The sequence below is a fragment of the Diplotaxodon limnothrissa genome, linkage group LG16 (genome assembly GCF_057381915.1).
Source record: "Diplotaxodon limnothrissa isolate DT_005_m linkage group LG16, D_limnothrissa_male_GT1.1, whole genome shotgun sequence".
Taxonomy (NCBI): domain Eukaryota; kingdom Metazoa; phylum Chordata; class Actinopteri; order Cichliformes; family Cichlidae; genus Diplotaxodon; species Diplotaxodon limnothrissa.
The window spans coordinates 27,240,718-27,529,075 of NC_140611.1; the positions used below are offsets into that span (position 1 = coordinate 27,240,718).

Consider the following 288,358-nt stretch of genomic DNA (forward strand, 5'->3'; position numbering starts at 1 on the left):
GGGGTGTGATGGATTGCCTGATTAGCGACCCTGGCAATAGTATCCCTCACAGATGGCAAATTAAACAGTAGACAGATGCCCCCCCAGCCTTCCTACCATCCTCTTACCCACTGTACTAGCTCAATTCACTCTCCCTAACCTCTCTGTGTCCTAGGCTGTACTCCATTCTTCCTTGCTTTCTTTCTAGCCTGTCTACTTTGGCTGTGATTTAGCACTCGTTCATTGGAGTGATGTCTCGATTTTTACTGGGTTTTTTTTCCCTTTTTTTGTATAATGCAGATATTCATTACAAATAAACTTACTTTTTAGACTGCAACTATAATTATTGCCAATTGCAATTATTATTATTAATTATTTCCATTATTTATTGATTTGTTATATATGTCATACACTAATTATGGTTACAGCTAAAGGGCTGCAATGAAATATTCTGCTGAAGGTAATTCTGTAGTTGTTTTTTAAAATGAATTATTTGATCGACCAAAAAGTTGAGTGAAAAGAATAAAAATTAAAAAGCCCAGAACCATCAAATGCGGTGTCATATTTTTTGCTTGATATTTTTTTGTTCTTTTTGTTGATCTATGCAAACTTTTTCTCCCGTCTAGAAAAGGGCGCGCTATCAGTTATATTAAAAAAAACTTGGAGCAGGGGTACAGTTACTTTTACTAAGAATACTGTGTGTCACATAGTGTTTGTGTGTGGATGTGTGTGAGTTTTTACTCTGTGGAAGGAGCTTGTAACTGTGGCCAGTGCATCATTAATACTCTCTCCTGCAGATGTACCATCATCTTTGTCAAATCACTTGGGCTTGCCATCAGGAACATTACAATCCCCGCTACACATCAGATGTACACATGTACCATGAAAGAGAACACAAGTTTTCTCTCTTTCCATCGGTACAAGCTGAAGGGGTGAAAGACTCTGGGGCCCCAGTGAGGGTTAAGTACTTGCAGAAAGAACGTAGGCCTGCTTTCTTATGTGTAGCTAATCAAGCTTTGATGCGCTCCCTCGCCTTGCAGCTGCATGCGTTTTCATATTTTTCCCCAGCCTTGCAGTGCCCTGCCTTCTCGTTCAATTACCCTCAAGCATGTCTTTGTTTTATCTCGCCTGGATGACTGTATATTTGTTAATTTTTTTTCCAGTAAAGGCCAGTGCTCTAGCCAGCATGTGGCCTCCTGCCTTAGTGGGAGAGGAAGTGGGCGACAGAGAAACAGTATTAACATTATTGCACTAATGGTTTTTACCTGAGTGTAACTTTCACGGCCTGCCGCTTAAGTGTCCCGGCGCTCCGGTGATTTGGAAAGCATCTATTATATTCAGCCCACAGAGCAATCATGGGATGCAGATGGAGCTAGAGCTTGTCATGTCTAAGGCTTCCTGCAAGTGCCCTTTGCAAATGTCACAGACAATGATGGGTAGAAGAGAACCGCCACTCCATCTCTATCTGCATGCCTGACCAACCCAGGCAGTAGTGTGTCAAGCGTTGAACTTACGGTGAAATGAGCTTCGTAATCCAATGATATCTTGCCAGCTCAAATCTGCCACATTGGATGTGAGGGAAAGTTTTTTTGTTTCTTTTTCCTTTTTCCAATGTGAAGCACTGAGCTAAAGGAACTATTGAGGTAGCCGCTGCAGTTCACTAGATACTACACGGAGGTAAAGGATGTAGTGTCCTTTACGTCAGTGTGCACATAAATACATTTAAAAGCAAGCATGTAAGGACTTTCACTCAAACTAACACACACAGACACAGGGTTGGTTTAATGCGCACACTAATAGGTATTGTCTTTTTCTGTTTAGGACTCAAAAAGAAATAGACAATACCTCAAAAAAAAGGTATACTTTTGCTCACACCATCAGTTTCATGTATTACTACCTTTAGAGTGTTTTTTAATACACACTTTAGTCCTTACTGTCAATGAACAGTCTAAAATGGTCTCAGAAAAGTATATGCACACACACACATACTCAAACACACACACTTTGCATTGTCTGGAAAGTGCTATGGTCCATCTGCCATCATAGGTTTATGAGTGGGTAGTGAGTGTGTGTGTCTCATCTCCCTCCCTCTGTCCTTCCCTCCACTCTCTTATCCTCCCACTAATGCACACCTACACACACTCACTCTCATCTCTTTCCAGACTCTAGTTCTGGTACTCATCTTCCTCTTCTTTCTCTCAGCTTTCCTTCTTACTGTGGTTCTACATTCCCATTTTTTAAGGATGCTCTCTCACTTTATTTCTTCCTCTCTCCTTGTCCTTTCCCCATATATATTTGTTGTGCCAGGATCGATCAGTAGGTTAATCCTAATGCTGGTTGAGAGTTGTTGGCACTCTGTGGTCTGAGTGCAAACACACATGCATCCAAGACCAGTGATGCAGATTGTAGATAGCGCCAAAAGTCTGCTTGTAAGTGGGCCGTTTGGGATCCTAGTCAGATTGAAGCTCCTTATGCTCTGTATGTGTGTTTTGTGTGTATTTCTTTACACTCCCGTAGTCTTATTTTTTTTCGTTCCTTGTTGGTTTTTGGATTCAGACTTCATTGTTTCATCACTTTATACTCGTTTATCGCTTTTAATCAGTGTCTCGTTCGTGCACACACACACACACACACACACACACACACACACACACACACACACAGGCAGTCTATATATGCGTATTCATTCTTTGAATGTCGGGGCACCCAAGGTCCATGTAAAATGAATTCTCTGCCCTGTCATGCTGCCCTTGTCTTTCATGAACTTCTAAATTAATGAGAAGACATAGATTAAAATTGGGACTGTTTTGACTGTGCGAAATATTTAGAAGTTAAATGGAAATGACTACCTCATTTTATTAGTTACTGCTTATTCTAGAAGTCAATATCTTGTCTGAAAGATCTTTCTCAAAGGATCAAGGTTAGTTTTCTTAATCTGTTCATTTTTCTTAGATAGAAATTTTACCATTGTACAGGGGGATATTGAAATTTCTAGAATGGATGAGCCCCTGTTTAGTTAGGTCAGGAAGATCATGGTTTTCTTTGGTAAAAATCATTTGTTTAACTTCCAGAGTAGTTTCGTAAAGCTGTTCTAAAAGTCGTTTCACCTTCATTGTCAGCGTAGAACAAAAAGTATGGGCTCAAAATGTGGTCATAAATATTTTGTACTTGTAAAAAAGATTTGTATGTGTAAAAAAGATTTGTGTGTGCGTAAAAAAGATTTGTATGTGTAAAAAGAATTTGCGTGTGCGTAAAAAAGATTTGTATGTGTAAAAAAGATTTGTATGTGTAAAAAAGATTTGTGTGTGTAAAAAGAATTTGCGTGTGCGTAAAAAAGATTTGTGTGTGTAAAAAAGATTTGTGTGTGTAAAAAGAATTTGCGTGTGCGTAAAAAAGATTTGTATGTGTAAAAAAGATTTGTGTGTGCGTAAAAAAGATTTGTATGTGTAAAAAAGATTTGTGTGTGCGTAAAAAAGATTTGTGTGTGGACTTAGAAAAAAAAACCCTGCAAGTTACAAGTATGGATTTTTGACCCTATTTTTCTTCCCTTCATCTGATTGGTCAATGTCATGTCAATCACAAATGTAACAATCCAATCAGAGAACAGATGGGTTTGGCTGTCGAGGGGCGCTTTTTTTGAACTGCAGGTCTTTGAAGGGAATAAATGCCCTTTTACATGCCAACCCAGCGTTTTCCTTCATCACCACGAAGGAAAACAGTCTGTGGTTGTCCGAGTTTGGTGATTTTTATGTCACAGGTCTACGTGTTTAATACAGGGACTTCCACAGCCTTTTCAACAGCGCTGCGGACCGCGGGGTGGGGGCGGGCAGTGTTTTGGAAATGACAGTCTTCATTACAAAGCTTTCTTCGTTATGAATTAGCATACATGTTTTTATTGAACATTTGAAGAACTAGCAAAAAAAACAAACTCTTGTAGAGGACATAAAGTCAGAGATAGAAAAGACAAGGAGCAGGTGCATCTAGTACAGGTAGAGCAGCTGCAAAAACCCACAGAGCCCAGCAGCCAGCGTAACAAATTCTGGATCCTTTGCTTTTAGTTAGCAGTTAGCATTAGCAGCGTATCCTGCATCCGATGTGAAAGGACTTTTATGCTGCGCACTGTGACTCACAGCAATGGTCCTGGGTCAGCCCTGACTTTGTGTTAAACTAATCCTAAAGTAATAATGTTATTTCTAACCACTGATATACCACAACTTTATCCTTTCAACAGCTACTGAAAGTTAGGGGACCTAGCTGCTATCGGATATTTATATAGCGATCCTCCAGCTTCAAACGGTATCACCCTTCAAGGACCTGCAGTTCAAAAAAGCGCCCCTCTGACAGCCTAACCCATCTGTTCTCTGATTGGATTGTTACATGTGTGATTGACATGACATTGACCAATCAGATGAAGGGTAGAAAAATAGGGTCAAAAATCCGTACTTGTAACTTGCAGGGGTTTTTTTTCTAAGTCCACACACAAATCTTTTTTACACATACAAATCTTTTTTACGCACACACAAATCTTTTTTACGCACACACAAATCTTTTTTACACATACAAATCTTTTTTACGCACACACAAATCTTTTTTACACATACAAATCTTTTTTACACATACAAATCTTTTTTACACATACAAATCTTTTTTACGCACACACAAATCTTTTTTACGCACACACAAATTCTTTTTTACACATACAAATCTTTTTTACGCACACACAAATCTTTTTTACACATACAAATCTTTTTTACAAGTACAAAATATTTATGACCACATTTTGAGCCCATAAAAAAGGCCTTAAAATAACAATTAAAACTGTTAAATTCCTCGAGGTATAAGCCACAGCATTCTCATTGTTTAATTTTATTTTCATTTTTAAAAATAAAATTAAAAATCAATCAATCAATCACCCAATTAATTAAAAAAAAGTCATGAAACTTAGCAAGCAAGACTCTAAATATAGCACAGTTAAAGCACTTTTTTTTCTTTCTTGCTGGTTTGTTAAGCAATGTGTAAAAGAGTTGTATGTCAATTGGTAGTGCCATGATAATGGTGATGGAGCTGGTCTCCAGCATGGTGCAATGTCAGGACCTGGTGCTCAGCTTTGATAGCCCCCAGCCCAATTTAACCGCTGATGTCAAAGTTTGATCTTAAACCAATAATAACTCAACAAACATGGTTCACACAGGCTGCAGGCAAAACTGGTCATGACATGGTGTCGGAAACTGCAGCGTAGGCAAGCAGATGTCAGTGCTGTTTCCACGTACAATAATGGTCCAGTAGATCATAACTGGTCATATTTCTCTTCTTTCATTTGAGGATGTTTTATTCATTCGCTCGTTCATTTGATAAAAAAAAAAACCCCAAAAATGATAGAAAACAAGTCTTGAACAAAAATCTTTCTCCTGCCAAAAGTCTAATAAGAATGTTCAGATGTTGAAGAGGTACTCACAAAGGAAAACTAAATTTCTAACATTGTCACTTCATTTGGAAACCATCTTTCAAACAAGATGAGATGTTGAGAAAAGGCAATCAGCAAATGGTTATTCAGCGCTGAAATGTTTGCTGAGAAGTGTCATGTGAACATTTCCAAGTTGCGAAACTAAAAGCAAACAAATAGCAACTCACAACTAATTTGGTTAATTGGCAACAAGCCCCTGCTGGATGTAAAAACAGCATCCCTGAGGACTAAGTGTTTCACAAGTAAAGACGATAGGGGTTAGCCACTCTCTTAAAGACTGTCTGGGCAAGTAGTTTAACAGAATAGCATTCTACCAAAAACTGCAAAAAACTGGAGATTATATTTTTAGCTGTATATAATATAATTAAAATATCCAGAGAATCCTGAGAGAGATGCCTTTATGCACAGAACAGAAACATTTTTGAAACCAGTTATCAATCAGCATAGTTTATTTTAGTTAGAACTTTATCGTACAGGCGACGAAAAGGAAACTTTCTTAGTCGAGGCTCAATTACAATGCAATTATGCAAAGTGGACCCCTATCTGTGGGTCTGATGAATCCAAATTTTAAATTCTGTTTCGAAACTATGTATCTTACAGACAAAGTGATCGACCATCAGACTTGTTTTGAGTGCAGAGTTAAAAAAATTAGCATCCGTGATGGTTTGTCAGTAAACTGGAGTGACGATAACATGTACATGAAGTGTTAATTTAAAAAAAGGGTATTTCATTTAAATATATGACTTAACATATATTTAACATTTACATACATTTAACAAATACCTTTTATTTTAAAATGAGGCCTCACTCTTGCCAAAACAGACATTTAATTGAACTTAATAATAAAACTAATGCTTATTATTGTGAAAAGACTAAGATTGAAACTAAATTTGTTGCAGTTTTGTGTTTGCTTTTTTGTTGGTAGATTACAGTAAGAGTTCATGTATCCTACTGCCGACTATGCCAGAGTTTTATACTGTATTATGTGTAGACAGGTGGAAGTCCAGCTCTAAAGCACTGGTTATTTTTACTCTTTGCCTAGTGAAATCTTCATACAGCTTCTGTCTTTCGCTGCTCTTTTTCTTCCCGACTTTCATCCTGTGGCTCCATGGAATTGATTTCTACCAGCCTGTCTGCTGCCTTTGTGAGCAACACACAAGCTGAGGAGAGGGAAAAAGAGAGATGGAAGGCCCTATTTTTCCTTCAAGGAGGGTTTCACACTCCTCCCTCGAAGGAGGCTTTTCGTGCTCACCCCTTACAGTTTTTGGACAAGAATAGAGAGAATATGTGGGCACAAATGCATCAGGTTCGGTCTGGCTGGGTTAGCTGGAGGATGCTAAGGAGACGGGTAGCCTTCAACCCACAGAATCAATTCACCAGCAGAAAACTTCTTCGCCGCACTAAATGATAACACACCTTGAGAGGCCTGGCCCCTGACATGGGAGAAAAATAACTGCGTGAAAGAACTGTCGTGGGAGATATAAACATATTTCTGTCAGCCAGTCCAAAGTTGTTTCTATAATCTTGTGTAGGCATGCTTTACCTTTGGGTGCACCGCTGTTTCTGTTATGTGCTTTTTGTCTTCTTAAAACAAAATTGCTTTGCTGTTTCTGATGATTTTTTTTCTAGCTGGAGCTATCGTCTTTATTCGGTGTGTTTGTGATGTTCTATCAGTTTTGAGTTCTAAAGCTTCTACTGATGTGTTTCTTACATGTACCATGTACATGTCTGTTATTTAACTACATTTAAATTTAATATGGCACTATCAGATCAAAGTAGCTAGTTGAGCTGAAATTTCTCTCCTAACTGGATTAAGCATTTCAGATAACTATGCTTCTCATTTTTCTCCTCTCTTCATCTTGATTGGTCATCTTTAAGCTTAGAAACTGTAGACTCATCAGTGGAAAACTGCTGGGTCATTGCCTGAGGCCCACAGAATTTGGGACAGTTTGGAACAGAAGTTGATGATTGTTTTCTATGTAAGCTCGAGGTCTGTGGCGAAATCATTGAGCACATAGTGTTAGTAGTCATAATGGGACTACTAGTCTAAGTATAATCAAAAAATGCCAACTACACTAAAATAATTCTGAAATTGTAGGGAAAAAAAATACATTTAACACAACAACCACAAGGATTCCAACACCGTAGAAGTGCCAGGAGGGGTCATTTTGCCACCATTAAAATCCCAGACCAGCAGTAATCTTTTATCTAACTACAGCTACCTATATATATCGTTATCAATATAGTTAGCTTTGGCTCATGTTATAGTGGTCTTCATGTCAAACTGTGTGCAAGCAATCATGGAAAATACATTTTTTATCTCACACGCTGCGAAATTCTGTATTTGATGATTAAAAGGTCAAAACTATGAGATGATGTTGTTTTAATTTAACAGTTATGCGATTTTTAAAATGCCAATGATGCCAATGATCTAGTGTTTTGGGAGATTAGCCATGATTTTTGATTGTTAGGATTCTAGAACTTTGTGATGGGAGCAACAGGTATGCATGCAGTTCTATCCAATCCATGGTATCTTCGCTTTTTGCTATGTACATGCTACCCTTCCTTGTTTATCATGCAAAGTGCTATTTTCAATTGGTTCTGATAGAAAAAACTCAAAGTTGACTTTATGTTGTCAACTTGGGACACTGCATTTCTTCTTTGCCTGAGGGGCTTCTCTCTCTCTTCTTCTTCTCTGTCTCTCTTGCAAAGTCTGGAACAGATAAATTGGTTGTTGTTTTTTTTCGTTTATTTTGTGCTTGTGCTTGTTACTGAACTATCAGTGTTATTTTAGTGGCAAGATGGTAAATCCATACTTATGCATGCTTAAACCTTGTGCTTTTATTTTGTTTAAGTAACACAAATTACATGGTTATTAATTTATTTTTATTTATTTTATTTTTTTACGACATGCCCACAGCTTAAATTCAGAATTAGTTTGACTAATGGAGGTGTTTTATGAGAGAATTTAGTCGCGGCTGTTTGTGTGTGAGGCTGTTTGTGTGTACTCTGGTTTTTACTTCATGTGCAACATTAATTCTTGTGGGAGGGAAATTTCTATTAAATGTCAACCAGAAAGAGCTGACAGTGCAGTCACATCTTTACAGGACTCACCTAGTGAGACATTTTAAATTATAAGGCTTTTAACTGAACCTTACTGAAACATCTGTACTTTATCTTCGCTTATCTTTATTTAAATTTTTTTTTGCGGACACACACACATGGCCAACTGTTTGATTTCATCCTAGCTCATATACAGTATACCTTATTTTTGTGTACTGCAGTTTCTTTTAATGTCATTTGTGCTCTATTGCATATTTTAACTTTGTGAGTGACAGAAGAGGAAAGGAGAGGGAGGACATGAGTTGTATGGGAAGATGAATAATTACCATGTAGCTTGAGCCATTGCAAGCCCTTTTTTGCCCTCTACTTTATGACATTTACTAAAATCATGTTTTAGTGTTGCTAATGCATTTTCTGCTCAAGGAAATAAAATGCTCTCTATCATGCATTTTTTAGTCTGTATACAGAGCAGAAAGATGGTAAAATATGTATATATTAAGCAATCAAATGGAGATGACTTTTTTTTTAAATTAAGATAGTCGTCATTGTATTAAAGAGGTACTGATGCAACTGTAACCAGTCTCTGACAGCCACTACAGGTCTCTTAGAATATGTTAGGGGTACAAAATAAAAGCAAAACCTGCACACTGCTTCTGAATGTACTGCTTCGCACGCCATCAGAGTTAAAATTCCTAATTAGTTTCACTCACCATTTGTTTGACTCTGATCTTGCCTTCCAGCTACCCATAGTGCTGGTGGCAAGAGGCTGTGATTCTTTTTCAAAGTCATTGTGATTGCCTAGATCTGTGGCCTTCTGCTTTGGTTTACCGCCAGGTTTGTGGTTTGACTTCCACTCGACTTCAGCTCCAGATGTTCCCAGCAATATGCCTGGTGTGTTTGTGTGTGTATGAGTGTAACTAGTTTTTGTGTGGATGTGACCATATGCAAATGTGTATGAGGATGTTGTATGTGTGATTCTGTTTTCATAGAGCTGTTATCTCATTTTCACCTGTCAGTGGTCATTCGGGTTCTGTCAAATAGCTCAAAGGCGTTTGATTTTTTTTTCATTATTTATTAATACAAACAAATCTTGCTTATAATTTAAAAAAATGAAAGAAAAAGAACCTGACCTAATAATATCTGTGTAAGGATCACGCAAGGACAAATTCATCATGGAATTGATGCCTCTCATAATATAATTGTAGTTTGAAAGTATCTTTGCTGTCCCTAAAACTGCGTTCTTCTGGACAGATATCTCGGGTGTCACTTCTGGGATGTTTGGTGCCGCTCGTCCAGTTTGGGGGTAACTGCCCAAAGTGCTCCGATTACTATGGGAACCACTGTTGCCTTCACCCACTGCATCTTGTCTAGATTTTTTCTTAGTGCTTGGTATTTCTTGAGCTTTTTGTATTCCTTCTTCTTGATGTTGCTATCACTTGGTATAGCTATGTCTATCACTATGGCCTTCTTCCTCTGCTCTTCCAATACTGTGTCTGTTTGATTGAATGGTAAATGGACTGGTTCTTATATAGCACTTTTCTACTCTGAGTACTCAAAGCGCTTTATACAACTTGTCTCATATTTGGATATTTGGTATGCATACTGGAGCAGCCAAGGATCAAATCACCAACCTTCCACTTAGTAGATGTCCTGCGCTACCTCCTGAGCTACACCCACCCATGGTTAACCATCACCAGTTTGTCTGCCTGTATCTGAAAGTCCCACAGGATCTTAGCTTGGCCATTATTAATCACCCTTGGGGGTGTATCCCATTTTGACCTAAGGGGTGCCAGGCCATACTTGACATAGATGTTCTTGTATACTATCCTACTAGTTATTTTGCCATTAGTCTAGATGTTGGGTATTGAAGCTGCAATAGGTCCTACATTGTGTAGTTAAATTCCAACAGCGCCCTACTCTCATTGCTTGTCAACTTATGCCTTCTTCTTCCAGTAGCCCACTTCTCATCAGTGTGTCCTGGTTCCTTAATACCTGATGCGGACCTTGTTAATCCAGGCGATGTCCGAGCTAGTATAGCTTCTGTTATACATCTATAATCTTCTGAGGTAGGCTTGGGTAGCATGGGGGCCTAGCCTGGGGACACTTACTGGATACACACGGCCTGTTTGGGAGTCGAACCCCTGACCTGAAGTCCCAAAGCTGAGTGGTTCTGAGAGACTGATAAAGTCATGTGGAAAGTCCTGTGAAAAAACTTCTTTAACACATAACTATATAACAAACAGTGAGACAAACCCCTGGGGAAGAACTGAAAGGTTTAAATGGGCAGACGTATTTGTCTTAAACAATCTTCCCTTTACAGGTTTACTCAAGCCATTCTTGCAGTAATACATTTTTGACTCCCATTGACTCTGAATTGCATTTCATTCAGCGCTCAGCAATCCCCTTCCCTCTCTCTCTCTCTCTCTCTGTCTCTCTGTCTCTCTGTCTCTCTCTCTCACTCTTTCTCTCTCTCTCTCTCTCTCTTTATTGCATCTCATCAGCCGCAGGGAAACAGCCCAGCTGCCACTGTGATGCCACTCACGGCCAATGCACCCTGACAGATTCCAATTAAGTTGGAAAATGTAACGTATGAATATTAGAAAGTACTCTGGCACAAACATCATCCTCTTCTTTTGTTGCATTATGCAGCTTGTAGTCGGGGGTCTCCGTTGGTCCACCATTTCCATAAAGTTTATTTCTCCACTACCTCCCACTCCTTTGACTCTATCTGGTGCTTCCTCTCTCCCCTAAGGCTGTTTGTTAACAGTTGTAAATATGCCCGCCATGCACACATAAACTCTCATTTAAGGACCGCGATGTGGTTTTGTCAATCAGTGCATCTCTGTCCGGCCTGCTGCTCATTCTAATAAAGATTTATGGGTAGTGAAGAGTGAATAAATATTCGACAGAGGAGTATGTATCAACAATTGCAAACCTGTGTGATATCTCATTTGTCTATGAATTAAATTCTTTTAGCTAAATAGCTATTTTTTTAGCAAATCTTTTAAACTGGTTACAGTTTGTGTTTGTACGTATCTGTTTGCTGGAGACCGAACTGGAAACCCCAATGATGCCAACTTCTGGTAGTTACATTAACACATGGCTCTGTGGGATAGTTTCATTCTGACAGACTTCCGTTGCCCCTGTGTTGAATGAGAGCATTCCTCTAAGCTGCCAGTTCCTGCAAGTATGTGTGTGTTTGTATGTCCCACAGTCAGAGGCATGAGGCAGAGCCAGGGTCCTGTCGCTGGGCTGTAGACCATGTGTGACCTCATCTCAACCTGGCAACCCACTTTGCCTCAGATGGTGATAAGAGAGGGATTGCCAGTCTTACTGTCTGCCCGTCTCGATTGGAAATGTATTAGGTCTTTTAATTTAGTATGCTACATCTTAGACTCTTGTTTTGAAAAGCAATTGATGTCTAATTGATTAAGCATATAAGCAAATCTAATCATAAACTGTAAAATTAAGCAAACACTCAGAGTTTGAACAATATTGGCAATCCTAGCACCAGCAACATTCTTTGCCTTGCAGGTTAACTTCTCTATCACTTTACTGAATGTGATTACACATTGCTCTAGGGTGGTTATATGGCAGTGGCAAGGTCACTTTGTAGAATAAAATACTGCCATGCCGCAGTGGTTTTACTAGATGTCATCTGTCCCAATTTGATTTTCATTCTATCCATTTGCATGGATATAGAATCTAGTTTTCTCCTGGGGTTGCAACCCTGATGTTTGGAGGAGGGACCTATAACCCAACAGTTAACTGTTACATTAACAAAGTGAGTTATAACATATATACACACACAAACACACATATATACACTGTGCAAAAGACATCGCTAGGAATCATATGTTGCTAAATGCAGTGATTTATCGAAAGATATATTGAAATACAGGCAAAAAGGCGAGGCAAAAAAAGAGTCTGTACAATTCTAACAGGGTTGAACGTCAATTTTTCGTATGACTACTTTTATTTTTCAATATAGCCTGAACTCTCTCAAGCAAATGCTCTTGTAATTTCTTTAAGTAGTCTCTGAGCTTCTTGAAAGACATTCAAAGCTGGTTTAGCACAGTTACCTTTGGCATTTTTTTTACATTCAATCGCTAGTAGAAAAGAGCCTAAAGATACCATTTAATTATTTGTGAATTTATGGATTTATATATTTGTTTGTTTGTTTTTTTGTACTAGGCTGTCTTTTATATGTAGATACAAGAGTGGTGTATCCCTTGTGGTAGGTGCCTTTTTTTTCTTGAGTTAGTTTTAAGCGGCTTAACAAAGAAACATATTTTTTTCTGAAAATGGTCAATTGCAAGAACTGAATGTATGTGTATGTGTGTGTCAGAGAAAATGGTTCATGTTACTTTAGACCTTGGCCCAATATAGTTCTGATAGATAATTTTGAAAAAGAAAAAAAAATCAAGTCTTTAAAACATCTTAGATGTGGGGCCTCTTCTGCATGCCTGTATCCCTGTAAAAAATGGTCTCACTAAGTGTACATATGTTTATACATGTAAACCAAAGAATGATGTAACCGGACTTACGACTTATCATTAAGAATGACCGAACTCCACTAGCCAGTAGCAGAAGATCTAGGATCGGCAGGAGCCCAAGGTATAAACACCAATAAGGAGAGACCACACCACAATAGACTGTTCACAAATTTGTTATATTTGACACACAGCAGCTGCAACAATGTAATGAAAAAAACAATAAAATAAAATACAAAATATTTCCCCCAAAATAACAAACTAAATAAAAGTGCGCGCATACAGCTTTCTCTGAGTCAATTGTATGAATGGACAATGTCTGGTAACTGATGGATCGTTGGGGCCCGTTCAGTTTGTTTAATGTTTGTCCTACCACACTCCGATGAAGGAAGAAAGTTCGTAGTCCTGCAGGTATCTGAAGCTTCAATGGGAACGAAACTTTGGCTTCAATAAAACCTTGGCAAATCCTTTTCAATTTCGGGTTGGCTCGCCATCCAGTTAACTGGAACTGTGGAATCACTGCTCCTCGATGGGGCTTGCTTCAGACTGGGTCCGTCTGTCGAGTCATCCGTTGACAGGGTGAAACTCTGAACAACCAAAAACAACTGCAGCAGACTTGCTTTTAACTCCTAGCGATTCGAACATTAGTTTCTCTGGCACATGGCATTATATGAACAGGAACGAAATGGCAACACAGGAAATCATGTGATCAAGGTCAACAGCAAGGGTCACTGGGAGCTCATTGCTGATTGGCCAAGTTAAATGACAACAGATAATCTTATTGGTCCACATCTTCCTTTAAACATAAAAGAAAAAAGAAATGACTAAATTGTTTACATTATACATGAAAAAAAAACTACTTTCCACTGCTCTTTTTTTCTAGCTGGGCTACAATGAGCCATTTCTTTTTAGCTGATTTGTTTTCTTTGGCTAAGAATTTATATCATCAGTAATGGAGTGGTGTATGTTAAATGAATGTAAATACTAAGAAACAAGCAAGGACAAAAACTGTAAAAACCCAAATCCATAAGAACTACAGCCCCAGTATTAAGTCAACTAAATCAAAGCTTATCTTACCCAATGTTAACAAACAGTCAACCTACTAAACTGCATTCATGTACTATATACATACTGTTGACCAGGAGAATGCAGTCACTATTCCCTGCTATATTTTTATGCTTGTGTTGCCTAAAATATAGTGTGAGAAGGAAAAGAGCTTTCTGGGCATGATGACATGTTTGCTGTTGCTTTGTATTTTCTTAAGTCTCAGCTGAATGAGAAAGCGCACTTTTCTTCCAAGTTTGTATTTGATTTTGTGGCAACATTGCAAGACTTGCATTTGGAGGAAAAACTGACAAAGACGAGTCCAATTCTAAAAGAAAAAAGCACAACGAAATAGTGCATCCAAATATTTGACTAAATTTCCTCCACTGGCTTTGAATTTTTCCCTGAACGCCATCCTTGGCCTTTTTTTTTTCTTGTGAAGTGATAGTGGATGATAGTGGGACAGGGGTTCTGGCAAGGTCAAGCCTGACAGCCTGGTCGCTAGCTGGAGAGCCAACCACAGCGCCTGAAGCAATAGCCTTGGCTTGGTACCTTGTACATCCCTACATGTGTGTGTTTGTGATTTCTGGTCTGGTCGGACCATTGAAAGCTGTAAGACAGAAAAAGTCTTGCAGAGGGCAAATCAAAAAATAGCAGTTTATCATCTTCAAAAGCATTCCACATAGATATGCAGGAGAGGAGAGCACAGGGAGGAGAATTGTATGCTGGCAACATATCCTCCCCTCCTGGCTAAAAGAACTACAGACTGAAGTGCGAATATAATTGTGTGTCTGTGAGGTGTGTGTGTGTGTACATGCACATGTAGACTGTGACTACTCTGCCCAACCAAGAGAAAGAAGACATGATTTTTCAAGTAACTTAATGTGCTATTCTGAAATTGCCAAAATCGCCATCATTCCACAATACTTGTTCAAGTACATCTTTTTACTTCCAGCTCTATTTATATCTATTTCTGTTTTTTTTTTTCAAGACCATAATAGTGTGTACACTATTAACACTTTCCAAAGTGAGTATTGAGTAAGGACCAGTGAATGCCAGGACAACAGGGACAGTTTTGTCACCTGGAGGGCCATAAAATGATGAGGGAAGTGCTTTTGTTTCAGTGCCAGAACGAGACACGGGTAGAGTGTGTGTGTGTGTGTGTGTGTGTGTGTGTGTGTGTGTGTGTGTGTGTGTGTGTGTGTGTGTGTGTATGAGAGGGGTGGGTGGGGGTCGGGGTGGTGGGGTTGAATGTGACTATTAAAGAACATTGTTTGTGCTTCTATCTCCATTACCATAGGCAGTTCATTATGTGTTGGTGGCATCCTGCTGCTAGCCCTGCCTTGCTGTGATAGATTTATAATTCCTAAGCAACATTCAGCAGACAAATTACGGGTTTGGGGTGGACTCTGTCAACATTTCTCTGTGTTATTCTGTTTTTCTATTGCTCTTTTATTCACAGTCAGTCTGAGACTCTAGCTTTTTATTGTTCTTTGTCTTCCTGCCCGCTGGTCAATATTTCTGTCTTTGTATCTCAGTGTTTCCATTGGCGTGTTTCTTTCTACCTCACATTCTCTCTAAACTCTACCAAAAGATGGCCAGCAGAGTCTATCCCTTGAATGGGAAAATTGTATCTCAACACACAGAGTTGTTACTTTGGCCAGTAGAGGCTCAAGAGTAATATGTGGTCAGCTCTTTAATGTTAGCCAAGACCAAAGGTGGACCTCAATAACCCATTAATCTTTGAAACACACAACCTTGCACTCTAAACACACTTACATCAGCTTGTGTGTATCCACAAATGCGCACATGAATTCACAAAAAAACGTATACACTCACCCTTTCCCTTTTCCTGCATCACTTGCTACAGCCAGTTGACCTTAGCACTGGGAAAGCAGGTTTAGTAATGGGATCAGTGGCCACTGGCAGGCCCTTTCACCTGCAATCTCATCACCCTTGCTTACACTGAGTGGACATCTGGTGAAGTGCATTTTACTTTAGACAATCTATAAAGCAGGCAAAAAGCAGCTCTTAAATATCAACTTTTGATGTCTGATCTCACTAGTATGAATTCTCATTTGTTTATTTTAATTTAAAGATATATATATTTTCTACTTTACAGTATAATGCAGTGCAAAATTCATGACCCACATGTCATCTCTTTATATTTTGCAAGAAAAATGGGAAATAACTGCAGCAATTTATTGAAACACATGAACATACTTGGAAATACAGTATGCAGGGAAAAACAGTTTGTACAATTCTAACAAGTTGAAAGGGAATATTTGGTAGGACCACTTTTACTTTTCAACACAGTTTGAACTGTCTTAGGCAAGTGTTCTTGTAAGTTCATTAAGTAGTCTTTGGAAATAGTCCTCCAGGCTTCTTGAAGGGCATATCCTGCAGTATGTTGCCATTTAGATGATTTCCACTCTGACGATACTTTCTGAATTCATGGTTGCCTCAATTTTAACAAGATTCCCAACACCACTGGCTGAAATGCAGCACAAAACCATAACAGAGCTTCCACCAGAAGGTTATGGACACTCTGTTGTGACTGAAAATGTGTGAAAAAAGCAGATAATGTCCAAAGACAACCTCCAGAAAACACTGGAATACGTTGGAAATGTCTTGATGGCATTTCAAATACAGAAAGAAAAAACAACACGAGGAATAGATAACACAGAGGGAACTAAGACTATAAAACCCAAATGCAAATATCCCCACAACCCCTCAAGAGAGTATGGACAAAAGAATGTGTCAACTTAAAATATTAAACTTATTTTCATCTTCTGTGTAAGTGTCAGATCATCTTTCCAGTACAAAATCATTTGTGTTTTGTACTGGAATTTCTTTTTTGTTGTATTGTTTGTCCTAAAGTTTAATATTCTGTGTTTGTTTTGCTTTCTATTCCAACTTCAGTAATATTTACAATTAGGAAAAGATCTTGGTTTCAGTTCAAATACACCCCTTCACACTAGCTACCACCCATGTTGAAAAAATGATGAGTTGGAAGTTATAGAGCCATCTCACTGATGTAACAGCCCAACATGTGACACACCACTGCCAAAGGATGCCTTGTGTATAATTCACACTCACAAGCATCTTTGTCAAAACAGCATTGTTTTACACGACAGGAATGAAAAGGCCTGAAAGATTTAACTTTTCAAGTCTTTCAGTTTCAGTCATAGTTTTTAATTCATGTCTGTCAGAACAGAACACACAATGAACAAGCAGGTTAAAAACAGAATACAGCACACTTGATGGAGGCTAAAGCTGCAGCACTTATCCATAATTTCCAGCTAGAACACAAAGTCTTGCTTGTTACTTTACCAAGACACATGCAAACAACCTTTCAAGAGGGATTTATCTTGCTTAATTACACTTCTTTTTAGAATAAAAAGTAAGACATTATGAATGTGTAATCATTGTAATACATTAAAGAAGCAAATAGGTGTAAGGCCCAAGATATTTAAGTGAAGCGATGAGGATATGGCTGGTTTGTAGGACCTCAGAGGCTTTAGACTTTGTAAGAAACATAGTAGCCTGTAGTATTAATTAATTAATAATTTTGAGAGCAAGAACCAGGGCTACGACCTCTCACTGTCAGTTGCCATCTTCAAAGCAACATTGTTGCATCACAACTGTGATAAAATGGCAATGAGAAGAATCAGTCTGCTGGCAATTTACAATTTAATGATAAGAAGTTGAGAACTCAATAAACTAAACTGCATATCTGTGGCCTTCAAATTCAGCTTGTGAACCCAAATGGTTGCCCAGAGGTTAAATGTTCAACGTTCAACCTCTGGCAATTGTTTTGGTTGCTCAACTACTACTGGGCAACCACAGATTTTTTCCTAGACACAGAGAGGTTGCTATCTCATTTTTATTCCAGTGTGACTAAGCCATTAGCTTGGTCAACTCAGTCATAATAGAAACACAAGTGGTTTTTTTTGTTTTTTTTGACGCATAGGCTATACCTACATACACTCAGAGAGACCACTTCCCACAACACATTTGTTTCTGTTGTTTTAAAGTAGGTTTGTGTTCGAAAGAAGTTAAAAAAAAATCCCTGTGGTGGGTTGAAATCCCATTTGCAAACTGAGCTGTGGTGGATGGGATCAAGCATTGCTGCTAGACAAAGAAAGCTGAAAGCAGGGCAGGAACACTGAGGTTACAGACAAATTTAATTAGATGGAGAGTGGGGCAGTAATAGAATAGAGAGAGAGAGAGAGTCGGAGAGAAAGTAACAGGCACAACACCAGAGGGGTAGCTGATTCATTTATCACCACATTCTCTATCTTCTCTTTTAACTCTTTGGGAATTTTGTTTGATATCTGTAAACTTACTTACTAGTCTGCTGAGTGACTGCAGTCAAATGCTAAATTTAAGAAATAGAAAATTTAGACCGACAGAAGGTGGCTTAACAGGCGGTGTTCCCACCCTCCAAGATACCTTCTACATGCACTGTAGCTTCTTCTGGCTCCAGAAGGATATATGTGGTAGTTTAAAGAACCTAAGCAAGCTTTCAAGTGATTATGAGATTAGGCATTCTCAAAGATGACAGTGAAGCTTTGATTTGAGACCAAAGTACAAGGACAAAACTCCTTTCATGTACCTTTTTGTTTGATAAAACTGAACTGAAGTAAGGCCATCTGGCACTCTGAAGTCTGTAAGGCCATCTGGCAGACTGACCCACGGCTCTCTGACCACAGAGAAGCATTTAAACAACTAATAAATGGTCAATATTACTGCAAAAGTCTAAATATTTTATCTGAAAACTGACAATTCATGTGATTTTCTATAGCTTTGGCTCTAAAGCCTGTGTGGATTCACTAACTAAAGCTGCCATTTTCAGAGCCACCATTCTAGCTCGTGGGGATGTTTGATACCCAACAAATACTTTCATATAGTATATTTTTCAAAAGTATAAAAAGTAACTTTCAGTCACTGCACAGTAGGCAGGGGCAACAGGGGCACTCAAGATGCCAACCCACAAAGTAGCGATAATTAATTCAATGAGGCAGTCACTCTCCAGTCTTTGGAAGTCTGTTCAGTTCAGTTTGCCTCAGTTGAGCCTGCGAGTGCCCTTTGCCTGCTATGTCACGAGTCAGATCAGCTGTGGTGCAAAGTTAGACCAAGATAGTCATGTCACGTTCTCAAATTTGATACAGACAGGGAAATGTCACAGTAAAGTACATTTGCACTGACAAAATGTGGAAGAAAAAGTTTGCAGTATATTTTGTACTGGACTGTACAGACTCAAAAGAAAAGTGGGTGGGAGCTGAGTCCCTGATTGCTCACACTCTCTACCCATTTGTCAATGTATGACTACTTCTATTGAGAACACAGCTCTAAAGATCTGCTTGCTGCAGGCATTTTGTCTGATGTGCTGTCATCATCATGAGATTTAACTTGCAAAAATAAAAATAAAAATAAAGTTTTCTGTGTGTGTTCGTGTGTCCGCTGAGGCCTTAAGCAGAACATAAGCGCATGCCAGACAGGAGCACATTAACTATGTATTACCTAAAACGTGACAATCAAAACCATATAATTTTTTTTTTTTCAAGGAAAGCTGAAGTTGCGCTTCTGTGAAGCAAAACGTGCAAAACGTTTTATTCCCTCTTCTCTCCTCTGCGTGCTTCTGAGGGCTCTTTGGAATATTTCCACTGGCTGTAAAATAGAGCTGTAATAATAGGAAAATGGCAGGATTTTATAGTAATGGGAATTATTGTGCTTTGCAGGTAGCTAAAGGTTCACTGTAAATAGGCACTGATAGTAAGACGTAGCGCTCACATAACTCAGCATGCCGCAGAGCTGCTCTATGAGGGTTCCTGTGGTTTTTCACTGAGTGTCATTGACAATTAGCTTATGTTTGTCAGAAGCAGCTGCCATCTTACAGGCTTTAATGCAGGCTCAAAAATAGCCCGCGAAGGTAGGGAAGCCTTTTTGTTTGTGTTGGAAGCGGAAGGAAATGCCAGATATCACCTAGTAAACAAGGTTTGATATGAATGTTAGCTTGCAAAATATTGCTCCTGAGCCAGCTCAGCGGAGTCTGTGGCAATCTGTAAATAAGGATACCAAAGGGGCGAAATGTCTAATCGTCCTTGAAAAAGATGTGCCACAGTTTTTTAATATCTTCTGCCCCGATGCCCAGAGGTATTGCAGCAGGGTGGGAGGAGTAGGGTAGTGTGTGTGGCAGGGGTGCTGTCGGTGCCGGGTGATGGGGCATTACTCTCGCACCATTGACTTCATTACAGTCCCTCTCACATATCCATCCCTCACCCTCTCTAAATGCCCTTGCCAGCCTCTAATTCACTTAATTCCTTGATTATCTATTCTGACGGCATTCGGGCAGAAAGGTCAATACTTTTTGTGGCGTGTACCTGAATGTTACAACATTGACTCCAAAAAAAGAAAAATAAAAGAAAGAAAACGTAAATGGAGAAGCCGCCTTCATCAAAGGAGTACTGCGAGGATGGAAACATGATGTATTGCAATCATATGCTACCAGTTGGTTTCATTAAATTTTCATTGTTCACACACTCACAGGCATATTTTAAGTGTACGCACAAAAAAAGGTATGCATCAGCACACACCAGGACAGGGGGGAATGGAGCCAGAACACAACAGACACAATCCTACATTTCATACAAACACACGTTTTCCCCTCTCTTTCCTCTTTCCTCATCTCCTTGATGAAATCGAGGTTGCCATGCCGTGACTGTATGCGCCAGACGCACGAACAAGTGTTTCCCCCCGAGGAGAGGCAATCTAAATGGGAAAACGACATGACAGCTTTGCCACATAATCAAACACCACACCCACAGTTACACACCACAACTTTTGTTTGGGAAGCTTTTCACTGTCCGCATTATACATATAAACTATAAATCTTCACAAAAACCCAGCGTCTGGTTCAGAATGTTCTTTTGCCTTCCGTGGCAATTATTTGGATTTTTTCAAAGTAGTGATATCTATACTCTGATTATCAGATTCAGTAAACTGTAATTTTATAGATATATTTCAGTAAAGATTTAAGGCAGAAAAAAACTATACTCAAAAGCATTCTGGGGTTTTAAGGTTCACGTAAGACATGCCTCTGTATCTTTAAAGTCCAAAGTATTTCGCAAAAGTTTTTTCTGTCTGGTTGATTCTCTGAGCATATCAACTTTTTCTTTAAAGCACAGCATCCCAGTGTGCTTAGCTCTTATCCACTCTATGTCTGAGCACATCTTCATGCAGGCAGTTTATAGGACATTTTTTTGGAATACAAACACAGGTATGGGGCAACTGGGGATGTCATTTTTAACCCCTCTTTACTTCTTTTATCACTCTTGCCATAAAAGGCTGAGGAGAGTTGCTGGGCAGACTGGTGGGTGGGTGGCATGGACACCCAAATATGTGAATGTGATATCTCGAGAATGAGGCAATGTAGAATTCTGAAATTAATACCATCGATGCATCTACTAAAAACCTTAAACGGATTAGGATCTCAGTGATCTTGACCTCAAAGGTCACGTTTTCTGAAAATCTTGTGAATGCAATAACTCAAGAAGAAAGTCACCTAGGATTTTCAAATTGATACCATATGTGCATCTACTAAAAATCTCAGATGATGTCAAATCCCAGTGACCTTGACCTCAAGGCTAAGGTCAGAGGTCAACTTTTCTGAAAATCATCTAGGAATTGTCAAATTTCTGCCACAGGTGCATCTACTAGAATATAAGAGATAGCAGAGGTTTCCAGCAATGTTTTATTTTATTCATTTATTTATTTATATAGTAGATGCAATATAGTAGATGCATATGTGCATCTACTAAAAATCTCAGATGATGTCAAATCCCAGTGACCTTGACCTCAAGGCTAAGGTCAGAGGTCAACTTTTCTGAAAATCATCTAGGAATTGTCAAATTTCTGCCACAGGTGCATCGACTAGAATATAAGAGATAGCAGAGGTTTCCAGCAATGTTTTATTTTATTCATTTATTTATTTATATAGTAGATGCAATATAGTAGATGCTATTTTGTGCCAGTATTTTGTTGGTGCTGCAATTATTAGTTCTTATATTGCAATTATTTGCAATAGTTATATACCTTGTATAACATTTAAATTTGATAAAAATTACTAACTTTGATCATTTTTATATAATGTAGAGGGAAATCTTGCAACTTTTATGCCACCCACACCTACAGTGGCACTCCCATAATAGTAGATGCTGTTGCTGTAGTGATTCCTCTTGGTGTAGGACAGCGTTCACACAAGCTGCTGCCAATATTCCAGTGCCAGACCCTGCTGTAAACCTCCAGAAGCCATATATATCCATATCACCACAATAGGGGGTGCTGTAAGGACAGCATGACCTACACGAAATCAGAACATCAGGCAGAGAGTTGTAGCTGATTGATTTAGCTTTATGACTCTATTTCACTGATGGGACCCATTTCTTTAAAGAAAACGAGAATATGCAGTTAAAGCTAATTATAAAATGGGATAAGTAGTCATAGAGGCATAATCACTGCCAGTTTGTCTTGCCAGAGTACTTAGACGAAACTGATTTTGCAGCTGGTAAAATGTGTCTTGCAGCATCATCTATGTGAGAGATGTGATCTGTCATAAATCTGAAGGCTGCTGTCTGGAACGCAAGGATTTGACTCATTTTATCTTCAGAAAAGCTGTCACTTTGGGTGAGAGCGTACAGTACTGTTTAGTTTTGCGTACATAATGTGCTTGGGTGGAGGGGTGTTTGAGCTGGGCGTATGAGTGGGAGCCAGAGACCAAACAGACAAATGTGCATATGTGTGTATGAGAGAGTGCTAGATAGATATAGAGTCTGTGTGACAGGTGGATACTGTTGTGTGCTCTTGACACAAGTTTGTGTGTGTGTGTGTGTGTGTGTGTGTGTGTGTGTGTGTGTGTGTGTGCGTGTGTGTGTGTGTGTGTCTCTACTTGCAAGTGTGAATATGTGAGCTCTGACTCAGATATGTGAAGACTCAGTCAGAGCTGATAATCCTATGTTGCCACAAGAAGCATAGTCATGCTTCCGTCACTTCAGGGGACATTTCCACTCCTTTTCTGAAGACTGGGGCTTACAGTAACACTAATCATAACCACTACTCACCCTAAACATAATCAACCATATGCTCACACCAGAAATTACTGACTTAGGTTATTATCTTTACAATATTTTTGGTTTTCCTCAAAATGCAAAGGAGGCACGGTTTGTGACTGAATGCGAAACGTATCATACAAGCGTGTAAACACAACATGCCATACACAGTGGGATCTGTTACACTATATGCAAAATTCTACCCAGCTTCTGACTGCTTGGCTGAGCTCACTTGGCTTCATTTTAGTTGTTTTGCTTCATTTTTTTTCTCCCTCATATTTATTTCCCCTCTTTTCTTCATCAATCTCATTTAATCAGTCATTTGAACCTAAAAAGGATTCTGCCCACCTGGTCCCCTTTTCCTTGGAAATAGCAAAGTCCTAACAGCAGTTGAGATATAATGCAGTTTATTTAGTTGTAGATTATTTCTTATAACAGCATTTCAATAATGAAAATATCAGTCTATTGTTGCTTAACACTACGAGTGAGGATAATATGTCGGCTTTTTGTTGGATGAGTAAAATGGGCAAATTCATCCTTTTTTTCTGCCAGAGTAAATGAAGTGGAATAGTGGTAATGGAAGACTAAGAGCCAGCTGCCACACATCCCAATGGTTAGCAACGTTGACCAGTAATGTTTGTGTGCTATATTTGTTAATGAGCAGTAAGCGGCAGGAGGTTGATGGAAATGTTGTTACTGCATGTTTGGAGCTTTAGTGAACACCCAGGTGACCATCAAGGTGGTTTGGATTCAATCTTACAGTACTTATTCTGAGACATACTGGGGACTAAAGATTTTGGGTTTGAATAGTTCAAACGAAAACGAGATTTTGTGCTGCTTGCTGTCCTTTATGTATGTCAGAGGGTGAGCTAAGTGCCCCTTCTCTTCTGTGCCGAGAGCTACCAAACAATATTTTGTTGTGTGAACACATAATGACAATAAAAGGATTCTTCTTACAGATACCTTAATGTAGTTGCTCTGATGCTAATGTTGGAATTCACTGTATGCAGTAATGCGATGCGGAGAAAAGGCTTTGTGCTTGAGTTACAGTCTGCTCCTCTCCCTGCCCAGGTGCTCTGTGCCAGGCACTTCATTAGCCCAGCCCTGCAGATGGACACCGATGGAAACAGGCTTTTTGAGCTTCATTCTTTGTGACTCGTTGTTCATTAAAATCAAATTATGTGTCAGGAAGCATAACTTGTACGTGCTGTAGTGCAGTTATTGCTCAACAAGCTCTTTGTCTTGCATCAGTGCTTGTCTGTGTTTGTCTTACACAGTCTGCCAGACTAATTCTGCTGATTTTGCTCACACTGTGCACCTGGGTGCATTTGTGACAAAGTTTTCAATAAAGACACATTTTTTTCAAGTGTTTCTCCTATTTAGGTTTGCAAAATAGTTACATCCATAATTTTGGGTTATTTTTTTTTGTATTTTTACATCACGGCAGAACATTTTAAATCAAACTGTCAAGCTGTGCTGGAACTGGATTCTTTCAGATTTGAAGGGTTTGATATAGTATTGCATTAATTGTTTGGAACTTACAGCCATGTGTATGTAGCCCCCATTTTCAGAGGATCAAAATTAATGGACAGTTGATTAACAGGCATTTTCAGTTGATAAAATATATGTACCGTATTTCCCGGACTACAGAGCGCACCCAAATATTAGCCGCACAAGCTAAAATCAGGGGAAAATCCTGTTTTGTACATACATTAGCCGCACCTGACTAAAAGCCGCAGGTGTTTCAATGTTGACTTATCATATGTAAGAGAATATGCACAAAGGGAATTGTCAGGAAAGAGATGGCTGTTTGGAGACATCACTTTTATTAATATTTTGAAAAACAATTTATGGGTACATATTTGCATAACTTTTTAGGTATATGTACAAGTACCGGTAATTACAAGTACAAAACATGTACTGTGATTCATAAATGAGTAACAAATGTAGTACATAACAATAACCTACAGCACACCAGAAAAATAGATTCGGCCTACCTTTTAGACTCAGGTGCAGTGACACAGCTTTAACAAGAAGAAAAGTCAGTCATTCACCACCATCTTTCTCTTCTTCCTGCGCAATAAAACCACCAAAGTCCTCTTCTCCAGTGTCGGAAACGAACAGGCTCAGGATGGCTTCGTCATCCACTCTCCGCTTCTCTCCTTCGTTGTCACTTTCAAAACCAACCAAACAAATCCTCGTTGTCAGTGTCAGAGTCGAACACCCTCTGAAGGGCCGTGGCGGTGTCCTCCTCTCCATCATGCAGTAGTCCAGCCCTTCGAAATCCGTTGGTGATCGTGGATGTTTTCACACTTTTCCACGCTGTCAGAATCCAATGGTGGAGTTGGGCATAACTTGCTTTTTGCAAGTTTATCGACGCTCGTCATCCACGCCTCCGGCTGAACGCGTAGTGCTACTTTGAAGTTTGTTTTTCGCGCTACTTCGTACGGCACTACATTGCCTGACGGATGGACATGTGACCAACATACCACTCTTGAACCCCGATCCTTCCGCCAGGCAACGTAGTGCCGTACAACAGCGGAACAAACAAAACAAATCCGCTCATGGACAATCCATTGAAAAGCCGCACCTGACTAAAAGCCGCAGGGTTCAAAGCTTGTGCAAAAAGTAGCGGCTTATAGCCCGACAATTACGGTAGTTGATTCCAAGTGTTGGACTTGTATTTGCCATTTTTGCACTGGAATTCCCAATATGAGGTCCAAGGAAGTGAAGGAGGACATTGTTAGTTCGAAGAAACAAAAAAATAATCAAACAGAGCAAAAATTTTAGGCGTAGCCAAATCCACAGTCTGTTACATCCTTAAAAAGAAGACGTGCAGTGGGCAGATCAGGAACCCCAAAAAGCCTGAAAGACCACATAAAAGTACCATCGCAAAAAATGCCTCTCAAAGTTTTCTTCTTCTTTCATTTGCTCCCTTTAGAGGTTCTATCCTTATACCTACAATAGAGCTGGGCGATAGAACGATAACGATATGTATCGCGATATAACTTTTACTCGATAGAGAAATTAAACTATCGCGATAGACCTCGCCGCTCTTGTCCTCTTAAAAAAAAAAAAAAAAAAAAAGGTCAGCCAATCCAAATTAAGTAGCGCAGAGCCGAACCAATCACAGCCGCAGCGTCACGTCGCGTGACTTGTTACGTACAGCACAAGTGCCAAGCCGCACATGTGTATTTGTTTGGGAAGCAGCCAGCCACCGTACCGCCCGGGTAATGGAGGAAATGAGTGTGCCGACTAGAAAAATCAACCGAGCGTGACCGAAGAGAAAACAGATGATGGTTCCAATGCCGGAGAGATTGTCGAACGGAAGAGCCATAGAAGTTTCATAGTGTGAAGGTATTTCGGCTATTTCAAGTCTGACAAAAAACAGAGTAGCGTGCACTGTAAATTGTGCCGAAAGCAAGTCTGGAAATACAATAAACTGGTGCATGCGTCACACTGTGCGCCACGTTATTGTTTCGGTGAAATGAATTTCTACAATACTGTTACTGTTAATTCTACTCTCTGCAGTGTTTAAATGCTTACATATACACACAGTTACTGTCCGTCCACACATACGACTCGGTTCTGCTTCTATGCCCCAGCTTTGTTTACTTTTTCCCACCGAGGCTTCTAGACTTCTGATTGGCCAACATTTCTGCACGGTTAGGAATCTAGCTCCACCTGCTGCTTTGGCATGTTCATAGCAGCGTTTTCCTTCATTTCTGCCTTTATGTGTGGACGGGATTATTTTTTAAAACGAAAACGGAAAATCTCCGTTTTCAAAAATACCCGTGTACGTGTGGATGTAGCCTCAGTCTCTGACTGGAAGCGCTAATTCGTCATTCGGCTTTTGTCAGACTAAAGTAACTGTTAAAACTGTTTGAAAAGCTCAGCTATACAACAAGGAGAGATTGAGAATTTCCTTTTAGTTCTCAGTTTATTTGATATTGACAAAAGTTAGTCAGTTTTGTCTGTTCTTCTGTAAAACAAACTAAGATTTATTTTTAGAATTAATATTTTGTTTCTAAGTGGAATTGACAATTTAATCTGTTTCGTTTGTTCTATTTTGAAACTTAAACGCTTTAGCGGCTGCCTTTTGTGTAGTTTGCAATATTTGCCTTTATTTATCTGAAAAAGTCTCATGTTCCTTAAGTACATCTACCCTGTTGAACTTCATCCATCCATTCACGTCCGCTTAATGGATGAACTTATTATGGGAAATAAATATTTAAATAAAAACAAGCTGCTGATTATTTCACATTTTACTTGTGAGCAACGGCACATTTAAATCTTACAAATATAGTTATTTGGCTTATATCGTGATAGATATCGTTATCGCCTGAAATGAAAAAAACATATCATGATATGAAAAATCTTATATCGCCCAGCTCTAACCTACAATCATCTTCTTTCACACCAACCCTATGTATAGACTTCTTCACTACATCCATGAACCTTCTCTGTGGTCTTCATCATATCCTTCTGCCTGGCAGCTTCATCTTCAACATCCTGTGCCCAGTATATCCAATATCCCTTCTCTTTAAATGTCCAAACCACCATGTCAATAACACTCTTAAGGAGGTAGGTCTATCATTGTCAAGTCTACAATCAAGAGACATCTTCAGAGAGTTTCCAACATGGTGCAAACCATTGGTCACACTCAGGATGGTCAGATTTGACTTGCGGAAAAATATCTGATAAAGTCTGTTCTGTCTAGAAAACACTGTGGTAAAACACGGTGGAGACAATACTCTGGCATGACCATGGATAGCTGCCAATAGAACAGGTTGACTAGTGTTTATTAAAGATGCGACCGTTGATATGAGTCGCAGGATTACGAGTACTTAGATTCAGACAAGTGGGGCAGAACTGATGAGAAAATGCTTCACAGTGTAAGTGGATAATGACCCAAAACATACTGCAAAAGCAATCCAGGAGACTCTCAAAGCAAAAAAAGGGAATATTTCACAGTGGCCAAGTCATGCACCTGATTTCATTTCAATAGAGCATGCCTTTCAGTTATTAAACACAAAACTGAATGCAGAAAGACAACTTACAAGCAGCAACTGAAGATGGCTATAGACCTAGCAGAGCATCTCAAAGAAGGAAATATAGCATTTGGTTGGCTCCATGGATTCTAGACCTGTATACACGTACTCCTAAACAGCTGAAAATTAGGGACTGTGTATAAAAATGGCTGTATTTCCTAAATGTTTAATGTAATGCTTTTGTTAAAGCCCTTGCATTAAAACTGAAAATCTGCATTTCAGCTACATATTGATTGTTTGATTTCGAGTCTGCTAGTGTGGTAAAATAAAATAACAAAAAATGATATATTTTTTTTAATAGTTTACCCAAAACTGATTGACCTAACTGTACTTAGTTGACTTTTATGTATTTAGCAATTCCGCAGTTTCTCTAAAGTCAGAGTAATGTGGAGACTGAGACTTACTTTTTCTCTGGAGGATGTGGTGAGAAACTACTGCTGCAGGAGTCAGTAGTTTCTGATTTAGGAGTCCCATTAATTCTCTCCTTGAAGTCTGTGTTATACCTCTCACCTTAGTAAAAATCCTGTGCTTCCTGTTTACACTGGCTCCCCATTTGTCTTTATGTGACTGCATCATTCTGCCCGTGTGCCTTGTCTTCATTCTACAGTCACACATTTGGCATTTAGGTGATAGCTTTATTGACTTGTGAACAAAGTATAATATTTTAAATAACCAAAATTGACAAGTAATCAAGAGTATGTTGGTATCATGGCTTCCAAATAGTAGAAAGAACAACTGTAAATGTGCTAGAAATTGAATTTTTATGATAAATAAATAATAAAGCCAAGGAAAATGACAGAAGGTATAGCAACTTCACACAGCATAGAGAAAAAGAAAATTAAAAAAAAGAATGGAAACATGTCCAGTAATATGTGTGTACACACACATATGACTATTTCAAAAGCCCCCGGGGTTATTAAGGGACTTTTCTTTCCTTTTCTTTCCTTTTCTTCACCTTCTGTGCTGACAGTGAGCCTGTAGTTAATAATCCACTACAGTAAGGAGGTCACTGGTCATAAACCTTTTCTGGGAGTCTATATGCGGTTGTGTGTGTCTGTATGTTTATGTTTGAGGATAGAATGCAATGGGCTAAAATGCAGTCAATAGACCAGCCATTGATTTGACAAAAACACCTGCTACTACAGTTATATAGACTAACCCAAACACGCACAGTTTTTCTAATCCCTCACTTAGTTTAAACTACCCTAATGTCAGCTGCTTCCAGCACCTCTGCACCCACAATAAAAACCGTGCATAAATGTAATTGCCTTTGATTCACCTACATCTCCGCCATTATTGAATTACCCAGCACTGGCTAGTTCGAATCAATAGCAATGTTATCACAGGGCCCCAGGTGAGCAAGATATAAAGAGAAAATCAGGTGTGACAAGATCTCCTCTGTCATCAATAGAGTTGCCTGCTCTCCTTTTTCTTGCCATTGACCAGATATTGACTGTTGATGGGGGAGAGAATTGATCTCCTCTCTCGCTCACTGCAAGACAACTTAACATGGGCAGTGGGCAAAAGGCAATCAGAGGAAATTGGTGATAGACACAGGATGGGAAACAAAGAAAGGAGAAAGGGAATTAAAGTATTCAAAGGGTAGTAGAGCTGTCTCTAATTGGAGGCATCTGGGGACATTGAAGTAGTAATCAAGAAGAAGAAAAACTAGCACTAGCTCTTCAGAAACCAGTATAAGGTCAGCACAGCATTATTCTATATGCAACATGCACACTGTGAAACAAAAGTATTGTACTGTGCATTCTGAAAGTCATTTGCATATTAATATTATGACACCCATCAGTTAAAAAAGGAGCAACAAAGGAGCATGAGGTCATACTTTTTTGTCACATTGGAATTTTAAAATAACTGATGATAACTATCTGATCAAATTTTACAGTTTGGCTCAGAGAAAGGATAAAAATAAATAAATAAATAAATAACCCAGGTCAGTGAAATTATTTTTTCATTATGAAAGGAGGCTTCAACTGAGCACCATGCAATTTTAAACCTTAAACCTGGCTTTATATTTGCTTTTACTATTGTAAAAAGTGAAGTTAAGTTATTTTTCCATTCTTCTCCCTTACCTCTGTGTAAGCTCTGAAAAAGTCCATAGCCAATTTATTTATTTATGTTCATTTGTTAATAAGACCACTGGCAGTATTCCACCTATGCACAAAGGGCATATAAATATGGGAGAATTGGAAAATAAATAAATAAACTGAAACTCTTGACCCCAGTGGCACTGCAAATCAATACAGAGCTGTTCTAAGTGATCATCTTTATGATGATACAATAAACATCCTAATAAGAGTGGTTGCTTCCAGCATGACATGAAAGTGCCCCCAACATAGTTGCTGAACTGCTCGTGGGTATGATCTTAATCACATGCTGTAGCTTTTTGCAATCATCAGATTTCAATCGAACACCAAAGGCATTTCAACTAGTAGCATTTTTTAGACTTGTAGAATCAATGCCAAGAGGCAGTGAAGCTGTTGTGGTGGAATGTGGTACACCTTATAGGATGATGGGGTTTTTTGTAGTTGTTGTTGTTGTTTTCCTTTAATTTGTCAACAATCTCAACTTTTAGCATATTGACAACCAAGAAGCAAAACAGACCACCAAATCAATAGCTGTGTATGATGGATGACACAAGGCATTTGAAAATCAGTCAGAATTTTAAACGTGCTCTAGTCTGCCTCCAACTTTATTAAGAGTCCATTTTAACTAGATGACATTTTTATTTTCTCTGCATTTCCTGCACCTTTATATTCATGTCATGTCCTCAGAAAATCCCTAACAGGGAATCATTGGGTCTTGTCAGCCAGCAGGAAAGTTAGACCATCAAAGATAATTGCATGCTAATGTTCAATAAGCCTTGTAAGTCGCTGCAGATAAGTGTGGCTGCCAAACATCCTTGCCAGGGGAAAGCACATCTAATCCCTTGGCTGTGGCCGGGGAAAATTAATATTAAACTCCTTTGGCCACTTCCAGTGTGGCGATAGAAACAATTACACAACAGCCCACCAGAGCGCAATTAATGAAAAACTGAGCAGTTGCTTAGTTGACACATTCTAGCAAAGATACATCTATCCACTAGCTGGACAAACAATTAAAAATCGTATAAAGCAGTTGAATTGGGCAATTTTTTTGAGTTCACTGGGCGTTGGAGTTTCCGCAGAATAACCCGGTTGTTCAAGAAATTCATCATTGTCACAACTCCATGGCCGCTGTTTACACAGTGACCTGCATTTGTGCAATATTTAATTAAAATGTGCTCAGAGTAGATCAAGCAGAAAAAAAGGCTTTATTAACATGTTCATTTTTGATGACAGACGTAATTTATTGAAAGAATATGAGGTATTTACCGTTTAAAGCAATTAAGACCAAAATGATGTTTGAATTTCTTACCCTGCACTTAATACTTTGGCTATTTGGAATCTTTCCTTTTTTTTCTTTCTGTCTTTCTTATAATGCAAAATATTAATAGAACACTAGGTGCAAGTAGGCATATGCTGTGGTCTTTCAAAGAATAAAGTAAAAAAAACAACAACTCCAAAACAACATCCATCCATCCTCAAAAAAATCATTCCCAAAATGACTTTTTAAAAAGAGGCAGCAATATATCTTGAAATACAGTGATATAAACTTTAAAGTCTCCTAGACCTATATCAGACTAGCTCACTGCTTTTAATCAGTGTGTAAGAAAATCTCTGCTGGTCTAACCTTTTAAATTACTTTAATGAAAAACTCATTTATGTAACATCTGAAACAACGATAAGAGAAAATAATAGCAATAATAAACAAGTTACTAGAGAGCGTAAATAAGAAAATCCAAGATTCTATCTCAAAAAATAAAACAGACTTTTCTATTTAGTTTTAAACAAATATTCTAACAGATAATAAACAAAGCTGGAGAAGTCAGTGTTTGGGATCTTAAGGATGCAGGGAGAAATATTACAGCACTTAGAGTGTGGAGGAGAGTTGTGTTTCATGATGTCTCCAAAGCTGTTTTTCAGTTGAATTTTATTTTACAGCTAGTACTTCAGTATCCTTTCGTATTATGAGGCATGATTTTCTAATCATGTCATAATTCATAAACAGTCACACACCCTAGGACTATACTTTTTTTAAATTCTCAGTATGAATCAACAGCATGTATGCATGTAAGCACCATTGTATCACTATCAGAGGAGATAACAGTATGTTGCTGAAGTAGCAAAGAAATGATATATGTCATATAGATATATTATAAATGTTAACTTATTACATTCTTAATTTATTAGATTTGTTTTTACACACTTATAGGCATGGATTATTTGGAAGATAGCTGGCTAGTGTCAGATGGTATTAGCAACCTCCCTCAGTCCTTTCATTAAAATTAGTCCTGACCTTTGTTAGAATTAATATTGTTTGATAAAGTTGATGTAGGAGAGCTATGTGAATCTCTTAATAGAATTATATATACACACACATGTGTGTGTGTATATATATATACACACGTGTGTGTGTGTGTGTGTGTGTGTGTGTGTGTGTGTGTGTGTGTGTGTGATTTTTATTTTATTTTATTTTTTAGCATATTTACATTCATAAAAGTCTAACCTTAGGGGGGGAAATAATCAAGTAGACTGACTCGTGTAATCAATCACATTTCATGTTGTTTTAACATTTAAAAATTGGACAAAGCTTGTTGTATTAACAGAATCACTACCCAACAAATAATAAAAAAACAAAACAATGTAAGAGAAACATTACCTTACACGTAATCTGTCTCACAGAGAATAATAATGGATTGGATTTATATAGCGCTTTTCTAGGCACCCAAAGCGCTTTACAATACCACTATTCATTCACTCTCACACACTGGTGGCGGCAAGCTACGGTTGTAGCCACAGCTGCCCTGAGGCAGACTGACAGAAGCGAGGCTGCCATATCGCGCCATCGGCCCTTCTGGCCAACACCAGTAGGCAAGTAGGGTAAAGTGTCTTGCCCAAGGACACAACGACCAGGACAGAGGGCCCAGGGATTGAACCGGCGACCTTCCGGTTACAGATGCGATTCCCAACCCCCTGAGCCACGGTCGCCCACATAGGAAATCTAAGTATGGAAAAATGATGTGGCTCTCGGCTTAGATCTCTTCTTTAGTAAACCATGATCTCCTGTTTTTTTCCCCTTGTTGTAATATAGTATCTACAGACAGATTGATTAAAAAAAAACATACACTGTATAGCCTATTTTTCTTAAAAAAAAAACATGCTTGAACACACACAAAGATAGGACACTCCCCTTTGTCTGACCATTGCAGCTTTCCACTTGGTAATTCATTGCTGAGTCTGATATTGTATTACAAGATGTATTTGCTCCCTCCTCTAATAAGAACATAGATTACAAGCAACACTGAATTCACTATGTGCATCCCAGCTGATTGCTTTGCCTGCCTGTGTGTTAGCTTATATCTTTTTAAGCGTCAGTGCCTAGCTATTTACATTCATCCACTAAGCCTTAAAACAAATTATAATCGATCTTGGGCGTGATGAAAAGGGTGAGGGTGGACTGCTGCAAATTAAAAAGAATGCAAGGTGACAAGGACAAAAGAATCACAATCAGCTCCTCTCAGAGTGTGTGGTGCAAAAAAAAAAGACCATCAACTCATACGTCTAAGATGTGCAAGCAATCCAAGACACATAGTACAAAGTTTTCTGTTAAGACCTAAGTGTTTTCTGTCACTCATTACTGAGAGCTGTCAACAGTAGGAAAACTTATTTTCTTTAGAAAGTGCAACAAACTGTCTAATCAGTTTAACCCTCTAAGGCTCAAATTAAACTTTTTGTTGCTAATGCACAACCAAGTCCTGCAGTGGTACTTCTGAGTAAAAAAAAACTCATAAAATATGTATGTGAGGTAATCAGGTTGTAAGTTTTTAACTGTTGCAAATCGGCAACGCCTGCCTCGAGAGGGTTAATTAGTCAGGATTCATCTCAGTCTCACTAGACAATCATGTACATGAATCCTTTCAATTGATCATCAAGATATAAAAGCAAAAGAACAATTACTGCATTTCGTTGCCCTGTACCTGTGCATGTGCAATGACAATAAAGTTGAATTCTATTCTATTCTATTCTATACATTATATCATATGATTCACCTATTCTAAGGACAATGACTACAAATAATAATAATAATACTAATAATAATACATACTGTGTATAAAAATAAATATAAACAAGAGCAAGCACATTGTAATTCAACCACAATTCCAACCAAATGGCATTGCTTTTCTAAAGTCTGTGCTTAGGGTTATTGCAGCTTTAACAAGTTAGATTTCTGTGTTCTCACAGGCTTTGCCTGCAAGCAATGCCTCTGGGTAGCTGAAATATTTCAAAACAATAGTACAGAATGAGAAATGTGATGTCGTTTTTGTATGGTACATTTGTCAAGGTACTACACGTTATTGGTCCAAATGTCTAAGATGGATGGATGGATAAATTAATAGAGTTTGTATAGTAATATTTGCTCGTCATCTTGATGACTAACACATTCAACCTGTCTTCCTGTCAGTGTGTTCCAGCAGTTTAATGAAATAAATGATTTTATTATGGTGACAACTCTAGACATGTTTCTCATATGTGACGTGCCATCGTATGTCCCCTGAATGACAAATCTCTCACTATCTGGAAGGCTGAGAAAAGATTCTTGTTTGTGAAACAAGACATGTATTCTAGATTTGAGTGCTGAGGGAAGAGATGCGTTAATGAAGTAATGTTTAAGTCATTACAAGTACCAGTGTTGCTACAGTACCCCTTATTCATTGTCACTATGATCAGTGCTGCAGGCAAAAATACAGACATAAAATTAAATTCTTCCTTAAAATCTTGGATGCATTCTTTGGACTTTTGACTAAAAATGTGTTATTTCACTTATGTTTGCCTCAAGCAATATTTTTAATGTAAATATTTGCATGTTCAAAAGAATAAAGAATTCAAGCTATTGTTTTTGAGAAGGGTAAATATCACTTGGAATGATTTTAAAGTTGTATGCCCTGTTGTTTCAAGCTGATTGTCGGATTTCTTGTAATATTTATCTGCATTGTATGAATATATTTTTTGCCCTGTCTTAATTACATCCGGACTGCTGAGCTGATCAGCTGTTGCAAGAACATTTACTGGGAGGAGCTGTTTTTAATACCCAGTGCATGACCAACAGACATGTATGTCCTTGAACGCCCATGCACAATAAACACATAAATACACACATGCGTCCATTCATATGTCCTACCTGTGGAAAGCGCAGGGTCCATGAACCTGCTGAGAAATCATTTCCCAGGCAAGCAAGCGAGGCAATTCCGTCACAGCAAGGAGGAAAAAAGGCTTTTTTTAATGGGGAAAAATTGGAGGCAGGGGATGAGTTAGCAGTAGCGGCCAGGATAATTGATGGCAACTGTTTGGGTACGAGATTAAGATTCATTGGAAGGACCACACATGGGGGCTGGAAACCAGTATGTGCTAGAGGCATGAAGGATATGAGGCAACATTTTGACTCGCCTGCTAGCTTAATTGATAGAGTGTCGTCCCATATGCAGGGTGAAAAAAAGAAGAAGAGAAAAAACTATCAAACAGGATTTGGAATAGAGGCTAGAATGGATTCCAAAATCTGGACCTAAACTAAGACTGACAGAGAGAGAATGGATTAGGAAGTAGGGCAAAAAGCAGTGGAAACCCAGCGGCAAAAAAAAAGAAGCTTTGAATGTTGAAGGTCAGTGGTTCCTATCCCCAGAATTTCTGGAAACAGGCTGGAGAAAAAGTAAAGCGCGCGAGATACATACTGCCACTCATCATCGACTATCCTTGAGGAGCCTTTTGGCACTGTGCTTAACACACAACTGCCCCAGTAGAGGCCCTCGGTGGGGAGCAATAGGAGATACAGTATAGTATTGCTCCTGCTGTGAATGTGACTATTTGTATGAGTAGAGAAAGTGAGTGGAGCCAATCTGATTTCCTGGACACAGCAACTTATGTTTAAAACATAACACCACCTAACACAATGAATACCTGTCAGTCCTTTTTTTTCCTGTAACTTTTTGATGTGTTATGAAAGCACAGAACTCACATGGGGGCAGCTATACTGTAGAATATCTAAAGCATTCTGCAGTTCCTGAGTGGGTATACACATATACTAGAAAATAAAGTAGTGTATCTGGCACATATGCACTGTCATGGGTTGACGGCTAAAAGGAGTGTATGCAGAAATGACAGGACAGAACAAGACAAAATAAGAGGCAAATGTATACAGATGCGTGTCTAATTTCCTCCTGATACAATGACACTGGCAGAGTACCAAAAATGCGAACACCACACAAAAGTTAAAATATTCTATTTACACTTTATTAAGTCAGAGGAATTTAAAAGAGAGGCTGATTTAAAACCATGTGTGTAACCTGGCATCACACACATTCACAAAGAGACGCACTGATACGCTGCACAAGTTTAAGATTTATTGCGGGAGTGATGAAAAAATACTGGTTAAACTTGTTGACCATAGACATGAGTAATTTGCCATGATTTAAGGAGAGATTTTGTTCATTGTTAAATTAAATAACAAATAACACTCTGTATCACCTCTTTAGTCAGAGATTTTGTTGGTGTACTAAAACACACACACATATATATATATATACATATATATATATATATACATATATATACATATATATATATATACATATATATATATATACACACATATATATACATATATATATATATATATATATATATATATATATATACACATATACATACATATATATATATATATATATATATATATATATATATACACATATACATACATATATATATATATATATATATATATATATATATATATATATATATATACATATATATATATAGGAAAATCACAATAATGATAAGAAATGTTACTGCTGTAGCTTTAAGTTGCTTTTTTTGTACGAGTCGGTCTGCATGTTTAATTCATTGTTAGCCTCTTCTAGATGTAAGGAACAGTTCTTTTTGTTTTGTTCTTCCATGATTTATGTGTTCACTTGTGTGAGTACAAACAAATTAAACCAAAATGATCTCTAAATAGTAGCACTACGTGTTTGTGTGTAGGTACATGTGTGCGTTTCCATTTTTAGAAGTGAGCCTCTGAGGATCACTTAAGTGTGTCGGCATGTTGCTAAAAACATAATAGCTTAAGGCCACGACATAGATGCAGACGTACAAAGTGCTCAGTCCCTCTCACAAACACACGCCGACACTGTCAGCCCGCGTCTGCGCACACTTACACACCAAGGTAGTTTGCAACTGATTCATTTGACCCCATTGCTCAGCCTATCTGCTCTCTCTTTAGCAGACTGTTGGGATATGAACCACCTCAGGGGTTTACTGTTTCTACTATTAGCATATAAAGAGCATAAATTTCACTCCACCTTGTATTAGGAGGAAACCTCTGAGACTTCAAGAGCAAAGGCAAAGCCACCGAGGAAAACTTCAAAAAAAAAAATCAGTGGCTGGAAAAGTTGTGCTTTAAGCTAAAAAGGAAAGTCAGGTGGATTTGTTATTAAGTAGAGTATACAGATCCATTCATACACAGACACATGAAGTCAGTCTAAATACATATTTTCTTTCAAAAACGCACATTTTAGGTAACCTGCTGAAAGGAAATAGTAGCATGAAGGAGTCCAAATGAAAAACACCTTTCACCTGTCTTTTAGTTTACTGTAAATTAACATCTCTGTCTCCACCACAACTGAGTGCATTCTGACAAAGAGCTGATCTAACTGCCTCACACAATAATAAGTGTCTAGTTGGCTGAGCTGTAAGAGGTCTCACAGTCTAGGTGAGAACAAGCTCCCATCTCAAACTTAATGAGTGAACTGTGTTGGAATGATACTTAATCAAAATACTGTTGTAGTGAAATAGCAGAGAACAAAGGCTGCCTGACAAGAGGGTCAGCAATTTCTCTTTGTTCAACAGCAAAATATGCCTGCTTTTTGAGTAGTCTGGCCTGGCCTATCATAGAGGAGGTTAATCATCCACCTCACTCGCATTAAAAACCAAGCCCTGGAACCACATAGTGGTTTGTGTGCATGCCAAAAGCCCCCAAAGCAGCCCTGGAGGGTCCTTCACTGGCTGCTTTAATCTTTGCTGGAGCAGCATCTGATTTCTCCAGTAAAGAAAATCTTCAACCGCTTCCTTGGTAAGGCTTAAGATAAAATGAAGAAGGTGCTGCTAGTGCTATTTAGTTTTGAAATGCATCATAAATTATGCATATATTGTTTTCAGCATTTCACAAAACCTAGTTAATTTTGCCCTCCAATGGCTGAAGCATAATTGGTATAGCGTGTGGTGCAGTATAAGCAGCTGGTGGTCATGCACTTGTGCTCTGAGACAATTGTTCTGAGTTAATTATTGAATTCAAAATGTCTGCCACATGCAGTCCAAACATATATTTGAAGTACTCACTCCTTCTTTTTTCCATAAGGCCAATTTGCCATCGTGGGAAGAGTGTGAACCTCTGATTAGTGACACTATAGTGACCAGTGAAAACAGTGCTCAGGCTGTATCTTCCAATACATTTCCTTGTCTGTCTGTGTGATGTCTTAATGCAGTGGAAAGAGGTGGTGGTGCATAGGTGAGAGGATCAGTACAGGCAGTTAGAAGGTTCCCTCAGCAACAGAGCAAAGTGGTATTTTGGTGTTTGGGTTGAAAATTGGTACTAGACTTTGCAATAAGTTTCTTAAAACTACATCATTTAGATTTAACAAACAAGAGTAGATGCATGGAACACATAAACACTATTTACAGATTAACCAAAACTTAAACAGAAACCCTGAGGATATGCAAAACCTTGGGCCTGGCAAGTTTTCTAGAAATCGAAATAAAAAGGCTCTATTTTTGCTTTAAAGGTAGACAGGAAAGTGGAGAGGTGGGGGGGACTTGAACACAGGTCACTGCACACTGGCCATATGGTATGTGGTGCCCTGTTCACCCACTTAGCTAAAGCAGCAGCCCAGAAAAGGATGTTAATGCAACACATGGTGACAGGTGTCATGACTTTAAATCAATATAACAAGTAGTGTCTATGGGGTGGCATGAAGGTCTGTGGTGGTGATGAGGCCATCTGCAGTTCTTTGGGGCCTGAGGTTGAGGACTTGATAGACCACAGCTTCCACCCTGGAGGGAGAATGATTCAAAGAGTTTGTTTTTGTGGTGGAAGAAGTCAGCTGCAATTTTTCTTACCCGCCTCAGAATCCTAGAGGTGTACAGGTCCCGGAGACATGACAGATTGTAGCCAATCACATTCTCAGCAGAACAAATGACGTGCTGTAGTCCTTGGCAGTGGCAGCAGAATACCAGATGGTGATAGAGGAGGTGAGGATGGACAGGGGAGGTGTAGAAGTGCGCCATCTTAGTCTTTGGCAGGTTGACCTTCTTCAGCTGCTACAGGAAGTACATGCTCTGTACATGCTCTGATGTTCTTTTTTTGTTTGTTTGTTATGGAATGGGACCGCACGTGGCAACCAGATAGTGAATCTCCCACCTGTAAGTGGACTCGACCCAGCCAAAGAAAACATTTGAGTTTGACAGATTGCACACTGCAGCTGTTGGTGTGCAGGGACAAGAGTACAGCAGGAAGAACACAGTCTTGTCAGGAAGCCTCACTGATTGTGGATATCATCATGCTTTCACAGTTTCACGTGGTGTCGAACAAGAAGTTTCTCATCCACCTGCAATTTCTTTTATACAGCAAAACTGAAATGACGTTACTGAAGGCAGAGCTGAGGTCTGTGTTCCTAGGGAGTCCAGGTGCTGTGGCAGTCCATGTCTATGGATGATGGCTCTGCAGGCAAAATGCGAGGGCTCTGAGAGTCATTCAGTGGTTCTTAATGTGTCCTTTATTATTATTGCACACCATAACGTGTGCATTACAGGCGTAAGCCAAAGTGGAAGATCAGACAAACTCCAAAGCATTTCTACAGGTCAGTGCAGGTCTAGAAGTCTTTTCACTATACCTACTGTCAGTCGTGGCCTCAGTCAGGAAGAAGAAGCTAGAGGATTTGGGGTAATGAGGTGTGTTTCAGTGTCAGCCAATCACTCCGCTGTGACTTCGGTGGGTTTTTTTTTTGTCTGGAGACAACTTTAAATCCCACTGAAATACTGAGAGCAGAGTGCTAAGAGAGAAAAAATAGGTTAGAGTGAAGCACACTGTTCTGCACAGTTTCACCATAGTAATTACTGGATTACAAAATACATTTCATTTACATTTAAATACATACATTTAAAATAAAGTTAAATCTGCAATTTGTCATCAGCAATTTTTAATAACGTTTTATGACACTAACTCAGTAGGTGTGATATCTATACTATGCTGTGCTGTGTTACATAATTGTATATTTACTCTTTTAATAGCATAAGTAATAGTAATCATAAGTAATGGCAACAACCAAATCAGACACTGGGATTGCTGGCTTTTTCTTTTTTGTTTATGGAGTTGTAGCTTGACAGCAGATTTAAAGAACAGCAGGAGGCAGAGAACATACAGATAAACTGCAATTACAAAAAGTAACATAAAGTATACATTCTCTGTTGTTGTTTTGGTTTTGAAATCTCAAAGTGTTTGAGCTTGTTCACTGAAAGCAAATAGAGTTAAAATAGGTGAAAAAGAAGGTGAGCCTAAATAGTACCAGTAATAGTATTTGTTTTAATATTTAAAATGCATGCAATGCTGTCTGCTTTTGTAGGGGAGCGAGAGTGCATAATCAGAATCAGAATCAGAATCAGAATACTTTATTGATCCCTGGGGGAAATTATTTAGAATTTAAATAGAAGCAACAGCAAGTTATCCTTTGTGGAAAACTCTCACAAGGTGTTGGAAATATGCACCACTGATGACACGATTGCTAATTTATGGTAGACCATATGGCGACAGCGACAGCATTGTTGGTAGATGACCAGAGCTCAGAGGGCAACGAGAGGTTAGTGTTACTGGACCGTGCCGTTATCACGAACACTCATCTAGTTATTGTTTCTGATGCTTATTAAACTGCTCAGCAGATGGACGATAATCTAGGCCATGATTACCATCCGAGGCAGTGGCTTGTAACTCACACTTAGCCACTGAGGCTCATCTGGGAGACATTAGGGGACAAAGGACAACTCTGACCTCAAATATGGTACTTTATTCAACGTGCCTGACAGAAAATGTAGTATTTTCCACTGTGTAAAGCTTATTTCTACAAGGTACTCCTATTTATTCAGTTCACGCTGACGAAGTTCAGCTATTGACAGTTTTTACTCAAGGAAGTGACATTTGCAACTTTATTTAATTCGGTCAGTTACTTGCTATTGGGATGACCTTTTGCTGGCTTCACTGGCAGGAGCCTATAAACCTCGGAGGCTCACCAGCTTTATAGGAATTCAATAGTCGCACAAGGCACTATTGATGAAGTTGTTGTGTGCACAACCAAATGAAATGAGAAGGGATCAGAAATCACAACACTAAAGTTCCCGTGTAATCCTGATGAGGATATTTATGAAATTAAAATGGATGAAAATACAGCTGAGGGGCATTTCAGCCTGTTTGCAAAGACTTAAACATTGTTTTGTTTTGTGTAAAGAATTTACTCTTTGCTGAAGGTTTTGATCGTGTCAAACGGTGATAGATGCATTGTCGTCTTTTTTGGCGGCTGTCTGTCAAAGATACACGGGAGCTCTCTGTCTGTTTATCTATTTACTTGATAAATATGTGGTTTCGCATTATCTGGCTAAATGCAAGCTTTGCTGCAAAAGCCTTTATATGCTGTTCGAAACCATAGAAATTGAGCCGTGTGCATTTTTTCCCCATTGGCACACAGTCTCATTAATTACATGTATTGGGAAATGTTGTGTTATTATGATTTATCGCTACGATGTATCACTTCTGAGGTGAAATTCTCCGCAAACACATCACATCAATTTACTCTCACAGGCAATTATCCTTCATACATGGAAGAAAGACACTTAAACTCATTGGCATTCTCAGCATTGAGAGTGCCAGAGAGTGAAATATATCAAACAGATGACATAGATTTCCTTTTGTGGAATAGCTATAAGCATTAAACAGTATGAAGATTCATTAGTTCTTGCAGTGTATTCCTGTATTCCTGGCAGTATGTTAACAATTGACAATTCAGCATCTTATAGCTTGTGCTCATGGGTGGGCAGGTTGTCCAATTGTTTTATGCAACCTTTAGTGTGACATACGGACTCAGATGTAACGTATTGAGCATGGAGACAAATGGATTCGATCATGCGATGAGAGGGGGAAAATACATCCTGAGGTCTATTGTTTACAGCCTGCCCACGTTCACGCACACACATGCAGACATAAGAGTCTACACCAGTTGGAGCACCGGGCTCTGCAGTAAACCTTTAACAGTTCACACATCCTCTACAGTATAAATGCACAGATGGTTTAGTTGTGGTTCACTTGGCAGCCAGCACCATCTCAAGCTCATGCAGAGCTTTCGTGGTAGGTCATTAGAAGTCACATTTAAAAAGAAAAGAAAAAATGTAAACATTCTATACATTGCATTAGACAGGTTTCAAAAGTCAGCAGACTTACTGAAGGTCTGCAAATGGGTACGAAAAAGTAAATTTCACCAGACATCACATCATCACATGCCACAATGCCCCTTTCCTCTGATCTCGGCGCTCTGCCTCAAGGGTGCAATAACAGTTTATTACACCTATCTTCACTTTATGACCCACCCCACCACCTGCCCCCACCACTTCCACCCCGCTCCCCTCAAGCCCACGCTAACTGTTATTGAAAACACCCAGGTCTGCTATATATCATTCCTGAGCAGCACGGAATGCTATGCGCAACATAGCTAATCAGCCCCAGATAGAATGGGTATTGTCCAGGTCATAGAAGAATAGCTCCACTTATCTAATATCTGCTTACATGTGGAAGTATTTAAACACAGTTTCATTTGTCTTTTGAGCCTTTGTTGCCCTGAGGTTGAATCTTCTTCTCCTCACATATATCTATTGTGTAATCAATGGAGTGAATAAGAACTATTTTTTCTGCATTGTGCCTGTGTGAAGATAACGGTGTAAATGGGTTGTGGCATATGTTTTGCTAGCAGAGTGGACAGAGTGCAAGTTGGACTGAGAGTGATCTAAGGTATGTGATGGAGACTGCAGTATAGCACATAGTAGGGTGGGATTGAAATGCAAAGCATCAGTAAAGATCTTTTGAGGTGGGTGTGCTCACAGAGAGAGGCTACAGTTCAAGGGAGACAGTGTGACAAGACTCTTGGAAGGACCCACCACCCCTCGGTCACAGTGATGGCTTCACTGCTATCAAGCGTGAACAGGGTGCAGGTGGGAGAAACCACACTGCCATGACAAATGATGTTTAATTTCATAGGGATTCAAGATTTAGCCACAAACCTTGGGATTTATCTGTTTGTGTCCATGCAGTCATACATGTGTGTTTTAATGTTAGACTAGGGAACACCAGCTGATAGGGCAGATGGCTTGTGTCATCTTGAGTGTGCAAGGTATGTGATGGGTGGAAATGGTCCTGTTTAATTACCTTTAAAGTGAGCAGCGCAGCTAGGTACTAAAGAGCTCTCATCTGCCCTGTAGGCACCAAGGGAAGCTCTAGGAAGGCCTTGTGGTGTAGTGGTTCAGTGGCTGCATCGTGTTACATGGCCAGCTTAGTCACATGACAACACTCTAGATTCTTTGCAGCACAGGTGTGGTGCTGAAAAACAAGCTGTTTATATGTCTTTTCCTAAATTGTTGTCCTTATTTAAATTTCTACATTAAAACCCTTTTATACATACAAAACATTTTATACTTTGTTAGAAATCCAAAATACAGGTTTTAACAATAGCATTGAGGTGTTTTGGGGCAATGTCCAAACCCATCCTCAGTCAAAAAAATGAATGTAGCTGGATTACAACTGACTTATCTCTCTTCTCCTGTTTCTCTTTTCGTAGTATGTGCTGGAACGGAGAACAAGCTGAGCACGCTGTCGGACCTGGAGCAGCAGTATCGCACTCTGAGGAAATACTATGAGAGCTGTGAAGTTGTAATGGGCAACCTCGAGATCACAAGCATTGACCGCAGTCGTGACCTCACCTTCCTCAGAGTAAGGGAAAAAAAACAACATGATACCGTCAACTAATAGACCGCATTTTTTTTGGCACATTTTAAGTGCAAAGTTATAGGCTTCTAGCTTGGAACCACCAAATTTCTTAAAATAGTGCACAAAAATCAACATGAACATTTGAGAAAATATATTTTTATTTGAATAAAATGATATGTGCCTATATATTCTGTTTAAAAGATTCACATATTCCTTTTTGACTAGTAATGCCTATCATCTGTCTTTTTACCTACACAATAGAAATACAAATACTCATTTTTTTCACAAGTTACTGAGTCTAAACTTCTTAATGTGAACTTTGTCTTTTTTTTCTTCTCATATGACCTTGTTACCCAGAGAATGCTTTGTGCTAAGATCTTTTTCTACCAATCAGCACTCGGATTAGTGTCTATCTCACCAATGATAACTAGAGAGGAAAGTTGTTCTAATCAGCGGGTAATCAAACTTCCTCTCTACTCAGCGTGTCTAACTGATTGTATGCTCGCACCATTGTGATCTGAAGCACAGAATAATCAAAATCCAAATAACTTGATCCTTTAAATCTCCTTTTTGATTGAACGTGAATCACAGACTACAGTGAAAAAGTTCCACGGAGCTGGTCATCATTTCATTTTATTTCACTTTTGAGCCTTCAGCTTTAATCTCGAAGATATTTATTATTTTTATTGCTTCATTTTTCATATAATTATACCCAAGACTTGAGCAGGTGAGTCAACTGAATTGGACCATCTAAGAAAAGTATAGTTTTGCAACAATCTAATAGTATTGTTATCAAAAAGAAACACTAGGATACAAAATGTGGTTAAAGACTGTGCTCTAACACTGTGGAAGCACACTCTTGGAATTGCTTACATGAATGCGTTTTTTCACTTTGGTTGAGAGGACACATACAAACTGAGTGTCAGGTGATGGAAGGTCCCAGCTCCACTGAGGGCCAAACTGTAATAGTGCAGTAATTAAGGGTTAGAAGGTGGTAACTGCAGGAGAATTTACAGGAGAAAAAAAAAAAGAGAAAACACATGCATTCTGTTTTTTGGTGAAATCAGCTGCTCTTAGTGACCTCTATCAGCCCTTCACTTCTCATGAACACCAACTCAAGACTATGCTGGCTGCGCTCTGCACTACTAACGCATCCAACTCCAATTGATTCCGGTCTATCTGGGGGTCTTGGGAGCTCCCCTGGTGTTACACTAAAGTGCTGACTGCATTAATGGTCCAATAGTGCTGTGTGAATGAACTGGGCTAAGGAGGCTTTGCCAGTGATGTAGTCCTCCAACAAGGCATTCTGTATTTTTTAGATGTTGCTCCTTACTGTGATGATTTAGAAGTTAATACTGCAATATGACATTTTTTTGTAAAAAAAAGTCCTCTGTTTTTTGTATTTAATTTGAATAGACACAAAAACGCCAAGATTGATCAAAGCACCAAAACAAAGTCATTAAGTGTTTTACATCGTGAAGCACAATTCTGATAATGCCCCCTGTGATGCAAAACAAAACGAAGATGATATTAAGAAAGAGGGAGCAATAGATGCAAAAGTGCTACCATTAGACTCCTGCAGAGGTAATGGGCCCCACTGACTTAGATGAAAAACGGTAGTAGGGGGGAAAGATGTGGCTCAAAAACCAAGTGTGATTGTTGTTTAACTACATGGGACCACCATGCACTATAAAACAACATCAGTTCTCTAGTTTAGCCGTGCTTTTTACAATGTCATGTGTATAGGATTACATTGAAGAGTTATTTGTAGATTGAGGTTAAAAGAGCACTAGTACAGAACCCCTTTTTACACGCCTGTATTACACCACCAATCATTTACAAAGCAGTTCCCTGTGGCACTAACTTGCCAGGTTCCTCCACCTTTCCATGGCTTGCAATTAATGTGGGTTAATTGAAGATGCTAATTAGCAATGTGGGGTGCCAAACACCGAGGGAGCAAAAGGGCAAGGTGGAGTATTTATTTTTAGAGAATATTATTATTATTATGATAAAATGCATTATTAACATGCTTCCCGAGGGAGGAAAAAAAATCACCTTGAGGTAAAGAAGTAGAGAAGTAAAGACAAAACTATTGTGCAGCAGCTTACCATACCACCTGTCTCTGGGAGGTGATTGAAACTGATGCCTGTGCATTGGCTCCTTCTTTTTGAAGATAGCCAAGAGATTGATGGCTGCCTCCCCAAAGCCCCTCAAACAACTTTAGCAGTAAATAGACTCTATCTTCCAAACTGCCTCAACAACTGATGAATCAACGCTTGCACTGTGATTAATAACTGCTTTTCAGCACTGAGGCTTTCTCCCTTCTATCACATATGGACATTTGCACCAACAACCTAGACCGTGAGCTTTAACCACATGCAATTTTTACATTGTCAGTGCTTAAATCCCCATCCCTCACACACACACAGTAATTCAGTTTCATGTATATAGCGCCAAATCACAACAACAGTCAGACTTTGTACAAGACTTGAATACAAGTCTTTGTATTGTAAGGTAAAGACCCTACAATACAACTGGAAAAAACAACGACAATCTTTGAGTGAGCACTTGATGACACTGGGAAGGAAAAACTCCTTTTTAACAGGAAGAATCGTCAGACTCAGGGAGGGGCAGCCTGTTATGACAAAGTGTGGAAGAGAGCCGGAGATTACAGTTTTTTCTGATTGCTTAAGCACATTTTTTGTAACTATTGGCAAATTTTGCAAAACTCTTCACACAAATAAGAAAACCTGTCACCCAATAATCAAAACATTGTAGTTCTCTTGCAAAAGCAAACACAGCTAGATTAACTCTTCACACCTTCGTAAAAATGGTGTTTCCGTATCAAACAGTACACACAAGCCATCATCTACTAAGCACACAATGCGCCAACTGCACACTGATGGTATGAATATAAAACACATCTGGCTTTTGCTTTCTCTGTGCACAAGGTAGGCTATGTCAGTTTGAGCTCATACTTCTGTCATAGATCCATAAGCATAGAGGGATCCAAACTTCAAGTACTGGTGTTTATTCAAACACATCAAAACAAACACAAGTGTTTATTTCCAAGTATAGGATTATTTGCAATCGCCATAATGACTATATGGGTTACTTGGTCTGCAGTGAACATGCTTCCTCTGCCCCCAGCATCTGGTCATCTAGCAATTCTGTAAAGTAACAATTTCAGTATTTTTACATCAATGGTATTGGTGTGTTTCTCATTGGCATATGGCAGTGCTACAAATCTTTGTGCAAAGTGACTGTACTAACCGATTCTCATTTCAAGATGTCCTTATGGTACTTGCTACAGTGTAGCGGCTCAGTTTAGGCTGGACCCGTTGGCCAGCTACCCTCAGTGTCATTCCACGGTTGATGACATGGTCCACTATTGTAGCTCTGATGTCATCAGCAATTCTATTTCTTACTCTTCCTACCCTTCCTCTCCCCCCTCCTCATCTTCCTCTCCCCCCTCCTCGTCTTCCTCTTGCTCCTCCTTGTCCTTGTCGTCCTCTTCATCCTATTTCTTCACCTCCACGTCCTCTTCCTCGGCCTCCTCTACTTCTCACTCTTTCTGCTCCCTCCATTGTACTCCGCACACACAGCTTACCTGTATTATAGTGCTTAGGCTGATTGCAAAGTGAACTAATTATCTAAGAAAGTTTTGACATGTGAAAGTGTGCCAGACAGTTGGCAAATTAGTGTTAATGATAGCCATACATGTGTATACTTTTGCTAGGAGTGTGTTGGAAATTTGGTAATTGAGTGTTGTGCAGTGAATTGTGCCTACAGTTTTGCAAAGTGTGTGTTACAAAATTGCAAACTGAGTGCAAAGCAGTTTTTGTGCTTTTAGTTTTGCAAACTCAGTGAGTGGTTTTGCTATAAGTCTGAATAGTTTTAGAGATTGTGCTACAGGAATCACAGTTAGGGTTTAAGCATTCAGAAAAAACTGTAATAATAACTAATGATTAAATGTACAGTGGTGTTTAAACACATAGTGACTGACAGTCACATAGTGAAGAAGAAATACTCAGTTCATCAAGCCCCCAGCATGCTAGTGCAGAGTCTGTGTTAGATTTTGGTTTATAGTGTTAAACAGTATTCTCTACCACCAGCATCTTTTGGAGTGTTTTATCCCTACAGTAAAGTTTCAGCACATCCACACTGTTGTGGCAGCCAAACAAGTCACTGAAACACCTTCCCGGTTAAATTCCAATAATTTGTCACCCTTAAAACAAATAACATCCTGTTCCCAGCTGAACATATACTGTGATTGTTTATTGGGTGGATGCAGAAGAAAGCACACACTTTGCATCCTTCTTTTCTCTCATGTCACTTTCTTGTGTGCGCTCACAAACAGAACTGATTATGAAATATTAATTTTTCCTTCTCCTCCTCTCTTCCCAGGCTCAGTAGGAACCCACAACCACACAGTTAGATTGGATTGTTTGTCTTGCCATTGCAATCATTAGTAAACATGTAATTTTCTCCCCAATATTAATGCGGTGATCAGCTGCCTTATCAGACTGACAACAGTTCACTGACTTCCCACCTCTTTGCCTGTAGTTGTAAATAAATTATGGAATCATAATTTACAAACGGAACATTTTATATTTCCAACGAGTCTTTGGTTTTCAATAATAACATGTGGTGTTAGGATGACAACTGAGAATCTAGAAGAAGAAAGAAACATGGAGGAAAAAAATTTCAAATAAAGATTTTTCCCTTTAAACTCCATATTTCCATTTCATTTTTATGTAAAGAATGGAAAAAAGAACATATATTAAATGCTGGTATGGCTCATTTTTATACAACAGAAAGTTTAAATACTCCAAGGGACTCCAACTAAATGATGGGGTTGCGCTGATTTATTTTTCCCACTTTTTTACTCCTCTTCATGATTACAGAAGAAAGCCACATAATGTTTTGAAATCTGAAAAATCCATTAATGCTCTTTTACAAATAGCAACCAAATAAATACAAATGTTAAATGTGCTAAATTGATTCTTCAAAAGTTAGAGATGGGGGTTTATTTATGGTCCTATGTCTGTTAACTGATTGATCTGATTAAAGACACCTTGTTAAAGCGTTAGAGTTATTTAAACCTATTAAAACAGTGGACTCTAATTGCTAGTGGATAACTCATCTTGACCAAGGTGGTTAGCAAGAGACAAATTGTTTCTTGGGGATTAAAAATCAATGTCATTTGCGCATAACTGATCTTGGAGCAGTCAAAGGTGATCCACAAGCAGCTTAACTAGTAAACTGTTTCTCTCCATCAAAGAGGACAAGGTTTCTACAGGGTGGGCCATTTATATGGATACACTGTAATAAAATGGGAATGGTTGGTGATATTAAAGTACTGTTTGTGGCACATTAGTATATGTGAGGGAGAAAACTCCTCAAGGTGGGTGGTGACCATGGGGGCCATTTAGAAGTCGGCCATCTTGGATACAATTTTTGTTTTTTCAATAGGAAGAGGGCCATGTGACACATCGAACTTATTGGTAATGTCACAAGAAAAACAATGGTGTGCTTGGTTTCAACGTAACTTTATTCTTTCATGAGTTTCTGACCACTTATAAAATGTGTTCAATGTGCTGCCCATTGTGTTGGATTGTCAATGCAACCCTCTTCTCCCACTCTTCACACACTGATAGCAACACCGCAGGAGAAATGCCAGCACAGGCATCCAGTATCCGTAGTTTCAGGTGCTGCACATCTCGTATCTTCACACCATAGACAATTGCCTTCAGATGACCCCAAAGATAAAAGTCTAAGGGGGTCAGATCGGGAGACCTTGGGGGCCATTCAACTGGCCCACAACGACCAATCCACTTTCCAGGAAACTGTTCATCTAGGAATGCTCGGACCTGCCACCAATAATGTGGTGGTGCACCATCTTGCTGGAAAAACTCAGGGAACGTGCCAGCTTCAGTGTACAAAGAGGGAAACACATCATCATGTAGCAATTTCAAATATCCAGTGGCCTTGAGGTTTCCATTGATATAGAATGGACCCACTATCGTTATACCCCATATACCACACCAAACCATCACTTTTGTTGTTCCAACAGTCTTGGAGGGATCCATCCAATGTGGGTTAGTGTCAGACCAATAGCGGTGGTTTTGTTTGTTAACTTCACCATTCACATAAAAGTTTGCCTCATCACTGAACAAAATCTTCTGCGTGAACTGAGGGTCCTGTTCCAATTTTTGTTTTGCCCATTCTGCAAATTCTGTGCGCCGATCTGGGTCGTCCTCGTTGAGATGCTGCAGTAGCTGGAGTTTGTAAGGGTGCCATTTGTGAGTAGCTAATATCCGCCGAAGGGATGTTTGACTAATGCCACTCTCCAGTGACATGCGGCGAGTGCTACGCTGTGGGTTCTTGCTGAAAGAAGCTAGGACAGCTACTGATGTTTCTTCATTAGTGACAGTTTTCTTGCGCCCACATTTTGGCAAATCCAACACTGAACCAGTTTCATGAAACTTAGCAAGCAGTTTGCTAACTGTAGCATGGGAGATGGGTGGTCTCGTAGGGTGTCTTTCATTGAAATCTGCTGCAATGACCCGGTTACTGCGTTCACCAGATATCAACACAATTTCGATCTGCTCCACACGTGTTAACCTCTTCGACATGTCAATGGCTGTGAACAAAGAGAAACATGTAAATAACTCATGAAAGAATAAAGTTACCTTGAAACCAAGCACACCATTGTTTTTCTTGTGACATTACCAATAAGTTTGATGTGTCACATGGCCCTCTTTCTATTGAAAAAACAAAAGTTGTATCCAAGATGGCCGACTTCTAATGGTCACCACCCATCTTGAGGAGCTTGCCCCCTCACCAATGTGCCACAAACAAGACTTTAATATCACCAACCATTCCCATGTTATTACGGTGTATCCATATAAATGGCCCACCCTGTACAATGTGCTTCACACACAATACTTTAACCATTGTCAGTTGGATGTGGGCATATTCATATATCTGTCAGAAATGACAGATGCAACAGATCTGATGGTGGATAGTCAAGCTAGCTTTTACAGACAACAACAAACTGCTGCCACAAGATGGCAGTATTTTACATGACGCATTGCAAACAGGCAATACAGAATATTACGTGACCGAATATTGTTCTGAGCATTTAGAATATAGATTACTTTCACTTTGGTAACATTTTGATTGATTTGTATTTTAGATTTCACTGGTCAAGCACAGCTTGGCTTGCTATCCCTCTTGATTGTATATATGTATCTTGTTTCTAAATAATTCCTGCTGTCTACTATTTACATTTTATTCTGACACAGTTGGTGTGGAGCACCCACAGTTTCGCTGTACATGTACAATAACAATAAAGGGCTATTCTAATCTATGCTATTCTATTCTTATGCTGGGTGGCCATGCCCATTGAGTTGGCAAACTCAGAAATCTCTTATAGGTCATGCTATTTAACCTGTCTGTGGTTGCCATGCACCTGCAAGCAGCTTTACATCCCAGCTCTATCCTATGACTCTTAATTTCACACAGTTTCTGTTTTTTATTTTGTTTTTGTTTTGTTTTTTCTCATGTTTGTTTTGTCATTGATGCTTTTTCTGTTCTGGGGTTTTGGTGCTTTCTCTGCCTCCAGCTTTAATTTTAAAATGTGGGGAGGGTTTGCTTTTCCTGTATTTTGGCTTTTACTTCTTCATGTTGAAGAGCAGGAAAGTCTAAAAACAATACAACAAATTACTATAAATGGACATCGTAACCTTTCAACAACAGGGTTTTAACCTTTTAATAGTTTATATGAACAAAGTTACAAAACAGAACTGCTCAAAAAAAGAAGTGTAGACAAAACATTGATTTTTATGTAAAAAAATTATAAGAATCAATGAAGGAAAGTAAACAAAATACTGGCACATTACTTGTTCTACTTTATGAGTACATGGATTTTATTCAGAGATGTCATGATTTCAATCATAGGCCTCTCTGGTAAAAGTGAAGAAGTGATCTGAGCATGTTGAATGGTTAGATTGCAATAAAATATTACATTCTCATTCGCATATTTAACATGTAACATATCAACCAAAATATCTATCTATTCTCTTAACTACTTATCCAATTAAGGATTGTGGTGGGGCTTGAGCCCATCTCAGCTGTCATAGTCTTGGAGGTGGGATTGAACAGATGGGCTCCACCATGACAATATACTATCAACATGTTGCAGTGCCCTGATTTTGTAGAATCAATAATCCAGGCCCCAGTTCCTATCTGATCAGATGTAAACAAATCCATCCGTCCGTTTCACTAAGTATGAAAAAGATTATGTGGCCAGATTACTCTCGGGTCTTAACTGTCTAAATGTTTTATCATCGGATGAGTCATTTAAACTAATTAGGAAATAATGGTGTGATGGTTTATCATGAAGTGCTTATTAAATACAGGTGTGCTCATTTCTTCGCTGTTAACCGAGGAATAGTATTTGTGGTTGAAAAATTACTTATTACATCTTTTGTCTCATGCATTATTTATTCTACTTCTCTGTTTCTCTTCGTGGAGCTACATGATAGACCGTAGCTAGTTTAACAGGTATTAAAAGTGTATATTTCAGAGCGGCCAATTTCATCTGAAATAGTAGGCAAACACAGGTGTTACTAATCACATTAATTAAGCCTTTGTACCTAAACAGAACAGAGCATTCATTAATGTCATTAGTAACACCTGTGTTTACTACTGTGCAATAGGTCTGCTGGCATTACAAGAGAGAGAACAACTCGTGCTATTTATTATACCCTGTGACTATAAAAATTAACCCATGCGCCTTGAATTTCACTCATCTCAAACCAGTCTTCACAACCAGAGCTCAATGAAGTCTGTTGCATACAATTCATGACTGATTACTGTTGATGCTTCCATCCATTATATTTTTACCTGGTGGCTCATTCTTACTAACTTACTGCAATTTAAAGCAGCATGTATAAAGTTTTGATTTTTAATTGCTAATCCCCTTGCATTTGTAAGCAGAATCCCTTTCCTGCACACAATCCCTGTCTTCTGACATCTTCCTTCATACTTCTTTTTGACTGGCATATTTGTCCCTCAGGCTCTGTCCCTGCCCTCCCCAGCTTCCTAATTTTTGATGCACTGTTAGATGAGTGCAGATTACGATGGCCCCCTGCTCCTCACCAAACTCCTTCAATATTAATGAAGACTGATGAAGTGCTAGGGAGCCCCTGTCTTTCAGCCCCAACCTAGATTGGATTGACAATTGCAATTAGCGTCTCCTGAAGTTCATTTCCATCACTTTAATTTGACACGAGGAAGGACAGTGTGGGGTTGGAATTGAGACCATTCAGGGAAAGAAGTCCCGAGGAGAAAGGTTGCCAAGGAAAAATAATGTACAGGAGTTTGACCAGGAACTAGTTTGAAAGCTACACAGGGAGAAAGGAAACACAAGTCCCTAGAACTTTTTTCACATATGTCTCAAATGATTTTCTATAGCTTACTTTTACATTTTTTTCCCTTGCTTTTTGTCATGTACAGCAGCAACCAGAGGGAACTCTGTACTAGTCATATCCACCTTCATACCTGGAAGCTAGGTCTAGGTTGTGATCTCCACTATGCAGTTCCTGCTATCACCAATAAAGTTCAGTATGCTTTTTACTCTTTAGTAAATCACACTATTTCACTTTCCACATTTCCTCTCTCACCTGCAGCAGTCACCAAATGGATCGCTTGTCAGTGCATATGGGAGAAAGATGAATGTGTGCGATATGGGGACAGCGGGACTTGAAAATGAATGACTCCCCATCCTTGTGCGGAAGCAAAAGAAGCAGGAGTTGATAGGCAGAAGTTGATGATGTGTCATGTTTATGTCTTTCCGTGCACGTTGTTGTTGTGTGTATGTCCATATGCATTAAACGGCATATGTCGCTTCGACTGATACGAATTGGGAAATCAGAAAAGTTTATCTTTAACATACTGACATTCATTTTAAACCCTCATTCCCACAAATTGACTAAAGCAAATGATAGTATGTGTGTCTGCAAGTTTGTGTTTATGCATGCTTGTACACCTGCACAGGGTTAAAATAAGCCTCACTGTTCGACTGACACATACATTTTTTCGTTCATCTTCCCACTCTTGGTTTGCCGATATCGTTTTCTTCCCATGTCTTTATGAAATGATCCAAACTGATATAACTGCGAAGTAACAGAAATGTAGAGGTTGAAATGTCAGATGTTTGAAAAAACAAAGAAAGAAAATAAAAACCTCTCTCTACGAGTTGTGTTTGCCATTCCTTAAATTAGCCACTACACACTTTTCCATTAGTATTGACCTGTAGATTCCTGCAGGGCAATAAGAACTGTGCTGACCTATTTTATAATGCGAGTTACTTAAAAAAAAAAAAAAAAAAAAAAAAAGGAAACCTGCACTGAATCATCAGGATACTGTTGCCCTCAGTGTGGGAAAGCTTTAAGCATGTTAAACATTTTGCCTCTGCAGACTTGCATTGCATCTAATAAAGAAACAAACCTTATCCATGTTCTTGTGTTCACTATTTTCTTATAGCAGTATTTTTATTACACTACAACTGATATGGAAGTAGTGATTATTTTCCCTTTTGCTTAATCTAAGTGTTTTCAAATGAGCATTACCACTGAAAATCTTATTCAGCATTAGGCCTTAGTGGCCAGATGTTGCATAGCATTTAAATTAATGTAAAACTCATAACGTATATTTTTATGTCCTGTCAACACCCTGCCTTCCTTCTTTCCCTTCAACATTTAATTTGTGAACGTGTATGGGTAGTTTTGCATCCCCATCCTTTATTGTTGCAAGCTATATGTAAAATGGGACTTTTATTGGGGCATGGAGTAGGACAAAATGTTTCTATTGATAGATGGAAACACGCTAACACCAACAGTCTGAGAATCAGTATGACAGCAGCGAGATCACTAATTTAATGTAATATCACCCATAAGCATTCGCTCCTGAAACATTGTGTCTTAATTTGTTTACATCTTGCCAAATTGATAGCACTGAAAAAGTCCCTGGTTAGCTATTGGCAGCTAGTGTTGATAATGTACCCATGAATATATAAACAATTATCACTTGATTATCTTGTAAACCTGATGATACTCCAGCAAGTTTTGAAATGTCACTGGAGATAATGATATCCTCGGGAAATTCATGGCACGCAGAGTCATACTAATCATACTAATACTTATTTCCTGTTTGTCTGTTGTGATTTGTCTTCACTGGAATTAAAACGAGCATCATCTGTGACTCAAAACGACCTCACACAGCATCCTCATGTTTCTTCTCTGTTCTGCCCTTTGTGCCTTTATATGCAACTCTACACGGGGCTCTTTTTTTTTTTTTTAAATCTGTTTGTTCGTCAACTTCCATGTTTGCATTTATTTTATCATGCCAGATACCTGTATCTATTGCAAACCAAATGACCTCATTTCCAGATGCTTAAATTGTGGAATGATGTGTTAAATTACATAGTAGCGCTCGGAATATTTCATTTCCCCATCTCCCCCAATAAAATACAAATTAGACTTTCCTTCATCCTTACTCTATTGTGATTGAATGGTAATCTTCAGAGTGTATAGGGTTAAATATATCTAATTGTAATGTCTCCTTTGCCATGCATCACCAGACTAAAGCAGTAGCTTCCAGTCATTTAGAAGCTACTGCTTGAACTGCAAGCTGTCTTGGATTAGATGGTGTGGAAGATGCATGAGACTTTCTCACTGCACACACACACACACACACACTGTCACACCAGAGGTGATAGTTCTTATCGTAACATAGCAGTGCCACACTGAATAGAGAGGCAGTCGAGAGGAGAAGCAAACTGGGCTGTGACAATAGCCCACCCTGCTTCTCTGATGCCTTTCAAACTTCATATCTGCCTCCCTCTGCAACTTGCCTAAAAAAAGAAGTGAATGATATGGACCAGCTTCTCAGGAGGATCGAAATCAATTTCTACCCACTGCGACTTAGATTGGGGAGTCCATTTGAATGGCTAGTGTTAAGATGGGCAAAGTAAAATTGCTCCTCTGGAACCGGTCTCCGTCCTTGTTTAAATAAGAAAAAGAAAACTTAATTGATAACAGTATTTATTGAAAACAACCAGCAGCACATGTAATCCTGCCTGGTTTTATTTACACCCCCAACCTCAAACACACTTACATTATACCTGCCATCATAAGTTTATGCATGCTAATAAGGGACCGTGTGGTTTTGCCTTGTTGTTGTAAGACAATACCTTCTCTCTGCCTGTTTGTCACGCTCTTATTATTTTGGTTGCTCAAACTTTTTAAACCACAATCTCCTGCTGGTTACACTGGACACATTAACAGCATGAGTTACTATTGAAGTGGGCTTACTTATTCTTAATCTCCACATTTCCTGAGATTGCTGCCATCTAATATACACTAAGACCTTTTTGTGTATTTTGTGTTGCTTTCAAAGAAAGACAATACATTTCAGATAAATTAAAAAGCAGTATCAACAAATACAGCAAATATGATATGCAACAACCATTATTTTAGATTATTTTACATGGAATACATATAAACATCACATTGTACTACATAAATGGGCAGGTTGGAGTAAGATGAAGCCTTGGTTTAGTAAAGGCTGTTGGTACACCCAGGAGGTTTATAATACTTCCCTGCATTTAAAAGTGTGTCCCATTAACTCTGTCACTATGTTAATGTGAAACGCTATCATCAGGTGTTATTCCAAAAGACTAAATTTCCTGCTCTTCCACCTTTAATTCTCAAACCATACATGCATTTTTTTTCATACACAAGTTTGGTAAAAACAAAACTAAAACAAACAAACACAAAAAAAGAAACCCCAAAATGTATTGAAATCAGTATTATACTTTTAAGTTTTTTAATGTCTCAAGTGAAGTTACTTTAACGCATTGTTAAGTTTACATTAGAGAGTTTTACTAACTCTCATTTTACTCCATTAGATGTCATTTGTAATCTTTTATTTTTAAAATCCCAAATCATTTATCTGTTTATTTGTTTAGTAAGCATTTAATAAAAGATGATAGTCATAATTGGATAAATAAATGCACCACTACTGATAACCAACAATAATACGCCCTTGACTTAATTATAAGAGCACATAATGTGGGTTTAACTGATTTTGTTTGTTTTTGTTTGGTTATTAATTTCTTTATCTATTTGTCTATCTTTATTGTTAGTAGTAAGTACAAAAGTAAACAGTAAGAAATTGCAGCAAATATAAGAAATTAAAACCTATTTAAAGAAGATATGATCTATGAAATATTAAGTCTCACATGCAATGAGATGAGAGCTGTTTGTTTTTGTGCACCAAATTAATTGACAAACCATAGCAGTGACATTCTCTCTCTGTGTCTCCCTCTCTGTCTTTGACTGAAACATTAGTTAAGAACAGACACTGGGCTTTTGTAGGAACATATACCTACAGACCAGCCCCAGTAAATTCCCCTCTTTTGCTTCCATATCATTACTTTTCTGTACCATTACTCATGCAAAATGCCAGCCTTCTGTACTGAGCACAGGTGTTACCGTAGATGTAAATCTGAGGAATTGCAGAATCTTTCGGTGTGGACATGATAAATGTGGAATGTTTAATCAGATTATAGCTGCGATTTTGAGTACACAAGTTAAGTTAGTTAATTTTCGCTCCAACACTCCACTCCAGCTTCCTGCATTTAAATTTAAACTGAGACTAATAAGTACTCAGTATCTTAACCACCAAAGCCGTATTCCTGCCGAGTCCAGTCAACAAGAGCTACACACATTAATCACGTTACCTGAATATCTTATTTACCCACTACACTCCTGTATTAATTTCTCCTCTTTTCACTTGTGTTCTATATGTGCAAGTGTTGCTTCCCTTTCCATTTACATCACTGCACTCTTCTGCCCCCTCCCCAGAACTCCTTGCACTAACTACTAAATGTTTGAATAAAAACTCATTAGAATTACATAGCCATTTAGCTAAGTGACACGGGGTGTAATTGCACCATCCATCAATTGCAATGTAATAACACACTCGGAGGAGCTAAATGTTTATTAGCCGTCAGACAATTTCACCAGTGGGTTTTGGGAACAAGTAGCCAGAGGCGATCATGTGGGGTGGCCTTTGGTGTTGTGGGAGGGGAGGCTGAGAAAGGGGAAAGCCAAATTGACTGGGAAGTGATGGCAACAAACTATCAAAGACAGACAAAGTATCACTCTGTTGCTGGTTACACTTAAACAGTTAAACATACAAAAATATTAAGACAGTATGTTTTGGATGCACATCAGTGATATCTGATGTGTTCACTCTCTACAAATATGCTAACAAACTATGTGACTTGTTTTTATCTTTATATATTTTTTACATTTTCAATATAAATTTTGCGAGATGATGATCAATGTGAAAAACCTTCTGGAGTATATTGTCACTTTTAAAAAATATTTAAAATTTAATTGAGTTACAGAAGGACTGTTGGTGCATGTTTCACCCTTGAACCTCAAATCACATTCTTCTTAATTTTTGTGTAATTGGTGGTTTTACTTCCCTTCAGGCATTCAGTCATTGGCTTTTCAAAGCTACTTTACGCCTTTATCGACACTCATTTTTGGAGCTTTACTTGTTCACTGGCCCTGATCTGATTGAGATGACCTGGATCTTTTATAAATAATTCTCACTTGATTATATCCTCCTTGTGTACTCTCTGCCAGTCAGTCAGTCAGTCTGCCAGTGATGGCACCTCTGGTGTGTTTCACTGTTCTGTAGGCATCTTCAGCATGTCTCCTCCACATCATTGTCTTCTGTGTGTCAGTGGAGTCATGCTCAGCTTGTTTTACAACATATGTCCTGTTTCAGCCACTCTCACTTGGTGGGCCCTTGCTTGGTCAGTCAATGTGGGACTTGTTTGTGCTGGGAGGGCGGCAAATAAGGAGTTTCATTATTTGGGCCGAAATAGAGACAAAGCCTGCTATAGCCAAGTCTAGCTCTTGCCCATGCAACATTTCCATTATGTCTTCCAAAAGTACAGCTGTGTTATCTGAGGAGGAATCACAAAGGAAGCCAAGAGCTTAGACACAAAAGTGACAGAGGTGGTGGGTGATAAAAGGTTTGTGTTTGGGGGGGGGCTCCGAATGATTCAGATACTTCCTCTAAGTAGATGAGAGAATAACTTAATTGCTCATTGAGTTGATGACAGTGTTTTATGCAGATAATATCCCTTTGCATGACAGTGCCATAGTGCAGATAAAGGAGCGGCAAAAGAGAAGGGGAAGAAAGGAGACTGAGTGTATAGAAAAGAGAAACATAAAGAAAAAGAGCAAGAGATAGAAAATTAGAAAGAGAGTCTCTTTTAGTATAATTGCAGCTTTTACCATGAAATGAATGCATTGTGTAGAGCTAACGGTGCCAGCTCCACCCATGTGAGCCATCGTGTCTTTATCACTAATGGACCAGTGACTACTACTGTAATTACGTAGGCTTTTGTCTAGCCCTTTGCACAACTATCTTGGAAGCGAAAATTGGTCTGACTTTTATGGCTCTTTTACTGACATCTAGGGTATATCGGCAAGCTCTAAAAAGAGGACAAAGCAAAAGAGCCATGCTAATAAAGAGAGAGGGGTAGAAAAGAGGTAATAAAGCTAAGATGGAGAGAAAGGTCATACAACAAGTTGGATTAACATTTATGATGATTTCTCAGGTTAATGACATTTCATATTTAGTCAGGGGCACCATAATTGAAGATAATGCAGACAGACCAATTTAATTCAGCACTGGCGAGTTTCTCTATTGTAACACCACACCTGTTACTAAACACCAGGCCCAAATTGTAGAATGGATTAAAAGTGCTTACACTAATGTACAGCATGCTACCCTTAGCTTGCTCATTTAACTGCTTAAGCAGTATGACAGCATAACTTCTGAGCTGAATCGTTAGTTAATTCAATTGTTTTATGGGAGAAAAGAGAAAAGGGGACTGTGTATAAAAATGAGTGCAATTCCAAAATATATCTGCGCAAGTCCTCAGTCATCCAGGACATTGTAGCCTTGAAGCCAGCTAGACTTCTTTAGGTTTGTGAAGATGTTTTGCCTGTCATCCAAAAATTCACTAGGTACTTCAGTTCTAAAATAGCTATTGAGGTCAGCTGAGGCAAAATGTGAGTAAGGGTTGAAACACCTAGGAAGGAATCTCAAGACTGCATTGTAGGTGGCTGATAGGTAGTGTCGTAGGCCACCACCTCTCAGAGATGAAGAGCCTCTGGAATGATAGATAAAACTTCTTTTTAAGCATTAAGGATTCCTAAAGAGCAAACTGAGACTTCACTTATGATTTCTTGATTGTTTGAAAATCCACTGTCGTTGTGCACCAATACAAAAAGGAACTGTAACTGGACAAATGTTTATGGATCTATCTGTTTCTGACAAGAACTGACATATACTCAGTACCAGACCTAGTGTTAGAGCAAAGTTAGCTGTTAGACGGGTTAGTCAGCCAATCTTTCAGCCATGAAATCTGATAAAGCCCTAAGTTGGCCATTCATATCATTGAATTCCAGCCAGGTTCAAGTCTGTCAGGCTTGCACTTTCCTAGAAGGGGAGAAACTCAGTGAGGTAGATGAAAACAATCACATTGCATTGGAACTCTTAAAACCACAGAGAATATCTCTACATCTTTTTTTCTCTTTGTGATCTAGTTAACTTTTCACCACGTCGTACTTAAGGTACTCATACAGGATATGTCCATTAAAACAGTTTAAATATTCATCACTCTGTAGCCCGGTAACGGTTCCCAACTTGTTCTCCCATGCCCATTCTGCACAAGAATAAACTTTTCAGAACTCCAGTTCTCTCACAAAGGTACACAAATACATTTATGCATAGCTATGTAGTAAGTTGGCACTGCTTCTGTCTCCACGGAGAAAACATTATCTCTATAGATCATCTCCAAAATTATGAAAAAATTAAGTTGCAAGTCTTGAAAGGAAAAGAAATACCAGTTACTTTAAATTCGATTGTTTAATTCTAAAAAGTCTAAAGCACTGTGAGAATCCTTGTAGAGCACAGATATAACAGTACAGACTTAATCACCAATGGAAATGAAGGTACATTATATTCTTTGCAATTCCCAAATGAGGATGTTACTGGCGCTGCTGTCACATTTTAACTGACCAAAGCATCAGCTGATCCAGTGTTTCATTAAATAGTTTTGCTACGGTCTATTGAGTCTTTACACAGCCGTTACAAGAGCCTGGTCCACAGAGCCGGCAATAAGCCGGAGTAGTTTCTGTTGCGTGTTGGGCTCTGCCAGGGCTGCCCTTTGTCACTGATTCTATTCATAATTTTTATGAACAGAATTTCTAGGCATAGCCAAGGGGTGGAAGGCTTCCACTCCGGTGGTCTCAGACTCTCATCTCTCCTTTTTGCAGATGATGTAGTTCTGTTCGCTGCTGTTCGGTGACCTCCAGCTCGCACTAGAGCAGCTTGCAGCCAAGTGTGAAGCAGTGGGAATAAGAATCGCCTCCAAATCTGAGGCCATGATCCTCATCCGGAAAAGTTTAGGAGTTCGGCCGGCCAGGAGGGGTTCAGAGTAGAGCAGGGGTGTCAAACTCAAATACACAGTGGGCCAAATTTCAAAACTGGAACAAAGTTGTGGGCTAACATTAATATTTATTGAAAAAAAAATCTTCCTCCAGATATAAGAATGAATCTTTTCTTATAGACTCAAACAAGTTTAGCTGAAAAACTGAATATGGAACAAGCAAAGCTTAATACTAAACAATATATATATTAGCTGTATAATACCAGTAGGCCAGCTCTAATAGTAATTTGGTATGGCTTCGCGGGCCAAATGTAATTAGGCTGCGGGCCAAATCTGGCCCGCGGGCCAGAGTTTGACACCTATGGAGTAGAGCCACTCCTCCTCTACATCGAAAGGAGACAGTTGAGGTGGTTTGGGCATTTGACAAGGATGCCTCCTGGGCACCTCCTGGTCGAGGTGTCCTGGGCACCTCACCCAGGAGACCCCACAGTACACCCTGGACACGCTGGAGAGATTATAGCTCTCGATTGTCCTGGGAATGCCTTGGTGTTCCCCCGAACAAGCTTGAGGAGGTTGCCGGGATGAGGGAGGTCTGGGCTTCTCTACTCAGGCTGCTGTTCCACGACCCGGCCTTGGATAAGCAGAATAGAATGGATGGATGGATAAAGCCTCAGCAAGAATATTCTAATTTTATCTGCGCTTCAGTTGCTATAATTAACTAAAACCGAAAGCTCTCTACTATAAAGACATTTTGATTTCTTAACTAAAGTCCTGTACGTTTTTTTTTTTTGTAAAGGTATGTGATAATCCAAGTTACTTACTAGAATGAAAACAAATAATTGCCACTAGCAGCTTTCTTGACTAGCAGTATTACATGTCCCTCAGTACCGTGAGAATTAAGTTTTACTTACTGCAAACACAATATGTAACATTTGTTTTATTGCTGAATGTGATCCGTAAGCAGCACGCAGGGAGTCACATCTATTCACTACCCTGCTCTAATTCTACCATAATACTTTAGCATCTTAATTAAACATGATTGTTATCTGGGTTTGTTTAATTCTTAGAAACACTGATGGGTATTGCTGCCAAATATAACTCCCAGGAGTGGATGGAGTCACTCAGTTATGTGTGTGTGTGTGTGTGTGTGTGTGTGTGTGTGTGTGTGTGTGTGTGTGTGTGTGTGTATGTGTGTGTGACAAAGCGATAGAGTAAGAGAGGGGGAGAGAGAGAGGGAACAGCCAAGTGGGTCAGAAAACTGATTTCTGGGTTCCCTGTGGAGACAGCAAGACCTTTATCTTCAATTTCACAGATTTCCTCTGTGGTCAGAATAAGAGGCCACATCACCTATTTCTCTTCCACTCTTATACTTGTTTTATTGGGCCATCCCTTAACTCAGACAAGTCAAAAGAACAGATATAATGGGGGTTTATTTATGTAGTTTTTGTTAGACATGTCTCGCTGGCCTTTCGTTCTCTGTCTTTATTGATACTTATTTGGGCTTTCATATTTTTGATATCACCTGCTGTCTGGTATTTCTGTTTTAACTTAAACATACATATATTGCCCTTTCACAGTGAAATTTCAGTATTACAGAACATTAAAGTGCAGTATATTTTTGCAGTATATTTGTCCCTGATACACATAATAACATTGCATGCTACTGCTACTTACTTTGTATAACACTGTAATATCATCAAACTGATCAATTATGTTTTTGAGTTACACACTATGAATTGCTTATCATCTTAAATATTCTTCACAATTACCATCCAGTGCAGCACACAGTGCAGTAAATAATGAGACACACCTGGTCATTAAATGTTTACCTCTTTTAAGCTATTAAATGATAAACTAACACATGTGGAGTTGTATAGTATGGATGGATGGATGGATGGATGGATGGATGGATGGAGTTGAAGAGTGGGCAGTATGTGCATGGATGAAAGCTTTGTGCTTTACTGGTAGCCAGGTTGATCAAATAGTAACACACAAAGATTTTCATTTAAGATGCGTTCCTTGCTTAAAAACAAAAAACATACTCCCATGTTCACTACCCAAGTGAAGGCTTAGTAGTTAGCCTCAGCTGACTCTAGCAGCTTTAACAATTGCCAAATGACATCACCTTAAACCAGGCACAGACACTACAGTGTATTTTCTTTTTCTTCCCTTTTTTTAATCTGTTATTATGGCCTCTGTGTCAAATTAGAGTTATACAATCATATGACTCAGAATACTGTAGGGTCTTTACCTTACAGAATGAAGTGCCTTGAAGTGACTGTTAATGTGATTTGGTGCTATATAAATAAACCCAAATTTGACTGAATTGAATTGAATCTTGCCTTTTGGTGACTCACAAATATGACAGATGAATCATCGTGCTTGCTGCCTTGTATGACAATTTCCAGGGAAAAAATGGAAACTGACAAAAGCAACTGAAGTGGCATTCAGCTGCTATTCACTTTTACAGTTCCATCTTGCTAAGAGGTGTTTAACATAAGGCCCAAGGGTCAAAATTGGGCCAACAAAGACTCCAAGGTGGCCAGCTGGACAGTTTTGGAAAATGTGGAGAACATAAATTTATGGATTTTTAATAATATTTGTATAGGATTTACAGCTTTTCCTTCCAATAAAGCCCTCTTCCACAGCCGTTCATTCTACACAAAAGAAAACTTCATTTTGTTCACCTTCTGACATTTTTAATAATCAGCAAAAACTTTTTTTCTATAAACACGGGGCAGTCTGGGCAGCGAGCTACCAGAACATCTTCTAGAATTTTCCACGTATATCATGTAGAAAAACTGAAAAGTCCTGTTTAAATTGTACTTCTTATACTAATATATCTCATTGATTGAATGTGTAGTGAAATAAATTCTTTTGATGTTACGCTTACATTTGTCCACAGTGCAGAAAAAAAAGTTTGGACTCTGTGCTTTTATGGGCCAGCCTTACAGGGAACCATCATGGTAGACATGTTGGTCTTTCAGTAGCAAAAAAGAAATAAGTATGGATCCAAAATAATAAGGACATGAAGGATCAGTGAGAAATAGTTCAAATTACAGATTTTTGTTCCTAAACATATAGAGAAGTAAAATGGATGACATCAGCATGGTTAGAGCCTATCGTGAAGCATGAAATCTTTTTTTTTTACTAAGCGTGATAGCTGTTTGATGGATAAAGTGCTGCATTAGGTGACCTCCACAATCACCCATCCTAAACCCAAATGCACTGCACTCTCATTGCACTGTTGCACTCTAGTTGTGCCTTCAGTTGAAATCATGGCAAATTCAGCAAATAAATGGAACCTCCAAAGATTGATTCTGTTCATCTGGACGTAGCGTTTTGTGGGACAGACGTTTTGTCACTCAGTGACTTCTTCAGTCCCAGCTGACTGCAGGTTTCCCCAATCTTATAACCAGTACATTTGCATAATGACTGAAACCAGCCCACTGACTGAACAATGGGCTGGGAGGTCAGTTCCTTAATCGATTATGCAAATGTACTGTCTATAAGATTGGGAAAACCTGCAGTCAGCTGAGACTGAAGAAGTCACTTGGATGAGTGACGAAATGTTTCTCCCACAAAACACTACGTCCAGATGAACAGAATCAATCTTTGGAGATTTACTTACCTGGATGATTGAGCATGCATCAAGACAAATAACTGGAAGCAATGATATAACAATGGCATTGTCTGTATGGGAAATTAACATACTGAATGCCCCAGTAAAGGCCCTGCTAAAACAGACAAAAAGCGCAGTTGCAGTTGCCATGGTTGATAGTTGAACTACTGTGATAATGTCTTTGATTTACTCAAAGAAAGCAGCTTTGCAGGTGGATGATAAGCGACTGTAAACAAGTTGAGATTGATTGTAATTGCTGCCAGTGTTTTCATGACACATTATGTAAACAACACATTATGTAACCAACACCATCAACTTTTAATACTAACAGATCTTAGCACAATTCCTATCCTGGATAAGGGGATCTACAAATTCCCATACTGAGATCTCACCTTTAACGTGGCCACTGCCTCTTCTACTCCTGTCCTCCTGAATTTATTGAGCCGCGAGGCCCATCAACTTTTATTAGCTAATAATGCTGTTAGGGCCATTAAGTGTGGCCAAGACTCACCCAGAGCAACACTTAACAGTCCCTGTGGGGTGCTACTTGAGGACTGAAGTAACAGGACCACACTGTGACAACCCCACTGCACCGACGTGTCTGAGCAGATTTCTAATTTGATGTTGCTAAGACCAGCGCAGCTCCCCCAGAGGGTGATTGGTATGTCACTTAAATGCAGCAAAAACGCAAATATTCACTGTTTTAGATAAAACAGTGATTGCCCTTTCCATTTTGAAATTTCTTAGAAGGAAGGCTATAGTCCACCCAAGGATTCTACAATGTGAGAGCTGTTTCTCATATGTACACAAATGCAAGTGAAAACAACAAACACCCTGTAATTCTTACTTTTAGATAATTTCTAGGCACCTATAGGATTGCCCTGAAGCTTCTTCAAAGATGCCTAGAACTCACTTAGGGACTGACTATTTTCTATGCTTCTGTGGACTGCAGATGATTTAAAGATCCTGCCGGCACTCTTTAGATTGCTACACTAAAATAAGGGCATAATGGAGCCTGGTTACTCCCATAGCCGTGGGTGTTGTTTTTGTTGTGTTGTGCTAGGTCCAAACTCTTAGAGAATGGTTAAAGGATGGCCCCTGTAGATCAAAGCAAAAATATAATCAACTGTGAGAGAGAGAAAGACCTCTACTTTATCATGTCTCTTTGCTCAGGGCTGAAAACGGACTGCTGCTGAACTAAGAGTTGATAAAGAGAAAGAAAAACGGAGGGTACAGTATGTGTTCTGTGCTTGGTTTTAGAAATAGGTCATGTGGTCTGTTTTGATGAGTCACATGGCCAACACTCATTTAAAAATTAGGTTCATTTTAATAGTGCAGGTTGTTGTGCAAAAGGATAATGAGATTTTTCAGTCACTCAAAGAATATCCATTTCGTATATATATTTATTCACACAAGCCTGATTATTAGAATCGTAGACAAATGCAAAAGTTAAAGTAATAATAATTTTAAAAAAGATGGTTAATGGGTTAAGTTGCTGTCAATATTTCCAAAGTAGGAATTTATTTTGAGTGTCACTGCAATTAAATAATTAGCACCTCAGCAATAATGACATTTAGAGCCTTCTACTTTCATAACCTAAAATTTTCGATTAACGAGCTAACCATGGGCTACAGGAGTACCTACCACCCCAGCACCCTCCTCCCACACATCCTTGTAGGGAAGTGTGGGCAAGTGATTACTCTCGGATTAAGACTTGCCTTACCGGCAGATATGTGTGGCATAATTAAATAATGGCTGCCTCACCCGAACAGTCCCAATGCATATGGGCTTCCCAACGTCGTCAGATCAGCACAATATTAACCATGACACAGGCGTAACCAGCCCGGTAATTAATGCAGTGAATCAATTACAAATTAGTCAATTTGGAGAATTCCCCACTGGAGTCCACTCATTACCAGTGCTCTGATGGAGTCGCAAGTTTTTCTCTTGGGAAGTGGTGTCACTTCATTGCTCTCATTTTCTATCTGTCTTTATCTCTTTTCTGAAGGTAGGCTTCGGAAGACAAATGGAGGATGAAATTGATGCTGCCTGCTGCTTAGCTTTGCATTGCAATTTAAAATGTCAGCTACACAACATTCGATTATAGGTACAACTGGAGAAGAGCATTAAGCTAATCAAAGTTAATGAGGACACCTTTACAGGGGTATCCTAAGTACAAATAGGCTGTCTACCACCAAGCTTTGAAGACTTGGTACTATACAAGCACATTTTTATATAAACCTTTAAAAGGCAGTTGTAATATTGATTTTGCCCATTGTTTGTGTTTTTTATTCTGCACATTTCCTTATAACATTCAATAATACTGTCAAAAGTTATACAGCAAAAGTGATGGTCGTCTACTGTATTAACATACTTCCGCTATCCACTGCCCCTAAATGATAGTGCAGTGGCCAAATTACAGGAATTATATAAAGTATACCTAACTAAACGGGTATTGAAGGAAAGTGGTAGCATGAATTATATGCCTTTCTCTACACACTCTGTATTGATGGTTCTCATAGCATAGGATAAGGTGAACACCACACTATTCATTTCCCTGCCAAAAGGTGGGAATCGGTCTTAATGACAGAGGGCTTTCTAGCTCAATTCAGGAACTGTCAGGGAGGTGAAATGGGAAAGACTGCCATGATGAGAGACAGCAAAAGAGGGTATGGATGTGTGTGTATGTGTGGCTGTGTATACTTTTTCCTGCCTACAAGTCCATGAAAGGCAAGGAGCGTTCAGTAAACACAGCAGATTAAAAAATAAAGATAGACATTATATATTACCCAATATAAAATTCAGTAATGTATTTTTTAATAAATAATTTAACATTGCTCTTTGTTTTTTAAATGCATTGTTCACTAACATAAATGAAGGAAGAAAAATAGAGGAAAATATTTTAAATCCACTCCAGTACATCACCACCCCCAATTATGATCTCAGTGATAAACATAAAGTGAAATCAAAGCTATTAGACAATGAAAACTGAAAATGCATCAGCTTCTTAAAAGTAAGCTGCTGAGTGGCAGAACAGATGTACTGAGTTGCTATATACTGAACAGGTGGGTGTAAAATGTTTTACAGGGATTGCAAAGTCTTTGTGGACTTTCATTACACACCGTAAATGAGTTTGGCTCAAAAGTCTAATGCTTAAAAATAATAATAATAATAATGGAAAGCAATGACAGCAAACATTAATCAGAGCTGTTGCTGTAGCTCCTTAACTTGGCCAAAATTCAGGAAAGCAGGACTCCTTCAGCACGTGTCATGGTCCTGGGCCATGTGGGCCCAGTATTCTTAGTTCCTTGTATTTTTGTATTTCGTTCCTTATTTAGGCCATGTCTTCTGAGTTGCCCTGTTGTGTTGTTCCCTAAGTGTTTTCCCTTCATGGCTTTTACCCCCTGTGTGCCCCTCTGTGTATCTGTGAGCCCTCGTCTCTCCTTATGTTTTATTCCATGTTTCCCCTGCCCATTATGTCTAAGTTCTCCCCGTGCTCTCTCTCCTCCTGTCGGAACCTCTGTGCCTGTACATGTCATGTTCAGTTCACCCCGCCCTGTCTCGTTATGATTATCAGTGTCACCTGCGTTCCCCGTGTGTGCCCACTTTCCTCGTTTACCCTCTGTGTATTTCTGTCTGAGTCTCCCTCTGTTCGGCGTCGCGTTCTCCCTCATGCCGTGTGTGGTTCTCCCCGTGTCTTCCGGTATATGTTACTTTAGCTTTTCCCAGTTTAGTGTAGTTTTGCATTGCTTTTGTATCATCGTTATTGTTTATCACCTGTCAGCAATAAAGCTGCATTTTGAGTTTATCCCCCGTGTCTGTGAGTTTGCAATTTGGGTCCTCATCCTGCCTGCCACACGGCCGAATCATGACAGCACGAGCAGTGATGGCAAACTAGCACTGACTTTCCATGACACTTGCAAACAGTAATAGTATTTTAGTTGGCCACTGTGGCACAAGTTTGGTTATATTTTATTCTTTTAGATTTTCAGGATAATCAGTGAGTCTCAGAAATACAAATTTTGTGTTTAATTATGTTAAAAGCCAGTCAGTATCATATCTGATCAAAGTACCAACTGGCAGAAACACTGATCTCACAGTTTTGATGACTGATAACTGCAATATGCCCGACATCTGCATCAGAACATACCCAGAATAAGGTCATTTTTATTTTTAACATGTTCATTACATAATTATTTAGTGTAACAAACAGTCAATATACTGGATGAAAACAAGACAAAGTGAAAAATAAAAGGAAATAAAATATTGATTTTCTCTCGGTTTACTTTCCTAAGTAAAGCAAGAGGAACTGTGTCATGATTGTTGTGTGAGCTTTGACTAAGGGAGGTGAGTTAGATAAGCTGAGAGACATGACCAAATGTGCCACCTCCATCTATTACTACATCAGCAAAGTTGAACCTTTTGCTTTGTCCATAAGAACAAAAATAAAAGGCAGACGTTGTAACAGTCTAACATATGTCCCTTTTTCTGTTCAGACACCGCAAACATCTGAATCAGTGTCTGACCAAAAATCTGCGTAATAATTTTTAAGAAAATCACCACATGTCTCATACAGATGGAAAAAAAAAAAACATTCCAGATAAAAAAGAAGCATCAGAGTCCTCAGATGCTGCATTTAAATAAATGCTTTATATTTATTGATCTTATATTTAGGATGAGTAAATACATACTTGTTTTTGTATATTTCTGTGGTAGCCCAGTTTGTGCTTTTTACACATTCACATTGTTCTCAGATCTTAGCACAATAGCCTGGAAATCATAAGGCTACAGATACAATTTAGTCTGACACCCTCTTAAAACACTAGAACCAGAGATGGTATTGCGGTGATGAGGGTATTGCAGTGGACCTGTTAGTTTTGCTACATCAGTTTCCTATCCGGGGTCTACTAAATTATTTTAATTGTGTACACTGTAAACCCGAATAAGTTACCAGAACTCAAAAAAATTGAGGCAATCGATTGCCTCAATTTTTTTGAGTTGATCAACTCAAAAGCCAAATTTTTCCAGAACGTAAAAGTTTGGATTACATGGTACTTGTATCTTTTGAGAACGGTCAACTCAAATATTTGCAGTTAATATGACTTAAAGTTTCAAGTTTACAAATTCAAAGAAATAAGTTCACAGAACTTATAAAAAATAAGTACACAACTACAACATTTTTATGTTAACAAAACTCAAATGTTTATTAGTTTGTGTTGTCATTATTTTAAGTACACGTTAGTCAAATATGTTGACTACTTGATACTTAAAAACATGTGACCCAAAACTTAAAATTTTTGAGGCAATTGATTGCCTCAATTACACTGAGTATCGGTAACTTAATATGCAAAAGTCATAAACATCTGCCATTGAACAGTATCTTGCCTGCTCCCTTTTAGCACTATGTTGAAATTAAATACATTTAAAAAAAAAAAAATTACATAAATTAAAAATAATTAACAAAAACATTTATAAATTAAAATAAGTAGACCAAAAATTGTTTAGTCAGGAAAACTGTCAGAGTAATGAAAAATAATAATTAATAATATCAAAATGTGCTTTTGGCTCTCTGGCTAATATCTGAATAAGACAACAAGGCAGCAATTTGAGTGAATTACAATGCTATTTGTTTTACATTAACCAGTATCAAACAGTGAAATTTAGGTCATCTTGCGCAGCCCACAATGTTTTGGAAATAGTATTACGAAAAACATTAAAACATACAAAACATTAGTGTTGCTTTGCATTATGTTAATGAGAACAAAGGCACGTTGTATAGTTTGGACCTATTGGCTGAACACCTGTAGAGTAATCTAATAATGTTTTGAGGCATTATTTAGATGAAAGGAGAGAACTTTGAACTAGCCTTTTATAATGCTTCACCCTGCATCCTTCTTTCAGATGAGTTCCTACATAACCAAGTCATTCTTGAGGGTCTGTAACCTGGGTGACAGTTTACCACTTTCTAGACCAAATAAAATCTTTTGAGTAAATTCTAAAGTGTTGGTCAGGGCTTTGGGGTAGCTGAGGTGAAGTGCATAGATCAGTCCAAACATTACTAGGAAGGCTTCACCAAATCTGGGGAGACTGAACACGGCATCACTTTCAATGACGACAGAGATTTTCACAGGTTGGTAGTGAACTGGACTTGTTGTGTGATGGTCACTGATGACAGTGAAGAGGGCCACTTCAACACCATCAAGCTCCAACTCATCAGATTCGTCCTGAATTAATGAAAAAGAGATACTAATCACAATCTAACCCAAGAAATACAACAGACGACATATAATTTCTCATTTTACCAACTCCCACTGAGATCCAATACCTCTTTTACAAGGGAGACCTGAGTCTCACTGTAAGAGGTGAAAAACAGAAGATCCATGTTCTGCACACATAAATCAGCTAATTCACCAGAGAATCAAGTGGTGTGAGATAGACTGAAACTAAGCTAAAGGAAATACACAGGAGTAGACTAAACAAAGGTAAGTCCAAACAGTGCATCAAAATACATGTTTGTACTTTGATGCACTGTTTATATACACAGTAGTATCTGTTAGATACTTAAGGACACTCACAGTGCAGGTTCTGAAAAATCCAGAGACATCCTCATGCAGATAGACAGGAAGGGCAGGGAGAACGGTAGTGCACTTGGTGTGGATATCATGGATTTCCTATTTCCAGATAAAAACAGAATTTTATATACTGGTGAGTTTACTGAACAACAACAAAAACAACAGTCAAATCAGAACATATGTCCACAAATAACCTGTTCACATCTTTAATACAGTCAGACAAATAGCAAACACAAAGTGGAGTAATAGCAAAATTCAAAAAGCTCATTTAAATCATTGAACCTGTCCAATGTTCCACTGGTTCAACCTATGAAATGTGTAACAATCTATTATTACCTGTTCATTGTGAATTCTTAGAATTTCAACCAGGGCATCTGCTGTCTTCCCAGTTTTTGATGCCCTGGCTGAATAAGGTCATCAGTCGAGGAAGATGGCGGTCAAGTTCAGCGTAGAATGTATTGGGCAGGTTCTGATTTGTAATCCGCTGAAACTCTGCATACAACTACAGCAGAAGGACAATACAGTTCAATTTGAAGAATCTCGCACATCTTTATAAAGCAGCAAAAAGCTGCCACATGAGTAAGAATTACAATTTTCATTTTAAACAGAGCTGATCCATATTACCTCAGACTCCATTTTTAGAGCAGGCCAGAGGTCCAAGAGCTCCTTCACAACCCTAACCCTGCACATATAGTTTAAAATATAGCGTTTCTAACAAGAAAACTGCTTGAAAGCACTCTCACTGCAGACAGGCATCTCCGTTGTGTAACTGCAGGGACAACGGGCTTGTTTGGACCCAACTATTCTGAGTCATGAGAGGGGGTTTAAAAATTTAGAGAGATTAAAATACTTTGTTTCATACTAGGCGACCGGGCGCCACCTCTAGAGCAAGTAGTATCTAACTTTTTAAACAGCCTGCGACCCTCATTACAACAACTTAATGCTAGCTCTGCAAGCGCAAAGTTTCCTTCGGGGAGAGCAGCAAAGCACATAAAAAACACGGACCGACTTTTCTGCTATTCTTTTCGACACGCACCCAAAATACAACTAAATATTCGTATTTTAACAATAAACTAATATCAACATTGAAAACTTACTGTAAGTCCAGTGATGCTAGTTGCTGCCGTTAGGTCCAACTTTCTCCAGTCGTCCGTGTTGCCTCTTTGGTGCTGTTCCCGCCCATATACCTTTACTTCTTCTGTGTTTCGTATTAATGCTCATTAGCGCCGCCTTCCGCTTCGGAGGGTGAATCAGAGATTAACTCGGAATAAAAATTGATTCCTGCAGCTGCTCAACACTTACGGAAAAAATTAAAAATATATATGTAGGACACAGTGATAAAACAATGAATATTAAAATAAATACATTTTGTCTTCCACTAATGCATTTAAGACAATTTGATTTTACTTATTTGGTGAAACACTTTGAGATTTTATTGTATTTTAGCATGTGCTACATAAATTAAGTTTATTATTAAATCCTACCTACTTGAAACAACAAAAATAACAGGACTTTACCATTCTTATATGTCCTAACTTAACTGTGTTACGTTGTGCTTAAGTTATTATTTTAAGTGATGCTTACTTAATATAGAAATAGTTAAATTCAATCAAATATTATTAGTTTCATTTACTCAAAAAGAAGAACATGTTATACGAACTTGACATATTTAAGTTAACAGAACTTTTTAAAGACTTTGAGTATACACTACTTAATCTGTTTAATTACTTTGAACATTCGGGTTTACAGTGTATATAAAAGTTCTGTCTGACCTATGTAGTACACATGGGAGATGCACTGTATATCTGAAGAACTGAAAGAGGCTCAAGACACTTGCCCTAATGGCATAGTATGTAAAATATAGGATTGGACACAGACCTATGATAGCCACATTTAAGGGAAATTGAAATAAGCTGGCCTCATCTTATAAGTTCCCTCTGTGAAAGCTTAAACCGCAGGTGTCGAACTCCAGGCCCCGAGGGCCCGTGTCCTGCAGGTTTTATATATCGCCCCGGGTCAACACACCTGAATCAAATGATTAGTTCATTACCAGGTTTCTGGAGAACTTCAAGACATGTTGACGAGATAATTTAGCCATTTAAATCAGCTGTTATGGATCAAGGACACATCTAAAACCTGCAGGACACTGGTCCTCGAGGCCTGGAGTTTGACACCTCAATGCCAATATTGTCAAGAAAGTTGTGAGAGATTTCTTTTCTACTTATATAACCACCTTTCCTGAAAATACACCATAGACCAAATAGAATTATGAAAATGCTTTCTAAGAAATTCTGGCTCTCCTGGATTAAAATGAGATTGTACGTGTACTCGATTTTCATACATTATGCGTTACCGTTTTTCAATCCATTTCTCTTTCTTCATATGATTGTTTCACTGTTTAGCCTTTCTTTCCTTCAGAATTTGAGGATGGTGTATTCTGTCAATGATGCATTCACCTTACAGGGCTTTTTTGTCATCATGCTTGACAAGTCGACTGTCATCCTGTCGCAACCAATGACACTCCAACTGAGTACTACACATTGCCTCTCCGTACATCACTCTGAACAGGGACTTCTCAAAGTCACCCATTCTTGCCAATCTCATTAGCCAGCAACAGCCAACCCAAATATCAACCACATGCCAAACCCACACTTGTTAGTAACAAATATCAGTTTATGATGTTTTATCTTGCATTCAGTCGTCATAAAATTATTTGTAACTTTGTGATTTTTTTTTATTTCAGTACACTTAAACTAGTTTTTTTGCTTTGTTATAAAGATAATATAATATTTTCCCTCTGAAATCCTCACTTGTGCTTGAGTAAAGTAGTATTCCTAGAAAACAGCTGGCATTCTCCCACTGTAGAGGCAAAGGAAGGACGTGGAACGCCAACAGAGAGGTTTCAAATCTTTCATGTCACTTGTTCTTTTGGCTTTTGTTACCACTGTTAACAACAAAAAAAATCTGTCTAATCTCACACAAGAATGCCTTTGTACAGCCACACAGGCATCATCATGCACACACACACTAACAGATACACACGTTTGCACACGCAGACACACACATAAGCACAAGACAAGTGGTGTAAGAAACACAAGTGAGAGTTTCTCTTCATCGTCAAAGATGAGTCATCATAATCAACTTGCCAAGGCAATAAAAGATACTTCTGTGATTCCGATACATACACTGGTGTGCATACTTCCACACAAATACACACATACATCAAAGGCAGTATCACCTGCAGGTGTTTGAAGTGGCTCATATTGGGTTTGAGCCACTCCAGAAGGATTGAGGTATTACTGAGGAGCTGGTGGGTTGTAGGTGGGCACTTGGCACGGCAACACTTCTGAGGCTGAGAATGAAAAAAGGATACCAGTTTCACCAGGGCCACTTAATGGGATGGCGTCGCAACATCATATTATAACCGATTTAGGAAGTCATTTGCCTTTATTCACAATAGAGTTAATTTCAGAAATTATTGTCAAAACAGTAGTAAAGCACTATGGGACAACTGCCAGCCAGTAATATTTCCATTATATGCCAGTTCCACTGAAGGTGATCTCCTGGAAAAAGTCAGGAGGTTTTCTTACTTACATCTGTGTCTGTGTACAAATGTGGATGTGAGCTCAGGCAGAGGATTTAAGCAACCGATATGGAAATAGAGGATGGAGGCTTAGCGATGCAAACCTTAAGCCCACCCCCAGTGCACTTCTGTGTATCTGACTTCAGTGACCGCAGCCCTGCAGAGCACATATCTTTGCCTCAATATGTATGGAAATGAGAGGCAATCGTGCTAACGTGTGTTCAGTGTCTTCAAACATGCTAATGGTGCCGATGTCCTCCACCCGCAGCCTAACATTTCACCTTTTCCTCACACCTTTTGGTTTACTCTCTGTCTCTTCTGACCTGGAACAGGTATGTTTTTAATTATGCGTAAGAATACACGTAAGACTAGCCTAGTCCACTCGTCTGAGCTTCTCCTGCAGTGTGCAGAAGAAAATCTTCTGCTCTTTCTCCTTCCTTCACTGACTCTACCCCCAAAACCTCCCTCTCTTCCTTTAGAAGTCAGGGATTGAAGGACTCGATTTCAAAACTGTGCACGTCTCAGTGACTCAAGTGAGGTTTTTGTTCCGCTGCCACACTTCCGTTCACAAATGCTCCAGCGTAGGGAGGAGGGAGAAATCCCTGTTAATCTAGTGAATCTGGCTCTCTAGGTCTTTTTTGTTCACTGTTGCTGAGATCCTGACGCATTGATCTCTTAGGAGGCATGTAGGGTGTGTGGTTGGATGAACTGAAAAGTTGCTAGAGGGAGTCTGACGTCCAACTGTAGACATAATCTCTTTTTTTTTAAAAAGCTGTCTTTATTCACTTAAGAGATTGCAGATGATCAACAGTTTGCACTGACCTCTTTGAATTTATAATGATGCATTGGTATAAATAATTACTTGTGTTACTTGTGTTAAGATTAAAAAGAAATCCTGAAAATGCATGCAAAGACCATTGCAACTTAGATTTCTGGAAGATGTGGCCCACGCGCCTATCGACACACTGAAGAGCTATTTTTATTGGTAGAAATCCAGGACAACATTGTGTCATGGTGTTATATTTAGCAGGTAATTTAATGCTCTAATTTCACTGTAGCTAAATTGAGGGCATAATGCAAATCATTGTATTTAGTGCTAATATAGACATAGAAAAACTGTTGCACTGGCACCTGTGCAGTCTGCATTGATAATCACATCAGCTTCTTTGCATTAATATCTGTTTGAATGTTATATATAGATATACCCCTTTGGGAACTTATGCATCAAAACGTGTTGAAATCCAGGTTCTTGTCTCCCTGAAGTACTTTTACTATGCGCTTGGCCTGCACCAGTGGTATTGCCAAGGGGTGCTTGTTTTGTTGATCTGTGTTTAATGAAAGTGACCACGCACAGAGCAGATTCGGCCATTAGCTCAGCAAGAGCCTGTAATCACTACAAGTTGTTTCCTTTTTTTCTCACAGTTCATTATTGAACAAACATTCTGTGGGGGGGAGACATGTGCTTCTGCCACTTCCTTCTCCCTCTTTTTATTCCCTTTGCAGTGTTGCACTTTCGAAGCTATCGATTTGGTGGCTTGAAAATAACAAACGACAGCTATGTGAGTGGGACAACAAACAACCTCAGAAAATACAATATAAAAGGCATCTGTGAAGTATGTGCCTTGAAGTAATTATTAGCTACTGTATATGCTTAAATTTAATCAGCCAGAGCTGATTGCTTTTGCTGTTGTGTGCTGCCCTCAGTCTTCTGTGAGGAAGAAAGAGTACCTGGATATGGCAGTGTCCAAGGCTATGTCACAGAGTGCCGCATATTTGGTTTTGTAGCAGGGTTGAAAAGACCTTCAAACTCAGTGGGGTGAATGTGACTCATCTAAAGACCTTGCCAAACTCTGTGTTGACATGGAGGCAAAGAGTACTACATGCACTCACTTGAAAAAAAGCTCAATATATTCTCTATGTACACACACTCTTGATTCAAATCAATAAATGTACATTTATGGTGTGGTCAAGTTTAGTTGCACCATCATAATGCTCCTCAACGTTTGAAGCCTCAAACCCACCACTGCTCTTATTAATTCACTGGATATTTTCATCAGCACAAAGAAGTTTGTGCTATGTCCTTTTTTCTCCAGGTAGTTTTTAAATTGATAAACACATTCAGAGACATACTGAATGTAACGTCCCCATCAATCACTCACATAGGTACACAGACACTCAAGGCCTGTCTGTTTCTATTAATGGTAATCAGCTGGGTAATGATGACAGAGCTGCGACTGTGGCTTACTTACTGGTGGCTGATGGCCATGCTCTCTGACAGCTGTCAGCCGCCATGACTACACTGCCAGGGCCCTCCTTAGGACTTATTTCAGCTCAGTACATCAGCTGCAGCAGCACTTCACACACAGACTTGTTGATTATCAGCATCAGTGGGCCAGCGTGGAAAGACTTCTCTGACCGCCTGTCTGCTAATGACAGCCACCATGATGGTGGATGGGAGAAAGAGGACACAGCCTGTCACTTTGATTCATGCAATAGCAGATCCAACTGGATGGCTTCTTGCCAAAGTCTCGACAGTCGTTATATCCCCTCCTAAATGACATTTAAAGTGTGAAGCAGTGCCTGTCCTTGTGGCTCAGTCACCCCAGGCCAGGCCCCAGACACGAATCCCGAACCCTGTGCCAAGTTTTGAAGTAAGGTCACAAACCCCACAGTCAATTCTTCTCCTAGATGCCTGAACTCAGCTCATTGGCATTATTGAACGACCTTGAAGACAGATGCTTAGAGTACATTACTTAGTTTGTTTGATTTTTTGTCTTGTAGTCCTCTTTTTTTTTTAAATTCTTTTGCTTTCCTATTTTAATCTATTTTATTATTGTACCTATGTCCACCTAAAAATTTGAACAAATACATCAAAAGCAAATGTAAGGTGAAGTATGCATGTCTGCTATTGCTTTGCAAATAAACAGGATAACACGCAATCGCTGAATTATTTCAAATGCTCTGTCCTGAGTTTGGCTAAAACCTAAACAGAAAATAGATGTTAGAATTGGTCATTCTGGCTAATTCTGTCACTGATATTTAAGAAATGGGAAACTTCTGTCTGTATATATTTGTTTCTGCATATTACCACTATGAATTTTAAATGTAAGTGCAGACTTTCAGCTGTAATTCAGTGGGTTTAACAAAAAGATTGTATAAAAATCAGAGGAACTAGTGAATTTTTTAATACAATCCCTTCATTTCAGTGGCTCAAAAGTAATTGGACAAATTATGTAACGGAAAATACTCATTTAGGGTATCTTTTGACTCAGCTTTTTGAGTTGGTTTTTTTTTGTGACTTTTGTATTATAAGGGTGGTTAGGTTCCAGTCCTACAGTTAGACTCAAGTTTAGTTGTTTCTATGTTTCTGAGTTTCTTGCTCCCCAGTTTGTAGTTTCCTCTCTGTTAGGTTTTTCTGTCTCCATGTTTGTATCTCTCTCCGTGTCTCTCGCTCGCTCTCTCGCTCACTAACCTTTTTCCCCTGTTCCTCTCCTTGTGTCTCATCTTTTGCCTCCTTGCTTGTTCGTCCCCTTTGCTGTGTGTTAGGTCTGTGTCTCAGTGTTTCTTGTTTTATCTCACGTCCTGTGTTCAGTGTGTTACGTTTTGCTTCCCCGTCTCGTCGCATCCAATTCACTGCAGTTTCACTGTTTCCACTCTTGTCATGCCTCAGTGTATTTATTGTTTGTCTTTCTCAGTCCTTTGTCGGTGCGTCTGCAAATCTCCTGCTAAATCCTCCTTGTGTTTCCACATTTCCTCGTTAAAATCCGGTCGGTCGGTCGGTCGGTCGGTCTTTCTTTCTTTCTTTCTTTCTTTCTTTCTTTCTTTCTTTCTTTCTTTCTTTCTTTCTATGTACCAGACTGTAGATTTTTTCCACTCCTACTATTGTAGCAATTTCTTGGATGTTTTTTTTTTCTGTTTTCTCAGCTGAAGTGTAGCTTGTTTCACCTGCATGGAGAGCTCCTTTGACCGCATGTTGTCTTTCACAGCAAAATCTTCCAAATCCAAGCACCACACCTCAAATAAATTCCAGGCTTTTTATCTGCTTAACTGATAATGACATACATGTAACAAATTAATTGCCCAAACCTGCCTATAAAATAGCCTTTGACTTAATTGTCCAATTACTTTTGGTCCCTTTAAAAAGAGGGTGGCACATGTTAAGGAGCTGAAACTCCTCAACCCTTTGTCCAGTTTGAATGTGGAAACCCCCAAATAAAAGTTGAGAGTCTACACATTATGTCCATGTCTATTATATATATATATATATATATATATATATATATATATATATATATATATATATATATATATATATAAAATAGACAATTGTAGTTATAACTACAATTGGAACATGTTTCAGTAAACATGTAAAAAAAACTAAACTTGTGTCATTGTCCAAATATATATAATAATAACGAATATACTGAACTGCAAAATAGGCAATGTTAACATCAATTATATTTCTGTCAAATTATAATTTGTTACAGACACTAAACATGAGGTTTTTGAACTAATAACAGTTTCTGGAAGACGCTAAAATGGATGTTCTTGCAGAAATTCAGTGTTATCTTTTTTCTTGATCAATTAGATATTATGTGATGAATTTTAGCCTGAGAACATGCAGCCACTATAAACACAGAACTGTGATAACCTTGTGCCTTTTGCCTTTACACTAACTTGTTTACTGAATTAATTTTACATTCGCCATGAGAAGCACAAGTTGTTTTTCTTCTTCTTTTTCCCTAGAAATGTGTTGTTAGTGTTTTCATCTATGCAACATGTACACACTTAAATTGCACACTAACACTTATTTCCATACCTCTATCCACAGTCTATCAGGGAAGTGACAGGCTATGTGTTGGTGGCTCTGAACCAGTTTGACTACCTGCCATTAGAGAACTTGAGAATCATCCGAGGAACCAAGCTATACGAGGACCGCTACTCCCTTGCAATCTTCCTCAATTACAGACGTGATGGAAACTTTGGCCTGCGCCAGTTGGGTCTAAAAAATCTCACAGGCAAGTTGAATTATTTTTTGGTTACTTACATTTTTTTATGTTAATGGACACGTAATGAGTAAAAAAAAAAAACAATCCAGCTTCAAAACACCTGTAATATCAATTTTTACAATTCAGAGTTGAGTTAGAAGGATCACATTAAAATCAGCTGTGTGTATTAAGAAAAATTATAACAAAAGGTGATGAAAATAGAGGAATATTTTCATTTTATGTTGTTTTTAGGCCTCCGTGCAAGCAATAGTTAGGGCAAGAGGCCCATTCCATGAAAAAAAAAAACAGTGAGTGTCTCCAAAATGATCCCCTCAGAATCACAATGCCTTTAGTACAAGAACATGCAAAGCACATGAAAGTTTATAATTATTGCAAGTCTCACAGTCTAAAGCCAAATTCCCATTTATGCTCAGCATGACTTTGCTATTGCTACCAAATTTGAGCATTTATATCATGGATACACTTGAGCTTCAAAAACAAAACTCCATCATTAATATCTTAGTCATGGAGTATCAAACACTAGAAGTCTAGATGTTTTCTGATAATTCACAAACTTCAAAAGTACTTTTTGGGTAAACTTTAAAGGGTTGTATCACCATGTGGTATATTTAGCTGATCAAAACAAGTTATAGAATATGAAAGGTTTCTTTTTTTACCTATATTTTGATATCAGGCTCATCTTCTAGTTGTCATTCCTTAAAATATTCCTTAAAATATATTTTTTTTTCTGCTTCTGGAACTTAAGAAATTAAAAAATCACAATTTTAAAAATGTCAAATTTTAAACTATCACCATGTAATTTAAAGGTCTGTGACTCTGAAAATATTCAGTATTTAACTATGACTCATGGAAGTCGTGACTGGAGTTTTGTCAAACAAGATTAAAAAACTCAAACATACAGCCATGGATGTAAACTGCAGCTTGACTCTTTTGGCAAAGACACAGAGCATACTGTATGTATACTTGCACTTATAATTCACATTGCACAGTCAAACAATTTAAGTGTGCTGGAAGTGGGTTACTCTTTACTTTTTTTCTTTATAGTGACGGGTGCTGTTATCACAGTTCACCTTTTTATATGAAGGGATGTTATACCATCTGACAAAGTTGAGAAAATACATCTAATTTATTATTTCCAGCTATTGCTCAGACAAAACGTATTCTTGTATGAGTTACCACCTGAAATCTATTTGAGAATATTGTGTCCCAGTGATTGCTGATAAACTGTGTAGTAAGAAAGAAAGGATTGTGTGGGCGGCTCTGCCTTTTTATGAAAAATGATCCAGTGCTAGAAGGTTATCTTCTGCAGACTGACCCTGAGGTCAGCACAAAATGAACCTCTAGACTCGCAAAAAAGATGCACAGCTTTTCCACTACAGAGCAGCACACCTTTCTTGCAGTGTGTTCGAAATAAGATCAAAGCTGCCATTCACTCATCTTGAAGCTAAATCCAACATCACAAATGATCAAAGCGGGCGAAGATATGGACAGAATCGATACATTGTGGTGGCTGAATAAGAGTAAATAAGGGTTTGCATGACCCTTGGCAGCTCTGATAATGTTCAAGATGGAGAAATAGATACATTAAGTGATCAATGCATCAGCACATCTCTATGCTTGTGTGTTGATCGCAATAAAAATGTCATCTGCCACACATGTTAGCTCTTGTTCTGCAGCAGCTTTGACATTAATAATGAATATCTGTATTGTTGCCTACATTTAAAAATTACAATAACAAAACATAAATAAATAAAAACAATAATAACTTTTCTTAATTGCTTACTCAAAGTGGGTCATGTTGGGGCGGTGTCTGTTGCAGGTGACATACTAGTACACGTCTTTGGAAAAACTAATTGAATATCAAGTGCAAAAACTGTCACTTTTCTAAAATGTTTGGTCTGCTGTCATGAAAAACAGTCTGACATCCACAGGACAGCGTTAAGAATGATATATGAATGATTAGTACCACAAAAAATGCACGCATGTTACGACTGATAAGGAATGTTGTTTTAAAATTATTTCTTAATTAGAACGCTCTTAAATCAGATTTACAGCACACAGAATTTACTAGAATTGAACAACTAGCTATCTAAACAATACAGACACAATATAAATAATTCCAAGGGAAACACTGAGTCATAAGAAGAAGACAGTGACATTGGCTTGTTCAAAAAATGTAAAAAGAAAAGAACAAAATGACCTAGTGAAATTTTTGAATTTATGAAGATGTGTGAGGATGGTACTGAGACTGTGCCTTCCTTACTTCTTCCAAATTCACTTTCTAAATAATTCATTGTTGTCTTCAGCTGTTCTTTCCTGGTTGTTCCCCAGAGTTGCGAGAAACAACGCAGCCATCAGTCTGCATGTGCAGCTTCAGTATGTGCTGGGGTGTTAACGTTCTGCCTTCTATTCTTTCTCACACGTGGTGCCATACTTGGGGAATTACATTTGTCCAGCATAGCGTTTTGCTGTGCCCTTCCTTTTCCATTGTGGTGCCAAGTTGAAGTGAGTGCGGAGGGAGGCCAGGGCGGTTCTCTGTGAGAAGCTGCTGTTTGATGTGCCTTCCGTGGCCTCAAGCCATGAAGTAGAGGGGGAAGTTATGCACAACAACCAGGGTCAGAATCTGCTCTACTTCATAACTACGAGTGCTTGTGTTTCACCCTTGTGCTCGCTTTCGTGGTGACAAAAACATGTTGGTTGTTGTTTGTTCTTATTAAGATGCAATCATTTAACGATTAAAGGTTTGGTTTGTGTTGAAGTATATTATGTAGAGATCGGAAATGGCTCTCACGTGTGCTTCTAGAAGAACAATTAATATACCCCACATGGCCCTAATCATCACTTGGTCAGTGTGGGATTACATCAAGGGAGATAAGACACTGAGGTGACCTAAATCACAAATAGCTTGATAGTATTACTTTTAAAAGGACCTATCCTCTTGTGTCTTGAACTTTTCACACATACATGCATGTCAGCTTTGGGTAGATAGGGCCGTTCACGATCATATCTATAACTGTGGACCCTAGAAAACCTTTATACAAACTTGTCACTTCAGAACAAGAAACTTGTCTTGAAGGGTCTATCATATCACTGTTTTTTGTGCAGATGGACCTGACAGTTAAACAAGCTCTTGCTGTGGGGAGAGACAAGTCACTTGTGTCCCAGTTTGTTCTGTTGCAGTTGTCATCATTCTGCTGTGCGCAAGCGGAGAAAGGAAATAAGCTAAAACTATCAGGATAAACCCGCTCCTGTACTTCAAGCAGCAGAGATCAAACTCTTCCTTTCCTTCAGCTGCTGTAGTCCAAAGCAGTCTCATTCATTACGAGGCCTTTGATGTTGCTGTCATATTAGCCCATCGTTCTTCTTGCAGTAGCTCCCAGGGGAAGTGTAAAATGATCAATAAAATTCATAAGCAACATATATAAGAGGATAAAACATATTAAATACATAAGGGGCTAATCGAAAGAAGGCACAGTGAAAGACCCCTTCGGTGCTGAAACCCACACACAGTTCTACTTGGTTTGAAATTGCCTTGGGATGAAATCAATTTGTCGCTAGTATATTGTAGCATTGCACTTATTGATTTTTCTGGTGCACTCTCCGCGAGCTGTGAATGGACTCTCTGGATTTGAGGGGACTGGAGGATGGGGTGGAGGACGTCTCTGGCTGAGCAGGGATAGGACTCCCTCTGATGCACCTTTCAATCAAGCTTAGCTAAGTTATCCTCATGAATATGAAATATAAGGCACAGTCAAGCCGGGGAAAGTTAAGGATAGTGTGTGTGCACGGGGGTGTATAGAATAAGAAATATAGGCACTAAGTGCAGAAAGTTTAGTTTTGTTGTTTGACATTTCTTCCTCTGGAACAAATAACTGTCCCGGCCGTTATAAGACTATTCATTTTTAGGCATTTTGGGTGTTCAAGTGAGCTCTCTGATAGCTACAAGGAAAAGCTTTAAATAAGTCATTCTTTTTACTTCTCCCTATGTCCAAGCAAGAAAAAAGGTTAAATACAGCTGGCTTCTGACATTTTCAAAGTTCCCTATCCATATTTTGATGCATAATGACCCGCACTGTCCTCCTTCTTGCTACGGCAAACATTTTCACCACTTCTGTCTGGATTCACATGAACCCTGGGTAGCCTCTGTGCTTTCACATGGTAATTACAGCCTGCTTCCCTGGCAAAATAATAACAGCCTCAATAAGGAGCACAACACAGATGAGCTTTCTGATTTTGCCACCCCCTCCCCCCCTCCATTTTCCTCATTTCATTTCTTTCAGATTTGTTTTGTGTTGTTGATTCATTTTTCTAACCACCCTACGCCTGCACTGCGTCTGTCCAAAATGAAGCATCCAATCTGAGGCCCCATCTGCTGAATGATCCTCTCTCATCGCATGCATGTACACAAGCCTGTGTTTTACGCCAAGGCGTTAACCACTCCTTCATGGCCCATCTGCTCTCTCTTTGTCTATCCCATTTTTTGTCTTTCTTCCATCTCTTTATCCCTGTCTTTGGCTCTCTGTTGGTCATCATATTTTAGTTGGCTGTCTTGATTTGTCACACTGATGCCTTTCACACAAACACATGCATGCTTGTACCAATCTGTACTGTATGCAAAAGTCTCTTGCGCACTTGAGTCTGACTCTGTTCTCCAAAGGCTACTGCAGTTGTTGAGTGTGGAAATCGACCACGAACATACAATATCATCTGCTCCGTGTGTCCTTCTTAGTGTTATGTGACAGTGATACACAGGGGAAGAAGGAAAAGGATGGAATGGGGCACGTTGACGGGAATGATTTGAGTTAATGTGTTTCCCCCAGACAAGGAACTGGTAAATGGGGGGCATAAAATTGGTGCCTTTTTCTGATCCCCAAGATTTTCGTTCGCCGTCTAACTACTAGTAGACGAAAGAGAAATTCTGCCACGGGAGCCAGAGAAGATTGGTCCAGTGCACATCACAAGAATTCAGCCAAGCCTCTTGCCTGGGAGCCCACATACCTCAGGTCTCCTTCAATTGTGTGTCTAATTGATTACTTCCCATGCAATTACTCCTGTGTCACACTCAATATTTCACCACTGCAGGAAGGGGGCAAGATGGGGCGTCTTTTTGAAGGACGACATTCATATTGTCACATTTGTGAGCCTCTAATGTGGATTGTGGGGAAGCACATGTTAAACTTAAGCCCGAAACAAGCCATGAGTAGTAACTGATATCAAGTGATTGCAGTGTAATGTGGCTTAGAGAGAGAGAGAAATTACCAAAGCAATTTGTTTTTATGCCACAGGTCAGCAAAGCTGAATTCCTCAAAAAGTTTCTTTTTGTGTTTCTTTTTTTTAATGTCTTCATTTAATATAAAGGGTTTTTCACATTTTTAATAAAAAAAAAACGTAAAATATTTTTGTCATTTTTAATTTCTCATTTTTTACAGTTTGGAGTCCTTTAATTAAATGACTTCATATTATTCTTACTTTCCCTTAAATTAACTTATTTTAGCTTTAACATTTTACCCGATTATATTTTTTCCAGGGCCATCTGGATCTGTCACTCACAGCTTGGTCTAAAGGGTGCATGGATATTTCTCTTTTTTATGCTTTTGTTATTTGTTCTGTTCTTCAGTCTTTAATAATGCGATGCCTGAGATTTCATAAGCAGAAAATAAATGTGCTTTATGAAATATTAATGGACAACAATAGCAAAACCTGCCATGAGAAAGGAAAGATAATAATACAAAATGGAGCATCTCCAATTAAAAATGTGTACGTCTCTCTCTCTGTGTGCTGCATTTGGCAAAGAACTGAAATGATGGACTGTGTTGTCTAAAAGTTTTAACAGAGTTCATGCTCCCTTAAATATGTTTAGACTGCAAAGTTTAACTCAAACAGCGGTGACCATTATTATCCCACCTTAGGTTTATTGCATTTTACTTCCCCTTAATCTTTAAAGCTTTAAACTATTCTCTTACCTGCCTGCAAGGAATATAGAAATGTACAAATATTTTGTATAAAAAGCTTTTACAAATCATGAATACAATGAAGAGGAAAATGAAAGTAATAATAACATAATATAGTCAGTAATGTGCAAAAGTCGTTCATATATATATATATATATATATATATATATATATATATATATATATATATATATATATATATATATATATATATATATATATATATATATATATGTGTGTGTACTATGGAATGCCCTTTAGGAAAATATTATATATATATTCCAACCAAAGTCTGAATATATAGAATGATCTTTTGAATATATAGAATGAAGCTTGAATATATAGAATGAAACTTGAATATATAGAATGATCTTTTGAATATATAGAATGAAACTTGAATATATAGAATGATCTTTTGAATATATAGAATGAAGCTTGAATATATAGAATGAAGCTTGAATATATAGAATGAAGCTTGAATATATAGAATGATCTTTTGAATATATAGAATGAAACTTGAATATATAGAATGATCTTTTGAAAATATAGAATGAAACTTGAATATATAGAATGAAACTTGAATATATAGAATGAAGCTTGAATATATAGAATGAAACTTGAATATATAGAATGATCTTTTGAATATATAGAATGAAACTTGAATATATAGAATGAAACTTGAATATATAGAATGAAGCTTGAATATATAGAATGAAACTTGAATATATAGAATGATCTTTTGAATATATAGAATGAAACTTGAATATATAGAATGATCTTTTGAATATATAGAATGAAACTTGAATATATAGAATGATCTTTTGAAAATATAGAATGAAACTTGAATATATAGAATGAAACTTGAATATATAGAATGATCTTCTGAATATATAGAATTAAACTTGAATATATAGAATGATCTTTTGAATATATAGAATGATCTTTTGAATATATAGAATGAAACTTGAATATATAGAATGAAACTTGAATATATAGAATGAAACTTGAATATATAGAATGAAACTTGAATATATAGAATGATCTTCTGAATATATAGAATGAAACTTGAATATATAGAATGAAACTTGAATATATAGAATGATCTTCTGAATATATAGAATGATCTCTTGAATATATAGAATGAAACTTGAATATATAGAATGATCTTTTGAATATATAGAATGATCTCTTGAAAATATAGAATGAAACTTGAATATATAGAATGAAACTTGAATATATAGAATGAAACTTGAATATATAGAATGATCTTTTGAAAATATAGAATGAAACTTGAATATATAGAATGAAACTTGAATATATAGAATGAAACTTGAATATATAGAATGATCTTTTGAAAATATAGAATGAAACTTGAATATATAGAATGAAACTTGAATATATAGAATGAAACTTGAATATATAGAATGATCTTTTGAAAATATAGAATGAAACTTGAATATATAGAATGAAACTTGAATATATAGAATGTATGAACCTCATTTTTAGAGATGATGTGTTTCTGAATTCTCTGCCTTTACAAAATGGCATCAGCTGAACTATTTCAGTACTTTTTAGAGCTTGACAACTGTTTTGCGACAGCTGTTCAAACTGCAAATGGTAGAAATAATTTGAATTTATACTACGTCACCTTGAAGAACACGTTTTCATTATTGCAACATTTCTAGTGCTCATGAATAATGTTCAACAAAATGTTTCTGGGAGAAGATTATGCACACTTCTTGAGGGAATTTATCAATCACTGATGGAGATGTCAACTGAGCTAACACTTCGAGCAGAAGCTGAAGCACATGTTATGGGCTCATTATATCATTCTACATCTCAAAGAGGAAGGTCAAGGTAAGTGATAAAAATGGAAACAAATTCATTCATAATGTGTATGGCACTTGAAAGAGTCAAGAGATGGCAAACAAGATAATGAATGCAAGAAATAAGAAAGAAGTTAACATATTTCTTCTTTTGTTTCTAACTCTTTTAGGTACAACATACCAGCTACTCAGCTGACTGACATGCGAGACTTGGGGTTTAGTTGGATGGCCATATCTCAAATGTTGTCAGTAAATGTTGGAACACTGTACAACCACAGGATACAACTAGTGGACTATGGAAATTTGCAATTTGAACAGCTGTCGCAAAACAGTTGTCAAGCTCTAAAAAGTACTGAAATAGTTCAGCTGATGCCATTTTGTAAAGGCAGAGAATTCAGAAACACATCATCTCTAAAAAAGAGGTTCATACATTCTATATATTCAAGTTTCATTCTATATATTCAAGTTTCATTCTATATATTCAAGTTTCATTCTATATATTCAGAAGATCATTCTATATATTCAAGTTTCATTCTATATATTCAAGTTTCATTCTATATATTCAAAAGATCATTCTATATATTCAAGTTTCATTCTATATATTCAAGTTTCATTCTATATATTCAAAAGATCATTCTATATATTCAAGCTTCATTCTATATATTCAAAAGATCATTCTATATATTCAAGTTTCATTCTATATATTCAAGTTTCATTCTATATATTCAGAAGATCATTCTATATATTCAAGTTTCATTCTATATATTCAAGTTTCATTCTATATATTCAAGTTTCATTCTATATATTCAGAAGATCATTCTATATATTCAAAAGATCATTCTATATATTCAAGTTTCATTCTATATATTCAAGTTTCATTCTATATATTCAGAAGATCATTCTATATATTCAAGTTTCATTCTATATATTCAAGTTTCATTCTATATATTCAAAAGATCATTCTATATATTCAAAAGATCATTCTATATATTCAGAAGATCATTCTATATATTCAAGTTTCATTCTATATATTCAAGTTTCATTCTATATATTCAAGTTTCATTCTATATATTCAGAAGATCATTCTATATATTCAAGTTTCATTCTATATATTCAAGTTTCATTCTATATATTCAAGTTTCATTCTATATATTCAGAAGATCATTCTATATATTCAAGTTTCATTCTATATATTCAGAAGATCATTCTATATATTCAAGTTTCATTCTATATATTCAAGTTTCATTCTATATATTCAAGTTTCATTCTATATATTCAAAAGATCATTCTATATATTCAAGCTTCATTCTATATATTCAAAAGATCATTCTATATATTCAAGTTTCATTCTATATATTCAAGTTTCATTCTATATATTCAAGTTTCATTCTATATATTCAAAAGATCATTCTATATATTCAAGCTTCATTCTATATATTCAAAAGATCATTCTATATATTCAAGTTTCATTCTATATATTCAAGTTTCATTCTATATATTCAAGTTTCATTCTATATATTCAAGTTTCATTCTATATATTCAGAAGATCATTCTATATATTCAAAAGATCATTCTATATATTCAAGTTTCATTCTATATATTCAAGCTTCATTCTATATATTCAGAAGATCATTCTATATATTCAAGTTTCATTCTATATATTCAAGTTTCATTCTATATATTCAAGTTTCATTCTATATATTCAAAAGATCATTCTATATATTCAACTTTCATTCTATATATTCAAGTTTCATTCTATATATTCAGAAGATCATTCTATATATTCAAAAGATCATTCTATATATTCAAGTTTCATTCTATATATTCAAGTTTCATTCTATATATTCAGAAGATCATTCTATATATTCAAGTTTCATTCTATATATTCAAGTTTCATTCTATATATTCAAGTTTCATTCTATATATTCAAAAGATCATTCTATATATTCAACTTTCATTCTATATATTCAAGTTTCATTCTATATATTCAGAAGATCATTCTATATATTCAAGTTTCATTCTATATATTCAAGTTTCATTCTATATATTCAAAAGATCATTCTATATATTCAAGTTTCATTCTATATATTCAAAAGATCATTCTATATATTCAAGTTTCATTCTATATATTCAAAAGATCATTCTATATATTCAAGTTTCATTCTATATATTCAGACTTTGGTTGGAATATATATATATATAATATTTTCCTAAAGGGCATTCCATAGTGTACATATATATATATATATATATGTATATATATATATGTGTATATATATGTGTATATATATATGTGTATATATATATATGTGTATATATATACATATACATATATATATATGTATATATATATATTTATTTATTTATTTATTTATTTATTTATTTTTATTGCTGGGAAACTGGGAAATACTTCCAGTGATTTATTGAAACATATGCAAAGATATATGGAGATGCAAAATACAAGGCAAAACCAGCATTTGCATATTTCTAATAAACTTGAAGGTGAATATTTCACTAGTCAACCTCAAAAATTACTTCCTCTAAACCATCAACAGCTCTATTAGACCCCTAATGCTACAAAACTGTTTATTAATGCTTCAATCTTATGTATGATCGGTCTGTTTCTTTTTATGGGCTATACTCCAAAGGCCTCTAAGGTGGCAGTAATTAAACCAGTTCTTAAAAAGCCATCACTTGATCCAGCACTCATAGGTAATTATAGCCTGACGAAGTTCAAAATTTCATGATAGAGTAGTTGTAAAACAGCTAATTAATCATATTCAGATGAATGGTTTATCTGAAGAGTTTCTGTAAGGATTCAGAATTCATAACAATACAGAAACAGCACTAGTGAATGTAACGATGGGCTTTGACAGTGGACTCATCTCTAGACCTCAGTGCAACATTTAATACCACTAACCACAATACTTTAGTAAAGAGATTAAAACACGCGGGTATTAAAAGGTATTTGGCTGCAGTGGTTCGAATCATATCTGTCTAATAGACTTCAATCTGTTCATGTAAATGTAGAGTTCTGTTCACATGCCAAGGTTAATTATGGAGTTCCAAAGGATCTGTGCTGGGATACAGTCTTTTTGCATTTCACATGGTTCCCCTAGGCAGTATCATATCAAAGACTTATTATATATTTTCAATCCTGTGCAGATGATACCCAGCTTTATCAATCTATGGAGCCAAGTGACAAAGCTGATTAGTTAGGCTACAGGAATGTCTTAAAAACAAAAAGACCTGGATGACTTCTAATTTCCTACTTCTAAATCCAGAGAAAACAGAGTATTGTATTTGGCCCTAAAAATCTTAGAAACATGGTATCTAACCTTACGATATAAAGTGCTCTGAGGTGACCGTTGTTGTGATTTGGCACTAATGTTTGCTAATGTTTTTGTCACTTTTTATGGAATCAAACTCAAAGTAATGTCAGGACTTCCAAGCTTTGAACGCTGCATGGTCGTTCTCTCTCCTGCACTCCATATTATCCATTGTTGATCTACACATGTTTGTTGCTGCCATGAGCGTCACACGCTCAGACGTCATTGTAATGAGACACTCTCACAAACAAAATCACGGTTTAGTAACGCAGTAACGCAGCCTGCTTATGGGAAAGTAACAGTAATCTAATTACCTTCTGGCAATAGTAATCCCTTACTTTACTCGTTACTTGAAAAAAGTAATCGGATTACAGTAACATGTTACTGCCCATCTCTGTTAAGGACACACTGCAGACAATGTAGACATGTTGTAGCAAATATATTTCATACCTGTAAAACTATTATTTTGTTATTTTCATAGATCCAACTACAGAAATGGAGAAAAAATTATTAGTGACAGATCGCTATATACGGAGTGTCTAAAGGTGTAAAACAAAGTTTTATTTTTTTAAAAGCAGAGGTAAAGCTCGACATAGTCCAGCACCAGGGAGCCAAGGCCGATGTCTCTTGTATCAAAAAGAGAATCAGCCCAGCTCTTATTTTGTTCTCCACTTTTCTTCTATCTCTTTAAATATGCTATTTAAAGTTGGTTCTTTGCTAATCTCTGTTCTGTTCACTAGTTCATGCCTTGATTTAGGGAATGTTTTTATGCATCAATGATTCATGGGTTAGTTTTAAGTGGCTAAACAACCAAAATCAAAACAAACAAACAAAACAAAACAAACAAGAAACAAGAAAAGCCTCTGAAAATGGAGACTGTAGAACTACTGCTCAAGACCACAAATTATACAAAAGTCTGGCTCCATGGAAGCAAGAGCTAAAGAAATGAGGAGCGGCTCAAGACATTAGTATAGTACTGCACATTTAGACAGCATCTGGCAAAGTGCAGGGCAGATTAGTGATTGCTTCTTCTGTATGCTATTAAAGCAGTCTGATATAAATTATCCTCCCTAAGTGAGATTGTTTTGGTCAGCAACTTCTTTTAAAGTGTTTTGATGCAGATACATAGAACTGACAATTTTGTCTGTTCTAACAGCAGTTTATGTCATTCTTTATTCAGTTGCTTGTTTTATTTCATGCAAGAATGCTAATGTGTGAATGCATCACACTAGTCCCTACACTCATATCTTGTGTCTCTTTCCAATAAACAATTTACATTTCCTATGATTACACTGCAGACCAGTCTGTCCTCACTGAATAGAATATATTCCAAGACATGACCTTACTTCAGCTTCCCCTTTAGCAGATAATACTGCAATATTATCTGGTAATATCACAATATTCTCATACCTACATACCACTCATTACCAGTTTGCCTTCCTAAAGGAGCCTCTACGGCCTCCTCTAAGTGAGAGTTGACTTTCACCTCATTAAAAGTTAAAGTAGGCGTGGAAAGAATTTTAATGCCAATTAATAATCAAAACACAGTCTTCTTCTCTTTTTCTCAAACATTTCCATCCCCCCAGGCAGTGGCTTAGATCAGACATAGATCCGCCACGATGTAGATGTAAAATTGGGCAAGAGACCAACAGGACATTGTTCTCTTACTTCATAACCACGTTTGAATTGTTCCCTCTTGTTCCAACAGGAAACACAGAAGAGCCCAAGCATGTATGTCTCCTCTGTAGATTATGTAAATTACCATGTGTGCCAGTGCGACTTGGACTTTGCGGTACTTACACCGCAAAGTCCATACAATAGTATACCTCCAAAGGACAAATAAGTAAACTATTTCACTAGAGAAGCATATTAAAATACATACTGTTGATTAAACGGGTCTCTTTTTTCTTTAAAAAACAAAACAAAACACAAAAGCTATGTATGTTTTGGTCAATGAAAATATTACAAATCATATAAATTCTGTAAGTATTTTGTATTAATTATGCCTGTCCTGATTAGGTGAGCACTGCTTTGAGTGTACAAAAGAGATAAAGTAAATATATGTGTGGATACATATAAATCAGTCAAGAGCTTCATACTTTTAAAGATTTAAAAGTTCCAGTTTATACTGTATCGACTTCATTGTCTTTCTTTCTATGTTTCTGAAAATTCAAAACAATCACATGGTGCTCATCATGCTCAGTTTCTGTCACTGACTGGCTGTCATTATGGCTTTACCATGTCAGTTCACGGCTGTGCAAACTTGACACACAGTTTTTACTTTGACCAGACAGAGTTTCTGACAGGCCTTTGATGTCAGAGGCGCTCAGTGCTCATCTCAGAGGAGGAACAAAATGAGTAAGAAAGCAAATAAAATAGGAGCTGACTGGCAGCTCCGTGGGTCTCCGAAGTAACTAAGGAAAATGTCACTTTTTATCAACTTAGTTACAAGGTCTAAATGGACACCTGTGGACTGATGATGAAATGTTTTTACTCTTAAAGACACGAGATGGTTGATATTCATAGAAAGCAATCCTAAAATCACACAGAAAATACTGTTTCTTGTTAACTTTTTTAAATTGTTTATTTTGTAACCGTTGACAGTGTAAACAGTTTTTTTTTTCATTAAATTTTATGTTGACATGTTAAAACAGAAATCAAAAACCTATATTGGACTTTAAGCGTTTGATAGTGTATAAACCTCGAGTCTTTCAGAATATCCTACATCCTGGTAACATATAAAGTACATATTTAAACAGCTGGATAAAAGGTGTTACATTTTTATTAAAAATGCTTAATGTGAATTTAAAAGACACTGCTGTCAAACCTAAATTTAATATCTTTCACTAGTGCCAGCACACACATAAACACACATATTACCCTCGGACCCGACAAGTTCGCCCCTTTCTCCCCTGGCCGTTTAATAATTAATATGCTTATTTTTGTCTCTAAGGCCAAAGCCTTGGGTAAGTGGAACAGCTATTGATGGGGGCAGTGGTGGGTAATGGGACATGAAAAAGACTTTTTTGTCCATCTCACTTTTCCACACAGATATGATGGGTGTTAATACATGCATCACCAGCCATGGCTTCACTAAATATTTAAATTTTAATTGTTTCTGTCTGTGGTACATGCTTTTTTTTCACCAGTGGTATTCTTTGTTAAAGCTCTGGATCAGTCTTCGCAATCTTCCAGGTTGTCCTATTCATATTAAGTGGGACCTATTCTATTTTCCAATACAAAGAGGTCACTTTGGTCAGGATTGTGCATATGGCAAGATCCAACACAATCGTGCTCTTCGAATATGATGGCTGGCATCAGACATAAAACAGTAGGAAATCCAAGTGGTTATTAAAATATGTTAAGTGGCCTCACTATCTTGAGACTTTAGAGACAAAGGCACTCAAAGGTTAATTTGTGCAAGACGGTACACATTAAAAGTAATCAGTGTAAGCTTCATTAGCGACTGCATCAGTGCATCTCAGTCATCCATGATCTTAGCTTTTATTGGTTCTTTGTCTTTATTAAACTTGTTCTATGTTCTTCTTCTTTTAACGTTCAATTCCAAACAATAAAGTGGTAAAACTGGAAAATCTCACACTATATCATACAATTAGACAATATGAATGCAGAATGCAGTAGATGTCCTTCATTTTTAAAAGAAGCTAGACATACATTATTTAATGGTAAATGGCCTGTATTTATATAGCGCTTTACTAGTCCCTAAGGACCCCAAAGCGCTTTACATATCCAGTCATCCACCCATTCACACACACATTCACACACTGGTGATGGCAAGCTACATTGTAGCCACAGCCACCCTGGGGCGCACTGACAGAGGTGAGGCTGCCGGACACTGGTGCCACTGGGCCCTCTGACCACCACCAGTAGGCAGTGGGTGAAGTGTCTTGCCCAAGGACACAACGACCGAGACCGTCCAAGCCGGGGCTCGAACCGGCAACCTTCCGATTACAAGGCGAACTCCCAACTCTTGAGCCACGATCGCCCATCATTTTTTACCCTTGATGCTGCTGCTCAAAAAGTTTAAAATCTATATATGAACCCATTTCTGAAAAAGTTGGGATGCTGCATGCCAAAGAAACCAAAAAAACCCTCTTTATTTTGAATTTAATGGCAGCAACATGTCTCAATAAGGTTGGGACAGGGGCAACAAAAGGCTAGAAAAATTAGGTGGTACTAAAAAGAAACAGCTTGAAGGACATTTTGCACCTAATTATGTTAACTCGGTAAAGGTCAGTACTGGGTAAAAATGAGCATCTTAGGCAGAGTTTCTCAAACGTAAAGATGGGCAGACGTTTGCTAATCTGCAACAAACTATGTCGCTAAACCACCTGACATATTATCAGTGGTCACTGAAAATCCTGCATTTCAGATGGTATCAAGGTGTATCAGTGCCTATGGAATTGCCGTTTGGAAATTCACCGTTAGAGCTGAAAGGTTCAAGGTTCAAGGTTCTTTATTTGTCACATGCATAGTTATACAAGTATAACACACAGTGTAATGTAGCCTGACACGCTCCTCGACATGTGCAAAAATTGGGGGGGGTGTAGAGGAATATAAAGGTATATAAAGGTTTTAATGCAACATGTGTTCTCATCCGAACAAGAGAATTGAATTAATCTGCTTCAACAGCACAGCAGAAGAGGCCAAGTGCTGAACTGCCCTGCTTCAATCCAGACTTTTCACCAATTGAAAAAAATTGGCATGTTGTAAAATCAGATATATAACAAAGACGAAGCTTAAATAGTAAGTTCCGCAACTGGTCTGAGTTCCCAGAATATAGACTGTTATTAAAAGAAAAATGGATTCTACACAATGGTAAACTTGACCTTATCCCAACATTTTTGACATGTCGCAATGAAATTTGAAATTAGGTAATATTTTTAATGAGGTAGTAAAAGATTCTGTGCAGATCCATTCTGTTTTTATTTGGATTTTACTCTTTATTGGAATTGTGTTTGGATATTTACAGTGCATGGGGTTTTGAAACAAGGCCTTGTAATTTGAGAACTTCTGTAGTGTGTCTTTTAATGGGACAATATCTCTGTTTGTCCCTTCTGTATGCATTCTAAGGAAGAGATCTGCTCAAAAAAGAGCTAGTTAAGCAAACAACCAAGGCAAAGCAGCAATCTTTTTAGTGTTCCAAAGGATCATATTCAAAAACTGAATGAAGACCTAACTGTTACAGAGAGGAAGAAAGCATTATAGTTATTAAATATGGGGATGATGGCACATATTTCAGATAATCTCTCCTGGAAGGCAGTCATAGTGTGTACACAACCATGTTGTATACACACTATGTGCCAAAAATAGCTGTGTAGTGAGAAGAGATCTTGATAGAGAAGTTCAAACCCTGCCTTCTTTCTCACTTCAGTATGCTTGGCTAGTGACTGTGTTAAGTGGGTGTGAATATTGTAAGTTTTGGAAAAGTTATATGAAATCTTACTCAGTTCAAAACTACCTCACCTTTGCTTAATTTGCCAGTTGTTCTTTTGGTGTCTTATTACTTGCTAATAGCAAGACCTTTTTTTACCTGTTTGTGTCAGATCAGTGCTGAGTAGCTGAACCTTTCTAACCAAAAAAACAAAAAGGAATACATTAAGTTAATACGTTTTGATTATGTGCTTAATCCCTTGGCTTTAAATCTACTGAGTCTTGATGTACAGATAATGCTCACTACATATTTGAGGTGTGTAAACAAAGTAGCAGCCATGGTCTGCAGTGTGTTACTCACTATCTCTCATTTGACTTGAAAAAACAAGGTCTCGGTAACGTGTTGTTGCCTTAGCAAATCATGCACTGACTAAAGTCAGCTTCCTCTGGGTAAAACCAACATACTTGGTATGCTTGTGGTACATACCCGTTCTCTCTTCTCAGTCTCTCCATCTTTCCTTCTCTTTTTCTTTTCCCCTCTCAGACCCTGGTTTGTTTTGTCCATTCCAGAGCAGAGAGCGTGGCTCATTTTAATTCAGCTGGCAGGCTGATCACACATCAGCCTTGATAAGCTAAGTGGCCCTCAGCAGCAGCAATTGAAGGTCCTTTTACTCTTTTTTAATCACTTGCTTGTATGTTCCCTTGATAATCTTTTCAACCTTTATTTATTTCTTTATTTTCTATATTTTATTTTGTCTAGTTCCCAATTTGTTTTCTTGGTTTTGTCTTCTTTGCTTGTAGATGTGTCTTATCTCGAAGTATTGGAATATGATTTTTCTCCGCTTCCTTTCTGCTCTTCTCCTATCCATAAAGCTCAGATTATGAGGGCTTATCACAGTTCAAGTTGTAAATAAGGAAGGCTGCACCCCACACCCCCCTAACAATTCTGTCATGATTTTATTTTATTTTTTTCCCTCTTCTTGTGTTTCAGCAGATGCTTTGCCTTGCTCGGGTATAATACTATAATCCCTAAATCTCAGCCATTTTTCATAAAGACTCATAGGAAACAATTTCATGAAGGATGGACCAAATTTAATCAGCAGCCTGTGAATGCAATTATCTTGGTGAAGGAGAGGCGTAGGTTTGGGGGATGGGACCTTGGCCAACACCCCCATGACATTTACTATACATCAGAAAAGAGCTTAACACTTCTCCTTTAGGGTGACACAGAGAATAAAATGGATTCATTTAAGTACTAACACACACACACACACATATATATATTATATTATATATAAATATATAAATATAAATATTACGCTTAAAAGTGGGAGTTGAAGTCAGTTAGAACAATGGAACAACATTACATCACCCTAAATTAATTAAAAATTAAATGTGATAGGCATATGTAATGCATCATAATATCAAATACGTTTATTCTTTATGTGCTGGAGCCCAATTTTGAGTCCAGCTGACTCATACTCACTAAAAAGTAACAAAGTAACGTTGCTCTGTGTTCCTGCCTGCAGATAATAAAATAGCCTTTGATTTTTTTTCCTTTTTTTATTTCGAATCGGCATATGTCAATAAAGTTGTGGTTGTGGTACTTTAGCATCTACCTAGCATTACAGAAGGGGAGCTAAAACAAACATATATTGTAAAAACATTCTTTTTTTCCTTTTTTTATATGACAGTTCATTTTAAATGTGACCTTTTCTAACAAACTCAACAGTTATTACCTAATAAAAAAGCTGTTTCTGTGCTAGCTACCAGTAGCATTGTTGATCCATTTACAGGAAAATGTATGCTAACTTGACTAGCAAAGATGACCAACAAGGACAAAAGAGAAAGACATTATTAGGGTCTTGGCAAGTGACATCGGGAATGTTTGGAAGGCGTTCTGGCATGTGTTGTCATAATTAATTTTAGATTTGTCTAAATTAGTGGGTCTGTATGCACAATGTTGCTGAAGTTGTCTGGGTATGTCATGATGTTCAAAGGTTGTGTGAATAGTAGAGAATTTAATTAAGCACACCAAAGTGTATCTGTACGCACTCTTAAGTCTGTAACTCATAGAAAGACAGTCTTTTCCAGTCTTTAACATATTCCCCTTTTCTTCCATTTCATGGCTTAAATCTCAGTTTTTTCTCTTTCTATTATCAGTCGAGCTGTGTGAGATGCACATACACATACACAGTGCCCACGCTGCTGCTCCTGACCGCATGTTCTGAGACAGTCAAATCCCACCACTGCCATCTCTCTGTTGTAGCTCTCATGAAGCACCATGTAGTCAAATTAATGCAGTTGTTCTTTTCAGGTCAATAGTTAAACACATAAAAGTGCAATTGCATTTGAATGGGTACCACCGTTTTGCTTGGGGACTGCATTAACAGTGTTAAAATTGCATGCAATTCTTGTGGGAGGTGCCCCATCTACGGACCTCATAGAAAATCTAAAGTTTGTGATGCATGATGGGATGCATTTCACACTATGGAAGCCGTATTAAAGAAGTGTCATTTTAATGTGGTAGTGAATGGCTGTATTACATTTCTAAGAACTCAGATGTTGACCAAAGTGCTACAGTAGTTATCCCCACAGTGTATAAAAGTATGCATTTTTCATATCCCCGTAATCTGAAGCTAAAGTTAAGCCATGGTCTTTTGCTTACTGGTGGAGGTTATATCTTAGGATACTGAAATTTGGTGTGTCAGTACTGATAAATAACGATTAATGATTTTGGGTAGAAATGTGTATTGGTAATTCACTGTGATATTCATAGGGATGCTAATTTTCACAGGCAAAAACTAAATTATTAAAAATTCACTTAAAGAAACTGAACAGCCGACTCCTTTATGTTGAACAAGACTTAATAGCCACCCACTCTTTACTAAAGGTTGCTATGTTCCTCTAAACATTACAGAAAATATTTTTAAAAATCTTTATATTTACTCTTAAGTTACAAAGATACTGTATAATACAAGACTATGGAAGAATATGTTATAATGGTATGATCTCTTTCATTTGGTCCATGATGCTATTAGAGGCATAGAAGTTCCACTCTGACCTCTCTCCTGCAGGGACAAATCCCTCTCAACAAGTGTTATGTGGAAAAAACATGTACACAGTAAATTTATTTTCTCTTTCTTCTTCTGCTCTTGTATGTGAATATCTACACAATTATACAAATAAATGCACTAAAGCGAAAAAAAACATTGCATTTCGCTCTTACGAAAACAGACTATGCCGATAAACTACATTTCTGCATCCTCACTGCATCTCATTGACAACACTGGGGACTGTAGGGCACGGATGGAACTGCGTGGTGGCAGCAGATGATGGATTGGAGGGTAGATCACCTATTTGTAGAGCAAATGCAGAGATTTGCTGTCCTGACATCTACTGTCGGCAAGCAAGTGGCTCAAAGCACAGTGATTGACACGGCACTGCACTGTAAAAAAAAAAAACGTTGCTAAAACTTAAAAACTCAAGGCAACCGACTGCATTTACGTTTTTAGGTTCTGATGGATAACTTATAATTTCAAGTTTAGGAGATAAGTTGCTTTAGCTAATGTTTTTGTGTTGACAAAATTAATAATTGTCCTTTTTCTCAACTCATATTTTATTGTTTTTGCAACGTATTTCCTAAAGTTTACACAAGGTATTAGTTTTAGTTTCGGCAACGTATTTCCTAAAGTTTACACAAGGTATTAGTTTTAGTTTCGGCAACGTATTTCCTAAAGTTTACACAAGGTATTAGTTTTAGTTTCGGCAACGTATTTCCTAAAGTTTACACAAGGTATTAGTTTTAGTTTCGGCAACGTATTTCCTAAAGTTTACACAAGGTATTAGTTTTAGTTTCGGCAACGTATTTCCTAAAGTTTACACAACATATTTTTTTTGTTTTGCCAATCAATTTCCTAAAGTTTAGAAAAAGTATCTTTCATAGTTTTCATGAGGTGCTCCCTGTTGTACCAATGAATGTTTACACAGTTGATTTTCAAATAACTTTGTGTTCAAACACAACTGCACCACTGACAATGTTGACTTTTGAGATCAGCCATTTTTAACATACTGACAATATTCAGCCACAAATAAAGTCCTTCCAAAAACACAAAAAAAATTTTGTAACAAATGTTACTCATCCAATTTTAAAGGTGGTGTTGTCAGACAGAATATCAAACCTATCTTGATAGATAGTCACTAACAAACAGATTCAAAACATCAGATGGCAGGATGTGAACAACTTCTATCTGGTTTCTTAGCCCTGTTGTGTGATCTGCTGAGGTGAGACTTCAATGCCCCTCGTGTCCTGAACGAACAGACGCAGTCACTGTAAACACAGGGCAAATGAAATCCTCTTCTATGTCGTAGCTGGTGATGTCTTAAGAGTACTTCTTGGCTTGAACAGACAAAAGAGCAGAACTGGCACTGCATACAAAAGCTATAATGAGAAGAGAGGAGAGGACAGTGTCAACAATTCAAAAGAAACCTGAATTAATCTCAAATTACCAAAGTTACATTACCTGATAATGTGTTTGGGGCGGGGGGGCAGGCACTCCTGTTCTGATTCCTCTCCTTACCAACTCCTCATCAGTCCCTCATAAATCAGGACAAGCAGTGGTCTGGAGTTGGCTTTTAATTCTCTAAATAAATAAAAATAGCAATCAGTTTTAAAATAAAATGCCAGCTTCCTGACATTACTTAAGAATTTTTTTCTCCTGTCCTAATTTTTTTGGCTCACTAAAGTGAGCTGATTCTGCCTTGTAAAATGCCATGTGAAACACAGTAAAACAAATAATTTACAAAACATACATTACATCAAATGTTTAATTTATTTAATTTATTATTAACAAATTGTATTCTACATGGAATGCACCAACAGTATACTGGGATGTATTATGTAAGCAAAGGATAATTTTGTGTGATTGGTTTTACAACTTAGAATGACAAACATTGGATTGAGAGTATGAGTGGGATAAAACTCCTGAAGCATCTGTTTAAATTATCAGTGCATTTATTAATGGTGCTCCATAAATAAACCAAAACAATGTTGTTTTGTGCATAACAAAAAGCTCACAATTGTGCAGTCAAAATGTAAAATAAAAGATGCTGAGCATAATAACAAAGACAGATTTTGCAGCTGCTCTGTTTCCAAGTTCTACTGCGCAACTGACAGCCTGGAGTTTGAAATCCTCTTTGTAACCGTGTCTCTTACAGGTGCCATTTATGGTCCTTACACACATAATATGGTAATATTACGTTGAAGCAGAGTACGTATCACTCGTATCAGCCTAATGCTCCAACAATCCATCAAGCAGTGCAGCTTCATAGCTTACCAAAGTCGTACCAAAACATTTGACATATTTTTTTAAGCTGTGTACCACATAAAATTGGTTCGAGGTCAGTAAGCACAACCAGAATTCATGCATAAGGCAGACTGTCGATTTTTGAGATGAAAGGATTTTAGGCCGTGCGTCAACGCGTTAGCCCGGTTAGCTCACTAACGCCACCCAGCGATCACCCCGTGCGTGGGGCACGGGGTGATCCGCGGTAACTAGTTAACGGAGATTTGCCCCGTTAATGCAGTTATGGCATTAACTTTACGCTGACAGCACTAAAATAGTAATCTTCAAATGTTTTCTTTTTACCGACCAGTAGGGTTGCCAACCGTCCCTTAAAATACGGAATCGTCCCGTATTTCGAAACAAAAGTACACGTCCCATATTGAGCTAATAAGGGACGCACTTTGTCCCGTAATACAGTGAGAATCAAAAGTAGTCTATAAATGTTTATGGAATTAACACTTTGTTTGAAAACATAATTCCCAGCCCCTCTTCTGCTTTGTGACCAATGAGCTGACAGCACACTTATGACAATTCGAGTATGACAATTCAGATTACCGCTCATCTCATTGGTCGAGGAAAGGTCGCTTGCGGAGAAAATACCGGAAGACAACAGATGACCACAACAAGAAGCATGGCCAACAGGGGAACAAACGCCGACTCTGCGGTGCAAGTCTCGGATGACAGTACACCTAAAGCTGGGCAGACACTGTGCGATTTTTTTCAGTCACGTTATTCAGCTCCTGCTCAAACTGCACGATTGACTCGCAGGGGTTAGAAGTTCATAGGTCACGATGTACTCTCACACTATACCGCCCGATGCTCTGATGCGACCTGAGTGCTCACACTGTGCCTCCATAAAATGAAGGTTATAACAGATAATCTGTCGCTCGCTCTCTCTGTCTTTCACTCACACAGACACACCACCACCATCAACTTTGCTAAATTGCTAATGAAAAACATTGATCAGGCAGCTGTGATTGAGCAGCAATGTAAATCCAACTATTTTCACGGTTGTTGTGGTCGTGATAATTGTGTGATGCCACATCGAAAAGGCTCGGATGAGCTTTCCAAAAGTTCTACAAGTTGTGCCTCCTAGTGATGGGTCGTTCGCGAACGAAATGGCTCTTAGAGCCGGTTCTTTGACGTGAACGACGCGAGCCGGCTCCTTATCGCGAGCCGTCACGTGTTTTTTTTTTCTTTTTTCTTTCTCTCAGCCTCTCTCTCGCACTTTTTTCCGCTGCACTCTGCAAGCGAGCCTTGTGCTTTACGCTGGGCAGAGGGGGGGAGGGGCGGTAGTTACACTCAGTAGCACAGGAACAGAGCCAGAGAGAGAGAAAGAGAGGCAGGGACAACAACATTAGAAAGGTATAGTAATCATCCACAACTATTTTCGGTTGCAGATGATAAAGGATTCAGAAAGTTTATTCATGCAGGCCCATATGACAGAGAATATGCATGTTCTTTTTGTTTTCATATTATAATTTATATTTAATTGTGTTGTGGTTTGCAGTGTTTTGTGTTGTTTTCACTTTAAATTTGTAAAAGAAAAAAGCTGAAAATTTAAATAGTTAAAACTTGAAATGTGAATAGTTGATTTTTGTATTATGTGATTTATTTATTACATTTTATGTGGAGTGAATAAATAAAAGTATATTTACGGTGGCCCCTAGAGACAAAGCACATACAAACTTCAAATCACGTACTAACTCTGAAGCATGTACAAACTCCAAAACACGTAAAAACTCCAAAACACGTAAAAACTCCAAAACATGTAAAAACTCCAAAACACGTAAAAACACGTACAAACTCCGAAGCACGTAAAAACTCAGAAGCACATAAAAACTCAAAACACGTACAAAAGACAACAGAAGTGCTCCAGGATGCTGGGCGCAGTGTTGAGCCTTTGTTATCTTGTGGCTACACAAGCCAGCAAGTACCAACGACCGGATTTGGTGTGTGGTAGTAACAGGTAAATGAACTTTTTTTTAAATTATTTGAATATATATATGAGTGCCTGTGTATAAATACACAAACAATACACACATGCTTTCAATTGTGTAATTTAAGTGATCTAGTAGCTCTGCTTTGGAAGTTCAGTTCATGCTAGAAATGTGTTTTGGAGTTTGTACGTGTTTTGTCTCTAGGGGCCACCGCATATATTTATATATAAACATATATAAATAAAACCACTTTTTTTACGTTAGTAATTCCTTTTGTGCATAATTTTATATTATTGTTAATAATAAATTAATTAAAGCAACAAAACAACCTGAAGAGCCGGTTCGGAGCCGAAAGAGCCGGCTCTTTTTAGTGAGCCGAACCGAAAGAGCCGGATCTGTAAAAAGAGCCGGAAATCCCATCACTAGTGCCTCCATCGCTTGTGTCCAGATCACACGCTGCACAGCCGTGCTGCGCCGTCTTTTTCACCAACGTTTACGTTTGCGCGTGAGCAGTGTGAGCGCCTGTGGTGACACCCTCACGAGCGATTGATGATCGGGAGCTGGTCGTGAGGTGTTAATCACTTCTCTTTACCCCACGTATACTACACGACGCACGATGAAGGCCAAAATCGGTCCGATCACTCAAAAATCGGCTCAAAATGGGCCAAAAATCGCACAGTGTGAGCCCAGCATTAGAGCAGCAATGTTTGTTCCCCTCAGAGAAAGGGAAGAATGGGAAAAGGAAAACACCTGGCTGGAAAAAGTTAATATGGGCATGTGCAGTGAATATCAGCGCTATGTGGCCAGAAGTGTGATAATATAATTTATTTTGTGTAATAAACAACTGCAAGGATAGATGATTACAACAAATTGATGACTAATACATAAAAGTAATACATAGATGAATAATGATGATGAGTTATGATGCGTAATCATGGGAACAAGCGGGTTTACAAACAGGCGCAGCTGATTAGCATTAGAAAAGCTGAAATAATACCTCAACTGAAGCCAATTGTACTAAATGCACTAAATGTGCACTGTTACAAGAATATTTTTCTTTCTATTGTTTTCTATTATTTTAAGTTAAGCAGGACAGAGTGCTTTTAAAGAAAGATTTACTTATATTCTCAAAAGTTAAGCATGACAGGCTTCTGTTTAAGAAAGAGACCTGTTTTACTGTGTTAATGTTGTCATTTTGAGCTAAAAATAAATGGCTAAATGATCATTTGTTTCACATGTGTTCATATCACAAAGAATAGAATATGCATCTACTTAAATCAACTTCAAGTCAAATGGTTAAAAAAATAATTTCACACACAAAAAAAGAGCTAGAAAATTCACCACACTGGGAAGGGTGAAGACAACTGGGTCGCCCGGCCCTGGCCACGAGGTGTCCCTTATTTATTTTTCAGGGAGTTGGCAACCCTACCGACCAGCTCCTCTTTGATAGCTGCCGTGTCCATCTTGTCGTTGCCTGCAGGTGAAGCGATGGGGGAGGGGGAGTTGTGTTCAGTGAAGGAGAGAGGCGGAGTAACACAGCGTAGAGACAAAAGTGGACGAAAGAGAGGCAAACTTGCGGCTCCACGAGTATAATTATAATGTAACATAGACTATATCGATATAAACGATATTGTCACATCTCATATTTCATTTAGTTCATTTAGTGGAGCTCGCTGGCCATGAGGACTCCACCACCCCGTTCACACAGAAACTAAAGCACACATTTTATTGGCTAAATGTGATTCGAACAAATTAAGACATAGCAGCAGGCGCCCCCGAATTTTATTTTATTTTATTTTATTTAAATAGCGGCGGGGGGTTGCTGCCGTTGGTCATGAGTGAGCCAGCCTATTTTGTTTCGTTAGGTGGTATGGCGGCCACAGACTGCACTTCATGAAATACGCATAGGGGGTGTCGCGGAGGCTTGTCAGATATGAGCGCGCCTCTTTAGTAGCGAAGTTTGTCGGATTTTCATTGTTTTGTGACATGGCACGTAGTTTGTGACATGGAATCTTAAATGATATAGTAAACACATACCCATAAGCCACAAGGCCTCTTAGCCAAGAAAGTAATGCTATGCTAAGTTTCGGAAAAATACGAAGAACTTCAGTTGTGATATTTCTAAAAGACAAATTGAGACTGTTCAAACATATACTGTCTGATATAATAAAAGAAACATTACTTGCCTTTAGAAACTTGAGATGAACGATCTATCCAGCTCCTGGTATAAAAAGCCTCACGTTCTCATTAAGGCAGACGGCCAGGTGGCTTTCAGTCCTTGCAAAAGCGCAAAGTAGACCCCGTAGCATCCAAAAATATGAGATGCGCATGCGTACTCAGGCACAGAAAGGCGCCAATAGCTTCAACTCATGTAAAACTTGAATTCATTCATTTTGCCAGCAATAAATTTCATCTGAGACCAACTTTTGCTCCAAAACGTTAAATGATTAGTTGAAACCCTTAATGTATTTGAGTTTATGGGCCAACTGAACTTTTATTGTTGAATTGTGAAAGAAATGACTGTAAGCTCAACAACTGCAAGTTTGATTTTTTACAGTGTGGGTGGCAGCATGAGCAGTGTCTTAAAACCAGACACAGGAATTTTCCATTTGTGTGTTTTTTTTAGTTATACAGTTAGTTATACAGTTTGTACCAGACTGTAAACATGCTTATTTCTGCTACAAAGCTAAGATTCTAATGATGGGGAGTTTTCACATTTAGCATCAGCCCCAAGTGGCAGTTCCAGAAACTACTTTTTTTTTTTTTTTGCACTTTCTTGATTCCTTTTTCAGCTGTGGCAGTTGATAATACATCATATCACAATGGCAGTTTTTTTTATTTTTTACTTTAACAGTGTGTATGTGTTACTCCTTATTATGTTTTTACACTTAAAAATTGAAAATTAGCCCTCAAAAACCGTATAATAACAATAACTTTATAGTAACACGCAATAAAAAAAACTAAGAAAAAAATGGTATTTTTCACAACCTTGCACTGTTTAATAATTGTATGATTTTTATTGCATTCCATGGTACATGTTGTTGTTAGATGTTTTTGATACCATTGCCATCTCTTTTATTCTTTAGCATTCCTAAACCAGTTACTGAATATATATTTTATTTCTTCTAACGGCAGATCGGTGAATGGTGACACAGTGTAAGTGGAATTAGATAAACTGTGCAGTGCCATTCTCTACGCTTTACTTGCGAAGCATCCATTTCTCTTAGATTGATTGGAAATGAAACTATGATTGATGCGTAAAAGAAATTGCAAGGGGCCAGCTGAGTAGCACTGACATTCCCCACCCGCCCCTGCTCTTACACAAAGATTGAAATTAGTGACCTTTTGATAAAGCAATCTGGTAATTTAATTGATGCTGAAGCCATGTGATGAGGACCTCATTAATAGCAAGCATGAGCCATATTTGTAAATGTTTATATATGTCAAGGGCTTTTGAGCATGCTCTTTCTGTGTGCGTTTGTGTGCCTGTATGTGTATACTGCATGTTATGTCTCATCTCTTATTTTGCTGCATTTCTGCCAATCCATCTCAGGAATGCATCCTAGCAACTAATACTTCTGCTGTGATGTCCAACAGGATGTGTGCCTGAGCATTTAGCCTTGTTGACCCAGAATGCATCCTGATCTTCCCGCAGAGTTTCTCCCTACTGTTTTGATGAGCTGATAGCAACAATCGCCTGAAACCAAGCTGAAGCTCTCAGAGTCAATAAGACAATATGTTGGAGACCCAGGGCTAAATCCCCAGTTCCACTGCTATAGGATAGAGGAAACACCTTTATCTTTTTGATTGAATACCTATCTATCTACTGTAATAGCCTGACTGTTTGAGTGTCTTCCTGAGTCCCTGGGTACCTGTCTATATTTCTAACTACTCTCTAGCTTACTGTGGTTGCTCTATTAAACAAGGGTGTTTCTCTTCCTGACACTGAAAGACAGCACAAAGTGAGACTGAAGTTAAGAATCGCAGTAAATCTGTTTCCTTGATTGGGCTGATTCAACACATGGATTTTCTTAAGTGTACAGAAAAAAGTAAAGGTATACGATAATGTAATTCTCCAACATTACAGAAGCTCGGCCAGATTTATGGGGTTTTTGTTGTCCTACATATGTCTTCATTAAGTTGTTCACTCTGCACCAATTAATTCAGCCTTACGCACTCATTAATGTGCCTTTTTTTTCTGATGATTGGTTTGCTTTTTGCCCCCCAGTCTTAATCAAACTCATCCCCACACTGCAATAAAGGGAAGAAAAAGAGAAAGAAAGCACTTAACATCATTTTGCAATTACCAGGATACATTTGTGCTGCCTTGAATATCATATTGTCTTTCTGCAATGGTTATGCAGCCTGATACTGAAGATTGCTGCACCTTTTGAAGCCTGCAGTCACACAGAGATGCTTGGAGTTGCTCTCGGGACAAGGCTGGAGGTGATTTAGGGGGGTGCATTTCAGAAATATGAGTAGTAGCTACATGAGCAAACTAATTAAGACATTTTCTCTACCCACCAAACAATCAACAACAGAATTTAACCATTGATCTCCCCCTGGCTACCAGCTGCACAGCCAGAAAATATGCAAGCCAAGCATGTATTTCTAATAAAACTAAAGCCTGCATGAGAAGGGAATGTTATTGTAATTATTATGTAATATTTGTTTGTTAATTGTTCATATCTTGATGAGGAAGGCCATGAAATATCCTGATGGGAAATACTAAAACTGTCCTGGGCAAAGCGCCCTCAGGGAGCGAATTACAGTAAACTACAATCTAAATTCATGAACATGTCATGTCAGACTATTAATACATGTTTTGTATGCGTAGCGCATGTCTAAATGCATCACGTGTGAAAAGAATTAGACAATGGGTTAGACAGTCAGGGGATCCACTTGTGAGAGATTTACACATAGTGTTTGAGAGCACGACTGTTGCATCTGTCCAGCTGATATTCGTCGAAGCAGCATTTCTTTCTAGGTTACACGCACAGGGATTAGCAAATATGTTTTGTCTTGTTTCATAGTTGTTGTTTTCTTTAGATAGATCACCACCACTACAAAGTGATAATAATGATGTATTTTTATTTTGTAAGATCGGTAAACTTTAAATATTTATAATAATAATTATATATACATATTTTTCATAACCGATGTATAATTTGATATATACATTTGATACATGTTGGCTAACAAACCAGCCAGGATGAAGATGAATACACAGAAAAAATACATGTATCTCGCTAAACTGCGGTTCAAATCGTTCTATTGTGTAAACTACTTTAATTTGAGACATGGCCTCCTCCTGGTCGAGCGATATCGCTTATGTGGTGAGAAGCAGGATTAAATTCTTCCCTAACTCCCAGCACAAATGCAGATAGATGGGGGTGGGGTGGTGGTGGCTGGGGTTGTGGGGTGGGGAATCTGTGTAGGTAATACCACTGCCACCTATTATCCAATGATTATTATTTATATGAGCCTTTGTGGGATGATATTGTATTTGGCTCGTTCTGTGTGGAGCTGGTGGGGCGCCTCATGTATGATTATGTGTCTCATCGGTTTCAGCCCTGTGTCAGTAATCTGTTTGTATGGAGATAGAGAACACACAAGCTCTGTAAATAATGCAAATCTGCTACTGGGCTTCACTTCTTCTTTCCTTTTCTGCATTCCGTCTCTTTGTGCCTTTCTTTATGTGTCTCTCTCTTTCTCTTTAGCACTCTTTCTCTCTCTCATAAAAGTCAAGATTAAGCATTCTCTAAAGTCCTGCATGACGATAATCTGAACCACCCTCCGTATCCAATCATTCAACAGACAGTGGTGTACATTTCTATGTGTGTGTGTGTGTGTGTGGGGGGGGGGGGGGGGATCAATTGTCCCTATAAGCCTGATGATCATTGGTTTGACAAGGGAAAGCATTTTATGATTTGAGATACATCACATCCTTGATGAAATACAATTAAAAAAAAAAAAAAATATTAGGCCTGCTGCCCCTTACTGAGGATAAAATCCTATGGATTTAATGTTGGCCATGGGGCATAATTGATTCTATCGGCTCACAGCATAGAAGGAAAAGGATGAGAAAAACAACACAATGGGAAAAGATCAGAGGTTGTAATAACAGCAATATAACATGGCTTTGTCCTTGGTGCTTCACACCAACAGCAATCATTACATCTGTGTGACTCAAAATCAACTGTTCACCCCAAATAATTTCTTCTCCCCAGCTAAAAGAAAAACGTAGTCCTTACGTTTTTTTAATGACTATGGCTTTAACTTCATCTAGTCATGTTCTTTGTTATTGAAAAATTAGAAGGAAAAAGTCAATCAGTTGAAAAACATATCCAGAGCAGCATGCTGAATTTGGTACATCCTACAGGTAAAAAGACATGAGAGCTCTTTGTATATATGTACTTAGTGTGTCCCTTATTTATTTGTTTTCTTACAGAAATCCTAAATGGAGGTGTTTATGTTGACCAAAACAAGTTCTTGTGCCATGCGGACACAATCCATTGGCAAGATATCGTCAAGTACCCAAGGATCCAACCTGTGGTGGTGCCCACCAACAGCAGTGTCACATGTAAGTAACCCAAATGGTACACATGAAGAAAATGAGAAAAAATTATTTGCAAAAGCCAAAAAAGGCACTTAAAATATATGGATATCCAGGAAAGCCCAACAAAAATCTGAATCAGTGGAAAGATGATTTCAAAAACAACGTACCTGTCCAACGTTTCCATTTTATGCTTTTCCTCTCCAAAGCATGAAGTGTAGATGCATGCAAAACATTTCAGAGAGTTGTAGTAAGCTGGAGTAACAACAGAGAGAGAGATTTTGTTTCAACCCAACGTGAAAATAATCACAGGATTTAAACAGACATTATTAGCACATTTACATGTAAACACATATTAGCCGCCTAGCTTAATTGTTTCTGGCAATTAAGGACCATGGAATGTACTTCACACATTTTTTGCTCACTACCAACTTCTTGGTTTTAAACATATTATCTCCCCCCACTGGTAATGCAACTTCTGCATGCAGTAATGCAATTTCTCCATGCATGTCCATTTCACGTTTTGTAGAAATGGACAAGGTGGACTGGCGTGTCTATTACATGTTTTGCTGTGATACTGGGTTCCATCAGATGTCGGTAATAACCTATCCAAGCCACACATGCAAAGAAATCAAACCATATGTTGTCCATAAATTATTTTATGTGTAATAATGAGAAATGACACAGGGGAGAACTATTGAAGAAGTAATGCATGAAGAAAGGGAGGTGTAAAAAGGCATGGAATGTCATGACACAAGCTGAAATCTATCAGTAATTAAAAAGCAATCCTGCCACTTTAGTGCAAATTAATATCAGCCGGTTATGTCCCAACTGATGGCCTATAAAAAGGTGTCTCATTACAAAGGTGTCACACAAGAAACATGATGGGTAAAACCACTGAGCTCTCTCAACACCTTTGCAACCTTATTGCTGCAGAACACACTGAAGGCAATGGTTGCAGAAGAATTTCTGAACTACTTAAAGTTCCAGTGAGCTCTGTTGGGGCCATAATCAAAACATGCTTTACCATAAACCTGGTGTAGACAACCAGGTGTGCCACAAGATTTCAGACAGAGGAGTAAATAGATTTATCAGAAGAGTTCTCCAAGAGTCAAGGGCCACTTGTAGAGAGCTACAGAAAGACATTGAATGAGCGCATGCAATTGTTTCAAAGAAAACGATAAGTAATACTCTCAGCCAACATGGCTTGTATGCAAGCTCACCATGCAAGACTCCTTTGTCGAAAAAAAAAAAGCATGTTGAAGTGTTTTTAACGTTTGCTAAAAAAGCAATTAGACAAACCTGTGAAATACTGAGACAATATAGTCGGGTCAGAGGAGACCAAAATTGAAGTCTATGGAACATAACAACACCATAACGACAGTGTTTGGAGGTGGGAACATCATACTGCACTGGCACACTTCATATAATTGAAAGACAGATGAATAGAAAACTGTAACAAAACACAAGACATTCTTGATAAAAATCTGCTATGAATATGAAACAAGGGTGGATGTTTCAGAAAGGCAATGATCCCAAAATAAAGCTGCTAGAATGGCCCATCCAGTCACCTGAGCATATGCCGAGTATGGCCTGGAGGTCAAAATGGGACACATTCCCTAGTGTGGGTGAGAATGACTGAGCTAGATACAGAAAGACAAACTGGTGATGGCTAACCAGCCGGACATAGTGGTGGTGGACAAGCAGAAGAAGTACCATGGGCTGAGAGAAGCGCTCGAGAAGATGTGGAGGGTGAAGGGAACATGGTCCCTTTTTTTGTGTGTGGGTGTGTGTGTTTGTGTGCATTCTGTTGTTTTATGTATGTAATACACTTTTATACATTGAGTGAGTTACTGTTGCCCAATACCTTATTTTAAAGTTTTACCAATCAAACTTTTACCAAATAGGCGTTGTTGTTTTTTTTATTTAGTTTATTTATGGTATATATTTAAGGTAGTTTTGCAACTGATAGACAGTTTTTTTCCCTTTTAAACAACCTAATAATAATAATAATAATAATAATAATCTTTAATTTCTCTCACCTGTCATTTAATTTATTTCTTGATTTTAAAAAAAAAAAGTAGCTGAGACAGTGTACCCTGATAATGAGGGTAGCAGATGTGATGGCTCAGTTGCTTAAACAAACTTGAATGAAGTCACGGCCACTCTACCTGGCAGTTTCTGTAACTCAAATTTGCAGGAATTTGTGCTAATTCTGAATTAGTCTTTAAAAATGTCTTTTCACAATTATTCCCCACACACTTGCCAAGGTCTTTCAGTGGCAGGTTATCTTTGACAAAAGAAAGGATCCAGAGGAGGCCCATTATCACAACCTAGTCGATTCACAATAAATGACTGAATGTGAGCAGCAAAACACTGTCATCACAAAATCACCCTTTGACCCTATTCTGTCACCCTGCTTACCATAACAATTCACAATGACTGCTAGCTCACATCACTTAAATGTCCTTCTGTAGCCAGCTGGAAGACCCGTTAATGAATGCATAGCATTATGATGGGATTTATTAGTGTGAAATACACATACTCAATCTGTCAGAGGACAGGGGATGATCAGTGAAATAACAATGCATTTACTGATCTCCTCTGACCCATTATTATTAATTTGCTGACTAAACCTCTTAGCATACTCGTTTCTTTTTGTTTTTAATTAACATTAATTTCTCACACTTTTTGACATTTAAATCCAATGTTGTTTTCACGTTTTTTTTTTTCAAACTGTCTCATCTCATTCATTTACAAATGGAAACAAATAAACAAATGATAAAATACGCTATCACTGACTCTGATATAAACAAACAGACTTTTCCTTTTTGATGCATATGTCCTTGGAATCATCTCATAGTACTAGCTGAGGGCTTCAGATGCATGCTAAAAGCTCCAAGCATTGATATTCTGCTCAATCACCCTCCTCCCTGCAGCCCTGTTAGCCCTTGATTGACCCCGACTCCTTTGCAAGTCTTCCACCCTCGCTGAAAGATCAAGGGTCTGCAAACTTGTAATCCACAATTGAGAACATAATCTCTGTTTCATTTTTTGCGGCGACACAAGCTTCATGTTGTTTTGCTTGTGACTTATTTGTGCCATGGTTGTGTTATGTTATTGGTTTCAAAATAGGACTGTGATCTTTTTTTCTGTTTTTTTAAACTGATGCCCTGTTGATTCTGTTTAAACACCTCCATCTTTTGCTTGCTGTACACTGACGCTGGTATGGCAGCAGTTTCAACATTTTAACCTTCAGGGGATGTTAAAGATTACGGTGCATTCCGGGAAAGGGGGTTTGACGGTCTTATACAAGGTCAATGAGGATTTAGAAGCTGAGATAGTGAAGGCCATGGTCACTGAATGAAAACTCTTTGACTTGACTTCCTGGGGCACATAGCACGGAGAAGAACAAAGAATTAAGGAAGAACAGCAGAAGTTCTGCCTGTATGGCTGGCGGACATTTGTATTAATATCCCATTTGTATACTGCTTTCATACAGACAAAGCTGCCAGCCTTTCTCTCAAATTTTACTAAATTGTCAGTTCAATAGGGACACACTGGAGAAACAGAAAAAAAATAGAGAAATGTAGTGGTTTAAGAAAAAAGGGACAGGAATAGGCACTAAGGGAAAGAGAGCTACAGAGGAGTGATGAATCTATAAGTGATGGATGAAGAGAAAAATGTGTAGTAGATGGGCTCAAAAATGAGGAAGAAGAAGAGGGCAGAAGATGGAGATTCTCATGTTGAGCAATGGAGTCAGTCGGATGCTAATAGCTCTCATCTGGAGAGGCTGATGGACAGAGGACAGCACTTCTGCACTTATCCAGACTCACTTCTCCCAGCAGTCAATTACTAGACAGTCAATTAAGTCCTCCAAAAACCCAGAAAGGCACTGGCTAAAGCTCTGAGGGTATGATGCTGCTTACCGCTCCTTTACTCCTTTACTTCATTCTGTATATTTTATATATTTTATTATTATTATTATTATTATTATTATTATTATTATTTTATTTTATTTTTTTACTATTTAATTTGTAAAAATGTGTATACACACACACACACACGTAGGAAAATATTTAGTATACACATCCAGAAATGCATACACTATTATATATTGTACATATATTTATTAGTTTCAGGTTGGCCATTCTTGTATTTTGCTCGTTTGTGTTGTTGTGTTTGCACATCTCTGTTGCTTGTGGGGCTCGCACACAAGAATTTCACTCGCATGTGCTGTGCCAGTGTGCCTGCACATGTGATGTGACAATAAAAAGTGATTTGATTTGATTTGCTTTTATCTCAACCTGATGTGTGCTGGCTTCATGCTGGGCTGGTTTAGCGTGAAGTGGCAAAAAGAATCATCTCATTTTCCCAAAATAACCTGTGCCAAGGTTATTTTGGATTTTATTACCACAACAGCATATATCAGTCAAGGAAGATGGATCTTTCCTGCCTTAAAATATATATGTATAAAAAAAACAATGTTGAGAATTCAAAGGTTTTTTTCTTAACTCTTAAGATTGTATCAGTTAAATGTAGTATCATCGTCATATTAACGAAATTAACTGCTGCATGCTACTTGCAGTACCTACAGTTCAATGATTACAATCATAATTGCAATGATGGCAATAACTTTAATTATTTGGTGCCTTTAAAGAGTTTTTGTATAAAGAGTTTACAAACTGCTCTGGCAGACAAGCATAAGCAGGACTCAAACAGAAAAGAAGGACCAAGAGCCAAAAATAAAAAGAAGAACATTAGCACAAATTGCACAATTGTATCCCTAAAAAATACCAATAAAGGGATTTGAAGGAAGTCAATGAACATTAAAATCTAAAAATCAATCCTAACATGTACAGGATTATATCCAGGAAGAAGTTGAGCTGTTGCATAACTAGGCGAGAAAGACACTATTGTGGTATAACAGAAGAAAGACTTATTCAAAGTTTTAAAAAGGTCACAATTGCTCAGTGTGAGCAAACAGAATGCACCTATGCATGCATATCCAAAGAAAAACATACAAATAGATATTAAGTGAATTCAAAGTTAAACCACATGATCCTCCATAGTTTTGTTCACTATGTGAGTTTGGTTTGCCTTTGGTTGAGTGCTTGAAGACAAACTCCAGCAGCAATTCTCTGGTCTGTTTTAAGGTTGAATGACACTGACAATAGTTTGTGAAGTTGCAGTTTGAAATGCCAATAGTCTCTTTCCTTGAACCTCTGTGCAGGTCAAAAATGCCACCGTTCCTGCAATGGCCGTTGCTGGGGACCCAAAGAGGACCAGTGCCAAAGCTGTAAGTTAATTATTATTATCTGATTAGAACTTCGAGTTGTTAGAATCACCACTGAGTGACTTTTGCATGCATCAAAACTTTACTGATAACTGTTGTGGGTCAAAAATAAAATTTAGCATATCTTTAGCATACCTGGCAATGTACTTGGAACGAGATTCCAAGCTTTATTTAGTGGATATACCTTTGGATGTCATTTATGTATACATCCATGTGACTCCATCTAAGGCAGGGGTCTTGAACTCCAGGCCTCAAGGGCCGGTGTCCTGCAGGTTTTAGATGTGTCCTTGATCCAACACAGCTGATTCAAATGGCTAAATTACCTCGTCAACATGTCTTGAAGTTCTCCAGAGGCCTGGTAATGAACTAATCATTTGATTCAGGTGTGTTGACCCAGGGTGAGATCTAAAACCTGCAGGACACCGGCCCTCGAGGCCGTGTGTGTGTGTATATGTGCGTGTATGTGCGTGAACAGTGTTATGAACTGTGAGACTTGTTACTGCAGCATCTTTCAGTTTGAAAACAGGAAATGAAAGTGCCATTTTTGTAAATGACAAATCTCTTATTCTTGAATTAAAGTTGAGTCATCTGTTTGATTGGGCAAATTTCACTAAATCACAATATCAACTTTGAGACATTAGACACTAGGCCAAAAACAATTTTCCAAATAATCAAAGACCTTTATCTTTTTGCTCACTTGTTGATATTTTGCATTTATTTTGTTTGGTTTATACTAGTCATAAAAAGAAATACAACTTTGTGTTAAAATATAGACTGTATTGACCAACACTGTAATATGTGTGTAGATAGATATATTAGCTGGGGACAACCATAACCATAATATTATGTAGTTTCACAGGCAAAATTACAAAAATAGTTTAGGCAGCCTGTTTGATACATTGGTGACAAAGGGTTAAGTCTTTAGTTTAACCCAGGGGTCTCAAACTCCAGTCCTCGAGGGCCGGTGTCCTGAAACTTTTCCATGTGTCCCTGTTGCAACACAAATTAATAAAATTAGTAGGTCATCAGCAAGGGTATAGAACTTGACTGCATGCTGGATTGGTAACTCCTAAGTAAATGTAAATGTTTGGAAAAATGTACTTCTAAAAGTACTTTTATTGCACCATGATCATTCACTGATGAACTGCTGTAACATGAATCAAATGGCTGAATTGTCACCGCAGCATGCAGTCAAGTTCTATAGAGTCTTGCTGATGACCTGTTAACTGTATTCAGGTGAGGTAATTCCTAAAGTGCAAAAACTTGGCATGTCTTTAGCATGGTGTGCAGTGTGTTCTTAAATAGAAAAAAACTTGAGGAAACTGGACAAGTGGAGGACAAAAGAAGTGGTAGGTCTAAAAAAGCAGATGAAAAGTATCAGAAAGTCATGTCCCAAGAAATATATTTTTAAAAAACCCAGCAAAGACCTCATAGAGGACCTGAGAGGAGAGGACCATCCAGCCCTTCAGTAGAACCATCTACTGTTCACCGAAGCTTCTTTAGAAATGGTCTAAGTGAAAGAATGGCTGTCAAGAAGCTAGTCCTAATCAAGAGAAACAGGGAAAAAGGCAGAGGTATGCCACATTACACAAGAGCTGCACTGCAAATCAGTGGCAACAGGTGTTTATGGAAATAAGAGGCAGGATTGAGCACAGTAGTTTGTAAGCATATTACTCACAAACTAAGCACAACCCCATGCTGCCTCTGTGGAAACGGGACATGAGAATATCACCAATAAATTAGCATCTAAAATTATATTTGAATTCCATAAAGTGAAGGTTTTCCTGCTTGTTGCCCCAAAGGGATGACATCAGATTTTTCTTTGGGGTTTTTTTGCTGTTGAAAGTCATCATTTCTTTTGAGGAGACTGTATGCTCTCCAAATTAACACACATGATATTCTGGTATTTTAATGAACACAGCTCCACAATGCAAAGGAATTTTAGCCTCAAAAATGTATAATCAACAGATCAGATCAAAATAATCAAAACAGGGATGCTCTTTAGATCATTCTATCAAGCAGAAAGTTTGATGTGGCTTTGACTGGTATTAAATAGACGTCGTCACACGGATTTTATTAGTACTACTGGTTGGAAATTTCTAAAAAACAAAGTTTTACCGGCAATTTAAAAATCAGACAAATCTTCTGTGTTAACCTTATTAAAGATCATTAATACAAAAATCCTAGATTCAAGGACAAAAAACAACATCATCTACATTCACTGATTAAATAACTTGCAGTCTACAAAAGGAAAAACATTTTACACAAGGCTGTGATGAGTGGTTGTTTCTTGTCTTCACCTATGAGGAAAGCTCTTATTTTAAACCGGATCATTAAAAGATAACAAAAGTTTCACTGTGATGCAAATGATATGTGACAGCCTAACTGCAAGTAGTGAAACAGGAACAGCAACAATCCCTCCATTTTAACATTGTTCTACAGTTCTGAAAAATACAAAACAAGGCTTTTTAGAAAAAAACATTTGAGAATGTTGTAAGAGAGGGTTCGTCACATATTTTCTGATGATGATTCCCACACCTCAGGCATGGGGAGTGCTGTTTAGGTTGGGAACCGGTGATGATTGTAATGCTAATGATGGTTTTGGCTCTCATACCTGTCAGGAAAAGCAATTCTTAATTGTATACAACATGTTTCTGACAAGGCATAGCCTCATCTGGATGTGATGCAAGCCGTCACCCATCTGTGCATGGACTGCACAAGTGTTTAGACCTGCTGTTGAGGAATTGCTCTCCATTCCTGGATGAGTGCAGCCTGCAGCTGTGTAATGCTCACTGGTTGTGGCTGCATTTGAAGAAATATTGGGTTTAAATGCTGGCCAAGCAAGTGTCTGGATATGCTCCTGATCCAGAAAGGCCTTAACTACCCTGGCAGTGTGAAGGTTGGCTTTGTCCTGCTGAAACAGCCACGGGGCTGGGATCCTGCTGCAAGAATTGCACAAATGCATGTTGGAGTATTTCATTTTTACTCTATCCAGTCAAATGTTGACCAAGTCGACCAATAGGCAGATCAGAAATCGTTGTCTCATGGACATGAAAGGCTGCAGCAACAGCTAAGTCATGCATGCCAGCATCCAGCATCTGGTCTCATTCAAATTTAGTCAGTAGCAGCACGGCAGCACTGACGACAATGTTGTGCATATTCTGATGCTTCAGAATGCAATTAACTTAACGAGTTCTGAGGTGTTCGGTAAACATTGGCTAGAGAGAGAGATTGGCTAATGCAACATGCTTTTGCCTACACAAGTAAACATCAAATAAGGCCACTTTTTAACAATAAAATTAATTTAAAAAAAATTATATTTTTACTAATACTAAAGAATTATTTTGTTACAATTGCATTGTTTTCCAGCGTAGTTCAGAGTAACTGTGCTTAAATTAATTAGGTGTCATAAAATGGTAATTTTTAAGGCTGCACTTTTGTTAATGGTTAGCTCTACAAGCCCTCTTCACAGCCCACAGTGGCTCACCCTTCTATCTGTGTTTAACACATACTAACATCCACAGGAAGACTTCATATTTAGTATATTTTTGACCTATAGCAAACTGTATGTACACATTTAGTTTTAGTCAGAAACAAAATTATGTACTCACATGGACACATGCTCACATTTCTTTCCTCATTACATACCTCTTTACCTCTCACATTCCTTTTTTTTATTGTACCACCCTTCATCAAGTTCTTGCTCTTTGTCCATCACTTCGTACTTAGACCACTTCATCTATGCCTTCCAACCCTGGCATGTCACATCTTATTTGTTCTGTGGTTGTGATCTCGTTAAGATAATGAGGAATGAACTGTTTGACCAGAACCTGTTAACAACACGTCACAGAGGAGGCCCAGATAAGCCCTGGCCCCATCTATCTGCCTTGTTTCAGCTGTGATCGCGCCATCTCTCTATCCTCATCCATTTATTTGTGGATGCCATGATTCATCTTTTATTTTACTTGCTTTCAAAAAAGAAGAGCTTTTTTTCTTGCACTGGAATGCTTTTAATTATGAAGTTTAATTATGACGAACCAAATACACCGAGGAAGTAAATTACAATTCAAAACCACTCTCTTTACTGAGTCTCTCACATAAAAAACTGGATCTCTGTCAGCAGAGGTAGTTTTTTTCCATAGAAGTACATGTTTTGTTCTATAAAAGGATACAGGATAAAGTACTCACACCTGCTCTAAACGAAACAGCAATTTTTATTAGTTGTACCACTGGCTGCAGAGATCGCAACTGACAAGTTCTGTGGTCCTTGATAATAACAGATGACATCAGACCCTTTGAACTGGGTGGTGATTGTGGTATAATATATATATATATATGTGTGTGTGTGTGTGTGTGTGTGTGTGTGTGTGTGTGTGTGCGTGTGTGTGTGTGTCTCTGTGTGTGCACTGCGTGAAATGCAAAGAGGAAGTTTTGCTCCATCTTTCCCATGTTAAATTGCATCAAAATAAACTTCTGGACCTTCGAAACACACAAAATAGAAACACTGTGAGACTACAAGTGGTGAATATCTCAGATCTATCAGCTCATAGATAAAAAAAAGAAGCGTATCTATTCACAAACATCCCATGATGAAGGTGTTTATTCATTTCAGTTTATTCATCATAGCCTTATCACTACATCTAGTTAATGAGGCATTTTTGAAATGCAAATAATTTCAAAAATACGGCATTAACAAGGGTATTAATTAGCAAATAAAGACTTATACTTGTCAAATTAAGCACACTATTTATCATTGATATGTTTTCCCTTTGCTTTAAGAAGTCATTTCACTTTCAACATTGGGAATCACTGTAACTGATATGCAATTGAATTGACCTCCTGTGTCAAACTGCTACCTTTTAACTGTAAACTTTTGAGCCATTGCGCTGTAAGGCAAATATTTGATCTATAGACATTCATTCCCTATTTAAATAAAGTTACACTTAAGAATAAATTGAAAAATTAACTGAATATTTTGTCTCAGAAAAAGACAGGTGTTGAGAACCAGATGTGCCCAATAATAATAATAATAATAATAAATTTACAGGGGAACTCAGAGGCATTGGTTCCTGTGAGTGATGTCTGTAATTTGATTTGTTTTGTTTTTTGTCTTTAGTTATTCTTAACCTCCTAAGACCTGAACTCTTCCACGGCATGCATTTTTAATTTCTCATTGATATTTGGTCACATTGGGGCCCGATTTTTTTTTTTTTACCTTATTTTTGTTTTTAATAAAAATAAGAGCCACATATGAGGATATTCATTTAAAATTGTGATAGAACAGTAGCAGTATAATGTCCTCATAAGTGGATATCAGGCCCTTGTAGAGCAAAATTTAGTATTTTGGTCTAAATAACCCAAAATGTGATGTCCACATATGTGGACGCCAGGTCCTAGGAGGTTAAAGTGGATTTTTAAAGCCAAATTGACAAACATAATTGTGTCCGTCTCTGGCGATGTGGCTTGGCCATTATTTTGACAAAGTGTCTTTTGAATAAAGCAGACCATATCAATGCAGGCCAGGCACTGTTAATTGAATGCTACTGATGGTAAATCAGTAGCTTTCCACTCAGTAGCATGAGTGTGTGTGTCTGTGTGTCCATGTTTGTTTGGCGACTTGTCCATAGCTTTTATCTATCATGGTGATGGTGTCCTGTCAACACAAGGCTGCAGGGAAACATAACACAGATCAAAAAAACAATGGCCCTGCTCAAAACAAAAATAAGCACCACCAATAGATGTGTAATGGTGTACAATAGTAGCCTTACGTTCCCCAGTAATATTTACTGTTGCAATTTACTTTCTTAGTTTCAGTTCTGACCAGTTCGCTTTAACCTTTATCACCAAATATATTCTTAAAATGACATTGAATTTTATTCTTATTACAAGCTTTTGTTGTTTGTGTTCAGTTAACGCTGGCTCCACATCGTCGAGCATCTTTCACCTCATACAACCAAAAGCCATAGCTGTCACTAATTACCAACATGACTGAGTATAAAAAGAACAGAGAGCCTCAGTCATTTAGAAGTAAAAGTAAATATGATAACAACAAAATTATGCAAATAGTTTAATTTGTAATTACAGTACATCCATTTATCCAAACCACTATGTATAATATCTTTTTTAACCCACCCCAATACTTTATCTTGTGCCAACTTTACTGGTTCATCCATAACTGCTTAGTTATGTATTCCTGCTCTATAATGAAAGTCCCACTGCTGACACTTAAGCTATGTCAATTACCAGCTGTCTTTACCTGTGAAATAGCAGGGTCCTATGTACATTTATATATGGCTGTCAAGAAGAAAGGCACACAGACATGCGGCCGCCCATATGATTGCAAAGGTGGACAGATGTTCACTTTGGTAGTACATTCAGATAAGAATCGCTATGTCTTTGTTGCACTGAGCCAGACAGCAGACGAGAGCAGAGATGAAAACATGATTGAAGATAGCTAGTAGGTGGTAAAAAGAACTTCTGCTTCAGCTGAACTCACCAGACACAGACACATGTAAAAACATGTGTATGCATGCATTTTACAAAGCAATAGATGGTAGGTAGGTTAGTATAGTATATATAACTTCCAGAGCAGATGATGAAGTTGACGTTACCCCCCCACCTCTCAAAGGTTTTACAGTGACAACTTTCCAGTGACTGGGCTTTAATTTTTTTATCTTCACCTGCCATTTGAACTGGCTAGACAGACACATTCTAAGACTGTGTTGTGTTTACGTTTTATATATGTATGCATAAAGTACGTGTATTGTATATACATTTTATCCTTTGTTTGTGTCTCTCTCTTTTTAACATGCCTGTAACTTCAAAGTAACTAAGACAGTGTGTGCGGAGCAGTGTGACGGCCGTTGCTTTGGTCCCTTTGTTAGTGACTGCTGCCACCGTGAGTGTGCAGGTGGCTGTTATGGCCCAAAGGACACAGACTGCTTTGTAAGTGAACACACACACACACACACACACATACACACACTTTACATCATTACGGTGTGACAAAAGAGGTTAAAGTGATCATTTTCCTGGTGATATTACCATGTCAATATGGTTACGCAGATAACATTTTGTGTTAACACTTTGTTTTACGTTTCTCTTCTTCTTCTTCTTTTTTTTTTTGGTTTCTTAAGTCTGACACATTTTACTTGTGACTTTTTCCTTCCTTCAATTTCAGGTACCTCTTAAAATGGATTTCACTCAGTTTTTAAATGCCACTTGTATGGCAAATATCGTTTGATGACATTTAATTCTCTTTTCTTCCTGACATGAGTGTCATTGTTAAATATAGACTTCACTGGGAACTCTTCATTCTGACTTTTTGCCATGTGCTTTATCACTTTTATCTGTGCTTGTTTTCATGTTAAACTTGTTTCTGAGGCTGTGAGTCCGTGGCTAATCGAGCTCTTCTTCCTGGCTTTGGAAAAGCAAGTTCTGTATCATAATTTTTTATTGTTCTGTTCTCTTCACAATCATCATAAAATTGAGAAAATGGCAAAGTAAATTCTTGATTGAATCCTGGCAAATTCAAAGTCTTTAGACACAAGAATTTATTTCTATATTATTATCATAGATAACATTAAATGTGTACAAGTATATGTTTTTTAGGGTCTGTAAACACATATAGAATAAGTACATGTCTTAGTACAGGAATATTCAATTAAAATTTAAGGAGGTCCAGTCAGAGAAAATTTCCTCAAGCAAACATCCAGAAAATCAAGTTCCACATGCATTATAATTACGTAGCCTAACAGTTGTACCAGTGTGTGCATATAGTCAACCTCTGGGTGTAAAGTAAAACAAAGTATAATTAAATTCATCAGTATTTCAATCATATTTGTTATTAATTTTTACAATGGACTGGCAGGTACTGCAATAACAAAATAATAATGAAGTCGAGGTGAAAAGCATTTCAGTGTGTGTTAACACAATGCTAAATAGGAAAGACATCAGTAATGAGCTCAGAGAAGCAATTGTTGCTGCCCAATCTGGAAACGGACAACTCCATCAGCCTACAGTGACAAAAATTGTTCATTCAAGTAGGAAACACTTAAGAAAGTCGTTCATCTTCCCAAGGTCAAATACTCAGAGAAACTACCAAAAGTCCAAGAGTTACATCTCAGACTCTACAGGCCTCAGTTAGCATGTTACATGTTAAAGTTCCCATTGCTACGGGCCATTCAGTCCTTATACGAACATTGCAAGAGCTTGGTCCGCATAGCTGGCAATAAGTCGGACTCGTTCCCGGTGGGTGATGGGCTCCGCCAGGGCTGCTCTTTGTCACCGATTCTGTTCATAATTTTTATGGACAGAATTTCTAGGTGTAGCCAAGTGGCGGAAGGCTTTCACTTCGGTGGTCTCAGGATCTCATCTCTGCTTTTCGCAGATGATGTGGTCCTGTTGGCTTCATCAGGTGATGGGCTCCAGCTCGCCTTGGAACGGTTCGCAGCCGAGTGTGAAGCGGTGGGAATGAGAATCAGCACCTCCAAAACTGAGGCTATGGTCCTCGGCCGGGAAAAGGGTGGAGTGCCCACTCCGGGTCAGGGACGAGACCCTGCCCCAAGTGGAGGAGTTCAAGTATCTCAGGGTTTTGTTCACGAGTGATGGGAGAAGGGATTGGGAGACAGACAGATTGGTGCAGCGACTGCAGTGATGCGGATGCTGGCCCGGTCTGTTGTGGTGAAGAGAGAGCTGAGTGTACAAGTGAAGCTCTCAATTTACCGGTCGATCTACGTCCCTACCCTCACCTATGGTCACGAGCTGTGGGTAGTGACCGAAAAAAACGAGATCGCAAATACAAGCGGCAGAAATGGGTTTCCTCCGAAGGGTGGCTGGTCTCTCCCTTAGACATAGGGTGAGAAGTTCGGCCAAGTTCGGGACTAGAGCCGTTGCTCCTCCACATCGAAATGAGCCAGCTGAGGTGGTTCAGGCATCTGACAAGGATGCCCCCCTGGGCGCCTCCTGGGTAAGGTTTTCCGGGCATGTCCCAGGACACGCTGGAGAGATTATATCTCTCGGCTGGCCTGAGAACACCTTGGCGTTCCCCCGGATAAGGTGGAGGAGGTGGCTGGGGAGAGGGAGGGCTTCTCTGCTTGGCCATGACCCGGCCCCGAATAAGCAGAAGAAAATGGATGGATGTTAAAGTTCAGGACAGTACAATTGCATAACTAAAAATGACTGAACAAGTATAGGTTGTTTGGAAAGATGCCAGGAGAAAGCCTTTTCTCTTTAAAAAGAACAATGCTGTATAGCTTGGGTGGGCAAATTTGTATCTTAACAAACCTTAACAAACAAGACTTTTGGTCATTTTGGGACACACAAGATTAAAGTTGCAATGTGTGGCCATAGTGACACATTTGCGACTGTGGCTCAGGGGTTGGGAAGCGCATCTGTAACCGGAAGGTCGCCGGTTCAGTCCCCGGGCTCTCTGTCCTGGTCGTTGTGTCCTTGGGCAAGACACTTTACCCTACCGCCTACTGGTGATGGCCAGAGGGGCCGATGGTGCGATATGGCAGCCTCGCTTCTGTCAGTCTGCCCCAGGGCAGCTGTGGCTACAACCTCCACCAGTGTGTGAATGCGAGAGTGAATGAATAGTGGTATTGTAAAGCGCTTTGGGTGCCTTGAAAAGCGCTATATAAATCCAACCCATTATTATTATTGCCAAATACAAAACACAGGATGTTATAAACACCCCATACCAACTATTAAACACGTTGGTAGACGGGTGAGGATTCAGGTTTGTTTTGTAGCCATAGAATCTGGCCACTTTGGAGTTATTAGGTTAACCTGAACTCTTCTGTATTGTTAAGTCATATGTCAAGTTGTCTGCGTCGTGGCTACAGCTTAGTCCAAATTGGGTCGTACAACAAGACTGTGATGGGAAGTACAGCAAATCTAAAAATTAATAGTTGGAAAAGAAAACGATCAAGGTATTCCAATGGCCCAGTCAAAGTCCAGAGCTCAACCAGACTAAAATTCTGTAGCTTAACTTTTTTAAAAAGAATCAAGCAAAATACGATTTCTGTATCTACTTTTTTCCACTCCGGCTTGATTTTTCTTAGTAAAATTAAACTGATTGTAATATCATTGGGTGCATGCTGATAGTCTCCATCTCCACCTTTCAGTAATATCACTACTGGACATTGAAAGGAAAATTGCAATACAAACCTGGGGTCAGGCTGGCAGCAGTTATGAATAAACGTGAAACCAGATTTTGGCCACACAATCAAAAGTAACCTAATCTGTGACTGTGTACGGATCATGTAAATATACTACTACCACTACAAGTACTAGTACTATTACTACAACTACTACTGCTAATAATACTTATGTGGATGTTTGCAGGCCTGCACCAACTTTAATGACAGTGGGGCATGTGTGACCCAGTGCCCTCAGCCATTTGTCTACAACCCTACCACCTTCCAGCTGGAGCATAACCCTAGGGCAAAGTACACCTATGGAGCTTTCTGCGTCAAGAAGTGTCCACGTAAGTCTGACCACCTGGACAAACACAAACATACATACATACACACACAGACAAACACACCCCCACACACAAACATGGATACTCCACATACATGCATACTGCTTTAAACATTAATCTTAAGTCATAACCTCTACATAGCTACACTTTAAGTACTAATTTAATGGGACAGTTTCAGTTCACTGTGGATAATTACACCTGCATCCATGTGCAATCCATCAGCTGATTTCCTTGGTCTTCGAGACCCACAAGCAGGAGGAATGGACAGTAGCAATGCCTGTTATGTTCTTTATAACCCTCATTTGCATTGGACTGGAAGATAAATGCAGCTGCTTCTTGAATTGCATTTACTCCTTAGGTTTCTCATAACTTTCTCATTACTGCTGGTAGATCATTTTTAGGGCAAATACTAGCAACATAAATATAGCTTGTCTCTTTCCTAAAATAGTCTTTATGTGTGTGTGAGCGTGACTATGTCTGTGAGGATGAATTTGACTTTTACAGTTTTGTAAAAGCGACATTTTGCAAAGGACTTTTATTTTAATTTCAGCAAATGGCTGTTTAAAAGTAAAACTTGTATAAAGCTTTGTGTTAGGAGTAGAAAAAGTCAAGTTACATCATTAAGTTTTAAAGTTTAGGTCAGAATAAGAGGCATGGGATGTATTTGTTAGGCTGGGTTCTCACATTTGTATGTTCTTTTTTCTTTTAAGTCCAGTCCAATTGACATAACTGCCATTGTACGTATAAGTTGGCAGTCCAGGATGTACATAGCCTCTCACCCTGTGAAAGCTGGTTTAAGTTCCAGCATCCCCACGACCCTAAATTAGATAAGTGGTTAAGAAGATGGATGGATGGTTGACTTGCTACACTGTTACACTTCTTGGGGGTACATAAATGGTCAATGGTCGTTCCAACATGTCATCTTGACAAGCAGTCTTGTTTGCAAAGCCAGTACAGGTGACGGGGAAGTAGAGGCCTGCGTCTGCACTAGCAGCATAGCTCTTCTCACTCCTGTGTATAATGTTTAGTCATTTTATTCATAAATTATTCTTTGGCCACTGCTAACCACAAGCTAATCACTCACCACACCCACAACTAATTGTAGACACCCCATGCTGTTCAAAACATCACTGAAAAGGCCAACCAGCAGGGAGGGAAGAGGAGCTCTGCGCTTCGAGGCATTGTTACTTTTAAACAGACACAGGATAGAGAATAATATAAACATTTAACTGTTTACTGTTATGAAAGTATGCAGTTTTTTTATTTTGGTAGTTTTTCACATAAATCCTATGCAAAATAAGTAAATAAATAACCAAATAAATAAATAAAAATAATGGTGAGGCAAAGTCACTTTCAAAGTCACTTTCAGCACTTTTTTTATGTGATTGCCTACACTCCACTGCCACTTATTGTTCTGTATGTTCCAGTGTGACAAACAGCAGCCATCTGTATTTGACATTTACAATGAATTGTTTTCCAGATAACTTTGTGGTAGACCACAGCTCCTGTGTGAGAGCATGCCCCAGTAACAAGATGGAGGTGGAGGAGAATCGCATTAAGATGTGCATCCCTTGTACTGACATCTGTCCAAAAGGTAAAATTCAAACATATAGTTGCAGCAGATAATTACTGAATGTTTGTCTCCATCGATTTAGCTATTTTATTATTAACACTATATAGTTGTATGTATGCACTGTTGTCAGTTTCACTATTGGGTTTATTTTGGCAAATGCAGGAAAAGTACATGTTGTCCTGATTGCATCAAACCCCTAATCTACCTCGTATTTTGCATGTTTGCACCATTGAATTAATTGATGCAATTTTTTCTCTTCACGGTTTCACTGTGTTTCTTTCAGCATGTGATGGGATAGGCACAGCAAGCCTACAGACTGCTCAGACAGTGGACTCCAACAACATTGACAAGTTTGTCAACTGCACCAAAATCAATGGCAACCTGGTGTTCCTCATTACTGGAATCAAAGGGTGAGAGCTGAGAAGATTCAGCTTATCGGAATGACTGAAGACAGTGTGGGAGAAAAAAAATCTGCCTAAATATAAAATGGCTTTTCCCATTCCATTCAGCCTTTCTGTATTCAGCTGAGCGAGCACTGAGCATTCACAGTGGATTGTTGAAAAAGAGCCCACAGGTAGTGCACACTCCACTGAAGTTGGAAGTAACTAAAAGTAAAAATCGCAGCTGCTAGTCCACTGTGACCATTTTAGCCTTCAACTAGACTAAGTGTGCACCTGTTGGTCTCATAGCATAGATGGTGTGTTTAATTTGGGTCACCTGGCATACAGATTGGGGGATTGATTCAATTATTAATTAAGATAGATGATACTCTTCAGCTAGCACACAAGTGAACATCCATGATGGACACATTTAGAGCATGTGTGCTTAACAGATGTTAGTTTAGAGTGGCTAAGTGTGACCTCTCTGTGCAAAGATCTCTCCGGGGCTGTGTCAGCTTCTCCACCGCTGTACCTGCTGACTGCTTCCTTCCTTTTATTCTCCATTCTCAGTCTCCTTTATTGAGTTGTTCTCTCAATAATCAGAAACTTTGTTTTTGACTCAAAATTGCAATTTGAAATAAAACTGATTATAATACTTGTGAAAATATGGTATTTTAAATACCATCGAGCTATTAACAGTGTGATACAGATTGAATCAAACTGTTAATTGGATGGATTAATCTGAATAATGTTAGTGGTTAGTTATGTCTGCATGGATATACAGTACTATTTGTTTGCATTCATTCATATGTATTTAATATAGTTCACTTAAAATATCCCAATCAGGTATTCTCAGTACACATACATGATTTACCTCTTCAGCTGGTAAATGTAGCAAACTTTTCTTACCTGTAAGTAAGAAAATTTCCTGTAAGTATCGCATTTTTGTTGTACATGTACAATGACAATAAAGGACTATTTTATTCTATTCTAAGTAGGTATATCCCTTACACATACAGATGGAAATACTAAAACACATTCTTTTTTTCTTTTACTTGATTTGTTTTTGTCATTCTGATCTCTTTTTATTCACAGGGATATCTATCATAACATTGAAGCGTTGGACCCGGAAAAACTCAACGTGTTCCGCACCGTTCGGGAAATTACAGGTAAGTGTATAAGTTGCACTGCATTGGTCTTATACGCGTATGTATTTAAAGAAAGAACAAATGTTTACTCTTACTGTCATCTCTTTTCTTGAACAGGAAAGTTTCACATCAATGCTTATAAATACTTCCATGTATCAGCATATGTGTTTTTCTTCAAGTCCTCCCCTCCTCTTGAGAATGTCCAAACCAAGGACAGGCCTTGCAGAATAAGATGAATATCATATGAGTCTTTCAGTCTCCTCTTTCTCTCTACTGCTTCTCCCTCAGGGAGTCCCTAGCCTTGAGTCCCGCAGCCCCAGCTCTCCCTTCACGCACCATGAAGAAAAGAGCCAGAACATGCGGTGCACATCGTTAATCCCCCAGCTCTCCATGCCACCTCCACTTTTTAGCTGCGTGTACACTGTCATCCTTCCAGCCCCAAAATTTGACAATGCCATCAGAAGAACACATCATATCTCTGATGTCATATTTTCAAAAGCAATAGGAAACTATTCTCGTAAAATATCAGTGCTGTTTTTTCAAAAAGGTCTCAAAGACTTTAGAGTCAGACCTGTTACAGATCGTCAACTTTTCTTTATTATCAGGTGTGTTTCCAGAATCACTAAAAACTGCTGTAATCAAACCTATACTGAAAAAGGACAATCTTGACAAGACACAAATGAACAACTACAGGCCGATCTCAAATCTCCCGTTTTTAAGTAAGATCATTGAAAAAGCAGTTTCTCAACAGCTCAGTTACTTCTTAAAACAGAATAATTGCTACGATGCCTTCCAGTCAGGTTTTAGACAGAATCACAGCACTGAAACCGCTCTGACCAAAGTGTTCAATGACATATGTCTGAATACAGACAGTGGAAAAATGTCAGTCTTAGTTTTACTGGATCTCAGTGCAGCATTTGATACAGTTGACCACAACATATTACTCAAACGACTGGAGAACTGGACAGGTCTTTCAGGAACTGTACTAAACTGGTTCAAAACATACGTAGAAAACAGGAAATACTTTGTATCAATAGGTAACTTCACATCTGAGCAGACAAGTATCACATGTGGAGTTCCCCAAGGTTCCATCTTGGGACCCCTTCTGTTTAACATCTACATGCTCCCACTGGCACAGATTATAAACAACAACAAAATAAACTATCACAGCTATGCAGATGACACACAAATATATATCACAATGTCACCAGGAGACCGAGGCCCTGTACAGGCTCTTGGTAAATGCATTGAGGAAATCAATGACTGGTTGTGCCACAATTTTCTCCAGCTAAACAAAAACAAAACTGAGGTAATAGTCTTTGGCGCCAAAGAAAAACGATTACAGGTCACCAGAGAACTTCAATCTATACATCTAAAAACCACAAACCAGGCGAGAAATTTGGGTGTAGTGATGGATGCAGACCTAAACTTAGAAAAACACATTAAGACAATAACAAAGTCAGCTTACTATCACCTCAAGAATATATCAAGGATAAAAGATCTGATGTCTCAACAGGACCTGGAAAAACTAGTCCATGCATTCATCTTTAGTAGGCTTGATTACTGTAACAGCATCTTTACAGGTCTACCTAAAAAATCAGTCAGACAACTACAGCTCATTCAGAACTCTGCTGCTCGAGTCCTCACTAAGACCAAAAAAGTGGACCACATCAGTCCAGCTCTGAGGTCTTTACACTGGCTGCCTGTCCGTCAGAGGATAGACTTTAAAGTTCTGATGCTGGCCTATAAAGCTCTGAATGGTTTAGGACCAAAATACATCAATGACCTCCTGACCCAGTATGAACCATCCAGATCCCTCAGGTCATCTGGATCCGGTCTTTTATCAGTTCCCAGAGTCAGAACCAGACACGGAGAAGCTGCATTCAGCTTTTATGCTCCTTATATCTGGAACAAACTCCCAGAAAGCCTCAGATCAGCTGAAACACTCAGTTTATTTAAATCCAGGTTGAAGACTCACCTGTTCTCAGCTGCATTTGAATAAAGCACCAAATCCACACTTTAAGCTTAAATTTCAAAACTTACATTTAACTACTGATTTTATCTACTGTTCTGATTTTATCTGTTTTGATTTTATATACTGTTGTTTGTTTGTTTGTTTGTTAATTAGTTAGTTAGTTTATTTGCTTGTTTTAATCAATTTTAAATCATGCTTTTTATTTGTTCTTGTTTCTAATGTCTCTGTAAAGCACTTTGAATCACCTTGTTGTTGAATTGTGCTATACAAATAAACTTGCCTTGCCTTGCCTTGCCTTGCTATTTAGCCATGAATGACAAAAGCAGATGTCTTATTAAACAGTGTGTCCCTTTCATCTGAACACCACTTATTTATTTAGGATTACATCAGTTATATTTTTTTTAAAAGAAAATAAAATTGTGAAGTATCTAAGATGTGTCTTAGATACTTTACTTTCTACATAACCTGTAGCAGTTATAATAATAAATATTGTTATACCTAATGGCAGTTACTCTTAAAAGCTAATATGGGGGGTAATAAACATACACAATCAACTGCCAACATACATGTAGTAGTAATAGCAGTTTTCCTACTTGTTCACAATCCAAATCATGTTTTTGAGCTGCGACCACCATCTGTCTACATAATCTAAATGTGATAAACCACTCTGATAGAAAAAGAGTTGTATTGTTGCAGTTCAAAAGCTAACTTAAAAGGAAAGATTTAGAAATGAAATGCTGCAGACAAAATAGCATTTTTATTATTGCGCTTTCCTTAATGGAAACTGACAACTGATGTCAGTTACAACTAATATTTAAGCCTGCTCAAAGGGAAAAAAGGAAGGATTATAGTGAGTTAGGAAAGCAAGTTAAACTAGCGCAGCTGTTTTTCATTTGATAGAGTGAATTGTCCATTAACACCATTGGGGCCATTTTGATACCCGCTCCTCGTGTCTTCAGGCAAGACACTGAACTCAGTTGATTGAAACCTTTGCATCTGAACTCTTTGTATCTGCTAAGGTATATAAATCTCTGTATAAGTCCAGTTGTTTACTCTTTAAACTGACTTAGATATATTCCAAAACTTGACTTCGAAGTCATTTTGTTTTCTTGCTTTTCCTCTCTGATGGTTAGTGATGACAGTTTGAAAGCAGGTGATGAAGCATAAACCAGCAGCCATGTGGTCAGACACGTGTGTCATCTCAGCTTGTCATTTCTCTGAGCTGGCAGAAGAACGTGACTTTTTACAAAAGCAGGCAACCTGCATCCATGACCCCAAGGTCACAGCTAGCGTTGCTCTGGCTTTCAAATGAGCTCTGTAGTAGGACAGCTTTCATCATCCACACCAGCACACGCATCTTTCTGTCTCAAATCAAATTCTGATCCATTATGCTTTTGTCTTTTCGGTGGCTTCTTACCAGGTCAGGATTTACCCAAAGTGTGGGTGTAGCTAGCACGATTCAGCATAAGTGGGTTTCTCGGTGTTGTGACTCAGAATGTAATCACTACAACTTAAGCGCTCTTAACCTTTGCTTATGAGCTCATGGCCTTCTTGTCCAAGTGGTTCCACATTTGAATTCACTATGCACATTGGTGTGCTGCTGATGTGGCTCCCAGCAGAGCATACACTCCTGATAAGTGATCTTTCCATGTGCATGAAAATTCACATGAAAACACAAAAAAATACAAGCGCTAGCATAATGTTGCACACAAAATTTTTGTTGACTTGCTTTTTGGCATTGATCTTTCTATCTAGTGAGGTTCCACAATCTGTCTGAAAGGATCAGGCCTACACTTAAGGGATGGCTGTAGCTCAGGTGGCAGAGCAGGTCAGCCACTAATCAGAAGGCCGGTGGTTCGATCCCAGGCTACCTCCTGGCTGCATGCCAAATATCCTTGGGCAAGATACTAACCCCATGTTTGCCTACTGGTGGTGGTCAGAGGGCCTGGTGGCGCCAGTGTCCGGCAGCCTCGCCTCTGTCAGTGCGCCCCAGTGCAGCTGTGGCTACAATGTAGTTTGCCATCACGAATGGGTGAATGACTGAATGTAGTGTAAAGTGCTTTGGGGTCCTTAGGGACTGAGTAAAGCGCTATACAAATGCAGGCCATTTACACTTTTCCCCTATGAAGGGCCTCATGGACCGCTCCTATGTGATTGTTGATAGTGATGCAAATGCACATTAAGGCATCTAGCACAACTTAGAAACAAATTAGCTACAAAGACTTAAATCAGTTCAGTTAATTTCAGTTATTATTAATGCCAATCAGCAACAACAGTTACCTCAAGGAAGTTGAACCTCTGAATTGATAACTTGCTGTAATCTATTCTTATTGCTCTTCACTGGAAGATCTATTATGAAGTTTGCCTGAAGTGTAAATGTGAAGTGTGTAGAGACCTGCAGGATATTTAATGTGTATATAGTTAGATTGTTCCAAAAATGCATTGTGACCATTTACTCTGCACAGACTTTAGGAAGCATGTACAATACAATACAATACTGGTGTATTTTTACATATGATACACAAACTATATAGACTTAGACCTTTTATTGTCATTGTACAGTTGCTTGCACAATGAAATTATGTAACAATTTCTATGTAACAATTTATATACATATACAGACTGCATCACATGTCTTCGTTGCTGTATTCGTATGTAGCAGGGCACTGAACAGTCATTCTAGCTACCTTTCCAGTCACCTTTAGAATTGTACTACTTTTTTTGTAGCTTAGCAGCTCAGTGCTCGCCATGTTTATTAGCATTATTGTCTCTTTTACTACACTGTGAAAGTTACTATTACTTGGCAGTACAATAACACAATTGCGGAAACCTACTCTTTCTAGAGTGTCTCTCTGCTTGGACAAAGACTGTTTATTTATATATTTTAACCTTTCTTATCAACAATCTTCACCCACTTTCTGATGATAGCAAATACAGATAGCAAACGTTCGCTGCTATCACATCCCTACATTGGAACAGACAGGAAAGATTTCAACAGGCAGTAGACTGCTATTGTAAGTAGAGAACACCCAAAGCCCTCTGAAATAGCACCGTGCCAGAACAGCACTGCAGGTTTTGTCATTAAGACAATTAGTGTTGACAAGTACAGCGCTAACGATTCTATAGAACTGCTGCCTCTGGGCTAAGAGGCACTCACAGCATCATAAACTGCACATCATGAGAATCAAGATGGACAAATACCAAAAGTGCAATTACCTTTTACAAACCGCAATTCCCCAGCAATATATTTGACATTCTGTACGAATACCTCATAATGGTTTATATAATGGAAAAAATTCTTCTTTTATCCTAATGACTGCCATTATGCTCTCATTAAAGGTTCACTTTAAAAAAAAAAAAGTGTAAATGACAAAAAATGTTAAAATGTTTTTTCCATTTTGGGAAGTAGCATCATTTTGGATGGAACTGCAATAAAAAATCATGCATGATTCCTCACCTGTTTTGGACATTTCCCAAGCATTAGTAATAAGCATGTATTGAGACCCCGTCACTACTCAGACTGGATGCACTTTGTCTTTTGTCATCAAGCCAAGCGTGGCATTGTGTTGCCACAAGCTCTACTTACCTTTCTCTGCCATTCCTCCCTTCCCGGACCAACAAAATTATGCATCCTGTGGGAAGAACTCACACTGTCTAGCATAATAGAGTCTGATACTGTTTATTGACTGGAGTATTGCATGTTTAGCTTTTAAAACATGCCATTATATTTGTCTAGACTTTCCTTCCACCTCCTTCTCCTCCCCTCTTACCTCTGCTCTTCTACCCACTGTGGATTTTTCTTTGGTCTCGTAGCCTCTGTTGTTTGTCCTCTGGTGTTGGCTTGGGGATTGTAGTCCCCTACTGTTTTTTCTAATAAATATTTCATATTTCTGAATCTATTATTAAAAATCCTAAATGAGCCATGGCCATTTTCTCAGCTTTTGATTTTATCTCCTAAATTATTTAACAGTTGACAGGGAAATAAAGGAAATGCAAAAATATTGATAAGTCAGACTTGTTATAGCTGGCACCAAACTCCTCTGTGGCATTGCTGTGCCAGACATTTATCTGGCTTAGAAGTGCTTCGCTGATTTCAGATGAGGCTCAGGTGGTGCAGTTGCATTGTTGTGTTTCTGGAATGTTGCTAATTCTAGAGAGAGGCCGGTTCTCTCTGCTCATTTTCTTCTTGTCACTGTAGAAATGGACAGTGTGATAGACAGGTGATTCTGGTCTGTCAGTACTCATGTGGATTTATAACCTATGTTCATCCCTGTCTTCATTTAGGTTTTCTAAACATTCAGTCATGGCCTGACAACATGACAGACTTGGGTGTTTTCTCCAACCTGGCTACTATTGGGGGAAGAGCATTGTACAGGTACCTGGGTGCATAATACCTTCACAAATTCTTTTTCTTTCTTTCTTTTGTATTTTGTTTTTTGATTGTTGGGAATAGTTTATGCCAAGTTGTTTCACAAATGTCTCAATCAGAGCTCAGTTCTTCTAAATCAATGGCAAGCAGGAAAATTTGTGGTTTTAGATTTATTTTTAGCTAATTGTAGCGAACAATCTCTGAAGCCACAGCTCACTGGAAAACTGAAATGAAGGAATGAAAGACGGAGCCGATAACAGTAAATTTAGAGTATTTCATTGTGCTGTGTTTTTATTATTATTACTTCTTATAATTAATTTCTATTCTCTTTTTTATGTTAAGCACTTTGAGTTAAGTTTGATTATTTCCTGTTCTATACAAATAAAGTTTATTATTATCAGTAGACTAATTTCTATTTCTTTTTGCTATTGGTATGGAGGGGCTGTACACATATTGTATGTATATGAACGCATAGATAATATTTACACTACACAGCTTATCTCACAGATGTAAATTCGCATGCATTGTTGCAAACTGCTGTGGTTTAAAGAAGATCGGAAAGACGAGGTTACAGTCGCAATCAAACGTCTCTACCTCTGCATTAAAATGGTTTAAATATATAACCAAACTGAAAGTGGATCCGGTTTTGTTGGATAGCCTTATCTGGATAAGTGCTATGCATGTTAATGTGTGAAGTGTAATTTTTTTTTGTTACTGCTGAAGAATGCTGTACTTAAAACATGACTTTCTAAAGACAGCTTAATTATTTAACCTAAATTATAGCACTTAATTATTCATCATTTAGATTTTTTTTTTCTTAATTTGGAAAACATGCAATAAAAATGTAGCGGGATTTGGATGTAATCAAAGCGAGTGTCTGCTGATAAAGTGTAGACTGTGAGATTCAGTGTGTTTTTGTGTGTGTGTGTCCCTAGGCGTGCGTGTGAGAGTGTGTGCATGTGCACTGCACCTGCCTGCAGATGGAAACAGCAGGCTGCAGTACAAATTATAGCCTGCCACCCACCCCTGTCCCGTGCTTGATCCTGCATACTCTCGGTCTATCTGATGGTTCTGACACCCACTGGCATCCTGTCATTTTTAAACCATGCAAGTGGGACATATCAGGATAGCTGGGGGTAGGAAGAAAAAAGAGAGAGAGCCTAGCAGACAGAATGATTAAAACACATGTTGTAAGTTGCATTGTTGCAACATAGGACAATGTGATCTCATAAAAACACAGTGTATTCTTCTTGAAATTATGATTCAGTGATAGAATTAATGTTGACTAATGAGATCACAGTTGAGATGACTGGTAGACCGCTATGATGTTTAAACAGCATTTCTACCAAACCTGTGAAATGATTCCATCTTCTCTCTTCCCTTTCTTTTCCTCTTTTGTCCCTGCGCCACATCATTTCTTCTCCTCCTGCTCCTCTGACCTTCTTTCCTTTGCTGTCGGCTCCGTCTTCCTCTCACCTCCACCTATTCTTACCTCTCAGTGGGATCTCTCTGCTGGTGTTGAAGCAGCCGGGGATCACATCACTTCAGCTTCAGTCTCTGAGAGAGATCAGTGCTGGGAATGTCCACATTGCAGAGAACAGCCAGCTTTGCTACTATAACACCGTCAATTGGACAAGACTGTTCCGTACTACAAACCAAAAGGTTCTTATTCGCAACAACCGAAGTCCACAGGAATGCTGTAAGTTGATGCCACAATCATGCTAAACATCTAAATAATAAATATTTGGTCAACTTTGCACTAAAAAAAATGACCATATCTCATGAGTTGCTCTACCAAAACAAAAATAAATGATCAAAAATGATCAACAACCTTCACCTTGCTTTGAATGTTATCAGAGGCTATTTAGATTGTATATGTACTTATAAAGAGCTATAACAGCAAAAGAAGAAAATAGTCATCTGAACAGAAATAAAACAGAAATAAAACTTCTGCAGATTTTCAACAACGCCATTCTTGGCATATACTCGAAAGATGGCGCGGCCACGTCCAGGCGCCTTCCTTACCGCTCCGCTCCGACTATCCACTTTTCTTGTTTTTTACTTATTTTTTGCTCTGGTTTAGGCCACATTTCACTGTGTGTTATACTTGTATAACTGTGCATGTGACAAATAAAGAACCTTGAACCCTATTTACTTTCTTTTTTTTACCGATCTAATGAATTTGATGTACTGCAATATATTTTACCACTGTTCTATAGGTCCCTCTTCCACTTACAACACAACTCAAAGCGCATTGACACTTTTAAAGAAAACTTTAAGTTAAAGTTTTTAGTTCTTTGCCCACAGCAACACCTTTCTACCAAGTTTCATGGTAGTTGGTTTGCTCTTTTTGTCACCTCCTAGTATTTGTGAAAAAAAAGCTACAGAAAATATACCAGTTGCTATATTGTGCTGCACTGTATGATACAATTATTTAGTTGCAAATTTGCTAAATATCCAATATAAACTTTTAAAAAACTAAAAAAGGTAAATTATGTTTGTATGTCCACAAAAAATAAGTAGCAAACCTGTCCAGTCATAGTTTAACGACTTATGTTAAAACATTGTATATGTATGCATTTGTTAGTGAAATCTACCACAAGAGCAGATCTTTGTGCTGCAGCTTTTGAACAGCTATGAAAACAAAGACATTGTATGAAAATTATGTTTTAACCTCTGATTCTGGATATCCTCTGGTAGCAGGACATATTTGAGTCATTATAATGTGCTAAATGACCTCTGTGTTGTACAACCGTGATACATTTGCATATTTTAGCTGTTAATTTAACACTCACTGTCTAGCCTCAGGCACCATCAAGAGTACGCTTTTTTTTTTCTCAAACATGTTCATATTTAAAACAGGTTGTACACTAAAGAAAGGAACGAATCTACTCAACATTTCTTGTAGTATAGATTTAAAAGAAGTTTGAATTGTCGAACTAACAAGAAACCAACAGACAAAATTCTGCTTTCTAAGTTATCACCCAGCCTTCATAACAAAGGCATTTGTTTTAAAGGAGCTATTGTAGTGGCCATTCATAGTAAGGTTTTGAGGCTTGTCTGTCTTATGAATGGTACCCATTATCTCACTAGCTTCTGAAGGACACTAAAAACAATAATTCAATAATTAAACAAATTAACATCAGGGTCATTCCGAGAGTGCAAGGTTTAGAAAAATGAAATTAGGCAAATAACTGATGTGGTGAGATAAAGATTGCATTTCTAAAAATGGAAGAGCTTTATTATATCACTGCCACAAGTGTTAAGACATTATTCATTTATGTATAATGTTCATTAATGAGCCAGTATTTGCATTATTGAGTTGGCCCCTTTTCACTGTTCATGTGCTCCTTTCCCCTTGGCACTTCCTTACTGTTGAACACACACACACAGACAGATACACACACACACACACACACACACACACACACACGCACACACACTTTAGAGTCTTTGAAGACTTTGGGTTAGTTTCAAGAGTCACATACTTGACATGGTTCTGCATGTGTGCATCAGAGTGCGCGTGTTTGTGTGTCTAAAGTTGACTGAGCCTCATGGGGCTAGAAAAGGGCAGCTATCACACTGTTACAGTGCAGCAAAGAGTATTCTTGTGAATATGCATGCGGTTGTAGCGATTTAAGTAGTTGCTGAAACCTGAAACCTGAAACAACTACTAGTTTTCATAGTAGTTGGAATAGAGATCTAGTGTGTACTAGCATGTAAAACAAGTAATACATTCATGCTATATGGTATTAAAACACAGTTGTGATGGCTTTTTAACCATAATTTTTCTTTGAATTTGTTTACTTTTTACATATTACATTTTGGCATAGCCTCATCAATAAGATATCAATAATAACCCAGGATTGTATGGAAATGTAATATATGTATAGAAGCAAATGGGACAGTTTTCAGTTAATATTTTTCAGACTGTATTAATTATTTTATACATATTTAGCATCAAAAGTTTATCTCACCTCATTGTGACACAGTTAAATGAAATATCCCTGGTTTGTTTCTGCACTATTTTACATGCGCGTACAGTAAAGAAAGAAAACAGCAAAGCAGAAATGTTGTGGTTCTTGTGTAAATATGATTTTCATTGTGCTCACTGAATTTGCATATTTTATAATACTTTAAGAGACTGTCAGTAGCACCAGCGCTTTTTATGCAAGTCAAAATACTGTGAAAGGGGCACACATATGAATCAGTGTAATTTTCCCCACAGCTCTGATTTTCTCACAGCAAAATTTGGATAAAAAGCTGCAGGAAATACTCCCACTGATGGAAACAAATGTACTCTGATGATGATAGAAATGTAGTTACTTCACTGAGAGAAGTCACTGGTTGCCATTGTAATAATGCTCTATTAACAAAATGTAAAATAGTACAATTATAGATCCGTTTGGTTACCTCAGTGGAACACATACATGTTGTTTGAGAAAATAGTCAACACAGAGTCTCTCATATTGGCTCATTATTTAATTACACTATTAACTAAACAGTAAATGGCCTTTTTTAAAATACAGAACTATTTTTTTCACCTATGTTGCATGTGAAAAGGATCCCTCCTCCGTCTCCCCCTCTACTCTCTTTAACCTTTTCACAGACTGCCCCTGAAATGTTAATACAGAAAAGAGAGGTCCCCAAAACTGGAGGCACTAATTCCAGTCTAGTTCCAGCTAAATCTCTCCCCTCAGTCGTGCTAATCAGCACTGTTCAGGGACAGGTTTTTTAATCTTTATTTATTTCTTCTGATGTTTTTTTTCTTTCTTTTCTCTGCCCTTATAATAATTGTAATCATAGCCTGAACTTTTGTCTTCTTTCAGTCTCAAAAACGCTCCTGCCAGGGCTTTTGTTAGTCAGCCATGTCAGAAACATCTGAAGTTAAGATATGTTTTTGATCTTGTTGTATAGTTAAAAAGCCATGCAACCACCACTTCCCCTTGTTTATATCTTGCACCAATCATTCTTCCTTTTCCTCATTTATTTCTGCCTGGTCAGTTTACCTATGAGGCTAGAAGCATGAAAGAAGTGGTTTTGTCTCTTGCGAAAGACTTTCATCTGCTTTTCTTTATGTATCTGCATCTTTTTGTCTGAATTTTTATTTTTATTTGGAATAAAGCTGTGGCTATGACACTATGGCATAGTCATTGGCTTGCATGTAGCCAGGTTCCCAAAAACAGCAGGGGACCCTTTTGCAACCATGTTCTGTAACCACTGGCTATCGAGAAAAGAAGAGAAGAGAAAGAGAAAACCTACAAGGGGGGAAATCACGTCAGATGCAGGCGGGATGATAAAAGTTCACAGTGTATCTGTAGCGCCGTCACCGCGTTACTTCAACACTCATTTTGTCACTGTAATGTTCTGAAATGTAGCAACCTCTGTACAACTGAGTGCTAGAGGGGGACAAGAGAGAGACAGAAAGAGATAAGAGATCCAGGCCATTATAGAGCAGATGTAATGGCCTGAGTCAGTCGGTGCTATATGAAAAACATTGAGGCAGAAACACAGAACAGATTGTTCACTACGAATAAAATGAGAGAAAGGGGCATTTCTTTACATGACTGAGTGCAGCAAAGTATATCAGACTTACAAGTTTAACATTTGTATCTTTGTATCACAGGTGGTTTTTAGTATTGCTTTACGTGGCTATCCAAACAACACTTGTTTGTGCTGTAAATGTCACGCTAAGCACTTTTGCACTGAAACCAGATACTATTGCTACGTAAAACAACTTCATAATATACAATCATAGTATTCAGTAGCTGTATATTTGATTGCCCTTTCAAATTGAAAGGCTTAAATCCTTAAAATGACTTTTTCTTTAATTATTTGTAAGGTTTTGTTAACTCGACTAGTCTGGCATCTGCATGTGCTTCCTGTATCTCACTCTTCATTGTTTGCACAGCAATTTTACAATGAAGCAACCCAGCCTTCTACTTTTCTAATTGCACCATATCAGTCAGTACTGTAGACACACTGAGCATGCAGGCCATTTATATTAATAGAGAACATATAGTATACACTAAAAACGAAGTGCCAACCACGTCCTCTGATGAATTGAGTTAATTAATGTGATGTTTTTAAAAAGTTTCTGGGATACATGAGAGCGTTTTTGTGGGAGGAACTAGGTCGTCTTTTAGTTCATCCTGGAGGATAATTATTCTGTCACTCTGTAGTGTACAGCGTATTGTTTGACACTTTCTTGTTTACCGCTTTATCCCAGAGCACGTGTTTCAAACGCACACCTTTTTCCTGTGTCTTGCTGCAATTACTCTTGCCATTGTTTAGGAAAGAAGTCCCCAGAAGAAGAAGAAGGAAAAAAAGCTAGCTTTTATAGGCCAAGAAAATGAACATCTGCTCTGTGGAGGCGGAGAAATTTAATGCAAAAATAAGCCTTCGCAAATTGCAAGCGCCTTAGTAAATCTAGTTCTGTGTCTTTTCATAAATAATAGGATTATTTGGCTAATTTTATACCCAGCTAATTTGGGGGAATTTAGGGTTTATTCATTGCGTCTGACACTGAGTCATCAAAGCTCAGCTGCATGCTACATGAGTATAATCCTTTGCCTTCTTTGTTTATATGTGTATTAAGCAGCCAAGGAGCACATGGTGTGTGACCCACTGTGTTCAGATGCTGGATGTTGGGGTCCCGGCCCAGACCAATGCCTGTCCTGTCGATATTTCAGTCGTGGACGAACGTGTGTAGAATCCTGCAATCTCTATGAGGGGTGAGTCCTGAATATGCTTGCACATATATATTCAGATATAGTGCTGATAAGAAGATGGAGGTGGGTGGATGGTTTGTGGCTGAGTTTAATTGTTGCTACTGGACTGACTCAGAGAAAGCAGATGTGGCATTGTTCGTATATACAGAAGTTTATATGTTGTCCTCGAAAACCTGCTTGACAACAACAACAACAACAAACAGACAAACAAACAAAAAAATATATAAGGAAAGCAGTGTCTGCTATATTATGTCAGCTTATGTAAGTAAAATAAATATTCAGCTTTTTTATTATAACAAGTAACAGTAAAGCAGACAAAATACGACCAAACAAGTTACATTGTTACAGCTAGGCCAGCATCAGCATGACAACACTGATAAAAAAGTCTTTTATAATCAGTGACACTTGTGACAAAACATGGTTTGTATGCTTCTCCCTTAGACTTTGCTTGATCAGGATGCGTTTACCACCAAAGTTTACTTAATTTTGTTAAGGTGCCAAACACATCTTTCTGCTGTTGTAGTCTATAAAAGTCCCCACAAATGCTTAGTTAATGATTACTCTTCAGCTTCTTGACAGTAAAATGGGCTAGAACACCACAGAAACACAGTCACTCTCTGGGAATTTTCATAAGTTAGGCAAAAAGAACAGCATCAATAGCCCTTTTTATTCTTAAGTGTGTTCGAGCCCCTAAGAGCCATAACTCTCTTAGATTGTGCCAAAACAGACACGCTGTATGGTAAATGGGTCATATGAGTGCCACATCAAAACGTTGATCTAACATCAGAATGCTCTCATGAGTGTCATGTACGGTCCTTTACTCATACCGTTGTAGCAACAGATAATGATTGTCATGTCACCAACGTGAAGCTTTTGAAGTGACGGGCATCTGTGTGGCAAAATGTAGCTACTTAAAAAAGTAAAGGAAATATATTACCCTGTTACTGCCAACAGGGAATTTATTTAACTTGAACATATTTATGAACAAAATAAAACATGCTCACAACAACTAGGTGAGAAAAATTTGTTTCGTTTTGTTCACTGCCCTCTGAGGTGTCTTTTATTTTCTTGGTTCATTATCTTCCAAGAAAAGCTTTTAAAGATGGCCCCAAACTCGCAGATTAAACAGCATGACAAGCAGTTTATTTTGTATTTTATCAGTTCTTAAAGAAACTGAGTTCCTTTAAGAACAAAGTTTTTTTTCAATAGATTTTTGTCCAGATTATATTTCTGAGCAAGAGGATATAATTGCATGTTCCAGGGATAGTTTATTACCTTATTCAACAGGAGGCCAGTCCGTAGGCGCTGGCAAAATCATCTGAGAATATAGCTCGGCTTTAATGCTACTGAAGTCAGCAATGGCTGGAGCATGCTGCATGCCTCTAAATATACGATTAATCAAATGCATCAGCAACTACCGAATGATCTTATAAATACTATGAATAAATGCAGTTTTAATTTGAGTTACTGATTTTTTATGCTTTTTTTCATTAGTCTTATTTAATGAAATACATTGTGACATTAAAACAGTCCTCTATTTTTAAGACCTGCTACGCCATCTGCTCATCAAAACTTTACCTGAACAGCCCGTGGCGCTTTCATTTTCGAGTTAAGCAGTACTGTTCTGTTTACTGGGGATGATATTAAGAGCCAGGGGGTGAAAAGAACAATTTAAAATGTGGTGCTAATTTTTAGTTTAAAAGGCACCCCTGCAGAGTGTCATAACAATAGAGGTCCCCTGACTTTAAAAGAATATATCTTGATGCTATCTACCTCCTAATGAAAGATCTGCTCCCCCAGGGAGTTTTATTAATGAAATTTTAGATGTTTTTACCCTGCAGAACAGCTGGGATGATGCTTTTAAGTTCTGTCCCAACTTGATCAGAAAAGTTTGGTGGCCACATTGGAGAGGACAGAGGAGGACGAGGAGGTGTTGCTCGGGCAGGGGGGCTAGGCGTGTCACTGCGTGTCACAGTCACTGCTTGCGCACGGGGCCACGCCCTGCCTACCTGTCCACCTGCACGTCAGCGTCACCTACACCATCAGCGTCACCTACACCATCAGCGTCACCAACACCGGCACATTCACCAAACCCAATAATTCTGTGAATGCAGTCCAAACCCTTTGCCATATCCGCACAAGCACAGCGCTTTCCGTAGTTCCCGTATTTTATGTTAACACTGGTGGCCCTTTTATTTTTATCTGAACAGCATGTATCAGTCCAATCAAATGGCCTTTTGTGGTTTAAGTGCATGTTGTTGCAATTTTCTTGGGTTCTTGTGGCTCAGGAGACAGAGCGGGTCATCTACCGATCGGTTCAATCACCGCTTCAGCTCCAGCATCCTTGGGCCAGATACTGTTTTGCTCCTGATGCATTCATCAGAGTTGTTAGATAGCAATCACTTATATAGGGAGTGCAGAATTATTAGGCAAGTTGTATTTTTGAGGAATAATTTTATTATTGAACAACAACCATGTTCTCAATGAACCCAAAAAACTCATTAATATCAAAGATGAATGTTTTTGGAAGTAGTTTTTAGTTTGTTTTTAGTTTTAGCTATTTTAGGGGGGTGTGTGCAGGTGACTATTACTGTGCATAATTATTAGGAAACTTAACAAAAAACAAATATATACCCATTTCAATTATTTATTTTCACCAGTGAAACCAATATAACATCTCCACATTCACAAATATACATTTCTGACATTCAAAAACAAAACAAAAACAAATCAGCGACCAATATAGCCACCTTTCTTTGCAAGGACACTCAAAAGCCTGCCATCCATGGATTCTGTCAGTGTTTTGATCTGTCCACCATCAACATTGCGTGCAGCAGCAACCACAGCCTCCCAGACACTGTTCAGAGAGGTGTACTGTTTTCCCTCCTTGTAAATCTCACATTTGATGATGGACCACAGGTTCTCAATGGGGTTCAGATCAGGTGAACAAGGAGGCCATGTCATTAGTTTTTCTTCTTTTATACCCTTTCTTGCCAGCCATGCTGTGGAGTACTTGGACGCGTGTGATGGAGCATTGTCCTGCATGGAAATCATGTTTTTCTTGAAGGATGCAGACTTCTTCCTGTACCACTGCTTGAAGATGGTGTCTTCCAGAAACTGGCAGTAGGACTGGGAGTTGAGCTTGACTCCATCCTCAACCCGAAAAGGCCCCACAAGCTCATCTTTGATGATACCAGCCCAAACCAGTACTCCACCTCCACCTTGCTGGCATCTGAGTCGGACTGGAGCTCTCTGCCCTTTACCAATCCAGCCACGGGCCCATCCATCTGGCCCATCAAGACTCACTCTCATTTCATCAGTCCATAGAACCTTAGAAAAATCAGTCTTGAGATATTTCTTGGCCCAGTCTTGACGTTTCAGCTTGTGTGTCTTGTTCAGTGGTGGTCGTCTTTCAGCCTTTCTTACCTTGGCCAAGTCTCTGAGTATTGCACACCTTGTGCTTTTGGGCACTCCAGTGATGTTGCAGCTCTGAAATATGGCCAAACTGGTGGCAAGTGGCATCTTGGCAGCTGCACGCTTGACTTTTGTCAGTTCATGGGCAGTTATTTTGCGCCTTGGTTTTTCCACACGCTTCTTGCGACCCTGTTGACTATTTTGAATGAAACGCTTGATTGTTTGATGATCACGCTTCAGAAGCTTTGCAATTTTGAGACTGCTGCATCCCTCTGCAAGATATCTCACTATTTTTGACTTTTCTGAGCCTGTCAAGTCCTTCTTTTGACCCATTTTGCCAAAGGAAAGGACGTTGCCTAATAATTATGCACACCTGATATAGGGTGTTGATGTCATGAGACCACACCCCTTCTCATTACAGAGATGCACATCACCTAATATGCTAATTGGTAGTAGGCTTTCGAGTCTATATAGCTTGGAGTAAGACAACATGCATGAAGAGGAGGATGTGGACAAAATACTTATTTGCCTAATAATTCTGCACTCCCTGTACATAGAAAAAGGTGCTTGTATGAATTTGTGTGTGAACGGGTGAATGAGACGTGTTAAATAAACACTGAGTGCTGAAGAAGAGTAGAAAAACAATATATAAGAATCAGTCAATTTACCATTTACCAGACATGATCATTGTGAGGTTCAAGTACCTTATCAAGGGCAATTTCTTAGAGTTTCTACAAAATGTAAATAAACTAAAATCAAATTAAACAGGAACACTATTTATTTTCATTCACTTGAAGTGTATTGCTTTTTCTTTCCCTATAACAAACAGAAAGTAAAAGGAATACAGCAAATACAGGAAAACATATCATACCAGAACATTATGCAATGCCCTATAAACCGTAAGTATCCATGATATCTTCCAGCTACATTTCAGCCTTTATTATCCCAAACAGCATGCGCTCCGACAAAAGCTTACCTTCCTTGCCTCTTGGAAGGTTTTATGAAGGCCGATGAAGCATAATTAATAGTAATATGATTTCGTTCCCACTGGGTTAGCAAAATGTATTTCTATAGCCAAGAACATTCTGTGTTTCCTCACTGGCCAAAAAAAGTACCCCAATTTAATTTTCTTCTCCTGTAGTGACGAAGGCAAAGTGCCAACTTAGTAGCAGTTTGGTCAAATTTAATGCCTTTTTCTAGGCCACTCTGGTGTTGCGCAATTATAAAGGGATTGGAGAAAGTGAACAACAAGACACTTTATTTGATTGATTTTTGAAAATGCAGCACCCCTCCCAGGTCCTGAACCTTTTAACAGCACTGACCCCCTGAGTGCTGGTTTCACTATTAAGGATAGCTAACAGGTAATAATGCTTGTGGGTATCACAGTTGTATGTATGTTTATGTGTGTGTGTGTGTATTATATACTATAATATAGTATATTATAGTATATTATTGCTCTTGGCAGGGTTCCCTCCACTCTTGAATTGATTGATCAGTCATTAAAAGCAACAACACTAATTCACAAATGTGCTTTACATAAAGAAAAGGTCATTGCATTGTTTTGTTTGTATATGTGTATATACACATGCTGTCCCTACAAATAAAGAGCTGAGTTGACATACTTTTTACAAGGACATATCAGTTCGGTTAAAAAATAAATATTAGTGCTGTTTTCTTTACACCAACTACCCCAGCAAAGAGACACATTTAACTAAAGTGGTTGCTTCTGCTATCAAAAAAATATGTTTTGGGCCCCAACTTGTTTCAAATTAATGTTTGTCTTTCTCTTGTCATCCATCAGACTGACTCTTTCTCTCACTTTTCTCCATTTCTGTCAGGGATATTCGAGAATATGCCAATGGGTCAGTGTGCGTAGAGTGTGATGCCCAGTGTGAAAGAGCTGACGGTGACTCTTTGACCTGTCTTGGGCCGGTAAGTTTTCTATTACATACAACAATTTTAAGGCAGATCAAATCATTATGTTCATACATGTATTCTTAATATAGAAAGTGAACGGGGCTGTTTAAACAATTCAAATATGCTTCTGAGGAGCGCGAGAATATTGTGCATCATAAGTAGTAAGACAGTAACAATACTGTATTTTTGAAAAATGAACTTTACTACGATGTATAATCAAACCAAAACATGACAGATACCATGATAACATAAAAGAAACATTGGAGGTTGGAGTTGTTGTAATAAAATAATAACTAAACAAATAAATAAAAAGGTCAGAATAAGGAAGTATATTTGTATTCCCAACAAACTTTAACTGTGCACTATTTAAAAAAAACCCATCAAATTATTGGAAGATTCTTTTGGTAGCAGCTGCAAATAAAATATTAAAAAAGGGGGAGAGTGAAATTCCTGACCTTCATTTCTCTGTCTCTTGCGAATACAACACCCACAGCCACATCAGTCCCCTGACCCTGCTCTTTCTCTTAAAATCTTATCTTGCTGTTTCAGAGAAATGGATGATTCGGGACAGATGTAAGCCAACGGGTCGTTGTGCTGTCTTTTGTATCCCATCACACCCTGTCTGACAGTCTTGATCACTATAGTTTAGAAGTGTGGAACCCCTCCAACCCCCCGTCTTGCCATCCCAACTCAGACACGCACAACAATATTGTTTGTGATTAAGTGTATAAGACACAACAGAAATAAACAGATTTGTTTGCTGAATCCTTTTGAAAATGTTTTTGGCACTGGAAGCCAGCGTAGTATTGACCGATCATGTATGAAATCTAAACTTGACTCCATTCAAGACCTGGCTGAATCACTACGGTAACTTATGCTGAACACGTAACCTGGTTAAGAGCAGGTGATGTTCAGAGTTTTGGTTTATTTCTTTACAATATATTTTAAGTGTGATATAGATAATTAGCTTCACATGGAACGTAGAAAATTATTGGCAATGCACACGTTTACATGCATTGCATAGTTACAGTAACTTCATTAACCTGGAGACGAATCAGGATGTTGTGTGTTGTCCTGTCAGCCCCTCTTACAGTGTATCATTTTGATTAGTATATTAGTCTTTCCCTCATCAGGTCTGCTTGTTGTTGACTCGCTAATTTGCGCTGCTCTCTGTAGAATGCGGGTCACTATTGAAATTAATTGGATGTATCTGTGTTTATAAATTAGGGCATTGTTAGTAACTTTCTGCTACTATCCACATATTTTTTTGCAGTTGTGGCCTCAAACTAATTTGCCCCACTTAGTAAATTTGGCCCTTAATCATTAGATGATAGCCAGCCGGTTCACATAGTTCGGAAGGGGGAAAAAAAGGAACACATAAATTATTGTTGGCTCAAATGCTGTTGCTGAAGTAGATTTGTTGTTTTCATTGTCTTGGTTATCCACTTCATGCCTCAAAAGTCCCCAGCCCAGTTTCAGTACAATAAAATCACCCAAAGACCTTTCCAGTCCAACTTTTGAGAACAAATATTGCATTCAAAACAATTATGCATGAACTCCTTGAATAGAGCAGATGTGAAATGAGTAGCTGCAGGAGCCACATTCTTATTGTCCGAAATAAAGGTCGTCTGAAATGATCTAAGATTGGAATAATCCTTCAACCTGTTGGAGCGTGTGTCGATCTCATATGTGCAGCATGGGAATCCAAATGGATTACAGCAATCATGTTATAACTACAGAGAGTAATTGCTTACAGCTTACAGAGAGCGATCTAATGGAGTTAATGCAGTCTAAAGTATAAAGACTGAATTTCTCATAATATTCATAATTATAGGCTATTCTGTGGACCAAATAAGAGCTGATGGTAGATCTAGTGTGTTTATGATTTTTATTAGATATACAAACACGCTCAAATCATTCAAAGAGTGGAACATTCATTCATTTTTACAACAGGCAGTTAAGCCAAAGTCATGTTGATGTCAGACTGAAAATCTCACAAAGCTAAAATACACATTCGAAAATAGATCTGAAAATAAACCAATAATATAATTTTATAACCTGAAAATCCAAGAGTGTTTTTTTCCTGTCATAACTGATCTTTTTAAGCCCAATACAGCCCATCATATTTCTTGTAAGTGTAAGTTTAAAAAGGAGGACAAGTTTAGTGTTTGTAAATTCCAAATCTGCCAAACAGATGAAGAAGCACACAGTATAAACTGTGAGCAGCATCCAAACTTCACTGTATATATTATAAAGATGGAAAACGCTGGTCTTCCCACTCCAGGTTAGGAATTATTTGCTGCCTCAGATGGAGGAGTTTAAGTTTTTCAGGGCCATGTTACTGATGGATTGGTGCAGCATCTGCAGTGATGTGGACTGTTGATTTACTCTGCATTTCTATACAGTACACAACTTTAGCAACAGATGCTGGTTAGCAAAAATTACAGAAACAAGCAGCAGATATGAACTTCCAAACGGTATCTGGGTTCTACGTTAGATACAAAACACAGAGCTCAACCATTTGAGGGGAGCTGAAAGTGCAGCAGCTACTCTTCAACATCTAAAGAAGCAAGCTGAGGTGTTGCCCATTTCACTAGGGCACCTTCTGAATACTTCCTATACCAGGTATTTACATCAGATACAACTGTAAGGAGATTTCAGGCAGACCCAGGACACACTGGAGACATTATGTCTCCCAGCCAGTTTAGGAAAGCTTTGTCATACGCTGAGAAAAGTGATGGAGTGAAGCGGACCAGTTAGAAGCTTTCAGAGCCTCTTGCCCTGTGAAAGCTGGTTTAGGCTACAGCGCCCCCATGACCCTAAATTGGATAAGTGGTTAAAAGGATGGATGGACTTATTATCCTATTATCAACTTATAAATGACTCTCTGCAGCACTTTGAACTTAACTCTTAATCTTGAATGTCTGAAATACCCATCCTCTCTCTGACACTATGCAGTAGCCATCTATGACCATAGTCAGTGTTGGGAAGGTTACTTTTAAAATGTATTCCATTACAGATTACAGAATACATGCCCCAAAATGTATTCTGTAACGTATTCCGTTACGTTACTCGATGAGAGTAACGTATTCTGAATACTTTGGATTATTTAATATATGCTGTTTACAACTACGTGAATGTACTATTGCTGTGATTTATTACTGTTACTGACGGTCCACGGCTCCGAACCGTAGTAAAGGGACCTCTGACTAATATGGTGGGTTCCATGTTGGGCTCGTAGCCGAAAAATAGCTTTACTTTGTTGTCTGGGTCAACTTTGTTAGCCAGAGACAGAGAGAGGCGTTGAAAGACTGCTCCAACGGAACTTATTGTTTCGGAGGAAAACACGAACACAGCGTACAGTCGAGTCTTAATAGCTTACTTACAACTGGGCTCCTCAGGCACTCTTCTTGGCTGCAGTGGTTATTATTATATTTACATGCTTCCAGCTCCCGTTTCTGCTCGATGACAGCTCGTACTTTTCCTTTTTCTCCCTCCTCGCGCTCACAGACACATAACGGGTATGGCAGTCCATTCTCCCTGCAGCACGGACTACACTGCCCATGAGGCTACATTCTTTAGAGCTATACCTGTAGCATTCTGCCTGTTAGCTTAGCACAACAACAACAACAAAAAGGCGCTCTCTCACCCAGGAAACACGCAGAGAGAGAGCGTCGCCCTGTAACCATGGCAACCATAACGCTTCTGCCTGAAACAACAGAACATAGCTGTCAAACAAAACCCAAACAGTCCTGACCTGTGACAATATGAAACAGGAAAGTACCGCCGTGTAATCCATTTATTTCAACAAAGTAACTGTATTCTAAATACCACCTTTTTAAACGGTAACTGTAACGGAATACAGTTACTCATATTTTGTATTTTAAATACGTAACGGCGGTATATGTATTCCGTTACTCCCCAACACTGACCATAGTATAAACATAACACACAATAGTGTCAGCGGAAGGAATGTTACGCCACTCATTCAAGTGACTTCCTTACTGTCAACTGACTGCAAGTTTCCTCAGTCTTATAAACAGTACATTTGCATGATGACTAAAACTAGCACCACTGACTAAAAATGGGCCGTGAGGTCAGTTTCATGATTATTAATATATAAATTGTCAAAGGGGATTCTTTCACCATCTCATGGTGCTTTGGTTGCAGTCATTTCTCAACTCTGTGTGAATAGTGCTCATGGCCATTGATCAGTGGTCATGACATTTGGCTGAGTGATGAAGCGTTTCTCCCACTGAAAACTATGTCACGATGAACAGAATCAACTTTCTGGCATTTACTTACCTGAATGATTGAGCATACAGCAAGTAAATATACATGTGCATAGTTATAATACATAATATCGATTTTTTTTTAAGTGTCTCCTGAAGTTCATGTGTCTAGTGATGGAAAAAATAGGCATACACTTATACTGTAAGAGTATTACACACGTTCTTTTGTGCTGGCAGACTAATTTATATTTACAGCAGGATGCTTAGGTTGGAGCTTTAGTTGCCCCAATACCCCGTTGGACCAAACACCATTTGCTTGCTCTGTCACATAATTTAGCTTGTTGATGTGATGCCACAAGTGCATACACATACATACAAATATCCACGGGTGGGAAGACACTCAGAAAATCAAAGTGCCAAGCTCAACGCTAAAGCCAGCGAGAGCAGCAAGACTTTCACTTTGCATAGTTATACTCACGGTGAGAACATTTTCGCACACACAGAAGCTATAAAGAGCACATGCAGAGGCATTAGTACATAGGCATCCATATAAAGTCTATGCAAAACACTACTTCTTGTTTTGATTTGACTGACAAAGCAATAATACACATAGAGACAGAAGGAAAGATATGGCTTTTCCTAAGAAAATTTATTTTTATGTGTCTTTCTTTCTCAGCTGCATTTGTCGTGCACAATGTTCAGTTCAGTGTAGTTTTATGCCAGACATTGTAAGATAAACATCTCACAATATTATACTGTGAAAGCCAGCGATTTCTTTTTGTGACAGTGGGAGCAAAAAAGAAAAAAAAACTTTTAAGAAGAGGAAACCTCTAACACATTCAGACTGAAGAAGGGTAGCCATCTGCCTCTAACTGCTAGGTTGAGGGAAAAGCAATAGAGAAAAGAAGAGCATAGAGAAACAATTAAGAACAAACAATATAATAATAAACATTTGGCGGATTAGTGGAGCCTGAAACAACAGGTCAGGAATATGAAGCTCAGGAAATTAACTTTGGAAGAAAATGAAGACGAAGGGAAAAAAGAACACACACTACAAAAGGGAAAAGCCACCAAGTTAATGACATGCAATAGTAGCGTACAAATGCATGGGCAGTTATAGAGACAAGAGTAGATGGCAGGTGCTCAGGTAATCATTGGAGGTCCTCTAGCAGCCTGTAGCTTACAGCAGCATAACTAAAGGATGGTTCAAAGGCAAGAACCCTAACTTAAAACTTCCTCAATAAGGAAAGTTTCGAGCTTAATCCAAAAAATGGTGAGAGTCTGCCTTCATGCACGCTGTAGCAGAATGTTCTGCCTCTAGATGTACTTTTTGGTAACTCTTGGAACTACAACTAAGCCTTCATTCTGTGAGTGAAGTGCTCTTTTTGGGTGTTGCACTATGAGGTCATTAAGATATGATGGAGCCTGGACTTTGAGGCCAGGGAAAGGGAAGATTTTAAAGGATCCAGTGGAGATCAGTTTAAATGAGAGAAATGTTAGCGTGCCCTGTCAGTGTCATAAATATGCTTGATGTCATCTGTATAGCAATGCATTGGAAATGCATTGTTTTCTGTGGAGCAAAGTTTCAACCTGTGTAACTTCATGATTAACTTTAATTTGTGTTGCAAAGAGTCCTTAAATAGTTCAGTTGGGATGGATTTTATTGTTGAAGTTGGCACATATAATTTTGTGTCTGTGGGTCATTTTTTGTTATTTATTGTGTAGATACAAGTAAGAAATCAGTGTTGCTTATGTGACTCAAAGCTATGGCGGTTTGTTCGCTTTCCAACCATTTGTGCTTATGTATGTATATAGTCTGTAAGTACGATGTTCTTTAGGCCTGCTGATGTTTCGAGGCCCGTCTGTGAGATTCTTTCACCTCTCTTCCTCTCCCTTCCTACCCCCTCCTTCGCCTATATTAGCTCCATAAATCCTGTTCTAGGCGGATTGTTATGGTCATTGTGTGTGCTGTGAGCGATGGTTATTATCTGCCTGCTCTGCTCACACAGCTTTATGATGCTCGTATGCTTTCTTCCTCTGCTCCCAGTTCTCTCTCTCTCTCTCTCTCTCTCTCTCTCTCTCTCTCTCTCTCTCTCTCTCTCTCTCTCTCTCTCACTATATCTTGTTCACCCTTACTCTCTCTGTAAATCTGAATGTCCATGTCCAGTCTCTCTCCTTCGCTTATTACTCCACAGCACTTCCTTTTTTTTTTTCTCATCTCTCCTCCACTCCACCAGTTCCACTTTCTGTCTTTTGCCGCTTGTTATCGCGTTTTCACTCTTAAGCTTCCACTGCTTCACAGATTTAAAAGAAAAATCATAAGTAACTAACAATAACCCACAGTTTGTTCAACCTGACAGATTTGTCCTTTGTGTCCGATCGTGGCTCAAGAGTTGGGAGTTCGCCTTGTATTCGGAAGGTTGCCGGTTCGAGCCCCAGCTTGGACAGCCTCGGTCGTTGTGTCCTTGGGCAAGACACTTCACCCGTTGCCTACTGGTGGTGGTCAGAGGGCCTGGTGGCGCCAGTGTCCGGCAGCCTCGCCTCTGTCAGTGCGCCCCAGGGTGGCTGTGGCTACAATGTAGCTTACCATCACCAGTGTGTGAATGGGTGGATGACTGGATATGTAAAGCGCTTTGGGGTCCTTAGGGACTAGAAAAGCGCTATATAAATACAGGCCATTTACCATTTACCATTTGTTAGGGAAAATGTTCTAAAACACTTCTTCAGTAAAGACTCAGAGAAGAGAAACACACAGAACTTCTTGCTAGCAAGGGCAGCCTCCACTCTAAGAGACTCCAGTGAGAGAACTGCCCCGGTCTTTATTTTATACTCCATTGAGCGTATGTGTGTGTATGTGTGTGTGTGGGGTCAGAGTGTGGCCCCATAAACAACAAGACAAGGTACGAGCTCTCATGCTCCCAGGACGTGGGGGTGCATTCCTGGGGTGCACACATCCTGTCACTACACAATTAATTATATGCTTCTAAGTATACATGGTTAAACATTTCCTAATACAAATAACTACAAACAGCATCCTACCATAAGCAAACTTATATCACTAAAAGATTATACTGACTACTAAATACAATTTTCCATTGACATCCTTCCTATTTGTTTAATGATATCAGAAAAATCAACAGTCTATACTTCCAGCAAAGGATGCTGACACTGAAACTGACACCTTACCAAGTGATAAAAAGCTGTCAAGAGGGAGTCAGACTTACCAGCGATAAAACTAATCATACGCTCATTTTACAAATCTAGCACATGTGACAAAATCAGTTTACAACAAGTTATGGTCCATACATGGTAAGTTTTCATGTAGGAAAATAAGGTTTTCACAATTAAACAAACAAAAAATAAATCAATAAAAATCCTTTTTTTGTTCTTTTTACGAAGGGCCCAGAGCATTGTGTGAAATGCCTTCATTTCAAAGACGGTCCAAACTGTGTGGAAAAGTGTCCCGATGGCCTGCAAGGTGCCAACAGCTTCATCTTCAAGTACGCTGAAGCCAACAACGAATGCCACCCCTGCCATGCTAACTGCACCCAAGGGTAAGTGCAGACAGGAAAAGGACAAGTTCGAGATGTGGGGAGTAATCAGCTTAGAGTAACGTCGTCACAAGAAGTGGATTTGCACACCATTTGCCCCGCAAGCAGTTGCTACATCACTGTTTTATTTATTTTACCAAAGTGACTAGTTACTAACAGAATATTCATGCTATGTTTTCTCATGCTCATATTGCAAGCGAAATTTGACCTTCATATATTTAGCGGTTGAAAAGCACGTGCTTGCAAAGCTCTCGCCAGCTATCATAAAATTACATCTTGCAAGACATGTGAGATAAATAGAGAAGTGAAGCAGAAAATGAACCTGAAGAGAAAAAAGAATGAAAGTAAGGGTAGTTAATACCCTGCCACTCTCCACTGCTCACTAGCCACTGATCGCTCAATGTAATATTCAACAAGGTTTGGAAAGACATCATTTTGTATTTAATTCCACCGGGAGTTTATGTCACTTCCCTGTGTGTTATTTCTCCTCTTGTGAGTGACAGCATCCAGCTCACTTAAGCATAACAATGTTGTCGTAAATGGAAAACACCAGGCTGACACTGTCACAGGTACAGCTTCATAAGCAGGGCCGCCTCTCAGAGCAGCAAAAAACCCAACAAGCTGATCGAGGGGGAGGGATATATATTCTGAGTGGGAGAGAGACAGAGCTGGAGGCTTCCAAACATTCAAAAGAGCTACTAAATTTCAGAGACAGTATATGTGACGTGTGATGCCACTGAAAGATTAACACAAGGCGACTGGTGAAACGTCCAACAGATTTGGTTAGTTTTCATTAGAAGTCAGTATAACTTTGTAATCTGTCACTCTAAAAGTAAACTCTTAGTGAGTTCTAAAGCAAGGCTAAAAATGGTAGCCAACAAGGCTTTTATTCACATTTGTGCCACACTTAAGGCAAAACGCGTTAATCATATAAAAGGTATCGTTGTTGTGTTGACATCTGCTCTACAATGAGCAAGCAAAAACATCTCTGACGGTCAACACTTTCTGGCTAATTTTGGCTGCCTGTGTGTTATGGTAACATTTTTATATATGCGATATTAATGTTTGAATAGGATAAAATACAGCATTTGTCCTGTATTTATTTACTAAGGTGCATTGGACCGAGACTTCAAGACTGCATCGGCTGGATGGACAGGTACAAAATTCCTTTTCTTGGATCCCTCTATTATGTGCTTACGTACAAACGCACTTAAACAGAAGTACACACACGCACACACATAGAAGAACCGTACAGTAAGCAAAGTCTCTGATTAATGGATAGCTCTAAGGCCCCAAATCCCTGTGAGGTCCTTAATGCTTCTCTGTGCACGGTTGTGTGTGTGTGTGTGCCTGTTTGTTGATAAATTGATTGTGCTTTAACATTTGTTCTGAAGCTGGGGGGAGAAAAGGCAAGAAAATGCTGCTCATAGTTTGCAGCAAATAGATTCAAGACTTCATAAGTGAAGCAGTTTGGAATCAAGTGGTGCTAAAAATTGTTGCGTGGCGTTTTGAGGGATGATTAAAAAAAGAGGCTGGTAGGCAAGAGGAACAGCCTGCAGTTCACTATTTTGCAATGGAGATTTCCAGCACATCAAAAAGAATACTATATACAAATTTCAGGTAAAAGGTAAATGTAATGAGATGACTATCAAAGTGGGTGTCAAAAAAAGTGAAACGAAAGAAGCTTTTACCGTCTTGCAGCACAGCGTACATTCACATAGAGATAATCACTGTAAAGGCATTTACTGTATATTCCGCCTGATACTGACCAATCAGTATTCAGTATCTTGAAGCTTCTACTGTAGCTCAAAAAAAACAAGTCATATCCTTCAAAAGACTAAATCTACAAGTGTGCTTCTGAAATAATATTTGGGAAACTGCCAGTAGGATGAATGGGGACTGCAGCAGATGGCTGAAAGTAACTATCAGCCGACCTTGTGAAGAGATCAGCTTTTATCAGATCTCTGATATCTCTGGCCAGGATGTAGCTGTAGCCACAGCTATCAGGTCTAGTTGCCTGCTCTGATGTGTCACACAAGTAGTAAATCTGTTAACTGTTAGATGTGTCATTTTTGAGCATAGCTGAAAGTGTCATGTCATTACACAAAGCCTTTTTTTTCCTTTTTTTTTTTTTACACAAAATCTTCTAATGGCAGTATTTCAGAAATTGCTGATCTACTGGGATTTTCCCACATAGCCATCTTTAGGGTTTATGGAGAAAAAAAAAGAAAAAGAAAAAAAATATGCAGCAGTTCTCTGGGTGAAATGCCTTGTTGATGCCAGAAGTTAGAGGAAAATAACTATACTTTTTCAAACTGACAAAAAGGCAAGAGTAAGTCAAATAACCATTTGTTACATCTGTGGTATGCAGAAGAGCCATTCCAAATGCACAGCATGTCAAACCTTGAAGCACATTGGCTAGAGCAGCAGAAGCCCTGACCAGGTGTCACTCCTGTCAGCTAAGAGCAGATAGGTGAGACTACATGTTGCATTGGCTCAATAAAATCATACAATAGAAGGAAAAAATCTTTCCCGGTTTGATGAATTTTGATTTCTGCGGCAATATTAAAAAAAAACTGAAAACATGGATCCATCCAGCCTTTTATTAACAGTTCTGGCTGCTGGTGGTGGTGTAATTTGATGAGCGATAAGGAGCCCACACTTCAGGGTCCTTAGTGCCAAATGAGCATCATTTAAACACCACAACCTATCTGAGTATTGTTTTCATGTCCATCCCTTTATGACCATAGAACATGCATCTTCCAATAGCTGCTTCACCAGAAAGCAGCAGACCATGCCACAAAGCTCACACCATCTCCGACTGGTTTCACACACAGCAGTGAGTTCTTAAAGGGCCTTGAAGTCACCAGATCTCAGTCCAGTACAGCACCTTTGTAGTGAACTGGGATTTTTGCATACATGAATGTATAGCTGACGTCAAATCTGTGAGGAGTGTTTCCATCGTTTTGTCGAAATGTTTCAAATCTAGATCTAGTTCTGAGGGCAGGAGATTCAACCCAGTGCTATCAAGTTTCTGCTGAGTGTGCAAAAGCCACCAAATTTGAGTGTATAGAATGAATTGCACATTAGCTGTTTATCCCAATGCCAAATGACATTTGTCATTGTGAGAAAAGCCTCATGTAGCTACTGCCAGTGCCATGCTGACGGTGTCTTTCACCATCAGTTTTCTTTTCATTCTATAACAATAAGACGTGCACAAAATTAACCGTGTGGCTTTCATTTCACACAAATTAGCTTCATTCCTCTGCTTTGAAATGTATCCATAGTGAAACTGCAGTGCGTAAGTTAATGAAATCAAACATAATATTTACATTTACCACTCTCTCTTAAACTTTTCTGTTTAAGAACTTTATTGATATTTTGTGGAGAAAAACACAAAAAAACCATTGCTGTCTAGCTGAGAGTTAGATGAGAAGATCGATACCACTTTCATAACTGCCCATTAAATATGGAGGTAACACCAAGAGATAGATAACAGCATAAAGATGAGAAATGGGGAGAACAATTAGTCTAGATTATTTTCCAAAATAGTCTACCAGCACCTCTAAAGCTCACTAATCATCTCGTTATACCATATCTCATTTGTTTAATCCATATAAAACCCAGATTGTAGAAGCAGTGCAGGGCTTCACAGGCATTATATGCTGGTGCATTTCACCCCCGGGTGCACTGAATTTACTAGCTGCCTAATCATTTCATTGTGGCAGCAAGAAACCAGTGTTGCTATCTTTGTATATACATATCACATGTAAATAATAAAGTAAGTGTGTTGCATCTGCAGATATTAGTAAGCCTCAAAAATAAGGTAAACATCACCTGGTTGTAGCTTCAGAGCAATTTTAAAATGGCCTCAATCTCTTCTTTCCGAGAAACAAACCTGTGTATGTTGGCAACGATCAAGCTGTTTTACCAAAGAATCGTGATGATGCCATGGAGTCACCAGGGCATTTTATAATTATCCAAAGTCTTTAGTGGACAATCTAAAGAACCACAGGTTTTATATATCTAGAGTATTTTTTTTCTCCTTCACTGTTGGTTCCAAGACACAGATTGGGGTAAAATTAAGACTAGGATAACATATAGTGTGATGCCACCACAACAGCTCCAGTCACAAATCATAGGATAAAGTTGATCAAGTTGACTCAAGTTAATTGTGATTCAGTGATAGTGCTAAGAGGATAAATAGACACCAGAAAAAGCCCCGATCACAGCATAGCCACAACACTCGGTCATTGCAGCGATCAAATGTTCAGGCTGTGCCATTCTTTTGGTGCACAGCAGTGCTTATGGCCTTATTACATCTTGTATTGAAACTTTCAGTCACCATAAGAAGAGTAACTCTTGCATACTGCACTAATGCCCAAACACCAGAGTCACTAAATGGGTACAACCATAATTTCTGACCCTAGTTATGTACTTGTGTCTTTTTGATAGCTCTAAATACAAATGTAACAATCTGTAATTTAGTCACTGTGCTACTGAAGCACTTATGAATAATGAAGTCTATGGGACTGAAACATTAAACCCTCCTTGAAAGTCACTTTCAATCTTTTTACAAAATCTGAATCAATTGTGCCTGCTCAACATTTTTAGAAATTCAGTGGAGCATGCTAGGATAATAATTGCATAACTATACAATAATGTGTTGCACCTTTTCTGCTTTTTTCCCTTTAATTTGACACCTGTCTCTATCTAAAGTAAGGTAATAGTGCCCGCGTGTCTTCATTGGTTAGACCCCCTTTCTTTTAACCATCACATGTATAGAGATTTCCCCTGTGCAGCCACAGACTGTGATGACAGAGAGATAAAGCATTCTTCATTTCCCATGAACAGGGCTGAATGTGATATCATTTTATAGAGGTGTATCCTTGAAGTCCGTAATATACAACCCCGAATAACATCCTTATTTTGATTATGAACGGTTCTTCCGATAGATCAAATAAACCAGCCATGGCCGAGTATATCAGAAAGCCAACTCGGACAGTTTGAGGTGCATATCAGTAAAAATATTGAGATTCTTCATTTCAAGTGACAGCATCAGCGTGGTTCTGAGGATTCTCTTTGAAGATTATTTCCATGTTTTTGATCTCAGCCCCGATTTTAATGAGAGGGCATGGAGGGATATTTGTTACCACATGAAGCTTAGTGGGAAAATACACAAAAACCGAAGGTGAAGAGGTTTTTAAGGGATCGGCCACATGGATATATATTGTAGAAACATGTTATGTGTGTTAATCTTTGTGCTTATATTAGCCCGATGTTTGCTTGATGTATTTTTAGTTTAGTTTGTGCTTGTGTGTGATCTTCTTTACTGATACCCAGTAACATTCTTCCTTTTCTGTAATTTCATTGCATGCCCTTTGTTCTTTATGTATTTTCTTCCCTTTCCTTCTCCAATGTCTTTTCTTCAGAACCCCTCTGATTGCAGCAGGCGTAATCGGAGGACTCTTCATGGTGGTGATCATGGTACTCAGTGTAGCAGTGTCTGTGCGACGGAAGAACATTAAGAAAAAGAGGGCCCTTCGCCGCTTCCTGGAGACAGAGGTAAACAGGAAAGTGGATTAAGTTTAAAAAAAAAAGCTGATGTTCCAGCGAGAAAGAGCATGCTGTTTGTTGCACTGAAAGATAATCAGAAACTAAGGACATAGGTTAAGTTACCTTGGCCCAAATTATGCTAAATGTTTTGTGTCAACAGAGATCTTATAGTATACGCCTCTAAAATTGGATCCCATTAGCGCAAATAACTCTGCCATAGTTTTAAAGAACTAAAAGTAAAATTTATTACTTTAATCTTGGCTCTGTTTCTCGTATTTGTTTCCCTCTAATATGCCATGGTACTGTTATGCCTGGAGAAGATTACATAATCAAATTACAGGCTACATTGCAATTGGATTTATCAGTAAATAAATACACCTGATTTTGTCCCCAAATCAACACGTTATCACAAACCATCCTTCCAGACTTTGAGGAGAGGTTACAGTAAAATGACCTATTCAGAAGAAAACAACAAATGTCAATAAATAAAGAAGTATGGATATATCTTTGTTCACCAGGAAGTGCAAAATAGACAAATGAAAGTTTATTGCTGTCTACATCACCCCTACTGCTACACCTTTCACTATAGTGAGCTTGTTGTATTTAATTTTGGAAATGTAGGCCATTATTTATTAAAATGCGTAGATTTTCCTTGTAAATGTATTCATTCATTTCAAAGTTGATTGGAATTTTGCCTCTTACGTACCAGTGTTTGGTTCATTAGTTAGTTTGTTTCCTCCTCTCAGACTCATTAATTCACAATCACAGAGCAAATGGATGAAAATGGTCTTTTGTGGAATCACAAGATATTTGTTTTGCTTTTGAAACGTATTACACATTGCTCATTATTTTAAAAAATGTAATGCACTATGTTACTTAATTAGTCTCCACAGAAAATAATTTGTTACATTACTTTTGGAATACTTTTAATATGGCCTAAGATAAATTGTCACATAATTACCATTTAAGACTATAAACCTATCTAACAAATGTCTCCATCATAATGAACACACATGTACAATGTGTCATTTTGTGCAATAAAAGTGTTTTGTTGTGTTTTAAAGAAAGCCTTCATAATGCCACCGTTGTTACTACAATGCAGTTCATGACATTACTTTGTTATGTCAAAATGCGTAGACATAGGAAATATATATGGATGTGACGTTTTCCTTTGTATGTGCTTGCAGGCCTGTGCTTGTGCAAAATATGAGAAAAACAAGACTGAAAAAAGCAAAAAGAAATAAAATAGAGACTGACTGGTGGATTCTAAATAACTATTGCAGAACTGTAGAAAGTTTTAGAAACTCTGACGACTCGGGTTTGAATATCCTACAGTGCATTATAGGGGCACTTCTTTTAGGAAGAGCTAAGGGAGTATACCATTAGAAGAGGCAAAAGTACTCTTTCTTTATCTAAAAAAAACCAGAAGAGTACTTCATCTAATGTACTTATGTGTCCACACTGAGAATAAGGTCTCATTTCAGTGCTTTCTCTCTATTCAGGGCACAAGTATCAGTGAAGAGTCTTGAAAAAGAAATAGCATTAAGATGATAAATTATTATACTTCTTTTATACCCGTTCATATATGGGCCACCCTTAAACTGCCACTATTTCTTGAGTACTTACATTAGTCTCTTTTTAGTAGTCATACATAAATCCAGGCACTATTTTAATATATTACAGAGCCTTTCTTGTTACATGTCATTTATTTAATAAAAAATACTGTATTTATGGCCCAATAATTGTATTAGATGCTCCAAAAGTAGAGGAGCAGAGAAGGAAATGGGAAATCTTTTTTTGTCTTTGAAACCATCCTGTCTTCATTTGTTTCTGGGCTGCAAAAAAAAAGAAGATAATTTTTCCTTAATTTTTAGTATTTACATTAAATTATGCATTTTATGTAATTGCAGGGAAAGTCTTATATTGCAGGTTCATTGATTAATAGTCATTTGCTTAAAATAAAGTCTGAAACTAGTTAGTTTTCAGGCACTGCGCATCAGTTTCTGTCATGGTACTGGGTCGTGTGACCCCGTGTTTGAGTTTTAGGTATTTTTGTATTCATTTTCGATCCAGTTAATTTCTAGGTTGCTAGTTAGTCCTTATTTTTTAGTTGTTTCTGTCATCTCCCCCTGTACTTAGGCTCCCTGGTTCCTGCGTCTACGTGTCATGTTTCTTGTCTATGCGGTTATGTTAAGTTCATGTCTATGTCTCCATGTTTCCTGTTTTATTTTGGAAGAGTCTGGTGTTCTTTGTTCATTGTAGTTAGTGTTACTCTCCTCTGTATTGTCATTATGTTTTATTCTAGTCAGCTGTGTTCTCATGTGTCTCCACTTCCCCTGATCACCTTATGTGTGTATTTAAGTCCTCAGTCTTCCTTTGTTCGTCGTCGTGTCGTCTGTGTTATCTCCCCTACCCCTTGTCATAGTTTCCCAGCCATAGTTTGTATATTGTTTAGTCATAGTCTAAATTCTCAGTAAGAGTCATAGTTTCCTAGTCTATGTTCAGGTTTTCCCTCAGTTACTTTGTTGTTGTTTTTTCCGTGAGTTTTCAGCCCTAAATAAAGGCTCGCTTTTTGTTAAGTTCAGTTTCGTCTCCTCGCCTCTGTCTGCTCTTGGGTCCTCAACTCACTCCATACGGTCTGCCCTCGCAGACCATGACAGTTTCCCCCTCATCCTATCACTATATAACAAATAATTTTAGACTTGTTAAAAGAAAATGTTGATGGACTATAAATCTAATCAGATCAGTCTGCACGTGAAATGTTTGTCTAATGGTTTTAATGTCATTTTGCCCAGCTCACCACTTTAATAGAATAGCAACATATAAACTTCTTAAAACAATGAAGCAACACTTGAGCAATTTAATTTAGATTTTTGGTATGATTTTGAATTGCACTTTAGATTCCACTAACCGTTGTTTTCAACAAATTACATTATTTTACTTACTGAATTTGAGTGCAATATTGCGGCAGGATCCCTTTGTTACAATAAGACAATTCACAGGGTTTTTTTTTGCTCTTAGATATTCCACAATCACCTGTTAGTGGAATTATTTTAGAGTGGAAGCATTTAGGAACTGCAGCAACTCAACCACAAAATTGAAGACCACATAAAGTTACAGAGAAGGGTCGCTGAGTGCTGAGGTGTGTTGTGTGTAAAGGTTGCCATGGCTCTGATGATTCAATAATTGCACAGTGGCAAATAACATCAACACAAACACCGTGCACCGAGAGCTCCATGGCATGGTTTCCATGGACCTTGGTCCTCCAGTAGATGTAATGTGTAGGTGACTCAGTATTTTTGCACATATAGTGTATGTTAACTTAAATATTTCATTCATCAAGATCTGATATGTGGTGTTAATATTTTGATCAGTATATTTCAGGCAGCACTTGCTTCAGTTTCAGAAATGCAGTGTAGAGAGAGAAGGTGGATAGCTACATTTGCTGCTGTTCGGCTGCTACACAGCCTCAACATCTTCAGCACCACTAATGCTGGACAGCTCCCAGCACAGTGGAAATAGCATAGAGCTTTGCCTTTGTGTGTGTACGGTTAGATCATTTTAAAGACGTCTGTATTGTCCTGGGTGTGTTTGTGGCCCCCCAGCCTACTTGTTTCCACCCTGCAGAAGCTGATTTGTTATTCCATTTAAATGAAGAATGGCTATTGTTTTTAATCAAATGGTAACCATAAGCCAGAGGGACAGAAGCTGCCAAGCACAGCCAGGCTGATTTACACTCTGTCTGTTAGGCTCTCTCTGTCCTCTCTCCCTCTCTAATCTTCCGCCCTCTCCTTTAATTCTCCTTATATTGCTCCCTCACTTATGCTTTTGCATCCTCTGACTAATTCAGCAGCTCGATTCTCCATCGCTGTCTTGTTGTTGTTTCTGCTACAGTTCCTTTCCCGCTCCACATCTTCCTTCCTCCCTCCTCGGATATAATCTTTCTGCTTCTCCTACTATTTCATCTGTTTGTTCCTCCACTTGAGCAGTAATGAGACAACAAAAATTTCAACTCCCGTTCAGCTGCCTCAATTATCTGTCTCCCCCAGTCTTTCTCTGTTTTCATCCACCTTTCTCCATCACTCTCTTCTGTTCCCATGTAGTATCGCTTTCACTTCCTTTTACCATAGAGAATGTCATAATAATGGTTCATCATAGTCTAGATTTATCTTCCTGGAAAAAAATTCCATTACAACCCTACTGTAACCACAAGTGCAGGGGCAATAAACGTAACTACAACCAGCTGTCTTGATTTTAGTAGATACACCTATGGTATCAATTTGAAACTCCAATGTCGCTTTGTTCTTGAGTCACAAGTTTTTCAGAAAATTTGACCTCTAACCCTGAGATTCAAACTCATCTGAGATTTTTAGTAGAAACACCTGTAGTATAAATTTGAAAGTCCTACGTTGCTTTGTTCTTGAGTTATCAGTGTCACAAACTTGGGTGTTCATGTTGCTTGTCCACCCACCCAGTGTGTGTGTGTACTTTTCTTACCCACTGGAACCTTCCTTAAGAGTAAATGTTGCATTTGAGTCAAACTTTTGTATGAAATTACTCTTGTTTTTCTACAATTTAAATAGTAATTTCAGTTTCATTGTTATTGTACAACCTGTTTCACTACCTGACTTCCTGGAATTTGGGTCACAGCTTTTAGAAACTGTCCTATCCTCTAAAGAAGGATTTTGCATGGAAGAAAGGTGTGTTTTATTTTGGGGTTTTATTTGTTTTGTTTGTTTCTAATATGGAAGTGTGTTCCTGAGATCCTGAGAAGCTAAATTGCATTTAATTGCTCAGCAACAAGCAATTGGACTAATCCTGTGATAAGTTGTGATGTTTTAATTTAAAGTATCATGAATTAATCTTAGTAGCTTTTGTTATGTAGATTCTAGACTTGTCTTCCAGCACTCACTGACTTATTTATTGCATTCTTAGTTGGTGGAACCTTTAACACCCAGTGGAACGGCACCCAATCAAGCCCAGCTTCGCATCCTGAAAGAAACAGAACTCAAAAGAGTCAAGATCCTCGGCTCCGGAGCTTTTGGAACTGTTTACAAGGTAAAATACAATCAAATGTGAATTAACGGTGACTATTTGCATTTTAGCTTCAAATACTTAACTGCTCCTCTACTAAAAGTGAGACCATGATGTCACATTGTGTTCACATTCTCACTTCATGAGAAAAAGACAAGAGGGACATTGCAGGATCATTAATGACAGGAAATGAGATGGAAGGCTGGAGGCGGGAGATGAAAAGAATAAGTAATAGCAGACACTGAGACCCCTGGGGTGACAGTGAAATAAGAGGTAGCTGAGGTCACCATAAGAGCAATGAAGGGTTGGGTAGAAGTTGGAAAAAAAAAATCTGAAATTAGAAAAAGCAGACTTTCTCTCACTGAAATTATAATTCGTCTTTTTTTGTGTCCACCCATTCTCATTGTAGCACCTTTTTTTTAGGCCAGAGGTATGTGGCATCAGTGTATGTCCTTTTTCAAAGCAAGGTCTTGCATGCTCTCCTGGGAAATTTCAAGGCACTTCTAGACTTGTAAGGATATGCTGTATAGTCAGTTTCAAGTCTTATAGGTGAGCTATAGAACCCTGACAGGTCTTTTACAGCCAGAAGACATCAGACTTGTACCTAATCTCCATAGCTGAGAGTTCATAGGTTCAGCATTTAGACCAACTTGTAAACTGAGTGCTTTATAGGATGGCTCATACAGCTAAAACACAGTTAGTTAATTAAAGTGTAGCAATATTTAGTTTTATGTTTAATAAAACTAAGGCCACATGCTGTTCCTTGATTTGACCCATATCCATAGTTGGTGGCAATATGCTTAACTGGCTCAACTCAGCATTTCACCATTAAGAGAACAACTTGGAGCTATAGATTCTTCTGTCACATGTTCTGTCACAATGTGCAGTTCATGTGTTGCAACCCGCTCATAGATCACAAGTAATTAAATAAATTAAGAAAGGTGTGTGTAGGTCTGTATTAGTGGTGTAGCATAGTGATGGATGGCTAGGCAAGTATATGGTATACATTGTATGTGCAAAAAAAAAAACTCAAAGGAAAACTCAAAGCAAAACAGTCCTCCCGTATCACAACTCCTGCAACACAAAACACACAAACAAGTACTAATCCCTAAAGCAGGCTGTAACATATGTAAATAATTTCATTTGTTTTCTAAACATTTTAGAATAAAATGGTAAATTCTGTGTATGGATATCTTCTCCTCCTAATGTAAAATATGTCATTTTATTCTGCAGTGTTGGCTGTAGCAGCCCGTTTGCAGATGCAGTTTTAAATAAATGTGTTGTTAATAAACTGAGGCATTTACAAACCTGTAAACCATTTTTTCCAGTTAGAACATCGATGTCCAAGCTTTCATAAAGTGTGCCCTTAAATTATTGTGCTGAATAATGATCATCTGCAGAATTACATGTAAAAGGAAACATAAAACTGCATCAAATCGATCGTCATTATCACCTAATGACGATAATTCTTTGATGGGATAGTTGTTTTTAGGCTAAGTGTGAAATCTAGGCCTTCTGTCACTCTGGATGTGTAGTCACATAAGGGTGGAACAAAGGTGGAACACATTTTAATCACTTTGAAAAAGTTGAGAGGTACTTCATTTTTCTCCTCTTTCAAATATTCCATCCACTTTGGCAGCTGTTAAATCACTTTAAACCTCCCTAAAATTAGATACTTCAAAATGATTAAATAGTTTTTCCCAAGTCTTTTTGAAGGGCGAAATAACCTTAATCGTACAGCATGCAGTTCATTTTTATAATCAGCCAGTGAGAATATGGAACGTTGTTATTTATAAAGCTGACAAAGTAGAATTTAGAGTGTAAAACGCTCAATTTATTGAGATTCCTGCTGTTCCTCCAGGAGTTATAATACTTTTTTTAAACATCATTTCTGTGAGTAGAGGATTTGTGACTGTGCAATTAGTGTAATGACTCATCATCATGTTGTGTGTGTGTATGTGTCTGTGTGCGTTTCTTCTTTAGGGTATCTGGGTCCCAGAGGGGGAAACTGTGAAAATCCCTGTTGCCATTAAAATCCTAAATGAGGCCACAGGACCCAAGGCTAATGTGGAATTCATGGATGTGAGTATCTTGAAAACAAAATCCAAAAAAAGAGACTTGACAATACAATTCAAACTCAGCTTTTATAAAGATAACATATACGCAGGTAAATTACAAGCTAAATGTAATGTAACAACCTTTTGTTCCAAAGCCTGTTAGTGACACTGTTTAAAGGTGCTGCAATTTATACTTACAGTATGTAAGGGAGCGAACACTGACCTTTTCTTTTAAAGGCCTTTAACCAGCTGTACATTGCATTCGTTGCTGACAAGTTAACTTCAGTTTAGCGCTAAACTAGCCTACAAAAGCGCTACACAGATGGTTGTAAAGTGAAATCTCTAACAACTAAAGTTGAACCCCACAAACAGCAGACTAGAAACCATAAGGGGCCTGTAGGATCCCTACATATGCAGACATACACGCACCATGCCATGGGCTCCTAGCACAGTGCACTAGGCCCCATTTATAAAACATTCACATCTTGGCTCATTTCAAAAGGAAGAGTGAAAAAAAAAATCAAAATTATTACCCTGTGATGATGCAATGCAGATGAAATAACTCATATCAACACACGTACCCATGCACGCACGCACACACACACACGCACACACATTGAAAGCGACCCACTTGCACTCATGTTTTGCACTTAGTTTGACAGTCTAAAAGGAAGAGTTTTGGAGGGTTAGCATTTCTATTTTTATCACGATGTCTTTGATGAATATCCCATATGTGTTTAATTTATGTTCCAAGTGCTTTGGGAGGTTGTCTGACAATCAGAAAATCAGACAGAGAAATGAGATAACAACATGTAGGGGCAATAGAAACAGTGGAGATAACGTATATAACAGCAGAAAGGCATGTGTCCATGTGGATCTACTCATAAACTTGGTTAATTTACCTCCTAAATAGTTTTGGGGTTTCTTTTCTCTTTTTAAGAATACCTTCCATCACCTCTGTCTAGATCCACAGTGGTCTTCTAATGACTGACTGCTGAGCAGCTGGGGGCTCAAGCTTCTGCTCCAGGGAACACCAGTGGTAGTTACAAAGGGAAAGCAGAGTGCCATTCATTTCCTTTGCCATCCATTATTTTCCTGGCAGACTGGGATTTCTGACTGGTGACCTTCTAGCTGCAGGCCACTCAAAGCCCCAGTCTCACTTGCCACTGACTGTTTGAAGAATGTCACAGAGAATTGATTGTCTTTCAACATGCGTGTGTGTGTGGTTGGTTCTGTGTAGGAGTTTGCCACTCCTTACCTGTGGTGCAGTAAGAGAAGGGAACCTCTCTTTTTTTATGGCTAACAATAAAATACCAACGCTGTCAGCAAGTGCTTGGCAAAAGGAAAGGGTGTTTATTCCCTGCAGTACTGGCATGTGTGTATCGATCTGCATGCATTTAGGAGTGTGCATGTTTGTGTATAAGGATAACAGCTAGAGCATGCTATTCCTTTAGTTTTGATTAAAGATAATTAAAATCTTATTTTCTTTTTTATTAATGTTTTACTCAGGTATTATTCTCCAAGGCCCTCCAATATATCAGTTTTAATAATGTGAGACATCCATACAATGCACAAAATGCAGCAATCTATAAAGCACTTCGCAACAGTGATCCACAGTTTAGCTTTTTTTTAAAGAAATTGTTTTACTATTATTACATATTAATACAATTCTGAAGATTTGTAACTACCTTATTTCAGTTTACCTTCATGACGAGCTACAGAAGTAGCACAAGTTTGTAAAAACAGTGTTTCCTAATGCTTGTATTTAATTGTAACAGCAAAATTACAATTCAGTGGGGATGTAAACTTTATACAGTCAGTGTACAAAAAAGAACAACCCCTGCAAATCCCTTTTTGTGTTTTATATAACTGTTATCTCAGCCCAACAGTAGTGCTTTCCAGGGCCTAAAGGTTCACAGGGTTTGTTATTCACAGACATATTCTCTCTCTCTCTCTTTTTACAATACCTAACTACAACTACTACTGCCCCTACCTCTCCACTTAGTGGCTTTAAAGTCTATTGTCACAATTCCTCATGTCATGTGTTTTTCAATTAGTATAATTCTTGTATATACTTATTTTATATATAGAAACCTCAAGAAATGCTCTTTAGGATGCTGTGGAAGTATTTTGTTTTCTGGATAATAGCTCACAGAAGGGATCTGAATAGGATGCAGGGCTAACAGATTACAGGATACCCCACTGCAGTGCTAAGTAAACACCACAATATAAATTTGCTTGTACGGAATCCTGCAGGCAGAAAGGAAAAGCCAGTCAGTCAAAGACTTTGGCCCAATTTGCCATTACCCTCAGTGTAACTATACCCATCACTGGCATGTAAACAGGGACCTCATTATGTAAGCATTGTGATAGATGAGCCATATCAGTTCTAAAATGTATAGTGGTTGCATCTCTCTGTTAGTGTTCATTGGAGCTTTATGCATTGATTCTCTCCCCAGTAAAAGCAAACGGCCACACCTGCCTGTCTTGTGTATTTTGGCGTATACCTACCCACCCGATGATGAATTTTCAATTGTTGTAAAGTTGCAGGTGAGCAAATTTACGCCTGTTTCTGTCTTTTGGAGAGTTTCTATACCATGGGATTAATAGGGGCCTGTTAGTGTTTATGTTGCAATCATATGCAATATTACAAGCTTCAGGTATAGTTGCTTTGTGTCTACATACTGTAGAGTATAACAGAAAGATTTCATAATACACAACATCAGCACAAAGAAACCATTGCTCTATATTTAAAGGCAAATATTCCTGATTTGCAGCAATCTGACCTTGGTCTATTTACTACATTTTTTTGCTTACTACATAGAATGCTGACAATCTCAAAGTACGAAGTCACTTTGATGTCAAGGTTTTGAATAAAATTGCACTGTTTTTGACTGAGTGGAACCTTGCTGTTCACTTCAAGAGGAACTTCAACCTTAAACAGAATAAGGGGTCCTTTGATCTTTGGCAGTTCAGTCTATACTGGTAAACATGATGAATTTTCTAGAAGTGTGAGTCTGGCATTTGTCTTCTGACATTCTGACCCAGTACAACATATTGTGAAAAAGGTGCTAGTGTGTATATGCAGTGGCTTGCAAAAGTATTCAGCCCCCTTGAACTTTTCCTACATTTTGTCACATTACAGCCACAAACATGAATCAATTTTATTGGAATTCCACGTGAAAGACCAACACAAAGTGGTGCACACGTGAGAAGTGGAATGAAAATCATACATGATTCCAAACATTTTTTACATATAAATAACTGCAAAGTGGGGTGTGCGTAATTATTCAGCCCCCTGAGTCAATACTTTGTAGAACCACCTTTTGCTGCAATTACAGCCACCAGTCTTTTAGGGTATGTCTCTACCAGCTTTGCACATCTACAGACTGAAATCTTTGCCCATTCTTCTTTGCAAAACAGCTCCAGCTCAGATTAGATGGACAGCGTTTGTGAACAGCAGTTTTCAGATCTTGCCACAGATTCTTGATTGGATTTAGATCTGGACTTTGACTGGGCCATTCTAACACATGGATATGTTTTGTTTTAAACCATTCCATTGTTGCCCTGGCTTTATGTTTAGGGTCGTTGTCCTGCTGGAAGGTGAACCTCTGCCCCAGTCTCAAGTCTTTTGCAGACTCCAAGAGGTTTTCTTCCAAGATTGCCCTGTATTTGGCTCCATCCATCTTCCCATCAACTCTGACCAGCTTCCCTGTCCCTGCTGAAGAGAAGCACCCCCAGAGCATGATGCTGCCACCACCATATTTGACAGTGGGGATGGTGTGTTCAGAGTGATGTGCAGTTAGTTTTCCGCCACACATAGCGTTTTGCATTTTGGCCAAAAAGTTCCATTTTGGTCTCATCTGACCAGAGCACCTTCTTCCACATGTTTGCTGTGTCCCCCACATGGCTTGTGGCAAACTGCAAACGGGACATCTTATGGTTTTCTGTTAACAATGGCTTTCTTCTTGCCACTCTTCCATAAAGGCCAACTTTGTGCAGTGCACAACTAATAGTTGTCCTATGGACAGATTCCCCCACCTGAGCTGTAGATCTCTGCAGCTCGTCCAGGGTCACCATGGGCCTCTTGGCTGCATTTCTGATCAGCGCTCTCCTTGTTCGGCCTGTGAGTTTAGGTGGACGGCCCTGTCTTGGTAGGTTTACAGTTGTGCCATACTCCTTCCATTTCTGAATGATCGCTTCAACAGTGCTCCGTGGGATGTTCAAGGCTTGGGAAATCTTTTTGTAGCCTAAGCCTGCTTTAAATTTCTCAATAACTTTGAGAAATTTAAACACACACACACATATACACACACACACACACATACATATATATATATATATATATATATATATATATATATATATATATATATATATATATATATATATATATATATATATATATTTTTTTTTTTTTTTTTTTTTTTTTTTTTCCCCCTATAGGAGATGTTTCAGGAGTACGTTAGGTGTTTGGCCATTTAGTACCTGTACATATAGTGGATGTACAGTAGATCCACAGGATCTCGTCTCAAATTTTTGGAGATGATGTGGTTCTGTTGCTTTCAACAGGTGGTTGTCCCCAAGTCCCACTGGAGTGGAATGACAATAATGGTGTTCAGCGTTAAAGGGTAAAGTGTCCACTCCGTTCAGGGACTAGTTGCTGTCCCAAGTGGAGGAGTGAAAGTGTGTTGGATATTATAAGAGATTATGTCCCTCAGCTGGACTAGGAAGCCTCTGTGTTCCCCTGGATGAGTAGGAGGAGATACCTGGGGAGAGGGAGGCCTGGACTCCAAGTATACACCAAGTGAACCAAAATGTCTTCCTAAAGAAATCACATCCGAAGCTACAACCATTCGGTGTAGGGCAGGAGCAATAGAAGTAATATAAGATGATTAGTTTAAATTTTGTGACCTCTGAATATTTATGGTAAAAGGTAACAGAATGCAAAACATACTTAGCTACCCAAAGATGGTCAGATCAAACTTTAGCATACATCTGGCAGTTAAGTTGGATTGTGGTCTGATCACCACTCTGGAGTTCATTTTGAGATCACTGCCTCCAAAGGGTCTCAGTTCAACTGTTGTGAACCGGACCAAATGCGATTGCACAAATGAACTTCACCAGGGAAAATGAGCCAGAGTTTGATTTAAATTGATTAGGCAGCAAAGGTGTGAAAACACCCTTAGACCATCTAAAGCTTGACTTCAGCAGATGACAGAAATCAGTTATGGTCAGTCCAAAACTGAAGTCCTCGATAACACAGGAAGATATGTGCACCAGTTTCCAAAAAACATACATATGTTTCAGAATCTTAGTTCTCTGTTCCCACAGTGAATATTCTGACACATTCCACATGCACAAACAAGCCATAAAACAATCATGAAAGAATGCAGAATAGCCTGACCTATGACGAAATGTTGTTTTGAGTATGAATTTTATTTAGGGAAAGAAACATTCAAACTCTTATCAAACTGATAGAAGTGAAAGAGAAAGTTTAAAAATTACCTTTGTGAGAGTGGTTCATCTCAGTTTTGGTGACACAGCAAGAAGAAGTAAGAAATAAGGGGGGAAGACAAGACACTGTCAGAGATGATCACCCACGACTGCAGACCTGCTGATGGTTTCAACACCATCATTAAGTTTGCAGATGACACCACGGTGATTGGCCTCATCAGTGACAACGATGAGGCCGCCTACAGGGAGGAGGTGGATCGTCTGGCTGAGTGGTGCGACAGAAACAACCTGCTGCTTAACACCGAGAAGACCAAGGAGCTCATCGTGGACTACAGGAGGAATGCTGACCCACATCCACCCATCCACATTAAGGGGACGGCTGTGGAGCGTGTGAGCAGCTTCAAGTTCCTGGGAGTCCACATCTCAGAGGATCTCACCTGGACGACCAACTGCTCCAAGCTGGTCAAGAAGGCTCACCAGCGCCTCTTCTTCTTGAGGACTCTGAGGAAGAACCACCTGTCCTCAGACATCCTGGTGAACTTCTATCGCTGCACCATCGAGAGCATCCTGACCAACTGTATAACAGTCTGGTACGGGAACTGCTCTGCCTCGGACCGGAAGGCGTTGCAGAGGGTCGTGAAAACTGCCCAGCGCATCGCCGGAGCACCACTTCCTGCCATAAAAGACATCTACAGGAAGCGGTGTCTGAAAAGGGCTGGGAAAATCATCAAAGACCCCAGTCACCCATCACATGGACTCTTCACCCTCCTGCCCTCTGGGAGGCGCCACAGGAGCCTCCGGACTAAGACCACCAGGTACCGGAACAGCTTCTTCCCCACAGCTGTCAGACTCCTGAACTCTGCCTCCTGACATCTGACCCACATTAAACTCATGGACTGAACATACACACACCCACAATGGACAACTGTACCCTCAAACACAATAATAACATGGACTGAACCACCACTCACAACCACTAGCACTTTATATAGCCTCTGTAGAAACTATCTACACCCTCACTTATCTTAACTGCACTACTGTATAGCTCTGTGTAAATAATCATTCTGTACATTCGATAATTTTTAATCCTACAACTGTTTACAACTTGCATAGTTCCCATTTCTGTATAGCTGTATATCCCAGATTCTGTAAAGTTATTTATTTCATATTCTGTATAGTTTTTTCATATTTATATCCTGTTCATATCCTGTACATAGCTTGTACTCACTACAGCCTGTACATACTTATAGTTATAGAATATTCACAACATACTTCATACCGTGTACATTATAACATACCATAATAGACCCATTTCTGTAATATACTCACATATCTATATTATTGCTAATATATATTGTAATATATCTATATCACTAAAGCACTTCTGGATGGATGCAAACTGCATTTCGTTGCCCTGTACCTGTGCATGTGCAATGACAATAAAGTTGAATTCTATTCTAATTCTATTCTATGATAAATGTGTGTTCAAGAGGCTCGTCTGAGCTAACATTAAGGTTGACGTAAATATCACAAAACACAGCCGATACCTAAATCTGTGTGTTGCCTTTGCTTCTAGGCCACCAAGAAAAACAATGGCATAAAAGCATTCATGGTCTTACAAATTTGATTTTAACTAGTGAAATCTTTGTTTAATGGAATCCCTGCAGCAACAAATATTGACAGATGAAAGGGAACAACATCAAGCTACAATAACATTTGTTTTAGTTTAAATCGCTCATCTAAAAGCAGACACAGAAACTTTGTTACATATGAAGCTGAAGTTTACTGCATTAGTCCAGAGTAGCTGACTCTTTGTAGCAGGCCATGAGTAGAGGCTGGCACAAGGTTCAGAAATGAGTTGGCTTGGAGACCTAACTGGTGTAATAATAAGGAGTTGACCTGAAGTACAGGAGCATTACAAAAGAACTAAATTGTTTAGAGACCAAAATGCAAGAGCTAGAATTTGGCCATCACACATGTATCACATGGGATACTGAACATGGAGTGAAGAGACTTCATGTGAAGATGAGTCTCAGGTGTGCCAGTTCAGTGAGCGTTGTGAGTGCTGGAGTTGCCAGAACCAGCACTCGCACCAGACAGCCAAGGCTGTTTCCAGGTTATTTTCAAAAGAGTGTCACACTGTAGACTAAAACAAGACATCAGAATAAATATAAAATTGGTGCTGAAAACACAATTTTCAGGCTTGTGTCCTAATGCAGGTGTATTATTTTAAAAGTGAGGCTGTACAAAAACATCATTTAGCATTAAATTCTTCTTTGGCTAAAGTGAAAGGGAAGCTTATTATACTTGTGGGGTGATGCCACATGTGCTGCTCCACTCAATATGTCCCTGCAGACAAAGAAAAACAGACAGGAACTATGAGGAAGAGATGAATAGAAATGTGAAGAGAGAGAGAGAGATGTGCTGCTAGGATCCTAGTCATTTTTTTTAATGTAGTGGTCTCCTCAGGTATGTAATTAGCATTCCCAGTAAGAAAATACTTCTTGAAACTCAACTTGTAATTCAGGCTGTGAAAAGTGCCATCTTCTTATCCATTCACAATTTGGAGAACTAAAAGAAAAAACATTTCTTTTATTATTAAATAAAAAAATATTACCAGTAGAAAGAAAAACACAAATAAATACATTTCAGTCTTTTCTGCAGCCAAATTGTTTTGGCACAGTTTACCTCATACCCATCACACAATCTGACATGTTTCTAATAAATAGCATATTTTTTATGTGTTTATTGAAAATGACGACTGTTGGAAATAAACATTGCTGACATACTGTTACAGATTAAAACAGCCACCTGTAATCATTACCCTCCACATGCCTGAGTGTATATCTGTGTCATTCAGGAGGCTCTGATCATGGCTAGCATGGAGCACCCGCACCTGGTCCGACTGCTGGGTGTCTGCTTGAGTCCGACAATCCAGCTGGTCACACAGCTGATGCCTCACGGATGCCTGCTCGACTATGTCCACGAGCACAAAGACAACATTGGATCACAGCTATTGCTCAATTGGTGTGTCCAGATAGCCAAGGTAAGGAAACTGAGCCATTATTACCTATTTAAGTATAAAATACACGATTTGCTAATATGGTCAGTGTATTTACTTTCTAAGTGATATTTGGTGATAAACCTAGTGCGTGGTTTGAGTGGCATTCTGGTTCATTCATCAAGGGTTTTTATTGAATGCATGCTTGAATTTGCTTTGGAAAAGAACTACGGTACTGTTCTATTATGTTTCAAGCGATAGAGGCCAAATGCATTACAACATAATTTCTAAACTGAGAAAAAAAAATGTGTTTATGTTAGTCCGTAGCACATGGCCGCAAGCCATGGACAACTGAGTGGCTATTGGTAAAGTGTGAGTGTTTATGGATTCAGCAGCAGACACCGGCACTTCCGTTTCCTCGTCTCTATGTAGAAGTGAAGTAAATAATTCAAAGTCTTACTTAACTTTAGTGGGGGAAGTGTGGAATGCAGGAAATATGTTATAGTATCATGGAGTTTATTACAAATTCTTAGAATTTTGTTGTCAGTATCAATAGCTGACAGATACACATGAAGTCATATGAAAAAGGTTTTCACTGGAGTCTGTGCAGTACCTTTACTGCTTTCATGGAAAATAAGAGAGCCAAATGCTTCTACTTCAGTACTCTTGATTAACGGGATCATCAGCAAAGTTCGGGCAGGCTGCTGGTCTCAAGCATTTAGATTAGTGTCAACACAATGCGACAACCTCCCCAGGGGTGGAAGCAAATTCACCCCAAGATCAAATTGTACAGCACTCAAAAAAATTGCAAGAAACCCAAGAGCTACATCTCTGACTGGTCTCAGTTAGCATGTTAAATGTTAAAGTTCATGACGGTAACATTGGAAAAAAGTGGAACAAGTGTGAGTCATTTGGAAGGGTTTCTGGGAGAATTCCCCGGCCTCTAAAAAGAAAATGGCAGCAATGCAGCTTAGGTTTGCATACTTGCATCTAAACAAATCACAAAACCTCTCGAGACCAAATTATTGACTTTCATGCACAGTAGTGGAAGGGTGAACAATTGTTTTGCAACCAAGGGAGCTGGGCACCTTAGTGTTACTGACTTGACCATGAACATGTTTGTATACCAAAGCATTTTGGAGTAAAGTGTTTACCCCAAGCCAGCTCAGTCATGCAACAGGACATTGATCCCAAGCACAACAGCAAATCTACAGCAAAATGGGTGAAAAGAAAAGAATTAAGGTGTTGCAATGGCCCTGTCAGAGGCCAAACCTCAACCTGATTCAAAATATTATGGCTGGGCTTTCAGAGAGCTGTACAAAACACAATGAAATGAGGCAACAGTGGAAAATAGTGTTGGGTCAAAAATCTTCCACAGTGATATGAGAAACTGATAAAGTCATACAGACAATTATTACTTCAAGTTATTCGTTGTTGTTCTACAAGCTACTGAATCATAGGCTGTATGATGATGTAGGTATTCACAGGACTGCGGAGTCCTATGAAAACGTTCTGTTTCTTATGACTGTGTTAATGTGTCCGGTTTTCCCATGTCTGTGATTAAATCTCCAAATATCTTGCATTTTTTGAGTGGTTCATGAAATTGTCATACACACCGAAAAATAACAGGTTAAAAAGCCAGGAGAATCCGAATGAAAATGGAAAATGGCTTAGTAATCCCTGTAGTCCCTGATTTTATATCTTAGACAAAATTTTCAATTGCTGTTTTTGGCTACATCAGCAGCAGGCTTTGCCCAAGTGAGTTGCCAAGGGAAAATATTAAACCATCAGTTAAATTTGGGACACAGTTGTGATCACACCACATATAAAGTGCTTTTTATTTAACACCAAAGGCGATCATAGCTTGCATTTAGTCTTGCCATGCCACTGCTGACAAACCCCCAGGCTGTGTAACATTTTCATGGTATAGAATTAATCATACAAATTACGTTGTCAAAAAACAATGAGAAAAGCTACATGTACATGAATAAATATATGCCTGCTGTGAACAGTTGTCAACATGGAGAGATTTATAATTCATAAAGGGTAGATATGATAATGTATTATTTACCACTGTGTTGTGTTACAGTGTGTCCCATGCATATATTGTTTTGTGTTTTCAATAATTGGCTACCGCTCCTGGAGACTCAAATAGCCACCAGGGGCCTCGGTTAATAAGGTGCCCACCCTTGAGTTGACAAAAACACAAATTGTCCTTCATAAATACAAAAAGAATTCTCTGAATGAGACTCATAATAACGTCTATCTAAACTTGCGTCTTGAAAATACACATTTTTTATTCTGTTTATCTTCAGCGCACGCACTCTTGCAGCCTCACATGGCTATTAAGGTTCTTGCAAGTGACAGGGCTCCATTCTGAGGCAACATCCCTGTGGTCCTCCCTCTCAGTCAAGGCCATGATCATAGCTGTAGATTATTAATGGAGTGATCTGTCATGAGAGCCATACTAATGAGCATATTCATCAGAGCCACCGCATACGCAGAGCTATGATGCCCAGAATTTTTTCTCTATTTTGTTTTATACTTGCATGTTCTGTTACTAAGAATCATTTTCTCTTCCCTATGACTTTTTGGTTTTTGACTCTCTGAATCCAACAGCACTCTCTTCCATATGTTGTAGTTGTGATGTGAGTAATTTAGAACTGATCTGGCTACTGCTAAGTAAAAAAAAAAAAGGATTATTCTGCTGTTTTGCTGTGGTAAGCACAGTGCAGTCTGAAATGCTGTTTCCAGTCAATCTGGACAGCTTCTTGGAGAAGTTTTACACAAGGGGCTTGATGAATAGCTTTGTCTTTATATTAGTGTGATGGGTGAAATGTGGAAACAGCTCAACCATCACACTAATTTGCCTGGGAAGGGAAGTGAAATCCACTTGTAGACTTTGTCATATGTTTAGTCAGTTCTGGCTCTACACAACTGAATACAAGGACTACAATACAGAGTGATAACTGTGATATAAATAAGTGTTATATCTTAATGATTAAATCAGGCATTGGAATGCAGCTGACAAGAGGAGGACTTTAAACTGTCTACCACCTCAAACAAAGTCGCCACTATGAATTTATTATTGGTAAGCCATACAAAAGGTTATACTATAGAACACGTGTTCATGGGCACATTGAGTCTAATGTGCACATGATCTAAGAGGATAACAAGCAGGCCTGCACTGTTGTGAACACAACACCACACAATTTTCATATTGTCTCTTGGCCTTGCATATTACTTATTATTTTCACTTCCCAGTGTTTTCCTTTAACCATGCTAGCAGATCGGCTCCAATGGTCTCTTTCAAATTGAAGTAATGGCCTTCCTTTGTGTGTTCTCCCTTTGCCCGAGTCGGTTTTCTCAAGCCTTCTCTTAAAGTTCAAAGACTGTTCAGTGTTTCTCGAAAGAATCTCCACCTCTAAAGTAAGACTGATTTTTTTATTTTTATTTTTTAAAGAAAAAGAAAGTTAAGTTAAATCACAGATCATCATGGACTGGATCCTACTATGAGTTTGACATTAAGTGGAAAAAATTGAAATGTGTGAAGGACTGCCATCAAACTTGGGACAGGCAGTAATTTACCCACTGGAACATATTTCTATCTGTCTGCTGAAGTTTCATCGAGCCACTAAGCTCTTAAAAAGAAAAAGAAAAAATCACATAAAAAAATCAGACTAAGACTGACAAGCTGGCAATGTCTATTCTAAGAAAAGATCGAGGAAATATTGCGTGAATTGTACTGAAATTCTTTAAGCCTTTTAGCTTATTCAACTTTCTGTCAACTACATCTTTCTGCATCAATCTTTGTCAGAGCAGAAGAAGGTGGTTGGATGCAGTTAACCCTCTCCAGGCAGGCGTTGCAGATTTGCAACAGTTAAATACTAACAACCTGATTACCTCACATACATATTTTATGAGTTTTTTTTACTCAGAAGTACCACTGCAGGACTTGGTTGTGCATTAGCAACAAAAAGTTTAATTTGAGCCTGAGAGGGTTAAAAGGATTGACACTGATCACGTGGAGGACATATAGTCTGTTCTATTTAAATGTCTTTTTCCTAGTGCGTAACTTTTGATTTTTGTCTTGCTTTTTGTCTTCTACGGTGTCTCACATATATATCCCTATTACTTATTGCTATAGCTACCAAGACTGTCAGCAAGGACTTCTTGTTGAGACACTCAACAAGAATACCGAAGCCAATCAAAATGTGGGATATTTTCTCAAGATATGGGACAGTAGATACAAATGCTGTGCAGTCTCACATAGAGTGGGATATCTGCTCATGCTAGGTTGCAGTGTTTATACTCCCAGAAGTCCAACACTGCTTTTTTGCAAAGCAGCTAGTGTGCAAATGATCCACACAAGGTGTCCTTGGTCCTTGGCATTTGCTTGGTTGTGGCAATGGTGACACTTGTCTCAATCCGAATAAATCACAAGTCCTGGTTTAGCATCAGATTTAAGTGCTAGCGATTAATGCATTAATAACGCATCTGTAATCACTGTGTTAAAAAGTTCAATTAAAATGTGACAAGAAGTGTCTGTATGATGCCATCGAGCTTGTGATTTTTTATTTTATTTAACAGCTCGGTGTCCCATTAACTATAAGACTTGTCTCAGTATCAAGTAGTGACAGCAATTCAATGCCACATTTTGGACAACGTTACGCTGTAGGAATGCCTCGCCGAGCCAAGCATTATAGTAGAAATTCTTTACTGAATACACCACCACCTTTTCTACTTCTTTTGTCAACATTGCTGGCCTGGGTTGCCTCCAAGTCAGTGATTGTGTGAATGTGTGTGTGGTGAGAGGGCCACACTGTGTGTTTCACAGGGTCATTTCTCAGTGTAAACCAGACTAGGCAAACATGCTTCTCTCCAACTCATTACATACATCCCCAGGGTTCCAATGAAAACTCAGTTCACTCATTTCCCCAGTCTACTTTGTCTATTCTCCCTCTCCTGTCTGTATTTATTTCAGTATGTGAATCTCCAATTTTTCTTTTTCTATACCTCTTGTCTGAGCACTGTAGAAAGAAGAATATACCCTAGGCTCCCATGGATGCTTATTTTTGTTTGCAATCTTTTGTTGGTACAAATATTGGACTCTCTATTCTCATGTCAGTAATAAGGCAGTGTTGACTCACCATACGCAGATCTCTGTGATAAACTACCCACTGGCTGGTTGTTTTATTTTTCCCTTTGAGCCCACTTTGTAAAGCCATGTTCCTATAAGCAACTAGTGCTACATAGATTTGTTACTGTGCTGTATATGGCACAGCCCGACTTTGTATGTGTTTAACATATATTAACAGTGGCTATATAAAGGGAATAGTATTATAATTAGTGGTAATAGGAGGAGGAGTAGCAGCAGCAGTACTACTTTTTAAAAATTATTTAATGATTTTGTATTTTGATTTATTGCCTAGTAGTCATGATTGGAAGCAAAAATTTAAATAAAAATTTATTTTTGGCGAGACACAATTTTTCAAGGGCACCATCGACCTCAGGGCTAAGATCTGCTCTTGGACTAATGTGAAAACCTTAATAAATTAAAATGACTGCAGCAGTGTTTTTGGTTTTCCTCTTTTCTTTTTTTGAAGGAAGTGATTGTGGTAGCCTAGCAGGGGGTGCACTCCTTACTCTTAAATTTAAATTCAAATGGACAATGTTTCAATTAAACTTGAGAAGTGATTAAAACAGACATGAAGATGCGCTTAAATTAAACAAGCTAATATTTACCCATGGGAATCGGAGGTGGGGATGGGGGGGGGGGGGGGGGGGGGGGGGTTATATTCTGGTCGCTAACATTAAATCATATAGTTATTTATGTAATCATGAAAGACCACCGCAAAAAAAAAGAAAAAAGAGCTTCAGAATTAATTAGATTGGACATGAAAGAGAAGGAGACAGTAAGAGCAAGAGAGGAAGAGAGATAGGCGGACACTTGTTGACGTTTCTAAGGTTTGGTAGTATCAAAGGCTCGATGCTTGTGATCTGCGCCGCGCTCCATGTCTTAACATGAGGTTTGAGAGCAAGGGTGCTATCTGCCAAAGCTTGCTTGGAATCAAACATCTGAATGCAATTTGAATGCTTTGCTTTGAGAAACAGAGGGGAGAGAAAGAGGAGAGCATTTGATAGTCTGTGTAAAAACTGAAACAGGGATAGCTGAGATCTGGAGATTCTACTGATATTGCCCTGGTAAAGATCCATCTTCATTTTTTTTTTAATTGTAGGACTGTCTTGAAACATGTTGCACCCTGTATTCAACATGTTGTTGTAATTGTCAGTGTATCCAAATAAAAATGAAATCATAATTGATACAGGGAGCCCTATCTGCAGAGATACTGATATCTCTTGATTAGGGGTTTAATGGAAATCCAACACATTAGCATATACAGCATATACTGTTTGCATATTAATTACAGGTTTCGATCATTTTATTTATGAGTCAACTAGAAGTGTCATTCTGAGAAACTGCTGCCTTTTGCCATATAGAGTTTATTTGCTCACTACCAATCAGGCAGAAGTTGACACACATCAAATGCATTTAGGTTTGTATTCACTGCTGTGTGCAGACAGCGTTTTTTGTTGTCTAATGAACATTTCATTGTTAACTATTTTGATAATATTCATTAGTTCTTTTGAACAGTACACAGTTGTCCTTTTGGCCACAATGAGACACATGGGTAATACCTGAGAATAATACCAGATGCCTTAAAAATTTAAAAGCATGTAATTTAAAATCAGAAATATCTTTAAACTCAAGATGTCACCACATAATGAGCTAGCTAGTAAAACATCTCGAGTAAAATCACTTACTGGGGTTTTGAAATAATAACCTGCAGTTGTATTACTGTTTTTTATTTATAGCTGTGAAAATACTGTTTTGCTTTCACCTGGTTGGGGTCTTTGCTCCAAATGAATAGGAAAAAAATCGAATAATCGTGAGATTGATAGACTGACTGGTGCAGCATCAGTGGCAGTGTAGATGTTGTGTTGGAACATGGTGAAAAGGTTGTTGAGCCTGAGGCATTAGCTCAGGATTTGCCAGTCTTCCTGCTTTCAAATTCTCACATACAGCACGGTGACAAGCTTTGGTTTGTTAAAGAAAGAATAGAACATGGATACGAGCAGCCAAAAGGTATTTTAAGTTAGAATAGCTGTGTCTTTACATCAAAAGGTGCTAATTTGATTGGTTTAGGCATACAATTAGTATTACGTCCTTGCTGCCTTCCTCTGCAGGCATTTTTGGATCATGTAACTGGGAACAGGAGGGGAGGGCAGAACACATTGTAAGGATTACATTTCCCATCTGGACAGGGAATGCCTTGGGATTTTCCCAGGAAGAGATCGAGGGCTTGGCTAGAGAAAATTGAAAAGGACATCTGGGATACCTTGCTCAGTCCACTGCCACTATGACCCAGACCAGATAAGCAGTGGAAAATCAACAGATGGAAGATGTACAGATGGATGGCCTTGTGGTCTTAGTAGTTGGGGTTTGTTCTACCTGAAAAATGTTTGTTGATTTTTTTTTTTAAGAAAAGTGACACTTGGTCATGAAACTTGGATTGGCCTGAATGCAAAAACACACACCGCAAGGCAGCAGACAGATAAGTCACTGTAAAGGACAGAAGGCTATACAAAGACTATACGACTGTACTGACTTATAGTTGCAGTGTTGTCAGTCAAAAGAAAACACAAACAAGACAAGAGAAAAAACATTCTCTCTTCCTTTCTTTCTTTTCCTCTGACTCTGCCTTACTGAGTCACTCATTCACACACACACACACACACACACACACACACACACACACACACACACACACACACACACACACACACACACTCATACGCAGCAGTGACACGGTTTTAACAGTGTCTGGCTGAGTGAAGATGGATGTGGCCAGGTGGGGGAAATAGATGACTGCAGGCAGCCCACACAATGGATGAGACTGGCAGCTCAGGGAGACTGCCAAACACACACACAAACTCACACAGGTAAACGGAAGCTTGTAGACATCCGAACTTGAAAACACAAACATTAACAAAGTGATTGAACACATGCAAACAAGCACCAATACATATTGTGATGCCCTCAAGTAAACAAGCACACGCCCACAGGCTTTGTTTAGCATAGAAAATGTACTATATAATAGTTTGTTGTATTTTTTTTTTTTTATTTACTTCACTTTTCCTTTCGCTCTGTGTCAGTGTCAAACTACAAATGATCTCACTTCTTTTTAACCTTTCATAAACACAAACAGAAATAAACCCAAACACTGTGCTGGAGATGCATATTTTTACAAACTAAACTACCTAAATATCCTCCCCACACTTTTCATTACCTGATAAGTTCTCCCTCACATTTTATATTTATTTCCCAGAGGATATAGATGTATCAACAGGCTCTGCAAACACAGATCTGGAGATCTACACATGCGTGCATGTGTGTGTGTGCTCTTGTAAAACCCCTTCTGTCTTTTTTTTAAATCGCTATGTGACCTAAAGGTTGTGAACATGGACTCTAATGTTACATTTGAAAAGGTACGGGACTCCAAGAAAATACCAAAAGATTTTTTTTAAAGCATTATAAAAACAAAGAACTGCTTTGCACATTTGTAATTGTTATTGATTCTGTCTCCTGATTCTATCTTCTGAGTAAAATTGTAATGATGAGATTAAGAACAAGGCAACACTGAAGTGTGGCAACAAGCGTTTTGGCTAGCTTTTCTGTGGGATTCTTTTTTTGTGCGCAGCTGTAAAGGGGCCAAGTTCCACATATTCTTTGTTTACAGTTCATATGTAAGGACATTTTGAATTCTGGAATTTGTGAGTTGGTGTCACCACAAAAATCAGCTTATATATTGTTCCATAAGCTTTTCCATTGTGTCTCGAGTCAGTAGTAAGTAAAGTAGTAAGGAGCAAACTGCTCAAATTTTACCTGCTCTGGTTGTTTTGGGCTTTTTTTTCTTTTGGCATTAGGGAAAAAAAGTTCACTTTTAGCCAGTCACATCACTTATCGGCAAACAAAGATGCTTGAAAACCAGGATGTCTGTTTTTTCACCCCTTGGCCATAAAAGGCTGATGGGATATTGTCGACCTCACTGGGTGGGCGGGCAGGTGGTGTGGACACCCGAGTTTGTCCCAATGCGTTTGACCTCAAATTTAAAGTCAGAGGTCAAGATTTCTGAAAATTTTGTGAACACAATAAATCGAGAATGATATCACCTCGGATTTTCAAGTTCATACCATAGGTGCATCTACTTAAAATCTCAGATAAGTCCAAGTTCCGGTGTTCTTGACCTCAAGGTCAGAGGTTAACTTTTCTCGAAAATGATCCTAGTTCATCATCCATGGATGATGAACAAGGATCACTCAGAAGTGTTCGTCTATGCTCTCGTGTCAGGCGCTTCAGTAGATTACTCCTGCTATTAACAGCAGCCGATAGTTTTTTCTCCCCAGGACATAGCTTACATATTACTGTAATGTTCTTGTCTGCTTGTTTCAGAGAAGTGAAGAGCATGTCCATTTCATAAAACAGCCACTTGAGCCACTCGCTTCAGCCGAGTCCGACATCTTCCGCTTTAGAATACGACTATGCAGCAAACTGGCGCGAAATGACGTGCACCTGCACTACAGCGATGTTAAAGTGGCAGAGTTTACTTCTACGTTTAGAAGATAAATTATTGAAATTAAATAATGATATTCAGCGAGTTTAATTATTTTACAATGTATTGCAAGTACATTGTAAGTAACTGTAATTAAAATACCTAAAAATGAACAGTAATTAGTTACTCTACTTTTTCAGTGGAAAAGTAATTTAATTACAGTAACACATTACTTAGTAACGCATTACACCCAACATTGGTGATGGATCAAGAATCCATCTATAACTTGCAGGACACCGGCCCTCGAGGCCTGGAGTTCGACACCTGTGGCTTAGACCCACTTCACTTTCAATTACTAAGCTGCCACTGTAGATACATCCTCACTAGCTACTCTAGAATTGACTCAAACCTTGCTGTGTGTGTAACAATATAACAGATTAAGAGTCTGGTAATGTGAACTGTAAGTCTGAATGAATTACAAACATGTCTATTTGAGCAGTTATGGTCAAAGATAAATCAATGAGTGGATTTGTGTTTTTGAGTGTGATGTCTGGTTGACATGTCCGCTGTTTTGCCAGAGCCAGGTGCCAGGCTCTGTGACATCTCACCCACCTGGGCTGCAACATACCTGCCAGCTCTTTGAATTGAGGACAAGGTGAAAGCAGATTAACTAATTGTGATACATTGCTTACTGCATGACAATATCAGATGGTGGCCTCCATAGATTACTTTGTCAAAGATTCACTTTTTATGTATGAGGTGATATCACAGTCGTTCCTCCTGTAAATTGTAATAACATTTTTTTCACACCCACGATTCTGCAAAAATGCACATCTACAAGAAATTATTAAATGCTAATCTCCCTAGCCCTTTGAAATGTAAAGTCCAAATTAATAGTTATAATTTATTGATATATGTAGTCATTTGCTCCATTAATTAGACTTACCTCATTTACATAAACCTTAGTTTATCTCGTCACGGTGGTTGAGGCAGAACATTTGGCAGGTTTTGCATCTTGTTTTTGTAATTGAAATACTCTCCCTGCTAAAAGATTTGCCCAGCATATATCATTTATTGCTATATAAAAATGTTAGAAGTGTCTTAAGTAGCTCCCAACACTATCAATTTTGGTAGAGAAGAAGTCTTTTTGGTGTTTTAATAATGCACTTGCCAAAATGAGAGAGACTAACTGCAAAGAAAAAGCAATCAAAGTCAAGTACAACCAACATGCCATTAAACCTTTTAATGGTCTCAACCTCTCCATATTCCAGTTCACTGCAATTAGCAATAAAATTGTTAATGGGAGTGGACTTATGATGTAGCTGTAGTGGAGGTCAAGTTACACGGTCACACATAAAGACCTACACCATCAGTTATTTTCAGTGGTCTCTGACTCATAGAAAGGACATTTCTTTCTTTCTTTCTTTTTTCTTCTGTCTTCAATTATTTCTCAGGGAAAAAATACAATTTCAAGTACATGAGTCAGACTTCAGAAGCACAAATTCCTCTGTGTCTGCAAACCTTTTTCATCAGACTTTATTATGTTTAAAGATTTTTTTTCTTATTTTCTGTTTTAATTAAAGGTATACAAGCAATAACATTTCTGAAAATGTCATATAATAAAAAGACACCCACCTAAATTACAGCCTAGTGTCTTAAAAGGGAATAATATAGTAACTAATAAAGCTTACATTTTTGCTTGTAAGCCATTAGCAACTACTTAACCTTAAAACCAAGCTATTCTCCTCTCTGGAAGATCCGTTTGAGCAGCGTCATCTACAGCAGGGGTAGGCAAACTCCAGGCCTTGAGTGCCGGTGTCCTGGAGGTTTTAGATGTGTCCATGATCCATCACAGCTGATTTAAAGGGCTAAATGACTCCTCAGCATTTCTTGAAGTTCTCCAGAGGCCTGGTAATGAACTAATCATTTGATTCAGGTGTGTTAACCCAGGGTGCGATCTAAAACCTGCAGGACACCGGCACTCGAGGCTTGGAGTTGCCTACCCCTGATCTACAGCTTACAGCAGCCAGAAAACCAGTTCACTAAAACTGCAGAACAGAACAAGAAGCATAACCAGACTGACAAGAGATGTAGAGTCAGACATTGTTACAGAAAAGAACCACTCTGTGTCTCTACTCAATCGAGGCATGAGAAATGATATGCCAAAGCACCTGCTTTGAATTGAGCCATACTGCCTACATTAGCACAACCAGAGCAGGTGGGTTTTGTTAAATGAAGATTCACCTTGGGCACCTTGAAATACATTTTGGATAGAGTGTCAAAATGTCATACCCCAGAGGATGTAAAACTAGATATTTATAGTTTTCAATCGAGTCAACCAACCTGAGTAACCATAAAGTTTATTTATGTCTTCATGTATGGACACAGTCTATTCTGAACTGTTTTCAAAGTGATATATTAAAACAAAGCAAAGATAGTTTTTGTATTTTGTGGGGGTTTCTTTTAAGCATAAAAACTAACTAACTTGGCTAATTTGGAAGTGATAATGTCCTAAGTAAATAACCTGCTTAATTAAGCTGTTAACCTACATAAAAGAAGCTTACCTTAACAAGAAACATAGCTAACTACTTGCACTAGAAACTTTTTCCCAAGTAAATAAATTAAAAGTTTAGATCAAAGTGTAACTTACATTTTTCAGAACAACTTTGAAAATATTGTCTGTTTGGAAAGTGCATGATGTGTCATTAACAGTCATAAAACGGCAAGCTTCCTAATTCAAGGTCCCAGGCTCTGCTCTGCTGTTTTATTTAGCATAACTGCGATTCAAGCGATATACAGTAGCTATCAATATAAATGTGATGTGAATACACCATCTACAGTAGTTGTAGAATTATTCAGTGCATAGTTGTACTGGTACTTGTTGTTTAGAGGTTTGGGAGTTTGGAAATTAGTTTATGCTCATACAGGCCTGCTTATCTCAAGTGTTTGAGGGAAATTTGAATAATATCATTACATGAAACTGCAATGTTTGTAATTTAACTTTCCTTGTCCTTATCCATTTCTGCGCCCCTGTGCCTATGAAGCCTGTTTGAGCAGATTCCTTTTCCGAGCACATCTTAAAAGCCAGCATAGGACATTTTATAAGCTAACAGCTCTTTTTAAACCCTTTCAAGGGTCCCGGTAGAATTGTCACAGCTCAAGGTTGTGTTGGGATGTCATCGGTATCATCTGAGAAATGAAGCAAATGAAGCTAAACTATAGAAAACCTGTCCTACTCATTTCTCCTGATCAGGACTCAAGGTTCCACATTGTTGAAGCTGTTATCATGGCAGAGACAGGATCCCCCTGTTACAATTTGGCTTTTGTTAGAACTCGTTGACAGCATGCAGGCAAGTCTCACGCTGCCTTTGTCAAATTGGGGCTGTCTATAAAGGCCTCACACACTCATGGTCTTACACTGTGTATACACACACACACACACACACACACACACACACACACACACACACGTAGGAAAATATTTAGTATACACATCCAGAAATGCATACACTATTATATATTGTACATATATTTATTAGTTTCAGGTTGGCCATTCTTGTATTTTGCTCGTTTGTGTTGTTGTGTTTGCACATCTCTGTTGCTTGTGGGGCTCGCACACAAGAATTTCACTCGCATGTGCTGTGCCAGTGTGCCTGCACATGTGATGTGACAATAAAAAGTGATTTGATTTGATTTGACCCGCACACACACACACACACACATACACACACGTTGATACATTCGAAAGCTCAGAGGAAAAGAAAGTACAATATTGATGACAGTCTTCACTGTCTCCAAGGCTTACCACAAAATCAACTTCCATCAGACACACATGCACACACACACGCAATAGAGGGTTTCAGTGTGCAGACAGGCAAGAGTGCACTCTTAAAAGGGGGCTCAAATGCACACCATCATATATATAGACATACATTTGCACACACATGCACGTCTTTGTATGCTCACGTGCATATATGTGCAGATACAGTCTCTCCTTTGTCTCTGGAGACAGTGTATGCATTATTTACTGAAATGACAGTGGACAAAACACACTAAGATTACAAAAATAGCAAGAATTTCAGGAATGGACAATGCTGTCTGGTTTTATTTTTCAGTATACCTTTTGAGTATTTGATTAATATTGAAGGATGTTTTTTCTTGGTTAATAGTAATAGCAAACGAACTGGTAGCTTTTATTGAAAGTGTAATGCAGCATAACATAAAAATACTCAAGTAAAGGACTACCTCAAATTGAATTCCTCAAATTTCACTTTAAGGTGCTATACTTGAGTGACTGTGCTGAATTGCATTGCACAGTTAGCAAGGTTGTTTTATAGTGTGGTTGCAATTAAGAAAGGGGAAATGCGGCAAATAATTTTCTTTCAAGCATGAATTCAGATTGATTACACTTTTGCTTCTGGAGCATAATAATAATAATAAAAAACAAACATTTATTAGACACTCGGTACTCAACAGATACTCTCTACATCAACCCATTCCACAGAATTCCTGCTCGATTATCAAGCTGCCGGCCTCGCAAAAGATCAATCATAGATCACAGTTAATGTCTCCCGTTTCGACACCCAGTGATTGCCTGGTTATTATCCCACTAATTATGACTATCATCATTATTATCATTTCTCTATTACAGTTCATTACTCCAGCACTGAAAAAAGGATGGTATAATGGTCTAAGTGGCAGTTATTCCATTTATTGATTGGTTGTAAGGTGCAAACCTTGTTGCATGCTGTTTTCTCCTCTGACTGAAAGTGTCTGAGAGCTGACAAGTTATTGCCGGGTTTTGAACTATCGGGTTGTAAAACGGCAAACTCACCAAACAAATAACTGACAGTGGGCAGGCATTTAATACACTTTGCTCACAGGATTGACTGCAATGTAAACAACTATTTGCTGTTGGGCAAAGCCAGGGGGGTAAAGTATATTTTATGATGAGCTATTTTATTGAGGCAATCAAAGATCAAACAACTATTTGATTATTGAAAATCAAATATGGCCAATGCATGCTTTTGTGTTAATATAGAAAATGCCTGCAGATAAAATATTTTCACACTAGGGAAAATTGCTTGATCACATTTTCTTTCAAACAACCACACAGGCAATTTGCCATAAAGATCTGCACCAGTGCACACTCTGGTACCTAGCGAAACAGTAATCTACAAGTAAATTTGTTATTTTCCGAAAATCAATATTCCATGCTTTTTTTCTTCCCGATTCAAAAACTTGGTTTGGGTTGATGCCAATTGAAGGTCTATACACTATATTTACACACGAGTATTGCCTCCAGCCAGATTTGCATCAGCCTAAAGAGTGTAACCTGACAGCTCATTGCTTGTATTGAACATGTACAGTGCAGTTATTGTCTTGTCCAGCTTCCATTTAAGGGAGCTTTAAGAACTACCCACTATCCTACTTGAAAATAAAGAAGTGTACACACTTGAAGACCCTTCCTGTAGGCAACATTACAGTTCAAATCAAACGCAGTTGATATTTACTCAAGTGCTTTCTCAGCAGTCTTTCAACACACCCACCCCTTTGCAAACAACCCCAGGCAATCTCCATACACTCCCTCACTGGAAAGCACAAACAGACCAGGCTCAGTAGATAGCGAGACTGTCCCACCTTTGGGAGGTGAAAAAATCCGAATAAACCCCTGCTCTAAATAGTTGCGGTTTCTCGCAGTCATCATCCTTAGTCAACAACTGACTCATAACCTATGTTGTTAAACGCCAGATGCACAAGCTGTACCAATGCGATTAAGGACATAAAGGAATATCGCATCATGATGTTGTTGGCAGAACATAAATTATCTCCGTGAGAGTCAAATATCTCTGAGTCAAGACAAATACACTTAGGGTTAGACTGACAACCATGCATTTTGGGATTTAATGACATAAGCAGTGAACCATTTTCATTGGCCGTAGGGTTATACTCAGTTCATAGAGGAATGTATTTACATTCAGCTCGACAGCATACAGACATTGAATGAATCCTGAAATCCGTCTGACTCCTATAGTGACGCGATTCTGCTGCTCTCTTACACTATAAAGAGCATTTTGATGGTATGGTTTGATCTTCTTGCTGCAAATTATTGCAGGTTCACAAAGATGTTCAGAGTCACCTTTAACCCATCCATCCTGATGTGGTTGGTCTCTTTAAAGATAATAGTGCCCACACACATGCAAAAGATCTTGGTCACATAGCGCTCCACCACATCATCAAAACATCAAATGAGAGGAAATTGCTTTTGAAGATTAATGCTCAATCATATATCCAGTCAAGTCAAAAAATCCAGAAACTTCCTGGGACACTTAATGTTGTTTGGGGATTTTTTTTTTCTTTAATTGGTCAGCTGTTTGTAATTGTGAGGCACACAAGTCGAGTTAAGTAACACAGAAAAAGTAATTTTAAACTTTACTCATAGGAGTAATTGTTAAACTTACAGTATGATGTGCAGAGTTCACTCGTAAGTCTTTTCTTTTAGTCTGCACTCCTTTACGGTGACAAACAAAATCTATATCTCAGTATGTTGTCACAAACAACACAGATGTCTTTCTTAATACGTATCAATAAACAACATATCCATTTAACAGTAATTCCAAGTTGTGTACAGTTATGAGAAAAAGAAAGTTCTCACAGGAATTTATGCAGTCTAAGTACATCATTATTGCTTCTATAGGAAATAAAAAAGAAAAGTAACATGGAGGCACTGCTAATCCGATGCACTTGTGTCAATATCCCAGCAAATTCACCCCAAGGTCAGACTGTGCAAAGCTCAGAGAAACTGCAAAAAACCCAAGAGCTACATCTCAGGCTCCACAGTTAACATCTTAAATGTTAAAGGTCATGACACTACTATTAGAGGAAGACTGAACAAGTATGGTTTGTTTTGATGGGTTGCCAGGAAAGAAGCATCTTCTCTCTAAAAAGAACATGGCAAAATGTCTTAAGTTTGCAAAGTTGCTTCTGAACAAACCACAAGACTTGTGGAGCAATGTCCTTTGGACAGACAAGAACAAAGTAGAGATGACTGGCCAAAATACACCGCACTGTGTTTGGTGAAAAATAAACACATACCAGCACCTGATACCAACTGTCAAACATGGAGGTGGAAAGGTGATTATTTTGGCTTATTTCACAGCCATAGGACCAGGGCCGAATTTCTCTGTATACCAAAAAATTCTACAGTCAAATGGGACTTGGCTTGGCTGAAATTGGATCATTCATCTGGATCAATCAACAATGATCTCAAGCAAAGCAGAAAATGCACAACAGAATGACTGAAAAAGAAAAGAATCTAGGTCTTGCAACGGTCCATACAAAGTTCAGACCCAATTGAAATGTTGTAGTAGGACCTTAAGAGATCTGTGCATAAACGAATGCCTGCAAATCTGGATCAGTGAATGAAGCAACATTGTAAAAAAATTGGGCCAAAATTCCTCCATAACGATGTGAGAGAATGATGAAGCCGTATAGAAAATGATCATTATATAAGTTCTTGCTGCTGAAGCTGGTTCTACAAGCTATTGAATTGGGAACTATCCTTAGTTTTTCACAGAACTGCATATATTGACGTGAAAACTTGACTGTATGAAGAAAATGTTACAATGTACAATGTCAAATTTTAATTACATATTACAGAGATTTGTCAAACTATCAATTGTAACAGGGGTCATATACAGCTCCTGTCAAGTTTTAACTATATTATATAACAGTCAGTGACACTACACACCTTTAAACTGAAACATAGTGACATATCAGCAATCATCTCACTAACTGCAAATTCAACCAGACCCAATACTTCATGTGAGAAGAACAGATTGAGAAAAACACAAAGTTCTGCTGACTGATGGAACCCCAAAGGAACAAATTTTAAATAAAAATTTAAACTGTTTATCATTTTGAATACCATTTCAGTTATCATTGCCTCAGAGCACTTTGTACATACAAAGTACGTACATTGCTCTTCATAAGATGTGACTCATTCTGAATATAAACTTCCAGATGATGATTAATTTATCTTGACTATGAATCAATATTACTTGATTCATAGTCTTGGGAGACTCTTCTTTCAGAAAGAGTGTACAAATCAATTATGTTTCTATCTACAAGTACCTCATCTCATTGCAAAAAACCAAAAACACTTAGTCACACCAAAAAGTGTCTTAATTGTGCTAAATTAATTGAAAAAATATACAACATACTGTATGCAATTAAGAAACACTTTGATCTTTTATACTTACTGATTACTGTTGTTCCCATGGGTGTGCAAACATTTCATAGCAGAATGTCATGAAATCCATTTAAGAACAAAATTTTCAAAGAAAAACATCGGTTCATGCTACTTACAAGGTTTCCAGTCAATGCCAAAGAGTCAAATGCTGAAATGTTTGGCTCAGGAACTGTGAAAAAGAAAGAAAAACTGCCACAAAATACCCCATCAACTGCACCATCTGTACTCATCATTATTGTATTGAGTGCTTTAGCTGATATTTGATTGGATCTCTGTTTTAATTAGTGTGCTGAGTTCCCTCTGTTATGTATTTACTTTTTTTTGTAAATTATAGGCTACTGTAATTGAAGAGGGCACAAATTAAATGAGTCTGCGCCACAAACTTGATTATGTGTGGCTACAGCTCTGGCTGGCTCATGATAGAGGGAGCCCAGTCATCTGCTTCTTTCTGAAGCTTTAAGAATGACATTTTATGCTGTGTGTGCTCATTGACAAATTGAGCAAGCGAATCAGGCTGAAAAAGAGTAAGAGCAGAAGAGAGAGACAGAGAGAGGAACAGTAGCAGATTACAGCATGCCAACTATATTAACATATCCATCTGGTGTCTCATTTTTCACCACTCTCACTCACCCCATTGGCCCCTGTTGCCCCTGTCACTGGGCTCAAGCGGGCCCATCCAGGACAAGGTCATGTTGTTGCCGTATGTTATGAACCTGCCACCTGATCCCAAAGATGCCTGTAGGGACCTGGCATACCAGCATGTTGGCACGGTGGCAGCAGTAGCTATACACTGATAGAAAGCAAGGTAGAGTAATATAATATGGGTCATATATGCACACACGTACGTATTCCCACAAAATAACACCTTTTGCCAATGCTGTCTTTTTCAATCACCATTTTTATCCCTTTTCTGTTTGTATTTGTCTCTCTTCATCAGGCAGTGATAATGGTATAATCTTAACATGCGTATGAGTGTATTTCTGCCACACGTATTGGCAATCTTTGCAATCTAAACAAATATCTTTGAAACAAGTAAACAGCCAGATGGCATAACTAGAGTGCAACTAGGCATCGAGTGAAACATGGTAATATTGAAATACTGTAAGAATGAGAGGAGAGAGAAAGGCAGCAAAACCAGAAGTCATATTGTTTATGTGGTTAGCACTCCAAAGTCATCTACAGCATTTATTGATTTGATCGAAAAATATAATTATGAAAGTAAAACCACAACCACCTCCCTTCATTTATCTCCTTGAGCAAATAACATTTCTTTGGAAGTTTTCTATGCCCTATAGATTCTGCAGCTTCTGATTGGAAAGGTCAAATGACCCTTGAGGATTTTATATGCACAGCCTTGACTTTAGAGTTCAGTGAACCAGTGCCTCTGCAAAGACAAAGACAAAGACAGAGAAGTGAAGAGTGAGTTGCTGAAACAAGCTTTTCCCAAACCATCATTTAACATTTCATTCTGACCTCTCAGTATAAGATGATTCGGTTTAAAAAAAAAAAGAAGGAAGGATGGATAAATTTCTGCTGAGTGTTTGCATTTCTTTGCCCTCACCATGCATAGACCTGATTTTTTTCTGTGCCCTTTCGTTGTAGACCTAACCCTTCTCCCCAGCTTCCTTGAATTCCTATGACATCACCAGATCTTAGATGATGTAGACGTCGATGAAATGCCGCATCATTCTGAAAACCTCTGTGGCCTCCCTGTTGTTTCACGTTATATGCGCATATACTGCGCATCTCCAAAGTCAAACTGACCCTTGTGGATAAACATAATTATTACATAATGAGTAATAATGTTTCACATTTTCCACCAACTTGCAGTCAGACTTTCATGAGTCAAGAGCTCTTTGAACAAAATTATTTCTTACTTTTTAGGCACAACTCAAAATGCATGTGTGCATTGTCATTCTTTAAAGGGATTAAACTCCATAATTGATTTGAGTAAGTGCAAAACTGTGACTTTCCCAGATATTTGACATTTCAAGATACATTTCGCATAAACTTTCAGTACATAAAGCTGCATTAAATGTAATGTGTTACTTTATTTCCATCTGTGCCATTGTTCTTTATATTTCTCTTTCTGTCTGAGCTTTCTCTTTGTCCCTTCTTCTGTGGGTGGTGAGGTCAAAAGATACCCTTCATGCATTCATTCATAAGAGCCAGCTGGATGATGGGCTTCAAAAATATTAGCTTTCTCTCAAGCAAAGAGCCCTGGGTGCTTTACTCTCTTGTATTGTTTGTTTATTTCACTCAATTCAAGCTCCCACTTATGTGAACATTAAATCTACTTATTCACAACAAAATTAAAATTCTTGACATGTACAGCAAAGCTATAAAAAAAACTCTCTTCCCAGCTAAAATGCATGAGTCTTAAAAGGCAGGCTTAAACTGCCTAATAGACTTGAGATAAAATATGTGTTTGACTAGACCAGTAATTGTTGGAGGAATGGGTGAAAAAGCTCCAAAAACCAAAAAAAGAGAAAGTTTAGGGATTCCCTTTGCATTCTTAATGATATTTTATTGTTGTTATTCTCTCAGGCTGTTATATTTTTCTGATTTTTTTATACAACCAGTGACATGAAACTTGACCTTTTGCTTTTTCTCCATTGCATGAAAAAATGGATATTTTAATTTCCAGTAAAAATGATCACGTTCATACGCTATTCTCCACTGATATGAGCTAAACCTTTGACTGAATTATACATTATCTATTTAAAAGCAGCTTATATTCATTGTGTGACGGTAGATAACTTACACCTACAGCTATGACTAAGTAAGGTCAGCCTCTACTCATTCAGAGTCAAGAGAGTAAATCCCACTTATCATGATGGCTGCTTGACAGCTCTTTAGCAACAGCATACATACCCCATACGTTACAGCATATGGAATGAGACACTTCCCCTTCATCTCCACTGTGATTAGATAAAGCACAGTTTCATAGGTATGTATCATCTTAGCTTACTCATGTTATTGAGTTATGATGTTATTGATTGTAAGATCAGAAGATTATCTCTTTAACAGTCACCCGCTTTAACCTCCTAAGACCCGAACTCTTCCACGGCATGCATTTTTAATTTCTCTTTGATATTTGAGCATATTGGGGCCCGATAAATGTAAAAAGAAAGAATAGCCAGATTTTTTTTTACCTTGGTTTTGTTTTTATGAAAAATAAGAGCCACATATGAGGATATTTGTTTAAAATTTTTATAGAACAGTAGCGGTATAATGTCCTCGTAAGTGGATATCAGGCCCTTGTAGAGCAAAATTGAGTATTTTGGTCTAAATAACCCAAAATGTGATGTCCACATATGTGGACGTCCTAGGAGGTTAATGTAAGTATAGATAAAAAGGTGCATGCACATGTAATTACGAATTACATGCTATTAGAGATTCCATGCTCATACTGGCCAACTCATTCTGCTGAATCTTTTAGTGAACCCGATATCTGAAGCTCCCATAAACATCACAAATATTTAATATTTCCAATAAGATTTCTATATACTTCACGTATTTCCTATAGTGGACTTTGAATTTTAAAGCTGGCATTCACAAATATCATCCGCATTGGTGGGTCTTGAATCTCATATCAGTCAACTTCTTCTCATTCCCATTGGGTTAGACAGAAAAGACACTGGATATCAGACAATGATACAAGGTATTTTGTACTTTGATGTGCCCACTGTATCCAATGATAAGGACAAACTTTACATTACCGGGTTTATCAAGCAGGGCTTTGTCACTTTTTTAAAGCTGAACAGTGTTTTCAGCTTTTAATGGGTAGCAAAGCCCTGCTTTCTTTTTACTCCATGTTTGGCTAGATTAAGGCAAAAACTTTGGTTAGGATTAGGGATTAGGAAAAGATTCTGATTCGGTTCAAAATTTTAACAGACTGAGAAATAACACTAATGAGTTACTAATGTTTAAACGTGATGCCTGCCCAAGTCTCCAAATGTGACAAGTCAGGAGTAAGACTGGTCTCTTGCAAAAGGACACAGTGTGAGTATCTGTCAGATGCCTGCGGCTTTCACAAAATAGCAACAACAATTATGCTATTTATCCAGTGTACAATAGTTTTCCATATTGTAAGCACTACTCTGATTAAGTTGCATATTATCAGGGAATTTCCTATGTTAGTCCAATTTACCTACAAATGTATTCAGCCCTGATTTGCTCTTTAAAACTCATTTAACTAATCTGAATTTCACCAGTTCTACTTTTTAAAAGAATTTAAAATAGTTCAAATTACACTTCATCCAGCAATTACCTGAGAATTAGCGGTTTTATACTGTTAATTTACATTTCCTCCCAGAAAAAAATAACTATCCAAAATAGCCCCATAAATCAAATTATTAGTTGTAAATATTTATTGCTGGTTGTTGTAATTCAAAACAACAAAACAGTTTTGCCAGTATTGCAATTGTTGGGGATTGTAAGGGCTGAGTTTTATACGTGTACAAACTTATCTTTTATCATTTATTATTAGTGTTCCATCTCTGCTTCTGCCAGAGCACAGGTCAGAAAATAGAAATGATAGGTCACTTGGTGAGTAAAACCCTTGACTTGACTTCAGCTGGCATTTATTGCTTCTCTAACCCCTTTTATTAATGCTGAACCTGACATAGTAGCAATAGCGAGACACAAGAGACTTAATTCTACAAAAAGATTCTCAGGCCAGCTCTTTGCTCTGAGGCATCCGTGAATGCTTTACGCACAATTGAGGATTGTCTGGGCGTACTAATGTATGTGTTATAATTCTACACACAACACATGCTGAAATGCAAGCCAAATGTTATCTCTTTTTAAAGGCACATCATATTTGCATAAGAGTATGCAAAGAGTTTGGAATACATCACTCTGAGATGCACTCGAAATGCAGGAAAAGTACTACTTTTCATATTTTTGGAATTGTTGTGGGTCAAAAGAAACTATGGAAAATTACTTCTGTCACAATATTCCGGTTTTGTCTCTGAGATCACAGATAATTTGTCTAGAGAGTGAAGTAAACATGAAAGTACAACATATAGGCATTATGCATTCATCCCAGCGCACAGTTCAAAACAAAAAGAACTTTCACCAGTGGGGGATAATTGTTTGTACGGTGACATAGTTTTTAAAAAAAAAAATACATTGTCAGTATCACTTATCCTTCTCTTCAATACCTTTAATTCACAACTTTTAGTGTTTTACTAGCTGATCTTTAATTAAAGAGATGAATGCATATTGCTCAGATGCACTTTGTGCAATTGCCAATTTGTGCAGGTGCAGATTTGTCTGTTTTCACATAAAAGAGAACCCCCCTCGTCTAGGTTGTAGGTATGGTAGTGCATCTGCATTAAGGGTTCATCAGAGAGAATAAATGTATATGAACAAGGTTTCCTTTTGCAAAGTGCTAACTCATTCTGAGCACAGACAAATTGTTCATATTCAAGCTGCCCACTAATGTCATTTTCTAAATTCATTCCGACATGGGAGCTCAAAATGAAATGAAAGCCTACCGCTTTCATCATTATTGTGTTATCATTCCCCCCCACCTTTCTCTCAGTTTCTCCTCCACATTGGTCCGATTTGTTTCACCTCATTCCTTAAACGGTGATTCACCTTCTCCCGAGCCTACTGGGGTCTTTTTATATCTAAACCCTACATTAAACATGTACCGCATTAAGCAGATCTCTGTACTGATGTCACCGGTCTCCAATAAAACTGCATTCTCAATATGATAACACAAAACAGACAGTCACTAAACATCCTGTGCCCTCCAGAGATACTGGCATCCCTGTTAAAATGAGCAAAAGAGGCAGAATAATAAAAGAGAAAAATAGCACAGATGAGTCATGCTCTCTTGCTGCTCACTATTCAGTATTATAAAATTACTATCATTCATTGTAATCACACTTTTCTACAGGGTCTGATGTTATGCACTCAAAAGGAAATGCACAGTATTTTATAACAACACCGACATCACAGAAAATGTGCATTTCACTTTGATTGATATACCTGTTGGTATTATTTCCGATAGAATCTAAATTCCTGAGCTACTAACAAATACCAAGCACAATATACTACTCAAGCCTAACTGAAAACAGAACATAAACCATACTTAACAAGATACAAATCAGGGGTTGGGGAACCAGTACATACTGATGAAAAGTGTGCTACTGGAATAAGGCAGTCGACATGAATGGACAAGGACTGATCATATGGTATGCAATGCTGATGTGATGCTACTATGCCAGTTTATCCAGTGTGAGGGGTTATATGCATTGCATGGGGGAATTATGGATGACTAGAAAGGGAACATCCATACTGACCAAGAAGCACCTAGTAGCTCAGTGCAATGTTCCTTGAATTTACTAAAGAGTGAACTCTCTCGCAAAGAGGGAATTTCTGTGTATAAGTTTATGCTGGTGCTCCAACATTACCTCCCATTCCAAAAAAGAAGCTGCAGACGCTCCCAGGAATGAACAGCTGGGCAATGTCTAGGTTTTGTGGGCGATCAGAGATGATCCCTTGAATGCAAGATGTGTGCAAACAACAACCTAACAAACTGTGGACTGAATTACACACTGTCAAAGGCTGACAGGGCACTGACTACTTCCTGCTGTGAGTCACGTTGGAAGACTGGACCATTTCTCTTTGAAGGCTTGTGAGCAGGTGGCTTGGGTCCTCTCAGAGGCCTGGCGGTTTGGGGGATCTGCGCAGCATCTGATGACATCTGATTTTATTTGGAGTCTGCTGGAGCTACTGTTTGAGTTTGGGGGGTTACAACTCCTAATGCTGCTATTACCAGTGGTATCACTTTGGACTTTGTATCTTTCACTGTTTCTATATTTTCTCATGCTCCTTCTTCCTGATGTTGCTATCAACAACTACAAATCACAGCTCTTCTACTCATTATCAGCATCCACTATATCAGGTTGGTTAGCCAGCATCTGCTTGTCTGTCTGGAACCTTATTCTTGTTGTTCTCAACAACCTTTAGTCTCCCATCGGGACTTGGGGACTTCTACTCTGTATGCGGCAAATATGTTCCTGCACACTATCCCAGCCACATAGTTGTGCTTCTCAGTGTATGCAGTCCCAACTTCCATCTTATATCCTGCTATCAGGCAACTAGGTTTCTTTCATTTCTAGAGAGGTTTAGTTGCTTTCTCTTTCAAGCTTTCACGACTGTTCTTGGTTAAATGGTATCCACTTAAACATATTAGCCTACAGAAACCAAAGGAAGCAGAAATAACACAGAGAATTAGCCAGAAAGGGAACAATGCAGTCCAAGGTAGAATTGATTTGTTGATGCTTGGTGACGGTATCGTCAATACTAGTTTGTGTCTTAAGTGCGGAGTTGTTTTAACTGAAAGATATTGTATTCCTATATTATTTTCCTCTCACACCTCACAAAAATGCTGTTACTGTATTTGTTTAATGAAATTAAAGTTCACTGTTCATGTAGGAAATTGTAACACTATGAATACAGCTTTAATTATGTGTCACCATGTGCAATCTATAAATTCTTCCTGAATCTTTATGAGCATAAATCCACAGTGAGAAACATCACTCCTACATAAGCACAGCATGAGAATAACCTCAGGCACACATACACATACACTCACTGAAGAAAGCGAACACACAAGAGGTTTATAGAGCCTCTGTTGGATGTTCAGTCTCATTAGAAGTGTTTCCTCATGAATAACATTATTCAGGATGAATCACTTGATTATAGATTTCTCTGTGTGTGCGCGTGTGGTGGCTATGTGGGTCGACAGCTTTCTCTGCATGCATCTGTCTGTGTCTGTGTGTGTGTGTGTGTGTGTGTGTGTGTGTGTGTGTGTGTGTGTGTGTGTGTGTATCTTGCCAGAATAAACAACAGTGGGAAGTGCCAGTCAGTGAAAAATGGGCACCACCTCTCTTCGCTCTCCTCCTATTGATTTAATCTCCAGCCCTTTGCCACTCGCTGCCAAATCTGTCTTCACAAAACACATCTAAGGACAATGCCTTCCACTTGGGTTTTGTTTGCAGGCCTCTCTGAAATAGGCCCAAATAACCATGGCAGGATATCAGAATATTTTCCGAGAGAGTAGCGATTTTCTTCACTGCCATGAGGATGGTTTAGCACCTGTATAGATTGTATACCTGTAGTATCTACTTATGTCCTTTTCACCGTCCCTTCTATAAATGAGATCTTCTTTGCAGCTTTTTTAAACAAACATTCTTCCCATCAGAAAGTTTAATAAGGATGGCTGAGTTAGTGTAGATTACAGTGATGCTATTTTATTATATGTAAATAAAACCTGTTTAATGTGAGAGTTACATGGTATGAATGGGTTTTGTTGTTGTTGTTGTTCTGTTATACTTATATTTCCTAAAATTCTGATGGGGGCATTTGAAGACTGTTCCGCTTCTAGGTATTCTAGAGATTTTTCTCCCTGGCTTGCTTTGCCATGTAAAATCTCAGTGTGCAAGGTTTAGGGCATAGGTCTTATCCCTACTGATTGGAAAGCACCTCTCGTCTGGAGGTGCGATCATAACAGAGTCTGTCTGAACCCTGTGGATTTTCTCTGGTGGCAAGCTTACCTGAAATACAGCTTCCACTACTGGCAGCAGCCTGGCTGTCTCATCCAGGTTTGCTGCAATTACAAAACCTCTGGCAGTGAGTTGTTCTCATCGTGTCCACATGGGAGGCCAGTAAATGAGAGCAACCGAGTAGAAAAAGAAAAAAAAGTTTGTTCCTTACGCACGTCTGCAGCCACTTCCCACTCTGCACACACACCATCACCTCCCCCTCTCAATCTCATCGTTCTGGCAAATTAAAATTCATGGGTTGCCAAACCATCCATTCTCTCTCCGCTGCTTAATTGTCTCGAAAATTGAGGAGATTACTGGGTGCGATTTATGTACAAATAAGAATCTGTCAGAAACCTGGCAGTGTATACATTGACATACACACAGACTCGATGAGCCATGGGCAATGACCAGCTTGGCCTTTGTCCATTTTCAATTCTACCCCTTCTGCAGCATTTTGGGCAAGGTATGCTTGCAAAAGTTGGCACAACACTGTGGGGAAAAGAATAGACACTCTCATAGACACTGAAAATCACACGTTGGCATGTTTGAAATTTAATAATCATCCCCTTAGTGTATATCAGCGTTTCTGCTTTTAATGTAAATTCTGCTTTTGAGCATATGGTACATCATAACATATCAGCTCATGGATCCTCATTGTTACTGTAATTTTTTTTTAGCTCTGGCACAGAGTGGAATCAGACATCATTAGATTGCTCATGTAAATAGCAAAAACCTGCACATTAGTCATGCCGTATGTTTTACAAGAAAAAAGTTTAAATACAAGTACATTGCTCGAGTTGCATAGTTTCCATTAGTCACAGTCTCAGCGATTGGGCACATTAATCTCCTAACATATTCCCAAACTGGCAGCACTGGCTATAAGAGCAGAGCTTAAATTTGCCTTACAAGTGCTTGTTGAGCTTAGAGCCAGTAGTAAAAGTCATTAACGCTAAAGCTCATAAATAAGCACTCATTTGTACAATCTGACCATGCAAATCTGAGAGATACTGATTCATTCTGATATAATAGCCAAAACAAAGAATGCACTCTGTTGTACTGTAATAGTATGTTTATGTATGATATGTTTGATTACTTCATTGAGGTGCTACCTACAACAGTTATGAATCTCAGTCTCCACAGCAATTTATGTGATTTTTTTTGATTGGCACAAATCATTATACTTTTCATGAAGTGAAATAACTTCACCTCCTGCCCTTAATTTTAAGGGCAGATGTAGGTGCATGGTGATATAGTCCCACATATGCAGTTATTGAACTTGTTCCTGTACTGCGCTGCAGTGAATAGCTGGATGGACATGTACTGTAATAGAATTATCTGCTCATGAGAATGATTTATTATGTCAGCGTCTTATGAAAGCAATATTATGTCATATTCATGTCTACAGGTGCATATGGGTTTGTATGTATATGTGCAGGTATGCTAAAAGCACCTGTTCGCTCCTGAGATTAAGCCAAACGAGGCAGTGTGATCATAGCCTTACAACTGTATGAATGTTATCTCACCTCTTAGACTGGTGTAGCTCAACCCCACCTATCTCCATCCCTCTACTCTCCTCCTGCTCCTACTTCTCGTTTCATTCCAGCCCATTCCAGCTAAATCCAATTTGTTATGGCTTCAAATAAGGCCTCGTTTTCTCTGTCTTCTCACCACTTCAAACAAAGTGGCTTACATTATTGCTTGTCCAATTTGAAATAGTTTTCCCCTATTTTTCTGTCTCTTCAAGTCCACTCTAGCAGTGATGCACAATAGGCAGTGTAGGCTCAAGATGTGCTGCACAAGGTGTAGAAAGTGAAAAGCCTTTACACAGCTTTATGGAGATATTATATTGTAGCTTTAGGACATGGCTGGCATTTTGCTTCACGCTGAGGTTGCCTTTCTGCTTTTGTAATGATGCAAATTCTGATATCCTCTTTACCGGTGCACATGTTTGTGCACACGTGCCTCTCTACACACGGTAATGATGTTTTTTTGTTTTCTTGTAATTGTTTTTTTGTTTTGTTTTTATTAAGCACTTGTACTTTTTGCTGAAAAAAAATGGGGAAAACATCCCAGTGACATTAAAATTGGGATTTAAAATATTAACCTATTAACCTAAAACTGCAACAGTAAAATGTTTTGAGAGTTTGTTTTGTTGGGTTTTTTTCTAAAGCATATCAGTTGTAAAGACAGAGCACAGGGTTGGTTTCCTAATTGTTAAGTAAATATACAGATGGAAGTGTTTTACTCCAACATTCTTGCTCCTATGAGTCCTGTTTTAATTGAAAACATGCTTATGGATACTACCTTTGATTGCATTGCCAAGCATTTGGCAGTTACGGGGGCTTTTCTACAGTCTAGTTGTTGATTGATGGGAATTATAAATCTAAAAATATCAAAGTGGTTTTAATGATGCTGATATAAATAATTAGAAAAATTCTAACGTTGACTTGATAGTGATAATGATGACAACATATGGTGATCTTAACTTGCATGCATTTGATTTATAGACAGCAGTATCATGTATGTTGTTGCAAATGAACTTGGAGGGAAATATTGTCTTTATGTGCATCTGTTGTGTTGCAGGGAATGATGTATCTAGAGGAGCGTAGGCTCGTCCACAGGGATTTGGCAGCCCGAAATGTCCTGGTCAAATCTCCCAACCACATCAAGATCACTGACTTTGGGCTGGCTCGCCTGTTGGATGTCAATGAAAAAGAATATAATGCTGATGGAGGAAAGGTAAATCGTGACATCTCCTTTAGAAACATTGTCAAATAATGAAATTTGGTTAATTTTGGGGGGTAAATAGACATTTAATTTCCTTCTGAGAATCTGAGTTGATGATCACTGCCACACACTGCCATGGAAAGCAAACATTAAACAATTTCCTGGCTGGGAAGCCTTCTTTTGCTCTAGAGAGAACAATGAGTTTTTAAATCGTAGAAGACTGTTTCGCAAGCAAAACAAGCCATCAATGCCACCGCTGAACATGTTCACCTTGGAAGTGCAGTGTACGAAATTATAGCCTCAAAAAACATAAATTAATAACTATGTTTTCATAGCTGAATGGGCTGAAGTTATCAGAGCTTGTGATTGTGAATAAGGTCGATCTAACATTAGCAACATTTGAATGTATGAAGTTGAAGACTTGTGTTGTTTATATGGGCTATTTTTTTTTCTTTGGTTTGAAGTCTCCACTGTTTGTTTGTTCCTCTCCTTTGCTCTTTGTTTCACATTTTCCTTGTGTCTTTTGTGCTCTTCATCTGCTCCCCTATATGTGTCACACACAGAGCAGAGTAAAGCAGGCACACTCTTAGCGGAGGAGAGGAGAGGCAGGTGAAGTGAAGCTAATGTTACTTGAGATGGTGACAGCTAGGAAGGAGAGTCATTTTAAAAGGGATCCGAAACTTTGCTTTGTTTTGGTTTTTTTAAGCTCAAATAGCTACTATGTAGTGAGTTTTTGAGGTGCTGATTGCCTGATTGCCTGTTATCTTCAAAAAGACCCAGATCAGGCATTTAAGCTAAACTAATCTGCTGCTGGCTTCTGCTCTGTATAGACTGACTGTCTCTTCTCTTCTGACTGTCAGGAAAGTGAACGAGAATAATGCAAAAGCTTTCATTTAAAAATCTCAATTTCATTTGCATTTGAACCAGAAACGTGCCAAAAACGTCTGCTTTATAATTCTTTCCTTAACATTTAAATGAAAAATGCAGTTTGAATGTTGGAGTGTGTACAGGCTGCAGTAACCATCATGTTAGTGCTTTTTGTTACTTTTGCAATTGGTCCGGTATGATCACTTGAACTTGTAATAAGGGCCCATCTACCTCAGTTATTTGTTGAATAAAGTGTTGGTTTAGGAGATACAATATTAATAAATAACCATTTTGAACCTTACGGCTGACATTTTGTAAAAGACAGCGATACACATTAACATTAATGAGGGTTTCATATTCTACAAGAAGAACTTAGCCCATCACAAAGGACAGTTTCACTGGAGTGAAATGGTATTCTGCTCTACTGGACCGTGTTATTTACCTTTGGGGATTTCAAAACCCTGTAAACATAGTAAACAAATATATCCTTGAGGCTGTAATTACACTGAGTTCTGACCTCTTCTAATCTTTGTTTATCCTTTGCCGCTTTTGTATTTTGTTTTCAAAACCTCTTTACTCAAGAAAGTCTTTTTCATCCCTCTCTCTTCGTCTCTTTCCAGTGTCTCCAACACGGTTTATACCAGTGATGATCACTGTAGTATTTTCCCCTCAGCTGAGTGAAAGACAAATTCTGATCTTCCATAGCCCCTCCTCTCAGTTTCCATCGCTGTAATAAATAGAATTTCATATCTAATTATAGTGTTAAGCTGCATATCACCAGTGTTGTTGATGTATCTTTGCCAAAATGGTCCATTATCACTGTCAACACCCAACTAGCTGATATTTAGTATAAAAACACATGGAAAATTAGAGTTTTCCTTAAGTATAAGGGTACTAACATCTCTGCTTTTATTAACAGATGCCCATCAAATGGATGGCCCTTGAGTGTATTCATTACAGGAAGTTTACTCATCAGAGTGACGTTTGGAGTTATGGTAAGTGTCCTTTGAATATAACAATGACAGTTTTCTATATAATTTTATTGATAACAAAGGCACTGGTTGACCTTCATCCAATGAAATGTAAATAGAAAAGCTGAAATTAAAAAAAATGGCCACAATTTTAATAAAGCACAGATTCTTATCACCTGTTTTGCAAAAAGTTTTATTGTTTCTTACTACTTTATTGTCATGTTGCCATCAATATACTAGAAACAACAATGTCAGTTGCTAGGCAGCATATGGCAGCATAATGTATCAGATGTGTAATTCAACTTTTGTAGATATAAATTACATGTTACGGTCCCGAAATTAAGCAATAGAATATTTTAGTATGGTGCTTTAGGTACATAAATACTGCAAATGGTTATTTTAGCCAGTGGTGGGTGATTGTTAGGTAACATGATGCCATCGTAATATCAGATGTCACTAAGAGCATTCGAGGCCCTTTAAAGTGTACCTGTGTGCCTAGTTTAGTTGCTCAACCGCTGACAGTCTAGCAGGAATTTGCAGACAAAGGAAAAAATAAAATAAGACTTGTGTGTGTGACAAGAAATAAAGAGGGGAATAGAAAAAGGGTGCATGAGGTAGAATGTGTTCAAGGCCATCTTCATATTCTTGGTTTTATTCATTATTTACAGACAGTTACATCAAAATACATGTAGTGGGAGAAAACTATTGAAGGTACAAGGCTGTGAGGGAGAGGACAGAAGGACCATGAGAGGAAAGAGGGTGAGATCATGCTCCTGCTGAGAGCTTGGCTCCGACTCTTCCCTGTCCATTTAAAACGCTAAGAGCAGCCAAGAGATGGTGAATAGACAGTGGATGGACACTTTACTTTGAACTCATATACATGTAGTGTAATGTGAAGTAAATTGTGATTAATAAAATCCTGAACATTATTTTTAACTCATCTTTTTAGTTTCACAAGAATCAAGAACCATTTGAATGGTTGATTTTTTCCTTGGTGGCTAATTAGAACAGACCAGACCTGGCTGATTGGTGGGTTTTGCAATCTGTAAAAAATTGCGGCGAATAAGGGAATAATTTGGGGACACTTGAGTGTAGTTTGCACAAGGAAGCATAAAACTGTTATTGGTCACATCATGAGTCTTTGCACAAGGTGTTGCTTTTATCCAAGCCTTGTCATTTCTGCATACCTGTCTGACAAAGATCTTACCCATAGCTTACAATGCGACACTGTAGCAAGGTGGTTAAAAGCAGAGTCACGCCTATGTTTTCCTGTCATTTATTTATGTAATTTGCTTGAGACTGAGACTTATTGGTAAAACAACATTTACTGTTTTCTTAAGACATCTCTTTTTCAAATGTCTGTTTCATTAAATGAAAAAGATTTCAAAGTGCACTTGTGCTTCCTTACTCTAAAAGAAAAGGAACATTTATTTTTGTTTTCCTATTTCCACTTACTTAGTGAATTTGGGCTTTCAACTTTCTACTTGTTCTTGTTTTTGTAATTATCTTTTTGTCTCTCCTTACTTAATCTGTCTGCCTCTGTGCTCATATATCACTACTCCTACATCTTTCAGGTGTAACCATTTGGGAGCTGATGACCTTTGGAGGGAAGCCATATGATGGGATTTCTACAAGAGATATCCCAGATCTGTTAGAGAAGGGAGAGCGTCTTCCTCAACCACCCATCTGCACCATTGATGTTTACATGGTCATGGTCAAATGTAAGTAAAATCTCAAAGTAACCAGAAGAACAGAAACTCTCTTTAATAAACTAAAATCAAATGCAACAAATCAAATAAATCAGAATTAATAATTACTGCTTCTACCATGTTAAACTGAGAGCGATGAGGAAACATGCTAGCTAGTTTTGAATAGAAAACATGTTCAGAAAACATTTGGTAATCGGTAGATTGCGGTTCTACAGTTTAGCCCACCTGTTTTCTTTTAATTGATCATACTTGTATACAATTTTAGAGGACTGCTAAGCATGAACAGGTTGGCCTTAGTGGTCAGCCACTGCTGTTATACTGTCAGGCACTGGGGTCACAGGTGGCACTATACCCTCTGGCCACTGCTGACAGGACAAAGACTGGGTGCCAGCACCACTTCAGCCTTCTCTACTGCGCTCCAAGGTTCAGCCTCTGGCCGTTTCTGTCACCTTGGCTTTTACGGTCACCCTCAACCTGCGCCAATCTGGCAAGTGGACACAGACACGGCAGGGAGAGGTTACTATCACCTGCCTCTTATCTGACTTCTTTCTGCAACACTGCACATGCTGAAAAGGCTCATGTGCTCAGTGTACTTCTGAAGCTTTAACTAATTTCACTATCCTCTGCTTTACTGGCAATAATAATAGACGCTATGCACCAAGACAAAAGATAATCAATTTTACATTTGAAATGGCTTGTGTATGTATTTATGTATTCACATCTAAAGCCACATTTAACCATCCTTTACCTAGTCAGCCTGTACTCAAGGCCAGACCACATGATTGCTTTGGCATTATATCATCATGTTCACATGGAAACTGGCAGAAGAGCACATAGCTCCATATGGCCATTATAGCGATGAAACAGTATTTATATTTGAATAAAGAAGAGAACTTAATTTAAACTCATGTAATTAATCATTATGAAACAATGCATTCTGGAAAATGGTTTAAAAATGAAATCTTCAAAAATCTTAAGAAGTAGGGGAATATGGCCTGTTTTCATGTCATGTGATTGATGTCAAGCTTTCACAGGTTAGCTACAGTTTTTTGTTACCCAGACCTTCCCACCACAGTTGGCCCAGGGATAATCCACCACATCTGCCCCATCAATACACGAGCAAACACACCAGACTCCACTATCACCACCACTTAATAGCATAATGGTGTAATACAGAGCTGCTTTGAGTGCAATTGAAACCACCATCATGATAGATTTAACCTACCATATCGACCAGTCAGGAAATAAGTTCAAGTTCAGAATAATTTCAATTTATCACTTTACGTATAAATACCCGTTCACAATGAATTATTCACTTTGTAGAGATAGCTGCATGTCAAAAAATAATGCTTGAAAGATGATATCAAAGTCTAATTATTGTGCATTATTATGTAGCCTTTAATCCAAAGCCTCAGTCTATGGAGGCATTACCCTTGACACCAAAGTAGGAAGACCACTCAACTGCACTGCCAAATCTCCACTGACACCTTCTCAACACATTGTTCCTAATAGTTAAATGGGGTAACAGTAAATTTACACAGGAACAAAAAACAGGATCCTGATGGGGATAGATGAAGCCTCAAATTGAATGTTGACTGGGAAAGTTATACACATCAATAAGATGTATAGATGGCATCTCCACCCCACACACACGTTATTTTTATTTGGAACATCATATTGTTAAATATATAATAAAGAAATGCCTTTCAGGCTGGATGATTGATGCAGACAGTCGACCCAAGTTCAAGGAGCTGGCTGCCGAGTTCACTCGAATGGCTCGAGATCCCCAAAGATATCTGGTCATCCAGGTAGGTAAATTGATGGTATCGGAATATGTATGTTATCTTTATAGTGTGTCTTCGGTTACTGTGTCAGTTTTTCATATAGAGAGTTTTTCTGTTTCCCATTTCTTTGTAAAAGAAAAAAAACATGGATTTTGCTTATGTTGTGTTAAAATAAGTGCTCATTCAAAAAAGGTTTCTCTAAGTAACACAAGTAAAACAGTCATGAAACAAATCTGACATTATCACACTTGTTATTCTGATATTTTCAAATTAACTTCAGTAAAATATAAGCTGCAGAGGCTATAAAAGTGTTAAAAATAATAGCTAATGTGTTATCAGAATAACAAGCTGGACCTCACTCCAAACACTCTCCGTCTGATAATATATCTATTAATGTCTACTTCCACCCCATACACATTTGTTGTGGTTTCTGTGCCCCACCCTCCCTTTCTTGTTTCTCTGCATATCAGCCTTTCTCAAAAGTATCAGATGGATCTGCCAATGACAAGGCCCCAAACCACAGTCTGACTTAACTTGTTGCTTTATCGTCAATAAATGTTTTTCTCCCTCCCCTCACTTCCAACTGGTGACAGCAGATGGCCGCCCCTCCCTGAGTTTGGTTCTACCGGAGGTTTCTTCCTGTTAAAAGGGAGTTTTTCAATCCCACTGTTGCTAATAGTGGGTTTTTGTTTTTTGTTTTTTTGGATTGTTGGGATTTTCTCAGTTTTATTGTAGACTTTGTATCTTACAATATAAAATGCACTGAGGCCATTGTTGTGATTTAGCATTATATAAATAAAACTGAATTGAACTGAATCAAACTTTACTCAGGGTGATGATCGCATGAAGCTCCCCAGCCCCAGTGACAGCAAGTTCTTCCAGAGCCTCTTGGATGAGGAGGAACTAGATGACCTGATGGATGCTGAGGAGTACTTGGTGCCCCACTCCTTCAACATCCCCCCACTGGCATACACTCCCCGCACAAGGATGGACTCCAACAAGGTATTTTATTTCAAGCGCCCTAATACAATGTTCAATATGTGGAAGAAATACTGAAGATACACTTACATTGTGTTATTAAGGTGGATCATTATGCAATGTGACTGCACAATGTGTTTTGCGGTAGAAATAGATTGTTTAAACTTGGAGGAATTTTTAAAAATAGCTTAGACTTAACAGCATGTTTTCATCTTAGCATGTCAAATACTGCTATTCTGGCAGATGCCACTGGCATCTGTGCTGTGACAAGAGAGATTAAGTCCACATTTGGAGGCTAGAAGGGTGGTGGTGGTGAAGTAAATCACAAGTTTGCCAGCCAACAACTCACGGTTTGTCTCCTGTTTCAGACTTTGTTCTGCGTTGATTTCACTTAATAATTAGTTTTAGGTTTTGTAGTGGCCCTGGCAGAACCACAATGGTGCAATAGGCTTAAGAAAAGGCTATGGATTATGGTGTAGGTTCACACCCCTTCACAATATCAAGCGTGCATAAAATGTTCAACTAATTTTCTTCTGTGTATACCCAGCTGGCAGTGGTGATAAGAGCAAATAGAGTTCTTAAATGACTTGCTCTTGTCTATGTAAAATATCTAAATAGAGCTTTAAAAAGATGACAGATCTGGTTAGCCAGCTGGTTGAACATGTGATTGCATTAGCCCTTCTAATGTAGTCATTGTCAAGCTGGATGGGCTATTGATTTTAACTGTTTTTGATGTACTCACTCAACAATTAATTTGTTCGTGTTGCTCTGTTTTTATCAGAATTTTAAGCTAGAAGTAACAGTGGTAATAGGAGGTGCCAACTGCCATTAGTCATAATGGTTTTCTACATTCTAGACATCTAACCCAATATTTTAGTGTAGTTTTCAGTTCACTGTACTGTTGTTGATGTCCACAGATTTTCCTACAAAAATATTTAGCTGGAATATTTTTAAATAACTTATTAACATTGTACACAAGATTAAATCTATTAAATGATAAACTGTAAAGTCATAAAGTTCGAAACCTCTTGCAATAACCTAGGTAAGCCAGTTTGTGTTTTCCAAGTGAATCCCTTCATTAACACTGTAAGGAAGACTGGTGGCCCAACCCTTTTTCATTATTTTTGTTATTACTTCTTTAATGAACTTAAGTTTTAATTTGTGTGTTTTTCTTTTACTTTTTTCATTAAATTTGTTTCTTATCTTTTAATTTGACATGGTCTCTGGATTACCATCTCTTATTACCAGTTCTTTCTAAGCATAGTAGCAGTGTGGCTGGTTGAAAGATGAAAAATGGGACAATATAGCAAAAGTACTCAAATCATTTAGATGCATTCTAAAGTGATATGGGAATGGTTTTCTCAGTGCAATGCAGGACTATTCTGTTCAAGCACAAAAGACTGAGGCCTTAAAACTGCACTCACACAGCTTTCTCGCGTTCACTCCCATCTGTCTCTTGCTGTCCAATTCTCTTTCTGTTTTCCTTCGTCTTTCTCCTTTGTGAAACTGTTGTAATTGCCTTCTTCTGAATTGGAGTTTACAGCTAGATCTTCTCAGTTCTTGGACTGTTCAAATGTTCATAGTCTCTCTTTGGACTTAAATCTATCACAGCACCAGTCACACAGCCAGAATTCAAACATTTTCTATTCCAAAATCCCCCTGTGTTTATGTCAGAATAAAAATACCCACTGAATGCCAATGAGAGATATGTCTCAAACCTGTTTTAGTGCATTTCAGAGAGTGAATGATTATGTATTTGCCTGATCTGTATATATATTTACAATCCCCCTGCTGTTCCCTACTATTGCCTATACTTTTCTTCCACTACTGGGCCTTTCTTTTTAGTTTAAATTATTATGAAGTTATTTGCATTCAATTTCAAATAGGTTGATTATTGTAATGAGCTTGATTATTAAAACACTTACTTATACAGCCATATTTCACTCTATTATTGTGACTCATAACTGGAAGAAATTTGTTCTGCACTCACTTAAACAGACATTGCCACCATACTCCGAAATGTCATTATGAAAATGCATGCTAAGATTAAAAACTATTTGGTTTAAAGCGATGCCAAAAGCTTGTGCTTTGATAAAAAGGTGAACGGGGCACTTTACTTGACTCTTCAAGTAATAGTTAATATTTTACTTCACACTGGATTAAGTCTCTGTTCATCTTCAGGGTACAAAGTAATACAGCTGTGCATGTGTTTGAATATGATTTAAAGAAACTCCACAGTTTTATATTTGTGTTAAGGTTAGTGATTGATTTTGTTTTTTATTTTTTGATGAGTGATAGGTATAAATGAGGATTGAAAGAGGGAAATTTAGTAGATATACCTGCAGTTACACTGTAATGACAAAACAGCATGAGCTCTAAGGCCTCAACTAATTGCTTCTGGCTTATAATGTAGAGCACTAGATGAGAAACTGGGGAAGACTCCACATGTAATATATCAGGAAAAAAGAACGATGCTGTTGCATACAGAAAATGAGAATGCCCCTCAATTCTGCCCTTTGAAGTTCCTGAGATTTCAAGCAAAGGTTTGGACAAAATATAGCAGTAGGCACAGTTTTGTTTAAAGCTCCTATTTGCTAATAATTGCATTACTCCGATCTCTAAGTTAACAAAAAAAAAGGAAACAAAAAAGATTTACATGACTGTGCGACAAGAGTCAGATGTCATCAGTAACTGGGCACTCAGTAAAAACTTTATTGGAATAACTTAGTAAGCTTGTAAAGAAGTATGCTCATTTCCTGCTTTAGATTTGTATTTGTGGACTTCACTAAATTATTTTCCATAGTTCAAAATAATTTTCTGCTACAATGTACTTTGATAAAACTCCTCAATTCACCATCTGTCTGAAAAAAGGAATCTAAGCTTCTCCCGCTTTAAGGACACTGATCTTTTAAGGCAGATTTCTACTGATTTGGGTATGGTAAACAAACGGTTCACTGGGTGAGATGTGTGCCTGTGATGAGCGTATTATGGATCTCTCCATCAGTATGTACCTGTCTCTGTGTGACACCATATAGACCCAAAAGAAAAAAGAAATTGTTGGAAACTGGGCATTTAGAGTATGAAGCCATTTGTATCTTAGATACAAACCCAATTCTGAAAAAGTTGGGACACTTTATAAAATCTAAATGAAAAAAGTTGCAATAATTTACTAATCTCATAAACCATATTTCATTTACAGAAGGATAAAGAAAAGGCAAATGTTTAAACTGAGACTTTTTGCTATTTTATGAAAAGTATTAATAACATCTCAAAAACGTTTAGATGAGGGAATAAAAAGCTGGAAAAGTGAGCAATATTAAAAAGAAACAGTTGGAGGACCATTTTGCAATGAATTAAATTAACTGACTACAGGTCAATAACATGATTATGTATAAATAGAATATCTCAGGGAGGCAGAGTTTCTTAGAAGTAAAGGTGGACACAGGTTCATCAATCTGGGGGGAAAAAGTGCATCTAAAAATTGTGGAACAATTTCATAATAATGTTCTTGAAGGAACAATGTTAAAGACGGTGAATTATTCTTCATCTACAGTATATAAGATCATTAAAAGGATAAAAAGGATCTTGAGAAATCTCTTGGATGTGGACATGTGCACATGGGACAAGAATGAAAATCGATATTGGATCATGCTCGTGATCTTTGTGCCCTTAATGCACTGCAAATTAAAAATAGGTCAGACTCATAGAAATCCATCCATGGCTCAGAAACACTTTCACGACTGTGTACACAGTTTGCTGTGCTATTCAGAAATGCAGGTAAAAGCTCTATCATGCAAAGAAGCCATATCAAAGCTTTTTTTAAGGTGGACTGAAACAAGGCAGAACGCAAATCAATATTTGAAATTCTTTTGGAAAACACGGAACCCACATCCTTTGGACAAAGGGAACAGCTTGTATGCATGCAGTTCTGTATGTAGTTCAGAGCTTTCACCAGCTAAAAGCATTTGGCGTGTGGTGAATCAAAAAATACAAACACAAAGAAGACCTAGGACTGTTGAACAGCTGTAGTATATATATGAGAGAGATAAAAAGAATGGGACAGCATGCCTCCCCCAAAAGTTCAGCAACTTATATTTTCTGTTCCCAGAAATTTACAGCGAGGGGATCCTGTAAACATCGCCGTGTACTTACTTTTCTTAAAATGATACGTTTTCCCAGTTTAAATATTTGATGCAGGTTTGGTTCTGAATAAAGTATATGTTCATGAGATATGCAGATCATTGCATTCTGTTTTAATTTACATTTTACACAGCATCCCAAATTTTTCAAAATGTTTATTAATCATATGCTGACCTCATTATCTGGTAATTTAGCCATGTTTCATCCACTATTATAACAATTTTTTAGTATTAAATAAGGTAAATAGCCAGAGGTCCACTTTAAGGGAAATAAATTCCATATACTGTTGCCGTAAGATCACAGACGACTCAGCATTAACCTGAGGATAAGTTAATAAAAAAATTTAAAAAAATAAAACTTGCTGAAAATATGGGGGAGAAAAGATAAACCGAGTAAAGCACTTGCTGAGGTTCATAAAAGCCCTTTTTTGTCATTAGTGTAGACACAAATGCACACAGCATGACATTTCTGATATGGCTACTTAAAGACTTGCTGCATGGAGCCTTTTAATTAAAATCCTTTTAATTGTACTTGGCAGTCATGCTGCCATATCATTGTTTGGCACTGCTGTTTGTCTCCCCTGCCTGTCACATTTTAATATTGCAGATGGACAATAGTACAAAGTACTTCAATTGTCACTTTTACAATAGTCTTTGTCTTACTTTTTTTGTTGTACTTTTTATATTGTTTTTTTTTTTTGCTTTTGTACTTGTACCACACCAGAAAATCAAACTAGTTTGTAGACAAAAGATTGGAATAGAAACAGTTTCCCCTTGAAGGTAATGAACTTAAAGTTCATTGACTTCGACATTAGATTTTAGATTTTAAACACAATTTGCCATTAATCTCTCATCGTATATCTGTCTTAGTAAACTGATTTTCTTTGAATTCAGTCTCACATTCCTACTATCCTAACTGAACCCTTTCTCTCATTTACTTCTACACAGAACCAATTTGGCTGTCAGGATCCCAGTTTCAGCATGGAGGATATGCTGGCTGCCGTGCCGAGAGTGATCTCTGGTCCCCCTGTTACTGGAAGCTGCCTCGCTCCACAGGAACTTGCCTCAGGAGGAAAAATAGTTGGTGGATTTGGCCGTGGTAGCCAGGATGACCCCCGCTGTAATGGCACTCTGAGAAAACAGGCATCCCCAAGGTCAAGCACCCTTGAGGCTGGCTCAACTCTCACCACAGTGCAAGGTAAAGTAGAATGACATTCAAAAGCAGCGGTCATGGGATTAAATTCAATTGAGGGACTCTGAAAAATACTTTGGGTTGCTCATACCAGTAAATTGAAAACAAATATCAAGCATAGAGTCATTATGTTTTGTGTTTTTGTAAACATTACCAAACTCTACATGAATAAACTGAAACTTAATGACATATCCTAAGAATTCTTTGGTACAGTTTATTTATTTTAAAATCTGGTTTGATTATAATATGTAAAGAGAGGATTCGCGAAACAAAATCAGCCCTCATTTTATTTTCAGTCACTGAGCCTGAATGTACCACAAGGTGACGCCATAGCCAGTGACACAGTGACAAAAATGTCATGTCACAGTAGACAAGATAGGTGAGATCGGAACAGAGAAAATGTCCTGAATTATTTGTTGACATTGTGACTCAAGTTATTCTTTTCTACGTTTTCCCTTTATGCTTGCTGCCAATATTTGTTTGGGTAGGTAAAGTGAGTTTAACAATGCAAGCGTGTCTATAATGTCACTTCATTGGAGAAGTAAGAAGTGAAAGAGAAGAGTGTAACATATTGGTAATGGCTGCGTTCGAGCACTAATCGGAATCCATGTACTGTACGGTCAGCCCATGAAAAATAAAGATGTCATCCCTAAATCACCCAAATTAAAGTTACTTGGCTACAGTTATAGCTCTGCCTCGTAGTTTATTAGAAAATATATATGGATCTTGACATAAGGTTTTCATAGTAGCATACTTTAAAACTCTCTCTTGCTTCCTTTCCTCTTGCAAGGCGGAGGTGAGGACAGTAATGGACAGCGTTACAGCGCCGATCCCACTGGTCTTTTATCAGAGCGAGGAGCAAAAGGCAATGCCATGAGAGACAAGAGCAATTCAGGTTACTCTGACAGTTTTGAATGTCTTCATCAAATTTCTAAATGTTTGGAAAAAATGAGCTAAATGACATAGTTTGTGTTGTGATACAGTACTTATCTAAAATAATATATTAAATGTGTACCCAGTTCTTTTAAGGGTTTGAAAGCATCTGATATGTACACTATAACTTAGAACATTCAATAACAGAACTGTAGAGACCTTAGCTAATGCTAATATCCCCTTTTTGTTTCCAGATTATCTCATCCCTGTAGAGGAAAACCCCTTTGTCACACGGCGTAGGAATGGAGATGCCCACACAGTGATTGATGGAGCTAGCTGCCACACTCTGCATTTGGCTGGAGCCACTGCTGCCCCCAAAAGTCAATCCACTCATGGTGATGATGAGTATGTCAACGAGCCACTGTACCTGAATACCCTCCTCAACACTGGGGCCAAGAATGGATTGGCTGGCACAGTCTCCATCTCTGGCTCCGGATCCTCTGTTGCACAATCAGTACTGCAGACAGTCAACCCACCAACATCAAGCCACACCATCTCCTCCACTGGATATGTGGTACCCCCTGGCCACCTCCCCCACCCATCGTATCCATCACACACCCTGCATTCGGGGCATTCAGGACACGCTCTGCACTCAGGCATCACCAGCGGCACCATTATGTTTGATAAGAAAGGCAAGAAAGCCACTTTTGACAATCCTGAATACTGGCAGCACAGTCTCCCTCCCAAGTCCTCACTGCACAACCCTGAGTACCTGCAGGACTGCAGCACACGCTTCTTCTACCGCCAGAATGGACGCATTCGCCCTGCTGTGGCTGAAAACCAGGAATACTTGTCAGAGGCTGCTATGAAAACAGGCAATGTATTGCCACCCCCTCCATACAGACAGAGGAACACTGTGGTGTAGTGACCCACCTGTAGCACATTAGCGATGAATAGAGGGGTATGGGTGGGGATGAATGGACAGTAAACAGTCCTCACGTTTCCATGCTGTTCTTCTCAAACTGGGTTCTTCTTTCACCTTTCCTTAACACTTCTCTTTGTCATGTCTGCTAATCTTGTATTCTCACTCACTGGTTTTGCATTTTCTATGACAAAACTATAACAACATTCACTAACGGCCTCTTTTGTTACTTTGTCCTTGGCCCCTAAAGCAAACACAGACATCTCTTTGTGGTGTATTCTGTCCTGGAAAAGAAAAAGTCCAGTTTTTTTAGAATCAAAATTGCACATAAATAATATTAACACAATCAAAGATGAAAAGAGGAGGAAAAAATAAACTGTGGTTAGCCCCAGCACGGTTATTTCCATGACCTTACATGTCTTTCTTTATACACCCTTAAATCATTGTTCACTGTCCCTTTGGCACATTTTCCATCCAGCTAGATGCACACATTGTACTATTCACACAACTGCTATTGCTTGGGTGCAGTCAATCAAATGTCCATGCACATAGAGTTGTGTCATGACTTACCAGCAAACCTGCAGTCATGCTGAAAACCCCAGATGTGGCCTGCATGCCTGCCGTCATGCTGCTTTGACTTTTACGTTTCACTGCACCAGTAATGAAATTCAGACATTTATCACACACATATTTCAAATCATACCTGAAACACGTTAACATGCCTGTAGGCTTGATACACCTACAATAACCACACATTATTTCATACATGCACACTGACAGATAAGTCTGCCGCCACTTGAAATATGTTCTGAAGGAGAAACAACATTAGACCTTGTACTTGAAAAAGATAATGTCGATAATGGCAGCCAGAGTTACAGCACTAAAACGGGCCAACAGGACGGTACATACCGCCACAGCTGTGATATCACCTGGTACCTGATTGAGCAGCATTTGACACATTGTTGCCACGGCAAGTTTGGATTAGAAGGTTGACTGCTCACAAGATGACCCTTTAAATTCCACTGTAATTTTCCATGCTGTTCCTCATCTTTACCAATCTAGTCCGAGTAGCGAACAAACCGCACAGTTCAATGTTACCTTCATGAGCTCATGTGACTGACTAAAACATTGGTAACTGCAGTAGAAGAGATTTTATTTCAGTGGAACCGGTGCTTAAGAATGGACAAATCTTTTAAGAGGTACAACAACATGTTTCTGGAGAAACACAAACTGAGGGGGAAAGACGGTATTTTAAAATCTTTATCAGAGTATAGCGGGGGTATTTTTTTGTTTGTCTGTCTTTGTTTGTTAATCCATCAGGGACCTGTTTATTTCCTCAACTTGTCTGATAATGTACTGTATTTGATCAATAAAGGGATGGGGTGAACAGCACAGTAATGCAGCCACGAAAGAACGTTGTGGAGATGACAGAAAAAGGAAAACTCTCCATGGCTGGAAATAAGCCAATTACATGTCATCGCCAGACAGACACAAGCAACAAAAAAGGAAAAGAACACCTATAGGAGTTTTTTTTTTTTTACCACTCTGTGTTAATACTGTTGTATGTAATAAAAAGAGAAAACTAAGAAAGTCACTATCTGCCCTTACTCTTAGGTGTAAGATAGCTAAAGCAAGGGTCAGCTACATTATTACCCTGTAACAAGTTTAAAAAAAAAAAGGGACATTTTCTGTCTTGGTGTTTGACATTGTAAGTTATCACTAAATCTACTGATGGCTAGCTTGCTGTACTCATACAGTACTGCCAGATGCCACATTAAATTATGATGGAGAGTGCTAGCATCTGTCGTCAAATGACTTTGAAGCCTAATTTAGGTCGGGGCTGATAATTTATTAGCACTTAACACTCTGGCACAGCCAAATTGCGTTGGTGTTATTCTCACTATAAGCAACAATTCGTGCAATTTTCTCCATCACACTCCAACTTTCATTTACAGTGAGATAACACCTGAGTTTTTTGGGTTATTTTGCTTTTTTTTTTTTTTGCATTTAACTAACAAAGAAGCATTCTGTAAAGAATATCACTTTGGGCTGACAGTGACACCAACACCAGGGGGAAAGAAGCTATAAACACAAACATGGTAGCAATATTTAATTTGAAGGATTCTTCATCGCTTTTGATTGTTTATTTATTACATTCAAGAGATTAAAGGGATATTCTAGTGCTTAGATTTTGTACTTCTAATGTTCTGGGATTAAAGTGATTAATAAGAGGAGGTGTAAAAAGAATCACCATCAAATATCTTCAATTTTAGTTTTGAGTAAGGGTCACAAATGTCAGCTACATCACCAGTGACGCAACTCTAGCCTGCTTCATAAAACACTTCTTATATTCCTTCTTCCTAAATGTGTATTTCCTGCCAAACATTTTTGTTTAAGGCATCAGTGATGAGATCACCAGAGATATTTTTCTCAGCTTTTTTTTTCAGATGCAGAGTGGTAAGCAGTAAGTAGCTTGAGTGCCATAAATAAAACTGGTGGCCTAGCCTTTAAACTCTGAAAGATATGATTAGCTTGACTTAATTTCAATAACATTTACAATATCACAGCATATATATGTGTGGTATTATAGAGGGCCGAAGCTGCCTAACCCCTGTGCATGTATCAGTGCTGAAAGAATACACAAGCACAGTTACACAACGTTGTGCCTCAATATTACAGATTCAGATGAGCGGTGCCGATGATTTTCTGTTCAAAACGCAGATGTTGCCCTGGCACAGCATTTCTCCACCTCTCAGGTTTTATGGAAATAATAATCATCCAGTAGAGTTCCAGCTGAGGCACAAATTTTTAAATCAAAAAGGGACATCAGGCCTATTGAAATGTAATCATAATGGAAGACAGATTAGTCCCACAATACCACAATAAGAGCACTCATAATAAATGCATCTCAACAGAAATGTGAATTTTATATTGAATTTTATCATGTTAAGTATCACTTTGGCCTTTGTTCTGTTAGAAATCTGATCTACTGTCTTACACTTCTGAAATCATCAAGTATTCTGATTTACTATCATTTGAATATACTCTTATGTATACATTATTTGTCCTAATTTATGGAGCAAAATGGCCCCCTCTATATTTTTTACAGATTAATGTCAGTTATGTAAGTCAATTTTTACCATTACCCGTAAAAAAGCAGTAGTGCTTGTGGACTACTATATGGCTGTGTGCCTAAGTGCAGCGGCAGCAGTTGAGAGTCACTGTAAGGCTTTGAAATGGCTCTCTGTGGGAAAATACAGCCAATCTTGTGGACGAGAAAACCTACTGGTGCTCTCAGCCAGCAACCATCACAAGGGGCTTTTAGCTTTTTGAATGCTAATTCATCCACTTTCCCTTGTTGTTCTGTGGGGAAATCATGTTACCCAACATCTCACCCAGTGCACCAGCTGAGAAACCCTGAACGACAGGCAATAGGTTGTAATCCTGCAGCGAGGTTAAAACGTAGGTATTAGCATTCAAGAAATGTTACCCAGTCAATGCATCAATGTTATAAAAGCTATGATGGTGGAAGACGCAAGAGCACTGAAACTGGCAGAGAGGACCAGAGTTAATTGCCATTCTTTTTTTCCTCCTCTGTGGTAACTATAGAATTCTTTGTAGCAAACACTGTCGTGCGGCTGAAGCAGTGAAAAATGAAAAGCAGTCATTATTGAGTGAACATAACCAGAGGAGTCCGGAGAGAAAAAGTGATCATGAAAGATGTTAACATGAATCACAGCACAATGTGAACGATACAGCAGTCTGTAATGTTCTGCGTGAAAGCTTCATAAGCGTAAAGTAGTAAAGGAGCACAATGACTCCCTCTCAGTGCTGACTGCTAATTCAGTAAATGAGCCTTTTTGGTAAAAATTTGTATTTATATTTCATACTTTTGTTGAGTGTTAAAAATGTAATTATGTTTTAAGTTGAGTAGAAATTTTGTTTTACTATAGCTTTTGGTCTTCAGGGTCTCATTGTGATTTTTTTTTTCTTTTTAATAAGTAGCTTCATCGTCTTATGCCTCTCATGTTGTCTAATACAGTCACATTAGGGAAAACAGTGGTTGCAGACTAGTGGTACAACGGATCAAAAGTCTCACGGTTCGGATCGGATCACGTTTTTTCGTCACAGATCGGATCAATTTTCGGATCAGCAGAAAAAAAAAACAGAAGACAAAAATTTAACTCGCCATTTACTTATTTAAGTATTTTTTTGCCTATTAAAAACACTCAATTCAAGACTCATTCCACGCAATTATATAAAAACAAATTAAGGTGCAATATAGGGCAGTTCAGGGCTTTCTATCTACCACTCGGCTGTGATATAATGAGCGGTCACGGTCACGTAGCTTTCCGTTGCCCTGGAGGTCCATTTGTAGTTAGGGCAACAGAAGATGCCTGGGACAGCTCAGCCATAACTTTAAACATTTCCTGCTCATACATGCTTGGAGCGATCTTGTCACTGAAGTGAACGCGCGACAGGATATCATAGCGTGGCTCAAGCACGTTCATCATAGTTTAAACTAGTGCTGTCAGCGTAAATCTCGTTAAAATGACGTTAATGCCATAACTGCATTAACGCGACAAATCTCCGTTAACTAGTTACCGCGGATCGCCCCTTGCGTGGGGGCTGCACGCGTCAATGCCTCAACTAACGCATTGACTAGTTTAAACCCTTTGTTTTGCACAACAGAATGCGGCCTCCCGTCTGCAGCTTAACACCCCCAATAGCTTTTGTAATAGCTTTAGCCCGGTCGGATTGGGCAGCAAAGGGCTGCTTAAATACCGCAAACTCCTCTGCTCCTCCACTTGGACCGCTAGCGCTGACCATAGCTATCGCTTGACAGACTGACCACGCCCACCATACATCATGTGTGCCAAACCGTGGAGTGGGATCGGTTCGGATTACGGATCAACCGTGATCCGTTGCACCACTATTGCAGACTGCAGTTTATTGCAGTCGTGTGTAATGAATTTGTAGATGCGTGGCTGCTTCGAAGACAGGGACCAGGTCTGAGACCACTTGAGTCTTCAAAGCATCTCTGGTGCATCAAGAAAGAGATAAAACAGCAATAAGACAGAGAGAGTTTGGGAGTAAACGGGGTAACCTGGAAACTACATACAATCTGTTATAATATGGCAACTGTGAAAATCGCAAATCTGTTCGCATATACAACAGAAATTCATTTGAAGTACTTACTTTCAGAGTTCAACCAGAGCCTTACTGATCTGAAATGGAAATTCAGAAATTCCTCTACATTTTTTTTAGGAATATAACCAGATACAACCAGTTGTTTTGAGTCCCCTGTAACAATGAGACCTAATTAAGATGATATGCGCCCATCAATGCAGACTGACTCAGATTGATTACAATATGGTAACAATCTTTCTGCATTTTTAAATTACCAGTTATTTTCAAACCTTCACCAATAGAGGTGATTATGGTCGTTCTAAGGGTCAATGTCACTGTTTGGAGACACATCATCTCCCACCAGGTGACATTGCAATTCCGTCACAGTTGACAGTGGTCACCGCAACAATTTGTAATCAGTTGCCGACTACAAAAAAAATTCATGCAACTTACCAAGGAGTTGTTTTCAGACAACCTACTATTGAACTACAATTGGCTGTTTGACACCGTTTTCACAGTATCTGACTTGTTAAGATTATTTTGTTTCATCTCCGCCCATGATCAACAGCTGGCAGGTTTGACCAGGTTTAACCAGCCAAGGCTATACAGTGGGGCAAAAAAGTATTTAGTCAGCCACCGATTGTGCAAGTTCCCCCACCTAAAATGATGACAGAGGTCAGTAATTTGCACCAGAGGTACACTTCAACTGTGAGAGACAGAATGTGAAAAAAAAATCCATGAATCCACATGGTAGGATTTGTAAAGAATTTATTCGTAAATCAGGGTGGAAAATAAGTATTTGGTCAATAACAAAAATACAACTCAATACTTTGTAACATAACCTTTGTTGGCAATAACAGAGGTCAAAAGTTTACTATAGGTCTTTACCAGGTTTGCACACACAGTAGCTGGTATTTTGGCCCATTCCTCCATGCAGATCTTCTTGAGAGCAGTGATGTTTTGGGGCTGTCGCCGAGCAACACGGACTTTCAACTCCCGCCACAGATTTTCTATGGGGTTGAGGTCTGGAGACTGGCTAGGCCACTCCAGGACTTTCAAATGCTTCTTACGGAGCCACTCCTTTGTTGCCCGGGCGGTGTGTTTTGGATCATTGTCATGTTGGAAGACCCAGCCTCGTTTCATCTTCAAAGTTCTCACTGATGGAAGGAGGTTTTGGCTCAAAATCTCACGATACATGGCCCCATTCATTCTGTCCTTAACACGGATCAGTCGTCCTGTCCCCTTGGCAGAAAAACAGCCCCATAGCATGATGTTTCCACCCCCATGCTTCACAGTAGGTATGGTGTTCTTGGGATGCAACTCAGTATTCTTCTTCCTCCAAACACGACGAGTTGAGTTTATACCAAAAAGTTCTACTTTGGTTTCATCTGACCACATGACATTCTCCCAATCCTCTGCTGTATCATCCATGTGCTCTCTGGCAAACTTCAGACGGGCCTGGACATGCACTGGCTTCAGCAGCGGAACACGTCTGGCACTGCGGGATTTGATTCCCTGCCGTTGTAGTGTGTTACTGATGGTGACCTTTGTTACTTTGGCCCCAGCTCTCTGCAGGTCATTCACCAGGTCCCCCCGTGTGGTTCTGGGATCTTTGCTCACCGTTCTCATGATCATTTTGACCCCACGGGATGAGATCTTGCGTGGAGCCCCAGATCGAGGGAGATTATCAGTGGTCTTGTATGTCTTCCATTTTCTGATGATTGCTCCCACAGTTGATTTTTTCACACCAAGCTGCTTGCCTATTGTAGATTCACTCTTCCCAGTCTGGTGCAGGTCTACAATACTTTTCCGGGTGTCCTTCGAAAGCGCTTTGGTCTTGGCCATGGCGGAGTTTGGAGTCTGACTGTTTGAGGCTGTGGACAGGTGTCTTTTATACAGATGATGAGTTCAAACAGGTGCCATTCATACAGGTAACGAGTGGGGGACAGAAAAGCGTCTTACAGAAGACGTTACAGGTCTGTGAGAGCCAGAGATTTTCCATGTTTGAGGTGACCAAATACTTATTTTCCACCCTGATTTACGAATAAATTCTTTACAAATCCTACCATGTGAATTCATGGATTTTTTTTTCACATTCTGTCTCTCACAGTTGAAGTGTACCTCTGGTGCAAATTACTGACCTCTGTCATCATTTTAAGTGGGGGAACGTGCACAATCGGTGGCTGACTAAATACTTTTTTTGCCCCACTGTATATCCAAAAAAGGCTTTGCTACTAACCCCATGTGATTAAAATGTGTGTATTGTCAATATGAAAAAAAGATAAAGTTTACCATCTACCTTAGATTATTTACACACCGTTATGTTTTTTTGCTGGTGTTAATATTTAGGGTAAGATTATGTAATTAATGTCAAAACATAATGCGTTAGAAACTGAGTGGTGCACATGTAACTGAGAGTGGGTTACTGAAGGCCCCAAATAATAGACCAGCTAGTTATATTAAGATCCATCAAGCCTAGTAATGGGGACTATGGAAGGACAGCATATCTCTAGTATTTGCTTTATTTCTTTTTCATATCATTAGAATATTTTTTACAGTATAAGGAAATTCAGTACACCAATGGTCTGAGTGGTGTGGTTGCATTACATTTTAGATGTCAGTTTTTGTTCAGTACATAACAAAAAAATACTTTTTTTTTAAGGCAAACACAATGCAGCTGACAAACATAATCTATCATTATAACAGATGTTGCTATTTTACACTGATTCATATTTGTAAATTCTACAATGCCATGACAAATTTGGGTAGGGGGTTAAGTAAGCACAGTTTACAATGTACTGAACTGATGGTAAAACTGCACAAGGGAACTAATAATTTTCTTTTGAAAATACATTCAGAGATTAGATTGCTAAACAGTTTTACCACGGGAAAAAGTAATAAAAAAAATTTATAATATTTTTATAGGCAGGAATAGGGTGGCCAGGTGCAGCTGTAAATAGAACAATGATGCTTTCTTTATCAGGATTTTTGTTTTTTTTTATTTCTCCTTGCATCATTGCATTAGTAGTGATCTACTGTATTTTATCATTTCTTTGGGGAATATCTTTTCTGTATGTATATACATATATATACAGTACATATATATATATATATATTCTGTAAATGTAATGTGAGCGTGAACTCTGACTTTAAAAAACGCTTGCAGGGTCTTCTTGTCACCCCCTCCCCCAAGCCATCATTCTCCTGTAATGTGTGACTGTGTTTTCCACACAACTTTTGTGGATTTTGTGTTTCAACCTTGGCTCTTGCTCACTTTGTAGGAGTGATTTTTTCTCTCTCCTTTTTTTAAATAATGGGTGTATTATTACCAACACTACATTTACACACATCTCTCAGTATTATTCACCTCTTGAGTCTTATTTTTTTCAAGTTTTTGTACACTTTTAAAATGCTGTCGCAATACTAATGAATATTCAGTATCACATCACCCTTTTTCAACCTTTTCTTAACTAATGCTATTAATCCACCAGTGTCTCTTTAGGAATTTTGAGAACCTATACAATACTTTAATTTCCATTTGCAGTAAGTTCAGTGATTCTTTTACATCCATTTATTTGGGAAAATAGTGGTTGAATGGTGTAGCAAAATCATGTGTACCCCCAAGAGTGTTCTCACAGTTTGGATGCTGAGATGCTGGCATTGCACTGCTTGTGCCGGTTAAGTAGGTACCTTCTGTTTTTAAATGAAGCTAATATTTTCAATTCACTGGATTTTTAAAGGACTTTTGTGAAGTTAGGCACACAGAATACTGCAGAATAGTGCACAAAGTGTCCATTGGCATTGGAGCCTTGATGCACTGGCCATGACAGTACTGAAACAAGCCTCATTCCCAACTCATATGTGAAAGCTCCTTCTAAATTTTCCATAGGTAACTTTAAAGAATTATTTTGAAAGGTTGAGGATTCGTGTTGTAAAGGGGCTTGTCAAAATCTGAACATTTTGTGAATTTAACAAAGTAGCTTTGGTGTTAAAACCTAATCAAACAGTAAAAGAAAAACAAAAAAAGTGTTGAGTATGAAGCGTAACTGGCAAAGCTTCCAAAGATTCACTGCATCACCATCTTTCCTGCCGCTTTTTTTCCCCCCAAACTGGACTGTTAACTCCATTTCCAGTATTGACATGATCAGTACATTGAGGCACTAATACCAAAGATTAAGTCGTGCATTTTTCTGTAATGTCAGGGGTTTCTGACAAAGCAGCAGCATTTGAGATTCAGTGGGGTGTACTTAATTGTCACAATTACGTTTGCCTACAAATAACGTCTTACAAGACATCAAAAATAAATATTTACTACAGGTATTTTTGTATTATTTTTACCATGGTGGATTGGTCATGACACCTAATATCTAATGTGAATAATGCCACCAAAATCATCATTGTGGCATTGTAGCAAATGTTTCAGTAGCAATCAAGCAGTGCAGTTCATTCTGACATAATGTTTATGAACTGAAGCTCAATGGTCCATTAAACTTAGGATCTAAATCTTGATCCTAAATCTTGATACCTATGGAAACTGAATGGATGCACAATTTTAAAATTAGGTGTATAACTTCCTGTTGCATTATTTTACCTATTGAAAAAACACAACTTGCATTATTTATGCAGGAAATGAACCAGACAGCTCTTTTTGTTTTGTGCTGTTTTCTGATGACACTGTATAGTTTACTAATGATAACTACTGAGAGCATGTTCCTAAATTACTTAAATGTTTGTCATAGTTTTTGTATATTTACACTACATTTACAGACAAATATGGGCCAATGACACACTTATGTTGAGATAGCATATTGGCATTTGCATTTGATGATTTTGGTGGCAATCCTACCATTTTGCAACGTTCAGCACTTACATGTATATCTGGGAATGTGGTCAGTTTGGAAAGTTCCTCAAATGCCCTTGAATCTGTTCATTAAATTACACTGAAGTTAGGAAGAAAGTAGGTTCCATCATTAAATGAGCATAAATTATAAGTTGTTTGTATTGATTCACTAGAATGATTGAGAACTTAGTTTTATAGGCCTGCTTTGTCACATTTTACCGGTTTTAAATATTTCTTTTTACTGGTTAATTGACACCCTTCCCAAGCTAATACATTTAAATACATATTCCCTCTGTTTTGTTACATGGATCTGTCAAAAATATATTTTTAATTCAATATGAATAAAGATCAGTCAATATTTAAAGATGAATTGTGGTCATTTTGTAGACTTTAACAGTGCTTTCCATAAAGTCCCAGCTGGCACACACTGGAAAAACTTAAATGGAAATTAAATCCATCAAAATCTTTGGCTTATATTTAACAAAACACTGTTAAATATAAGCCAAGTGGTTTGAATATGTTTCGAAGACATCTCCAAATCGGTTCAAATTCAGTGGTTTTCCTTTCACTTGAGATCTTTATGTCACTGATCACTCTTATTAAGTGTTATTATGTTTTGGGGGTTTTTTTTTAGCAGAAAATAATAATTCAGTGTGTTAATTATCCAGAGTTTCTATTGGTTTTCTGTGGTTACCTATTTTTATCTCATTGTAGCAGGGATTGAGTGATTCTTCAAATTCAACCCTAATAGTTTTGAGTGCCCTTGCACGTCCTTATTTCAAATGTCAGACCATTCTCAAGTAGTTCAGCCAGACATATGGGAGTGTTGTGTAGCCTCTAGACACAGCACGACATCTTCATTTTGTCCAGATGAGGCTGCAGACATCTCTCACCATTCAGCATATTATGCCTTTAAGCTAGAAAGACCAGACAGAGCACCGCTACCATCACCGCAACCTCTATTTTTCAGACGTTTTTTTCACATTAAAAGCCACTCGTACACACACAAACTTGTACTCTTGCCAGAAAAATCACACAGGAGCGCCAATAGTAAAGTGTTATTACTTTTGACACTTGCTCATGCATGATAGATGCATCTCTTTCCCAGCTGATGACATTTTATGACATTATCATAGGAAATCCAATAACAAGATCAGCATCTCAGAGCCCTTGTCGCATGCAAAGTCAAATCACTTGCGTTAAGATGGTAATAGAGTGTGATCGAAACAATCTGTCACTGCCTATCCACTCACTCTCACACGCCAGCAGCCCTGACAAACTATATAGATTTTTACGTGACGCGAGCGATGATCGGCACAGCTGAATGTAAACGATCTTAAGGTAAATCGATTGACTGGCACTTCTCAACAAATAAAAGTGAAGGCTCTATTTGATGATGCATCATTCTTTACCACCGTGTTTTATTGTCTGCACGTTTGCTTGTGAAGCTGTTTTAATTGCTTGTGCTGCTGTCTTTGACATGTGTACCACAGCTGCAGTTTTCCACAGCATGCCACGGGGTGTCGCATACACAGGTCTATACTGCTAACATTTTGGCTGGCTTTATGAAGGAACCAGTTGTCACAGCACATTAAATAGAATTCAACACAGGTGAAACATACAGATGTTTCACTGGAGTAAATAATCATTTTTGTTGTTGGATATATATTTATTTATTTTAACTAATGCAACTGTGCAATCATTTTTCATATTAGAATGACAGCAGCAAAGCTCAAAAACTTGTTCTGTGTTGTTTCCACTGTTTCGGCATTGTTATCTCTTTTTCTCAGAGAGCCACTGGTGAGGGCTACTGCCTCTAAATCCCAGCATGTTGGCAGCCTCTGATTGAATGGACTGTATCAAGCCCACTAAGTAGTGTTGCGATCCCCTTTTCATTATGGAACAGCATATTGGATTTTCTTCACAGGGCGTCTGTCTCTGCAGGCTTTGGTGTCTCCAAGAATTCTCTCAAACACACACACACACACACACACACAAATATCTTTTTAAAAAGGCAGCATGTAGGACCACCCAGTAGTAAATTCTAAGAAATCTTATTGAATCAGGTATTAAACACTTCACATGACGTCTAAAGTAACTAGTACGCCCACAGACCAGACAAGAAACATGGGTTCATATTCATATCACATCTGTACCTCACCTCAGAAAACATGATTTTTAGCTACATGGGTGGCCTGCAACTACTTTTGAATTTTATGAATTTCTACAATAGCAGAACTGTAATACTTTCTGTATTTTTAAAAACTGCAAAGGTTATATTACCATAACATTGATAAAGGGTATAAAACTATTGTGCTGTCACACTTTGGAGAAAGACAGCTGACAAATTTTAATAGAGCCCACTGTTTATCTCCTAGCCACTGTTTTTGCATTAGAACATTTTATATTTTCAATTAGTGAATACAGGTAAAACACCAGCGAATAGTTATTACATTGGATTTGTTTTCCATGACTCCCTAAGAATTTGAACAAATTTTGAATGAACATCATGAGTTCTAATTGGACTTGTTTCTTGAAATATGTCCCCAATGAAATGGCAACAGCAGTGCTACATAAAGTGGCAAAAATATACAACTTGCAAATTGTTGCATTATGTCAGGACAATGAGTGGTTAAATAGTTTCATAACTCTGAGCACCCAAAATCATTTTAATGACTTATTGACAATATTAAATTTGACCAGTAGATATGCAAGGTTTGCACTCCCTTTTTGTTCCATTCAAATAATGCCACTTCAAGCTTGGGAGAACCTAAAACAGCGCAACAGTTCAGCAAGTAGTGGTTAGAAAATGAAAACATTAAGATTAATAAGGCAATCTCTCTGGTCATTTGCATACTGCTTGTGAAATACAGCTCATCTGATTAGTGTTGTATATTAGCTGCTCAGCATTTAGTGTTTATCACTTGCTTTGTTAGACAAAGCAATATTCGCTCAAAGAGGTTCCCGTTGAAACTGCATTGGCACTTTAAATGAGAAAGTGGTCATTACAGCTCATTTATTTTCTCTGTCACTTCCAATAATGGCAGATACATTGTGAGAACTGAATACATCTTTGGAGGAAAGGGTGTGCATCTGTGTAGGGTGGCATTGCCAGTTTTTGACTTATATCCAGGGCAATTCAAAGGCTACCTTCATGTCACTGTTTTAGAAATAACATATATTTAGAACTTAAATGTTAGTTGCTAAAACGCCTTCCTGGTGTTGCTTTCATATGTTTCTTCTTGTCTTTGCTAAAGAGGTTTAGTAGATGTACTGGGGCCAACAGCTATACCTGCCTTTCCCACTCATATGTCACTCAACAGTATCCATCTCTCCCACTGATAGTTGCTTCAGGTGTCATGTCAAAGTTTAGATCAGTTGAACTCAGGTCTCCAGCACATTACATCACCTGTCATTGCTAATTACTACAGGTCACTAAATTCATTGACATTCTGTGAACTCTAGCTAACACTGGCTCAGTTGATTCAGAGGTCCTGGTGACAATCGATGAATGTGCTCTGGTTACATGCAAAAGACTTGGAGGACACTACTTCCATGAGATCCAATTCTACAAGTTTGATCAGTTGCTTTGTCTCATTTTTGTTAAAGTTTTTAAAACAGTTTGTGAAATCCTGTATTATAGTATTTGTGCACAAAAGGAAGAACATTCTGTATTATTTGCTGGCATTTTGCAAATGCCTTGGCTCATCTCATATGACAAAATTAATAAGATTTCTATCAGATGAAAGTTTTTATTCTGCAAACTATAATGCAATCATGTCATAATCAGTGTCTTTTTTCAGATTTTATTCAATTTGTTGAACTATGTTGTGTGAATTCATTGTCATTCTGACAAAATGTCTAAACATATTCACTACCTGGGTTCATACAAGAATCAGAATCAGAATCAGAATACTTTATTGATCCCTGGGGGAAATTATTAAGAACACAATACATTCAGTTTTAAATGTATAACCTTCTCCTGAAAACAGCATCTTAAGTGTTTTCACCGATAGATATAACTAAAATTATAGTCTGATACTTCTAATCTGGCAATCTGGGTTTACAAAATGAAATTGTATTATTTCGGTAAAAAATGACAATTTTTTACATAAAAACATTGTTTGACACACAATTTAAGCAATTGTGATGAACAATTTGAAGCCTTTTGCAGGGTATTCACAGTGTTTTACTGCATGTTTATTTTGTTTTGGGAAGTATATCCTTAGTGCTGACAAGTTCAGATGTGCCTCGTGAAATGTGCCAAAGCAATTAAGTAAAACTCTAAATCAGTTGGGCATTTACATGCAGTAACACATTTAATTAGAACAGTGTGTCATGTGCGAAAGAGACAAATATGTCATCCAGACATCTTCCTCAGCGGCCGTCTTATCTATTTGGCACATATTTGATCAATTCCCTGCAGATGGATACGTTTTGTCTGTTCAGTGCTGTTACTATGTTGCTATAAATTCTTGAGGTTCGAATTATGAACAAACTCACCACAGAAGACCATCGATTTGGAACCATAAGTCCTGACATTTAACATAGTGGAAAAAAATATTTAATATATCATTCATAGTATATAAACAAACAAAGGTTCAATGTGGAGGAAAAAGGTGCTCAGGTGGATGAAATTCCGGTATTTTAATGTTCATACAACAGCATTTTTCCTGATATGACCAGCAGAAATGATGGCAATGAAAAAAAGAGTCACTCTTTGCTTCTGATTTTTGTAGTGCCGTGAAGTTCAGCATATACCTTCACTATAGCCATGAAAAGAAGTTTCAACAAGCTTATACCACATTTGTCCCATATTCAGGTGTGTAATTATAGCTGTATAAATATTGCAACTTATATGCCTTGCAACTCTGGGACTATTTGCTTTATTTTTACAGAGACAGTGGAGACTAAAATTAAAATCCATTTCTGTATGCATGACCTGGTCATCTTTGTTTGTATGGGTAGGCTTTGCTAGTTTTAAAGCCTTGTATTTAGAGCTATTACATTTTTGTCAAAAACACAGTCAAGCATAAAGTATTTTCAAAAATAGAGAAAAATGACTATATCATGATACCAGTTCTTACTAATTAAGTTGTGTGTAAGCGCATCCTCTTAGTCACATTAAAGATTAATCAAGGACACAGCAGCCAAACTAGCATTTCCGCATGTCTGCAGACTTAATTGCAATGAAGTAAGATTTTAAAATTACTTTGACTCATAGAATATACTAATAACATGTGAGCAGAGTGATAAATGAGACCAGTTGTGGCAAAGCTGCATTTTAATTAAGCTGCGATCTTAAGTGAGGAGGCGTCATTGTTAACGTCAACTCCATTGCAATTATGTTGCTCTATTCATGTGTAACATAATGGCTTGCTGACAGTTCTTTGTTGGCTTCCAGTAGAGTAATTGTGTCCTTTCACACATCAAGCTCGCACATCTCAACACTATATTTTGATTTAAGTAGCATCCATTCCGTATTAAAATAACGTGTCTCATCTTTTATTTCATTACTACAAATTCCATCAGTTTATTAGACTCTTGTGTCAGCAATCGTAACTAGTTGGTATGTTAAGACTTGTTATCAACAATCGAGTTTTTTGTGAGTTTTCTGGATAACTAGACTCAAAACTAAAGGGAAAAAACATTCTTTTTAGAATATTTATAAATCCCTTAATGATGTAAATTGTGTTATAGGCCAACTATGTCCACTCTGAACAACCATCTTGAACAGCCAACTACAATGTAGGGGTTAACATTCCTTCTTAGGCGCATCAAGCTCCATTCACACCTTGCATCAGGTGACTTCAAATTCATATGATGGGTTCGGTCAAGATCTCAGTGGTTTCATTCTTAATCCCAGATTATGATAATGACAATGACTTGTGCTATTTTTCCACACCTTGGGTCATGCAGTGTTGGGACTAACGCGTTATTAAGTAACGCGTTACAGTAACTACGTTATTATTGTGGTAACGAGCACGGTAACTAGTTATTATGCCAAAACCGGGAACGCGTTACTCGTTACTGGGATTTTAGATAGGCTCGTTATTCGTTACTTCGTGTGGTGGCTGTCGCGGAGCTTCCACAGATTCAATAACATTAGCAAGTGGTGGAGGCCCACAGGTGGATGAAGGAAAACGGAGACAAGAGGAGAGACCCGAAGCGGCCACTGGTCCGAGAGCGTCAGGTGAACTGAACTTCAGGTAAGAAGTTATAACCTGCAGTCCATCTGGGTCAGATATAAACCAAGCTTAGGTGGAGTTTATTTTCGTTATTCTGACTTTTTCGTACTGCGTGCTAGCTAGCATGACGGAGTTTCTATACAGCTGGGTGGTGCTATGTTACTGATGTTGAACTTTATTTTGTTCATAAGGTTAATTATTAGAGTTGCCAACCGTCCAGTAAAAAACGGAATCGTCTCGTATTCAGAGAAAATATTACGCATTTCGTATTGAGGTGAAAAGGAACAGTTTGTCCCGGACTTCAGCTGAAGAAGACACAAAGCTGGAGTTATTCTGTGTCTTTGCTGCACAGCTGCCTCTTCTTCTCTCATCCTCTCACCCTCCCTCTCCTGTTTCTACTTCAATCATGAAACTGATCAATGATCAGCTGATCGGCTTTTCTCTCTTGTTTATTTATCGCCCACTTTGCGCCAGAAAGAGGGAACCAGCGGATGTCGCGGTAAACAACAGCAGCACTTTTAAGCTTGATCAGCTGTTGTTAGAATTTATTTAATATTAATTTCTAGTATCAGCTGATGTTTGCTGGAGCCACAGCTGTAAACCTGCTGGTCATGATATGGTTTGGTTATGTGGTGAGAGGGAAACATGAAGATGAAACCAGGAGATGTCCTTACTGAATCATCAGAGCTGAACAGGGGATGGAGAAACAGGTTTACCTTTTAGTTAACACGAATGAGTTGAAGGGAAGTTATGAACTGTTTCTGAGAGACAAATAACACCAGGATCCTTTTCTAAGCAGCTGACAGCTGGTAACTGTGCAGGGGCGGGTCTAGCAAAGTGTTGCCAGGGGTCCATGTAGGGTATTAACAGGGAGAGGGGGGCACAAGGAAATACTTTCTTATTCTCATTTAAAATGTCTCACTTTTAAAAAAATAATTATCTGAGTCTTACAACAAACGATTGATAGATTGATACATATATACCATCAGAACAGTGTACATCACAGTCACAACAGTGTTTATTTTCATTCAAAGGCTTTATGATTTTTCCTATAATGGTGGGCCGGTCTCTAGTCAAAATGCCCGGGACGATTTTTTTTGTCCCAGTCCAGCTCTGTATGCAGCTCATCTGCAGTCTGGTGTTACCTACATCTTCCTATTCAGAAGGCAGAATTTCCGAGATCTCAGTACAATCGAAAGCACCACGACTGCAGTTTTTGTGTTGGATGTAAAAAGCAGGCTAGGATAGAATCAGGCGTGGGATTTCTCTCGTGGAAATGTGCACATTATTTTTTCCTTTCTATTGGTAGGTGGCACACTGCACTTATGGCAAGTAAGCAAGCTAGAAGACTGGCAATCTTGCTGGGTATCCAGTTACGGAAGCAACACATTAACAAGAGAATTCTGAGACAAACCAAAGTTACTTTCCCCAGTAACTAGTTACTCTGAAAGTAACAAGTAACTTGAAGTAACTGAGTTACTTTTGATAGAAGTAACTAGTAATGTAACTAAGTTACTAATTTAAAGTAACTTACCCAACACTGGTCATGTGATGACCCATATGGTCAATAGTGAATCACTGACCCTTAGGACTACTTCCAAAGAATAACCCCCACTAGGGGTTAAATATCTTGGACTCTACAACATATTTTACAACAGAAGAAGCAGACCCTTGGATAAAAAAAATGAAACATCTAGAACCAGGTACTAATCATCAGACTGCATGCCACCAATTGGCTGGCGAGTAGCTTTAATCGATGAGTCATGAAAGAGTCTCATTCACGAAAATCAAAACCACCATTTTTGAACCCAGCAATGAAGGAAATTGCTACTAAAAAACCCCACAATGCTGTTGTCCCAGAGTCTGACAAAAAGGCAGAGACTGAGCAGCAGGTATATTCTTGCCTCCCCGTCCACCTTTTTTGTAGCAATCATCTCGCATTAATTGTGTCGCAGGACACTCTGAAACGTTGTAATGACAATGACCACGCACATTAGGAGGTACTAAATTGCAATGGAAAACCAGTCGTTTCAAGTCGAGTCAATCTGAGTAGGTACTAATGGAAAAGGGGCTTATATGATGCTGCAGGAATAGTGTTGATTTATTTACAATGTTTTTCTCTCTCGAGGCTGCTTGTACAGCTTTTCAGTTGCCTTGTTCCTGGCACTGTTCTCTCTTTCTCTGATTAGTCTCAGCTGTCCTGCCTGCCTATCTGGCACTGCCCACTAAATCCACTGCACCACCCCTCCCCTGCAGCAGAGCCGCAGACCACACCCCGCCACATACCTCCCTCTCAGTTTCTGGCCAATAAACACAACAGGGCGGTTGACCCTCCCATACCTGCTGGGCCAAAACAGCCCCGAGCATTCATCTGCAGAATGACAAGGAGGGAAAAGTTAAGGGTATGGACCAGGGGTTCCCCACAGAGAGCCTTTTAAGTCCGGTTAAACCATTAAATGGACCAGATCTGGAGCACCCTGTCCAGCTTCATGAAGCCGGACACAAACCAGTGGTAGTAGCCAGCCAGCCAGCCAGCCTCATAATCCACCTCACCTCTTGTTTGTTCCCAAGACACGGGCAGGCTGCAATGGCTGCTCTTTTCTCCAACTGTGGGTGCAGCTACCTGCCTTTAAGTGGTACTCCAAATACATATTCTCCCTCCATCCAACCGCACACCTCTTCAGGTTCGACGTGACCCCAACCTGCCTCAGGAATTCCAGGACCATGGCCACCTACTGCACATGCCACCCAGGTGTCGCTATGGATGACAACATCATTCAAGTAAGCTGCCTACAGACATAGCAGTCAGTCCATGAAGAGGTGGAAGGTGGCTGGGGCCCCAAAAGAGCCAAATGAAAGTCTGACAAATTGGTAAAAACCTTACAGAGTAGAGACGGTCATTTTTTTTTTCCTTTTTGGAAACAACAGACAACAGAATCTGCCAGTAACCCTCGAATCCAGTGTTGTGAAAAAAAAACGAGCAGTGCCTAACCAGTCCAGGACACGTGGATCTGGGACAAGATATGCATCAAAGTGCAAGACCTCATTCACCTTGTGATAGTTGGTAGAACCATATAGGCCCATCTGTTTTCACCACAAAAACTAACAGGTTATACCAAGCACATGTGAGTCTTGTATTACTTGCATTTTTGACATCTAAACCAATTCCTTCTGAACAATTTGTATTTTATATTTATGTAACCTGTAAGGCCCTGAACGCATGACATGAACAATGTGTCCTGGTTAATGCCCCAGCTATCCCTGCCCCAGCTATCCCTGGGGCAGGAATAGCTCAGTAGGTAGAGTGGTAGCCCCATGATCGGAAGGTCGGGGGTTCGATTCCCCTGAACAGCTACCCTGAGGTACCCCTGAGCAAGGTACCGTCCCTACACACTGCTCCCCGGGCGCCCAATGGCTGCCCACTGCTTCACTGAGTGAATGGGTTAAATGCAGAGAAGAATTTCCCCATTAATGAAGTACACTTTCTTTCTTTCTTTCTAATCAGTATTTCTTTCCGGATGCAGACCTGAAACAGCACACGTGCCAAAGTCTTTGCGGAAATGGTGCACAGTAGCGCTGCTTCAGGACGTCATGTTGCATAATCCACCAATACAAACTGATATCACTGGTGCACTGCAGTAAAATAACCCGATTGGGACCATGCCAATGTCCCAGCCGTCCGAACCTCCAGCACTCCTGCCTCAGCTTTTGCGTGGCTTGCTCTCCACTGCTGGCAGGGGCCGCTCCGACAAGTTTCCCTTTTATTCAGGTGATTTGAGCTTAGTACATGAGTGAGGAAAATGCTAGAGGGATCTACAACTTTTGAGAAGAGGAGATATAAACACTACTTTATCTATTTGTTTTGCTGAGAGGCTTACATACTAGGCTTATGTCTAGCATGTAACTGAAGGAGTTGTAAGTAGGGGTGGGTTTTGATTATCGATATATCAATTAAAATCGATTCTGGCTTGGACAACATGATATTGATTCATTAAAATCCTGAATTGATTTTTAAATATAAATTTATTTTGCCCGAAGTGCCAGAATCTCAGGTTAAACCTCACAAATTTTCTACAACCACCAAACAGCTAAAACAGTAAATGAGAGCAGGTACACGGATTCTGCACAAAGACGTAAACACAAAACGTGGACCCAACGCATCCGAATCAGTGAGATGTCGCCTTTCTCACCCGACAGCACGTACGAGGACGCGGACACGCCTTCGGGGCTGAAAGCCGACAGCGCTCGATTCTGAAGCTGCAGGTTTTATCTCTCTCCAAACAATATTGACTGAACCAGCAGCCACAAAGACTATCCAAACTACGCTTCACATTTCGCTTCATATTTCGCTTCACATAAACATTGTCACGAATTTCCTCGTACATTTGCGGTTTTGCTTCCACCACCAAAAAAAAAAAAATATATATATATATATATATCACACTTCATGTAGAGCTCTCTCTCTCTCTCTCTCTCTCTCTCTCTCTCAATCTCTAATCAAAACCCACCCCTACTTATTACCAACCAGTCTAAGGTGTCGGCCGCTGGGTTTTTTTGTTTTTGTTGTTTGTTTGTTTTTTTTTACTTATTTCCGACAAGAAAGCCTCATTTCTGCTGTTCAATACTGAACAAATTTAAACTTTTTAAAATTATGCAAAATTGCAAAATGCTTAGGCTAATTTTCATATTGTTGGTAATTATGTGCTTGTTTTCTCAGAGCATGTTAGGGATAATTAAATAAACTTTTTAAAAGTAAAGTGTAATGTGTGATACTTTATTTGTTGGAGTAGTGATTGAAACACTGGTTATATTTGTGCTGCCAAGAGTTTGTATATCAATGTATAATAAACAGTAAGACTACAGGTTAAAACTGTGAGAACTATCTAATATGATCACAGTCCTTTTGATAGCAAGTCGATTTTTAAAATATTTTATCCATACTGGAGTCACAACACAGGCAGCTGGAGTCAGTCACTGTTTGCTAGACCTCATTTTTTACTGTGTTTGTACTGTTGATGCCTTCTTTTTGTAGCTTTTTAACTGAATTATCTGAATAATATAAATTCTGTGAGTGTCAGATCACCCCACATATTTTTACTTCAGTTTTGTTGAGAGAAATTCTAGAATTTAATTGATCTTTTTCAAAGCTCTAATTAATTGCTTACTGCCCCTGAGTATGAACAAAAATGGCTCACTAAGCCTAAGCATTGGCTGATAACGTAGTGTGCATAGTGTGATCCAAATATGGTCATTTCTCGTTCTAAAATACATTAAACACTAATTTCAGGTGTGGCAGTGAATTTATACTTTAGTTAAATTTTCTTACATTATTTGCAGAGCTAACCATGGTCATATTTGTGTTTATATTTAGTATTTACATGTTTGGATATTTACACATGCATCTTTAATAACGGTTATGAATAATTTGTCGCTACTTCAATGATTTTAACACATTTACTTCAGTGTAGAACAGGGGTAGGCAACTCCAGGCCTCGGGTGCCAATGTCCTGCAGGTTTTTAGGTATCACCCTCTGTCAACACACTTGAATCAAAGGATTAGTTCATTCCCAGGCCTCTGGAGAACTTCAAGACATGTTGGCTAGGTAATTTAGTAATTTGAATCAGCTGTGTTGGATCAAGGACACATCTAAAACCTGCAGGACACTCGAGACCTGGCGTGGTCTACCCGTGGTCTAGAACCTTTTTGCTCCTGATTGGGTAATGCAGTGGTCCACATAATTACACCTAATGTTGCTTTAATGTTGTTTAGTTTTAAAACAGGTAGTCCAAAACCAATGAATGGCATCACAGTGGCTATATTCTATGCCTTAAATAGTGTTAGTACACTAGTATGTGGCGATTAGCACAAAGTACAGGGTGGGCCATTTATATGGATACACCGTAATAAAATGGGAATGGTTGGTGATATTAAAGTCCTGTTTGTGGCACATTAGTATATGTGAGGGGGGAAACTCCTCAAGATGGGTGGTCACCATGGTGGCCATTTAGAAGTCGGCCATCTTGGATACAACTTTTGTTTTTTCAATAGGAAGAGGGCCATGTGACACATCAAACCTATTGGTAATGTCACAAGAAAAACAATGGTGTGCTTGGTCAAAGGAGCTTGCAAAGAAAAGCATCTGGACTTCATCCCCTATGTAGCCGGTGTATCAGAAAAACTCAGGAGAGTTTTCTCCAAGCACGACATCCCAGTGTATTTCAGACCCAGCAACACGCTCAGACAAAAACTGGTTCACCCGAAAGACAAAACACCAAAACACAGACTTAACAATGTGGTGTATGCTGTACAGTGCAGCGAGGAATGCCCAGACCTCTACATTGGAGAGACCAAACAGCCACTTCACAATCGCATGGCACAACATAGAAGAGCCACCTCCACAGGACAAGACTCAGCAGTCCATCTGCATCTTAAGGATAAAGGACACTCTTTCGAGGATGCCAATGTTCACATTTTGGACAGAGAGGACAGATGGTTTGAAAGAGGAGTGAAAGAAGCCATCTATCTCCACTGTGAGCAACCATCTTTGAACAGAGGCGGTGGTTTACGACACCAACTCTCTGCCATCTATAATCCAGTTTTGAGATCCCTTCCCAGACCCCTTAACGCCCACTCACATCCTGGGCCATCTGATCTCAGGAATTCGCATGATAAGGTGGGGCCAGGTTTCACAATGAACTCACCCGAAACTCTGGCTGATTGGGACCCACACCCAGTTTCACACCTTGGCTCAGGCAATTAGAGGATCATCAGGGGGTCCTTTTGTCCCTCTGTGGGGGTATACTCCCACTAGGTTTATATCTGGGACTCTCCACCATTTGACCTTAGAACTGAAGAAGCTTCTCGGATGAGAGGTGAAACGTCTTCAAGTAACTTAAAGAAGTCCAGACGCTTTTCTTTGCAAGCTCATTTGACGACGATGACCTGGATGACTGAGAACCTTCACAGACAACGGTGTGCTTGGTTTCAACATAACTTTATTCTTTCATGAGTTATTTACAAGTTTCTGACCACTTATAAAATGTGTTCAATGTGCTGCCCATTGTGTTGGATTGTCAATGCAACCCTCTTCTCCCACTCTTCACACACTGATAGCAACACCGCAGGAGAAATGCCAGCACAGGCATCCAGTATCCATAGTTTCAGGTGCTGCACATCTTGTATCTTCACACCATAGACAATTGACTTCAGATGACCCCAAAGATAAAAGTCTAAGGGGGTCAGATCGGGAGACCTTGGGGGCCATTCAATTGGCCCACGACGACCAATCCACTTTCTAGGAAACTGTTCATCTAGGAATGCTCGGACCTGCCACCAATAATGTGGTGGTGCACCATCTTGCTGGAAAAACTCAGGGAACGTGCCAGCTTCAGTGCATAAAGAGGGAAACACATCATCATGTAGCAATTTCAAATATCCAGTGGCCTTGAGGTTTCCATTGATATAGAATGGACCCACTATCGTTGTACCCCATATACCACACCAAACCATCACTTTTGTTGTTCCAACAGTCTTGGAGAGATCCATCCAATGTGGGTTAGTGTCAGACCAATAGCGGTGGTTTTGTTTGTTAACTTCACCATTCACATAAAAGTTTGCCTCATCACTGAACAAAATCTTCTGCGTGAACTGAGGGTCCTGTTCCAATTTTTGTTTTGCCCATTCTGCAAATTCTGTGCGTCGATCTGGGTCATCCTTGTTGAGATGCTGCAGTAGCTGGAGTTTGTAAGGGTGCCATTTGTGAGTAGCTAATATCCGCCGAAGGGATGTTTGACTACTCTCCAGTGACATGCGGCGAGTGCTACGCTGCGGGTTCTTGCTGAATGAAGCTAGGACAATCACTGATGTTTCTTCATTGGTGACAGTTTTCTTGCGTCCACATTTTGGCAAATCCAACACTGAACCAGTTTCACGAAACTTAGCAAGCAGTTTGCTAACTGTAGCATGGGAGATGGGTGGTCTCGTAGGGTGTCTTGCATTGAAATCTGCTGCAATGACCCGGTTACTGCGTTCACCAGATATCAACACAATTTCGATCCGCTCCTCACGTGTTAACCTCTTCAACATGTCAATGGCTGTGAACAAAGAGAAACTTAAATAACTAAATAACTCATGAAGAATAAAGTTACATTGAAACCAAGCACACCATTGTTTTTCTTGTGACATTACCAATAAGTTTGATGTGTCACATGGCCCTCTTCCTATTGAAAAAACAAAAGTTGTATCCAAGATGGCCGACTTCTAAATGGCCTCCATGGTCACCACCCATCTTGAGGAGTTTACCCCGTCACATATACAAATTGCCACAAACAAGACTTTAATATCACCAACCATTCCCATTTTATTACGGTGTATCCATATAAATGGCCCACCCTGTATAGCTTCTTTTTTTTTTTTTTTTTTGTCAATGGGCATATCCTGATCACAGCTTTTTGTTCACATTAATGCCTACACCATGGAGAGCATTATTGATTTTGGAGACTGTTCTCTCAGCAATACTATTAGACTGTAAACTTTGGCTTATCCACATGGCAAAATGCTCACTGTGAATGTAGCAGTTTATTTGGCCTTGGTGAAGATCTCTACTATGTGGTATGGAAGCCCGTTTCCGCCACTAAAAAAAAAAAAAAAAGGATACTTAACTCGAAATTTCGAGTTATCTTTCTCAAAATTTCGACTTATTTTCTCGAAATTTCAACTTAGCAACTCGAAATTTCGACTTAGCAACTCGAAATTTCGACTTAATAACTCGAAATTATGAGAAAAATAACTCGAAATTTTGAGTTATTTTCTCATAATTTCGAGTTAGCTCTGCCAATCAGTAATCTATGTGAATGACGTCATTTCCGTGTTACCCGGAAGCTGAAGCCCTCAGCTACAAATGCTACAGAAATGCTAATTATAGATACGGATCATGAATTCACAAATTGCTGAGTATTTTAAGCGTGGCTTCACAAATGAGGAGATTCTTGCGTTATTAGCTGAATCACATGGCATTACTATCAGCCTCCGTACACTTGAAAGGATTTTACACAACAACCGACTTTGGCGCAGAAAGAACAAAACAGAGGTGGGAGAGGTGGCAGCTTTTATACAAGCACAATTGGCAACCTCAGGACAGTGTCATGGGTATCGTTGGATGCACCAGAAGTGTTGGATGAATGGCATTGTTACTGACAGAGAAACCGTTCGTCTTCTGCTCCGTTTATTCGATGGAGAAGGTGTGGATTTGAGGTCACGTAGACGACTGCGGAGGCGAGTGTATCATAGCAGAGGCCCCAACTATGTGTGGCATATCGACGGCTACGATAAACTGAAGCCATTTGGGATTGCAATCAGTGGATGCATTGACGGATTTTCAAGGAGTATAATATGGCTAGACGCTTACAAGACAAATAATGACCCGAGAGTAATTGCTGGCTACTTCATGGATGCCGTGATTCAACAAGGTGGTTGCCCTGATCGAGTGAGATTAGATCTAGGAACAGAAAACGTCCATGTGGCTCACATGCAACGATTTTTGCACTTTACAGACAATGAACCAGAAAGAGAGCACGTCATATTTGGAGCAAGTACAGGAAATCAACGCATTGAAAGATGGTGGCTAATCTTACGAAGCCAGTGTATCCAGTACTGGATTGAACTATTTGACAAACTAAGAGAGGATGGCCACTTCTCAGACTCTTTCTTGGACAAATCATTGGTCCAGTTCTGTTTTCTTCACATTATACAGGTGAGTTTACATAGGTGATTGTGTAAACGACATGTATTGTAACTGTTTAATTTGTAACAACTCACACGGCCTTTGTATATTATAGAAACATCAGATATATTAAAGTACACGTGAAAAGTAGTGCTTTTTTTTTTTTTTTTTTTTTTAAAACTGTTTTGTTAAAAAAAAAATTCCACATATATATCAAGGAACACAATTATACATTATAACACATTGATTATTTATGTGTTTAGGCCTCTCTCTGTACTCGGTTAGCATTTTTGGTGGGTCAAAACTAAGTAAATAAGTATCTGTCTGTTCATGATGTGTGTGTGTGTGTGTGTGTGTGTGTGTGTGTGTGTATAGGTATGTGTGTGTATATATACGGATATATATCATTAATGTAGCTCAAAGCTAAATTAATGGTGTGTAAGCTAAGAAAATCAATGTAGAAGTTAGTTGTGCTTTTGTACATTAACATTTTCATATTGTATGCCTGAAAATGTTTCTTTTGTTGAGTTTACATAGGTGATTGTGTAAACGACATGTATTGTAACTGTTTAATTTGTAACAACTCACACGGCCTTTGTATATTATAGAAACATCAGATATATTAAAGTACACGTGAAAAGTAGTGCTTTTTTTTTTTTTTTTTTTTTTTAAACTGTTTTGTTAAAAAAAAAATTCCACATATATATCAAGGAACACAATTATACATTATAACACATTGATTATTTATGTGTTTAGGCCTCTCTCTGTACTCGGTTAGCATTTTTGGTGGGTCAAAACTAAGTAAATAAGTATCTGTCTGTTCATGATGTGTGTGTGTGTGTGTGTGTGTGTGTGTGTGTGTGTGTGTGTGTGTGTGTGTATAGGTATGTGTGTGTATATATACGGATATATATCATTAATGTAGCTCAAAGCTAAATTAATGGTGTGTAAGCTAAGAAAATCAATGTAGAAGTTAGTTGTGCTTTTGTACATTAACATTTTCATATTGTATGCCTGAAAATGTTTCTTTTGTTCATTTTGTTTTCATCTAGGAAGAATTAAATGAAGTTGCTTTGGCCTGGAATGACCACAGAATGCGCCCAGTCCACAACTCCCGAAGTCCTCATGGCCGACCATCTTTTATGTATGCCCTCCCAGACATTTATGGCGCGAGGGACTGTCTCAAACATGTCAATATGGACAAAGTTGAAGCCTGCCTTGAAGAATGCGTGTTCAAAGACTTTCCATGTGAAGAGGATGTCTTTCATCTCTGTGTAGAACTCATGTCAGAACATAACCTGGACTTCTCAGATGATGTGTTTCATACAGTGGATCTGTATGTAAAGCTAAGGCAGTTGATGCTTACTGAGTTGGAGCTTTTGCCTTAAAGGTTAGACATCGTTATGCATTTTTAATTCTGTATTTTCATATTTAAATTGTAAACTTTTATGAGTTATTAATTTTTGGATGGTTGTCGTTTTTGGGGCACACATACATGGGTTTTGAGGGCCTGAAAATGTATTTCACGAACAGGGCCAATTGAAAAAGGCTATAAAAATTGTATTTAATTTTTGGAGGGTTGTTTTTTTTTTGGATGGTTTATTTCAATTAACAAACCAATTTTTTGTTTTAAAAGCCTTATTATTAAAACATATGTAAACATAATGTCTGTTAGACCTGCTATTTGGAGGATATGCAGCGCATGTCACCTTGGAATTATGATTTCAACTTTTTGTAAATATGCTTTTTCATCTTTCTTTTTATTTGAGTAATTATTGATGTTTTGAAATATCTGGTTATGTAGCAGTAAAAAAAATTTTCACTGTCATTTTTTTCACTGCTGAGACTTTTTATATATACTGACTGTTTTCCTGATTATGGGCAGTATAATTATATATTTTTTAGCATATGGATAACCTAACTGAGTGAGATTTATGGACCTTTTTTTTTTTCGGATTGCGCCTCAGAATAATAAAAACCCAGAAATTACCAAAATTAAAGATGTAATTTGTCTCATTGAACACTTTATTATAAAACACAGATCTTTTGCCATCATCTTGTCTTAAAACAAAATAACTGTACTGTATTTACAGTAACACAAAAAACCTTAAAGTATTCTTATAAAAAGCTAATTGCAAGCACAAGACTTGGAAAAAGTACGATAATACACTCAACAAAAATATGCAATATGTTTTGCAAAAGTTCAATTATTATTAAAAATACAAAAAGAATGGGACAATAAAAAGAGATTGAGGATAATATGGCAAGATCTGATAACAATATCCTACAATTAAAGAATAAGAACGTGTGGTCTAAAACCACTATGAAGCAAATACATTAGGCTCAAACATGAAAACAGAAATATAGGAAAATATCTTTTAAATAACTACCCCATCGGCTATGTAGTTTTGAAAAAGGGGGCTATGATACACAGGGGTTTTTTTCCATTACAAAAATCAGGAAAAGCCAACCAAAAATCAACCTTCAGCTAAGCAATTGCTGATTTCACAGAAATCCAAAATAAAAGCATATAGGTGTGCCTTATGGCCATTCAATTTAGCAAAAGTCACCATAACCCAGATGGCTAAACAGAACTGTACAAACATAACTGTAATAAAATACAATGATAAAGTAAAACCTGACTTGTAAACTGTAAAATGTGTGCACGATGATAAAACATGTAGGAGATATTGCATATATCTCCTACATGTACTATACACTACATATTGCAGGGGTCTCAATCTCTAATTTTCTGGTGAACCACTACAATACATGTCATCTTTTGACATTACATTAATAAAATTTGACAAATTAAAATTAACCTAATGCATTTTTTAAAGTTGATTTTGGATTCAAATAATAGAAAAAATGAATAAAAGGTGGAAAAACTGCTTTCATTGTTCACATGCACACATGCTGACTGAGGAAATGGGAATGCTTATAAATGGTCTCCAGACTGCCACTCTGAGACCTCTGCAGAAATGCATGTCACAAGTGTTTAGAAAAATATTGCCTCAGTTGTAATAGGAAAACACAGAAACACAAAGAAGTACCTCAAATTGCATTACAGTGGTATTTCACCAAATACTTTTTCTTGGAACTCAGTTTTTAAACACCTGAAACCTTTGCTGTGACATTCACATGGGAACACTTTAGTCTTAGTTCACAACTCAAATATAATCTGTTGTAAAACAACAATGGCTTTTAAGCCATTGTCCGTGAATCAAACCTTTAGATAATGTCCATAACCCACACATTTGATTCCAACACACTGTTCATCTCCGATCTGAAGTCAGGATAGCTGTCATAATTTATCGACAGCTCCAGTACACACCCACATGTGTGTGCCACAGGTCGTCTCTGGAAACCTTTCAGTTCGTTAAACCCAATGATGATGTTCTTTCCCAGATGTAAATCTGAACCTGTGCAAAACCTGAGGAACAAACACAAATGTTCCTTCTCAGCATTCTTCACATATGTAGTTAGATATTTCTGAATCAGCTTCTGGTGAGCCGTCATTGTTTCAGGGAAAGTGAGACACTTGAGAACTTTTCTCACAGTTGGTTGGAGGGTTTCATAAACTGAAGATAGATCACAAAGGCTTTCCCATGCAGTGCTGAGTGTTCTTGCCCACTGTTCAATAACATAGGCAGGCTCTTGGACAAGTGTTTTGTGTGCAAGCTCCAATAGGACTTCAGTGGCATTGCAGGCTGTTGGTATCTTTCTGCAGCTGTGGTTATCAAGTATGTCTATAAGTTCTTCTTGGTCCACGGTGCTAAAGTCTGATCGCCACGCCTCTAACACTGTACGCTCAGAGTCAGGCATGAACTTAAGGAAATTCTCCACAATATCACTCTTTACATATCCAAAGGCAGCTTGTTCCAGAATGGCAGGTGCAATTTTCACAGGCAGATATTTCTCTCTAACCCATCCAAATGCAATGATTCTGCCCACACTCTCCCACTCCGGTTGCCCAAGATCATGCCTTAAGAAGGGCACTTTGTAAACGTTTCCAGTGGTGCACTGGTCATAGAATTCTTTCCAGAATTCTGAAAGACAGTCTCTCACAACTCCCCCATCGTCATGGGCCATTTCAGGTGTTCCATCAGGCAGTAAGACCTGGATTTTGATGTCGACATCTTCAAGGTCCTTATCACTAAAATGTGAAATGAGCTCTGACATTACCTGCCCTCTGTGGACCACCACTACTCTCCTCACTCTCTCACTGGATGGACCAGGTTGTGGAGAAAAAAATCAGGGTGTCATCCAAATTTATTGGCTCACTGTCAGAAAAGGGGCCAACAAAAATAATGTCACTGCTGTGAGAAGTGTTAGTGCTTAGAGACTGCGTGGAAGATTGTGGAAGGTTATCGTTTGGAGTGTCTTCAATGTATGTCACATCATGGCTGATTGTTTCAAATGGAGCAGATGTTTGGACTGTAGTGACAGTAAAAGAAGAGGTTTGGTTTTGAGGACTCGCTTCAATTTCTGAAGATGGATGCAAACCTGGGTTGGAGCTCTGAAGGCTGTCATTTTGTTTTTTCTTTGTGGTGAGGTAGAACCTGAGGATATTAAGTTTTGTGACATGATAAAGTTCTCCTACTGTCAATGCATCATCGACTATCATCTCTTGATAATCCTTCAGATCACAGTCAAAATCTGTTAAGGGCCCCTGAATGTTTCCTCCATCTGGAAAGAACAGGCCTATTGCAACCTGTAATATGTCCCTTTTCTTGGCATCCTTGCAGATGTCTATTTTTCTTGTTCCTCCTCCTCGTCTAGCTCTAACCTGCTTGAAAACCTCAGTGTCTTCATCATAATGCATCCATCCTATTTCTATTTTTCTATTTCTCTTCAGAGCATTTCTTTTATGGGTTGTTTGGGAATGTTCTTCTTGCCGTGTGCTACTGCCATCCTCTTCAGATAATTTTCTTTTGGACAGTTTGGATTTCAGCCGTTCAAAAAGCGCTGACTTGCGGCTGCTGCCCCTCCGTCTGCAAAATCCAAATACTGCTAGACGATCACCGTATGATGGCAAATAAGTCTTCAGCTCCTCATCTGTCATTAGACTTATGACACTGGCATCAATCTAAAGATGGAAAAATAATTTAATTTATTGAAACAACCAGCCTTGAAAATACAATTCTATTTTTAACTTAAGAACAATGAGGAAAAGTTGCATTTCAACCAGTATCTTGTTGGAATTAAGTACCTTCTCATTCTCCAAGGTCTGTATAATTTCCTCAGAGACTTCTCTTTGTTTCAAGAATTCAGTCAAGTCTCCCATGCTGTAAGGAAGGATGTAAATTAAAATTACAAAATTAAAATAAAGCCACCATATTATCGTCAAAGTATCTGTGCCTACCTACATTATGAGCTCTGACTATGGTGGAGAAGTGGGAACTGCATTTTTAAGTGTCCATTTGCACTGTAACTACAATCAGCATCACAATACAGTCAATCCCACATTTTCTCAGTTGTCTGGTTACAGTTTTATTGGTTTTGTTCCTTATTTATATAGTTGTCAGTCATATTCCCTGTTTTGGGTGATTTGTGATTTTGTTTTATACAGTGCTGTATACTTATTACGCATGCTTTCAGCAAAACGTCTGTTTCATCAGACGTAACAGGTGTCATTAGCGTGTAACAGAAACCTTATAGGTACCTTTGGTTAACCCTGACGTTGCATTCTATTCAACTTTGTATGTAACAATCGCTGTCACACTGTTTTTATATACCTTTTATCCAGTTATCATTTGTAGGAAGGCATTCAAAACTGAAGAACCTGGCGCCATTTGTTGTTAATACAGCAGCTCACGACACGATCCAGTTTTGAGTGCGCACCCCTTTGCGCCATATCCTTCCGGGTAACAAGGAAATGACATCAGCCACGTAGATTTCTTATTGGCAGCGCTAACTCGAAATTTCGAGTTATTTTCTCAAAATTTCGAGTTAATAACTCAAAATTTCGAGTTAATAAGTCCGAATTTTGAGAAAATAACTCGAAATTTCGAGAAAATAAGTCGAAATTTCGAGAAAGATAACTCGAAATTTCGAGTTATGGATCTTTTTTTTTTTTTTTTTAGTGGCGGAAATGTATGGAAGCCCGTTTCCGCCACTAAAAAAAAAAAAAAAAGCTAGTATCCATAACTCGAAATTTCGAGTTATTTTCTCGAAATTTCGAGTTATTATCTCGAAATTTCGAGAAATATAACTCGAAATTTCGAGTTACTTTTCTCAAAATTTCGAGTTAGCTCTGCCAATCAAAAATATACGTGAATGAGGTCGCTTTCTTGTTACCCGGAAGCATATGGCGCAGGACCGCGCACTCAAAAACGGATCCCAACAAATTAAAGTATGTTTGCTGATAGTAACACCATGTGATTCAGCTAATAACACAGGGATTTCATCATTTGTGAAGCCAGGCTGAAAACACTCAGCAATCTGTGCATTCACGACTGGATGTAATACCGGTAGCTTAGCTGTAGCATTTGTAGCTGAGGGCTTCAGCTTCCGGGTAACATGGAAATGACGTCATTCACGTAGATTACTGATTGGCAGCGCTAACTCAAAATTTCGAGTTGCTTTTCTCAAAATTTTGAGTTAATATGTCGAAATTTCGAGATAATAACTCGAAATTTTGAGAAAATAACTCGAAATTTTGAGTTATGGATCCTTTTTTTTTTTTTTTTAGTGGCGGAAACGGGCTTCCATAGTAACGGGCTTCCATAATGTGGAGTGTTTTTTTTTTCCTATCCTCTGTGCACTTAGTGTGAGAGACTAAAAAGAGCTTATAGACCTCTACGGCTGAGAGAAACAAATGGTGACTGTCCAATTGTGGGAATTTGTGTGCCTGTGTGTATTTTTTCTTATTATATTCAATTTCGTAGAATATCTCATTATTTTAGTTTAAATGGCCATATACTACGGTGGCCCCTAGAGACAAAGCACGTACAAACTCCAAAACACTTGCAAACTCCAAAACACATGCAAACTCCAAAACACATGCAAACTCCAAAACACTTGCAAACTCCAAAACACGTACAAACTACAAAACACTTGCAAAATCCAAAACACTTGCAAACTAAAAAAACACATGCAAACTCCAAAACACGTACAAACTCCAAAACACTTGCAAAATCCAAAACACTTGCAAACTCCAAAACACATGCAAATTCCAAAACACAATGGAAGTGCTCCAGGACGCTAGGGGCAGTGTTGAGCTTTTGTTACCTAGTAACTACACAAGCCAGGAAGTACCAATGACCGGATTTGGGGTTTGCAGCCTTAAAGGCTGCATTTTAAGGCCGATTACGTCACAGCGACAAGAGAAGGCTGCTCTACATGCGGCCCTCAAATGCGTCCTTAATTTCCCTGAATTTTAAGGATGGGTCGGTGTAGCCTTCATGGCCCAACATATCCCAGACTTCATAGTGCGGTGGTGGTGTGGATAATTTTGCCGAAAAAAAACGGTGGAAGCGGAGCGGAGGAAGAGTAAACTTTCAGAAGTAAGTACTGAATATTATGTCACTTATTTATGCGCAAATATTTTTTTAATGAAGAACATTAAACCATTATTGTTGGCCACATGTCGGGAAAATTATGTGACATTAGCGATGTCTGTACTTTCAGAATTAACTTGGTTTTAAAGCCTTTACTTTAAAAAATATATATATAGTCGACCTTAATCTTACAGAGATTGTGATGATTTTGTGGATAATTAAAGTCAGTCATATATCCACAAACACAACAAGCTGAAAGTCAGTGATGCTGCTCGGTTTGCAGTCCTGAATATCACGGCACAAGCAGGATCCACTGCACTGTTAATGTTAGCTCTGCTATATTGCTGCCTCTGTTCGGTGGTGTCGAGCCAAACGGACTTTAACGTGTGTTTGAACGAGCTGACGGTTCACTCGTTAAGCTGAAAGAAAGATGCTTTAATCGCAGGAGTCACACAGGTGTTCACTGTACCATCTGGGAACTCCTCTTGTTTCATAATAACACAAACACTAAATCCTCCTTCTTTTGTGCTGTTTTGTAGCAGTGTATACACCTGAGACTTTCACCTGTCTGTCTGTCCTGCACTCGCTCTCTGTTTCTTTCTCTCTGATTGTGTAATAAAAGTATGAACATGTGTTTATAAGTCACACTTGTGTTTGAATCCTGCAGTTTATCACACATTTGATTTCCATGTGTGACAACTGCAAGTGTCCAGAGTGAGGACAGACTGAGGGACACACTGCTGCACATCATCTGTGAGGCTTTGCACCCCTGATGATCCACCAGGACAAACTCAACAGTGTGTGAGGAAGAGGAGGAGGAAGAGCCAGCAGCAGCTGACAGATGGAGAGAATAGACAGACTGTTCCCTGTTTGTGAAGGACTGCTAGAAAAGTTTAAAATATCTAATTGTCTGTCCTGAATCAGTCTTATTAGGTAATGTTCAAATCATTTTATCATTCCAGTGTTTTCAGTGTGGGAGAAAGTACTCAAGGGCCTTCAAGTTACACACTATGAAAGGCAGCAACAAGTGTAATATTCAGAAACCTAAAGTATGTATCAGCAGCAGAATGGAGCTAAAAATAAATGTTTGTTCCAGTTCTATGAAGCTTTGAGTATTTTGGATTAGTAGCACTGCTGTGTTTGTTGCATCATATTGCTGTAATTGTTTATATGCTTTATATATTCTGAGGTAAGTTGATCTATAGTGTTACATCATATTCTATAAGGATGTTACTGTATGTGTTTGTATACTTTGTGCCCAGTTTGACCCATTTAGCAGAAGCCAGCCTGTTTAAGGCTCTGATATCTATTCTGTATGACTTAAAGCAGTTATGACATGGTCTGATTTTCTCACCCAATAAAGGAATATTTCATATATCAGTCTACTCTTCATTTTATCAGAAACAGTTATCACAGCTTGTACATTTTCTTTTTATAAATATATGTAAGCAATGAGCCAAATTTAGTAATGCCAACATACTGAAGGAACAATATTTGTCTCATATATATGATACACCTATATATGCACTGTCAAAGATACTTGTCTTTGAGTGAAGATTTAAGGTGGTAAGACATATAAATAACTGCAACTTGAATCTGTACTGAAGCTCAGTATTTGACACAGAGTTCATGTTCACTGCTGTAATAGCTAATAATGATTAATATAATAACTATAATATTGGCCATATTATATTTACATTACCAAAGTGATATGACTTTAGTCTCATGAACAACATCAGCTAATTCTTATTTACTAATTAATCTTGAAATAACTGTTCAGTACAGAAATGAAGCCCAAAAATCACTGTCCCGTGGTCTCAGCCTCAGATACTTATCAAATCACACAAAGCTCTTGTAGAAACAAACAAACAAATGAACAAAATATGTTCTCCCTCATTTCTGTCAAACCAAGTTGTATGACACGTTTCCAGCGGTTAGTATCATGGTTGCTAGGCAACCTGGGAAGCGCGACGGAGACTAGACCGTCCCATACAGACAAACTTGCCGTTTATTTTGCAAATCGAGCTCAACACTGCCCCTAGCGTCCTGGAGCACTTCCGTTGTGTTTTGGAATTTGCATGTGTTTTGGAGTTTGCACGTGTTTTGGAGTTTGCACGTGTTTTGGAGTTTGCACGTGTTTTGGACTTTGCATGTGCTTTTTAGTTTGCAAGTGTTTTGGATTTTGCAAGTGTTTTGGACTTTGCATGTGCTTTTTAGTTTGCAAGTGTTTTGGATTTTGCAAGTGTTTTGGAGTTTGCATTTGTTTTTTAGTTTGCAAGTGTTTTGGAGTTTGCATGTGTTTTGGAGTTTGCAAGTGTTTTGGAGTTTGTACGTGCTTTGTCTCTAGGGGCCACCGTAATATACAACATATTTCTTTCTATTTTCTATGAAGAGGACTAAATGTTGAACTGTAAGTCAAAGCAACATGTGAGATGATGTAACAAATGGTTTTGATCACACACTGTGATCAAAAGAAAATGGGTAAAATATAAATAAAATAAAGCTATGTATTATTAAGTTTCTCATACATGGGCATGTTCTTATGAACCTTTAAAGCACTTTATACAGAGCTGCTATATTTAGGTCATTCCTGAAAGTCCATCACTTGCATCGCAATGCTGTCTGGATCTCTCTCACTGTGTGACCTTTCTGGTTGAATTTAATTTCTTGGAGATATGATGAAATCATAGGGCATCCAATCAGGAGAGCAGGACAGGTTGAAAGTGAAAAAGGTCTTGGTACAGACTCCTGCTTTTTCATCTCTCTGAGGTCTAAGTAGTCAGCTGTTATCAGTTGTCAGTTAAAAACATAAACCATGTTGCAAAAGGCAAAACTGCAGTGCTTTTTGCTTTATATTTTCCACCATTCTACCACCCGTTTTGATCACTTCCCGGTATCTGTGTGCCCACACAGTGACAGTGGTATGCAGCACAGTTCAGGTGGTTTCCACCTAATGTTGTCCATCTTCAAGGCTTCTTGTTGCCATCCACCATGTTTAAGTTTGTTTATCTGTAATTGAATCTGCTTTTTTTCATAACAATAGGACAATCAGTGCACAATTCCTACAGTGATGTACCAGTGTTTTGCTATGATTGTGGGCACAGAGTTTTAAGGTGCAGTTTGCAAGTGGACAGTCAGTACTGATTGGACACAAAGATGTTCTGCATTTTACACCACTATATCAAAAGAAGAGGTGATGATTGCATGTAGAGAAACTCTCAAAAAAGGTTATTAGTAGAAAAGGGTATAAATCATGGTATTGTGCTGAAACTGTTACACTGTTACCTTTCATGGTAAAAATGTGACTTTTTGTTTTAAAGAAATAAAGAACTGCTGAATAAAGAAATGAACCACTGAACTGCCCTTTATAGTAAAACAGTTCACTCTGAGTGGCTACACCTTTAAGTATGCATTTATGTAAGTTTTAATACAATTCCTCTGATGACTGGGAATTGCAGTTACTGGCATTTTAGCACTGGCTTCACTTTCAGCCCCTGAGGTTGCTGCTTGGTGCTGACCTCTTCTTAGATTTTTTTTCCTCATGTTAGACCCACACCAAAGGAGAACCTTTGGGATCCTCCCACAAAAGATCCCAGTCTTAACCCTTCACCTTCTCAAATCACAAGGGCTGAAAATGCGTAACAGAGGAAAGGTCAGAAGACTTTAGTCCTGGTGGAAGAAATCAGGGGAATGTAAGGTTACTGGAGCAGGTTATTAGACCAGAACTTCTTCTACTGTTAATCCACAACCTCTTTGTCTGCCAGAGATTTTTCATGAAGATGTTTACACTCAGAAAAAGATCAAGACTGAAATTTAAATACAGTAAAATGCTAGGAAGACATTTTAAACATTCTAATTTGAATGAGTCTTTAGGGTTGTATTGTCAGCTTGAATGCACAGCTTGAATTCAGTGCTGACTGAATACAGTTTTGCTAAATGGATTTGCATTACTGTAGCATTTCAAATGGCATTACTTAATTTTTTGATCACACAACCAAAGCTGCCTTTTAAAATAATTTCTCAGGGTTTCCATTTTTTCCCCACGTACAAATTTTCCTTGGTTGTGTGCCGTCACTGTTTCTGTTAAAGCAGCTTCATATGATTTTGTTCTAAAAGCGTTACACAAATAAATCAACACGATTCTGATCTCGAAACAAGACTGTTTTTCATGTCCTGTCCCCATGTGATTTAGCTGACATATCCCACTTTGAAAATCACAGGGAAGCGCAAAAAAAAATGCTCATATTACAGTCACATGGAATAGAGAGAAGGTGCCTCATTGGCACAAAGCAATTACAAAACTCATGCATACACCAGCACACACACACACACGCACACGCACGCACACACACACACACACACACACACACACACACACACACAAATACTGACAATGCCATAGTCCACAGGCAGCCAAAGAGAGACAAATTACCTCCCTGTCAGATAAAATCAAACTTGACATCATTTAATTAATTTCAGTGCATATTAGCATTTCTTATTGTGGTATTTTTCCCCTTTTTTCTTGCTTTGTCTCTCTGTCCTCCCCCCAGACTTGTCCTGAGGAAAACATCAGTTTGAAAAATGATAAGCCTTCTTTTCCGTCTGTTCTTTTAGGCATTTTTCTTCAATTCTCTCTCGTGTCTTTTAATCTGAACATGGCAGTGGCATACCAGGTGTTGCCAAACTAAGGCTGTTTGTATCTAAACAGCCTTGTATCTCCCTTCACAGTATTAGGGAATTTTTTAAAATAAATTAGCATTTTACTATACCCTTGCCTGATCATCACACAGAGACTGACTAAATAAAGAGACCCAAACTAGTTCTGGAAAAGTAGAATATCAAAAACATAAAAATCAAAGACTTAAATTGCTATTTAGAATTTTCAAACAAACCACAAACAGACTTGAAAACAAAGAGGAAAAAAACAGGACAGCAAGACAGTGGTCAGATGTGCACGAAGAGTTACAATTGGGTTCAAGGTTGGGGTGGGGTTAGAGTATCAGGGATGAGCTCTGAGCCCCTTCTTCTTTGAAGTGATGATGGACAGGGTGACATATCTAGCCAGGCCAGCATCTCCATAGACTTTAATGTTTGCAGATGACATGGTGGCTTGCAGTGAGAGTAGAGGTCATGTGGAAGAGAACTTTGAGAAGTGGAGGTATGCTGTGGATAAATAAGAAATCAAAGTCAGTAGCAAGAGAGAAAACGTGTGTGAATGAGAAACAAGCGCATAGAAAGGTCAGCATGCAAGCAGTAGAGATAGTGAAGGTAGATGAGTTTAAGTACCTGAGGTCAACCACTCAATGCAACAGACAGTCCACACAACAGGTGAAGAGGAAAGTGGAAGCACGGTGGACTGGGAGGAGATGCTTGTCAGGGGTGATTTGTGACAGACGGACAGTAGCAAGAGTGAAATGGAAGGTTCACAAGGTTGTAGTGAGACCATGGCACTAACAAAAACATATGACACAGAGTTTTAGAGCTCCGAGAAGATTCATGGATGTAGTGAAGCAGGACATGCAGAGGGTTGGTGTGACAGAAGTGGATGCTATAGTGCAAGAGGGTGGCTGTAGCTCAGGTGGCAGAGCACGTCAGCCACTAATCAGAAGGTTGGTGGTTCGATCCCAGGCTGCCTCCTGGCTGCATGCCAAATATCCTTGGGCAAGATACTAACCCCATGTTTGCCTACTGGTGGTGGTCAGAGGGCCCAGTGGCCGGCAGACTCGCCTCTGTCAGTGCACCCCAGGGCAGCTGTGGCTATAATGTAGCTTGCCTGTGTGTGAATGGGTAAAGCGCTTTGGGGTCCTTAGGGACTGAGTAAAGCGCTATACAAATGCAGGCCATTTACCATTTTTACCAAAAGTGTCCAAGTCCAGTCCTCGAGAGCTAATGTCCTGCAGCATTTAGATGCTTTCCTACTCCAGCACAGCTGAATCAAATGGTTAGTTTACCTCTTCAACATGCCATCAAGTTTGGCAAAGGCCTGATAACAAGCCATTTATTTGATTCAGGTGTGTCGGAACGAGAATGCGTCTAAAAGCTGCAGGACGGTAGCTCTCGAGGACTGGAGTTGGACACCCCTGCTATAGAGCTAGGTGAGATAGAGGCAGATGATTTACTGTGGTGATGCTTAAACTGCGAAGCCAAAATTTTTTTTTTGCAAAACTCTTCAACCACCTATCAGCAGTAAAGTAGCTCAAAAAAAGACTAAAACAAGCAACTTACCCAAGTCCAAAATCAACCTATTTGGTTGCCATATAGCCGTTTGCAATGACAGTTTCCCCACAGTGGAATACAGGAGATACATCCATGATGCCAACATGAGACATTTGCCTGTGCCTAACTGTGCAGTGAAAGGTACTACTTTCAAACAAATTGTTATAATTTCCAGAACTGGGCAAACATTGTAATCATACAATATGCACACTTGGTGTATAAATTCTGTTTTTGATTTGAGCTATTACCATGCCCTTAGACTCTAAATGTAATGTTGATATTTATGCTGCCTCATGAGAGCCGCTAAAAACAACCAACCTGTTCTGTCATTTAGACAGCAGAAGTTGTTTTCAGTGAGTGCCGTTTGTCTTTCTTTTTTTAACTGTAAGCATGCAGTTACACCTTATAACTGCAGAAAAAATTTCTTTCACTTTTGTCTTGCATATTCTGCAATTACAATAATGTCATCATGAATCTCTTGTTTAAATATACGCACAGGCATCTTTCTACCTGTATTATAATTTCTATGTATCTCTACTTTCCTCTTACTCTCAGTATTGTTCTCAGCTAATCCCCTCCTGTGCACACGAAGTCACGACCAGACACTCTCCTAGCCACTCAACACCACCCAGGGATGACACTATCTGATATCTCCCTAGCAGATTAAGACCTTAGATTGCAGCACCATAAACAAGTGCCTGATCAAAGCTCTGTGTCACGGATTACCTCCGTCAGAAACAATGTACGGTAAAATTGACACAGGTAAAGCTGCAAAATGTCAAGGAAGCTTGGTGCTTTATTGGTTTTCAGCTCAATTGCAGTATAAAAGTGTAAGAGACATTGTCTGGTATTTCAAAGAAGCATTCAGCACCTGTGATAGAAAAATGTGTGAAGATTTTGAAAAAGCTTAGAGGATGGCGTTATTTGCTGTTACAAGCAAGTTGCCAAATATGGAGCAACTGAGCTTTTCGCTATTCACAATGTCAAAAGGCTGCTGAACTGTCACTCTCTGTGGAACATGTTTTATTGTGCAGACCCTTACCAGTTTCATAAAGTATATGATTGTCAAAGAGTACATACAGTACTTGGGATACTAGACTAGACGATGACTACAGACAATTGTAGATTTCATTTTATTTTTTACTTCCTGAATCCTGAAATCATACAAAACAGCAAAACAAAATACAGATATAACACACTCTTATACATTTTCCATAAAGTCCCTTGTGGTCTCTCAAGGACTAGTAAACAATTTGCTATATATCTAATCTACACAGATTTAAAAAAAAAAAAAAAAAAAGAAAAAGAAAAAAAAGACCTTAAACACACACTATAGGGTCTAACATAACTTTCATGCATTATCTGCAACACTGTGGACTTAGTATTATACTAGTGTCAACTTACTAGCTTTTTATACTTGCTTACTTGAAAAATCTAGATATTGTTACATGTTTTGCACACACATACATCGCTTGACCTTTGCTAAGTGTACATAGGGATTGGCCTGTCCTTGTTTACTACTACCAGACATGCTCAATTTAGGGGATACTGCCTTTTGTGATGTAACAGAAAAACAACTTCTCTTACAGTATAATGTGTTATGACAGACTGGAGCACAGTATATTGTAAAAAAAATGGTAGACTTTAATACCTGAAGATTGTAATGAAATAAACTAATAGAAATAAACTAATAAAATAGAGCAATGCAGCAAATCTTCAAAAAACAAAAAACAGATTATCAATAATGCCTGCAGTGTTAATTTGGATTAATCTTAGTTGCTGTCACTTTCATCATCCCAGTTCAGTTTGCATGTCTGGATACTAGCAAAACATTACACCCATCTTTGGAGATGTTTAAAAATCAGACCAAGAAATTACAGGTAGCCTTACATTCTTTGAAGTTTATACATTAAAAAAAAACCAACAACAGTCGAAGTTAAAAATGCTCAGCTTCCACCTTCTTAAATATTCTGTTGTAGGGAAATTATCAGGAGAGAGTTACCCTTCCCCCATCAAATTAAAAGTAGCCAGTAAAGTAAAGAAACTATGAGTTACCTTCAATTTTTTTCTCTCTTTGCAAGAGGGGTGTTTCTGGAACTAATTGATGAATAGCTGCCATAACAGGGAGCTGCGTCCTTCAATTGAACTTTAATTCCTATGTGCATCAATCATTTTCCCCCTTTTTATAACATAATGGATACTCACAGCTCTTATTATGGTGCATTTTGTCCTTGTGATGTGACTGTGGTTTTGTACACATGGCTGTGCCTGTTAGTGTGTGTGAGAGAGAGCGAGAGAAGAGGTGTTTTTCAGTGGAAATAGTAAACTAAGCAGGGAAATCTTTTAAATCATGAAAGCAAGTCTGTCTGTCTCTCTCTCCCCCCCCCTCCCCCCCCTCCCTCTGTGGCCCAACACCCTAACATTGATATTTTTTTTGTCCTTCAAACAGACAACCTAAAACAATGTGAAAGATTCTGAAAAAGGGTTGCTCATTGAAGTCCATGCTTCCACGGATGTCTCCCAATTACACTTAAATCGTTATTATATAGTAATAAAATAATCAGGTTACCACTCCCAATTCAAATGCTTTATCCTAGCTCCAGTGGGCTCTGGCTGCCATTCATCTGTAGGGAATACAGACTGTCAGTCTGCTGTTGACCTCAGTTGTTGTCCACGTCCGTTTACTGTGGAGGCTGTGAAGCACTGGGAAAGGAGGCTGATGTGAGTCTGTGAGTCAGTGAAGCTCACACCAGTAACAGCGATACCGAGCTGACATGCTGAACCTTTTTGTCAATAAGCGTTGTTGTTTTTGCTGTTAGCCTCTGTTAACTTTTGTTAGTGAAACTTTCTTTAAAGTGGATCTAACATTATTAGAATGTTTCGTTCTCCCAAGTTTTGATACATATTTAATGCTTTTAGTTTGAACCTATTAAAATTACAATTTTGCAAAGTTTGGTCTAAAAAGGTTTTAAACTGGCAGTTGCATCAAATGACAGTGGAAGCATCAATGCTAGAATTTACCAAAAATCAGCGGTATGGGTATAAAGCCTTATTTCTAACTGAAACGGTAAAAATCATTTTAATTTAAAATGTTTATTTAAATTCATTAAAGCTAATAATACTATCAGATAGACTGTACTTTGGGCTTGTTAGGAGACCTTTTTTTTGTCTCCCCCCCATTGACCAAATTTGTTACATTTGTGAAATAATGAGTAAGATAACAATGCACCTGGTTTGTGATGGGTAGAATATTGGACGGCTTCTTAGTCACCCTGACGACATCTGTCCGCCTGTCTCCTGATACCCATCTGGTATCTGATTGCTATGTCTTCCAACCTTCTGGCCATCTTCTATCATGCCTGGAAGTCCTGTATCCAGCTATTCCACTTCAGAGGTCCCACCTGTGCAGTTAGCTGCCTGCCCGATCCCCAGAGGGCTTCTGATTTCATTACTAGTCTCTTGCCTGGCCACTGGAAACCGCTACACCAATGGTAAGACATGCCCACTGTCTTGAAACCACCCTGCTCCCTGTCTTGCCAATTTGATTTTCCATCAGATACGAGTAACCTGTCTGATGGAAAGTACTGTCTGACCGTCTAATCCTTGTTTTGGTGGCCGTGGAACTGTTACTTTTATCATGGAACGGGACCGCGGCACATCTCCTACACGCACGGACTGTTTACTCCAGAGATCAGCTGATCGCCCTGATGCCGGCCGGCTCGCTGGCCAGGCCCGCAGAAGTGCCCGCAGAAGTACCAGCTGAAATTTGGAGGAAAACACATCGGGGATGCAGAGGTCAAGGACAGAAGAGAAGAAAAAAGGTGACGGTGAGACAGCGGAGGCTCGAAGCGAGGAGGAGGTTTAAACCGTGTCTGCCGTCTATCGTGATGGGTAATGTGCGATCGTTGGCAAGTAAAATCGACGAGCTCTCAGCACTGGTACGGAGTCAGAGGGAATACCGAGAGTGTAGCCTGATGTGTTTCACCGAATCATGGCTGCACCAGGTCATTCCCGATGAGAATGCTTCCGTGGAAGGCTTCCACACTGTTCGGGCGGACAGGGACAGCATCGCTAGCGGTAAGCGTAAAGGAGGTGGGCTTGCTGTTTTAGTTAACAACCGGTGGTGTAACCCTGCCAACATAACAATCAAAGAAAGGATTTGTTGCCCGGACACTGAACTGTGTGCTGTTGGACTCAGGCCGTATTATTTACCCAGGGAATTCTCTCACGTCATCTTGGTGGCTGTTTATGTTCCCCCCTCTGCTAACCCCACAGCTGCATGTGACACTATCCACTCTGCCATAGCTCGGCTACAGACTCAGCACCCGAGTGCCTTTATTGTGATCTCGGGTGACTTCAACCATGTATCACTGGACAATACACTACCAACATTCAAACAATATGTGGACTGTCCCACCAGGGGAGAGAAAACTTTAGACTTACTGTATGCTAACGTCAAGGATGCATACAGCTCCTCCTCCCTCCCCCCACTTGGTAGGTCAGATCATAACCTGATTCACCTCACCCCCCGCTATGTGCCAATTGTGAGGAGGGAACCTGTGACCACCAGGACTGTTAGGAGGTGGTCAGAGGAGGCAATAGCGGAACTACAGGGCTGTTTCGAGGTGACCGACTGGGAAACACTCTGTGAGCCTCACGCCGAGGACATCAGTGGGCTTACTGAGTGTATCACAGACTACATAACTTTCTGCACCGACTCCATTGTTCCAGCTCAGACTGTTCATTGTTACCCAAATAACAAGCCGTGGGTGACTAAGGACATCAAAGCCCTCCTCAACAACAAGAAGAGGGCTTTCAGAGGGGGCAACAAAGAGGAGGTGAGGAAGGTCCAGGTGTTACTAAAGGACAAGATCAGAGAGGCTAAGGACAATTACAGGAGGAAGCTGGAGTGGAAACTCCAGCAGAACAGCATGAGAGAGGTGTGGAGGGGCATGAAGACCATCACTGGATTCAGGCCAACCAACAGCAGGGGAGCTGAGGGAGGTGAGAATAGAGCCGACGAGTTGAATCTGTTTTTCAATAGATTCGACACCACAGTGTCTGCTCCCACCCCCACAACCTCACCTGCAGTCAGCCTGGAATCCAGAGCCACACCACTGTGCCAGCCTCTCTCTTCACATGTTGCCTCCTGTGAGATTCCTGACACCCCTCCCCCACCCATCACCTTCACTCAATACCAGGTTGAGATGCAAATGAGGAGACTTCACTCAGGCAAGTCTGCTGGACCAGACGGAGTGAGTCCCCTTGTCCTCAAGGCCTGTGCCCCCCAGCTGTGTGGAGTCTTTCATAAACTGTTTATGCTGAGTCTGAGTCTGCAGAGGGTCCCGGTGATGTGGAAGACATCATGCCTCGTCCCTGTACCAAAGACGCCTCGTCCCAGTGGCCCCCAGGATTACAGGCCCGTGGCACTGACCTCCCACATCATGAAGACCCTGGAAAGGCTCATCCTGGACCAGCTGCGACCCATAGTAAGACCACATCTGGATCCCCTTCAGTTCGCTTATCAGCCTCGTCTCGGAACAGAGGACGCCATCATCTACCTGCTCAATCGTGTCTACACCCATCTGGACCAGCCGGCGAGCACTGTGAGGGTCATGTTTTTTGACTTTTCCAGTGCTTTCAACACCATCAGGCCGACCCTCCTGGGTGATAAGTTAGCAGCGATGCAGGTGGATGCTTCTCTGGTGTCCTGGATTGTTGATTACCTGACAGGAAGACCACAATATGTACGTCTCCCACAGTGTGTGTCTGACAAGGTGATTAGCAACACAGGGGCACCACAGGGGACTGTCCTCTCCCCCTTCCTCTTCACCCTCTACACCACAGACTTCAGCCACTGCACAGAGACCTGCCATCTTCAGAAGTTTTCTGATGACTCTGCGGTGGTTGGATGCATCAGCAGGGATGATGAGACAGAGTGCCGGGCTGTGGTCGACTCCTTTGTCACGTGGTGTGAGCAGAATCATCTGCAGCTCAACGTGGCAAAGACCAAGGAACTGATCGTGGACTTCAGGAAGACCAGGAAACACTTGACCCCTGTTTCAATCCAGGGGGTCAGTGTTGACATTGTGGAGGACTATAAATACCTTGGAGTACACATTGACAATAAACTGGACTGGGCTAAAAACACCACAGCACTTTACAGGAAGGGCCAGAGTCGTCTCTATTTTTTGAGGCGACTGAGGTCCTTCAACATCTGCCAGAAAATGCTGAGGATTTTCTATGAGTCTGTGGTGGCCAGTGCGATCCTCTATGCTGTTGCATGCTGGGGGAGCAGGCTGAGGGTCGCAGATGCCAACAGACTTAATAAACTGATCCGTAAGGCCAGCAATGTTGTGGGGATGGAGCTGGACTCCCTCAAGGTGGTGTCGGAGAGGCGGATGCTGTCCAAGATAAAGACAATGTTGGATAACACCTCCCACCCACTCCATGACATGTTGGTCAGTCACAGGAGCTCGTTCAGTGAGAGACTGAGATTACCGAAAAGCACCACTGAACGACACAGGAAATCATTCCTGCCTGTGGCCATCTCCCTGTACAACGCATCCACTTAACACACTGTTTGCTGCTACAACTACACATGTTTCTTTTCCAAATATTTATTTATAAGTGACTTATGTATGTATGTATGTATATATATGTATATATTGTACTATTCTTAGTTAGCGTATTGTCTGTCTTGTCTTAATGTTGGTTTAAAATGGAGCACTGTAACAAAAAATAATTTCCCCCAGGGATCAATAAAGTATTCTGATTCTGATTCTGATTCTGATTCACTGACCTGGCATACTTTGCTCATCAACTTTAAAGGCTATATATCATCACCCTTTTACACTTCACATCCAAGATCTTCTACCACATTATTTTGCTCTATTCATTCAAACGTATTTGCACATAGATGTGGAAATTATGTATTTAGCCCACACTTACAAGGCATATTTATTTTTCTGCTTGGGGCTTTTTCTGTTCTGTTTGTGTAGTAACTATTCTTTTATTGGTAATATACAGGCAGCATTATACTACAATTGTCTTGTATCCTTCTGTCCTTCTCTTTTAACTTAATGAATAGGATTTCATCCATAATGGATACATCCATTTTTTTTTTTTTTTAGGTATGTAGACCTGACCTGTAATTTCTCAAGTTGGGTTTACCAGTATAGTAGGTTTAATAGTGTTATCTCAGTCTTGCATTATAAAGGTTAGGATGAAAGTTGTGGATGATGAACCATTTTCTTATTATGATCTAACGATGCTTTCATTTTTTTTCAGTAATTGAGATCACATATGTGACAAATTGATTTCATTTCTATGTCTTATGTAAAACCTTCAAAGATGAGCAACAAAGCAGCTTCCAAGTGAAACACCTTCCTGTTCCAGTAACATCCTCATCAGTACTGAAACTAAAGAAGGCACATGTTCTTCAAATGAGATCGCATATCACCTAGTTGCTTGCTAATGAGCTACCTAATTTCATTCATTATTGTGCAATATAAGGATGTGACTAATGAGAGTGACCCTTTGCTGAATACAAAACCTTCATCTTATAGTAGTTGTGGGGCATAACCAGATGAGATATCTCTCTGTTCTTAACACACAAAATCTTTTTAGATCTTTGTTGTATTCACTGAGTAATTAAGATTCATATACTTTTTAAATAATAGGTGCACTCAAAGTGATTGTCATTCTTCTTTAGATTTGGAGTGGCAAACAGCATAACACAGATTTTATCAAAGCAGTAAACTGAGAAGAAATACTGAATACACACTGTAAAAAAGTGTATGATAAGTTAAAGACAAACAAAAGTATAATATAACCCATTAAGTCATATACAAACACAAGAGGCAGACCCTGCTCTACCCTGAACTACTGTATAACAGTCAGTCAGTTTATGTCAGACTATGCATGAGCATTATGAGTAGACCCATACCAAACACAGGCTGAGTAGCCTAGAGGACAAGTTAGTCTGACCAGAGATATAGTGACACAGGGGAAAATGGAGAAAAAAAATCAAACCCAAACTGTTCTCTGTTTTTAACAGAAAAAAAACAAATGAAAAAATGAGCTAAAGAGTAGAAAATAAAGAGCAACAGTGAAAGTTGCTTTGGTCAAAAGTGTGCTGGAAAAGTCCAGAGAAAATGTGTATTTCTGAATGCCTAAATAGATCAGACTTGATAAAAATATGTGTAATATGATTGGAGTTGATCGTCATTTAACTGTGTCTCAGTTTGCCAATATGGCAAGGAATAAGTTCCAGTCACGAAAAAGGTGGTACTGCTTCAAATTATGATTGTCCATAGAAAGACCCCAGGAAAATGCCTCAGTTATCCCCCTTTTCCCCCATTTTTCTCTCTCTAAGACCAAATATAGAAAGGAAGCCCTTTCATTATTGAAAGGCACTTTCTTTTTAGCCTGTTGAGGCTGTTGAAGATGGAGAACACATTCATCCACAGCCTCATATGCCCTTTTACATCTCCCTAGTCTATCTCTCTCTGCAAGCACAGAGGCCTGCAAAAAGTCCATTAAGGCCTATCTTAATGAAGAGAGACGGGACACAAAGGCACCTCAGAGAGGTGAGTGGTGATCAGAAAGGTTGATGAGGAGTCCAGCTCGTCTAGTCATTCCCCGTGGACGAGACAAGGCTTTGGGCTTCAGTGTGTGCCGATACAGCAGCACGGGGTAATGAATGGAAAGGCTGTACTGCTGGAACCATCAACTAACCAATCTCTCATCACCAAAGCTCCCACCGGTGTTTTGTTAATATACTCCCCCATCTCTTCCCATGGCTCTGTCAAAGGTGTCTCTCCATGCCACAATGGCTTTCACTCGCTCTCGTAGAGAGATGAAGCTTCTTGAAGCCAGAAATGATGAGTAATTGTATCATTCTACTGAGCTCCACTGAAAGAAATGTTTCCAAGCCTGACACCAAGCCTATTGGTTAGATAAAAAGGTTTGTACTCCAACATGTTTTTGGTTTATTCATATATGCACTTTATATATGTATGTACTTGTGAGGTGAATTTGGATATAAAACATATGCAAACAATTTTACAGAATCTGTAAGTTTGTCTATTTTTAACTTTTTATGATTACAATCCACATTCACTACAGTGCAAATCTGAGGTCCAGACATTTGAATGTGGCTGCAAAAAAACTGTTAAATTGATTAATTCAATATAGAGTGATGGCTTGAAATTTGGCACCTTTAAGTTTCCTTATTTTTTCCAGCACTTTTTATGCTTTGAGCATTGAGATCATTGAGTATATCATAGTTTCAGCAGCAACACTCTACAAATTTAATGTTTATAACATATAGTAATGGAAACATTGTTACATTTTATTTTTAATATCGTTATTTTTAACACTCATTAAATGTTGAATTTGACAGTGTGTTTACTCATAGATTTAAACCACGATAATGTCGAGTGAATACTTATGCATGCATACAACATGGACACAAGTGTGGTTTGCAAGTTTAACTTGGATCTTTGGTGATGTTGTTTGCAACAGGGCAAGTCTTGATAGTCACAAGATCAGAAAAATAGAGGTTTTCCAACTAGTCGTCATAAACATGTGACGCTCAGCAAATGTCATAAAATCAGTACTGATGAGAATATTATTTTGAGACATTGTGGCAAAACATCATGGATCAAGAAACCTCTAAAATCTGTGTTTTCACGGAGGATAAATGCCAAAAGAAAAGCTACTCTTGAAATTAACCATGGCTAAAAGGTATGCGATTGAACTGGTGGTTAAATTAAACGCCTTGTAGCCAGAGCCAATTTGCAACAAGCAGCAAACAAACAGTGAGCATATGCTGACTTCACAGCAACTATTTGAGCACATCTCAGAAATTACTCAGTTCTCCATTTCAGCCACTGGTGTTGATGCCAAGAGTGCAAGGTTGAAGGAACCTTTTGAATAAAGAAAGATATTTCAAGAAAACCTGCAGCCATCGCACTTTGTTCCAGTCACTCAGACTAAGCAGAAAACCTGCAGGTTGCTTGGAAAAGAAAGTACAACCATCGTCCAGAAGGTCAGTAGCACTGCAACAACACCAGCAGTGGTACAAGTTAATACTAGCATAGATGTGGATGCTGTGTACAAAAATGCATGGTACCTTGGAATAGTTACAAATGCTGCAAATTAAGACATCTATCTAGATTTCATGAAATCAAAAGGTCGTGCAAAACAATTTTCCTGGCACTACAGAAAAGGCTGGTGTTAAACACTAACTTACAAATAAGTAGAACAAAAACAAAACAGAAGAAAAAGAGCATTTTGGCTCACGATTGTAACACTTGGAGCTGGTTTATAATTTACTTTGTTGCAGTATTTTCTGAGCCAAGATCAGATCAGGGGCGATTCTAGGATCAGCGCTTTGGGGGTGCTGAGCACCCAGAGAGCTGCCCATGCAGGCAAGGTAAACTTTACTCGTCACAATGAGACTTCTTCCCTGTCTCTGTCAGTCCCTACATCCTTAAATGTCTCCGGTTGTCCCGAGTTCCCTCTGACTGTCTCCTTGGTGCATTTAAAACCCTGTTCCTCCCTGTCCTCATCGTCTGTTGTCTTCAACAGTCTCCGTTATCAGTCATCATAGTTTCACCCTCTCTGTGCAAATCTGCAAATTTCCTTATTAAATCATAAGATTCTTAAATTCATCAAGTCTCTCTGTGCCTGGGTCCTCGTCACAAAACATGACGTCACTGTTTTGTACATTCTAACACAATTTAATCCCCACATTTGTGAAAGAAAAGCAAAACACTGAAAAGTCTGTAACAAAACCATCAAATCTGATAAAGGTTATTTAAATGCTGCAAAAGAAGAATGGATTGGAATTTAAAAATATATATATACATATCCTAACCTTAATTACTGCGGGAGAATAATGAATGATGCTCATAGTGAGTAAAAAGTAAACTGAGTGCATTTTTTGGACAGAGATTCACTTTTAAAGTGTATGTATAATATAATACAGATAAATAAAAATACACTCCAAAAATAGAAGAGTCCTTGAAATTTTTTCTTTTCTTTTAACCTATGTCGCCTCACCTTGAGGTTGGTAAATCTGTCCATCACATTTTGGTGGTCAAGTCTCTCAAGCATCTCTTTCTCAACTGACATCACAGCCAGGTGCTGGAGTCTGCTTTGACCCATGGTCCTTCTCAGCCAGGTATGGAGCTGACTCAAGACACTAAAAGACCTCTCACCGCTACAGCTGCTAACTGGGTTTGTTAGGACAACCCGAATAACAGTTTTCAGTGTGGGGAAGATCTGATTATCCAGAGGATTGTACAATGTTAACATATCTGGAATGGCACCAGCCTCACTCTTGAGCTTCAAAAGGTTTTTGGCAACTGTGACTTCCTCTGACTGAATTTCAATATGGTAATGCAGTGCCAGGGCTGACAACCTAGTTTGTTTTGCAGATTCTGTATAGCAGCTTTAATATAGGGAGAACACAACTTCCAGATTGTATGAGTAAAATTAGGTGTTGTTTTTTCTCTTTGTCAGTTTAACAGTTTCTGTTTTGCCTGTTAGTACTCCCTGTCTGTTTTCTTACCTGGTTCTTCCTGACCTTGTACTTTCTCCTCATGTTCTCCTCTTTCCTCTCTCCCTCTTTGGACTGACAATCATACACAAATAGATTGTATTCAATTAGATTAAAAAAAAATACTATTAAGATCACTAATTAAAAAAAGTCCTCTCTTAGCGTACTTTCAACCAAAAGGCAAATAACCAAACCACATGTACATCTAATAGAGGATATAAATATTGAAACACTGATCCAACATTATCCTTTATTGATGGATCATTTGATCTTACACTGAATGTGTTTGAAAAAAAAACCTTCCTGTCTCTCTGTACACACACACACACACACACACACACACACACACACACACACACACACACACACACACACCAGGAGTTATAAGGTTAATGGGCATCCAGCCAGTTAGCTAGTTAGTACCTTGGGTTCAATATCGGCACATACACATAGGACAAAATAACCATTTCAAACAGGGAGGGCTTATCTATACTTTTGTTGTTAAAATGTTCCGAATCAATTACGTACTGTATGCTTTTTATATTTTTAGCAGTGTGTCCCACAAACAGCAAATATTGTCAAAAAAAGTAAGAAATCTTTGGGGGCGCTTTGATTTGAAGCACCCCCAAAAATGGGCTAAAATCGCCCCTGGTTCAGATGAGTCTGGTGAGCTGCTATCTGACTCTGCTTCTTCATCTGCATGCCTCTTTGCAACCACCAAAGATGCTGCTTTTTAAGCTGTATCTGACTTAATCAGTGTCATCACTGTTGTCATTGATGCCTACTTTGCCCTCTACCTTTGCTGCTGTTCTTCTCGCCTCAGGCTTTCCATGTGAAGGGCAGAAAGGTCCCAGCAAAGATCCATACTAGCAAATATTATTCCATCCACAGTAATTTATAATTTACTCAGAATAAAGTGGCCCTGACTGAACTGAAATTACATTTTTCATCTAGTGGCTTTCCAAAAGATTGCTGTTTGTGGGAAGTAGATCAAAAATTCCTTCACATAGCATATTCAGCATTTGGAGAGCAAATCCTCTATACTTCATTTGGAATTATTATATTTTTATACTTTTTTTGTTAATATTTGCTCATGATGCTCCCCAGTGCATTGTAGGCCATGAATGGCCTTTTGATAAGAAATGTTGACAGATTAGACAACTTGCCCGCTATGGCATCATGGTTAGGAGGAGTATCACCTCCCTCTCATGATGCCTTGCCGGAATTGTAAGCCTTATTCAGAGAAAAGAGAAGTTATTTAGTGGCGGGGGATGTTCCCATTAGTGTGATGAATAGCCTAATTACTGGAAGTAAACAGTCCCTTGGAGATAAAAGACGAACTGGGGCCTACAAGGAGGGATGAGTCGCTGTATTGCAGGCTCCATCCAGCCTGGATTAGGACAGGGTGCACTGCTTGATTCTTCTGTCTGTGTTTTGGTGTCCTTTGCAAGCACATTTTTCTTGATGTTTTTTCTGGCAATCACTGCGTTGTTTTAGGAGGCCCAAATCCTTTGTTTAACATTTTCTCACATATTTGAACTTAGTAGGCCTCTTGTCTAGAGTTTACAACCTTTGCTTACATGGTTCGTCCCCAGTTTCTCCCACCATAGAGGCATTTTCACAAAAGAGATTTGAAAAACTCAAAGTTGTAATATGTTGTAATATGAATCTTATCTGTTTGTATTTCTTTTTAAATTCAAAACTTGGTTTATTTTAAATGCAATGTGAAATTAATTTGGAAATAGGCGATAGGAACCAGCGGACAAGAAAAGACATCATCCCTCGAATATCTTGATGCATGCTCAATATCCAGGTAAGGAAATCCCCAAAAATTTATTCTGTTCATCTGGGCATCCCTTGAATACTTAATTACTTTAAAATAGCTTGAATGCTTTGGTTAAATTCTTACCTATAATCTAAACAACATTATATCAGTAGCCCTAACTGAACACAGCGTTTTTTTAAAAGAATCTTTTAAATTAACTCTGATTTTTCATTGTTTTCCACTGTGGTTTTGCTTGTGGATATATGCAACCCAACTGGGCCCAACTAAACTGAAGGTGACTTTTAATGACTTCCAATAATGTCTAGTACTTCATCATTTTGTTGGAGACTGTTTGCATTAAGCATTATTATACCGTGACTGTATTTCACACTTCCAACAGTCTTAAACTGTTTGAGTATAAAGGGTGTTGCATGTTGTGCATAATGTGCAGCTGCTTGTGGCAAATTCATAGTTTCTAATATTGGGCTGTAAAAGTAACACCGTTGACTAGACTTGATGGTTCAGAAAACAAGATCTTTGTTGTGCATGCAAGAGATGCAACTGTTGGCTTCATCTTCAGCAACGCTAATGAATGAATAATCCTAAGGTATTCCTTTGAGCTTCAAAAATTCATGCTTATGTGGTTCAGGGTCTGCATGCAATCACATAATGAAAGCAAGGCACAAATCAATAGCTCTGATATCTAAATTGGCCATTGAGTAAAAAAAAGGATGGATATGATTCAACAAAAGTATAATTTATTTTAACCCAATACAAATTAGAATTTTATCCAATAAACTAGCCCAGTGTGACTGAGTTCATACATTGATCATAAAATAGCCTGTGCACCGGCCATCACATAAACCATCATTAATTCAGTCAATGTCCCTTGTACACGACTGCCTTCTTGTCTCTTGTCCACACTGAGCTAATCAGCAGTTTTTATGATCGATTACACAGTTATTCAGGGGAAGCCACTGGGCCTTTGGGGACCGGCACAGACACACACACACACACACACACACACACCAACGCCTATGCTGCAGAACATGTTTAAAATCCTCCTTTAACCTTGATCATGAACGATGAAGAACATGACACCTAATAAGTGTTTTTCATTGTTCACTGTCCCTGTAAATACATAAATCACTCCCACCTTGTACAGTCAAGGGTACAGTGGACAGTGCAGAACCATGTGCAAATGTGTGTGCGCTGAGGGGAAACAGTCCAGTCCAGCTGGCATCGACACAAATGGAAAAAGAAAACAAAAGGAAAAAAAAATCTATGCGAAATATTTTTTTAAAATGTAATTACTTTTATGTTTTTAGCAGACAAAGTGGGACAGAGAAAACATCTGTAAATATTTGAGCAGATATAAATGCATACGTGTGAATGTGTATGTTAGGATAACATACCCCCTGGTGAGAACAACAGTAAGGTCACAGGTAACAGGAGAGTCAAACCAGGGGGTGGAAGGAGTTAGTCGTTGCCATGGTATGTGGAATGGAAGTACAAGGAGAATGGACACCAGCTGCCATGGGAGAGAGTGCCAGGGCATACGGGAAATCAGCATGCGACATTCTGGGATACTGTTGATGAAGTACAAACACAGTATGGTGGGTAAGACTCAGTATCCCCTCCCCCTCCTACTGTTTCAGCCCAGTTTCCTCACCTTCCCAGTCTCACCCACCTCCTCACAGTATGGACTGTTTTATCCCAGAGGAGGGGCTACATCTTTCTTTGTCTCACTCCGTCTTGGTGGGTTTTTCTTATCTTTTTTTCTTTTACTAGAGAGTCATTTTTACTGTAGTTTTTGTTCCTCAAATACATAGTAGGCAGAAATGAACACACCTCTTGGGAATAAAATGATGACAACTGAGTGACTGTGACGAGCAATGAGTCCATTTCTCATTGCACATTCCTTGTGACAGAACTCCCTTTGGGTGGGAAATTAGCTCTATTCAGTGAGACAAAAGTGTTGAGATGTTCCGACGACACAAGCCTGAGGTGACAGTACACATGAGTATAAAACACAATGCTGACACAGACGGCACACACTCCGTTTGCCCTGGCAACATTTGCTTGGCTTCACTTTCCGTTAGTGTTCTCTCATTGTGAAGAGGAGGCTATCCTTCCTTGTTTCTTCCAATGAGGAATCTGTTTATTTCAACAAGCTCACTACACACAAACACACACCTCTTCACTCCAACTCTGAAGTGTGGATCATAGGAGATGAAAAGGCTAAGGCAAGTAAAGCTCTCCTCTTCCCCTCACCGCACATTTGTGGTAGTTATTCATTCATGACAAAACCCATTCATGCTCTGACAGCCTATGTCCTCACTGATGTATGGTGTCGTCTCCTGCCATGATCCCTGCAATGTGCAACTGGGTCCTTGCTGCCTTGCACCCACCCCACCTCCGCATATCACTTTAGCTCAGGCTGGATATGAAGCTGGGTTTCGGGGTTTATTCATATACACGACAGCTTTGATACATGACAGCAAAAATGCGCTGATGGGGGTGAGCGCCAAAAAATCTGTTTAAGATCACACGTCTGAGAGCGATGGCCCCACCATGTGAATATGAATGAAGGGGGGAAATTAATGCTTTGGCCTGTTCTTCCTCTCTCTCTCTCTCGCTGTTATTTATTCACATTTCATTCCATGAGCACACAACCCCTGCAGTTTCTGTCAGACCAGGCAAATGCAGAGGGAGGGTGGCTACAGATGAATATGATTACCCTCTCTGTCTTCCCAGATTCCCGTGTAGAAGGAAATCAGAGCTGTTTGTAATGCCGTTTGAGATGGTAAGGGTCAATTTGTAAATCAACCTGTTTTTTGCCCTTAGAATTCATTAGCATATGTAGCAGGGAAACACAAGGTTTGCCTCCAAGGAACAGACTGCTTCCTGTAGTAGCAGCATGCAAAACTCCTGCATTAGCTGTATTAATCAAGCATGCAGCTCCCCAAAGCTTTAAAGACTGTTTTTAATATCCATCAGCTCATTGTTATGTTGTTATGAGCCTCAAATTTACTGTCTAGTTAGTCTCACGGACTAACTGAAAGTAAGCTACCTAGCAACCAAGCCGGCCAGAGGAATCTGTGCAGCATTTAGCAGCTATGAAGCCCTTATAAGCTGGTGGACATGAAAACTGTTAGATCATCACAGGATTGTCTTGATGCATGCTCAATAATCCAGGTAAGTAAATCCCAAAAGTTGATTCTGTTCATCTGGACGTAGCGTTTTCAATAGTCATAGCCCACTGATCAAAGACCATTAATCAATTGCCATGAGTACCATTCAGAGAGAGTTGGAGAATGGCTGCAATCACAGCATTGTAAGATGGTGAAAGATGTACCCTTAGGTCCCCTCCTTGATTCAGAGATGTTCTTTCCCTTTTCACGTAAATGGCCTCCTTGACTCCCCGCTCAAACCAGCGTTCCTCTGTCCAGAATGTGTACATCCTCATCACTGGACTACAAAGTCCTGGTCTGATGAGTTAGCTCTTCTGTGTTGTGCCATCTGCTTCGCCAAAAGTTGTTTGGTTTCCCCAATGTATAAATCATGGGAATCCTCCTGGCACTTAACAGCATACACGACATTACTCTGTTTGTGTCGGGGGACCCGATCCTTGCGGTGGAACAGTTTTTGGAGCAGCGTGTTTTGGGGTTTAAAAGCCACAGAGACGCAGTGTTTGGAGAAAAATGTGTGTCAACTGTTCCGATACTCCTGACACATATTGGATCACTAAGCCTAGGCAGCAGTTGCCCCTCTTTCCTGGATCAGCTGAAGCTTTTTTTAGGTGCCTTCCCAGCTTTGAGAAACATCCAGCTGGGATAACCACATTTACTCAGGACCTTCTTGACGTGATGTTCTTCTGCTTCCCTGGCCGCTGTGTCTGTGGGAATGGTTTTTCGCTCTATGTTGTAGCGTCCTGATGACACCCAGTTTGTGCTCCAGTGGATGATGAGAGTCAAACCTTCACTCATCATCCACTGGAGCACAAACTGAGTGTCATCAGGAAAAGGAAACTGACCTCACGGTTTCAGTTATTGTGCAAATGTACTGTTTGTAAGTTTGGGGAAACCTGCAGTCAGCTGAGACAGAAGAAGTCACTTGGATGAGCGACGAAACGTGTCTCCCACTGAAAACGCTACGTCCAGATGAACAGAATCAACCTTTTTTGTCAATCCTTTCACAGGATTGACAGAGGGGAAAAAAATATGCAAATTTGTGTTTTCAAAGTTGATCAGTTTAAACATGAGAGTTTGCATCTACTTTAAAGTGATAATCACAGGATGAGTAATAATAATAATAATAATACATTTTATTTAAATAGCGCCTTTCAAAGCACCCAAGGACACTGTACAACAGATAAAAACTGGAAATATACACAATGGTAAAAATAGAAGATAAAAGTTAAAACATACAGAAATTTAAGAATAGGCAATTTTAAACAGATGAGTTTTGAGGGTGGACTTAAAAAGAGAGAATGAACTAATATTTCTGAGGTCCGGGGGTAGGGAATTCCAAAGTCGAGGGGCAGAGCAGCTAAAGGCCCTCCCTCCCATTGTGATCGGACGAGCAGAGGGAACAGAGAGAGAAAGAGAAGATGAAGATCTGAGGCAGCGGGATGGGAGCTTCATCTGTAATAAGTCAGAGAGGTACGGTGGAGAGAGAGAATGAATAGCCTTGAATGTATACAGAATTATTTTAAAATGGATGCGAAATTTGACCGGGAGCCAGTGAAGTTGCTTCAGGATTGGGGAGATGTGGTGGGTAGAAGAAGTCCTAGTAATAATACGGGCAGCAGAGTTCTGGACACGTTGGAGCTTGTTGATAGATTTTTGTGTGAGGCCAAATAATAATGAGTTGCAGTAGTCAATTCTAGAGATAACAAGATTATGGATGAGAATGGCAGTGGCGTGAGGTGTGAGGAAGGGGCGGAGGCGATTAATGTTACGGAGTTGGAAATATGCTGCACGTGTAATATTATTGATATGTGAGTTAAAGGATAATGTGCTATCGAGAATGACACCCAAGCTTTTCACAGAGGGAGAGATAGGGACCAGCGAGTTATTGATGGTGAGAGAGAAATTGTTAATTCTGGATAGCAGTCGTTTAGTGCCAACCAGAAGAAGTTCCGATTTATTGCTGTTGAGTTTAAGAAAGTTGGAGGAGAACCAAGAATTAAGTTCAGCTAGACAGAGGATGAGGGAGGGTGGAGGAAGAGTAGAGTCAGGTTTGGTAGAGAGATAGAGCTGGGTGTCATCGGCGTAGCAGTGGAACTGAATATTATATTTACGAAAAATATGTCCGAGTGGAAGAAGGTAGATGATGAAAAGAAGGGGCCCGAGGACGGATCCCTGGGGCACCCCAGTGGATAAAGGAGAAAGCTGAGAAGTGAAGGATTTTAATTGAATGAACTGAGTGCGGTCAGATAGGTATGATTTAAACCAGGCTAGTGGAGTGTGAGAGAGACCAATAGAAGCTAATCTGCTAAGGAGAATGGGATGAGAGATGGTGTCAAAAGCTGCACTCAGATCAAGAAGGATAAGGATGGAGAGGAGACCAGAATCAGCTGCTATAAGAAGGTCGTTTGTTATTTTTATAAGAGCAGTTTCAGTGCTATGTAGAGGACGAAAGCCAGACTGGAACTGTTCATAAAGGTTATTATCAGTTAGGTGAAGATGGACTTGTGAAGCAACTATTTTTTCAAGGATTTTTGAGAGAAATGGTAGATTGGAGATAGGACGAAAATTATTAAAGTTGTTGGGATCTAGACCAGTTTTTTTCAGAATTGGGGTAATAGCAGCAACTTTGAAGGAAGCAGGAACAGTTCCAGTGGTGAGTGAAGAGTGAATAATAGCAGATATGAGGGGAAGGAGAGGGAGTAAGCAGGCTTTGACGAGGACAGTGGGGATAGGATCGAGCTGGCAGGTAGAAGGCTTTGATTTATGGATGAGATCAGCAATATCAACTAAGGATGGAAGTTGAAAAACAGAGAGGAAGTGAGAAGGGGGAGAAGTTAGGACAGAGAAGCTACATTGAGCATTAGGGTCCAGGTCTAAGTGTATTTTATGAATTTTATCAATAAAGAATAGCATTAGAGCATCACAGAAGTTAGATGAATAGAGATGAGCAGGGAGAGAATCAGGTGGCCTGTTAAAAGAGTTGAATAGTGAGAAAAGGGTCTTGGTAGAGTTCTCACTTGAGTAGACAATAGCAGAGTAATAAGCAGATTTGGTTTGACTAATACATTCCTGGTAAAACAGAACGTGGTTATTAAACATATCCTTATGAATAGTAAGGCCAGTTTTCTTATAGAGACGTTCAAGCTGTCGGCCTTTAGCTTTCAGTAGCCGGAGTTCAGGGGTGTACCAGGGTGCAGAGCGAGAAAAAAGTACAGTTCTGGTTTTTTGTGGAGCCAGGGAATTTAAAATACTGCTAAGGCTATGATTATAAAAAAGTACCAGGTCCTCTTGAATAGCTAAGTTGTTAGAAGACAAGCAGCTAGAAAAAGCAGAGGAAAGGATATCAAGATTTATATTCTTGATATTCCGGAAAGAGATAATACGGGGATTGTTAATTACAGAGAGGGTCATGTGAACATTAAAGGAGAGAAGTAGATGATCCGAAATTAGCAGTTCGTCAGCTGTACAGATGGAGGGGGTAAGTCCAGAACAGCAGACTAGGTCCAAAGTGTGGCCCTTAATGTGGGTAGGGAAGTTTATGTATTGTTTAAGGCTGAAACTATCAAGGCAGGATAGAAGGTCCTTGGTAAGAGGATGGTCGCAGTTATCCACGTGAACGTTAAAGTCACCCAGCAATATTATATTAGGGGAGACAGTAGCTAGATTGGTCAGCAGATCGGCAAAGTCACTGATAAAAACAGAATTAAATTTTGGGGGGCGGTAGATGACAGCTATTACAGTTGGGGTAGGTCCTGAAAGTTGACAAACAACAGATTCAAAGGAGCTGTACGTAGGGGCGGACAGCGGCGAGACTTTCCAGTTCTCGCGATAGATTATCGCGAGGCCACCACCACGGCCGGACTCGCGAGGTTGGCAGGTGTAAACAAACCCCGGGGGGGTGGAGTCGTTGAGTTGCGAAAAGTCATTGGGCTGTTGCCATGTCTCAGTCAAGCAGAAAAAGTCAAACTTACGGTCTGTTAGGAGATCCTGGATGAGATGTCCTTTGTTCGTAAGCGAACGGATATTAAGCAGGCCGAAGTTGACAGAAATACTGTCGGACTGGATGAGAGTGTTAGCCGACCTAGGCAGACCAGTCAGAACATTGTGGTCAATAGACCTGCAGGGGTTCCGTTGAGAGCGACCAGAGGTGGACCAGAAGGACTGAATTGGTTTGGAATTATCCTGATGGAAATACCGACGGGAGCCTCGATGTACGTACTTTCGACGAGGGAGGAAGGCAATGTCCGTGTGGAAATGAAGAGCAGCCAGCGGCGGAGCAGCTAAAGAGAAGCGGAGCCGGAGGAGCTCATCAGCTGTATATTGATGAAGTCCAGTGCCGAGTCGGTAGATCGATGACATAAGGATCCAGACCCACACTGAGAGTACATAGATCCTGAAAGGCCACATCATGGACAGGAACAGCCGGGTAGGGACACCGGTGGGCCTTAGAAACAGGAGTAGGACAGAAGTCCAGAGTCCAGTAGCGTTAACGTTTAGCGATAGTGGTGAGTGGCGGCCGGTGAGTAGCGGCAGCCAGTCGCGCCAGCGTTCACTCAACCTAGTGTTTTTAAGTGGTATTATAATTGGCCCGGTAGTTGCAAAGATTGGTGTACTGATACTTTCTATCAGTTTCAGTCTTCCTTGTAAATCTAGCAAACACTATCATGTGAAATGTGAAGTAAAATTGTCAGTAGATATAAATATTAGAATTTCATTTCCTTCAATGGTGCCCCATAACTACAGCATTATGGTGGAGTACTGTAAACACTGCATCAATTATCTAATATCTTATGACAAAAGGAAAACAGGTGTTTTTTGAGAAATTTGTAGTTGTGAAAGTCACAAAAGAAAATAAAGCTATACTTGCTATTAGCATTTTTTTCTGAATGACTGCTGTGTTACTACAATGTAATGTAGTCCAAATGTGTTAACTAAGGATAATATCGGCTTCTAGGTTTATTTGAGCAGTTGCTGATTTAACACTTTGACATAAATCTGACTTAGTGCTGGAAATGTTTCTTTTACTGCTGCCTGGAGCAGAATGTTTGTGGCAATAATATAATCATTTAGAGCCAATTGCCCCCAAAACACTGATGAGAATAAGCAGGTTTAAACTTTTCACTCATTAACTTGTCAATATAAACTAAATGTTTGTCTGGAGTCTGGAGTCAGACTACTTTTTAAGTCCATTTGTGCAAGGTGTAGCATCCCCATGGTATAAGTTTGTGGTTGTGACTATATCATAAACTGCTGCGTTGGCCAATAAGACCAATAGGTGCCTATATCTACACAAATTCCTCATTATTTGAATTAACGTTAATTTCAGTGGTGACTGACACATAAAATCTGCATTTGCATTTTTTAAAGAGTTTGAGTTTTCTCTACATGGCATCCTTTAATCATTTTCTTCTGTTTCCTCTTTTTCTAAAAACTAAACGAACACAAAACAACACAGATCATTATTTTCTCATTCACTGAGCATGCATACATTTCAAAGTAGCCTGGATCAACCTTAACACTGAGTGAAGTAACATTATTCCTCAGAACAAGTTAGAATACAATGCTAATATACTTATACGTGTAATATATAATTACACAGCCACACAGCTTATCAAACAAACTAGCAACTTAATGTACTCATGTTATACATGCATCACAAATCAAATAAAGTAAATTAGAATATTAGGCAGCATGCAAACTTACAGGAATAAACCCGCTACTGCGCCTATGCGGAGCACTGAAATAGTTAGGTATAACAAAGGCTCCAGTATACCAACTGTGGCCAATAGAGGTCACCATACCACAAAACAAAAGAATATTAATAACGTTCAAGCTACCAACAGGTTTTCCGCTTATAGATAAGTAAACAAACAAGTACGACAATAATAAAAATGACTTATTATTTAAAAACTAGCATAGTGTTTTTGTTCAATTAAACAAGAACAGACAAACAGCAAGTGAAACCAGAAGTAAGCACCAAATGTGGACTTTATCACCTTGTCAAAGAGCAAGCACTACAATTTGGCAGTTCGTGTCCATGAACACAAACTAGAGGATCAAATTTCCTGAGTATTTCATGCACTGCCCTCAAACTGTGCGGCAGCTGCTTTAACACCAACAAAAGGACAATTTTTGTCAGTGAGAAAGAATCAGTGAAACCAATTTTGTGACTATGTCACAAACTGGCAGGAGACTGTATTATCACAGCACTGTCATCACTCATTTGTAACTGTATATTCCTCATGTATTCATGTCAAGGTATTGTTTATGCCGTTTATGGTTAGCATAGATTACTTACGATTGAGGTCACGTGAGCCCATTTTACCTATTTTTTCTAAGACCATCCTGTCGTCATGTGTTAATTATCATTATAGTTTGTAAAACTCACACCCCGTGTAAAGCCATCTTGTGTGTAGAAAAGAAAGTCAGTTGGCAAACAAACAGCGTCTGCACGTCAGTCTATTCTAAGCTTTGCGTCTCAGATTGAAAATTGGCTTGTGCCCCACTCTGTTATACTCCCACTGATTCTATCTATTGTGAAGCGTCTGTTCTTCTATTGCAATACCCCACTGGTTTGGTTGAAGTGGATTACACATCATTAGTTCTGTATTTTATTGCATTCTCAAACTAACATGTAAAAAGAAAATACAATTCTAGTTTTTAACAAGAAGCAGCCAATAAATTTTGAGAAGAAATCTGGGGGGGGAGTATTAACAAGTATTTAAAAACTCCATCAAATATACTGAACCTGAAAAATATCACAGTTTTAGAACTGAATCTTTACGTCAAAATAAATTAAAAGAATCTTTCAAGTAAAATAAGCCTACATTGGTGACAGTTTGGTTTTATCAAGATCAAAATCAATTGCCTTGGGGTGTTTAAAAGCAAAAGCGACAAAATATTTCTCAAGTGGAATACAAGAAATTGAAAATACAGATTTATTTTTCGTTGTGTCATTTGTATCATTGTATCCATTACAAACACCATGCAGAAAAGCAATCTCATTTCCTTTGCTAAGTGACATATTTTTCTGCTTTAACACTGAATATAAAAGTCTAGGTTTGCACAACAGTAAAATCTTAAATGAAAACAAGCTTTCTGAAGGACCTGATGGAGAAAAGGACAATCTCAGTTTTCTCACTTTTCCTCCTTCATTCATCCATGGTTAATACCACTCTCAACTGGAGTCGCTTTCAGTCTGGCACTTAACAAAACCACAGTTCTTCATCCATATTAGTGCCAGCAAGGCAATCGCTCACTGAACCCTAACAAAATAGTTTGGCTAAGAGGATTTGGCTAATATCTCATTAGCTTAAAGGCAACAGCTCATTCTGCCCTCGCTTTTATTTGGACAGCACTGCTGTGGATTAACACTCTCTAAATAACAAATGCCACCAAGCCAATTTATCTGGCTTTGTTCAATTTAATTTAATTTCCATTACTCCTCAAAACATCTTCAGACCGGTTTTATTAGGACTGTGAAAACTTGTCAGGTTCAGGATGAGAGTAGAGGTTGACAGCAGTTTGGTTGAACAATCAACATGCAAAGTGGAGGAGACAAGAGTTGCCAACATCCCAGTATCAGTATAGCACCAGCTCCAGGTACAATAATGTGTTACATGCCACGCTGACACAAGCTAGCAATTTCTGTCATACTTATTTGTTAAGCTTTACCAAAGAAGGCTACACCATGCTCGTGTATGTTTCCATAAATCTTCACAATATGACATAACATAAAAGGAGGGGAAATTCTTTCAGCTCCTTTTCAGTAGCTGTAACACTGTATGTGTCTACTCATGGACATTACCCTGCAGATTTGTGTGGGGAGTTACTGTCTGCTCTGCTTTGCTCGGCTGATTTTTCAGCTTCTCAGCTCAAGCGGCTGTCTTGTCCTCATTCCCCCATCTTTTCCTATATCTTAGAGTATGATAGGTTTGTGCTAATGAAGCTCCTTTGGAACATATAAGGACACAAACTTGATGTTTTAGACATCTTTTTCATCCACTCTGAGCACAAGCTCACATATTGGAGTGTCTGCATATAAATTCTAAATCTATATTTGTAGTTTCAACAGGACTCTGTGAAGAAAATAAGCAGATCCTTACTGCATCCATAGGAAATGAACTTGAATAATTGATCCTCAGCAAGTGTTACCACCTGTGTAAAAACAGAGCTTTTGGCAGTTTGCTGGTCTGGAGCATTACGGTGTGTGTTCGCAGGAGTGGTGGACGTCCCTAATTTACTAATTCATCCCAAGGTCAGATAATACAATGTCAGAGGCCTCAGTTAACGAGTTAAATGTTAAAGTAGATGACAGTACAATTCGAAAAAGACCAAACTAATATAGCTTGTTTGGAAATGTTGCCACAAACAGGACTTTAATATCACCCATTTTATTACGGTGTATCCATACAAATGGCCCGCCCTGTACAGTGGAGGACTCAAGTGCAGATAAAACCCAAACGATGATAGCGGTTTTAAAGTCTTTATTTAACTCGAAAGGAAAACTGGGCAGGATTTGTTCACTAGAGTGATGGGGACTGTGGTCTTTAGATAGGTCCACTAGGAGAGAGGAAAGTGGTGCAAGTGTAAGGAAGACTGTCAGAGAAAATGTTCTGACTTACTTGGGAAAGTGGGAGAGGCGGCTGGTGAAAGGCTGGCAGGTTCTAGGGGGGCAGGCAAATAGGCAGGTAGTGAGAGCTGTTGATCCTGGGATGCTTTCTGTGCACGTGGGACTGGATTCATGGATGGAAGGAAGTGGCACAGGTGAATAATCCATCCTTTTCCTCAGAATGCAGTCGCTGGTAACAGGAAGGCAGAAGCGTTAGAAAAAGGGACCAAGAAATTCTCAGAAGAAACATTAGTTCCTTAAATACAGGAAAACAGGTGAGCCACAGGACCTGTAGAGTCATCTTTCCAACAGCCCTTACTATTTACACCTCTAAGAAATATTTCAAATGAATTAGCAAAATAGTAAACTGAGGAAGAAAGATGTTTTTGTATTATAAGAACTGAGAATGGTCCAAATTGTACTGTCAAATCTGATTTTTTTTTTCCATGTTCAGTAAAAGTAATGTTACATTTTTTGAGTGATCTGAGTGTTCTGGTGCCCTAGATAACTGCTTACCTTCATCCACTGTGCGCACACACACGTATGCAGGGCTTACTTGTTTATCTCCCAGGAATTTCTCTAATATGTACCTATATGTCACCTTTGAGTTAAGTGTTCAACATGGTTGCCTGTCTGTATCACCGTTTCAGAAAGGCAAAGTGGGCCAGCACTAACATTTCAGAGCATTTCAGCATACAGTACCTACACCCTGAGGGAACGGAGAGCTCACGCCAGCACATTGTCATCTCCCTTAGTCTTTCTCTAGTTTGAGACATTTGCTATGCTGCCACTTCATTCCTCTCGCTGCTTTTTGCCTGACACATCTGTGTTGCTCATTTCTTATACATGCCATCTTCCCCCAGCTTACTGTAGCTCTTTCCAACCAGCTGAGCCAATTAAATTGGTGTTTACCAGCAGCAGAGATTATGTCCCAGTCTGAAGCAGGACCACCAAAAAACACTCCTTCTACATGAATAAAGGATGTATGCGAGATCACACGCACAGCACTCCTGGGACCCCAAAAAAACCCAGGGAGGTTTATGTGGGAGGTGGTATTGTTGAGGTGGTGATGGAAGTGAGTGAATGTTTAGCGAGACAACTTTTATAAGTGCGTTGACTCAGCCTACTGGAGTCATATACCAAAAATAGATAGATGCATCGCTTTGCATCCCTTTGTGAAATACAGTTCAAGAGTTCAAACAAAGAAGGAAGCAATGATTTTATCCAAGAAATACCTTTAGTATGATGATTACTAAGTGGAAAGTTACTAGTTAGTTCTTCTGGGAATAAGATAAACGACACTTAGAAAAGCTCATCACTGAATTGGCACCTTATGGTGGACTGGTGATCCCATGAGCTATGTTTTTGAGCATTATGTTGTTCTGCCTCATGGTAACCTCTCAGTTGGCTATGCCTGAAAGTTCGTGTAAGGAGGCATCTATGTTTCATCCCAGTGAAACCACTCCAGCTGGCTCCAGCAGTGTGAAGCAGTAGAATTACTTACTCTGAGTAGAAAATCATTTCAGCCGCCCGTGTTTACATCAGAGGTGGGACCAAGTCATTGTTTTGCAAGTCTCAAGTAAGTCTCAAGTCTTTATCCTCAAGTCTCAAGTCAAGTCTCAAGTAATGTCAGGCAAGTCAGAGTCGAGTCTCAAGTCACTGGTGTAAAAGTCCGAGTCAAGTCACAAGTCTGAAACTTTGAATTTCAAGTCCTTTCGAGTCTTTAAAAAAAAAAAAAACGAAAAAATAATGTTGCAGTTATATGCTAAATGTAAATATTAGACCATGTAATTTTAAAATCTGTGTTTTTCTCAACACATGACAAAATAGTGAACTTAGAAAATATACACAAATTGTGAAATTGCACCTCTTTAAAATGCAGCTCAATTAAACCTAGCTCCAAGAATAATTTTCACCGACAGTTCTGAGATAAGCTGCATGTTATTCTTGGATGCGGTTGTAGGACCGGCTTTAAAATCGCATGACAAAAATATCATACATATTAAAAAAAACTGAATCACCAACGTAGCCTGGAAAACATTTGCTAGTTAGATGAAGTCAGCTATCTCATCTTAGCATATTTATATGCATATTTATAATCATACGGTTCTTGGAGTGAGTGCATACACTCATGAAGTTTAGTAACTTCCGGTCACTGCAACAAGCCCAGGTACAGTTTACCGACGGATGGGTGCAGGACCTTGAAATGCACCGTGTAGAAAGTAAAGACCATCGTACGTATCATAAGTTTACCAGTCTCACAAATCGTCTTCATAAATACACATTCGTTAACCGTTTATTAATATAACCTTTGAGCTCAACGGTAATTAATTAGTAGTGGAAATAATTTCTGGTACCCATCACAGAAATGTAGCAGTGACAACAATATTGTATGCTGTAATCGTACTGGGCAATTAGTGATACAAAAAACCAGTTTTATCCTGTGAATAAAAGTATATGTTTTTGTCAATGTACCATAATAACAGAAGCGAAACGCAATATTGTGTCAGGACAATTCACTATTTATGCACAATAAACAAAGGAGCATAGCGCGACAATTTCTGTTCAGCGCCAGACTTGCTTGTAACCTATATCACCAATTATGTTAAGAAAAATGACGTATTAACTACAACAGCAGACTGACCTTTGTGTAAATGCTTGGAGCAGACTAACCTGTGAGCTGGAGGGTTCTGGGACGTTATATTTGATCTTTGAATGGCTGCAATCCAGGCCATCCGTCGCGTCTTTGTTACTTTGGAAACATGGCTCGAACAATTTCTCTTCAACGACGTAATCCGATAACAACCGATCTCTTTACCCGTCGGCTTCCCGTGGCTGTCATGCGACCGGCTATTGCAGTTAATAATACAACAGCTTCTTGACATTTTTGTGTTTCTTTTTATCGCTGTGTGACTGATTTCAATTGAAAGCCTGCGTGCGCTAGTACCGCTTGCCACGAGTTCCCAGAATCCTTTGCGGTTCTACCCGTGAATGACGTCACATTTTCAATCTCTATATAATATGCATGTTAAATTTTATATTTGGGGTAAAATATCAAGTCTTTTCAAGTAAACCGGTTCAAGTCCAATTCAAGTCCCAAGTCATTGGTGTAAAAGTCCAAGTCAAGTCACAAGTCTTACAACATTTTTTCAAGTCAAGTCTAAAGTCATAAAATTAATGACTCGAGTCTGACTCGAGTCCAAGTCATGTGACTCGAGTCCACACCTCTGGTTTACATTATTGTATTTTGCACAACTCTGTTGCTTGTGAAGCTCGCACACAAGAATTTCACTCACATGTGCTGTACCAATGTACCTGCACATGTGATGTGACAATAAAAGTGATTTGATTTGATTTGTTTGCCATCATAGTTGATATGGGGTGCCGTTTGTAAAGTGAAACATGCTGAAATTAACGGCAACATTTTTCCACATTTAGCTCAAAACCTTACAAAAACATGTGTTTTCGAGTAATTTTTTACAACATTTAGTAAAATATTTGTAACTTTTCATCAAATGTTAAATCTAAATGTTAAATCTAAATGTTAAATGTTAAATCTAAATATTATATTTAAATCTAAATGTTAAATGTTAAATCTAAATGTTAAATGTTAAATCTAAATATTATATTTAAATCTAAATGTTAAATGTTAAATCTAAATGTTAAATCTAAATGTTACAGAAAACTAAATATTTAGGCTAACATGCAAATTTATTGTACGGATCAACGGAAATACCAAAATAAAAGCTTCCCGAAAACCTCCGGTGCAAAATTGTGTCTGCTCTCCTCCTCACCTCTCCC

General features: G+C 38.6%; 3 protein-coding genes and 1 pseudogene across 3 annotated transcripts; 2 read left to right on the forward strand and 2 right to left on the reverse strand.

Moving 5' to 3' along the window:
* The first annotated feature begins 43,747 nt into the window (after window positions 1-43,747).
* erbb4b (erb-b2 receptor tyrosine kinase 4b) lies at window positions 43,748-219,823 on the forward strand. Its single transcript, XM_085374300.1, has 28 exons — window positions 43,748-43,775; window positions 44,220-44,371; window positions 80,531-80,717; window positions 110,945-111,076; window positions 116,283-116,348; window positions 123,172-123,290; window positions 126,693-126,834; window positions 128,312-128,425; window positions 128,688-128,814; window positions 129,880-129,953; window positions 136,192-136,282; window positions 137,776-137,975; window positions 142,875-143,010; window positions 148,260-148,353; window positions 155,970-156,124; window positions 157,233-157,277; window positions 161,554-161,686; window positions 166,613-166,735; window positions 168,695-168,793; window positions 177,086-177,271; window positions 206,242-206,397; window positions 208,172-208,247; window positions 209,798-209,944; window positions 211,643-211,740; window positions 212,548-212,718; window positions 217,782-218,031; window positions 218,816-218,920; window positions 219,153-219,823. The coding sequence occupies exons 1-28, from the start codon at window positions 43,748-43,750 to the stop codon at window positions 219,821-219,823; spliced, it is 4,077 nt and encodes a 1,358-aa protein (XP_085230426.1).
* Window positions 219,824-244,822: 24,999 nt separating this feature from the next.
* On the forward strand, window positions 244,823-247,308 carry LOC146616356 (uncharacterized). Its single transcript, XM_085374809.1, has 2 exons — window positions 244,823-245,730; window positions 246,753-247,308. Exons 1-2 carry the CDS (start codon window positions 244,912-244,914, stop codon window positions 247,086-247,088), a joined length of 1,155 nt encoding a protein of 384 aa, XP_085230935.1. The 5' UTR covers window positions 244,823-244,911; the 3' UTR covers window positions 247,089-247,308.
* A 1,409-nt stretch (window positions 247,309-248,717) lies between these two features.
* On the reverse strand, window positions 248,718-251,468 carry LOC146616357 (uncharacterized; annotated as a pseudogene).
* Window positions 251,469-277,188: 25,720 nt separating this feature from the next.
* LOC146616358 (uncharacterized) lies at window positions 277,189-280,353 on the reverse strand. The gene is made up of 4 exons (XM_085374301.1): window positions 279,737-280,353; window positions 279,226-279,265; window positions 278,964-279,015; window positions 277,189-278,732 (listed from the first exon to the last, which is right to left on the reverse strand). The coding sequence occupies exons 1-4, from the start codon at window positions 280,351-280,353 to the stop codon at window positions 277,189-277,191; spliced, it is 2,253 nt and encodes a 750-aa protein (XP_085230427.1).
* Between the last annotated feature and the right edge of the window lie 8,005 nt (window positions 280,354-288,358).

Excerpts from the sequence above, each read along its gene's own strand:
- erbb4b (XM_085374300.1), top strand. The coding sequence starts at position 43,748 with ATGGCTTGTGTCATCTTGAGTGTGCAAG. Across the intron at positions 43,776-44,219 it reads TGTCATCTTGAGTGTGCAAG|TATGTGCTGGAACGGAGAAC; the intron begins GTATGTGATGGG and ends CTCTTTTCGTAG. Across the intron at positions 129,954-136,191 it reads CACCGTTCGGGAAATTACAG|GTTTTCTAAACATTCAGTCA; the intron begins GTAAGTGTATAA and ends GTCTTCATTTAG.
- LOC146616356 (XM_085374809.1), top strand. The coding sequence starts at position 244,912 with ATGAATTCACAAATTGCTGAGTATTTTAAGCGTGGCTTCACAAATGAG. Across the intron at positions 245,731-246,752 it reads GTTTTCTTCACATTATACAG|GAAGAATTAAATGAAGTTGC; the intron begins GTGAGTTTACAT and ends GTTTTCATCTAG.
- LOC146616358 (XM_085374301.1), bottom strand. The coding sequence starts at position 280,353 with ATGTGGCCTTTCAGGATCTATGTACTCTCAGTGTGGGTCTGGATCCTT. Across the intron at positions 279,266-279,736 it reads TCGCCGCTGTCCGCCCCTAC|CTGCTTGTCTTCTAACAACT; the intron begins GTACAGCTCCTT and ends TGCTTTTTCTAG. Across the intron at positions 279,016-279,225 it reads TAGCTATTCAAGAGGACCTG|GAATGTATTAGTCAAACCAA; the intron begins GTACTTTTTTAT and ends CTGTTTTACCAG.